General features: G+C 50.1%; 2 protein-coding genes across 5 annotated transcripts; one reads left to right on the top strand and one right to left on the bottom strand.

Annotated features, from left to right (window-relative positions):
• The first annotated feature begins 15,948 nt into the window (after nt 1-15,948).
• On the top strand, nt 15,949-29,239 carry SNTA1 (syntrophin alpha 1). 2 transcript variants are annotated; one of them, XM_076351988.1, is made up of 8 exons: nt 15,949-16,222; nt 18,700-18,885; nt 26,038-26,236; nt 26,329-26,536; nt 26,605-26,735; nt 27,562-27,758; nt 27,831-28,018; nt 28,348-29,239. In XM_076351988.1, the coding sequence occupies exons 1-8, from the start codon at nt 15,949-15,951 to the stop codon at nt 28,438-28,440; spliced, it is 1,476 nt and encodes a 491-aa protein (XP_076208103.1). In that variant the 3' UTR covers nt 28,441-29,239. The 2 variants fall into 2 exon arrangements, with proteins under 2 accessions (XP_076208103.1, XP_076208104.1); XM_076351989.1 differs by lacking the exon at nt 15,949-16,222 and adding an exon at nt 18,355-18,615.
• A 36,591-nt stretch (nt 29,240-65,830) lies between these two features.
• Nucleotides 65,831-221,527, bottom strand: TOX2 (TOX high mobility group box family member 2). Of its 3 annotated transcripts, none has more exons than XM_076352319.1 (9): nt 221,414-221,527; nt 159,140-159,205; nt 130,568-130,813; nt 90,762-91,001; nt 86,563-86,790; nt 76,690-76,770; nt 74,343-74,750; nt 72,109-72,239; nt 65,831-66,955 (listed from the first exon to the last, which is right to left on the bottom strand). In XM_076352319.1, the coding sequence occupies exons 1-9, from the start codon at nt 221,513-221,515 to the stop codon at nt 66,919-66,921; spliced, it is 1,539 nt and encodes a 512-aa protein (XP_076208434.1). In that variant the 5' UTR covers nt 221,516-221,527; the 3' UTR covers nt 65,831-66,918. The 3 variants fall into 3 exon arrangements, with proteins under 3 accessions (XP_076208434.1, XP_076208435.1, XP_076208436.1); XM_076352320.1 differs by lacking the exon at nt 221,414-221,527 and adding an exon at nt 220,501-220,559; XM_076352321.1 differs by lacking the exon at nt 221,414-221,527 and adding an exon at nt 200,212-200,258.
• Nucleotides 221,528-238,986: the final 17,459 nt, after the last annotated feature.

Raw genomic sequence — 238,986 nt, 5'->3', positions numbered from 1 at the left:
AGAGCTCGGTTAGGGGTGATGGTTTAGAGCAAGTTTTCCTGCCAGCTGATTTCAGTCACGGGCTTTAATTGTTCTGCCCTGCCCATTTCCAGCTTGGCAATGGGTTTTGTCTGAGGATTTGTATGCCCTGGCGTTTCTAAGAAATATTTATATAATATACAAGAATAATATAAAATAAATATTTATATAAGAATATATCTAAACCACACAAATATAAATATATAAAATATAAATATATATAATATTTATATAAGAAATATAGAAGAAATATAAGAAATATTTAATTATATTATATACAGCAAGGTAGGAGCGTTTCACGGCCATGGAGATGCCCTGCAGAGGGGCTCGGAGGGACACGTTGGCTCATGGATGCTCTGTCCAGTGCTTGGCACGTGCCGTGGCCCCAGCTCCAGTCCTGGCCACCTTCCCACAGAGCTTGCTTTCCTAGAAAGCTCTCCCTGCCGCCGGCTGGCTGGTCCCGAAGCGCCCGCCGCTCCCCGGCCCCGACACCAGAGATGCCATCAGCCTGAAGCCGAGCAGGGAGAGAGCCCAGCGGTGCCGGGACTCCTTCCATCTCCGCGCCGGGGCTGCCGAGCCCAAAGTAAGACCCGCCGGAGTTTGGGTTCGCGGGCGTGCCTGTGCGTGAGTGTGAAGTGACGCATGAGTGTGCTCCTCCTACCCTGCCACACCGCCTGGCTCTGCCCGGCCGCCGCCGACGGCTGTTGGTGGGTCCCCCCAGCAAAGGGGGTCCGGGTGTCGGTGAGAGGGTGCTTAGTCCAATTTGGTTATGGCTTTTTTTTAAATAAGTTTTGGAGGAAAAAAAAAAATCCAGGAATGCTAGGGAATTAAAAATAGGCGTAACATCTAAGCCTCGAATGCAGCCTTCTCTCCCAGCCATCTCCTGCCCTGGTCCCCCTAGGCTGGGGCTTGATGCCCTCGGCTGCCAGATGATGTGGCACAGGGTGGCTTCTGCTGGAGCAGAGGGGAAATTTCAGCTGGGCAATGCCCTGTGTTAATTTGGATGGAATTTCATTTTGGAAAAGATGAGGGAACAAGCATGTGACATTTTCGTTCCAAACTCAGGCTTCGTTTTATGTGATAAGCCATAGAGCTGGAGATCAGCAGAAATTGAAATAATGAATTTCACTGTTGCCGACCTTAAAAAAAAATCCATTAAATGGCAAATTCTGAAATGTCATGATTTTTCCAGCTGTTCAGCACAAAAACCAATCTGGAAGTGTCAGCCCCCATCAACCCTGTGAGCCTGGACGGCTCCCGAGGCTTTGGCGGATCCCCGGACGGATCCCCGTTTGCTTTGGCTTCCTTAGAGGGGCACCCGGCTGGACATCACGTTTTTTGCATGAAGACATCAGCCTTGCCGGCATCTCTGAGTGGTGTCTGGGGCTCTGCCCAAAGTACCAGGAGGGCGCGGGGGGTTTTTTGGCAGTCTTGCTCATGGCTGGACCACCTGCCCCGCTTGCTGATGTGGTACCTGCCTCAGGATCGTGCCTCTCCCGGACGGAGCCGGACCAACCGGCAGCACAGGGTGCCCTGGGAGCAGCCAGCTCAAACGAGGAGCGGTGGGTAGCGCAAAGCCTGTATCAGCAATGATTTCCTGACAAACAGTGTGGCTCATTGTCTGTTCTCATTTATAAACTGCTCCACACCAGCCATCTGATATCCATTATTACAATTACAAACAACCCACAGTAACTCTCCAGCTGGTCAGCTCCATCCTAACAGCACTGCAGCCATTCAAGGATGCCATATGGTACCAGAGTTTCCAAAGCAGCATTGTCAATCAGCCTTATTAATTTCTGAGTTCATTTCTTTTCCTTTTAGGGATATATTTTTTTCTTCTCTCTATATAAGACAGAGACACTTCTCTGGCCTTAATTTGGTATATGCAGCTTGACAGAATAATTGAAACATCTACATCTACAAGGCAGCTGGCAGGGAAAGGAAGAGCCTGAACTCCGCGAGCAGCCTCCCGAGTAATGGTGCTCATGCAAGACCTCCAAGTGTCTCTTACCATATATACCACAGTGCGTGCCACGAGAATATTAAAAACCCATTAGATCCGGAGTGCCGGACATGGCTGGCTTTTTTACTGCAGATGGAGGGTTGCTAATGGCCATTTCCCTTCGATCTCTTAGTGTCCTTTGAGCTATATTTATTTTTTCCCCAACATTTTGGAGCCTCTGGGTGGTATTATTGGAGACGGTTGCAGATGCTGAGAAGTTGCCGGCTCTGCCCATGCCTGTCCTGCGGCAAGCGAGCACCCGGGCGCGTTCCCAAGTGCTGCCTGACCGGGTCTGCACTGCTGCCGTTGGGTGGACCCTCCCTTTGGGGTGATTTACGGGGAAAGAGCCACTTCTGTGCCGGGTCGCTTCCACGTGGCACTGCTGCAGCCGGCTGTGTTGGGTATTTGTTGCTCTGTCGTTGCAGCTAGCAGTAAGGCCAAGGTTGTGTCTAGCACGGGTGCAGGCACTGGATGCGGCCACTTCCAGCCCTGCAAACACATCAGGTTGTACTGACCAGGCATTGCACCTCCTGCATTCACAGCAGCTGGCTGCAGGGACCGGTGGGGTTTATTTTTTGCTTTGCTTTTGTATTTTAAAGCAAAACCAGCAATCACCAAGGGTCGGTTTCTTTTCTCGGCTTGGGAGGGGCTGGATTTTGTGGTTCTGAAATGCTCGGCCCCGGCTGAAGCTCAGCACCTGAGCTCCAGCAAGAGTTTCCTTTCCCGGGGGTGGGATAGAGGTGGTGGTGGGAGTGGAGAAGGGGACCTTTCAGGATGAGCCACCAGCAGCGTGGCAACCTCAAAGTGTCCCCATGAGAATGTTTCAACACGCTTTCACGTTTGATCTTTCTCTAGTCGACCGTGTTTACGTCCCAGAGCAAAAGCTGCCTGTCAGGCTACGGGTGCCTCCGGCAGCATCCCCAAAAGCACTGGGCTGTGGGTACCTGTGCCTGGAGGGCTGGGAGAGCTGCTCAGTGCGTGGTTTTGCTCCTGGCTGCAATATGTGGCCAGGGAAATAGGAAGCAGGCTGAGAAGAGAGAGGAACATCCAGGACTCTGTGCAACGTGGCGGGTGAGAGCTGCACGTTCCGGGGGCTGTGCATTATGCAGATCGCATGGGATTATGTAAAACCTCTTTGTTCATCCTCCCCGTTGAGGGCAAAGAGCTCCGCGGGGCCAGGACAGGTTGGGGGGCGGAATCTGCAGCCGCACAGATGGTGACACCGGGGCTCCAGCCACCGGAGGAGGACCTCCCCTGCCTGCCTGTCCCGCAGTCCCTATGGGCATTTCCCACATTGCTTTTAGCTCTTTGGAGGCAGGTCCCAGCCTTGGGGAGCCCAGCGAGGATCCAGCACCAAGCTACAGCCTAGCCCAGCTCTGCCAAGCTTAGCCATGGCTAAGGTCCACCTCCGGAGGGAAGCGCTGGGAATATGTCAGCCATCTCGAGTAGCATCTCTTCACTGATGGCTGTTTGCTAGTGAGCAATATTCACCACTGCAGATGCCTACACCCATGAAAAGTGCAGTTTATGGTGCTCCTACCTACGCTGCTCCTCGGCATGGGCTGGGAGCCTCTTTCACACAGTTATTCCTTACTGCCATCATTTTTGTCTTATCCAGTAGACATGCTTTGAAGGGTACATTGAACTGGTGGTTTGTTTGATTTATTTAAAATAACAGAACCCATCTTTTGTTGCTGTTTCACACTTGTTTGGCTCCCAGCACCGAGCCCTGGTCCCCACCTAGGCTCAGTTTGGTGGTTTGGTGGTTTGGTGCCCAGCTCGCACACCCATGGGGATGCTGCAGGGCATGGGTGCTCTCCCGGTGGGCAGGGGTGGCTTGTGTCCCCACGGATGAGTTCCTGTCCCGGGTTGAGTGCCGGGTGTGACCTGATCTCACCTGATGTAGCTCATCGTGGCGGTGCTGCGATGTTGGGGCAGCCTGAAGCCCTCCCTGGTACCTGTGGGCCACATGGGCTGGGCTTACGTCACTGCTGAATTTTCGTCTGGCTTTCCCCTACCCCTCTGGCCCTCTCCAGTGTGCGGATGAAGAAGGTTTCACAGCCCTGTTTGGCATGGACACCCAGCTGAAGCTCACTCTCCTGCCACTTTGCTGCTGCTCTGAGTTTAGCACTAGTATTTTCCCTGCTTTGTGCTGCATTTGCACCAGGACTGTGCAACGCCCTGTCCTTTGAGTCCCTGCTGCCCTCCTCGGCTGGGTGTCCGGGGCTTTCCAGGAGGGCTGGAGGGCTGGGGTTGGGTGTAGTCCCCAGCAGCGATGGGCAGGACCCCTCCCCTCTCCCCATCCCACCACCGTCCAGCACTGTCCCCCCGTGCTGCCCCCAGCCCCCAGCAAAGAACTTCCACTCACAGCCTCTCCCCACAGGGTGCACAGACCTCCCTTTGCTCGCTGGTTACACCTTTTACTTTGAGTTTCTGAATTTGTGACATTTTGCTTGATTTTCCCATGTCTTTCCCCCTCTGGCTCTCGGTGAACCACCCCACGCCTTCTGCAGGAGGCGGCTCACTTGCTCTGCATCTCTCTTGCTGGGGCCACGGGGACGTCTGAGCCTCCACAGAGCAGCCCCTGCGCCTCTCCCGCTTGCTAATCTGGCACAAACGAGTTTGTCGTTCAAGATGCAATAGTGCTGTGAGTCAGGCATTTTGCAGAGCCTGGCGTTGTGCAGCTCTATTGTTTCCCCAGATTCTCAATGACACTTGTTCAAAGGAGCCCTCGCGGCCGTGACGTTTCTTGTGGGTTGGGAATGCATTGGGAGAGTCTCCGGGATCTCACGTGGGTCCTTCCAGCCCACTGCCACAGGGCCAGATGCTGCAGGGCCATGTGGTGCCCTTTGACTGTCCCGCAGCAGAAAGCTACTGCTCTTGGGTTTGTTTTCCTTTTTCCCCGGCCCTGATGTGATTTTGCAGTTATCCCGTTGTGCCCTGAAGAGTGTCCAGTGGCTAAACCTGTCCTCTTTCATGTCTCTGCCCAGCACCGAGGCGCTGGGATCTGCACCATCGCTGTTGCTTTTGCCTGAGGGTTGTTGTCCCACAATTTTTTCTTTTTGTGGGATTTTGCTGTTTTCTCAGCATTCTTCAATTATGATTTCATATACCTCCCGGAGCTGACTCACTGCTGACACCATCTTCTCTGCGTATCCGAGGGGAAGCCAAGCCAACGTGACTTTCTGGTCTTATTCCCTCCTCTGCCTACACGGTTCCTTCTTCTCCTCCAGTCCTTCCTGTCAAGCACGGCTCCCTGCGTGCCATCGCTTCCTCGAGGACACCTCGCCACAAGCACGGTGCACACCTTGCTTCATGCAACATGTGGCTGTCATGCTCTGGGTGAGTCCTGGCATCGCCTGCGGCTGTCTCTGCCGATGCTCCCAGGGCTCGGAGCACAGGCTGGGCAGGGGAAGCCTCCACGTTAGCCCCCCCTCTTGACATTGTGGCTGCAATTTATGCTAAGATCGACAGAGGAGAGAATATTTCCCTTTTTTCCCCCAAGTCCTTGAGGGTGTCAGAGGAAAAAAAAATCCGCTCTGCCAGCTGCTCTGCTCCGAGGGCTGCTGCCTGGAAATGCCTGCACCAGGGATGGGGAGCGAAGCAGGCAAGCACCCATGCAACATCCCCCAGCGCCATGGCATAATGCCGAGTCAGCGTTTGCTCCAGAGCCTGGCCCGCACCAGCTTTCCAAGAAACTTGGGAGGAGGAAAAAAAAAAAAAACACCAACCTTATTTTTTCATTTGCAGCTGGAGCGAGGCCAAATTTTGCAGCAGGACATTTTTTGGTGAAAATGGAGCTGTTGTCTTCTGGCCAGCACCCGTTGAACAGCTCCTGCCCGGCCACCACCGTGGGACGGTAGAGCCGGGGCCAAGAGGGGACAGCCGAGAGGCACCAGCCTGCTGCCCGGCGGGTTTTGGGGCTGAGCCTGCTCCCCGCTGAGTCCCCAGTGAGGTGCCGCCGGAGGGGACCGCCTGCCTCTCCTGCGGGCTGCGATCACAACTTTGCTTTGAAAACTCTCCAGTGCTTTGTTCTCCCCCTGATACAATCCATTTGGAGCAAATGCAGTCTCGGAGCATCTTGCCAAGCCCGCAAGCTTTGGGGAGGCTGCTGTGAAGCATTAGCAGCAGATAAGGCCTCCTCGGGGATGGATGTCTGGCGAGGGAGGCGGTGGTGGACGAGTCTCGCCTCTTCTTGTCCCTGGCCTGGGGACACCGCTGACCGGGCAGAGGAGCCTGCGGGGCCTCCGCCAGCTGGGGGATGCCAGCCTCCGCCTCGGCTCCTTTCCCCAGTGGGCTCCAGGGCCTGATCCTGCACACCGCTCCTTGCATCCCATCGCTGATGGTCCCCTGCCAGCCAGGCACCCTCGGGTGCCCCAGCATCCCCCAGCTCCCCGGGGAGTTCAGTGCCAGACCAAGCAAGGGGCAAGGGAACGTGGCTTGGTGGCAGCGAGGTTGGGATGGAGTCCCTGTGCTGGGGTCCTGGTCCTGAGCCCCAGGACTGCAGGAGCTGAGGCTGGACTCACCCCACCTGCAGCCATGAGTGCAGGAACTCATGCAGCCCCTGGAGGCAAATTTCCCCCCTGCCTTGTCCTGCCTGGTTCCTGTCCAGGCATTGCTCCTGACACCCATCCCCTGTGCCCTCCAGAGGGCTGAGCTGGCCCCGTCTGCTCGCCTGACATCCCGGCTGGCTGCAGCGCGCCTGCTGCAAGCCCTGGCACTCCCCTCGGCTGCCCCCTGCTCCCCCGGCCCCTATGGCTCCGAGACTCTGCATTTCTATATGCAGCACCTATAAGCAGCATTTATGTGCTGCATTTATGTCGTGCAGCATTTGCATGCAGCGCTTACACCACGCAGCAGTGACATGCAGCATTTATATCGTGCAGCATTGACATGCAATATTTACATGCAACATTTATATGCAACATTTGCGTACAACATTTACGTGCAGTATTTATGCCACGGTGTTAGGAGGGGAGAAGAGAGGAGATTTCCAGCCCCGCTCTGTGCATGGGTCAGCCTGCAGGCAGGCAGTGTTAGAGGTGCAGGCAGGGATGCCCGTCCCTGCGAGGTGCCGGCTGGGCGGTGGGTGAGCGGTGCGGTAAGCCCGGGATGCAGGCTGTCCCCAGCCCGCCGGTACCGCAGGGACCCAAGGCGCTCGGTGACAGTTGACGGGGAGGGGTGGGGGGGTGGGAGCGGGGCAGGGCGCGGCGGGGGAGGTTAATGCCGTTGTAAGCCAGGGCAGGGGGTCTCCAACAGACGAGGCCTTGCTGGCCAGATGGGGAGACTCGTCTGCTGCGCGCCGGGGCCACAAAGGAGGGTCCCCTGGTAGCAGCTGGTCCCAAGGAAGAGGTTAAGGAGACACGTGTCTGGGCAAAGCCCAAGGGTGGCAGACGCAGCCCCGGCCTTTGTCGGGGGTCACCTCCCATCTGACAGGGAGCAGGTGGGGTGGGAGCCTCCCGTGCCCGGGGCCGGAGGGTTGGCGGACGGTTCCATCACAGCCCCGCCGGGCAGCGGCCGGCTGCGGGGGCACGGCACTGCCTGTGAGAGGTATTCAGCGCCATGCTGCCTTTGTTGCTCTTCCAGATAATGAATCTTTTTTTTTCCTTTTTTCCCCAGAAAGAATGGGAACGGCCCCATGGCGGGAGATGCTGATGGGGGTTGCAGGATGCCCTGGCCCAGAGCAGGGGACAAGGCAGGGGACAGCAAGAGGGTGAGTGGCTCAAGGACAGGGGCAGGGTCCAACAGGGACCAGCACGGGCATCCATTCTGCCTACTCATTTCTGGTACCATCAGGCAAACTCCAGGTGACCGATTCATCCCTGGGGCCGGGACTGGCCCGGCTGCAGCCCCATGGGCATCGCTGGCCCCAGGACCCACTGTGGGTGCCAGGATCCAGCCGGGGCACAGCCCTGCACCCCTCATCCAGCTTAGGCCCCCACTGCCCCCTCTGCTGCCCCTCGCCAGTGGCGTGGGGCTAATTTCAATTATCTTCTCCAGGCCATATGAATTCTATTAATATCAAAGTAATGAGGTAATTACTGTGATTCAGAGGAACGGCTGGGGAATTGCTTGGGATAGGATTTCGCCAGCTGAGAGGGTAAATTAAAACCTCTCTTTGGAAAGGAGCAAAGGGCTGTATCAGAGGTGAGCAGGGGCCAGCGGGTGATGTTTGGGGTGTCCTTCCCTGGGGGGCCACTGCTGCTGTCCCTGGGTCCCCTCTCATTCTGGGGGCCTCCTTTGGAGCCATGGGCTGGATGGGGAGCCCGCAGGAGGGATGATGCCCCCCATCCCCTTGCCGCAGCCCCTTCAGCCCCTGCACAAGCCCCTTCAGGCTTGTGCCCGGAGCATCCACCCTGGCTTGCAGATGGACCCCCCTGCTCGGCCTTCCCCTAGCCATGTGGGTTCAAGCTGCTGCCCTGATGCTTGGTTTAGGGATCCCTTAAAAGCAGCACTGAGATGGGCAGTGTATGTCCTGCTGTCGGCAGCAGCCTGGGGCTCGGGGCTGTGGTGGGTCCTCTCGAGGCATGCGGGGTCCAGCAGCCCGGGGAAGGACGGGGAGTGCTCACAGACCCTGCCTGGCCCCTGAACCCGAGGAACTGGAGCTTTTCCAGGTCCAACACCCTTCCCTGACTGTCAAAAAGACCTGGCAAAGCTCCCAGTGCCGAGCTCCTGGGGACCCCTGAGCTTGCTTGAGGGAGCTGGGCCGGGGACCTGAAAAGACCATTGGGAAGGGGGAAATAGCAGGGGCCACATATATATGTATACGTCCTCTTATACAACAAGCTCCAGCTACTTGTCAGGCTGAAAAAAGAGCTTTGCATGGGGCAGTGAATGGGCCCCACAGAAATGATGCCCACAAACGAAGGGAAGGGGCCCCTCCTGCATCCCCTCACCAGCTGTGGGGTGCTTGGGGATGTAAGCAGAGCCTGGTCCCAGCTGCAGCGGGGTTCCAGCTGGGGACTGGGGACAGTGTTGGGCACAGGGAGGGCAGGAGGCTGATCTGGGGGAGCGTGCGTGCAGCTAGGGGGTAAAAATAACTCTTTTTGCAGAGCCGGAGTGTCACGGACGCCTGCCAAGTGGAGAGGAAGCATGAGGTGCCTCCCAGGTCCTTATGAAAGGAATTTGGTAAGGAAGAGGAGAGAGGGTTTTGGGGCCATGGTGCTGAGCAGAAAGCCAGGGCATGCAGGGGGACCCTGCTGGACACCACTCCACAAAAACCCAGGCTGGGGCTAGCCCAGAGCCCAGACTAACCGGCCAGTGAGAAGAGGTGAGAGTACCTCTCCAGTGCCCCCTTAGTCTGGATAAGGAAGGAATTTTTTTACCATGAGGGTGGTGAGACACGGGACCAGGTTGCCCAGAGAAGTTGTGGATGTCCCATCATCGAGGGGGCATCAAGGTCAGGTTGAGACATCAAGGTCAGGTTGGACGGGGCTTTGAGCAGCCTGATCTAGTGGCAGATGTCCCTGCCCATGGCAGGGGGTTGGACAGGATGGTCTTTGAAGGTCCCTTCCAACCCAAACCACTCTGTGAGTCTATGATAACCAACAGGCTGAGCAGGCAATGGCCAGCCTAGGGGACGCGTGACCCCTGTTCCCCGTGGGTGCTGGCCTGAGGCTCTGAGGCACAAAGCCATGCCTGGTGAGATGAGCCGGAGGGAGCAACATCCCCCATTTCTCTTGGTGGTGCCACTTGTTTTGCAGCAGCCGCTGCCCCACTCAGTACTCCCTCAGGATGGGAGGGGGGTCAGGGTGGGTGCTACAGTTTGTGAGCTGAGCGTGGAGGTTCTCAGCTGGTTGCAAAGCACTGCCTGCGCTCCTCCGGGTCCCAGGAGGGGTTTGCCCTCCAGCAGGCAGCACCCAGCCAGGTGGGTGGGTTTGGGCAGAAGGTGCCCCAGCGCCCAGGTTGGGGCTCCGACCACCCCCCTGCCCACGACAGGCCCCGGCTGGCTGCAGAGCAGCTCTTTGCTGGCATCTGCTGTCAGCTTGAAATCCTGCAGTTGCCTTTTTCCACGGAGCGATACCGAAACTCGGCCCAGAGCTGTTCCTCGCCCCACTCGTGGGAAGGAGGAACGGTCCCCGGGAGGATGGGTCCGTCATCCACCCGCAGCATCCACAAGGCCAGCAGTGCCCCGCAGGGACGTGGCCCTTGCAGGGAAGGTGAACCCCCGGTAGAAGGATGCGCTGAACTCAAAAACCTGATGCTGAAGGTGGCTTTCCAGCCAGACCTGAGGGAACATCACTCTGGGCTCATAAACAGCCTTTTCCCGAGACACAAGGCTCTTCCCATCCCTCCTGCCCCTCTGCGCTGTGCTTGGGACAGGAGGCTCTTGCTGCGGCATTCCCTGAGCCAGGGAACGAAGTAACATCCATCAAGGTTTCCTGCTCCAGACAACCTCGGTGCTGTCACGTTGACGGGCCATCAGAGAGAAACAGTGGCAGCGGAAAGAAGTGACATTTATCGAAGCTCTATTTGTTGAGTTAAAAAAAGCCCAGGGGAGCTGCGAGTGCCGGGATGCTGCCAGGTCCCTGCGCCAGGGGACCTGGCATTTCCCACGGGCATCCCAGTGCGATGGAGGAGCCAGGAGGGGACGGGGCTTTCAGCCCGTGGCTTTGCTGGGGCGCATCAGCTTTTGCATGGGCACAGAGGCACCGGGAGGGGTGCGCGGGGGTCCCTGTCTGCAGGTCCGCATCCAGAAGCCCTCTCCGTGCATGGGACTGTGTTTGCCAGGGACAAGGGTTTTGCTTGCAAGTGTGTTTGTCTGCCTGTCTGTTGCCCCCCTGAAGTTGCAGCCCACCCCAGGATTTTAGCAACCCCCTTAGCAAACACGTGGGATGCAACTAAAGCCAGGCTGGAGCAGCTGGGGAGCAGGGAAGGGTTTGATATTGCTAAACAAAGCACCTGGAGGTCAAACGCCCCAGCAGGCAGCATTGCCTGGGCACGTGCTGCCTGGAGGGAAGATGCTGCCCGTGCCCACGGGAGAGGCCACATCACCAGTGTTGGCCAGCAGACAACATCTCTGAGCTCCCGTACATCACCCATGCAGCCAGAAAACACAGCAGCGATGTGCCCAGCGCTCCTTGCAGGCCTGGTTTGAGCTAAGACCTGCCCGCCCTCCCTCTGTGCCTCAGTTTCCCCATGAGCTCTGGCTCTGGTGCTGCAGATACTGCAGCCACGGTGCCAGGGGACATACAGAATCGTGGGTGGTATCTCCAGCAGCGTATCCCACCAACTCTGCAGTCCAGGGGATGCCTCTTCCCCAGTGCCCAGCAGAGAGGAAACAGCATTTTCATTTGCAAGCTGCAAATTAACCAAAACATGGGGTGTTTGCCCCGTTCCCTATGGAAGAGGCCAGTGGGGCGAATCAGCCCAATTGAAACTGCAAACATGACAGCAGATTTTACAATCTGCAGTTCATGTGCTGACTTTTATGATTAATTTATGTCCGTTAAATTACTCTAGGGGCTGATTGAAGTCCCTGCCACGGATGCTGCTTGGTCTTAGAGCATCTGAAAGCCAGAAGCTGCAGCAGGCAGTGAATATTGGGCTTTAATGTGTGACAACTTTCGCATTTCCCAAAGCTCTTTTAGCTCCCGGGTGCTGCTTTTTCCCATCTGGTCTCTTGCTCCTTGATGGAAATGATCCTGCCCTGATAACACAAGGTCTGCCACGTGGTAGCAAAAGTATTTTCACACCATGAGAATCCAGCTGATTGTGGCTGTCTTACAGGGATCCGGTAAGAGAAGAGCCTGGACTGAGATGGAAGAAACTTTGTAGGGACTAATTATGTCCCAAAGCAAACAGAAAGTGCTCTCAAGTTAAAGGATTCAGAGATTCCAGTGATTTTAAAGTCAGACAATGCCATTTTGCTGCATTTCCTGCATAACAAAGGATGAACCCATCTGTTAAATACATATTGCATATCTAAATCTATTAATATCTATATTAAAATCTATCTATATGAATATCTATCTGTATAATAAAAGCTATTTTATTTCTCTTCCCAACCCTTCCAGGGTTTTCATGGGGCTCAGTCCTGCAGGGCAGGGTCAGTGCCATGCCCCCCATGAATTCCCAGGGGACACTGAGCAGAGCAGCACTACCCCGGTGCTGAGGGCTAAGGACTGTTGGAGCATCCCGAGCACCTCCGGCAGCCTGAGATGCTACCTGGATCCCCGCGGTTCGGGAATGTTGTCCCAGGGACTGAATGTGAGCTCTTAAGGTCTTTTATTTTGTTTCAGAAGGGATTAATTTAATTAACGCAAGTCACAAAACATCTCACGGCACTCTATAAATAGACTGGTGGGCTCTGACACAGCTCCTAGCTACGCCAAGAAATGAGTCTAATAATAGCTGCTTAACGACAGAGTTCAGGGGACTGGAGAGACTGTGTAAAGAAAATGTCAGGACGGGCTCAACCCTGCGATGGCAATCAGCTGGGGAAGCAGCATCTGAACAGGTCGCTGAGAAAGCACCGCTGGAGAGAACGGCTCGGCGTGGGGGGCACGGAGCCCGTCGCCGCCCGCACCACCAGGTCCTCCTCCTGGGGACCGTTTGGAGGATGGCTGGAGACCAGCGATGCTCTTTCCAGCTAAAAAGCAGCGATTTCCCCTGGGGCTGGGGTCAGGGCCCTGGCAGCACCCCCGTCCCCGCACTGCAGCCTCCCGTGCTCCCCAACCCCTTCCCCTCCCACCGCTCCTGCTGCCAGGGAGAAATTCCCAGCTGGGCTTTTGTCACCGACGCACGCCTGTTTCTGCGGGAAGTTTCTATTTCTGTGAATAGCAATTTTTCAAGCAACTCCCCCCCCCCGCCTGCTTCCCTTCATCAGGAGCCCTGATGAATGCCACTGGCATGCCTGGAAGCTGCGACTCACTCCCGCGTGCCAGCCCCAGCCAGAGCCTTCATCCTCCACCCTCCCATCCTGCAGTCCGTCCTGCAGCACCATGGCACGGGAATTACACTCACGATATCTTGCAGAGGGTCAAATGGAGCCGGGACCACCCCATGCACTGGGCTCCCAGCCCTGGGACATGAAGGAATTCCTAGGAATTGAAGGAGCCTGAGCAAAAGCACGTTTGAGAGCCTGACCAGGGGAGCAAAGCCTGTGGGAAAGTCCCAAAAGCAGCAGCACCTTTGCTTGGGGGGCACCAGGACCCCCAGGAACGTGGAGTGCCCCACCTCCCCGGGCCACAGCTCTCGCCTGACCCAGCTGCACAGAGGAGCCAACAAATGGGTTTTGTTTTGGATTAAAGTCTGGAGCCAAGACCCCCAGTGCTGCACCAGTCTGCTGAGCCCTATTGCTCCCCTCCTGACATACCCCCTGCTCAGCTGGGCCTCCCCATTTGGGACCAGGGTCTTAAAATGCACTTTGGGCTCCCAATTTGCATTAGAAGAAACCAACACCTGCAATACTTGCCTTGGGTCTCCATCCCACATAAGTAATTGATGCAATCGCCAAAGGAATATTAATTGCTGAAGAAGGGGAGAGCTGGCGGTCCCACAGCCTGTGCAGCAGCAGTGGCCGTGGGATGAGCTTTCTGCCGTGACCCCAACGGCTTTAGGAGTCCCCGAGCACGGCTGGGCCAACAGGTCTTTGTATCTGCAGCCCCCGTAGCTCCAGGAGGGCGATTCCTCATGTCCTGCATCTGCTTTCCCCAGGCTCAGTGCCTCTGTGCTAAGAAAACCTGTCTTCTAACGAAGCCCGTCTGCACGGGGGCTGGAGGGAGATCTCTTGGTGGGGATGGGGTGTGGCAAACGTCTCTGCAAACTCAGAGCTCCCTTGGCCCTGGGGCAGGGACATGGGTGACTTGGGGGAAATAAGTGATGCTTTTACCTAGGCAAATCCAGCACAGGGGCTGCGCAGGTGCCTGCGTGTCTGTTTCTCTGAGGGAGGTGAACTCGGCGTGCCATCCCCTGGCTCTGGGGACCGTGGTGTTTTCTCCATCCCAGCAGCGGGATGGGGAAAGGCCGGGCTCCTCCCTCTGCTGGGCATTGACACCATCTGGATGGCTTCCTTGCATCCAGGCCGTGCTTCTCAGCATCCACGCTGCCAGGCACAGAGCCGAGAAACAAAAGAAACCAACCCAAACGGTGCCGTTCTTGCTGCACTGAAAGCACTATTTAGAGTTCCCGCTGCTGCTTCAGACGGGAACGTGGCCTTAAAGGCTGGAAATATCAAAAGCAGTGCTGGGAAGAAAAAAAAAAAACCAGACAAACTGCTGATTGCAGCTGCCTGGCTGGCAAATAAAGTGAGTGCTCCCAGAGCGGGTGGCACAGGAAAAATGAGCCCTGTCTCCACTCGAGGATGAAAGGACAAAATCCCTCTCTGCTGTACACGAACTGAGTGGCACGGACCGCCGGAGTGGGGCTGGACGGCCCCGTGGGGTGTGGAGGGGACGGGATCATAGGGAAATACCTTTGGCTGGGTGACGGGGCGGTGTAGAAGTGCTCGCTACAGCGAGCAGCACCATCCCGCAAAGGTGAGAAGTCACTTAAGCCAAACTCTGGACCTTTTAGCAAAAAGAAAATCAGGAATATTTGAACTGTCTGTTTTGTAAAGAAATAATCTTCAGGGTTTCCTCTGCTGCAACCTCAAGAAATTCCACAGCTGCTGCTGCGTGGGAGGGAGCCCGGGGAGCATTTTTCCCCTCTGTGCGTGGCTGATGCTCAGGACTGGCTGCGGCCCCCGGCCAGGGAAGGGCTGTGCTGAGCAGCGCACGCTGTGACCCGCCCTGCCCGGGGCGGCCAGAGCCCCTTGCTGTGTCCCCTTCCCAGCCTGCAGTAAATGTTACTGAATTCTTATAAATCCTTGTGTTTTGCAGGGGCTCAGGGACCTCGGTAGCCCCATCCCAGAGGCCTCTGGAGCCACCCAAAGCGCTATGAGTGCAAGGGACACAGGGGATGTGCCAAGAGGTATTTTCACTCCTAGAGGTATTTTCTACTCCTAATTGCTGCCTCTCGGCTGCAGAAAAAAATGCCGGTCTGCCAAAGAAAACAAAATATCATTCCTGTTTTCAAGAAGCTGGACAAGCAAGGGAAAAGCAACACAGACTCTTCTGAGTATCTGTAAACACCATCTCCCTCTGCCTTGCTGCTGTTTAACACCCGCTGGGGCTGTTAGGAGTTGCCTGCCCTGGGGTCACCGCAAAGAAACTGGCTATGGAGAAACACCTTGGCCCACGGCTGGATGCAGGCAGCCCCTGCCCTGCCCTGCCCTGCCCTGCCCGGTGGGGCCTCCAGAGCCATCGCCTGCCCCTGTGCTGCTGCTGGCCCCTATAAAGGAGCCAAAAGTGTTTTGGGAACCTGGTGCACGGCATAGAAACCCCTGTAATGCAGCACCCACCCTGAGGTGCCCCGCAGGGTCTGGCTGGGCGGCACCCCTGGGCAGGGGTGCGGGAGCAGGGTGCTCCCTGGGCTCCCTGAGCATCATGCCCAGCCCTGCAGATTTATGCCCCAGGCCTTCGGCCCAGTGCTCTTGCTGGGCTGCCAGACCCTGCTGCCGCTGGGCACCCCACCGTGGGAGTGGGCTGCAGGCGAGGGGGGCTGTGACTGCCGGGGGGCTGTGGTTGCCATGGGGGGGACTAGGGGCTGAGCCAGCTGTCCCCTGCCCCGCTCCCGCTGCTCCTCCCGCGACACAGCCCAGCACGGGGACCCCCAGCACACCCAGGGCCAGAGCCGGGACAAGCAACGGAGCACCGGGGACCTGGGTCCCTCCCTGTGCCCCATCCGGGGCCGGAGCGGGGAGCACCGGGGAGCACCGGGGAGCCGGGTCCCCCCGCCCGCCCCCGTACCCCATCCCGGGCCGGAGCGGGGAGCACCCGGCTGGCTCCGTCCCGGCGGGGCGGTGCGCGGGGCGGTGCGCGGGGCGCGGAGCGGCGCGGAGCGGGGCGGCGGGAGCGGCGGGGGCGGCGCGGCAGGCGCGGAAGATGGCGGCGGGCAGGCGCGCCCCGCGCACCGGGCTGCTGGAGCTGCGCGGCCCCGGCGGGCAGTGGCTCCGCGTCCTCCTCACCCTGGCCGAGGACGCGCTGGGGGTGAGCCCGGCCGACGGCCCCGGCCCCGCCGCCGGCCCCGGCGAGGCGCCGGCGGCGCAGCTGAACGGCGGCGAGGCGGGCTCCGCCGTGCCCGAGGCGCTCGCCAACATCAGGCGCACGGTGCGCGTCGTCAAGCAGGACGTGGGGGGGCTCGGCATCAGCATCAAAGGTGAGGGCCGGGGCGGGGGGGAGGCACCGGGCACCGGGACCTGTTGCTGCCGCCTTTCCAGCAGCTCGCTCCCACGCTTGGAATAAAACCCCGCGGGGGGGAGCGGAGCTGGGTCGGGGGCTGGGGTCGGGGGCTTCACACCCCGGGCACTGCCCTAACGCAGCCTTTGTGCAGGACAAGGAAAGGGGCGCATGGCAGTGACGGGACCCGAAACATCCCCAGCCCAGGGAAAGAGCGGCGCTTTGGGGTGCAGTGGTGACCGGCCAGCCCCTGCCTGCTGTGCCCCGGCTGGAGCGGGGGTCCCCGGTGTTTGGGAGCTGGAGGGGGCTTCCACTGCCCCTTTGTACGCAGGGGCAGGGTGCTGTCTCGTGAGGCAGGTGGGACGCACAGGGTACCCGGTTACAGAAAAGCTGCCCTTTTGCAGCCAAAGGGAGGGCTCTGCCAGCGTGTCCTTGTCCCCTCTGTGCCCCGGGGCTGAGAAATGCCCTTTTCAAACTGTTGGCAAAACGAAGGAAGCGATTGTAAAGCCCTTGGAGATCTCCAGGCGCGGAGAGCTGGGGCGTTAAACCAACGTTCTCAAGCTTGGAGACGCCTGCTCCCGGAGAGCTGAGCAGTGGGAAGCCTCCGTGTTATAATCCCTGTTTTCCCTCCCGAGCTGCCCGGCTCCTTGGTGACTCGCCTGAACTTCAGGCTGGAAACTTCTTGGGGCAGGGACGGCGTTTCTGCCTGCCTTTGCTTTTCACGTGGCTCCGAGCGTGTTGGAAAGTCCGTGAAAGGAGGATGAAGCGGGCAGCAAACAGGCAGGCAAAGGGCCGTCGCGGTGTGTGGGCGAGAGGGTTCCTAACTCTGTGTGCCGGCAGGGCAGGCAGCGGGCTCGGCAGCCCCGGGGGCAGCGGCAGGGCGGCTCTCGCCTCCTGACGTGGCTTCTCCCAGCTCGGAGGGGACACGGCCGCAGCCTCTGGCTCCCTCTGGAAGTGGGAAGGTTTTGCCATGTGGATGTCCGGGTGCTGGGACTGGATTGAAACGGCCCCGCTGGCTGTGTCTGCGGGGTGCCTGAGCCTGCCAGCCCTTCCTTTTGGGAAGCATAAAGCCCCCTTCGTAATAACCCCTTGACTGCCAAGTTATTGCTAGCTCTGTGGCTCTCCCAGGAAAGGAGGACCGTCACTTGGTTCAGTTAAAACTTTATTTTTGCAGTGACGTTTGTGGAAACCAAGTAGTCGCCATCCAAACGGCGAGCTAGAAGCTGTTACAAGCGGTGGGGCAGCCCTGCCAGTGCCACTGCCGCTGCTGGGGGAGGGCATCGCTCCTCCTCACCCGGGCTGCTGACGCTTCGCTGTTAAAAAGCATGCCAGCCGCATTTCACCCGGGGATGCTTCACCGCAAACCGGGATGTGGGTGAGGTGTCCTGCCTTGGGACGTGGCGAGGGGACGGGCGCCATGGCTGCTGGGCTGGCCTTCCCCTGGCTAGCAGGACAGTGGGGAGCCGAACTGGCGGAGGCTCCTGGTGCTGGCAGGGGCTCTCGGTGCAGGCAGCCCGGGCGAGGAGCCGCTGCTGTAAGGACGGGCTCAGCAGCTTGAAGCAGCCCCCGCGGGGGCCTCTGACAGCTGATAACCAGAGCCCCCCGAGGGGCTTGGCAGGCGTCTGAGCGAGGAAATGCCTGTGGCACTGGCTGGGAGCAGCCCTGGGGCAGGCGGTGACAACAGGCTGGGCTCAACATCTCCCTCCGGGATGAGAGATCATCTCACGGAGGCTCCTCAGGACAGGCCGTCCTGGGGCGTAGGGCACGTCAGGGGTTGCTGATCCCTGGCTGCTTCTGCCCAGGCTGGGGCTTGGCGGTAGCTGCTGCACCGCGTCTCCCTGGCACGCAGGCGGCGACGCTGCTTGGATCTCCCTGCGAGTTCAAAAGTTAACGTGCAAATTGATCTCCTCGAGCCGCTGGGAGGTTTGAATAGCATCCTTTTAGGCTGGAGAATGGGGAGCAGCAGGTAAATAGGGCTACTGTGCGGAGAGGAGCAAACAGCCAGATTGGTTCACTTCTCCTTAGCTCTTTTGCCTCTCCAAAAACATTCAGCTGTCTTATCTATTTAGATCATGAAGTCCTCAGAGCAGGGATGGTCGCTTAGCACACGCGATTAATAATGCAAATAAAGACATGCTTTCCTGCCAAAATTGATGGGGAGGTGGCCAGGGTACGTGTTCGCTCTGCGAGGAAACCTGCGACCGTTCGGAGTGGTTTTGGAGCAATCATCTTCGCCTGCTGTAAAGCCTCAGGGTATTTTGGCTACTGTGGTTGTTAGGAGTGTGCCATGAGCATCCGAGGAAACAGGGCGGCGGGATGTCCCGGCATGGCACGGCTGAGCGCTGGGAGAAGGGCTCAGCCTCGCCGGGGCTGGTGGGTACCCGAGCATCCCCCTCCCCACCCACTCCTCCATGTGCTCCAACAGCCACAGCCGCTTCGTTTCTCTTCTGTTTCAAGGTGGCCGAGAGAATAAAATGCCCATCTTGATCTCCAAGATATTTAAGGGGCTGGCAGCGGATCAGACCGAGGCGCTGTACGTGGGGGACGCCATCCTCTCTGTGAACGGGACCGACCTGTCCGAGGCAACGCACGACGAGGCGGTGCAGGCGTTGAAGAAGACGGGCAAGGAGGTGGTCTTGGAAGGTAGGAGATGAGGGTGTGAGGGGGGACGAAGGTCCCCCTGCTTCTGAGGGGCTGATACCCATTTTTCTGGGTGATGTGCTAGGAGCATGGGGGTGGCACGTTGTCTGCATAGGCATTTGCATACTCTTTCAAATGGAAAACAACATGTGCAGACTGGTTTATCAGCTTGTCCAGAGAGCTGGAGGTAACTGCTGGGATCTCCCTCCAGAGAGGGAGAAACATGTACCACTGCTCGATGCCCAGCGGCTCCGTCTCCTTGCTGCGGGACCATGGGCAGGCAGCGATGGGAGGCGTGGGGCAGGTTTATGGGCTTTGCGACTCTTCTGTCGTACGGTGTCACTCTGAGCTCTGCTGTTCCTGGGGCCATGGAAAACTTTCTGCTTTTCCTGTGATTTTCATTTAAACCCGCATCCTCAGCTGGAGCGGGGCTGTGCGGCTCTGCAGGCTTATGCCAGCCGGGAGGGGGTACACCGGCACCCTGCTTCTTGCTGGGCACCTTTTGGTTTGCTGGGGTGGATTTTGGGCAGGCAGGAGGAGCAGGCTGCCGGGAGCAGGCAGGGCCAGCTCAGGAGTGCAGCCGCAGGAGCTGCCTCCCCGGGGGGTGTCTGGCAGCTGAACCCCAAGCGCGGCCCCCCCAGATCTGGCAGCTGAGGCTACAAACATCCCAGGGATCGCAGCCCTCGCTGTCCCAGGGGAGACTGAAGCCGGTCCCCTGGGAATGGGCTCCCTTTTGGTACCGGGTGGCCGGTCCCTGGTGTCTCCTAGCCCTGTGGGGGCTGGCAGGCCGTGGGAGCCCCCCGAACCCCGCTTGGGAAGTGGGTGAGGGCTGATGGGTTGGGACGGTGGGAGGAGGGACTCCACTTTTCTCCTGTTACACTTTATATCACGTCTGTTTGCGCTTGCCCACTCTGCCAGCTTGGCCAGGAAGGGGTGAGCACCCAGGGTCTGTCCCCCAGGATGGGATCCTTCCCCTCCCCTCACGGCTGACCAGCGCCCTGGGCCACCCCAGCTAACAAGGAGGGTCTCGGCACCAGAGACCCTTCCCGGTGCGGTTGTAGCGCTGCAGATCCCAAAGGGAGGTTTTATTTGGGAGCAGCGCTCTGGGCTCTGCCTGGACAAAGAAGAGCTCTGTGTCTTCTGCTGCCAGCAGCCGCCGTGGCTCTTGCTTTCCTGCGCTTTCCCCAGATTGTCTCAGCTCCAGATTTTCATTTTTAGCTTCGCTCAGCCCTTTCTGCTGTGGGTTCCTCCTCTCCTGGGAGCCGCAGGACCACGGTTCAGCCGGAGGAATGTGCTGCTCTGCACAGCTGCTGGGAGCAGATACGGTTGTTGGTGGGGTTGGTTTTTTTTTTTGACCAAAGAGAAATACAAGAGCCTCTTTCTCTGGGAGTCTGCGAAATTCCTCCCCGTAGCCGCTGTTCTCGGACCACCCTCTCTCTGTTATTTTCTTTTCATCCTTTACTTTGGCGTGGGTTTCCTTTCTGCTAGAGGTCCTGCGGGAGGTGGAGATGAGCTGCCCTTTCTGTAGAGAACAACTTCTCTCCCTGGACCGCCTCCTCCTCCTCCTCCTCCTCCATCCCCCTGGGGAGCCGGGTGCTGCCAGGTTGCCCTCCCAGGAGGCAGCTGCAGGCAGGGCCTTTGCTGTAGCTCGCTGAGCTCAGGTATGACCCGCTGGGCTTCTTAATTAATTAAAACTGCCAGCAGGTACCCTTGAGAGGAGAGCGGGGCTGGGCTGGCTCCCACCACGACACACTGGAGGCTTTTTGATTAGTTTGTAGCTGATGCCATTGGGCTCCCGCGGCGCAGTGTTGCTCAGGGGTGTTGCAGGCAACAGCCGGAGCGGGGCAGGGGTTGCTGCCGCTCGTCTGATTGCAGACATTGGGTACACACATGGTGCATCTCCATCTCCTCCCTGTTTTGGGTTTGCTGGCGCGGTACAGCCCTGCCTGTGGAGGATGGCGGGGCTGACACTGTGGTGTGGTCCCTGTCGGGCTGTCACTGCCCTGTGGAGGTGATGGCCCTGCCTCGGGACGGGGTGTCCCCTGCCTTATACCTGCCACCCCGATGGCTCTCCAGGAGCCGTCCGGCCGAGCGCCCTGCCCTGGGGAGGGGTGGCAGGGCTGGGGGGCAGAGGGTGGCCTTAAAGTGCCTGAAGGGTGGCAAAGGAGGGGCTTCCCTGCTCCCTTCTCCTGCTTGGGCTCGCTCCAGGGCTCGGTGAAAAGCAGCACGGTGGCCTTAGCATCAAGCAGGCGCTTTCTGGATCCCTGCGCGCTGCCAGGGGAGACTCTGACTTCCCTTACGGTTACTGCGTCCGTGGGTCGGGACGGTGAGTTGGGGTGAGACTCTGCAAAATGGCAGAGCTGGGAGGTGATGTGTTTTAATCCAAATATCAGCAGTGGCTCCACGTGCCAGATCTTACCCCGGGCTGCTCAGCTTGGCTTCTGGCTCCTGGGTGTCGTTGCTGGCCGGGCATGAGGACACGCAGATATCTCTCGGCGTGTCCTGCCAAGATTTTTTTTTGGATGTGCCAAACTACTCTCTTGATATTTGCAGGAGGAGTTTGGCTGTATTTATATTACATTGTTATTTTGGGGAGAGTTGCTCTCCCTTACCTTATTTTCCCCTGTTTTTTGGGTTTTTTTTGCATTACTTGGTTGGATAAACATCCTTCCAGCTGCCCTGAGAAGGGATTCGGTTCCAGGAGTGGTTTTCCCGGCGAGGCCCCTGTGCCGTATTGGCACGGGGAGAGAAGTGGGGAGGAGGAGCAGGGGCAGCCACAGGCGTCTCACCTCCGTGGCAGCCCGGGGCTTGTTGGCTGCAGGGGAGCATCTGAGGCTGTCGCAGCTCTCCAGGACTCATTCGGCCAAGTAATAACTTGGAAGCTTGAAATTCAGAAAAGCTAAGGGGTGCGGGGAGAGCGTAGCGCTGGGGACGCCCATCTCCGACAGGCTGATTGCCCTAACCGTGGGAAGCCCAGAAAGTCACAGAGGGTGGAGATGTGTATGGTGTGAAATGTGAAATACCCACAGAATTTAGGTGGCCCTGGGGTAAATAACACACGATGCAGAGTGGAAGGGGGTTTCGAGCGGAGGCGGGTGGTGGCAGCCAGGATTTGTGCAGTTCCCTGTCTCTGCCACTCTTCGGGGCTCAGAAAGGCTTCCGGAGAGAAAGCCCTGAGGTGGCCTCCAGCCCTCTGTGGGACACTGAAGTGAATGACTTCTGGCAGGTGTGATGGTCCTCGGGCTCTGAGCAGCTGGGCTTTGCCCTCGGCAACACTGTGTGTGCTCTCATGGTTTCAATGTGGTAATGAACCAAAGCAGAAACAGAGGCTTTGGACCTGCCCTGGGATGATGCAGAGAGACAGTGAGGGTCCACATCCTCCTACCTCCTCCACACCTTGCTGCCCTGAGGCTTTGCTTTCCCTGGGGAGTTTTCTGGGGACGTTGCTCCTCCGTGGAAACAGGGAGAGTTGTCCCATGATCTCCCTGGGATCACTCAGCACATGGGTCACTGCTGGCCATGCAGCACAGGTGAATATTTAGGAACGAGCTGGGGCATGGCATTTGGCACTGAGGGCTGGGACAGGGTCCTGGGGCAGGAGGGACAGCGGTGGCACCCCCATCCTGCAGCATCCCACGACGTCTTCCTCCCTGGGGTAGAAGGATTTGAGCTGAGGCAGCTGGGACCAGCAGCTGCTGCCTTGTTTGTGCTCGGAGCCAGGAGCAGGGGACGGTCCCTGGGTGGGATGCTGGACAGGGCGGCTCTGGCAGCCCCTGTGCTGAGCGTTTTGGAAGCACATCACAGTGTTGGCTTGAAGTCTACAGGTCGTTTCAGAGTGTCTCTTTGGGATGCGTGTTTGCTGCCCCCCCCCCGATTTCACATGTTAATTTTGCATTCTTAGTCCTGAGGCAGAGAGGGACCAGCTGGAGATGGGCCTAGCATCTCCTTAGGGCCAGTGCTGGATCTCCAGGACCTCTCTGGAAGCCTTCCTGATGCGATGGCTACCCGTACGGTTGGACCTTTTTGACTCACAGCCCCATACGGATGCTGCTGGAAAGCTCTCGGGGGGGAAACAGTGGGACCCGTCCTACCCCTAACTGGCAGCGCGGGCTTAAACCTCTCCACCGTGAACCTGTGCCGTGATCTCCGGGCTGAAGCAGAGTGTGCCAGCACCCAGCTGGTGGCCCGAGCAGCAGGTGGGTGCTCTCGAGCCTGCTGCTGGGTGTCTGTGTGGCTGGGGCTGCTTTCCTGGCTGGAGGAAGGTTTGTGGCTCCTCGGCAAAGCCCGCCGGGGTCAGGAGCTTGGCCTCGGGTGGTGCCGAGCCATGAGCACGTGCGTGGGGCAGGTCGTAGTGACTCAGGATCGAGGGCGCAGAATGCTTGGTTCCGGCTTGTTCCCCATCCTTGGGAGGGATGGGTTTGTGGAGGGGGAGGATCTGTTACCCAAGAAGTAAAACCAAGGGATTTTGATGGTTTTGCCCCTTTCTGGAGTGCTGAGGAGAAAAAACCCAACTGCAACAGAGAAAGAATAGCAGGGCAGCCCTAGGGCCTTTGGTTAAACGTGTCCCCGATGCAGCTCGCTGTGGGGTTCAGGGTGCACGCGATGCTCTGGTGATGCCACAAGCAGCTGCTCACATGTGGCCTCCCCAGAGACTTTTGCTGTTCCCTCAAAACCTAAAATAAAGTGTTATTCAGTGCAAAACCCTGAGTGGCTAGAGGTCCTATTTGTCCCTTCTCCGCTGTGCTGGAGGAGCTCAGTGGGACAGGCTGTCTCCCCAGGGGAGCAGAGAGCCTGCGTGGAGGCAGCGTGGCGCTGGGGACCGCGTGGATTTGCCCAGCAGCCACCAAGAGGGCTCTTTGCCTGCTGGAGGTGCAGTATTTCTGCCGAGTGATTTTTGGAGAGGTGCTGGCTAACAAGAAGAGGGCAGCCAGCCTGGGAGCCCCAGCACGGCAAGGTGTTAATGAAGAAAACCACCAAAACACCAGTACAAGAATTACAGTTACCAGTAGCAGAGATGATGCATAATATGGTCTGAGTCATTTGCTTTAATGAGATGGGTGTAATTAATTAATCCATTCAATACCAGGCGATTCCGCTGCAGTGAAGGGACTGGCAGAAGTGCAGGTCAATCCACTATAAAGTCCATGCCAGGAAAACTCCACGGCTTCGTTTTTGCTTTGCAGGGATGGGCAGGGGTGCAGTGGCTGCCGCTGCAGAGCGGGCTGGGGATGGCACTGTCACACTGTGTCCCCTGACCGTGCCGTGTGTCTCTGAAATGCAGCCTGCTGCTGTCGTCGTCGGAGACATTAGCTCCCATGGGATGGTGGCCTGGCCCCAGGTGCGCATCTCCCCAGAGAGCACCGCAGCCCCCATCGCATCCTGGCTCCCTGCACCGGCTCGGGAACCCGTCGGTGCTTCGTCACCAGCCTTAAATCCTCCTTAAAGCCATGTGCTGGAGAGGCATACGCACTGGCCATTGCCTAATTCTCCCTGCCCTGTCCTGGGCCGGGCACTGCTCCCCTCCTCCTCTGCTCCATCGGGACGTGATCCCACCATTGCACAGCTAATGTCGGTGATGTCCTCTGTGTGCCTGGGCAGCCGTGGGCTGGCGTGGGGACTCCGCTCGGGTTTCAGCGGCTCAGTGATATCTTCCTGAACTCCAGTTACTTCCCAGGCACCGTGATAATGGCCAGTCCCCGCTGCCGAGATTAATGACTCGGGGTAAAATCCAGCCCGGCTCAAATGCCTGCAGGAACGCGGCGGCTATTTATAACAGGAGGTGCAGGGCACGAGGCCCCACGCCGCCTCCTTGGCCCTGGCCACCGTGCGGGGTAACCCGACCCACGTGCCGCAGCGGTGTCGCAGCCATTTATAGCTGTGACATTTATAGCTCTGCCTCCCCGCCATGCCCCACCGCTGCTCGTGTGCGGGATTTCAGGATTCAGAGGTTTTGGGGAGCTCACTGGGATAGGAACGAAGGGAAGATAGGTGGTGGTGGGCAGGTAAAGGATGGGGATGGTAGGCTCTGCGTGCAGACTCTCTCCTGGTGGGAAAAGGGCTTTTTTCTGGCACAAAATCAGGCTGCTGCGGCTTTGCTGCAGCGATGGAGCTGGTCCACCGACCAGCCACCTACAAGAGTTGGCTGCAAAGCCAAGCTCGTGTCCCCCTCCTGCCACCCACGCCGCTGACTTGGACCTGGACTGAAACCAGCAGTGGCGGCTGGGGACACGGCAGCAGGCACGTGTCTGTCCCATGGCCCTTTCCCCAAGGGCCACCAAAGAGAAGCCCTTCCCCGGCGCCACCAGCTGGTCCCATGCTGTGCCCAGGGCAGGACCACGACTGGTCCCACTGGGATGCGGCGTACGGGGCATCCTCCCCTGCTCAGTCAAAGCTTTTTGGCTGGTGTTGCTGACCTAATTTTCAGGATGTAGGCTACGGGGCCCCATCGATTTGCGGTGACTTTCATCTCCCCCTTCCCCTAAACCTCGGGAGCCGGCTGCCGTCCCAGCGCGGCTCTGAGGGCTCTGGCTCTGGAGGCAGACTTGCTGGGGACTGAAAGCTGGTTTCTTGCCCCTGGTTTATAACTCATGGGGCAGGGCCATGCGAGCTGCGAGCACGCAGTTCGAGGCTTTTCCTGGGGCCAAGCCACGGTATTTGAGAGCTCTTGTTCCCAGTTGGCGGTGGGACCGGCTGTACCAGCACAGTTTGGCCTGTGTAATTTTGGCCTGGGACTCCTGCCCATTCCCCGCCCCCTGCCTCCGTGTGCCGCCCTGGGGACCTGATCAGACTTGGATCTGTGAACTGATCTGGGTTAAAGGAAAGAAAAAGGGGGAAAAGGCCATTTTTACCCAGCCTGGGAGGCTCCCCAGGCTGGGATGGTGGGGCAGAGGCACCGGGAGGATCTTAGGTGTCATGTCACCCTCTGGTAAGACCTCACCCACCAGTGCCATCCCCTCCCCACACCCACAGGGATGCTGGGCAGAGGACCCGCTGCAGCACCCATGGGTGACGGCTCCGGGGAGGTAGCAAAGGAGGTACTAGCTCTGGTGCAGGGACAGTGCAAGGGATTTCAGGGGGGCAGATGGGTGCTGGTGGGCAGGATGAGGCCGCCATGGCCCATGCTGTGCGCTCAGCTGGGTGCTGCCTCTCTTCCAGTGAAGTACATGAAGGAGATCTCCCCCTACTTCAAGAACTCCTCCGCAGGGGCGACGGTCAGCTGGGACCCCTCTCCCGCCACCCTGCAGAAGCGGTCATCCCCCCTCCTACCCCCTCGGGAGCTCCGGGAGGGCAGGACTGTGCCTCTGAAGATGTGCTACGTGTCCCGCAAGTGCCTCCCCGCTGACCCGGAGCACAGGTCAGGGCGTGGTGCCGGGGGATGGTGATGCCACTGTGGTGCCCCGGGGCAATGAGGGCCGGCAGGGACCCAGCGGGGCCGTGTCCCTGCAGGTACCTGGAGGTGTGCTCGGCGGACGGGCGCGTTGCCCTCTTCCTGCGGGCGAAGGACGAGGCCACGGCGCAGTCGTGGCTCGGCGCCATCCAGGCCAACGCGGGCGCGCTGCTGCCGCGGGTGAAGGAGGAGCTGCGAGCCCAGCTGGCGGGCGCCAGCACGGCGGCCGGACGGGATGTCAAGCACGTGGGCTGGCTGACCGAGCAGGTACCCCCATGCCCCCTGCTGCCCTTCACCACCGTGCTGCCGGTGGCCCTGACCCCCTCCCCTTGCAGCTCCCCGGTGCCGGCACCAGGAACCTCTTGGCCATCCTCACCGAGAAGGAGCTGCTGCTGTACGGCAGCCTGCCGCAGAGCCGTGACGCCCTGGGCAAGCCCACGCACAGCTACCCCCTCATCGCCACCAGGTAGGGGCCACTGGCCCAGCGCCCTCCTGCCCTGCACGGGGGACAGGGTGGTGGCGGTGTCCAGGGGTCAGGGCAGGGGCTGGGGGCCAGGGCAGAGCCCCGGGGGTGGTGATGGAGCGCCAGGGTGGTGGCAGAGCCCGAGGGTGGTGGTGGGGGCTGGGGGTCAGGGCAGAGCTCCAGCATTGGTGTCAGAGCCCCAGGGTGGTGGTGGGGGCTGGGGGTCAGGGCAGAGGCCCGGGGATGATGGCAGAGCCCCAGGGTGGTGGCAGTGTCTGGGGGTGATGGCAGGGGCTGGGGGTCAGGGCAGAGCTCCAGCATTGGTGTCAGAGCCCCAGGGTGGTGGCAGTGTCCAGGGGTCAGGGCAGGGGCTGGGGGCCAGGGCAGAGCCCCAGCATTGGTGTCAGAGCCCCAGGGTGGTGGTGGGGGCTGGGGGTCAGGGCAGAGGCCCGGGGATGATGGTATAGTCCCTGGGTGGTGGCAGAGGCTTTTGGGGTGATGGTGGAGTCCGGGGGCGGTGGCAGGGCCCTGGGATGACGGCAGAGCAGTGGGGATAATGGCAGAGCCCGGGGGATGGTGGCGGCGTCCGGGGGTGCCGGCGGGGCGCTGGGGGTGGCGGCGGCGCCCCGGGGCGGTGGCAGGGTGTCGGGGCCCGGGGGGTGCCAGGCGCGGGGGTGGCACCTCTGGGGGGGTCTGGCCGCGGAAGGTGCTGGCCGCGCGCGGGGGCGCATCCGCGGGGCTGCAGCGCCCCCTGCCGGCCCCGCCGCGCAGCCACCACGGCGGTGCGGAGCGGTGCGGAGCGCGGCGCTGAGGCGCGGCGGTGCCGCAGGCTGGTGCACTCGGGGCCGGCCAAGGGCTCGGCGCTGTACGAGGCGGAGCTGTCGTTCGCGCTGCGCACCGGCACCCGGCTGGGCGTGCAGACCCACCTCTTCAGCCTGGAGAGCCCCCGCGACCTGGCGCTGTGGACCCGCCTGCTGGTGGACGGCACCCACGGCGCCGCCGAGCTGGTCCAGGAGGTCTCGGCAGGTCAGCGGGGAGCTGGGGGGGCCCGGGTGGCGGGGCGGGAGGCCGCCGTCTCACCCCTGTCCCCGTCCCCAGCCTGCACATGGAAGGGGCAGGATTGCACCCTGTCCATCCACATTGACAAGGGCTTCACCATCTCTGCCACCGAGCCCGGGCTCAGCAAGACCATCCTGCTCCAGCAGCCCTTCGAGAAGCTGCAGATGTCCTCCGACGACGGCACCAAGATGCTCTACCTGGACTTTGGTGGCCCGGAGGGAGAGATTGTGAGTTGGCTTTACCGTCGCCACCCCCCACCCACGCTCCCACCAGCCCCGGGGGGAGAGGGGGAGCAGAGCACCCGCCCTGCGCACAGCACCCACCCTGCGCACATCACCCAGCCTGCCTGGCACGTGGGGGTGAGGCATGGCTCATCCGCCCACCCCTGGCCGCACGCAGCCCCCGCGGTGCACAGCCCTTCCCAGGGCCCCAGTAAGGCTGTGGTGGGGTTTGGGGGGCTCTGGGTGGTCCCTGCCCTCCCTGCCGCAAGCAGAAAGCTGGCTGCTCCAGGAACAGCCCTCCCCATTGCAAACATCCCTCCGTTCCTTTCTTGCAGCAATTGGACCTTCACTCCTGCCCCAAAACCATCGTCTTCATCATCCACTCCTTCCTCTCGGCCAAGGTGACCCGGCTGGGGCTGCTGGCGTGAAGAGGGAGCGGAGCGCCGGGCAGAGCAGCCCCAGCCCCGGGCCGATCTATGCACCTCCCTCCAGGCCAAACCCAGCCCCAAGCCATCCCAAGGAGACCGGAGCCCCCACGGGGTCACGCCACCCCCGCCAAGGAAAAGCACCATCCGGCTGGGAAAAACAACTCCTGGGGCGTTTGGGGGGCAGCGGTGGGGTGAAATCCTTCTTGGATGGCAGCACCGGGACTACTCCGGTCCCTTCTTCCCCTCCTTCCTCCCACTCCGATGCTCAGCAGCGGCTGGAGAAGCCCGGTCGGAGCCCGCCGCGAGCGGCCACGCGGTCGTCACCCCAGTGCCTTGTGAGATGATATTTTCTGTACAAAGAACCCATTTGTATCGATGTTTTATATTTATATCGCCCAGTTAAAAATGCTGACGCGGCAGCTCTCGCCCGCCTGGCTTGGACCCCCTGGAGAGTCCCCAGGTCCTGCAGCACAGGGACGTGTGTCTGTCCCCCAGACAGACAACCGGAGGGCTGGAGACCGGAGCCAGCTCCATAGCGCTTGAGAGATGGGAACTGCAGATCAGCTCTACTTGCCAAATTTTTCCATATTGTACCGGATGATAGGAACCACTTTTCTTTGTCGGAGTTGGACGGTTCGTTTTATTTTGCTAACTCCTGGGTCACTTTATTTCTCGGTTTAGGGGGGAGGGTTATCAGGTGGCTGCTGGGAAACAACTTTTATGAACCAAAAGATTCTGCATGAAAATGCCTTTTTTTTGGGGTCAAATAAACATTGCAGGTCACAACCAGCAGGAGCCAAGATCTGTCTCCTGGTTTCGCTTGGAGAAGTAGAAAATCTGTACGCGGGCGATACCTGGGCTGTGCCTCGGGGTGTTTTCTACCAGGGGAAGGAAAGGTTTTACTTGGAGGCTGGGGGACGTTGCTGTGAGCCGGTGGTGTTGGCCTGGGGGTGCTGGGGACCCGGGGCGGGGGGGGAGGTTCAGATGGGGGCAAAAAGTCTTTTAAGGCGCCCGATGCTGCGCTGGGCGCAGCAGAGAGGGACACGCTGGTACCTGCGCCAGCTTTGGCGATACCAGGTGGGTTTGAATAACCTTCGCTTTGTGCTTTGGGATGCTCAGCAGAGGGTGGGCATCGTTTCCAAACTCAAAAAGTTGCTTTTTATATTTTCCTTTTTCCAGTAAAAGTAGCTGCCTGGCTGGGTGGCAGCAGAGGCTTTGAACGTTGTTCCCTTCACGTGCCGCCCTTGCTGGGAAAGTCAGGCAGCGAAGGCAGCCCTCGCGGCGTGGTTGTGTCTGCGGGCTCCCGGCACACGTGCAGCACAGCCAGTATTTACCGAGCGCTTCCCGGATTAACCTTGACCACTGTTACTCCGGGTGAATCCCTGTTAGCGTGGGGCTCGGCACCGAAAAGCCTTTTCTCTCCCAAGAAGTGAGGGGCCGTGCTGCGGTGGTGGCTGCTGCAGGTGAGCTACAGGGGAGGCCCAGAAATGGCCAAGTTCCCCGAGAAAACCTCCCCAGAGCTCACGGCTCTCTGTGCTCTGGTGACGCAGCCTGTCCTCGCAGACGCCCAAGGCGAAGCACCAAGGCTGTGTGCGGACATTGGCCCTTGAGGGGTCTCTGGGAGCTCGGCGAGAGCTGTCAGCCACCCGATGGTCCCCCCGTCTTCTCGGGGAACGTGCTGCGCCCGTGCCGGGAGCTGTTGGCGCGGTTTAATGAGAGGTGTGATTTGCCAACGCGTTTCTACCGGGCTGCGAGATGCGCTAGCCCAGCGCCCCGGGTCAGCGGCAGAGCTCTCAGCGCAGCGTCTGCACTCGCACAAGGACACCGGGACGGGAAAGGGCCACGTTCACATCGCTGCACAGTGACAAATTCTGGGTTACCCTTCTCTTGTCCTGGCCCTGTACGTGGGGGAGCTCAGAATCTCCCAGGAAAGCCGTTAGCTGGGGAGAAGGCTAACGCTCAGGCTGCAGGCTGAATAATAGCAACTAATTAGCAGCAAAATAATATAATTTTTAATGATAAGTCATGCATCCTGTTGCGCCGTACGGAGTCGTCCCCGGCGTGGCACTGATCAGAGCGGTGGGGTGCGTCGGCAGCATCGTGGGCCGGGCTGCAGCGGGCATTCCCTTTGGAGCCTCGTTTGAGAGAGGGAACCCCTGTTTCCCCGGATCGGCTGCGTGTGTGAAGTGCTGCTCCTTGGGTGCTTATTAAGCGGAGGTGGCACTTGTAGGTGAGGAGGCTGCGAGCTGCAGGGTTTCTGCTCTGGTTAGAGCGAATCTCAACGCACCACTGGGAAATCAATGATTTGCCTAACGGAGATGAGCCGGTCCCTGGCAGACGAGGGTGGGCACACTTACTGGGGCTGGGGGGAGGCTGCCCTTGCTGCCCCTGCGAAGGTGTGCGTCTTGGGGGAGGCGTTTGAGGGAGGACGTGGTTTGCCATGTGCAGAACTGCTCCCAGGTGCAGGGACCCTGATGCTGTTGCAGCCCTTGGGGTGCAGGGGGAGAAGCAGGCCATAAGCTGCAAAAAATGGAAGGAAAGCAATAAAAATGCCAAGCAACAAGGGCAGCGGGGCGCATGCGGTTTGAGCAGGGAGAAGGCACAGGAACAGCTTATTTGGCGTAAAGAAATAGTTCTTACGGGGCGCATAAGCACTCAGCTGCTCAGCTCTTTGCGGGACAGGGTGCTGGAGAGGAGGGGGCTCGAGAAGCCCCCGCAGGTACAGCCCGTTCCTCCCCGCGCAGAGCCCCATGGCTGGCAGCAGGAATCTTTTATGATGAACAAGCCCCTACTTTTTATTGCACATAACTGTCAGATTTCCAGGAGACCTTGCAAAATGGATTTGCAAAAGAAAAAAAAGAAAAAAAACCCCCACGTTACTAACTGTTAAATCAATACAACAAGTAATTTAGAAACAGATGGTGTATTTTTCTATGATCAAAAGCATGTCTGCACAAAGAAACATATTATTACTGCAATTTACCTTCCTCTTCCTGCCCTACAGCCATTACTCTTTGGGGTTCATTCCAATAAAAGAGGGAATCACTCCCAATCCAGAGCAGATTTCCTATTCATCTTATAGACCACAAACTGCCTTGACTTTACCGGCGCAGCTCAGGCAGACCGTCCCACTCCCTGCCTGGGCTATGAAAGAAACGGCTCAGTTCAGAGACGGACGTTTCTTTTCTTTGATTTCTTTGCATTTGATATTGGTGATGGGGTGGGGATTTCCCCCTCTCCCCATGTATTTTATGGTGGTTTCTCAGCCGCTTCACCCTTCTGGCACCATCCTCTGCTTAAGGGGACCCTTTCCCCGATGACGCTCTTGCAAAGGGGCCTGTGAATAAGGAAACTGCCTCTTATTTCTCCAAGTAACGTGGGACCTTGTAACATTAAACCACCCAGAAACAGAGGATAGAAACTGCCTCCCCAGGAGGAGCCCGTGGCAGCTGGAGATCTCTCCCTAAGTCCAGCAGCACCTTTGATTCCCAGGAAGGTGCCCAGAGAGGAGGCATGAGCGTTCCGGGGACAGCGATTATTTTCCAGGCTGGTGCCAAAGGATCAAGGCCAGCGCTCACCAGAGACGCCAAAGTCTTGGGGGAAAAAAACGTTGCAATTATTTCCTAAAACTCCTAGTTTTCCTAAAATTCCCGATTCTCATTGATGTAAATGTCCAGAAACGTTCAGACATCCAGAATCGGCACTGAATTCCTCTGCTCGGGGAAGGTTTCGGGGTTGGCAGCGGGGACCGGTTCCCGGTGCAGGACGGCATCTGTATGGAGTGATGAGCGCTCCTGCTTGGGACCACACCACGCTATTCCCCTGGAGGAATACCAGCTCATCGGGCTTTTATTCTTTCGGGCACTTTCAATGCAGAAGGACTAATATTTTTGAAAGCGGCTTTAAAATAAATACAATGAACTCGGCTTATAGAACTGGAATGGTGGTAATGGGCGCAGGTAAAAAGCAGATTTCCTCAGCTGAGTCACTTCGAGGCAACTGTAGTTTTATTTGACCACCGTGACTGAAAGAGCTGAGGGAAAGGGGATTTTAAAGGTGCTGCGAGTGTCGGGGAAATGGATGGCAAATGGGAAAGGAGAAGGGAAAAAAAAAAAAAGCCCGATTTTGCTCTCTATGTGGAGCTCCTGGGGTGCTGGTTGCCAGAGGGGGCCAAAGTGGGGATGGAAATGGAGGCGCAGAGACGTTGGCACCCAAGACACTTCAATGCTGGCCCAAGCCACGCACGGAGAGAAGTAGGTGATGGCAGCGGGGCTGGCAGCAGCCCGGCTCTCGTGCCATCCCTTGCCCTTGGGGAGCAAATCCATCCGGGACACGGCGAGGTGAGCTCTCCGTTTCCTCCGTGGGGAAACCCGGCGCTGTCAGCATCCCCGGCAGCAACGTCTCAAGCGGGAATTTTCCCCAGAAATGGCTTTTCCAGGTCACGAGACCTGGAAAACAGCCCTGAATGAAGGACTTGGAGAGGGAAGAGAGAGATGCTGCGGGAAGAGTGATTAGGTTGTCCCCAGGTGTTTGCTCACCCACGACAGAACACTGTTTCCCTCCCGATACCGCTTGTACTTTCCATTAGTCGGCTCTGACCTTTTAGTGCCATAATCAAACAAGACAACCGAACACTTAAATCTGAGCATTTAGCGCTGACATTTACAATTGGTTCTCAAGTTAGAGAGACCGAATGAAAATTTCCTAGCAGACAGCATGCTGCAGGGAACGGGAATCAAATAATTCATTTGCTGAATAACAGGCGTGCCGGCCCCCTTCAGCTGTCTGCCCGGGCCCGCATAGCATCGGTTGGTATTTGTACTAGAGCGCTTGTCATTAAAAAGTCAATATTCATCTGGAGTTAGCGCGGCATGCCCGTGCCGGCGATCCCACAGACGTCTCCTGTTCGAGGTGCAGGGAAACTGTATTTGGCATTTGATTAATGTAAACAGGAGTGATCTTACCCAGGCGGGAGCCCTGCGGGAGCGGGGAAGCTACATTAAATGTTAAGGATCCGAGGCAGTAATGAGGATGTTTTCTCTCATTCAGCCTCGGCTGTATCCTTGCCCGAAAAGTGAGCACTCGGTGCATCCCTCGGTGCCTCCCTTGCTGTGGGTCCGCAGCCCCACGCGTGCCCCGCGGTGGCTGCTCGGCTGTGCCATCCCCGTGCACATCCCTGGGCAGGGATGGGCTTTTCTGGTCCCATCTCTGGGCGAACCGAGCCCTGAGGGTTCGGCAGTGTTTGCCTGGTGAGGATATAGGGCTGGTGGGACATCGGGGTGTGCTGAGGGCCAGAACACCCCTGGGAGCCCCCAGGTCCTGCACCCATCCCACTGTGGCTCCCCTCGCTTGTTCTCACGCAGCAGCGGCTGCCTCTTCTCCTCCCGTGCGATAACTTCCCACTTGAGCCACTTAATTAAGTTAAAGCCATTAAAAAAATGTCTGGATAAGGTTTCCCACGCTGCTGCTCATGACTTTCAGCGTTCCTCTTGCTTCCTCCAAACAGCAGCAAAAGCAGATGGGCTGCAAACTGGGGCAATACAGCTCACTCTCCACCCTGCCCGGGAACATCCGTGTCCCATGAATAGGCTTAAACAGTCCGAAATACTCTGCCCTACGTGGCTGAGTCATGACCCTTCTCTGCCTTTGCTAATACAACATTTGAAGAAATTAATATATTTGTTTAAATTACAGTAAACAGAACATGAGATGTCCGAAACACTTCTTATCGCCATATTTTCCCAGCATTGCTCCATGTACTGCTTCTCTGAAGTACTGATGTTATTCTGCTGCGCGGGGACATCCCGTTAGGATTTTGCGTGAGAACCGGGATCAGCATTTGTGTCTGCAACCACTTTGCATCAAGCAGCATTTCCCAAAGTAGCCGGACACGGAAATATTTTGCTCAGAGGAACAAGAGTGCTGTCTGCACGGTGTTCCCGCAGCGTTTCAGCTCTGCTCGGGTGTTGCTTGGTGGTGGCAGTGGGAGGAAAGTTCAGGCAGGGCGCAGCGGTCGGACAGAGAAGATAAAGATGTTCAGGTGCTGTGAAGCATGAGCGCGCCGCCGCACCGACGGGGGGCTTGGGCACGACCGCTTGCACCAACGCACTCACGCCGTCGGCAGCTGCATCGGTGGCGGCGTGCACCCTCAGTGCAACAGCCCGCCAGTTTCATAAAGAAATAAGAGAAACACAGAAAAAGCAGTATTTCTTTTTAAAAAGGCTTATTTTTCACTTTTATCAAATTGCACCTAAAAATTGCACTTTAAATGTGGTCAGCTCTCAAACGTGGATGTCTCTAGAAAACTGCAGGGGCTTCACTAACTGCGGCTGGCCCCGCCACTGGGATGCTGGCGTGGGGCACCCAAACACCCGGTCCTGCTCCACGGGTGCTGTTGGAAGCCGTGCCCAGCGCCCAGCGGGGATGTGTCCCCGACCTGCAGGGACCTCAGCTCCACACCCCGGTAATTAATATTTCGCCTTGCGCCCACTGGGCTGCTGCTGTTCCCCCTCCTTTCATTCTTTATGGAAGATACTTGTTTCCTCCTTGCCGCCCTGTGCTGTGCTGGCCTGCCGGGGTGCTTGGTCCCCTTCCAGCCCGCGCGTGTGACATCTCCATGGCGACAAAGCGTGATGTGAAATTGCACGGCTCGCACGAGAAATGAGTCACGGATAACCCTTTTCTCCCCTCTGTATTAGAGGTAAATCAAATTGTGGTGGGATACGTTTTAACGCGTGACATTCTCAAGGAGAATCTGCCCTGAAATGCTGTGGGGTGGCTGACAGCGGAGGTTTTCAGCCACGTCCCTGGGTGGAAATCTGCTTGTCTGGGGGGGGACAGAGCTGGTCGGTGGGGGCAGGGAGAGGCCATGCCCAGGCGGACCCCTGGTTCAGCCGGAGCTTTTCCCCATCTCTTTGGGCACCCGCTGGGGCATCCCGTCACCTCTCCGTGCCTCCATTTCTGGCAGCGCTGGCATCTCCACAAGGCTTGGGTGGGGATATAAAACCCTTTTAACTGGTTTCCCACCAGCAGACGAGGACATCCCCATTTCTCCATGGGGCTGGGCCCTATTTCCCTTTCCCAGCTGATGCTCCCCTGCCTTCACACGCCCTCTGGGACCTCCATGTCCCTTCCCAGGGCCCTCCTGTGTGCTCCAGCCGCAGGCCAAGGGGCTCCGAGCAGCCTTTCCCTCCCCACTGGCATCACCTGGGGGGGTCCCGGGTCCAGGCCACCGCGGCAGAGGCTCCTCCAGCAGCCTCCTGAGCCCTCCAGGGTGAAACACAGCAACGCACACCCGCGTTTTCATCTTCCCCCATCTCTGCTGAACCTGGGGGGGCTGCGGATGCTGCAGAGACCCGGGCGGCGATGCACGAGGAGCTGCCCAGCCCGGGCACATGGGGGTCCCTTGCACGGCTGCTGGCTGAGCATCGTGCAGGGCGAAGGGCTTCACCGGGGCTTGGGGAAACCATCTAAACCATCTCCCACCCAGCTATTATCTTTGAACCCAGTGAGTGTCAGTGTCTGCTCAATGCAACTTTGTATAAACTGTAAAATCCACTTGGTATCTCACTTCAGCAGTTTCCTTTCAAAACTTCAGTAGCAAACCTTTTGCCTTATTGTAGGCAAATCTTGGACCTTTTCTGTAGCGTTTGCTCTTCTGGGAGTTCCCATGTGATGTTAGCCTGCTTTGACTGATTTCTACTATTTTCAATTTTTAAAAAAGTAACAAAAAAGCCGAGAGTACAAGGAGAGGGAAGCAAATGGGTCTCACGCAGCATCTGTGGTCCTGATGAGACAGAGGGAAACGAGCCCACAGGTGACATCTCGATCCTCCTCGCCACAAAAGAAGGAGGCAGCTGGTAGGGGTGCTCTCACTGAAATCACCGTGGAAAGATTCGGCAGAAAGCCAGGGAAAACTGGATGTTTTCACCCCAGCGCTGCTGCTCATCTGCTTTGGGACCAGGTACAGGCCGGCTCCGTGCCTCGGTTTTCCTTTCTGTAAAATGGGCATATTCCTGCTCCCTCCCAGTGCGCATTGACAGTCAGGAGCAGCAGAAGCAGAGTGCAATCCTGCACCACTAATTACCCTGGGGGATGAAGTACTTTGGAAAAGTTCCTGTGACGTCTTTGTGTATGTGTGATACCTTTGTAAATATAAATGTTACAGCACTCGCCTGTAAGGGCATGCTGGAGTAAAAAGCTGAATCGATCAATCGATCGATTGATTGATCTATCTATCTATCTCTCCATTTAATATATCCATTTAATTTCTCTCTGTGCGTTCTCAAATAGATTAGGTTTCAAAAGGCTCGGGACTGGAGGATGGCTGAACTGACAACCAGAAGGTTTGTTCTACAGCAAGAGTATGAAAACCACATCAAATTGGACTTGGTTTTGTAACACTCATTCAGGAGTCCTGAAGCCAGAAATGGGATTTAATGTATAATGTGGTGAGATACAGATGAGACCTTTTCAGAGTTTCTGTGTTTTTGTTATACTATATATTATCAATGCTGCACAGTAGATTTTTTTTCCCCAAAAAAATTCCTTCTAAAAGCAGAAGGTTGTTTCTGAAGGCTTTACTGTAGCGGTGACATATCCATATGCAATATAAATGACCTGTTGTTTCAGATGATGATAATGGGAAAAATACCAAATAAAAAAAAAAAAAATCAAACCCTGTAGATGAGGAAAAATAGCAGAATTTCCAACACCCAGAAAGCTCCTGCTCTAGCAAAGGGCACGTATCCATGGCAACAGGAGCCCTCACTGTCACGATAATAAAAAAATATATTATTCTAGGAGAGCTCTTAAAAGGGAAATATACATTTTGCTGAGGTGGATGATGAAATATTGGGCAGCAGAGTGAAGAATGAGCCGGAGGAGTCCGGAAAGTGATCCTGGCAGTTCTGCAGCCCGCCGCAGGTAGGGAGGGGGGATGCAGACCCGGCAGGAGGACAGGGAAGCATCCCATGGCCGTATCCAGGACTCGGCTGCCTCCACCTCCTCTCCGCTCCCATGCACATGACTCAGAGACCACTGCGGAGGAGGTCCACCCCAACGTGTGTACCCGGAGCGATGCAAATCTGGTGGCAAAGGCTGGAAATTATGGGGCTGTGCTGGTGCAGGGCAGCGTGGGGTGCAGGGGAGCCCCGCGCGAGCCCCACTGAGGTCTGGTGGCAGCAGCCGAAGCCCTGGATTCGGTAGGCGCTGGGCATCCTCGTGGCACCGTGGCCCGCCGTGTGCTCCTGACTGCAGGAACACGTGCCAGCCAGCTGTGAGCCGCAGAGCTGCAGCACCTTTTTGGGAAGGCTTTGAGTTTTTGGCAAAGAGAAAATTGAGGAAAACCAGCATATTGGCTGAACTTTTCCTGGGTTTGAATTTTGTAAAGAGGCTAAAAACTGGTGCTGGCATGTCAGCATTTCACCAATGGTAAAAAAAGGACGTGTTGAGGTTTGCAGAACACTTTGAAAAAAGGAGGAGGAAAAAAACTGCTGTATTTTCCCCCACAGGATACCCAGGATTTTCCACCCAGCAAGAAGCAGGGGGTGAGCAGCTCAGTGGAACAGTCAAGCCGTCCGCACCGCAGTGGGCACTGCTCCGCACCCTGCCTGGGGTGGGATGCAGCGCTGGGATCCCCTGCAGAAACCGTGCTGCTCCGGGTGCGGAGCACCCAGCTGGACCTCGATGTCCGCCGTGCCCATGGCCCTGGCACTCCCGCGCAAGGGACATCTCCTGGCTTGTGCCCTGGTGGCAGCAGGACCATCCATGGAGGAGCAGATCCTGCAGCAAAGGGGGAGGGAGGGAGGGATGCCCTGGCAGACACAGGAGCCCCGGAGCGCTGGGGACTGCTCAGCAGTTTGGGGCTATTTCATGGCTCTCTCCGGGTTTCGGGGTGTTTAATCTGGTGCATCTTTGGGTCCTGCCTGCTGGCAGCACTGAGGTGTGGGGTAAAAACACCCCCTTGGGGTACCCCAGCCTGAACCCTTCCTGCAGGTGCTGTCTGCAGCATGGAGCAGGGAAGCTGGGGAGAAAAAGGGAAAAAATTGACCCAAAAATACAGGGACCAAGAGGAGTGGCCCTGCCCCGGGAGTACCAGGTGGCAGGGGAACTCGGGGGCTAATTCCCCTTGTCCCACCTGCCGCTGTCCCCAGCTTCGCAGCCCAGCGGGAGCCGCAGGGAGCTCACGGCTTGTGCTGCTTCCCGCAGATCTGGAGGGAAATGGCCTCTCTGCAGGTGAGCTCCCTCCAGTCCGGGTGAAGGCAGGGGGCCGGGGGGCTCGGCATGTGCTGTGCCTGGGTGGGTGATGGCAGCTGGCTAGGGATGCTACTGCTTTTGGTCCTCGCCATCTTTGATGCACTGATCGGGTCTCTTCCCTCTCTTTTCCAGCATCTCTCCCCAGCCCTGCCCTGCCAAAGGTGGCGTTTTGGCCCGGCATCACTCCTGCCGTGGGTAAGGGAGCTGCTCACATGAGCCCAGGAAGGGATGGAGTCAAAATACACATTTTTTTGTGAATCCCCAGTGAAGCTGGGCAGCCAGGGCTCTGGAGGAGCCAGAGGGGACTCCCAGCTCACTGCCCCCCTCCTCCCTGGCCATCATCTCCCCACTGTGGTTACATCCATGACCGTATCTCCACTGGTAGAAACCACCAACACTTTGTTTTTCCCACTCGCCCCCCTGGCTTTTAAGGTTTCTGCAGCATCATTAGCAATTGCTGATGGAGATAACCTCACCACCGGGGACGTGCAAATCCCCTGTGGGCTGGGAGGGTTGTTAGGCTGCGTCATCCCTGCCGTAACCTCTCCGGCTGCTGGGATGCCAGCAAAAGATGAACTTGCTTTAACTGTTATTTCTCCCTCTTCCTTCTGCACACTGACTGTGGCGAACCATGAAGTCCCCTTCCATGCTCGCACCCACCCAGGGCAGATTGGCAGCACTTGTCCCAGGAAATCTCCTCTGGCAAAACACTTGGAAATATTTCCGGATCCTTCTGGGTGCCGAGGGAAGGGAGGCAGCATCCTTGGATGCTGCTGATGCTCTGCGCCCCTGGCAGAGCTCTCTCTCCAGGGGCATTAATAAAAGCATAGACCCAGGGCTCGTGTAACCTGCTGCCCAGAGAAAACCCTACGTGGGTGTCCTTGCAGTAGGGAGAAGTCATCTCTACAGACATCTTGGAGGCTCTTGAGACCCGTAGATAAATGCAGGACTTGGGCACTACATCTTAGCTCCACTATCCCACAGCATGTCCTCGTCCCAAGGACGTTATCTTAGCTCAGGGGAGTGAGAGATGAGTGGATGGTAATTCCTGTAACCTTCACGTCTCAGAGGGAAGCAAGAGCAGCGCAAGTTGCCTGCAGAGCCCCTGGCGATGCCGCTCCGGCCAGCAGCAAGCGCAGCATTCCCTGTGCTGCTGGGGCTTTGCCGGGCTTTGCTCATGGTCTTACCGAAATGCCCGGGCCAGGGAACTGGGGTTATCCCCATAAACCTGGGCTCAATTCCCCACCTCTGTATCCTGCAGCCAAATGGGGATTTGCTCTGGGTCCCACCGAGCGTGCGTTTCAGCATACTCAGCCTCCCCTTTTCCCTCGTGGGGTGGCACTGATCTCCGTGTTATTTTAGCCTAAAAGCGGGAATCGAGGTTCTTGGCTCCAGGACAGTGTTAATGCCCAGCACAACCCATCAGAGCTATAAATACCCCACTGCTCCATTAGAGAGCAAATATGCATCCAAAGCCACCAGCAACGGGATGGAGTGCGGCTCTCTACCCGACACGATCCCAGGGCACTGGCAGTTCGGAAACGGCTCTTTCAGGAGTCCCAAAACATCGGTGCCTTTTTTCCTCCCGTTAGACCTGTAGGCACAGGGTGCAAAATAAACGCAGTTTGTAAAAGATTCCTGACACTTGCCCGGAGCAGAAAGGTGGGAGCCGGCTGCTGGGGGCTGGCGGCAGCGGGAGGATGCAGGGGCTTGGTCAGTCCCCCCGCCACCCCCCCACCGCAGGGACGCCCCCCAGCAGAGCCGGAGGGTCCAGCTGCGGGTCTCCCTCGGGTGCTGCCGGGTGTTGGGAGCCGGCGGGGCTGGCTCATAGTCTGGACTCGATCCGGGCAGGCGCGGGAAATGGGGAAACCGGGGAGGGGAGGGCTGGGAAAGCCTCCGAGCGCTGCCCTTCACGCCGGGGGCCTCGCCCGCGCCCCGGCCTGGCGCGGTGCCAAAAGCGGGGGTGGGGGTGGGGGGTGTGATTCCCCGGCTCCGAGCGGAGACCGGTGGCCGCCCGCCGCCCCTGGCCGGGGGCCGGGGGCCGGGGGCCGGGGGGTGCCGCAGGGCGGTCGCGCAGCGCGGCGGCCGCTGCCGGGGCGCTGCAGGGGGAGCTCGCGGCGTGCGGCGGCGGTGCCGCGTCCCCGGCGGGGCTGCTCCGCCTTCCCGGAGGAAATTCTTCTCGTCGGTGAGTGGAAGTTTCGTATCTTGCACGCGAGCTGGGGGAGAAATCGCGGACGGTGACGCCTCCCTCCTAACGATGCCCGCTGCAGCCCGGGACAGCCCGTCCCTGCAGTGAAGAGCAGCTGGTGGCTGACAAAGGGCATTTGCCTGGGAGTCGGGCTCGCAGCCGTTAAGCGCAGATACACGCCCGCGTCCTCACCCACGCACATACAGAGCTGCCTTCGAGGGCAATGCTCTCTGCCCGTACAGCGGGAGCGAGCCCCTTCCCCCAGGACGCTCCTGCGCCGTCTGAGCTGGGAGAGCGGATACCCCCAGAGCTTTTGCCTGGCTGGAGCACTGCTTTATCCTGAAGTAAGTCAGAATGAGCAGCGATCTTTCGGCTCATGCTGCTCGTGCATCAGCCGAACTACTCCCTCTGATTTTCCCGGTTCTTGTGCCCATTTCCACGAGCAGCAGTTGGCCCTTTGAGCTCTGTTTGGCCCTTTGGGCTCCATTTGCTGGTGCTTACAAAATACCCCAGGCCATGGGCCAGCCTTTACGGGAGGATCTTTCCTCCTTGCCCCAGCAAAAACTTCCTGAGAGATGGGCAGAGGGTGGAGGTGGCAGCAGAGATCGTGGTGACTCAAAGGCTTTGGGAGACAGTCTGGGTCTTGGGGTACTGCTGGGCAATCTCACGATTTTCAACAAGGACGGAGAATTTTCCCATCTGATTTTCTTTTCTAACAGCCAGAGAAGGTTCAGCATTAACTAGGATTAACCGTGTGCGTGGGGAAAAAGGGAAGGTCCCCAGGATGCTGCAGTTGGGTTGGGGCCAGCGGGAGACGATGTGCAGCCCCGGGCACCCCCAGCTCTTTGCGCACAGTTGAGAGACATAAGCCTCCCATTTGCCCGGTGTTCAAGGAAAACTCAGCTCAAGGTCTCCCTGGGATGGTTTCCTTTCTCTCAGCCTTTACCTTGTTTGGCGCAACGTTATACTTCCTACTCGTAATTCCAAACTTTGCTCGCTCCTCTCGGTATCAGCTCAGGTATCTCTGACACTGTCCTGGTTTCGGCTGGGATAGAGACAGGTACAAACCACACGAAAACCGGCTAAACAAGGAGGTTAAACGGATGTGTGCAGACTTACTTACCTATCTTCTACTGCTTGCTCTGGGGAACACGTAAAAAGAAATTAAGGAATTAGGAGTTGCTTATCCACCAGAAACACTTTTTAGTCTTTTATCTGTATTCCTCATAGGTACCGTTTTCATATAAATATGAAGACTCTATGTACTTAGGAACATAATGCATATAGGAGATATAAAGGACGTTGGATAAATTGGAGATAATTTAGCTTTTATATACACACAAATATAGATATACACATCATTACCATTTTATTTATGCGTGTGTGTTTACACATACAGGTCTTATATTTACATATTTATAGAAATGCTAAATGTATTGAATACTATCAGAGACAGCTCACAGGTAAAAGAAACCCTGTGAGCTAATGAATGTGAAAAAGAAGAAAACAAATATAAAATAGTGGTAAATCAATAGCCTCACCATTTTCTTCTGTTATTAGAAGTAAATTACATTGCTGAACAAATACATTTTTTACCCTACAGTCTGCTGTAGTGAAGGTGGCCATAAACAGCCTTCCTTCTTCTTCAGCTTGCTGGTTTCCTATTTTTCAAACAAAAAATATCACAGCTTTCCTTGGAAACCAAGCCATAAGTATCACTTTGCCCAAAATCCACTTTTCCACCTAAATATCCCCCTTGGTGCTGCTGTTTGATGCCATGGAGGCACCAGGACAGCCCAGCATCTGCCTCACCGTGGGGCATGGTGGGCTTGTGATGGAAGTTGGAGCAGTTTTCTCCAAGTCTTGCTTTAGAGCGGCACCAGACGGTTTTGCCTGGGAAAGTACACCCGGGTAGGACATTGCACAGCGCTCCTCCCCTCGGCGCGCTCCTGGCTCGCGTGAAAGAGGCTGGAGAATTGGAAAGAGGAATTTTTAGCGTTGAAGTGGAATTTCACACCTTTTTTAAGATGATATTTTGGTTTTTACTTCTTTTTTTCTGCGACGATTCTTGGTGTTTCTAAACCGAATTGAACATGAGCTTTAAATGCTGGATGCTCTCCTGAAGGGCAGGTTCCTCTGCCTGGTCTGGACCCTCACCCCAAGCATTTGGCAAAATAAATGTGTAATTACTTAGTCTGTGCAGGTGAAACTCTCCTAGTGTCGTTCAGGCACTGTTTTTTTGGAGGGGCTTCTCTTCCACAGACAAGACAATGTGAGATGGTATTTGGAAACAAAAATGTCATCAGAAGAGCAAAAGCCCGTCCTTGGTGGGGCTGCTCGCGCCCTGCCTGCAGCAGACTGCTGCCTTTAGCTCTCTTTGAATTGCTCTCAGTGCATTACTTGGTTTTCAATTTCATTCCCTTTCCTAGGAGCAACCTCAGCTTTATGTTTCCCTTTTAAGCTGATTGAAATAAAGAATTTGAACAAATGTCATGGGCACTTAGAAATCTCTCCTCTGTTTACTCTGCTTTGCTTTCATTCTGTCCACCTTCTGCAGTACCAGCTCTTAAAGCCTTGAGTGCTGTCTATCTAAATTAATGCGTCTTGTAGGCAGGATACCATACAAATTCATTAATTTTTTGTATATTGGAAATATGCCTTTATTAAGTTTCCGTTCATGTTTTTCCGATGGTTGAATAGTTGAGCTTCTTTATAAACCATCAGCAAAGAGATGGTGGCTCCTTGAGATCCATTAGGTACATACCTCTGGGAGCGTGTTCTTCATCCGACAAACATTCATAGTCAGTACAGAACGCAGGCCCCAAAGAAGAAGTTTTGTGTTCTTCCAAACTCCCTTCAAAACATCCACCGTTGCATGCATGACTCCTGGAGGTCCAGGCAGGCAAATCCAGGGGGGGTTTCCACTTCAGGGAGGTACTCCTGCACTCCCATCTCCCCCAGGGGTTGCACGCTCCCTGGGTAGCCCCATCCCTGGAGCCGGAGCTGATGTGCCTTCTTTCAAGCCACGTTGTCACCATAGGCACCCAGATCATCCTTCTCCTTCCTCCCCTCCGCTCACAGGAGATGCCTGCTCCTGGGGCACAGAGCTACTCCCCCCCAGTTACATCTGCTTTGCACGGTGGGCATGAGGTTGGCACTCCCTTGGGAGAGTGTCATCATGTTTCTCCAAGCAGAAAAGTCCATAAGCCTTTGGTTGAAACCTTTGGTTCCCCAGGGCCATGGGAGCAGTTCCATATATTATCCTTTTCAAAGATGATTGTCAGGGCTCCGAGGACACTAGTAAGCCTTAATGGCCCTGACCAGCCTCACCTGGAGCCTCCACACACATCCCTGGGCCCAGGACCTCTATTTGAGCTCTTTTTAAGCTCAGCATTTGGCCTTCAACCATAAGCTATGCTGGAGTGGTGCTGGTCAGGTAGTTGCTGAGCCTGGTCCTAAACCTGACCTGAGGGCTGACCCCCAGGATTGACCACGGACCTGCTTCATCACCATGATACTGCTTTACGAGCTGGACTCTTGGTTGGACCTGGCTGCTGTCTCAGGGTCTGCTCTGCTCACCTTGCTCCTTGTCCCTTGAGGAGCAGCCCTGCTCTTGTTGCTCCCTCACAGTGACATGGGGACTTGATGCTTTGCATGGAGGGCTCAAGAGTAACAGTTTCCACATTGCCTGTTCCTACCCTGATGTTGCAGGTTCCCTGTTGGCGACCTGCTCCTGCTGACCACCTGGGGAGGTCAAGGGCAGCACTACCAGCGCAGGTGCAGTCAGGCTGGATCACTTGGTGGTGACACACAGATGTGGAGGCAAGAGCTGAAGTCTTTTGTGCAGGTAGGGCAAGGTAAAGGTGCCAGCACCAGCCTCTCCTCTGGGCCTTGACTACCTATATGGGGCCAGCTGGTGAGCCAGGAACAGTGCAGGCACCCAAAAGCTCCCACCCCACCTGGCTACTCCAGGACTGTTCTTCCCAGGACCTGTTACAATTAGCCAAGACGTTTTCTGCCTCTGGCTTGTGGTGCACCTGCCATTGGAGCTGGTAATTCATCTAAGATGGCTTTAGCATGATGTCAAAGACGAACTATTTCACTTTCCTTGTGGATCAAAGAGAGCATCTTCTGTTCATGCTGCAAGACAGCATTGGAGCTATTTGGTGGGCAGAGAGCAGGTCCCATGCAGGGCAGGAGCTGGAGTGAGTCTGGCCCTTTGCAGCTATCCTGGGACAACAGTGACAGAGTTCCCACTCTGAGGCGAGGTTGCCCAGTAAAGTAAGGAGCAGGAAGCCTGGGATCATGCGCAAGGTCTCGTTTCCCACCCCACGGCAGCATGTGGGGAAGGTAGCGCATGCTGTAGAGATGCAGCCTGAAGCACCTAACCCATGTGAGAGTCTAGGAGTGTCTGAGCACTCCTGCCAAGGAATGTCCATATTTCAGGGCAGGGCTTGAAATTACGCAGTAACATGCTGAATCAGACATGGGACCAGAGTTCCTGTACGAAGAAATGAGGCTCAGTTTTGGTTTGACTCCAGTTTCAGATCTCGTTTATGCCCTAGACTAGGGAGGGGACAAGGCGGGGAGGACAGGCCACTGGGGCTTGGGGGAGGCTGGGAGGACTTCTCTTGGGGATGGTGGTGTGTTACACCAGCACAGCCTGGATGCAAAGCCAGGACCCCTGTTCCTGCAAGAATTGGTGGTACCAGGGAGGGGAAGGACATGTCTTTGGAGATGTCTTAGACCATGTCAGTGAGATGCTGAAGGTGCACCGTGTGGCTGCTGCAACCTTCCCACAGCATGTGCGTGGCCTGGGCTTTCAGACTTGCTCAGCAGCACACTCCCAACAACGCTTTCCATGCACTTTGATTCTTCTGGGATGCAATCTGTCACCAAAAGGGTCATTCTAGGGAAATCCCAGCCTCTTCCAGGTCCACACCTCTGCCCAGTAGCACCTGTTTCCCATCCCCTTGTTTCTGCAGGGACTAATGGAACTACACTGGCACTACACAGTGCTGGTGGTTGGGTCCGTCACCTAACTCTCGCTGTCTATCCCCAGAAGAGCTCAGCAGAAGGACCACGGGGTGATGCTGATGGCGAGGGCAATGGCAGTTGCGACACAGCCTCCAGTGGCTGAAGGGTAGGGTAGGAAAGGCCACGCAGGATGCTCTGTGCCACTTTTAGCCACGCATATACCAGGTGGCTGTGCTGGCACCGTGCTTCCTGCGCATCGGGCTCTGGGTGCCAAGCACCATCTGAAGCAGAAGACCAGACTCTGCGCTTTGCTACAATGTCCTTGGCTTGCACCCACTTCATGCCTCAAATTGAGGCCCTTATCTACATGGCTTCCTCTAGGCACGATATTCTTAAGCCCCCACGTAGACGGGAGGTCTGTTTCTGGACTCTGCAAACCACTCTGGTTTCCCCAGTGAGACGCCCACTCTGCATTTCCAGGGCTCTGAGCACAGATGTGTTTATTTAACTGATTTTCAGAGCTTCTTCCAGTGATGCAGAGAGAGTGAAAGAGCTGTGTACATTAAATGAAGGCAGTGTAAAAAAATCAATTTAACTCCCATCTGAGTTGCACAGAAAAGAGAATAAATTGAAAATTATTTTTAAAATGACAATTTTGATTGTTCCCACTGCCAGCTGGACCAGTTCCTTCCACTGCAGGAACTGCAGCCCTGGCCAGGGATACTGGAGACGTGTCTGGGTCAAGCAGCTTCAGAGAACACAAAGACCAGCAGAAATAGTTGAAAAGTGCACACATTAATACTGGTTTCAGGCAGGAGTGAGGAGCACTGGCTGTCCAAGCCCATGGCTTGCAGGGGTGGATGTAGAGACACATAAAGTACTTACCTATGCCTTGATAGTCCTTGAGGATGGGCCTGTGGGGAGGAGGTTGGTGTTCAGCTGATGCCACTTTCCAATCCCTGGTGCTGGTGGTCACACGCTGGGTTAAGGGCAGGTCCCACACATGGAGCAGCTCCACGACTGTCATTCTTGTCACTGCAGTGTCACATCGAAGTAGATCTGAGCACAGTGCTCCGGGGTAGGAATTTGGTGGTTAGAAAATATTTGTGACTCCTTGTCAGCACCGTGGAGCTTTTAATGTGAAACTACAAAAGTAACTCCAAAAAGAATGAGATAATTCTGGTCAGTTTGCTTTTATTAATCTGAACTTCCTTGGGTTTCAAATCTTGAATGTGCATTTTTCTCTGCTGTTGAAAAGTTAAATGAAAACACCATCCTTTCATTTGAAAGAAATGATTCATTTTAACAAAAGGTTTGATTTATTTTCTTCGCAATTTTGGCCCAAAATGCGAGGTGTGATTATTTGTAAGGAAAACAGGCTAATGGCTAAAGTAGATGCAGTGACCAGACTCAGAGAAGCAATGCTGGATGTGGCACCTGCCCAGCCTTGTCCTCTCAGGCTACTAGGGGTGGCAAGGAAGCCACTGTCCCTGTCACTCTGGGATCCCATGGAGGAACTGCTCACCAGGGACCCATGCCAAGAAAGGATGGGGTGAAGGGTGCTTCTTATGGAGTGTGTTGGGGTGGGAGTAAGGGACTGAATAAGAGAACCTGGGGGTTCTCCAGGACTCACGGGATGTTTAGGGGAAGGGCCAAAGGATGTGGAAAGAACAAGGTGGATCAGGGAGGAATGAACATGGGAAAAGGGGGACAAAACCAGCTGGTATTGAGAAAGATGATCTCAGCAGCCTGTCCCATTCAGTAGGAAGGAGGTCCAACAGGGCAGCTGGGAGAGGGATAACAGACGGAGAAGAGCGTTGGTGCCGACCTGGCTTTGCCCGTGGGAAGGGAGACATGCCGATCTAGATGCTTCTCTGGAGACTGCTCATCAAGCAAGGTTCACAGGGGAGAGCTGCACGGCCACGGCTGCAAACACCAACTGTGGCTGGGTGCTCGAGGAAGCCCAACCAGGGGTCTCCTCCAAGAAGGGTCGTTGTAAATGTTCTTTTCCCAGTGTTATCACAAGGCAGCAATGAGGTGGGTGAACACTGGGCTCATACCTGGCCTCGCCATGTCTGTCAGCGGGTTGCAGGGAGGAGGAGGAGGGACTACAAACAGGAGAGAAGGTAGGAAATAGGAGCTGGAGGGACCCTGGGGACTGGGTGTGGAGGGGAGCAGGGGTGGGTGCACTTTTGGAGGGGTCATGGGCCAAAGTCAAGCTGTTCCCAGCAGGAGGCACCTGGCAAGTCCCCCATGGGAATGGCTGCTTTCCCCGGGGAAGAGGAGGCACTTGGCTGCACGCAGGGATTTTAGCTGGAGACCTGAACCCTGTGGCCCGTCCTGCCTGCTCCAGCCCTGCTGCCCCAGTGACCCCAGATGCACCCCACCACATCGCTGCAAAGCCCGGAGCCTGTCCCAGATCTTCCCAGCCTGCTTCTTGCTGTGAGAAAAGGGAAAGTCCCAGGTGAGCTTTCTGAGAAACACAGCGCGTCCCTGCTTCTGCTTATTAGCACATCTCTCACCCAACGCCCCGGCTGCAAAAAGTCCATGTGCCCAGACCCCGGCCAGTGTGCCAGAGCATCGCGAGGGTGCAGGTGCTGCCTCTGTGATGCAGCAAGGGCAGCCCCACCACATCGGGCACATGCCTTGGTCGGGTTTCCCACTGCTCTGGTGACCTGGGCTACCCTCCAGGCCCAGGGGACAGGCAGTCGCAGGTAGAACTTGGTAACCTGGAGTTGATGCTGAATGTTCAAAAATCATCATTCGTGGCACCCATTGGGTGGATGACTAGAAAAATCTGTTTTTAAAATCATACATCTTGAGTTCCAAGTATTCAGTTTTGCTTTCTGAGCATGCAGCGTTTCCATTTTCAGGCTTCCCTTTAAAACCGAAAGGCGAGCTTATTTTTTGCCTTTACGTAAGTAACTGGACACCAGCCAGAGGAGGGTCTTTGCAGCTGCATGAAAAAAGAAACCACCAAGCCCTGTAACGCAGAGGGACCGGCAGCCCTGTGTTTAGGGGTGGGTTTAGCCTCACCCTTTGCAGCAGGAGCGTGGCAGGTCCAGCTCAGCCCTCTTCCCTCGCAGGGCTGTGCTTTGCAGCCTCCATCCCCTCCCGCCTTGCTGGCTGCAGAGCTGGGGGGTGACCCTTTTGACCTTGGTGCTGCAAGCTAGGGGTGCAGGCTGCTCCCTGGGCTGCTGACTGGTTTCTCCAGCTGCGACGTGAACCCATCCCCTTGCCAGGGAGGCTGCAGTAGTGACAGAGGTGGCAGGTGGACTTCACTGAAGCGATGCCAGGGAATAACTGGCAATATTGGCATATCTCCGATCAGCAGTTACAGAAATAAATATCTCCTTTTCTCATTTTGAATGGCCTTAAAAAAAAAAAAAAGAAGAGGTTTTGTAAATTCTCTGTTGCTAATAGTTAAGAAGTCAATCTCATGGTAAAACCTTTTGGTCCACCACAAACACGTCTGTTTGGAATTTCCCCTTTTAGGGATTTTTCTGTTTGCTCTTTTGCTCCAGTTCAAAGTCTCAGAAGATGTCTTACAAAATGTAACTCCTGTCCTCCGTGCAGCTGGGCGCCACGACCATCAAAAAACTCACTTGGGCTGGGGTCTGAGACTGGGCATGGACTCCTGCAGGTTGTTTTTGGGAGAGAAAGGATTATGAAATCCTTCCAGTCAAACCATTCCTCTTGCTGTGTGGGGTGAAAAAAGCGGGATTGATTATGTCTCATCCTGATAGCCTGGGGCTGACCCATCTCCCCTTCTCTCTCATGTTCACTCACCCCCAGTCTCAGGTGCCTGTGAGATATTTTGGGGGCATTTCTAAGGAGAACCAGCCACCCCATTGTAAACTCCCCCCATGCACAAGCTCCTTCCCACATCTGCTCCCAGCCCAGCGCCAGCAATGCAGCAAGACCACGGCATTGTTTATGGCCATGATGTATTCATCTGATAATGTGTCTTTGCTTATTGAGTTTACATTTTCTCTCTAAAGAGGCAAATTTATTTATGATGTCCCGTAATAAAAGCTGTTTGGTGACAGAAAAAAAAAATGCTTGTAGCAATTAAGCAAAATTGCTGATGTACCCACAGCAGAAGGCTGCTCTGGGGAGTGCGGTTGTAGAGGCGGCGTGGTGGTGCTGGTCCATGGATGTCCTGTCCCTGGCGTGAGACGGTGGCCGGGGTCGGTGCTGGCCATGCACGGAGAAGCCTGAGCTCGGCCATGTTCAGCAGTGGTCTCAAAACCCCCCAGGAAACTCAAATTTCCCCTTGGCTCGCATCTGACAGGAGCATGAGACATGGCCACGAGCATGGGAATGATGTGGGAAAGATCCTTTCTGTCTCGACACGTCATGTCCAACAGCCAGCGAGCAGCACAGGCGCCTTTTCAGCAAGAGAGTGCCTTCAACCAAATGCCAAATGTCTCTGTAAAATTTTGCCAAAATGGCTAACGTTCTAGTAGTTGGGGGGGATTAAGCTTTCAAACCCAGAACATTTTATTTTTGTAACCAAAAATTCACACTCTCTACCCAAAACAACATCGAAGACCAGGGTATATTTGAGCCTGTCAGCTCTGCTTTGCTCTCTGTTGTTAAAAAAACTCGCTGCTCCCCGCCTGAAAAATGTCAGAGGGAAATTGAAAAATAACATTTTCCCTTTTTCCTGCTGCCACACCTGCTTTCCTTCAACAGCAACTGGCATTTCTCCAAGCATCTTGACAAGCTCTGCGCCGGCGGGTGCTGCCGGAGCTGGGTGCAAGCAGCTGGGGGGACGCCGGCACCCACAGAGCCCAGGGTTACCCAAACACGGTGGGGTGCTGCTTCTCCCCAGGGGCGTGGGTAAAAGCATGGGACCCCATCTTTGATGAGCTCTTCTTCTGTAAAGGGAGGGGGTAAGGAAAAGGAAGGAAAGAGTTTGGTACAGGTGTATTATAAAGATGGAGAGACTCAGATATGAATCACAAGCGCCCCAAAAGTACTAGAATAACATCACTGTGATACTGAGAGTAACACCACAAAGACTGGCTCGGTGCAGCGGCAGTTGCAGTTGCTTCACCTACTCAACAGCTTAAAAGCATGGAAATAAGTTAAAAGCCAAGTCACTCGCACTTTTTATCACCTTGCTATCAGCTGTGCTGCAGGCGCTGCCACCTCCCCGGCTGCCTGCAGGGACGGCGGCCTCAGGTTTGCCTGTTTGTGTTGCACGGCTGAAAAATAAGGGCTGCACAACATCTCCGAAAGTGCCCACTAATAGAGGTGGGACGGGGCATGTACAAGCCGAGCATCTAAAGCTCATTGGGGTGCAGCCCACCCACCTGGCATCTCTTATCATGTCACCTCACTTGTCGGTAGATGCTCAGTGCTGCTGGAGCTGAGATAGCCCAAATAACAGCATCCGGGCTGGAAACCCACCAGCCTGTCTTGCTAGTGCTTGTGGACCGTGTGTATTACCCAACCAGGTTGCTTTTCCTGCGCGTAAAGGCGCATCGCCCAGCCAAAGTGCTTGCTCACGCCCTCGGAGCTGAGCAAACCAGAGCAGGACCTGGGAAGCGCTTTGCAAGCTCAGGGACAAAATATTACACTAACATCAGGGAAAGTGAAGGCGTCTTGGCAATTACTTCAGAACTGAGCTTGCAAGTCTGCCGGTTTTGTTCGTGTTCATCTGAAAGCCTTTGACACATCCGTGCTGCATGTTTCTTTTATGAATATGCAAATCAAAGCAGTGAAATTACAGATAATGATATGTAGTCAAAACTTTTCAGAAGTTAATGCATATTCCTTATTTTGCAGATTTCTATCACATTTGTATTTGCAAAATAGATGAGATAACGCCGCTCAAGAGAACAGCTTTCCTGTCACTGAAGCAGTGATACACCTTTCAGATCCCACCCTGGAGAGCTGCCAGCTCCCTTCCCGGTGCCGGGGTCCCTCCTGCGGGGATGGGGGTCACGCCAAGTGCATCAGTGCCCCGGGACCCTGAAGCAGAGCCGAGCTGCCGTGTGGTTTCAAGGGCTGTGGACCGAGACGCTGCCGTTCTCCCACGGCCCCGCTGCCGTGCTGTGGTCCTGCTGTGGATCTGGGACAAAACCCTGCGGCGGGAAACCGCATCGGGTCCCAGGCTTCCCAGGCAGGCCGGGCGCAGGAGATGGATGGTCGCCTGCATGGGGTGCCCGGCACTTTGGAGATCAGCCACAGTGGTCTGTGCAGCCTGGAGGGGTTTCTCTTGGGGAAAAAAAACCCAAAAAACCTAGTTTGATCATTTGTTGCTCTCTTGCTGTAAGCCCAACTTCTGACGCAACAGTAACATAATACCGATGCAATAAAATACTTCTGAAGATGAGGATATCTTTCCAAAAAGCAATTAAATATTTTTCCAAAGTGAAGTTTTCAAAACAATGCTGGTCTGGTGGGGTTTCTTGTTAAGGGAGAATGTTATATACAATATGGGGAATTTTACACAAATATTTGTTTTTATTCTGCTTTAGGAGAAATGTCAGAACGCTACCGCATAGTGGAAATACAGGGTTTGACCAGAGTGCTCCTGATTCAGACCCATTCGCTGCTGTTCCTGCGATGTTCCCCGTCACCAGGTGAGATGCAGCGCTCACCTCTGTCTGTTCCTCACTCTGCTTTCACTCCTTCCTGAGTGCTGAGTGCGCGGCAGACATAATTCACTGGGGCCTACGTAGGCTGCACTAGCAAGCTCCATCCCTTTGGCCATCAAGTGTTTCACGGCAAATCCACGGGGGCTGACCCGCAGCACCTGGGCTCCTGGCAGTGCCTTGGCCAAGCTCTCTGCACATTGCTGAGCTTCCTACAGTCCTTGGGTTGTTGGCTGGGGGCTGCCTATACCTCATCCTGCTCCCGGCTACTCTAATTCCTCAAGTTCATCCTGTCTCTGCTCCATTCCCTGTTCATCCCCATCAGCAGCTTCCTTTTGATTTTTAAGAGGAACCAGCCTGGGTTGCCATGGAGGATACCCATCACCCATGGTTGAGAATACTCATAAGAGCATCTTTGCCTCTCCCAGTCCAGCTCTGGTGAGAACTTGACCCTTTTCTGCTCTGTTCTCCCCCAAATTAATTTCATCACCTTTAATAATGCGTGTGGGCGAGCAGTTTCCAGCAAGTGACACCCGCCGAGGAGCCCGGCAGCAGCTGGCGAGCCCTCCTCCCTTCCCCCTCCTCTTTCTCTTTCTTCTTGCAAACACCTACATCCTTCCTGTATTGTTTGAAACCGCAAGATAATAAACTGAGAAGCAAACACCGTCAAACGGTGAGTGGAAAGGTCTGTGAGGAGAGGTGGACCTCTGCACCTCGGGGGCTCTACCTCCCACTGCAAATATCACCGGAAACCTCTGTCCTGCTGCTTGCATAACTGGGCCTGGTGCACCGGGGTGCTCACCCCGAAATGGCGGCGCTTGGTCAAGCCCCTGATCTTCTCCAGCCTTTTTTGGTCATCGTGTCCCTCGCCGCCTCTCCCGCAGCCCCAGTGGCTGGACCCAGCAGCCCAAGGCTTGTGGCATGGGGCTCTTCTACTTCTGGGAGCTCCCCACTAGTTCTCACCAGCAGTTATTTTAGCAAAGAGCTTTTCTCAAGTTTTTGAATGGCTCTTCTCCTCCCCCCAGCTTGTTGGGCCACCTCCATCCAACTGGGGACGCTGGGGGAGAGGGGCTGGATCCCCCATGCCGGGGCAGCAAGGCTGGAAGGAGGGTGCTCCATGTAGCACCCAGGTCCTGCTCTGCCTTGGGGATTTTGGACTAAGGGTGCTAAAGTGAGCAAGAGTGGCAGCGCAGCAGCGATGCTGGAGGAGAACGCTGAGGCTGCCGGCACGCACACAGCAGGCAGGGGAGACACCTCCAGGCAGGCACAACCCAATGCTTTGGTGCTGGTGGGAAAAATCCAGGGAAAAATTAGGAATGCCTCCCCGAGCCAGCCGAGGTCCCCCTGGCTCGGGTGTGGGTCTGTCGGCAGAGCGATCCTTGTCCTGCATCGCACCCGCTGTCTGGCGGGTTTGGGAGCCTGACTACCGAGCGCTGTCTGCTCCCAGAGAAAGGAATGAAGCGGGACCTGCCCATCTTGATACCCCTCGAGATGTCTCACAAATGAGTCCCTTGGTGACTGTGTCCATGCCCAGCAGCTCTGGGGTGGCCAGCTGAGCCGGTCCTCTGCTGCAGCACCCAACAGCCTCATGCCAGTGTGGCTTGGGGGTTGGATTTATAAAATGCCAGGCTTGCAAGTGGGGAAAGGAAAGGCAATGAAAAGCAGGAGGGGTGGGCGTGCTTGAGCCCCCCAGCACCAGCTGGGCTGGCTGCTGAGCATGGCCCTGGGTGCAGGGTGGACCTTGCCCTGCACAGTGTGGTGATGCCTTCCTGCAGCCCTGGCTCCTGCAGCAGGACAGGGACGCGGGACCACCGCAGGATAAGGGCCACTGCAGGACAGGGACTGCCACAGGACCAGGGCTGCTCCAGGAGAAGACCAAGTTTTGTTTTCACCCAGGTGTAAAGCCAGCACAAAAGTGAGCATAGCTGCCTGGTGGCTGTCTGGGCCACAATAACTTGTGTTTTGGGGGCTGGGAGAGCAGAGCACGAGCAGCACTGCTGAACCATTTCCGTGCAAAACATGGTTGCAGACAGTCACATATGGTCAAAGCCTGGGAGATGCATTTAGCTCATTGTTTTGGCCTTGTCTGAGAAAACCCCGAGGATTTCGCGAGGCACCTGTAAACGCTCCTTACACGCAGGGTGGAGAGGGTCAAGAGGACCACAGAGACAAACTTTGCTTTGAGGAGGAGGACACTTGAGAAATACGGAAAAAAACGTTCTGTTGTGATACGAGGTGCACTGAGGTCTCTATACATCCAGTAACGGGGCTCTGAAATGCTACCTCTCCCCCACCATGAGCAACGAAGAGATGTGGGGATAAAACATACGGTGACCGTGCGGGCTGTGTGCCCCAAAGCTGCCTGCGAGGTGGGCTGACAGCCCTGCTCCGCGTGTCCCCCAGCCCTGCCCTGCTGAGCCCTGTGTGCATTCAAAGTCATGTTGGCAGTAGATTATATTCACTGCTGCTTGAAACCCCAGAGCATGCTTCATGCCTAAAACATTATAATTAGGAAGAATAGTGAAAAGCTGCACGAACAGAAGGCTCCTGTGACTCTCCAGGAACTGCCAGCTGAGCACCTGCAGTTCAGGCACGCACCATATCATCTGGCTTCGAGGAAAACCTTCGCTCAGGTTGGTTTGTCACGGCCAAACAGTTCCCTTGCACCTCTGAGATAGCGGCACCTGGGAAGGTCAAGCCAGTTCGCAGACAGGCAGCATTTAATGGGATTTTGTTCTTGATATACTTGGAGGTTATCCTAGGGCAAATACTTAGGTCCTGATAAGACAAGGCAGGGCTTCAAGGGAGCTCGGAGTACCGCTGTACTTCTCTGCAACTGATATCCCATGCTGTACAGGGTCAGAGAGATGTCTGTGTCTCCAGAAGCACTGCTGGGTGATGCTATTTTGGGAGAGCACGTGGGCCTGGCCGTATCCTGCAGTCCATTCCCCATGCACTCCACCAGCACCTGCAGCTGCAGCACTGAGCATGGATGTGGGAATGCTCCCGTTCGTCTCAGTCTCCACTTGTGGGGCTGTTGTCCATGAATGTCTCTAAGCCCTTTTTAACCCTGATGGTACCCAATGCTACCTGATGGTACCTAATGGTACCATTGCCACGCCAACCCCCTTCATGGTAGGTCCTGGGGACACGGAATTGAGAGGAGCTGCCAGCCCAGCTGCCAGTTTGCAAAGGCAAACTCTTTCTGTTCCCCAAATGAACTGATATTCCTAAAATGTGCAGAAATGCACAGGGGAGTGTCAGGATTCAACTATGTGCGCTCCACCTTTCTCACCTCGACAAGGCCATACGGCATCCGATGCCTGTGGCCTGCCTTGTACACTGGGATGAGCCGATGCTGAGCAGTGCTCGGTGCAAGGACAGAGAACAGAGCCATGAAACCAAGCCCTGCAGTGGCAGACACGGCGGTAAACACCAGTGCATTTTGGTGAGTTGACCGTGGGTTGACATACTGCCTGAGCATGTGAATAAACCTGAACTTTGTGGTCTGTGCCCACCGGTGCTGGGGGCTCTCTGGACTTGTGTGGTGGTTTGCCTTGGTGCAAAGCTGGTGGTTTAAAAAAGCAGGGTGCTCAAAAGTTACCATGCTACACCTTAAGGCTGGCTTGATCCAAAACCCCCCAAAAGCACTGAAGGATCATCTGTTCCTTGCAGTGCATTTTGAATCAGGCCTGTAGTGCTCAGGCTGGGTTGTTATACCCTTAGGCATGAAGTTTTGGGTTTTGGGGAGCAGCCCAAGCAATCAGTGGGGCTAACTATGGAATAAGTGTGAGCACGACCCAAGGACGGACAGGCTCATGGAGTCTGGACACCATCTGATGATGGCTCCTGTATGCTCATTGCACGGTGTGCTGAAACCAGTGCTGCAGTTACACTTCATACCAGCTAAGACCTTCACCTGCTTTTATCTGTGCTAAACCACGCAGGGACATCAGCGGGCTGGCTGCTGTTACTGAACCCGGTGAGGGGTGTAGGAGTTGAACTTGCAGGTGAGTTGAGGGTCTGCCATGTTATGTCCTACAGAAAGTCATCTTTCTGGTCTGATGTCAAGCAGAATACGGCTATTTCTACCTACAAAAGGCAATATTACACAGTTCACTCTAATGAAGCAACAGTTTCCCTAAGGAGAATATCCAAGCATGGAAGAAATGACCCATTTTGTGCTCACTCCACTCTTAAAGAGCTGGACTGATTATTAACGTGGCTGCTCTACCTGGAGCATCCTGCAGAGACCATATCTCCAGGGTGCTGATGTCTGTGTAAATCCAGAATGAGACACCCCAAAGGGTTTTCAGTCGCTCCCCTGGAAGGCTCTGCAGTCCCCTGCCCTCCTGCCTGGGCTGCGAGGGAAAGGATTCGCGTGTCAGAGGAACTGAAGAGAAGGATGCAGTGGAGGTACATTATTATCTTTTCATGGGAAATTTCTAGATGAAAGAAAAAAAAATTAAAGTTTATGTCTCATTCTGTATTCACATTTCCTTTTCATTCTGGGTTTTGAGAAAGAAGAAATTATTCATGTCTCCAGTTCCTCCCTTCTCTCTCTCTCATTTCTCTCTTTCTCTCCCTCTGTGCCAAAAATGAGAACACAAAGGGATGGATGGCAAATGTTTATAGGGAAGAGGAGACATTCCCTCCAGGTTTTTGAGGCTTTTCAACTCTATGGCTTTAAATAATGCCTGCAACTGTGTAAAAATGGCAACTTGAAAAGGAAAAGGGAAGCGTTGAGACATTTCAGTACAGAGAAAAGAAAAGAAATCAATTCTTGGGCATTTCTTGCTTTAATGCATTCAGTGTTATGAAGGGGTCAAATTAAAAAAAAAACAACCTAGAAACATGGAACTCTTGATTGAGAGTCTTGAATTGCTGAGGGGGTTTAAGAAATCAAAATTTTCTAATCTGTAAAATGGGAACCGTGCATTTGTTTTGCAACATAACCTTAGACTGCTTTTCAATTATTCAAAATAAGATTTTAAATTTTAAATTTTAAATTCAAAATTTAGCTGTTTCTTCTTTTGATATTGGAGCCCCAAACCTGATGTAGGCTTTGGTCTGTGAATGTTTCCAGTGGAATCACCAACTACTGAAAAAGGCCCTGAGTGCCCATGGTGTTTTGGCAGAAACATCCCCCAAAATTTGGGGAGTTTTTGTGGGTGGGTTTTTTTCCTGCCTGATTTGAGCCAACACTTTAGTGCCCGGGAAGGGGACAGCCCTGGGAAGTAGCCAGCTCCCCTGTGAGCACTGCTGAAGCTCCGGCGGGGAAGCTGGGACTTGCCCATCTGGGTGACAGCGGCGAGTGGGACCATTCACGGGCTGAAGCTCATTTTGCCTGTCATCAGGGCAATTGGTGTGACTTGCTCTGGGCCTTATTAATTCAGCCTCACTTTACAGGCTGGCTCTCCCTAGAGAGGGCAGCAACGCTGTGGTCCTTCACAACGCTCACTCGGTGACCAAGATGGTACGAGAAACTCCCAGGAGATGCGTTTTGAGGGTGGAAAAGGCCTTCAAGTCCATCCTGTCCCACCTTTTTCCTTTGATAATTTTAGAAGCTGAAAGAGCCTCTCCATGTGCCATTTCCAGAGTGTTGGCAGAGAAACCGGGGGAGTGCTTGTGGCCTTTTTTTCTCTGTATCCCCCAGTCATTCAGGTGAGTGGGAGACAGCACGAGCCCTCTAAAGGGTAGTACTACTCAAGCCCTCTGCCAAAAGACTAGCCACAATTAAAGCAGTCAAATAAGGCTTTAATTATAAAAACTCCCTGCATAACGACAGAAATATTTTGTGTAAATTGCTAGAGAAAAAATTTAGTGTAAACTGTGCTCCAAGCCAATAAATCTACTTGCAGTGTAGTGCTTCCGGAGACAGTATCTAGCGAATGTCTGTGTGTTCCAGAAAAGGAAAAAAGGTTCAATATGTTCTGAAATGCCTTTATCCTGTTTCTCTGCTAACTTCCCCCAAGCCATTCTGTCTCCTGGAGAAATCCCAAATCCCTGGGACTTCTTCCAGGCCTCCTCTTTATTGTGGGAGTTACAAGCTCCTAATCAGGAAATAGAAATGATTGTGTTACGTGTGTGCCCAACAAGATGGAGAGAGGCAGTCTCACTTTTGACATCCAGCTACCAGATCCCTGCTGCCGGCGCTGCACGGAGCGCAAAGGGATATTGCATGAAGCTGACTGCAGTAGAGATGGGTCTGAAAGCCCACGTGGCTCTCTCCAGCCAGCCGTCCTTGCTCATTCTTGCTCCCGTCAGGTGTAGGGTGCAACCAGTGGTCCTGGTGTTCCCCATGGGACTGAAGTGCGGGTTTGAGTCGGGGATGGGGGGAGCCATATCCCCCAGACATGACCACAGCGAGACACGACCAGCCCGTGGGTGATCAGGAGGGAATCTAGAGGGGAATTGCCATTTCTGCCTAGATATTTCTCAGAGACCAACAGGCCTTATGGATTTTCTGCTATTTATTGCTAATAGGTGGCATTTTTTATTTCCCCCTTTGTCGGGAGCCACAGGAGGGGTTGAGGAGCAGAACAACCCCAGTAGTGGAGCAGCTGCCCGGCTGACTGGTGTCCCAGGGGCGCGGGTGCCGCGGGGCAGGGATGCTCAGTCACGGGTTGGATGGGGACACGTCAAGCTCCAGAAGACCCTCGAGGATAGATGCATCTCAGGCTCTGTAGTCTGGCTATTTTTCTACTGTTAAGTTGTCACCAGACTGGCGGTGCCTCTAACAGGTGGGCTTATTCTGCTCATTTCCTCCGGCCTAATCCTGTCAACTGCTTCAGACCTCAGGATTTCTATTAGTGGGGTGCGGATCTCTGTGCCAGACCCAGGCGGCTGCACTCTCCGCCTGCCTTCCCTTCGCAAGCACCAGCCCTGCGGGAGACGGGCGGCACAAGGCACGCACGCGTGGCCTCTCTCGGCTTTGCAGAAGACACTGACCTATAGTCTTTATCCCATCAAAAGTAACTGTCATTTTATAGTCATAACTATTTCCCGTGACCAAAAATTCATCTGGAAAGCAATGAAACATGCATTAATTACATATTGAAGAGCAGTAAAAGTGTTACTCTTTCCCACAGACTTGCAGTGCAAGAGGCTTCATTCATAATAAAGTTTTAATGTGATTACAGGCCGAGGAATTGCATTCTACCGCCGTGACTGAGTGCCATCGGTGACTTAAGGCAGCTGCAGGTGCCCGACCTGGCTGACCTTAAAAGTGAGGCTGTGGGGAGGGACAGCCCTGCAGCATCTCCTGGTCCTTGCTCCTGTCTCTGGGTGAGGCTCCTGGGAGATGAGGGATGGGGACGTGCCAAGTGACTGGGGGGATGTTCAGGATCCCACCAAGGGGTGTATTCATCCCCTGTGATCCTTCTCCGTGGGTGAGTTTGCAGTCGGTGCTGGAGTGACGGCCGGGTCAGAGTGCAACACAGATGTTCTCACACCCCACACACCATCAGGCCATGATGCAAAAGGGCCAGGGCTTGGCCTTTCCTTGCATTACCTTCTCATTTATCCCCATCCTAAAGCTGGTCTAGGTGTCTGCATCCATCGTGGCCACAACCACCGCAGAGCCATGGTGGCAGAGGTGTGGTGCTGGCGGCTGGACGGTGGAGGGGGCTGGGGGGGACCTCTGGGCCGTGGGAATGGGGGCTCCGAGTCGTGATATGGTGAGGGAGTCAGGGCAGGAGGGAAGCAGGGGGTGTCTGCTCCGGCAGAGGCATGAAGACCCTGAGGACCTTGGCAAGGAGAGGGGTTGGGGACTTTGAGACCCAAGGCTTTCCATGCCAAGGGGGTATGGGATAGCGAGAAGCATCTGCCCACCTCCCACAGGGTCCTGGCTGGGAGGAGGCAGAAGAGCACAGCCCCACAGCATCTCTTTTTGCTCTAGGAAATCTGATCATCCCACTCAGCCAAATAAAGAGCGATAGGCGATGCACTACCTAGGGAAATTAAACAAAATCCTGGGCAGAGACTCCCTGGTGGGTTTCCAGCCTTTTGCTGCCTTGGAGCCATGATGGGAGCATAAATGGAGGCAGAAAAGCAAAGCAGTGTGTTGGCAGGAGCCATGGAGGTGCTGGGACGGAGAGGCTGAGCACTGCTGGGCAAAAAGTCATTCAGCTGCACAAATACCTGCAAACGAGCTCACCAGTATCATTTGCAAAAATACCCACCTAGTAAGTTCTGCATTATTTGACCTTCTGTCCCCACAAATAATAATGGCAGAGCAACAGAAAGCTCTCTAATGTGCTTGCAGTGTAATGAAGTAACCCCACTAGGAAAAAAATCTACAGCAATTACTGTGCCAGGTATTATGCTGCTTTATCAAATTGCAGTTGAAAGTCAAGAAGAGTTGAGGATACAGTGATAAAACATCTGATCTCAAATCTGACTCTAAATTACCCTTCTGGCTAGAACAGTATTTCATCCAGAGGAATTGTTATTCCTCTCATCTCTCTTCTTCAAAAATAATTGTTCAAACTGATAATTTTGCACTCCGTGTATTTTGGAGTAAGTACTTTGCCTGCACTCTGCGCTGTGTGATCAGCTGCTAAGGTGATGTTGAGTACTTTGGACCAGACCACACAAACCTCCCACTGCAGGGTGGAGCGTATGAAATGGAAGCAAACTGGCTGTGGTTCATCACCGCAAGACACAGTCTCTCTTTTGGGCCCTTTTGTCCTCAGAAAGATGGCAAAGATGCATCATGTCATGTTTGCTTGATGGGTAGAGCCTTTCCATCACCTGGTGACAGTGGTGGGCAGGGGGCAAGCAAAGCGCAGCACGTCCTGTTGATGAGGCTCATATCCCAATCACCTCGGCCACTTGCACCGTGCAGCGAGGACCCCATCGACCCCACGCCTGTGCCAATGGGCTGAGTCATGACACAGGTGGAAGTATTTGATAGTGGCCACCACCTTTGTGAAGCACAGGTATGTCTGGGGTGATGAGCTGGAGGTGCTGAGCAGCCAGCGCTGGGGTCCGACATACAATCTCTTCGCCTGGTTGCACGCACTGCTGGGCCTGAGCTGGGGGTCCCAGCGCTGTACATGGGGGCTGTCCCAGGAGCTGGGTCCCAGCACCGTTGCATGTTCCTTTCGCCATGGACTTGCTCTAGGCCTGACCACTCTGCTTCCAGCAGGAGCACAGCGAGGACCGCTACTCTTACCACCGGCACTGCACAGCAGCCCTAACCCTGATGGGACCTTTGGGGAATGAGGACACTTGCCAAGGTGCAAAGCTGCCCTCGGTGGAGGACCAGGACCTCACTGGGGCTGGCACAAGACTTCTGCTCCTAGCACGTGCCGCTGTTGTCAGGGTCCTGGGATTTGTCAAATGAAGTCCTTTCCTTTGATCCTTCTTGCGTAAAGTTTTCAATATTGCTTGTCAGGACCGTTTTCCCTTCCATTCCATCATCTTAATAATAATAACACAGACGTAACAAAGACAAACTGTCCTCCCAGCACTGCCGGGGCTTTGCAGGGCCATGGTCCTGCACTGTGGGTGCAGCTCGGGGTGGTGCCTAAGGTGAAACCACAGGCAAAGACCAGGCCCTTTCTGCACACCACCAGCCCACGGGACACCCTGGGCGTGTGGGAGGCTGTGTTCTGGTGGGGTGGTGGGATGCTGGTGGGTATCCCTGTTTCTGTGAGAGCCGGGCATCGCTGTCCAGAGGCACCCCATCCCATCCTGACCAGGGCTGCATGGGCTGGCCCGGGGGGCTGAGTCTCTGTGCTCAAAGGGTTAACACTGCCAAGATCCTGCTGATGAGATTTGTTAAACTCCCCATTACATCCTACAGTGCTGCTAATTATGTCTTCATAAACCAAAGTCAATTAGCCAGGTCTCTCCCTGCCCGTGCCTCTTAACTTCTCTCTCCATCATTAGCCCGACGCCTGGGAACACCTGCCTGGGTCCTGCCTCCCCCGTGGCACCGCAGAGCGCGTCTGCCCTGCGAGCCCCCTGCCCCAAAGCTGTTTTGGAGCCTTTCGAGGATCTAGCTGGTGCTTATTGACTAAAAGTGGAAGCGCCACAGCTCATCCTGCCCAGGAGCACGACTTCTGCGACTGCTCAGGCGGGAGGAGAGGAGGTTGAGGGGGGAGCCAATATCCTTCTTCAAATATGGAAAAAATTACCGCAACAAGGAAAGCAATAAATTCTTCCCTATGTTCAAAAGCAAGGGATTTGTTTTGTAGGGAGAGAGATTTAGGTTATCAGCCTGGAATTTAAAGGTTTTTAAAGGGAGGTTAGGCACACAGGGAGGGTTTAGGAAGAGCAGACCCTGCCCTGAGGTGAAAGGGGCAATTGGACGGCTTCTTGAGACCCAGCTACCACATTTTCTACTAATGTTAATGATAGACCAAGGGTTGAGACCAGGGAGAAGCTCACCCAGCTGTGCCATCACTGCCTGGCCCGTTGCCCCCGGGTGCTCGGCCTCGCCTGCCCGCGGGGCTGGAGCTGAACCTGTTAGTGGAGACTGGATGCATTTCATGAGACAGCCGTGATGGTGGATGGGCGGCTCGGCTCCCAGTCGCTTCCCTGGAGCAATTCCAGGTCCACCACAAATAGCCAACATCTGGAATATCATTTAAGCACAGCTGCCATCATGCAAATTTAGAGATTAGTAGGGATTAAAGTGGTCTGGAACATCTCACAATTTCTCATTAATGCCCCGGGCTCTATAATAGCCAACTGCTCTGCATCCCCGAGGTGGCTCCCGCACCGCTGCGGCTGGAGGTCGGTCGCTGTGCCCTGCATGGCTGCCCCATGGCAGCCACCAGCCCTTGGCCATCGCCTGCCCGCAGACAAGCAGAGGCAGCCCACGGTAACATTGGTAGGCTGGCTAGAAAGTCGTTAAAAGCATAGGTATTGCTTTGCACAGTCAATCCTAAATTGGCAAGGTCACCTTGCCACCAAGGAGACCTTCTCGGTGGAGGCTTTTGAACGGCTTCAAAAATCACCGTCACAGTGACACAAAGACGATGCAGCCGGGGGCTGCCTGCTGGGCGCAGGTCCACGGGGCTGCTGGGCGTCGTGGACGGGCACCTTTCTTCAGAAAAGGCAAAGCACAAGGACCTGGTGTAATGTGATGCTTCCAGTGAAGACCTCTTCCAGATCTCCTCCCAGGGCTGGACATGGCTTCCCTGTGATTTCAGAGTCTCAAGGCCGCTTACCTGCTACACACACAAGAAATTAACATTTGAGAAACTCTCCCTGGAATAAGTCCTATCTCCTTGCTGTGATAACTCAAAGTAGGTTTTCATCTTCATGTCCTACTTCCCCCCCTATTTTAATAATTGCATATTTGGAAGAAATCTCCTGGCTCTGATATTGCAGGGTAATTATCTGCTCACCGCTAGCTAGCCAAGCTGGGCTGAGATGTTATTGCTCGTGTTGCACCTCAGGAAGTTTTATGATGCCCCTCGTTTTATTTTCAAATGGCTCAAGATTACAGAGATAAAAGGGGAGCTTCATGGCCTTACGCTGGCCACCAGCGAGGAAGAGTCCCACATTTATAGCTTTATCCAGCAGCCCTCCTCGCTTGCCCATCTCCACAGCTGTTGTGCTGTGTTGGTGAGATTTTGCTGTGCTTATACGAGAATAAAATATAGTCACCATGGTCAATGGGACAAGGAACAGGCACTTTTTCTGTTTATGCTTGCAGAGAGAAGGAAGCTTGGGGTTAAAAGTGTAACTGCTCTAATGAAAGTTGATTCACAGGAGTTACATCTTGATTTCGCATCTCTCTCTCGTGCCGAGAAAGCTAATGTTCTCAGCAGAGAGGACTGCCACTCAATCGCCTTGCAATAACACTGTGATGGCCTCAGAAGTGAAGGAGAACATAGATTTTATGTCAGGCTGATTGCAGAAGGAGTTTGTGACCTGCCTGGATTTCTGCAAGCCTCTGCGAGGTCCTGCAGCTCCAGGGACTTGCCGTCCCTTGCCACGGTGCCGTTATCTCCACCTCTCCCGGCATCCAGGGTGGCCTGCTGGGGACTGCTTAGTCCAAACCCACCATGCCCCAAACCACCCATCCACCTCAGAAGGTCTTCCTCATTGCCCCACCCCGAGCAGGCAGCTTCTGGGTGGGATTTTGGGGTGGGTCTTGTTTGATGTGCCAGCAGGGTGTGTGGGATGATGCTACAGCAGGTGTCAACCAGAGGACACAGCAGGACAGCTCCCACCATGTGTTCCTTGCCCTGCCCAGTGGCCTGTGGGCCAGCAAGAGCTGGGGCTTGGTATTCGAATGAGGACTTACTGCAATAGGCACAGGGCACGGCAGCAAGTTTTTGTAGCACATGTAAAACCATTAGGCGATGAAAACAACCATTTACCTCATGGAAAAAGCCCTTAACTCCGAAGGGTGAGCTCTTCCCTGGTTCATTGAAATGGTCTGAAAGCTTAAAAAAGTTACTTCAAGTCGTTGGAGAACATAAATGTTAATGCCACGTTCATCATAGACAGGTAGCAGTGGGGCAAGGTAGGATCTTAGCTGTGGCATTTGGACCTGAACGAGACCCGGTGCCCCAAATTGCATGAGGAACACAGCCATGCCCCAGCTTCACACGTTTCCATTTAAATGCACACGGGAAGAAATTGGGCCTTATCTAAATGACAGTAACTCGTGTGCTAGTGACACAATGTGGTGAGACTCCTACGGCCAAGCTGCGTCTACAAATGGGCTTAAAATGGCATATTAATTAACAGGTTTCCTCCAGGCAGGTGGCCCAGGGTGTGAAATTTCACATTGTGTTATTTTTTATGCCATTTGAATTTTCCATCCTTGCTATGGAAGGATGGAAATGCCAATTCCATCCTTATGCCATTTGAATTTTCCATCCTTTTCGTGTCCTTCTCATCCACGCTTCCTAGGAAAAGTTGGAAATGGGGCTCTTGCGGGCATCCGCTGGCGGCCACCGGGCAGCTTGGTGTCCCCCATGTCTGTGAGGACATTTTCTGTCTGCTCACGGGTTGGCAGAAGGGAGGAGGGTCGGTAGGGCTGGGGCATGGGACAGCTTTATAAGCAAATGCATAGGGCAACAAGTTATTGCTTGAGAAAGGAAAGTACCCTCTGCTGAGTATAAAGTTGGCATTTTCCAAGACAATGAAAGGAAAATGCTTGCCTGTCTGCCATTGCTCAGTGACAGCTTTCACTGCTGGGGGTGATCGCAGATACATTTAATAAGTAGCATTGGCCCAGAGCAAGGTGGGGGGGAAGAGAAAGCAAGTGAGAATGTGATGGGAGAGGAGCGAGGGGTGGGAAAGCTGAGGAGGACAAGGACAAGGCAGGGACCTCGCTGGCCGGGAGATTTCCAGGGTGTGCCCCCAGAATAAGGAGAGACTGGTTCAGTTCTACTTTTCATATGTTTTATTATAAAGAAAGGTAAGATAAGCATTGCGAACCAAATGTGCCAGGTGCTGCGAAAGCAGCACCATCAAACAAAATAAAAAATAAAAAACCCAAAAATGCACCTTATGAGAAATCAATTTTATGCTCTCTAATTTTTCATAAATAGACAAAAATCATTGTCAGCAATTTTTAAATAGATGGACATATGGCAGAAAAAATATAATAATGCCATACAACATGGATATAAATTGTCCATTTCTTGCTGTACAAATAATAGAAACAAGTTTGGCAGGCTTTTTTTGTTGTTTTTTTTATACACATCTTCCTTCTATGTATAACTAAAAAATGTGCTACAATTAATATAAAATGCTTTTACTATAAAGTAAACTACTAATTTTTTTCACAAAAAAATCTTAAAGATGTCTTTAGCACAGCTCTAAAACACTTAGTAAACTACTTACAACTATCCAACAAATTATATTTTCATGATCTTTTTCACATTTTTCCTCTCGTATTTTGCCTTCTGCTCTCTCCCCCCACCTACCTAGCAATAGTTTTTATTTATTTTTTGCATTTTTTCGCCAGACATCCAAGGCCTTTGCATGTACAATATTCACACAAACTTCACATTTTCTTGCACAAAGTTTAGTGCTGTTAGCAAGTCAAAAGAGTGCATCCTCCTACTGAGCTGGCCTAATGCTGTAGGACACCAGACCTGGGCCTATGCTGCGTCTAAAAGCAGTTCACTAGGAAAATAGTCTGTAGCTAAGCTGATGGCAAGCAGAAAAATGGTGTCCTTAGTTTATTTTTTTTTGTTGGCTTTGTGTTTATTTATTTTATTTTTTTAATTTTTTTATTTTTTTGTTCTTCATGATTTATGAGGTTTTGGGCTTCCATGGAAAGTAGACTTTAGAGTTCAAAAATAATAAAAGAAAACTGCTCTTAGAGCCTGGAAACGAAGCCAGCGACGAGGTGCAGTGGTAGCTCTCTCGTCCGTACGACTTGCTCGGTGCCTCTCCGGGTAGTCTGTAAGATAGACCCGCTCAAGTGTCCTTTGTCTGAGCCTCCTCAAAAACAGATGTTGAGTTTTAGGTGAGGTAGAGTGCCTTGTCCCTTGGCAGCATGCTGTAAGAGAAATGAGAGGCAGAAGGTGAGACGGGCAGGGAAACAGCCGGGAAGTCACCTGGGGGAGCTGAAATTACCATTTGTACACCCAGTCGCACACCCGTTTTCAGCCACGCCATGGTTTTTATGGCACTCCATAAAGCAAAACATAAAGTGGTCTGCACCAAGGGACCAGTGTGCAGAGATGAACCAAGCAGAAGGCACTTAAGAGTAAGAGCCTGGTGCAATTTTAGTTCTTCCTGAATTTCAACAATAAGGGCTAAGACATAAATTCCTTCCTTTGTCTTAATTTTTGCTCTTGCTGGGGCTGCAGGGGAGGGCCAACTCTGGACTCCCCTGCAGAGCACACCAGCGTGATGCTGGTACCAGCTCCACCATCGTGCTGTGGAGCCCTGCGCCTGGAATCAGCCCCTTGGCCACTGGCCCCCTTCTTCATCACACATTGTACTGACACTAAGCCATGGAGATTTAGAAAATGTACACTTGCTTTTGGATGAAATGTGTCATTCTGACACTGCATAAGGAGTAGGGGGTCTCAAAAATATGATTGAGGGGCTTATGTCTGAAGATGCTTGCGGGTGTCCAGGAGGATTTACATAAGTTTCATGGCTGAAGAGCATGCGAGCAGGAGACACCATCTGCTCAATGCCTCTCTCCTCCTCTCCCCAAATAAGTACAACTAGAAAAATTAATAATCAGGAAGTGCAGGGAAAAAATCTTTGAGACAGCAGGATTAGCCGGCCTTTCCCGTGGGTCTGATGAAGACAGCAGGAGGTACAAGGAACCCAAGGAAGACTGCGGTGCTGCCTTACTGGCAGGAGGCTACGGAGGAGGACTGGTGGGACAGCAGTCAGGCTGTGTGCTCTGCACAACCCTGGCCCACCAGATCTTGAACTGAGCATGTTATCGAAGCAATGACTTTGATTTCAAGAGATCCAGGTGTGTCCTAGAGAGGGAAGCCAGCTTACACCACCGAGACATGCCACGTGTGGACGGCTCTACAGTAAGGTGTGCAGATAGGTATCACCGTTCCCTTCCCTGTCTGTGGTACCTGGTACTTCAACCCTCCATGTGGGCTGGCTGGCACTTTTAACTTGCCACCAGCAGTGTCCTACGAGGGAACCCAGGTGCTCTTTTTTTCAGGACATAGTAGAGAGAGGAGTGGCTGAAGTCCCTCTCCCCTGGCTGACGTCCTGTGTGGGTTTTGCTCTGAAACCCAGGCATTTTAATGGGTTTTATTATCTACACAGACCTCATGGAAACATCGTTGGCTCCATAAAGACATCTTGGCCTTAAAAGGTGGTGAAGAACATTACAAAGCTTCAGCAGATTCCAGTGTGGGTGGGCTTATGAGTGGAATAACAGGGAAACAGCAGACAGCAAGGTAATGCTGCTGTTGATAGAGCTGTCTTCTGATAGAGTCTGCACTTCGTTAATCTCCACATTTTATAATCTGCATTTAAAATGCAGTCTTCCCTACTGCACTCAGCAAAGATTTAATGCCACTGAGCAGCAGTGAGGTATTCCAGTACTAAAACTTCATTAATTTTACAAAATATGCTACAGAACATTTCCCAGTTCATTACAAAGTATTACCATAAATAATTGAATCCAAACTAAGTGCATTTGTGATGGTGTATCCTTGCCTTTTTACAGTGTTTGCTCATTTAGTTTCTGATTTGGAAAATTCCCCCATGTGGAGAGGATCACTTCAACGTTAGCAGGAATTAGCGAGGTTGTAAGTGTCCGGATGAAGTGGCTGTACACGGTTTTGTGCATCTGGACAAGGCATAACTGAGAGCGTCCCATCTTTTAGCCCAAAGGAGAGGGGGAAGAGGGGAGAAAAGTTGCTAAATGATGGTACCCAAAAAGAACCTAATCCTTGCCTTGCAAATGAGAGGAAGGACATAGAAAGATGAATCCAGTTCGGTGTTAACACCAAAATACCTAAATGCTAGGAGACAAATGTAAATGAAAACCTGAAGACAGCTTTGGTATGGAAAGAGTTGTAATCAGAAGACAGGGCAGAAAAAACAAGTGAGGTGCCTCGAGGAATTAAGAAAGATTTGCAAGTGATTGCACCCTTGATACAGGTGAGCTAGTTCCCTTGGAGAAAGTCACTGCAAAACACAGGTATTCAGTGGGTGCCTTGGGAAAGAGCAAGCGCGAGACTAAGGCTGTCAGGTGAGGGAGACAGGGGACTACATAAGTAGTTTGTGGTATGATGGCAAAAAGCAGTAAAATTGTATGCTGCAGTTGCTTGTGGGAAGTGATAGTCGTATATTAAGCAAGAACTGAGAAATGCTACCCGTGTCTTTGCTAGCAATCTAGGACAGCTTGGGCTTAAGCCCAGAAAGAGCTAGCAAAATTGGATGGAAGTCAGTAAGCACAAAATCATTAAGAATGGGGAGAGCATCAGCTAAGAAACATTTAAAACTCTCTCCAACATGGCTGATTTATGAATTAAGGAGTGTCTGCTCACAGGATCCTAGAATTTGAGGGGTATAAGGGAAGAAGTGTCATTTAATGGCATTTTAACTAGCACTGATAGGCTGGGGAAAAAACCCCCCAACAACCTACAGCAGTTCCTTTATTAGATGGAGAAGGACAGAGAGAAAGACAACCTTGTTAGGTTTTCAGAAGTTGTCTAGATGACAAACCCAAAAGAAAATGTAGGATTGGGAGGTTTTACCCCAGCTAACTCAGTGCCAACACACGTTGGAAGCTAAAGAAATATCAAGGTCAGACATGAAATAAAAATCCTAATCCGGAGAGCAAGACAGGACTGCCTGTGTGCTGGGGAGGTTGGTACGATCCTCTCTTTCAGGAATCTGGGAGTCTACAGCTGAGACACATCACAACAGAAAATAATCCTTTTTCTTTCCAGCCAATTGCTGATTTTGATCCTCAGAGTGCTGCTTGAATTGCAATTAAGCTGAACGCCGTTTTGAGGTTGAAATGGGCAATTACATGATCCAGAGACTTCCCGATTATACCTAAAACTGCACAGATGAATCAAACCCAACAAGATCTGCCTTCCCTTTACCACTGCTTTGCCTAAGTCCTGCTGGTTGCCGGGGCCGTTCAGGCACACAGCTCACCCTGCAGCCTCATGCAGGCTCATGGCAAGGTGCCACGGAGGAGCCCAAGGGTAACTTTGAACGTCACTTGCAAATTAGTGCAAAGTACATTGGAGAAAGCAGTACAGACAGGAAGGTGATGATAACCAGATCATCTCTTTTCTTGTCACGAGTGTAACCTTGAGGCATACCGGGACTGCAGTCCTACAAATGTGTGTGGATGCTACAAGCAATGCAGACCATGCACTTAGGCAGCAAATACCGGGGGCTAGCAGGAGCAGGAGGTGATGGCACTGCTGACGCACCAGGCTTTGCAATAAAATGAGAACAAGCCAGCTTTGGGAGCTGGGCTGCCAGAAGCTCGTGTGTCTCTAGTCACTGGAGATGGGCTCCTTCCTTAACAGAGACGACGACATTTTTCGGTGCACTAAGCACTCTCTGCAGTACTGATCTATATCCATCTGAGTTCATTGCTATAATCTACTCTAATAATTATCTGGAAGTCTCTGCATAATCTGTCTGGTTTTAGAATGATTTTTTTTCCAGGAAGCTGCAATAAACCCATGAAATTTGATATTTCTGCTGTGACAAAGGCATGAAATGCATGAGCTTTGATCATGAATTGCATGGGCCCTCTGCTTACAATACAGCACTCCAGCCAGATGTCACAGAGCTTGTTTTAGCAACACAAAACTCAATATCCTGACTGCTATGGGAACGTTTCACCCATTTCTAGAGTGCCCTGAGTTTTCTGCATGGGGCCCAGGCAGTGGGATTTGCAGAGAGAATCAAGTGTTTTCCCAGCTGATCCCCTAAGTAGCGATGCTTATTTCTAGGGGGACTAATTTCTGTGGGAGCTGCCTCTGCTCAGCACCTCTGGAAATTGGGATCTATGTGCCATAACCTTCCAAGCATCTTTAGCATTTTGCCCACAGCATCTAAAGTGACTTTTATCATCAAGTCCCAAACAGGTTCCTTCTTTTGGGTTGTCTGCAGAGGCTTGAGGAAGGACCACACAAAGGTCGCTGGCAGAGCCCAGAACAATCCATGTAGCTGAGCACCCTCAGGCAGGCAGACAGCAGCGATATTCTAATGGCTCAGCAAGTTATTTATTTCCCTGAAAGAAATAAATGTCTGTACAGTCTGTGCCCAGCCCAGCAATTGTAAGTGCACTGCTGGCACAGACAGGAGCTGTGCTCTGAAAAGGCTGGGAGCTTGCTATTATCTCCAGTGAAAGCACTATGTTCCAGTACTTCAAGCAAATCAAACAATGCTCAGAAGCTACCAAGCCTCCTTCCCTACCTGCTCTCCCAGCAAACCACGTACCTGTTTTACAGAGCACAATATCAGCCTCTAAACTATTATTGCTGAGCCAAGAGCAGTGGAGTAGGCAGAGGTTGGAAACGGATTTCACACCCTTGCCGTTCCCCAGCTTTGAGACTATGCTGATGTTTTTATTTACTGTAGAATTTGAGCAGACCTTCACGCTGGCATGTTCATGCCAGAGCTTGTAGGGCGTAAGGGGGAAGATCTGTGCAGAAGACAGTGGCCTTTTCCTGCAAGGCGCAGGGGACCGGAGCATTGTGCAGCTCTTGGGAGGATGAGGCTTTGTACCCTATTGTGGTTAAACCCCAGGACCGATAAGGGACCCATTGCTAGAGACAACTAGAGGAGGCTGTGGCCTCACGATAAAGACAATCACTTTAGGAACAGAAGGACATTGCTTATGGACATGGCCACCCTCAAACCTCCAGAGACTCTGCTTGGGAGACTGGGCTTCCCTGTCCTGCTCTAGAAGGAAACATGTCAAACTCATCCATTGCTAATGGGATGGAAACACAAAAAAAGGAAACCTCTTCATGTCCAATGAAGGATTTGTCTGTGATTTTTAAGCTACCCTCTTCCATAGCACCACTTCAGTGAGCCTACAGAGAAGAGGAAACCTTGAACTTCACTGACCATAATTAGCCTACCAACTTGCTGTACATTTTAGGGCAGATTCTCAGCTGTTGTACACTGTCACAGTTCAGATAATAGAAAGTGCATTAGCAATGTGCTATTTTGTCTACTGGCCTGCAGTGGTTAATCCCACACTCTCTGCTGGGGTAGTCGTTGTCCCACTCAGTGCTTCCTGGAGGGTTTGATGCACCAGGCGAACGGGGTCCAACACTGTTTTGAAACTCAGACGAAATATGTGAGAAGTCCTGCAGGGTGGAAAGGAAAGGAAGGGTTACAGGAGTATACACCGCAGGAGAAACATATTATTGCATAAACACGTTTACATGCATTGCCCCAAAAACGCGGCAGTGCAGAGTGCAAGGCGAGCCCCAGGGACAGCAGCGGGTCCAAGCCCAGGACCTGAAACCACCGCGGTGGGACCTTGCAGAGCACGAGATGTTGCAAGCAGGTGTCAATACAGCAACATCTGTTTTACATCCCTCTTCCCCCCTCTTGTTTTTCAGGACCTCCCTCCTCGGGGGGGTGGTGAACGGCTGCAGACGACGCATGGCCATGAAAGCCTTTGCATCAGCATGCTGGCAATCAAAATCGTTTTTCCACTTCAAGTGCAGCTCCCTTTGCAGTAATGCGTTACCCCATCATAATGTACAGTAACAAGGGACGGGACATCCACACAAGCAAGGCTCTCTCCATCAGCTGTCACTGCTGGCAATTTAACAAGGATGCTGCGGGACCGTTTTATCTGAAAACTGAGTAGCTTTCCCGATTTTTTTGGGTTGGCTTTATTAGGTAACATTAGGCAATGTATATAAGCAAGAGTCATGGTAGTTACCTGACCAAGAACACGATTTCCTCCAAAACATCCAAATTAGGGCAGTGGGGTTTTTTGTTTTTTTTTTACATTTAATTTTTGATTAGCAAACATATGTGGAATGAAGCGTCACAAAATGCTGCCCTCAGCAACAGCAACTACCCCAATTAAAGCGATCACGAGGATCCCCTTTTCTGCTCATTTCTGGACTATCACCAAATTACAGAATCCACTTTTGCTTATGCAGAGCCAAAGCCCAATCACTGTGCTGGAGAAGTTACTTGGGATACCCTGAGCAGGTTAGAAATTAAAATCTGATTGACGATCTGACCTTTCCACGCGTGCTGTCTTTTTATTATGGTCCGGGATAACTGTGCTTCCACATCCCTGCTCTCCTTTGCTTTTCTTCCACTGCAATATCTGTTCCCAAATTAACAATTTCTGTTTTCTCAAAGTTAGCCCCAAACTGAATAGGTCACATTATGGGGAAAAAAAGCTTTGTTCATTGCTAAAGTACTGTATGAATTTTGTGATATATAGCTAGCAAACATGTGAAACACAATTATTCAGCCAGCTGGGTGAATACTACAGTTAAAAGTATCATCAAGTAAATGGTAGCAGCTGTGAATTCAGAGCATATGTCCTCCACTGTGAATAGTTCGTCCAGTTCATATTCCAGATGGAGAAACTCTGGAATCCACTCATCTCCTCCTTCGTATACTGGCAAGTTCTCTATAAGGTATAGGAAATGTTTTTTGCTATAGCCAATTTTTCCTCCGGATACATTTTCTTAATAGCAGGTTTAAAGAAGAGAGACTTTGAACCCGCAGGCTGGCTCCCCGAATGTGGGCTGCTGTGCTGAGCCTGGGCACGGCTAAGGACGGTTTGCTTCAGCAGGTTTTACACGTTCATAGCACGGGTCTATAGGATCTGCTTTGCTGCTATGCTGTTGCTATAAGCATACATGCAAGCACACATTGCATGCTCTCAGCTCTCTGCCACAAAAGTCATTTTCTCCTATTGCCAGGTAGTTTTTGGAAAAATACTGGTTCTATATTTGTTTGTGACATTCCCTTTGTCCTTTTTCTCCTCCTCCTGCCCTGCCCCCCCCCGGATCCCTGCTATTAGCCCATGCCCTTCTAGTCCCTCCTCTCAGCACTATCACGAGAGGGGTTTCTCCCCGACTATCCAACCCATCTTTTCAGATGACCAGACGAGGTTGGGGGACGAGGCGCACAAGGAGCTTTTAACAGGGACATCCCCAATTCCCACATCTTCCCCCGCTGAAAGAGCCTTCATTGCTACATTGCACAAATCTGCCCCATTTGTGGGGGTGCTTGTGCTCCCAGCTCAGCACTCTTGAAAATGTCACCCCCAAACTACGAGATCTGCAGGCTGATGGAGCCAGGAGAAGACTCCCCTGGGGACAACATCGACACCCAACAACCCCAAGCCACCCAGAAACCAGCAGACCCAATGGGAAGCGGGGAAACGGTGTGCTTCACGCCGCAAACCCGCTCTCCCTCTGAGGACCTACCTGCTGCCCGGGAGGCGAGGCGTTCATGGGGGGCTGTACCTGTAGTGCCATGGGGGGGGACAGGAGGGGCTGCTGGGGGACCTGCTGCATGCTGAGGGGCTGGCTGAGGAGGGAGCTCTGCGGGTGGTGCAAGGAGAGCTGCTGGTGGAGGGGGGGGCTGATCTGGAAGGAGGGTGGCGGGGAGGCACTGATGCTGGGCAGCATGGGTTTGGAGGTGAGGGTCCTGGAGAGGCTGGGGTGGGGATGGCCACGGTAGTTCTGCAGGTCCGATGGGGACAGGAACGAGCCCAGGCTGGGGTAGGGCGAGGAAGCCTGCGGCGGCATCGGGTACATGGGCTGCTTGGGGGGGATCATTTTGGAAGGTGGATTGCTCTGGGCACTTTTTGTCTCCCCCTGGTCGGCAGAGCTCTGTGGGAAAACAGAACGGAAGGTGATGAGGAAGGAAGGGAGGAAACATCGTTATGTGTCCCGAGAGGTCCGTCTGTCCAACCGAGCTACCCAGACTCCCCGCGGCTCCTGCTCCTCTCCCACCAGCCAGCACATGCACTCCCAGCCCTGCGGCTCGCTGGGCTGCCGCAGGCTGGGTGCAGTATCCACATCTGGGAAATTAAAGTCCAGTAATTCAACCGTGCCTTCGGCAGAGCCTGGAGCACCGGAGGGGCATTAACTGGCGTGGAGGCAAACCGCCCGCCTGCAGCTCACTCCTTAGGTCCACGCAGGTGGGTGACAAAATCACTTTTGCTTCCAATAGAGAACGAATGGGACTGTAAAAACTCTGCTTTCCTAATCTTGCGCATTCCTGCAGCCTTGGTGGGGTCTATAATGCACAAGACAATGGTGGCCTCATTTCTGCAGGAAAAAGAGAAGAACAACGGGACATTTTCTGGCTCGGACAATGAGGTTTTTGTCCTGCGATGGGCTCTGTAATGATAGTCCAGATCCCTTCTCACCCGGCAGCCAGGATCACACTGTGCTGTTTTACTCAAAACAAAGTTGCTCTTCTGCAAAGAATCGGTCATTGGAGAAACTGGAAAAAAATGAAGCCATGGAGTGCGGTGACTCCATGCCTTCCATGCTACCTGCCCCACACTGCTGCTACGCACGTTCAAGGCAAGACCCTCAGAGGTTTGCAGAGAGACCAAGAAGAGCTTTTAAATCCCCTTTTTCTGTCCTTGCTGCTGTTCTGTTTACAAATTAAGACAGCTAACAGTGCTCACGTCTGTACAAGGGCTTTGAGCCTTTCCAGCCCACCACCACAATCACATGGATCCTGCAGATGATGGTTGATTTGGGACATCACATTATTTCCCATGGCAGCTGAATGCGATGACTAAGCACTGAGGGTGTGGTATAGCACCAAGGAGAAGCTTTGAAGGGAAAACAACCTGATACACATACTCACAACCCAAGGGCAGCGCATCCCCCTGAGCCAGCACGCCTACAAGCTCTGCAGGAGCCACCCCAAATTCACAGGCAGCAAATGCCCATGTCCCCTCTCTGAAGGCATGGAGGAGGGCAAGGTGCGAGGTTCCCTGGGATGGGTGTCCACGTTTGGAGGATTGGGATGGGCAGACACCAGGCCCATCATCGCCGCCCCAGGCGCAGCCTTGCAGCACCGGGAGTTCCCGTATGAACCTGAAATCCCCTGAAAGCTCACTATTAGGCGCCGAAATGGGCTCTCTGGGTTTTGCCTGACCGCAGTGCGTTAAGCATGTATGTGCTCACATGCTCATCAACCCGCGGTTATGGGTCTTTACTCCCTAAAACCCCTGCTCTCGGCTGAGCGTGCACGGGAGAAGCAGGACCCCCTGCGCAGCTGGAACAGCCCAAGTGCCTGGACCAGGGTGCAGGCAGGACGCTGGCACCTGGCTGCTGCCCAGCGCTGGCCAGTGAGCCCAGGGCTGGGGTGTCACCTTCCCCAGGGCCAGTCCCCGGTGTCACCCACGGCGAGCCTCATCCTCCTGCCCTCGCCGGTGCTCCCTCGTTTGCTGCACTCACACCCTGAGAGCTGGGCGAGGAACAGCCACTGGCAGTGGGGACAGGCAGCAGGGACCTCTTCGTCCCCAAGCAGGGACACTCCTCCCCTGCTGTGACACCTGCCGATGAAGACAACCCAAAGCGGGATCTCGTTTTGGGGTGCTAAAGGCAGAAGGCAGCTTCGTGCCCACCCTAACCGCGCTGCAGAGCGTTTCTTTTAGCTCCTCGGGAAGGTGGCTAACACTGATATCAGTTCTGATAGCACGATTACACTGTATTTCTTATAAACTTGCTCCTCCCTGGAGAGTCCTGTGAGTTGCAACTAATTCAGCACTGCCACATCCAGCGACCGTGTGAGTGCGGGCTGTACCTTGGAGACAAGGCTGGCCCGGTACGCTGCCAGGGCTTTCAGGTACTCCTTCTTCGCGGCTTCTGTTTTCCTCTTGTATGCCTGAAAGGACCAAGCAATGGATAATAATTAATAAAGCAGAATAGGGTGCTGCTGGGCTCGGCTGCACCCTGCAAAAACGTGTGCATGAAAAACTCATTTCTGCTGGAGAGGAATTTACCCCAAATCAAGCAACTAAAGCCCCTGGATGGGACCACACTGGGATTTTTGGAGGCTTTGCAGGCCAGAGCGGTCTGCGTGCCTAGGCACGTATTTATGCACGTCTGCTGTAAAAGACATAGCCTGATCTTAAAGGGTGAACTCTATGAAATCACTTCCCGACAGGAACCGGGGGAAAGTGTGATCCAGGCTCTTGGAAGAGCAAGACAAAGGCCAAAATCCCCAAATGACAGGACTAGCTTAAAAACCGGTGAGACATTCAGAAATCCTAAACTACTCATTCGTTTTCTTGGCTTTCCTGTTATTAAGCCTTTAGAGCTCAACACTCTCCAGCTCTTCTCCGCAGTCCTGATAGCTGGGAAGTCCTTTCTCAGCATAGAAAAGCTGAGATTTTTGCCAAATCTTATGGCTCTGGGAGCTGGGGCTTGCAGGGAAACAGCAAGTGTCAGGAGAGTTTGCTACCACAAGAAGAAAAGAAAAAAAAAAAAGCTTTGTAAGAGTGAATTATTGTTTATTCTTCCTTCTCTCCCCTGTAATGAGACATGTTTCATGATCGTTTCACAATGCTGGTCCCCTTTCTGCCCAGAGTTTGGTCCTCCACGTATGTAAAAATAACGGCGTAATCCAGCCAGTCTCAAGCAGCATGTGAGTCCCCACGGGGTTAAACAGATTAAACTGAGCAAGTGAGAAGAATATTTTAAAATGGAATAAAAACTTCAGCAAAAAGGCAGAAACTCCCGAGAAAAATACCCATCAGTCCTTTTCTCTGCTGGAAACTCAAAGCCCTCCTCGAGCGGCGCACCGAAAGTTGATTTCAATTAGAACAGATTTGCATACATTTAATTCTGCTTTAAAAACGATGACTGCATTCAACAATCAAGATGCTGAAGCCTAGTGGGAATATTTAGCTCGTTTCCCCTGAAAATTTCCATGGCCACGGCAGCACCCCAGGCTCCCTTCTAACATGGACCTCCAAAGGAAAAATAACCTTCCAGCAGTTAAACTATCCAGTTATCTGAATTTCAGTTTAAAGTCAGTACAATAAATTCTATTAAAAATGGTTTGAAAACCTTATTTTCATTGCTAAATGAGAGCGATTCCTGTAATGAAACGTTTTGACTTGACACACTGGAGGTCTCAGACGGTAATTTTCTGAAATGGAGCGTTTTCCTAAGTTTGTCTTTGGCTTTATGGTATTCAGGAAGTATTATATTTGCTCCATTCAGAACAAAATTACATTTCAAAATGTCAGCCTGAAGAAGAGTTTGCCCGTGAAAAGCAACTATTTCTTCAAACTGTATCAGTTCCCCTAATAAAAGCTATTACCTCTCCCTACAGTCCTCACCTCACTTATGTCCGTAGCCTATCGCAGCGACACCAGCGCTACCGCTACAGCATTTACTGTAAAGCAGAAATGCGGGGTGTCCACCAGCTCTGCTGCTAACAGACGCTCTTAAATGCGGTACCTGATGCCTCCACAGCAATGAAATATGAATTCCTGTGTCTCAGGCTGCTGTAACAGTGGCCATAGCTGGGTGCTGATGTATTGAAAACATGTTTTTTTCTTCCCGCTGTAACAGCAAAATACCAAGAGCGTTTTTGCTTTTTTTTAAAATCTGGGACAGTGGGAAATCAAAGTATGCACAGCTACGTGGAGACGAATTCGATTATTAGGAAGACTTGTCTGGAGAAAAACCTGCAATTTATGGACAGTGAGAGGGCAGGTAAATGAGACTTCTTTAACCTAAATGCAAATAAATTAATAACCAATAAATTCTATGCCTATCTTCATCTCCATCGCTTGTTTTTTCTGCTACACCCTTTTTTTTTCCCCACTCTTCATCTGTCCTTGTCTTTTTTAGGCAGTGCTGTGCCTCACTCGTATTTGGAAAGTGCTGCCGGGTGGTGTCTGATGCAGCAAGACTGGGAAGCGGCAGCTGAGCAGCGCGTCCTCCCGAAGGGAGAGGGGGATCGCTCCAAGGAGGACCCTCTGTGCTGCTCAGGCCAGCCCCTGCTCCAGCCCTGCCCACGAGCAGGGCTACAGAGAAGGGTAAGAGGGCGAGCCCAGGCGGTGTTTCCTCTGATGCTTCTCTGATGCTCTCTCCAGATCTGGAAGGTTCCTGGTGGTTTATTTGGTTTGTGACCATAGAACCACAGAGTGGTTTAGGTTGGAAGGGACCTTCAAAGATCATCCTGTTCCAGCCCCCCTGCCATGGGCAGGGACATGATCCACTAGATCAGGTTGCTCAAAGCCCCGTCCAACCTGACCTTGAACATTTCCAATGATGGGGCATCCACAACTTCTCTGGGCAACCTGTGCCAGTGTCTCAACACCCTCATTGTAAAAAAACATCCCTAAGGGTCTCCTGCCGGGACTTCTGTAGTCCTGCCCTGCACGTGGGGGGCTTTCTGCACCCACACAGTGCTCCGTCGCGGACACTGAGCAGCGAAACCACAGCCTGCTGCTGGGGAAACACCGCGCTGACATGGGAAGAGCGGATCCGAACAAAACTCCTCACGAATCCTCTGTGTAAAGGCAGCTCTAGTGCAGTATTTATAACCTTTAAAATTTTAATTTAAACATTGACAAAACCATGTTACTTTCTAATTAAATCCCATTTTCTCCCAGGGATTTTAATTTCAAAGTAATTTATCAGATTTAAAGATCCTCAAAACATTTTGCACGTTTTTCTTTCTAACCTGCCATGCCCGCTGATTTATTTTCCTTATTCGTTAAGCAGGAAGATTCATTAGTCATTGAGTGAGTGGTTGAGTTGGGGGGGCGAGCAAAAATGGTTAGTGATTATGAAAACAAAAAATCTGAGCTGTAAGAAGCATATGTTGGGATCGTAATCCTGACACCTCTGTGTCTCAGCAAAGCAGCTAGTAATTGTACCGTAATGAAATGTTCTTGTTTGATAACCAGTTAATTAGAGAAGACGATTATTCCAAACCCCGCTGACGCCCACGAATGGCTCTGTGTCGCGCAGGCACTGAATGACAGCCAGAGCTGGCCTGTCTGGCCCGCCTGCTTTAGCAGAAACGCTGCTTCCCAAACTTGGGGAATGATGAAAAGAACCCAAACTCTCCCCCAAAAATCCAGGGGTCCACTGATCCCAAGTGAAAAGGTCTCTGCTGCAATCCGAGATGGGAGTTTGGGGCATTTTGCTTCAAAAGAGAGATAAGACCATCAGGAGAGAAGGGATGAAAAGGGCAGCAAAGGTCTCCAGGAGGAGGGCTGAAGGACTCAGTTTATTTAGCTAGGAGAGAAGACCAAGAGGAGCCAAGGCCTCCAAATGTGATGCAGCAAAGGAGGCGCTGAATGATCCTCTGCATCTACTGCAGATAGGAAAAGAGGCAATAGCCTTAATTTGTAACAAGGGAAATGTTGGCTAAGCAAGAGGAAAGCGTTCCTAACAGTAAGGATAATTAAGCACGGGAAGAGATTGCCTGGGGAGATGTGTAATCTCCACCACTGAAGGTTTAAGAACAGATTAGGCACACATCCATGAAGAATGGCTTAAGTAGAGATGATCCTGACTTCAGGCAGCAGTATGGTCTGGTTGACTCTTAAGTCTCTCCTTGCCCTCCTTTCTATGATTCCGTGACTGGGTTTGTTTTCCCCCAAATGTATAAATTTGGATTTTATTCTGCTTGTAGATCTGGAGGGTTTTTCTTGTAACTATTATACACTTCCCTTCAAGATATCTCTTGGGATCATCATAACTTATGGCTTATTCATAAGATGACTCGAAAGTACTTCCTCCCTGCACGGCGGTGTCTGCCACACCACCCTTCTCTTTGCATACGGCCTCCACACAGCCATCGGAAATGCATATAGCAAACACGGCCACGTCATCCTTATTCCTTCCCAGCTCTTCCTCACCTCCTCACACCCTCCTCTGTATCCCTCATCCCTTCTTGGGGAAGACTTATTCTGTCCCTCCCCCCATTAAAACCAATTAACCCAAGCTATGTTTACTGTGTAAATAGCACATCTCCTTCGGACTAATACCTATAGTCTGGATTCCTAAGTCCTGAGGTCAACAAGCTTGGACATGGGAGGCACCTGTCAATGATGCCCATCACGAGGTTGCTGGTTAAGCAGTGCTCCAATTCCCCCAGGCTCTCCCATCTATGGCACGGGAGCTGTTGAGCATCTGACATCCCTGAGGACACCTACATAATTTGCACGGTTTCAGGAGAGCTCCTCCTTTACCCTGGTGGAGACACAGTGTTGTGAAGCAGTCCTTTGGAGAATGAATGGATAAACCCATAATCAAGTAGCAATTACCATTGATTAAAGGATCCTGAAAGATTCCTGCTTTCCTTTGCCTTGACTTCATGGTGCCACCTGGATGTAAGTCATCTATCACTCCATGTGAGGGCACAAGTGTGTTCCCAGGACAACCAACAGGAGACTCCAAATGAAACAGAGGAGGAGGGTGACAAATCCAACCCCTGACCTCCAATGAAAAGCACACAATATTCACCTTCCACAAATATAGGCAGTGTCCTGTCACCAGGTGATATATCAGGTTCAATGAGCAGATGGATCTGATTAGATGGGTGATCTATTAATTTCTGCTGAGCAAGTAATTTTTGTGCTGGGTAATTTATCCCCGGAGTGTGAACGCTGTGCTGTTCTCCAGGCTGTGCATTTGTATGGGAAAGTCACGTATGCATTTGGCCATGGAGTCCCTTAGCATTATGAAACTGGTCCTGGTGAAGCAGGGCTATCGCAAGCAAGAACTCATCTCTGGTACCTTTGTGTCCCTAGTGAGTCCCCAAGACTCATAAACTCAACTGGAAACGCTGATTTTGTCCGACTTGTCTTCTGCTCACTTAGGATGGGAAGCCGTGGTTTAGCCTGAGGTTCACTCAGCAGATTGCTCGGGAACTTCTTGATGCCTCTGCTCTGGGTTTCCAGGGTCTAGGGAAAGACCAACCCAATGCTTTGAATTTGTTGCTGGATTTACTAATGAAAAGAAGCAGGTTCCAGAGACATCTGCAGCTGCCAGCTTGGCAGTGTTCCCCATGCTGCATCATCACCAGGCTCCAAACCAACGTCCTTTTCCCCCAAAATACAGCGGACAACGGGAAGGTGCTCAGAGAGGGAACAAGAGAACATGGCAGAGAACAGCAAATCCCACCGGTGACTTCTCAATATGCTCCAGAGAGTTTCCAGGCTTCCTGGAGGATTCATCACGTCACGGAGGACAGCCACCCAGGGCTGGGTGTCACCTGCTCTTGAGCAGAGATGGCCCCCAGCAGTGCTGGTGGCCCCGTGGAAGGAGGGGAGGGGGCTGCAGCCCTGCTGGGTGGCACGAGCTGGGACCAGGCTGTGAGCACTACGTCCATGTCAGGAAAAGATCCTTCCTAGTGAATTAGCAGAGTTTGCTCCAATCTAGTGCTCAAATTCTTCTAATTTCTGTCAAATCAGGCAGCCCTTTTAAACCTCACTGGATAACGCTGCAAACGCTGGTCTGTATCTGCTAATGAAAAAAGTAACACCGAGGCATGGAATTCTGCAAGTCTGGAGCAGGGACCTGGAGCTGCAGGCGGATTACTACGACAGGTACCCCATTTGATGATAATGGCTGAATTAGCATTTCACTCTCCACCAAAGTCTAAGCTATCTCTACAGGAACAGCTGCTAAACTATTTGCAAAGTTCAAAGAGTATGTATTAATATTTTTTTTCCCCCAAGTCACATTCTTCAGATTCCCATGTAAGCTTCTTAGAAAGGGCCATGCCAGCTGTTGAAGAATGAAGATTACAACATCCTGCTAATGCAGTGCTGGAGATATTTAAAGGTATTGTTATTTATTACTGTTACGCACGCATGGCCACACTGGAAGGGGTTAAAATGGGGAAGAAAACGGCGCTTTGCTGAACAGGTGTCCTTGAGCAGTACCCAAGGACACGGAGATTGCTAATCCTGTATTCCACAGCATGATCAAATCACCAGGCAACAGATATAAATAAAAAAAGGCAGGAAATAAGGAAATTTAGATACAAGTGTGTCAGAGGGAAAATGAAGATTCATTGTGAAGAGGCTGAGAAGAGAAGAAGAAGGAACAAAATGACAAAGGCACAAATGATAAACCAGTAAGAACGAAAGAAAGGTGTGTGGGGGGGAAGCCTCTCTGTGAAATACATGTCTGTGACAGCAGCAGCCAAATCAAAGATGCTCCTAGATTATATGGTTTCTTGCATAATATGCATTCTGGTTCCCGCTCGGTGTTTGTCTTTCAGCTAGTGCACAGGGAAAAAACCGTATCCGAAATGGGACGTGAGCAACCTTTATTTTGCTTGTTTCATCAGAAGGAGAAAGCAAATTTGCTTTGTGGGAGCAGCAGCACCTGCTCAATGGCAAATAAATAGCTACAGCTTTGATATTACAGTGCATATAATCATTAGCAGCACAAATGGCAGAGGATTAACCCTCTGTGTGCCGGCCTGAGCTACCTGGCGAAGGGGTGGCATCTCACTTCTGCCTCAGAAATGCTCCACGTAGCATCTGTGGGGCGAGCGCAGCTGGAGCAGGGCTGAGGCTCTGCCTGCCTGGAGGGTGGCACAGGACCACCCTTCCTAGCCCGAGGCACTGGCTGTGTGGCACCGGCAGCATGGCTACAAGCCACTGGCACTGGGCTTTCCTCGTCACTTCGGCACTGGCATGGCAGCCACCCCACGCTCTACATAACTCCTCTGGGCGTGATAGAGCTAGGAGGGATGGATGGACACGTCTGCAGGCACAGCGGGGCATGTGGCGGGGGCTGCTGACACATGGTGGGGGATCACAAGTCCAAAATGCCCTGGCTGAGGTTGGGTTTATCGGCCAGCTTGCTTTTAACCCCCTCCCTGGTTGCTCCCTGCCTGTTCTGCCTGCTGTTCTCCCACAAGGCAGGAACCAAAACACACCCAGGGCTGGGGAAATGCTGTGCCCATTGGAAAGTGGAAAATAAGGTTTGTAATCCTCATCTGAAGCAGAAACTAACAGTGATATAAATGACTGCTTAATAACTGCATGGTGGGGCTGGGGTCCGCACATCGGCCCTCTGGAGACGTGATGCCCCAGCCCCACCCTGAACATTGCAGGCTGTGAGGGACTCCAGCCCAAAATCACATCCTCCAGCCTCAAATCCACCCTCTTTTCTCAGGCCAGGAAGAAGGGAAGCTTTCTTTAACTAAAACCTAGGACCTAATTGAGCAAGAACGTCCAGATTTGACCTCTTGCTTGCCTACTTCGCCATCGCTGTGTTGGTTCTTCCCCAGCTTGTCTTCTGCACTGCTTTCTTCAGTGAGGATATGAAGATATTCAAAACCACTGTTGTCACTAGAGCTAGAAGCAGTGCACCTCCCTCTTCCACCTTTCCACCCCTGTCCAGAGCACGATGCTCCTGCCCTGCAATGAGCCGAACCATGGTCCAGTGCAGCCACGTGGCAGTCTGGACTCCCAGGTCCCAGCAGGATTTTGGCCAGTGATGGCATCACCACATAGCTGTCCTGCTCGGTCACCGTCCCCTCCTGAGATGTGCCAAGAGAGTGCTTGGCATGGGCTGCTTGCCTTCATCGTGAATGCATGCATCATGTCCTGCAGTCCTCAGGAGAAAGGCACTTGTTTTCAAGTATTAAAGACAATTTGTTAATACTTTTTTTCCTTTTTCCTTTTTTCCTTTCCATTGCATTGCTTTATGAATCTAAACAAACTTGACTGGAGATGCTGGCAGGGAAAGCAAACAGGAACTAAATAAACTCTCTTCCAGCCAAACACTTCAAGAGTGAACGTGCCCCATCGCACAAACCAGCAATACAGTGCCAGAGCCAAAGATAAATAGCGTCCCTCCAGCCGGAGTCCCGGGCAGGGAGGTAGCTGTCGTGGGAGAAAAGTATACAGCTGGAGACAAAGCCAGGAAGTTAATATTTAAGCATTCAGACAAGGAACAAATGACTTAATTAAATCAATTACAGAGGGAGAAATGGAGCCACTTAGAAAGCGTGTGTAAAGAGATGGCAAAGCTGCTACTATCTCATAAAAGAGAAGAAGGGAGAGTTAGCAGGGAAGATAAACGGACTGGTCTAATCTCTGCTGTTAATTAAGAGCCGAGCATTTGCACTGCGCTGAGTCAGGGTCGCTCCAGCACTTCCATTATATAAACCACATTTGCAGCCGAGCTCAGTGCCCAATCTACAGAGATATTTGTAACCAGATGGAGTAAGGGAGAAGCAGACCGAGATGTTGGGAGGGATGAAAGCAGGAGAAAGGGGTGACATAAAAGCTTTTCCATGCTCCTGAACCTCCCACACCTTGCACCAATAGCCCAAACCCAGCCCCTGCCCTGCAGCTCCCTGGGCAGCAGGGCTGGGGCCAACCTGCTGCACAAGGAGGGGACCTTCTTCCCTTCTTCAGCACGAGAAACTCCTGCGTGATTCCCCCAATCAGTCCAAAGAGGAGAAAAGGGAGGATCATGAAAACATCAAAGCAACACTTCGCACAGTATGGAGACTCCAAATGGATCAGCAAAAGGGCTTTCATCCCAGCAAATGCCTTGCTCTTATTCCTGACTTGGTGCGGGGTGGAAAGCAAGGCTATTTCCTAGCATGACTTCCATTTAAATGATTTTTTTTTCCTCCCTGCTGCTCCCTCCGAAAACGTAGCTGCTTCAAATGCTGGCCATGGACACCCAACGGGAGACGGAGCCAGCCTGAAGTTGGCAGCCAGGCTCTAGGAGAAGGGCTCACTCACGGGAGGATTGTCAGTTAAAGCATGTTTGGGTTCAGAGACACATCACACACAGTGTCAGATCTTGCTCTGCCTGATAAAAAGACATACTTGCTACAGAAAGTGTTCCCTGGGGTTTTCTCAATAGGCAACAAGCAATTACAGGCTTTTGTAACTGACTCAACATCAACAAAACAGTTAAAGTAGGACCTAGAAGTCTCTGTGTGAAGCAGACTGAAAGTGGTTGACAGCTTTGGGGCAGGAAGGTTTCCTCTGCGAGGCCACTTCAGACGTCTCCTTCCTAAGCTTTTAAAGCCTTAATGTTAGATTTGAGGCCAGCGATGTAGACAGTTAATAGTTTTTAGCCAGTTTGCCGTCACTCCTTGTAAGCAAATAAGCAAATACAAACCCATCTCCCATCTAAGGCTGTAAAAACCCCATGTCAGGGAAAGGCCACTGACGTTTTTGCAAAATATGATCTTATCAAGAATAATTAGTTGTCACAAAAATTTGCTCTTCCCCATGTAACAAGAGCGATTTTTCTAAAAAAGGGGCAGAGACAAAGCAAACCTAGCGCATCCTTCTGCAGCCCCATCCCTGCCCTGCCTGCACCATGGGTCAGACCTTCCTCGGGGCATGCGGGTGGCAAAGACCTGTGTGCAGGGCACCCCAAGGAGGTGTCCAAGGGCCAGGTCACATCACCGCCACACCGGCTCGGGGCTGGGAGCGCGGAATGCAAACCACTCGAGCATCGCTTCGAGTGGCAGTGGATACTTCAGCACTGCTCCTGAAAATAGCCTCTCTGTGTATGCACCTTTCTGTGCATACACTTCAGCCTGTTTAAGCCCCTGGCCATGTTCCTGACATGCCTGGGGAGACTCTGATACTCTGTACCATGGAAAAACACATTTCAACAGTTGAAAGAAAAAAAAAAGAGATCACTAACTCACTTGTTTTTGTTCTTCTCCCAGACTGTCCCACATTGATGCAACAATTTTCGATACGTCTCCGAAGGTAGCATTGGGGTTTTGCCCTTTGATGGCTGCTTGCGTGTCTCTGAAAAACAGGGCGTAGGCTGACACAGGCTTCTGGGGCTCATTGGGATCCTTCTTTTTCTTCTTCTTTTGGCTTTTGGGCTTTTTGCCCAGGTCTGTTGATGGCCTTTTCTCTCCAGTAACCTGTAAAACCAAGAGATGTCGCTTAGTGGTCAGCTGGGAGTAGTCCGATACGAGTCCCTGCTAGAGCTTCTTAGCAAAGGTGACAAGAGAGGGCACAGGCAGAGAAGGGCTCCCAGTGTGGCGAGGAGGGCAGCAGCTCTGGGGGTCTCTTTGGCCCCCAGGAGCCTCCAGGATCATTACACAAACTGCTGGTGGGTGCCTCCTCACAGCCTGGTTCACAGCTTGGGTTCACCCCTTGCTGCTCCAGTGGTCCCTGTTCCAAAGCTGGGGCTTTCCAGACACTCATCCTCAGTCACCCCCCCTCCTCCTCCCCAACATCACAAGCTCACTCTCTCCTTGATCCTCTTCTGAGACCTCTCCAAACACCTTGCTTCTCAGCCAGATCCCTTTAGCAGCCCATGAATTTTTCCAAACTCGGCTTCCACATGGTTTCTGATTTCCAGCCCAATAACGCCTCTCTGCAAGTTGCTTCTGACTTTTCTCGCCCGCATGTGTGCCAGCGGCTCAGCCTCCCCGCTCCCAAGGCAAGAGGGTCGTGAGCACCGACCAAGCAGCACCAGCATCACATTAGCCATCACACTGGGGCCATCCAAAATTTGTTTCACCCTGCTAACAGTTATGTACCCCTATCCAGGAAAAATATCCAGGAATTATTTAAATCTTATGCATTAAACGCTTTGCATGCACCGCTCACTCTTTACGACCGGGCCGGGTGCAGCCGGATGACTAGGTCTGGCTGTATCCACACTCGGTGCCCTGTGGGTGGTTGAACCAAGGGGAGCAGGACACAGGCAACAGTAGTTGGACCTTGTGGCTGCTCAGCATGAGACGCTGCCACCAGGCTGGGAAGTAAAACAGCAAGGTGGAAACAGGGATGTTTCCAGTGAAGGTAGCACAGAAAGAAGATCCTATGGCTGAGCCTCCACCGGGATGCCCTGGGCAGCGCGTTGAATATATGGGACCGCAGACGCCTCTGTGTGATGGTGTGCAAAGGAAAAGACCCCTGGAAAGTACCTGGACACACACCAAAGCTCTCAACACATTAACTGTGGTCAGTGAAAGCTCGCACCACAGGGAAGCACCATTATCCTTATTTTATAGTGGAGGAAAAACTAAATACACCAGTGGTTAAACACAGCAGAGAATAAAACCGCTGCCAGCTGGCTGCTGCAGTCTGGATCTCTGCATCCTCGAGGGCAAACAGGGCACCAGCATCTCTGCCTGCAGACCCACTGTGCTCAGGCAGCAAGTGCTCAGCCACCACTTGACTTCGGCAGTCCCGGCTCTACCAGGTGCACGGGGTAATTATATTACTTAGAAAGTTGCCCAGTCTGCCACTTAGAGGTCTAAAAAAACTAAAAAAAAAAAATCAATTGACACAGGTCTAAACACCAAGCCGCTGCAAAAACTGTGCCTCCTGGTGAGCGCTGGGAGCAAAAGGCCTTTTCTCCTGATGGATTCACTGATTTGACTGCGTGCTTGGAAGCGCCGGGATTTAAGAGGCTTCACTTCAGCTGGCACAGGCCAGGCACGGGGAGGAAAGGGCAGCAGCGCTCCTGTTCTCCGCTCAGCAGCTCTTGACTGGTCATTAAGTTCAGTATCAGCGCAGTGACATTTGTCAAACAGACAGTGACCATTAGTGAATGAGCAAAGAGACCAAAAAAAATTGCATTTAATTTAAAATTGCCCAATTGGGCTTGAATGGGAGGCCTGGAGGTGAAAGGCCAGCTTATTAGGAGAAAAAAAAATGCATGACAGGGCTTCAGCCCATTAGCAAGTGAGATGGTATTTTAACTAACTGTAATCCTGTTTGATTCACTTAAGTGCTGCGGGGGGGACCAGCTCTCCTCACAGCCATTGACCAAGCGAAGGAGCCGGGAACAGGCACAATGCAACCACAGCCACGACGACAGTTTTACAGTTGGTACTGCTTAGGCAGCACCAAAGAACAAATGGTATTTGTGGAAAACAGACGCTGCCTGCAAGGCTGCCTGGAGCCGGCAGTTCCCAGGAGGGAACAGAGCAGATCAGGACTTCGCCTGGTTTTGCTGGGGTTTATCGGGTGTGACGCAGCGCGGGATGAAACAACAGCCCAGCCCTGGACTGCAGAAGATGCTTGAACAACCTAAGCCATGTTCAGGGCTAAGGCAAGCCCCGGCGAGCCAGCGCCTCGCTGCCCCAGAGCAACTGCATCCCCCAAGGGGTGAGCCACGGTCAAACCGACCGTGAAGGCTCGTGCAGCGGGACGAAGTGCGTGGTCACCAGCCCCCATGTGGACCTGCTCTGGAGAGGCAGGTCTCCTTCCTCCATCAAATACATCGCTCCTGTTCCATCTGTCTTGCTGGGTAGTTTACAGGGCTGAAAATGAGGGGGCATGCCTTTAGGATTAGGAAAAATTCAGATCTCTGCAATTTGTCATAATTTGGACATCTCCAAATTCTTCCTACTCCCACAGGCATCCCTGGCTCAATGAAAACAGAAGATCCAACCCCAAAGCCGAGTCCTCCCCAGTGACTCCTGCGGCCCAGGACGGCCGGGTGAAAAGCTGGGTGATGCTGAAAGAGGCAGAGCACGAGAATCTGGTGTGTAACTAAGCTGAAACTCATTTTCTGCTGACGTGAAAGATTTCACCTCCCAGGTAACTGCCTGGAGCTGTGTGACACGGGCTCTGGGAGATGGCAGACCATGGGGTCCAGTGGCACAACCCATCCCACAGTGTCCCCCAAACGTGGAATTGCAGAGTTTGAGAAACTCCATCTATTTTCAATCACGTGTGTCCCTTCTTTCTACAGTTTTATTCCACTGAAGCTCAGTTTTTGCATCCACGTGTGCACTCTGCTTTGAAATGTGCCAGTCCGAAGTGAAAGCTGCCGACGGATGAAAAACTACAGGATTGATGGGAATACATTTGCCTGGATTTCACAGAATTATAGAATCATTTAGGTTGGAAAAGACCTTTAAGATTTCCATGGAAAGGGAAAGGTTTTTGCTCAGTCCTAGTGTTTTCCTAGTTTTCTGGTCTCTGCACTGTTTGCTGCTCTGGTTATACATTCAAATCCTGACACAACCATCTATTTTTAGGGGACAAGGTTACAATACCAGTGCTTCTGGTGTCATCCTTGGATCACCACCTTCCAGGAGAAGGTTTTCCACTAAAGGCTTTAATCAAAGTCCCCCAGGGAGCCCAGTGTTTGACCTGCAGGCATGGAGACCCACCAGGTATTGAGGCAGAAACCCTGCAGTTGCTGCAATTTGTCCTCAGTAACTAACAGACAGAAGACTCACAGAACACAGCATGTGGAGTTTGCTTTGCTGGTGCATTTTGAGAAAGATGGGCAACAACCAAGATGTCCCCAAAACCCTAGGAAATCCTTGGGTTTCTGGATGCCGTGCTCACCAGCAGTTGCGTTGGCTGTAGAGGCAGACTCTGTGCCACTAAGACATTGCTGACTACCTAAAACACTGCCCGGGCAAACTAAAAGGCAGAAGACTCTTCCTCTTTTGATTTCTGTTTCTTTTCCTTAGCAAGCCATGTCCGGTGAGCTCAGTTAAATCCCACCTTGCGTTACTTTCCCTCCCTGTTTTAGTCTCCTCTACCTGCCACCAGAAATCCAATTTTGCATCCAAGCATTTGCGGAACCTTATCCCTGAACCTGCTTTGCTTATCAAAACCCTCACTGGAGGAAACTGCAGCTTGATGGACCTGGTAAACTGTGGAGAGAAAAGCTCATCCCTCATTGCCAAACTTGCTGCATGCACAACCCAAGCATGGGTGCTAGCCTGCCTTGCTGTACCTCACCCTAGGTGGGAAACAATCTCCCCATCCTTGGGAAAGTCTCCCACTATATATATATTAAAAAAAAAAAAAAGACCACAAGTCTGTGCTCTTATTTCACGCAATTTATCCTTCACTGAAAAACATCATCTGCTGTTCTCTCGCTGCCTGTTAAAACAGGCGTGACTGCACGTACCTTATAATGCGACTCTGTCTCCTCTTCCTGAGTAGAACTGGAGGGAGATGGTGTAGCAGACTTACTTCCCGGGGGCGATGGGGAACCATGGGTAACACCGCTCCGCATCCCCATCTGAGAAATCAGCTGTGACTGGCTGAGAGCGCTCATGGGGCCGGCTAACATCCCAGGGCGATTGATCAGGGGCACTTGACGGTTGGACTCATAGGACGTGGCGTCCGAGTGGACCATCTCCTGGATCTGAGTTAGGAGAATATCACTTTGTAATTAAAAAAGGTATTTATTTATTTATCATACTGTCAAATAACTTTACGAAGAACTCTTATCGACTGATCTAAAATTATTCTACACAGCCAGTAAAGTCTTCCTCGTGCCCCCTTCCAAACAAGCCAAGAGCAAGAAACGAGTACCGTGCACCCGGGGCTCTGCTCCTGCCATCGCCCTGCCCATGGGGACTACAGAGAGGTGCTAAATTGTGTTTGTACATAGGTCTGTGTGTCCAGGAGGTGCCCCTGCCTGCCTCAGGGACCAGTGGTGTCTGGTACCTCTCAGGGGTCTGAAAGAAAAGTTCAGAAATGATCAATTTTTGGCCAATGACTGGGAGAAGCGAGGGCATTGCAATGCCCCAGGCATTTCTGGGGCCAAGCCTTGCTGCTGCACACTGAGCACTGGCACGTGTTGTGCCGGGGTATTTGGGGCCCATGGCTGACAGCCCAGCCCTGGTACATCAGCAATGCAGCGTTACAGGCCGTAGATCCCAAACATGCTCTTTCTGAGCAATACCTGGTGTTGACATTTAGTAACTGCATAGCTGAAGAAACATCTGCTTGTCTGAGTTTATGAAGGTACCACAACCAACCCTTCTGCATCACCTGTATGGATGTTGGGTCGCTAGTGCTACTGGGGTTAAACCTAGAAGTAGTAAGCACAAAAGCAGTCAGTGGAAGCTCCAGGTCCCCGCTCCCACCACGTCGGTCTACCCAAAGATGTGACACTACCATCAAGCCAGAGGTTTGTACAGCCCCAAGCCCCAGCGGCAGCGAGCACCACGGCATGCCCCAAGACGGCCCCTAACGCGTGGGGGCAAGCTCTGCTGGTGGCCACCACCTCATTACAACTCCTCCAGGAGACGACTCTTCTGATTTTCAATATTGTAATAGTTCCAATCCCACTCAAAATGAATGTAGCAGAAAGAAAAAAAGTCCAGACAAGGGCAAAGAAAATTATTGGCTGCCTGTTAAGATTTTCCAGCGAGGGAAGGGACCAGAAGCAATGCATGTGTGTGCACGTGTAAGAGATGAGAGAGGTGGCTACCTGATAGTTGTCCCCCAAAATAAAGAGTTTCCTAACACCTATTTATCTGTTCTCATAACACGAGAGCAAGGGGACATCCGATGGGACTGAAAGGCGACTAATCACACACGGCTGCAGGGACACACGGACACAGCGCAGGCCATCGGCACAGGCGCTGCCTCCCGAGGCTGCTGAGCCCAACAGCCTTGAAAGATTTGAAAGAAAAATGAAACATATACATATGGCTAATAAGAAATGTCGAATGCTACATTAGACAAAACAAAAATAGCTTGTGGAGCATATATCCCCTCGTGTCATGGCGTAAACCAAAGTTCAAGTGGTTGGGTCAGGCACAAGCAGCAACAACCCCCTGTCCTGGCCAAGGAGGGAAGACGAGATGAGATGGGGACAAACCCGGCCACGCTGTAGGTGCATGGAAGGTTTTGGGGCTGCCCTGCTGTCTGCTGAGCCAAGACCCCATTTCCAGTTTGTACCATTTTCCCTGAAAACCCCATTTTCACCCCAGGATCCATCCCTGCCCGGCCACCCCCCCGGCAGCAGGGCTCAGTCCCACCGCAGCCCCTGCAGGCAGAGTCAAGCTGCCTCCTGCCGCACAGCCTCATCCAGCCACGGAGGAAGCCAGTGGGAGGGAGAGTAAACCCTGCCTGAAACGTTTTCCAGACTTTTTCCCTTTTATATTAATCTGATTAATGTTAACATGGGTTTAAAGACCCAGGCTTTATTTATTAACAATCTTCATTTCCGATAAGCCCGCTGAGGTGCAATCTCTCATTACCAGGGGAGGCTTGCCAACTCCATTAGCAGCACATATAGAAAGAAACCCAGGGAAGACCTGCAAGGGCTTGGTAGGCTTCAGAGGAAATAAATCCAAACGCAAAACCAGATTTACTCCTGCAGGTCAGGAATCAAGAGCTTTACACAACACCCGACAGCATGTTCTGCTCTCTTTCGGATTCTCCACCAGTAGAGAAGTGTGTGTCAGGGGAACAGATTTTCCTAGATCTGCCCTTTTCTGTATTAATTAGGAAGTGAAGGGATTTAACTCGCAGGAAGAAAATAATGTCTTGCATTTCAACAGCACGAGGAGTCTGACCGAGGCTGACTTAGAGACCAGGCTGAATTGCGGTCCTCGGCTTTGGTGGTTGCAAGGAAACACCAGCTTACAGAGGCAGCAGGGTTGGCTTTGCTCCGTCACGGAGCTGTGAAAACTCACTGCTGCTTGAACCATGGCAAGTTTTATGTGCCCTTAAAAGCTGCCTTATTGCAGAGGTCTGGCCTCTCCTTGCCACACGCTGCTGCGCGGAAAATCCGGGCCAAAAAGACATCGAGGACATGCACGCTGCAGCCAAGCAAGATGGGGATGGACAATGGGCTCGGGCAGCACAGGAGGCATCAGAGAGGCAATTTTTGCATTTTCAATTGAATTTGCAAATGTCGAGGGAATGGCCAGGGGTGAGACAGGCAGCAACGGGGAGCCTGCAAGGTGGGGAGGCAGGTCAGCACTCATCTGCCGTGCGAGCGGCAAGCTCCTTCCCAAATTCCAGTGAAAAGGTACATTTGTCTTGGATTTTGTCAGTTTAATCCAGACCTTTCATGTTGGAGAAGATCTGCCAGCTGCTAAGGAAAAGAATAATTTATTGTCCTTATTTTAAATTCAAATGAAGAAAAAGTTTAGAAGACGGGTGTTTTAGAAATGGGGAAGGCTATGAAACGTGGCTTAAAAATTTTTAAAATTTAAAATAGCTCGTTCACATTTGCGGCATGGCAGTCTCTTGGGTAAATACTGTATTAAGACAATTTTTTTGAAACTTTTATTATGTGGCCAGTAGACCACAACGGCTCCGTTTATCCATTAAATATGTAATCATACACTTTTTCTTTACAGTGCATGTTATTTATGCATCAGAGCAGAACAAGTCCAGGAGGGCAATTATGGATATGGGACACGTGCTGCAAATGCTTATGAAAATTTGTAGGAAAAAACAGAAACCTGAGCCCTGGCTCACAGAATCCATGCAGAAGCCTCCTGCTGACAGCAACCCAACCACAGCCCTCTCTTAAAAAGTGGAGATACTGGCATTTTTCCTGGGACATCCCCCCCTGCAAGGATATCTCAGCCCGGAGGCCTCCTCCCAAGCAGCTGCCTGTTTCTTTATATCATTAAAAATTGGTGTTTTTACTTAAAACCGTTGCTGAATATTGCTGGTTCTGACCCCCTCCCTCCCTCTCCCACGCCTCCACCTCTTCCCACCCTGGCCAGGAGGTTTTGCAGAAGGACATGTGCCACTACGCTCCCCACGTGCAACCCTGCTGACCGCTGTCTGGAGGGGCAGGATCTGGCACTCTGTCATTGTTTGCCACTCACTAAATTTCTCTCCACTTCCCTTTTTTTAAAAAAAAACCCAAACAGTTTTGGAACAACACGCCAGGTTGCCACCTCCCCATAGTCCCTGCCCGCGGCTCCCGATGTCCTCAGGACCGGAGAGGGCAAGCGGTGAAAAAGCCATTTGTGCTCTCCAAATGTAAAATGTTTGGGGTGAAAATGAAGGCGAGTGACTTGGGTGCAGCCCCAGCGCTTCTGCCGTGGGCTGTGGGCCTTTGGGCGACAATGGCCTTCCCCCCTGGGGAAAGGGTTAGTCTTGCTTTCTGCTGCGAGACCCTGCAGACACTGAGCTATTTTTGGGGCCTTAGCTGTGCACCCAAAGTAGCTAATACCACCCCCTCCAAGAAAGACCCAAGGAAAGAGAAACCCAGGAGCAGGATTCAGAGATGCTCCCCTGCAGCAAACTGCCTAATTAGGCAAGTAAATGATGAATGAAATTGCGATGATGGCAAACCAAAGTGAGAGAAGGTAACGAATGCAACGTTCCCCCTGCGAAAGCAAACAACCTCTTCTCCGGCGGCACACCGGTCCTGCGGGATGCAACCCCTGCCGCGGGCTCACTGGGGCTGCACCCATGCCTTTCCCCTCCGTGAAGCACTCAGCATCCCCGCAGAGCCCGACGGAAGCACACGCGTAATTAAATAACCGCCCTGCAAACGTGATTAGCTCCGTCACCAGGAGGGGCGGCTCCAAGAGCCAGGTCAGAGCCTGTCTCCATCCCGGGCATTCAGCGCAACAAGCTCGCCGCAAGGTGCTGCAAAAGGCTCAGGACGTGTTTGCAGCCTCCGCTGAAAAGATGTTTTGCATCTCAGAGGAAACATGAGTGAAATGTGATGTAGTCATAGCTAAAGTAATTAAGTGCATCTTACTTAGCAGATTCCCAAAGGCTGTGCTAACTCAAAGACAGCTTTTTTTCCACAATATTTCAATTTTTGTAATGAATATGCATATCAGGCCTATAAATGCTCCAGCTAATCCTAAGAAGGAGAGAAAAATAGGCTGACAAATGGCACATGCTCCATGCTCCTTGTTTCTGGGGAGAAGGGTAATCCAGTGCGAGTGACAAAACGCTGGGAGGAAGAGCCTGGCTCGGGACCTGGGCGGTCTGCAAGCAAAGATAATGTTTCGAAACATGTCAAGTGGAGCTTCAAGTTAACTGCACCCCAAAATTCATATGTAAAAGGCAGCTCTTTCCAGCAATGAGGGCTACGGCACTAGCCAGCAGACCTGGAGCTTTGGTCCCAGGCTCAGGCAGGGGTGGTTGCTGTTGTTGAATGTCCCCTCCTGCAAAATCCTAATTTCCAACTGAAGCCTTGAGACAGGTCCCACCCCCGTAACCACCTTCTGCCTTTGCTTCGCATGGGATTTTTCTCCTCCTCCTCCCGCTTTCCTTGGTCTTGGCCACACCTTGAAGATACCACCATGTTTTGGTGGCAGAAGTACAAATTCAGAGGTTCTGTTATTCCCCCCCAGCATGTTTTGCCCTTGCTGCATACATGGCTGGGCTGCGATCCCAGGCGGGATCTGTGCTGAAGCGCTCACAGATGTTACCCAGCAGGAAAGGAAGAAATTTGGCTGGAGCTTGCCGTACGGTGTTGGCTGACCCCTGCTGCACCGCTGCCCCACAAGATAGAGCCACAAAAAGCAGGACGTGTAAAAGTTCATAGAATCAGAATCATAGAATCATTAAGGTTGGAAAAGACCTCTAAGATCATCGAGTCCAACCGTCAACCCAACACCACCATGTCCACTAAACCATGTCCCTAAGCGCCTCATCTACACGTCTTTTAAAAACCTCCAGGGATGGGGACTCCACCACTTCCCTGGGCAGCCTGTTCCAATGTTTCACCACTCTTTCAGTAAAGAAATTTTTCCTTACATCCAATCTAAACCTCCCCTGGCACAACTTGAGGCCATTTCCTCTCGTCCTATCGCTTGTTACTTGGGAGAAGAGACCGACCCCCACCTCGCTACAACCTCCTTTCAGGGAGTTGTAGAGAGCGATGAGGTCTCCCCTCAGCCTCCTTTTCTCCAGGCTAAACCACCCCAGTTCCCTCAGCCGCTCCTCAGAAGACTTGTTCTCCAGACCCCTCACCAGCCTCGTTGCCCTTCTCTGGACACGCTCCAGCACCTCGACGTCCTTCTTGTAGTGAGGGGCCCAAAACTGAACACAGTATTCGAGGTGCGGCCTCACCAGTGCCGAGTACAGGGGCACGATCACTTCCCTGCTCCTGCTGGCCACACTAGTTCTGATACAGGCCAGGATGCCACTGGCCTTCTTGGCCGCCTGGACACACTGCCGGCTCATGTTCAGCCGGCTGTCGACCAGCACCCCCAGGTCCTTTTCCGACAGGCAGCTTTCCAGCCACTCTTCCCCAAGCCTGTAGCGCTGCATGGGGTTGTTGTGGCCCAAGTGCAGGACCCGTCACTTGGCCTTGTTGAACCTCATACAGTTGGCCTGGGCCCATCGATCCAGCCTGTCCAGGTCCCTCTGCAGAGCCTTCCTACCCTCGAGCAGATCAACACTCCCACCCAACTTGGTGTTGTCTGCAAACTCACTGAGGGAGCACTCGATCCCCTCGTCCAGATCATCAATGAAGATACTGAACAAGACCGGCCCCAGTACTGAGCCCTGGGGAACACCGCTCGTGACCGGCCGCCAACTGGATGTAACTCCATTCACCACAACTCTCTGGGCCCGGCCGTCCAGCCGGTTTTTGACCCAGCGCAGAGTCCACCTCTCTAAGCCGTGAGCCGCCAGCTTCTCTAGGAGAATGCTGTGGGAGACGGTGTCAAAGGCCTTACTGAAGTCCAGGTAGACCACATCCACAGCCTTTCCCTCATCCACTAGGCGGGTCACCTGGTCATAGAAGGAGATCAGGTTGGTCAAGCAGGACCTGCCCTTCATGAACCCGTGCGGGCTGGGCCTGATCCCCTGGTTGTCCCGCTCATGCCTTGTGAGCGCCCTCAAGATGAACCGCTCCATAATCTTCCCCGGCACCGAGGTCAGGTTGACAGGCCTGAAGATGGCCAAGACCAGTGGGAGCAGACAGACGGTGCAGCCTCAGCCCAGGGGCATTGCCCCACGCACCGGGGAGACCAGCACATGGGCACCACCAGGCTTCCCTGTGGAGAAGGGCTTGGGGGTACTGGTGGATGAAAAGCTGGACATGAGCCGGCAATGTGCGCTTGCAGCCCAGAAGGCCAATCGTATCCTGCACTGCATCCAAAGTAGCGTGGCCAGCAGGTCGAGGGAGGGGATTCTGCCCCTCTGCTCTGCTCTGGTGAGACCCCCCCTGGAGTACTGTGTCCAGCTCTGGAGCCCTCAGCATAAGAAAGACACGGACCTGTTGGAGCGGGTCCAGAGGAGGGACACGAAAATGATCAGGGGGACGGAACACCTCTGCTGTGAAGAAAGGCTGAGAGAGTTGGGGTTGTTCAGCCTAGAGGAGAGAAGGCTCCGGGGAGACCTTATTGCAGCCTGTCAGTACTTAAAGGGGGCTTATAAGAAAGATGGGGACAGACTTTTTAGCAGGGCCTGTTGCAACAGGACAAGGGGGAATGGCTTTAAACTAAAGGGGAGTAGATTTAGACTAGATATAAGGAAGAAATTTTTTACGCTGAGGGTGGTGAAGCACTGGCACAGGTTGCCCAGAGAGGTGGTGGATGCCCCATCCCTGGAAGCATTCAAGGCCAGGTTGGCCGGGGCTCTGAGCAACCTGATCCAGTTGAAGATGTCCCTGCCCACGGCAGGGGGGTTGGACTAGATGACCTTTGAGGTCCCTTCCAACCCAACCCATTCTATGACCCTATGACTGCCACCCTTCCCGGGCTGAGTTCACATGGGTGGGCTGAGCAGAGCTGCTGGAGCCTTTCCCAGCTGGGGTCTTCCTCCCTGGGCAAGGGGAGCAGCTATTCCAGGGGCAGCCACAAGGCTCATCGGTGGCACAGCTTACCTCTCCTTAGGTTTGTTCCTGAGAACAAGCCATTGCAATCACAATCAACCAGGGAGAGAAATTATCTGCTGAACAGCTTTGAAGCAAAGTTTTCCCAGCAGGCTTCTTCTGTATTGAAGTTTAAATGTAAAAGCATCACCATAGCTGAAATGCTTAAAGATGATTTACTTTAAAAAGAGAGAGAGCAGGAGAGAAAGAAGCTGATAAGAAAATATATCCCCAATTACCACCCCTCCTCATCCTGATTTGTAACTGCTCCTAATAAACTTTCATGGTCTATGTAAAATGCTTTAGTGCAGTGACAAATTTCTGCTGGAATTTGAGATGTCTTGTTCAGAGTAATAGCTATCTCACACAGGTGCCCAGCTGCTATTGTAAAATCAGTAAGCATTTAATTGAAACAAATGACTATAATAATAGTACATTATCCCTGCAGGCTCATAGCCATAACAGTTTTAATTATTGAGTTAAGAGTCAAACTAATTTATCCTTTAAAGTAACAGCCACATCTTTGGTTCCACTGATCATCCTATAACGAATACGAGGGGAACAGTAGGAAAGGATTTAAAAAGGAAGCAATTTATTTTTGCAGGGGTGGGGGGCATTTACCATATGGCAGAGGCTTCCTATACGCAGTGGGGTTCCCAGCCATGGTTGTCACTCCCTGGGACAAGCCTCCCTCCCAGATGCTCCTGGTTCCCAGAGGGACCAAGCACCCCCCTGCCAGCTCCTGGGGATCTGTAACCCCCATCAGGCTGCCATGGGGTGGCTCTGCTGGCCTGGCAGCAGCAGCACAGGAGCCCCTGGGAACTGGTGGTGCTGGCTTTTGGGGGTTTGGGCACATGGAAATTTTTTGGAACTGTATTGAAATTGCAGTTTTGCTTCATCAAGCACAGTGAAAAAAAGGTTTTACAGACTCAAGTTTGCAAACGTGATCCGAAGGCGCATCTCTGAATTCAGAGCCAGGCAGCAAAGAGCAAGAACACACACTCACAATTTAAAAAGAGTATTTCTGAGACACAGACATGCCCTAGGGCAGATTTGAAGGCACAGCTTTCCCAGGCCCTCGGTTTTTTGTCCTGGTGGCTGTGACACAGGGGATCTAAAGCATCACTGTGAGCCCGCCGGGCATGACATGGGAACTGCAGGTGGAGGCAACAAGAGCGGGACAGAGAAGGGGCGGCTGCAAGGAGGCAGTGGAGGAGGGCAGGTGCTGCCCACTGCCCAAAACCCTCCCTGCCAGGTGTGGTTCAAAAGCTGCCCATGAGGATGGATTCCCTTGCTAAATCGCCCAGCGGGTCATCCCTGGAGCAAGCCCTACGTGCAGCCTGTGTGGCCAGCCTGTGCTGCCAGCCCCCGGAACTCCACATCCCATCGCTTGTCAGACCGGAGGGCTCTCACCAGACCGTCCTTCACCAAAGCACTTGCAGATCATAATCAAACCCCTCCCGCTTTGGCCAAAGACGCAGAGCAGTCCTCTGCACTCTCTCCCAGTTTCCCACCCTGCTCATTGCTATGGATGCTTTTTGGACTTCTCCGTCAGCCAGCATCCACCCTGAAGCATAGCTGTTCCCTGCATCTCACATCCCTTTTCCAGAGCCACCACTCTAAGGAGAAGAGTCCTCATCTTGAAAGATTTTTTTGCCGTGCAGGTGGAACAACATTGGTTCTCCAAACGCATATTCATTATTGGTGATCAGTTTACCAGGCCACGCTGAAAGCTCTGCAGCTCTAACTTCTGCCACTTGCCTACTCACTGCATCATCTACAAACTTCACTGGCAATTATTTAATGCTTTCTTTGGCAAAAATATGACAAACTCCAGGAAGACAGAGTGACAAGCCGATCCACCAAACTTGTGTAACATTGATTTTGTATTGTTCAGCTTTCTCAATACCCTTTGTGCTTCCAAGTCAAATGCCTTGCAGATGTCTAAGTATATTATGTTAACACTGTTACCTTTATCACCCAAACCTGTAATCTCATCAAAAAAGATATCAAGTTAGTTTGACAAGATTTGTTTTCCATCAGCCCATGTTGATTGGCATTAATTATATTACCTTCTCTTAATTCTTTATTAATTGAGGCCTGGATCTGCCACTCCATTATTTTGCTGAGGATTGATGACAGACTGACAGGTCTGTAATTACCTGGGCTGTTCTGTTTCCCTTTTTAAATATTTGCACATTAGCTCTTTTCTAGTCCTCCAGAGCTTCCCCAATATTCCAAGAATTACTAAATAGCAGCATTAGCAGTACCGAGAGCTCCTCAGTCAGTTATTTCAAGCCATGTGCAGACAAGCTAGCTCAGCCTGATGACTTAAAGAGGATTTGAGCAGACATATATGAGAAAAGAAAGTTTTACGGTCTGCTTTAAATGCTACATAATTTGAAATCCCGACCTTTCCAATTAATATTGGCAGTTTCAAATGCAATGTTTCCAAACATGAAGCTTCACCATCAAGCCATACAGCTGACCCCAAACAAGGCTCCCAGGGGTTCTCCCAGTTCAGTTGTGTTTATCTCTGTCTCCTCACCCATGGTTTTTTTTTTATCGGCTTCTGTTACTACATAAATTGCTCCGTGTCTTTTCCAACCTCAACCACCTCTGCATGTTTTTTCCCCCAAAGAGAAGTTTCCTGCGCTTGCAGCCCCCGGGCACCTGGCGAGCAGGGGAAGGCAGGACTGAGGGCTGGTTTTGGAAAGCACCTGCCTGACAAGCTAAATTCAGCACTTTGGCAGGCTGTGATCTTGTGTTACGATATCCTGCTATTACAAGGGAAAGAATCCTCCAAACACAATTAACAGTTCATCACGAAGATAAAGCACTGTAACTTCTGGGTGAGAACGGCGGTGTAAAACAGGACGGAGACTGTGCTTGTCAAATGGGAAATATTTCTCATTAATATTCTCATCGCTCCCGGTGCTGGAAGGGCACAGCCAAAAGGAACAGACCAACTCGGTATGGTATGAACTGAATCATGTTATTTTCCTATGACACAACCCCCCACCATGGTCCTCTGCCAATAAGAGCATTATTGTGGACTTGTACAGCAGAGATGTCCACGAGGGTCCCAAATCCAGTAACTCCCACCCCCGAGGAGTGCCAACCAGGTAGGAGTTCTGCTTCAATGTATGCTTCCCTCTCTCTTGGGCTAGTGGATTTATTATACAGATTGCAAAAGGTTATGGTTTTAAAGCACCTCATGATGTCAAAAGACAAACCCAAGCTAGCTGGACCTCCAGACCTGTCCTCCATCTCAGCACGGCTGCAGACCTGCACCCCTAGCTGGGATGTTGCTTCTTAAGGAGAAAAGCAAAGTATTGTAAGGTCTTTGCCCATCCTGAGTCCCAAATCCCACCAGCTGTGTGATGATGGAGAAACAACACAGTTGAGACGGGGACCTGGGCTACACATGGGATGTTTCCTACAGCTGACCTCCTGCAGCCCCACAGGGACTTGCCTCACCTGCACTATGGAGAGCCCAGGGCTGACCTGGGCTTCCTTTATGCTCCTGAGCTGCCTCATCACCAGTGGACAGGTGACACCATCCCTGTACACCAGTGTCACACAGTGTTCCTTTGACATGAGGGAGGGAGAAACCCTGCTGCTTGCATTGGAGGTGCTTGGGAATAACTCGATGGGATGGATAGTGCAGCAGAACTGCAGAAGCAACCAAGACTGGTGGCAGGACTGCTCCCGGGCATGAGGAGCTCAGACGTCTCCCCTCCCGTAAGACACGGTTCCTCCGAGGTGGGTTCCCACCCGTCCTGCTCCCTTCACTGCAGGGCAATGTGCTGCCGTGAGGACTGGCCAGGCGGGAGGTCTAAACCATCCATCCCCAAATGATCCCTCGCTGCTTACCAGAGCAGGGGACCACGATGTGACAACGCTACACAAAATGGCTTAATTCCCCTCCACTGACTTTTTTACAGGTATTTTGCCTCTTCACTGGGAGCAGCATTGAGTCTTAGAATAAGGCGATGCATGAAGCAAAGCGACCGTTGTGACTATTCCCATGGGGAGCAGGGGAGGGCCATCATGCGTCCCTCTCCAAACTCACTCTCCCGAGGTCAGGGATGATCAAAATGGTCCAGCAAAATGCAAGCAAAGTCCTGGACCATGCATCTGTCTGGAGGAGGAGTGACTGCCCCTGACCACTGGGAAGCAGCTGGGCCACATGTGCGCTCCGTTGGTGCTCCTGCAGCTCTCAGCTGGAGAACGGTCTGCAAATAACGTATTCAATAAACTTCATTTTTTTTAAGTACATTATTTTACAGATAAAGAACAAGCCTGATAATTCAGTGAACATGTCTGCAAATAATCTACTCCATTAATTTCCAGCATGTTTTCTGAATACATTATTTAGCGATTTTGTAAAAACCATTTGTAGATGAAGGCAATTGCCGCTCATCCAGGCATAACACCATCTCGTCCCAAAAGCTGGGGCCAGACTTCCCCTGTAACGGACAGTGGGAGGTAATTAAATAGCACCGGACCCTGAGCCCCCCGCCAACCCATGGTGGGTATAAAACTTAATAAAATTGTCACATCCCCTTCGTGTGTGTTGGCAAGAGGAGGAAAGCCAGTGAGAACCAGCTACGTATGGGAACAGAAGCAAAGGGGGTAGACGAGAAATACCTGCAGGTGTGCAGGTGTAGGGACCGAGGGGGCCGAGACGGTCCTGGGAGCGGAGAAGGGTCTGCACCGGCCCTGAAGCCCACACAGAACGATTTCCTACTCCAGATTTCTGTCTCCGCGCTCGGGATGGATGGAGGAGCAGACAAACTGTCTCGGGGAGTATTTTTGTTGCATTATATGGGTCTAATGGCGAGGCAAAGCTATCCCCACGGGAAGCAAGGGGAAAAATCTCTTCAGCATCAGACTTCTTTGGCTTTCACTTTTTAATCCCAAAGATACTGGTGGGGACATGGATTCAGAAGCCAGTGTTAAAACCTTCTACAAAAGTAAGTATCTCTACAGTGGGACTTGCTGCGTGCTTCCCAGGGCTGGGATGAGAGACCACGCGTTACGTGGTGCTACAGGTGGTCCCTGGCCACACTTCCCACGTCCCCTCTGAACGGGGATCTGATCCTGACCTGTGCACTCCAGGGGACCATCACCTGCCCAGCAAAGCCGTCCCACAGGTCAAAGACTGGATTTGAGACACGCAAATAGATTCCTGAGAAGCAGAGATCTGGTTTCATGCAACTAACTTTAGGGATAAAAGGGAAAGCAGGAAAATACTAGAGACAGAAAGTTTTTTGCTTCACATCTCCAGGTCTACAGAGGCTCCTTGGGGGAGTTTGCTTTTCCTGGTGGGTTTACCAGATCCTTGACGTTATTATATGTTTAACAACTTGAGTTACAGCTCAGCCTCCTTTTTACAAGATTTTGAACTGCTGGGATGGACAGAAGTCCTCCTCCATGGGCTGTGCTCCCACAAACACTTTGGCCCTCCCAGCACTCCCAGCAAGGCAGTAGGGCCGGCTGGAAAGGAAGAATTCAATTTCTCAGAAAACGCAATGGATTTGACATCCACTTCCATTCCCTATGCAACAAAGGACAATGTCAAAACCCAAAAATGAAAAAATGAGCAAAATGGAAAAAAGGAGAAAAATGAGTAATGGAGAAAGCCCTTCTACCATCAAGAAGCCAGTACCTCGGTGGGAGGCACTGGGGGAGGCTGGAAGGACGCAAACTCAGGTCTGCCCAATTTGCAGGAAGGACGAGAGCTCCTGCATCGCAGCCGGCCCAGCCGAGGCCATACAGAAGCTGCTGTCCCTTGCAAGCTCTGCTGCTCTGCAGCTCCCGATGGGGCTCAGGATAGCTGAGGGCTCTTGGTGGATACGACAAAAAGCTGCTGGTGGATTGCAGGCCACTCGTTTCATTTTTGTTATCCTGCCTGCCAAATGGGACAACAACATGGACAGAGCTGCAGCGCGCTCTGTCGTGTGTCCTTGCCAAGGCAGGATCACACCGAGCCCTTCCCTGTTCTGCTCACGAGGGAGAGCACCCTGGGGGACCCCCCGGCCACATGGCTCTGCATTGCTTGGTGACAACTGTGGAGCACATGGAACTGAGCCCGTCCCCAGCCTGGCAGAGGGGCAAGAAGCTTCACTTTTGATGGACAAGATGCTGGGCAATGTGGGGACTGTGTAAATCCTGGTGTTTGCTTCTCAGGGTAGCTGGGGGATAAAAATTAGCGTTGGCAAGAGCACCTCCAGCTCCTATGGGACTTCCCACAGCCAGCTCCCCTGCACCCACACTCCTCCATCCACCCTCCCACCCACGGGCTGGACCTGCAGCCACATTGGCCCCATCATCTCCCGTGGTATTTATCGGCCCCTCCCTGTGAGCTCTTGCAGCTTATTGAAGCCTTTCTGCACAGTCCGGTTCACTTTGGTTTATGTCTCTCCTGGCTCTTCTCAGACATTTTAGATATTGCATTCACATAAAGCAATAGACTCAAAAGTAATGACAGGCCTCCAAGTTTTATTGCATGGAGCATTAAAAAAGAAGAAGAAGAAGAAAAAAGAAGTAATTTTAGAACACAACAGGAAAATGGGAAGACTACATAGAAAAATCGTCCCTGTGGGATTAAACTCTGTGAATGAATTTTAAAAGCTTTTTTTTTTTGATTGCAAAGTTTAACAGCCCACTTTTCTGGTACTATAAGAAATGCCTGTGGTATTAGAAAGAGTTGAGTCCCCCAGTGTTGATACCACATCTGCACACAAACCACATCACTTCTCTTACACTTCTGCAATGAGCTGCCTCCTTCTTGCCCCCCAACTCAGCATCCCTCTGTGGCCAGATATTGCTGGGATTATTGTGTTAGTTTGTAATAAGTGTTTCATAAGAGTCTTTTATTACTGGGAACACAAGTATCCAGGGAAGAACGATGGTTCTGTGGATGAATATTCGTTGGGAACCTATTTGAGTTTCAAAACCCAGCTCTGCCAGAGCAATCTGAGACAGGGAACCAAATATCCTGCACACCAGTTCCCTGCCAGCAAAATGAAGATCACGGCATTTACCTGCTCTGCAGGGGGACCCTCTGAGAGCTGCAAGGTATGCGATGACTTTGCTGCATCACATAAACTGTTAACAGAAGGCACAGTCTATTATCTTCTCATCTTTATAGCAAATGCTGAACACTTTTAAAATAGGCACGAAAAGCCCAAATGACTCGGTATGTACAAAACTAATTGCAGGAGGGAACAGAGAAGAGAAACTCGACCACCGACTCCTGCCGCAAGAGCCAGATGCCGTAACTTCTGTTCTGACTCCCAACAACGACAAATCCTTCTCATTTCTTAACTAGCTAACATAACCACAGATGCTATTCCAACACAAATTACAGACATGCAAAAACCTACAATAAATGCAGAATTAAAGCCATACAACTTTAGGAAGTGCTTACTTACGTTCCAGCAGCAATGTTAACCTGAGCTGCTGCGCTGCCTGCGTTGTGCAATATGGTTTATTAGATTAGCTGTGGTGTACTAAGGAGGACTGGTGAAAGAATATTCAGTCCAGCAGCATCTCTGTCCTCTTGGGCTTCCTCATGATGGATAACAGACACCTGAGAGATTCCTTTCTTTCCTTCTAACATCAAGACACTCAATTCCTGGAGGTGAAATATACCATATTAAATGAGGCTTGGGTCTGCCCAGGACTGGATTGCCACAATAACAAGCGTTCCTACTGCCAGTCTTTATTTAATCCAGGTAACAGTGGTGATTCAGGCCATCAAAACCACTTCCTTGCCTCCCAAAATGTATAACCCCAAGTGGAAAACCAAGAGTAACCCATGACCCCATTAAAGGTTTGATTTTTTCCACTGGGATTACATGCTGGCACTGTGGAGCTTGATCAATCGAGTCCCGAGGTTCAATCAATAAGTGTCAACGACAACATACTGCATTACAGCGATGCTATCCATTTATCAACTTAAATAACTCCAGTCACCCAAAAGACAGAGGCACTAAACCAGCAATTAAGGTCTTAGGGGAAGTCTGAACGCTGCCTCTGCCGCGTCGGCGGCTCCCGGGACAGCCCTGGGTTTTCGGTGCTCCCGTGGGAGCCGAAGGAGCTTCCACCTCAGTATCAGGCACATTACCCTTGGTGCCGAGCCGTTGATTTGATAGATATGGCAGGGCTCAAAGGCAACAGAAAACATTTCAATTAGGCTCTTTAAAAAAGTGATCGTTATTTTGTCTTACACATTGTGTCACCAAAACATTTCGGATGGCATGCCACGCTCAGCACCGCATTTGCATTTCCATCTGATCAGACATCAAGGACAGATGCCAAGCGAATGTTTACATTCCAGATCAAATCGCATATCCCAGAGATCTCATTAACATCCTGACCTGGAATTAAACAGAACCACCTGAAAAGGAAGCGCTTTCCTCCCCAACACGCACCGAAAGACACCTTCTGAGTTTCCCAGCCAAGCTTTGAGCATGGGCGGCTTCACGTAGGTGTAAGGATTTGTGTTCCCTGGAATACTTCCCAGTTTTTTTTCTGTCCAGCGAGTTTCAGCACAAGCATTCAGGTTCTTCAAGAGCTATGGCTGTCTCTATACGTACGAACGGGCTTTATAGCCGAACAGCACGGCAAAGACAGTAGGTTAGGGGAAGAAGGTGGAGGGGAAAGCACAGACGATATTCACCCACCTGAAGGGCTTAGCAATCTCTATGGGGGGCTCACAATTGATGAGAACTTCAGCTCTCCCTGCTGTTGAGGACATCGCTGTCCCCTTTTTACCACCAGCAGCCGGAGAGGGTAAAGCCAAGATAGCTCAGTGCAGCCCCCAGCCCCTGTGCGTGCCGTGGCAAGGGGCTGCTGCTCTCCTCACCCTGGAGAGGGGCGAGCAGCGGGGACTGTGCAGCCCCTGTTGCTAGAAGCAGAGGGGCCCGTCTCCCACAGAAAAAGCACTTCACAAACGCCAAATAGAGAAAAAACTATTCCTGTTCTGCTCGGAAAAAATGCAGCAATCTCAGCTCGAACTTTAGGGTTTAGACTGTTACACACATCCTCATTTTTTAAACAAAAACTTAAAGCTGCTTATAGGAGATGACTGCCAAAAACTTTTATCACTTTTGCAGACTTGTTTCCCAGGAATAGACAATATTTCCCAAGTAGCCAGCAGTGTATCAAAGAGGACGTGCCGTAGCACCTACAGCAGGATTCTGGGATCCAGACTTGTAGGAAGGGATTTGATCTCACTTGTCTCAGCTTCCCCAGCTGGAAATGCAAAAAAACAATTACTCCAGACCTGAGATGGGCAGATATAAATGCTGTGTCACGAAGGACGAGGTTTGTAAAGATTGGGCCATTCCACACTTGCAATTTCCTGTTCCTGAGATGCAGAAGACGAAGAGAAGATTATTATTATCTGGAAAGAAAGGGTTACTTTTCAATCGAAAATTAATGCACTGAATTCTGAATTAACATGTGGGATAATTAAAACCATCTTTCCAATGAATTTATTATAGGATATACAAAGCTAATTATAAATTCTCTGTTGCTTAATCCCTTGCAGTTTGCTAATGCAGCGTTGAAATCTCTTTGGCCACACTTGTTTAAATTATTCATTAGACACAGCAACAGTTGTGAACTGTAATTTAAATTGGCATCTCATGAATATTCAATTAATACAATAAACACTGGAATGTTTTACTGCACACTGCTCGATAGTTTGTGCTCGAGCCTGTGTTGACACATTTTTATTAACTCTTTATAAAGGTGTTACCTATTTATGTCACTGATTACAATGAGAATAAAAAGTCCCACTCATAAATATTTGTGTCGTTGTCTTAAGAGAGACAATGTAATTAGGCAAAGCTTCAAAAGTCATAATTAATATCGGGCGGGTATCCTTTCCCTCCTGTTTGCCTCTGAACACGCGGACTGGCACGCTTTCAAAGCCTGGCACATCTACCCACGTCGCGGCTTTAGCACCGCAGCCTTCCAAACTGCCCCGGCCAAATCCCAGGGTGACACCCTCGGGGTGCCCCCGCGTGATGCTCCACCTGGCACCCCGCAGCCCCCGGGGACTACCGCCGAGCTGGCATCCCGGTCTGCCACCCGCGCCGTGCTCTGCTGCCGCCACGCAGAAGATGATAGAAATATAGAGATAAATAGAGATAGATGTAAATATTTACTCTCTGATCTCAAGACTTTGGCCCACCAAAATTAGGCAATAAAATGCAGCTGGAAATAAAATCCCTGTGTGTGGTAGCCTGATGGCACTCTGCGGTGACTTATAGTCTTTTAATGGGGCATTTTTAGCAGCAGCACTAAAAAATAATTATCAAGTGGCTGTATAATTCAGTGTGGTTTTCTATTTTAAGACTGAACTTTTTCATTTAAAAGCAAGGTCCTGCTCTGAGAAGATACTGTAAAACAGCATTGTGGGACTCTGCATCTGTGGCTTTTCAGCAGCACCACATAACATTGTCTTAGTTCAGAAATTAAAATATTCCCCCCCCAACCGCCATCCTTGCAAACAGGGTCGGTGATGTGAGACCGAAGGTAGCAGAGACTCGGTAGCAGAGATTCAGCATCACACAGGGCTGCGAAGTACTCCCAGCAATGTGGTAAGACTCAGGGAAATCCCTAGTACTCAAACGCACCCTCGCGGGCACTGACTTTCACCTGCACAGATCGGAGCTGCCAGGTGAGAAATAACAGCTTTTGCAGCCACTGCTTTATTTCCAGAAAAAAAAAGGATTTTTTTTTTTTGGAGCAAACACCTGGCCAGGACATTCTTATGTACACGACAAAGCCCGCCTGCCTACTTAGGGGATAATATCGCTGTCCCTCTGTTGCATGGGGTAATCTTACTAGCAAGTGGATGAACGAAAAGACCAAAGGACAAGCAATTTATCTCAGGAGGAGATTTTGCTGATTGCTGATGTGATCACGAGCCGCTCCGAGGCTCTCGTGTCCCGAGGTAAGCGTAACACCGCAGGGAGAGCTGGGCTGAGGGTCCCCCATCAGCTCGCAGCTCACCCCCGAGAAATCCCCAGCAAGCACCTCGACCCCTCGGCCCCTCCTGGGTACCAAGAGTGATTTTCCTCAACGAGGAGAGGTGGTAAAGCTAATGAATATTCACAAAGTGTTTAAACGCTCATTACAAATGGATCAGCTGAGTGAACAACTTCAAAAAAGCAGAAGTTTAACGAAACAACATTATTATAAAGTTATTAGTGTCAACACATTTTAGATGGCTTGGGGTCACCTGACGGATTTTAGACCCTTTAGAAAGTAACTTTCAATCATGCTTCTCCTATAGCAATCTATTCAGATTTTCATAACCCCGAACGGCATTCACAGTACCTCCAGCAGACACCTACACGTATTTTATATACATTTTTACTTTCTTCTACAGTGGAGACAGTGGACTATTGCTAACCACCCATGGCTTCACTGGCAATACTTTGCCAATATATTGGTATTGGCAATACTTTGCCAAACTTAACACTCAACGTTGAACAGATCCTGGTGAAAGACGTTAGGCATTAAGGTAATTTTGTACTTGCTCCTTTTTTAACAATATGCTTCCACACAGGACTCAACACTCAGTGTGGCATTTGCTTGTTGGTGTCTGAATTTGATTCCTCACAGGGAAGATTATTCCCTCCTCTATTCCCCTGTGCGCATGGCAGGAACCACCGTCTCCTTCGTGAACTTTGTATTCCTTTTTTGTCCCCCCTCTAGGACAAAAAGCTGGTTTGGCATCTCTTAATTATGGCTTTGTCCCTGGCAGTTCCTCTGTTCACCTCAACCTTTATTTCCAGTGACATAAAGCATGCAACTGTTACGCTTTTCTGTTGTGATGCCTCTTGTTCCAGATCAACTGCCTGTGAGTCAGCGGAGGGTTGTGCACCCGTTGTACTTCCCCATAAATTAGTAAGTGATACCTTGGCTTGAATTGCAAGGGTCTTTCAAGAATAATCAGTGCATTTTTGTTGGTGTTTCTTCAAGCTATTTCTCATGTACTGCAGCTGGCATCTCGTTTCAACCTTGCAGTAGAACAGAGACAATCATGACACTTTGTACTGCTAATGCCTTTCTTTTTTTGATCTGTGAATAATTTTCTCTGCCACTGTAGCAGCTCTCCCAGAATACTAAAAGCCACGCAGTCTCCTGTAACCATATCAATTCAGCTCTGACGTGAGTCAGAGAGCTGCAGCGCTCCCGGTGATGTCAATGCATGATTCAGACACATTTTCCTTTACGCTCCCAGATCCAGGGCCCGTGCTGCCTCTCTGAGACGGGGGAGTTGGCTGAGCTCCTACAAACTCTGCCATAATTCACCCAACCCTGCAATTTGCATTCGTGTAAACTGGAAACTGCCACTTTACTCTGTTCAGCTTGAAGTGTCTTCTCCCTGAAGCCCTGAGGAACTGCAGTGGGTAGATCCTGGTCTCCAGTACCCTAACTGGGACGGATCATTACCGGTTGTCCCCTTTTGCTCCTGCAGGACCTCCCCGCCTCATGGACCTTGTGAGACCAATGGCTCCCAGGGCTGCTTCCACACCAGAAGCAGAATCTGCAGAGGCAGGACAGATGGTTCATTGAGAGAGTGAAATTTGGCAGACTGTAGATGTAGGAGAAAGTGGGAAAGACACTCCTAACCCGTGGAAGAATTTGACTCTTGCCATTTTGGCAAACACCAGGTTTTGTGGGCAAGTGCCAACGCTTCCTTTTAAAATTCTCGCTCAACTCCCTGGCATTGATGCACAGTTCAAGACACCCCTTATTTCCTCCACGGCTGCACGTGAATGGACCTACTCACATCTGTGATGCCATCTGCTAGGATGTTCTGCCACTCTTCTACTGACTGTCCCAGAGGGCAGGATATACGCTGCGTATATTCATAGCTCCTGTTTGTATGTCACCAGAGGTTACCCTCACCCTGTGAACATACAGTTCTACATGGCTAAACCATCCAGGGCTGAGCTGCAGTACCGTGGTACAGACTAGGCACTTGGCTGCCTCAACCCTTCAGAAACAGAAGCTGAAGACAAGAAACTTCCCTTGATGCACAACTGCAGGGTCTTATCCTGTTGCTTTGCCTTTGCAGTCAACGTTTGCAGGGGGATGATGCACCAAGGAATATCCCTTCCTGCGATACCAGCAGGAATGCTGCCATGTTCCTTTCTTGTGTATCAGGTGAAGAGGTTGCAAACCGCAGCTATCCCCTATCCCTCCAGCCCCTTCCCTCCTGCATCTCAGCCACTGCTCAGTGCCTGTCCCCTGAGGACCAGGATTGGTTGCCCACAACAGGATCTCACTCCTAACTTTAGCTGCTTCTCGTCATGTTCATGTCTACTAATGTCTCCTCAGTGTGTTGCAAAGACAGAATGTGAACTATTTTATTAACCTTCACTTTCAACATGTAACTGTTCCTTTCCACTGAATAGCTGGAAAAATTAACATCTATGCAAACACGGGCACCTAAAATGTGGACTAATGCATCTGAGCTGGGTGTCTAGTCCTCCTCGAATCCCTACAGAGACATTCGCTCCATCCCAAGGTAGGTACTTCAGACAGGTCCAATGAATCACACTTCAGAAGAGCCTCTTCACTGCCAAAGAAACCTGGGTGACTAATTCAGGCTTGGTGAGTGACTCCTACACCAGGTATCACTCCACAAAGTTGGCTTATTGATGTAGGCATTTTCCACATTTGCAAAGTTTTTAACAAAATGGCCAGGCTCAATGCTTAATATTTTTTATACCCATGACTCAACACTGACACTGTCCTGCACTTGGCAATCTTATTTTCAGCTTTGTCTGGAAAACCTGTTTTTTCATAAACATAATTTTTTTTTCTAAGGACTCTGTAAGCTACTATCTCTTAAGGACTTTTCATAACTCCCTTGTCAGACCCTCCAGCAAGAAGGGCACTCAGTGCCTCTGGCCCAATCTCCATCAGTGCAGGGGATTCTCCTTCTCTCTATCTCCATGTTCTTAGTCTTTGTGGCTTTGAAGTCACCTAAATGTCTACTTGTACTATGACCGGGTGCCCCCAGTTTTCCCCATGGTGGGCTATTTAGATGTTGTAGTATGCAGGCTTAGAGCAGTCAGCTCAAAGGCAATGTCCTTTCTCAATAAAACCAACCCTGCTGACCTCAAAAATACTTGCTGCTCCATGCTGCCCCGTATCAGGTGCCTTGGACTCCTGATATCACACAATGTTTCTTTGCTGATCAAAGCACCATCCTGCAGGACCAGCTTCCCATTCCCCAGAAAACAGGTAACTTCACAGCACTGGCTCCAAAGGAAAGGGCTCATGGAGCCAAGCCTTACAATCCCATAAACCAGACACGTGCTCAAGTCTTGCCTACTTAGCAGCACTGTTGGCTACACTATTTTCATGCTGAATTCAAAGTGGCTGAGAAGTCCCCTCTGTTTATGTTAAATACTTGCATTTCTATTCAGTGATAAATACAAGGAAGAAGTGAACTAGGAAAAGGTATCTTGGAGGAAATAGTAAGCCCAACCTTCCTTGAGCTAATGCTGTTTTCCATAACCTTGGCTCTCAGCTCTTGACAAGACTGACACATCTTCATGTGAGGGAGAATTAAGCTCATAAAGTCTGGTTGCAATATGTATTGATTTTAATGATCCATGTTTTTCAAATTACTGTAGATTATGTACTACAAAGGAGCCATCTTGCTACAGCCATAATTGTAGTTATTCATCTAATTTTTCCCCAGCGAACCTTAAATGTAAGCTATAACTGAAGTCCAGTTATTATTATTCATGATGTACATGGCATCAGAGTGTGCCAAATGATTGATTGGGTGTTAAAAATGTTACTGGCCTCTTCCTCACACCTATTTATTGTAATCATATGGCCAACTTCCCACACAACACAAACACTGCAAAAATGTAAATACAATAGAACATGATGTAAAATTGTTGCAGGAACCCCACTCCCGACTCCTCACGGAGACCTCTGGCTGCAGAGCCAGCTCCACTTCCACACACGCATCCTCCAAGGACGGCTGAATAACAGAGTTCAGCATCACCCAGAGGACACGAGAGAAAAAAATCTAGTTGTAATAACTAAAACCTTTGACCATTCATGGGCAACAGTAAAAATCAACATGAAATTCATGGGCACTAGCACTTCCAGAGAAGTGCAGTGCTTCTCGGTGAATGGCTCAAATAAATCAGCATGGCTGAATTGTTGCTGACTGCACTAAATTCATTGTACTGTATATGACTTTTCTGCTTCAGTGAGAAAGCAAAGCAAAAGGGAATGAAGCAAACTGTCACTCAGAAGAATTCCAGCTCCAATCAACCATTATGGATCAGGAAATCCAAATTTTCAAAGGGGCCCCAATTTAGTCCTAGATTTTTGAGGCGTAAGACCCAAAGCATAAAATTAAAAGGCAGGATTGCCACGGACAAAAGTGCAAACCTGTGCAAACCTGAACTCGTTAGTGCACAACAGCAGCATGTACAGACATGCACACGTAAACCATTCCTTGCAGGATACGGCTTGGAAATACAACTCTGTGTGATCCTAGCAGCTTCAGGCTTTTTCCCCTCAAATTCATTGGAAATTCACACCAGGGAAGCTCTATCAGGTCACATTTCATCAATGCTCTGGGACTGTGAGAAGCCAGAGAAAACCTACTTTTATTAAGTCCCACTTGCTGGACCTTGTACACAATGAGAGTCCCTCCCACAACCATCTCAACTTTACAGATCTTTACTGCAAAAAGAATATCCACTGGGTTAGCAGAGGAAATGTTTACAGACCCATGCTGCTTAGCCACACATGCACACGTCCCATAAATCAGCAGTGGTATTGCTCTTCCACTTGGCATTAATACAATACCCTCATCAGGGTGTAACACTCGGTGTTGAACTTTGGCTTCCATCCCTTCAGGAATTGGATTTCTGCCTTGTAAAACAGCGTGGCAGAGCCACAGATGCTGAATTATAAAAGAAGGACATTCAAAATCAGCTGTACCCTGGGTGGGACAAGGATCTCTAATCTGTCTTGCAAATTCCCTGACACGGTTTGTACAGGTCCCTAGCACAACCAGGACTCCACCAGTTCAGTCTTTGCTTTAGTGGAAGGATTAAAAAACCTTCTTCTTTTTGTCGTGGCCTCTACTGTTTGGATTTCATTCTTAGGGCGACTCTTGTTTAGACGCTCTGTAGACGCTTTAGAGCATCTACTGGCCACCATGGAGGGGATGAATTTCTGCCAGCAAAGGACAGCCGCTGAAGAAGCAAGGACCCCCCGCAAGAGGACATAGCAGAGCAAGCAGTGCCTGGTCCTCTCAGCGAGTTGATGGGATGGGGGCAATAGGAGGACCCATAAGTACAGATCTTTCTGTCCTTCATTCTGCAGTGCAGATGCATTAAAATTAAACTGCTTCTTCAGTTATAGCTGCCTGGCATCTAAGACACCTCACTGAGAGCCCTGTAGTCACTTCTAGGACCATAAAGACAATTCTGTCTCAAGCAAATATCTGCTCAATGCCCAGACCATCTCTGAGCTCCACAGTGTGGGTCATTTCTGTACATTTCTCATGGACCTCCAGACCTCCTACGTCCCTCAGAGAGGCCTAATTGTACCCTCAGCTCTGTTATAGGAAAAATGAACCCAAATGTATATTCTTATGGGACAGCTGCAAGGGAAGCTAGGCTGTGGTACCCACAAATCCTATCATGAAACATAAGCTCAAAAAGGAATGTATTTCCCAAAAGAGAGAACTTAGCCAATACGGCCAACCAAATCAAAACCAGCTGGCTGTGGAGGCTGAGCGGTGGCCTGCCCCATCATGCTGGGTGAGAAGGCAGGTACTTTCTATCTCACCATGCCTGCCAGACATAGAAATCAAAGCAAGAACTCAACTTCAGTTGCTGATACCAGCTTTGGGTCTCGCAAGGGACAGCTGGGAAGGGAATGTGTCCCAGCTATCCCATTTTCACCTCTTTTCCCCTCTTGCCAGAACTGGATGTCCTCAGCTGAGCTCAACAGGAACATGAAAGTTAACAGGACTCATCTTGAAAGTAAAGTGATTTTACTGCAGGTAAGCATGCCACCTCCTCCTTCAGATTAATGCTAACCAGATGGCCAACTGTAGACTGTTGCTAAAAAACACAGGCTGAAATAATCAGAGAGTCTCTAGGACAGACACAGAAAACTGATATAGAACTGGAAACATGCCATGAAAAAGCCCAACTAGCGAGAAACTTGGAGCTGTGCGCAGGATTGTCTCCAGCACTGGGCAGAAACCTTCTGCAATACAGCAGGTGGATTGGCAACGGCAGATGGATGTTTTGCACTAAGAACATGAAACCTGCGCTGTGTTAACAGCTGGAGCTCAGCTCTTCCAGAGACCATTTCTGCACATGCAAACCACGCGCACGTGAAAAATGCACCTTCAAAGAGGTGGCTTGCAAAGGTCCGTCTATCCCAACGGGTTGGCATTAGTACGAACCGGAAAAGAGCAACGGGACAAACCTTCTCTTTGCATTAGAGAAAATGATGCTGATAAGACACATTAAAAATGTTTCAAGTAATAAGAAGTTATTAATGCTAGGAGGTTTAATTTGGGAATGTGCCCAAATCTCCATCCCTACTCTGTCAAGGTAGAGGATCTTTAGGCTTTGCAGAGGGAAACTACACAGATCTGGCTCGCGTTGCTACATAGCAAGGACAGCAGAGGCAGTATTGATTCAGTCATTGTTTTTTAACAATGGTCTACAGCAAAATCAGTAGGTGTAAACTGTTACCCGTAGCCCAAAGCAGACATGGCCCGATTCCACTGCACCTTCCCCTGAATGAGACATGATATGGGTGAGATGGGACCTGATGATCCCCCAGCTTCAGGTTAATTCCAGTTAGAAATCAGCTTTGGATTTATTACATGTAACAACTACCTCCTCCTCTCCACCAACATGCATTTTAACATCTACTACAGGAACTCCCCATGTTTTTGGTATATCCATAAGCTTCTTAAAAATATCTTTTTGGCATTTTCATTTTCACCTTCACCCTCAGTGAGTCCCAGAGTTTATCTTGGCCTGTGTGGAAAAAAGTATTCCCTTTTATTGCTCTGAACTTCCAAATCTCAGTTCCCATGAAGTTTCCCTGTTGAGGGACATTCCTGATCTAACTGTTCTCGCTTGCTTGTTCTATGCACTGTTATAATTTCAATTATTTTATTTGCCTCTTTCTTCAACTTAGCATCTGCCATCGCAGAGGAGCTTTTCAGGCCCATGATAATTTCTGTTTCTATTCTTGGAGCCTCTTTTTTTTCCTTCTCCTTCTTGCCTGAGACGGGCTGACCAGCACAGTAAATAGTATACAACTCTCCACCCCCCCCCCCCCATGAATTTCTCCTGTCCTCTAACACCTTGTCCCTGCACAGGGTTTTTGGGGGAGCAGCCCGTGTGCTTTCTGGCAGTTAATTCAGAGCATTGCAAGCTTTATGAGTAGTGAGTATTTTTCTCCTCAGCATGCATTATTTCAACATTTATCAACACCGAACAAACTGCCTTAGCAATCCTGCAGTCCATTTCCCTCCTACGTTTAAATCTCTCTGAATTGCCTTTCTCCTGTCCCAAATATGTCCAATTTCTTTGTGTCGCTCTCAAATTTTATTCCTCACCAACTACGTCCAGCATTGTTAATAAAAAAGCATAAACAACATAGCATCAACAAAACCTTCAGAGACCCCCACAAATCATGATGTGCATGGGTCTTTTATCACTGCTTTTTCTAATGTTAGCCAAACAACATCATAAAGAACGGGAGAGCGTGGCAAAAAGTGCTTCTCCTCTACAGAAAATGTCCTGGGTCAGGACAGCCACTCCCTGATTGACCTCGCTCTTTGCTATTCCCATTTCTTGCTGCAACACCTCAAATCGCCCCAAATTCATCCACCTCTGCCTCTGCCACTGCAAGGAGAAGGCATGTTCTTCCCAGCTTGCCAGTCACCCCGTGATCTCCACTTGCTCTGCTACCAATTTCCGCAGAAACCAGATGGGAGGGGTATCGGTCAGTGGGGGGAACCGTGTCCAACGCAGCCCCGAGTGGCAAGGGCACGATGCCCATCATGGGGCTGCCCACACTGGCCACTACGTATCTGCCTTTGGACTCCAACTCCAAAGCAATAACCAACACAAAAGCAGCAGGCTTCAGACAAAATAACGTCAGTGCCTCTCTGCCGGGTGCCTGCCCCGGGTGCTACTCTGCTGGCGACTGGAGGGGAAGGGAGCAGATCCTGCTCCCTCTAACAGCACCATGGTGTTTAACAGCTGCTTACTGCAGGTTGCAGGACATCTCGATCCATAATGAGAAATGCCCACTGCAAGAGAGATAAGTGAGAAGTATAATGCTGGCAATTTCTATGGATGTTGAAGAATTGCAGCAATACACTTCTCCCTCCCTTGTGCGGCCGTTTGGAGAGACCAAACAATTTCCATGGTGTAAACGGAAGGTTCCTAATGGGATTCTGCAGAGCTGGGAGACAAATATAACAGCCACGCAGAGCATTAAAGAATGTTTTCCAGCCAGCAGAGCTGAAGTGAAACACTTGGACATATAACATTACCAACTGGCTCACTGCCATGCATCAGATGCAGAAACATTTTTCTCTTTCTGTGACAAGCTGCATCTGTAGCAATCATTATAATTTCTCTTGACATTGCATCCCACACCTCTTCACAGAGGCAAGACTCAAGTAGCATTCTTCATTTAAATGGTAACTTTGATTTTTCCTGGGCTATGGGGATGTGAATTGTTTCAGCCTGTACCACTAAGGCAGAAGAGAGGACTGCCAGGAGCTGTGTTTTTCAGGGTGTGCTTCAGAGGCGCAACACTTTTGGTCTCCTGGGGGGGTCTGAATTTGGCAGCTGGACCTATCCAGATCCACATCCACCCCACGGGTAAAACGCAGGTAGAGATTTGGGGTGTTTGTGGAAGAAAGGGAAATCTGACTCAAGATTCACGTTTGTGTTCTCCCTTGCTCTCCACCATCATTCACACTGACAGCAAACCCCACCGAGTCCACAGGTAGGAGAAAACTCCTCTGAAAAGGCTAGGATTACCAGTTATATTTACCAGCTGAGGAAGTCTTACCTACCAATTAGAAACCACTTCTCCCTTCACTCCGAGTGATCAGCTGAGTGGCTGATGTAGCTCTTTGATCTCCTCGTTGCATAACAAAGCCTGTTACAGCCTATTATTTTTATTGTAAGCACTTTCTGTTATTTGCCTCTAAAAATGGCTCCCATTTATATAATAAAAAAAGACTTACTCAACGTGCACACACCTACAGCAGTGAATAGTCATCATAACCTCTACAGCTGAAACAAAAGCCGTGGAAATTTCCATCCTTTTGTGCTCTCCTGCCCCAGGCATGTGCTGGCAGCAGCCGAGCTGTGGGGACGGCACCGACTCTGCCTCCAAAACCAGCCACCGCAGGGCCATTTGAGTATGAAACTTCTGGACAGGCAACCGAAAGAAAGCCATGTAACGCAGCACGTGTGTTGATTGGAAATGAGCCTCAAAGTTGCATGGACCCTCCTTGTCAGCCAGGAAAATCCGGGGCAATGAGTAATTGCTGGAACAGGTTAATGCAACCTGGTAACATGCAAAGAGGAGGCAAATGGCAGCTAAGAGATAAATATGATTGATCTAAGGAATAAGGGCAATTAAAAATGGGCTGCAACATTGATCAAAACGTGCAAGATGGATGGCAAAGAGCTGCCAGACATGCTAGTTCGGTGGGGTAACTGACAGCACACAGTTTTTCCTGCACCCAAGTGGCTGCTGGTTAAAACTGGCAAAAATTATTCTGTTTACAGCTGCCTGATGCACTTCAAAAAAGACTTTATGTTGCATTACGATGTGGGGTGTAAACGCATGTGGGAGCATGAAGCCTTGACAGTGCAGCAGAGATTACGATGCAAATTAAAAACCTTCACTTGCCTTTCGGAGGCTCTTCCGCATGGCACGGACCCACAGCTGCCATATCTCCTCATTATTCCCACAGAAACAAGTGCACATCGCAAAGAGGGGAGCGTAGAACAGGACAGAAAGGGCAGCAAACAAGGGGAATGGAGGGACCCAGTGGGATGGAGGGAGCTCTGTCTCTTTGGCAAAGCCACCTTCCCCGCATTAGACCATTACTGTCACTCCAGAGAGGTGGCAATGAAAGCTCGGCTTCATTTTGCACCCCCACGCCGGCAGAAGTGACAGGCAGTGAGCAGGAACGGGATGAGGGGCAAGGAACAGAGACACGTGCTTTGGGGATTATTGCTGCCTGGAAATTGCTCTGCTTTCTCGTGCGTGACCCAAACAAAACGAAGTCCTCAGATGACCTGCACCATTGACCCATGCACAAAAAATAAGGCACAAACCCAGCATTTTGGGGAGGGTGGAAGCAGATTCTGGTTGACCAGCTGCAAGAGGGTTGAGCACATCCAGTAAGAGGCAGAGGAAGAAGTAAGAAACTGCAGCTCTCGCATGAACTTTTTGCAGCGCTGGTACACATGTATAGCCTAGGTTGCTGGTGACGCACAGGTCTTGGTTAGCAGAGAGTCCCTGGAAACACATTAGTGTTAAATTTACTAACTGTTCCCAAAAGGGTTGGGGTCTCTGAGGTCCAAACAGGAGCTAAACCCTTTGCGCCAAAGACCACCAACCTTTAAGCAAAGACTGTCTGACAAGGTTTATCTCATGCTGCAATTAAAGGCAAGAAGCTTTGTAACGCCCCAAATAAGTTTGCATGGGCAAGGGTAATTCCGACACTTTCTGACCGTTAGCTGACTGTTCAATCTTTTTATCTTTTCCAATGCTAACTTTTGACATAATTTCCCACATTTTTACAAATTGTGATAGGAGGGAAGGAGACGGCAGAGATGGTCCCACAAGTACACCACAGCCCGAGCGGCTGGGGAAAGCCCATCCCCCGGCTCCTGGGGCCAAGGTGACAAATCCTCCATGAGGAGACGGGGAAATTGGTAACGTCGGGGCACTCTTTCCCCAAAGCCACATCCCAGACTCCAAAGAAACTCTCTTCCAAATCTCTAGTTCATTTTTCAAAACATGGAGGTTTCATATTCTCATTTGCCGGATTTTTTGATGTTGGCACAATGCACTTTTAATCTCACCCACAAAAACTGTTGAAGTGGGGCTGTGTGTTAAGAAGGGGGAAAAATGTCATCCTGCAGGAGTACACAACTTAGATCTAAAGGGTTAAAACTAGGCTAAGTAACAGGCATCCATCTGCATGTCTGCATACTAGAGACAAACACATTTTAAGATCAGAATCTGTTCTTAAAAAAGATCCATCCCATACCTTGAACATATTTACTCCAGTTATTTGATATTATTCTGAAAACCTCCTTCATGCTGTATTCATCTTATCTGCTACTGTAATTCACAGATTTTATTTTCCACTATATTTCTAATTTATATCATGTTTTATTTATACTACTGTCTTTTATGAAACCCCAAATTTCAAAACTGACATGAGCATTACACACATAAAGTAGACTTCTTATTATCAACATGGCATAGGAGACAAAAAATGACAGAAGTAAATCTTAGGTTTTATGTTGGCGAGACGTTCTGCAAAGTAAGTGACATTTCTCAGCAATACAAATTGTACATTAAAAGATAATTTTCAGAACATGATACCAGCTATGGAGTGCAGCACCATTACGCAAAGTAATATCGAAGCCATGCTTTAGCAAATGCTGTTTTTATGTTGTACCAGTTTGGCATCAAGATTGCATCAGGTCTTGTGAGTAGACTTTGGAGTGATTAAGTTTATTGTGCACAAAAGCCAGTTATTTGGCAAACTGTCAACACGGTGTAATTGATATTTTAATTACACTACTAATACATACATGCTGTTCACAACGAGCCTCCTCATTCGCGTTACACAAACTGCATATTTATAGCGCTGATTATTGTTCCAAAGAAGTTTGCTTAAATGCAAAATTAAATGCAATTGGTAATATTTTAAATTGCTATAAAAGCAAACCAAATCGTTTCACAAATGCTTAACAGCAGGCAACGCGCAGCACAGTGCAAACAAGAGGGACCATCTCACTTGACATATGTTCTGGGGATAGCGTGCACCCTCCCCACAGTTACAGCACGGTTATTATCCAGCTGATAAGGCGACTCTTTAACTAGTGGGACTGCCCCGGAGCCACCAGCTTATCAGAAAGATAGTGACCAACTCAAGGATAGGAAAGGAAAGATTAGGAGGACGAATTTCTATGGAACAGTTAAAAGGCGCAGCACGACCGGATCGCCGTGTGGCGCAGAGGCGCTGCTTAATTGGAAGCAGCATTTACACCACCTTGGGCTGGGACCTGCTGCCTTTCTGGCCAAGCGGTGAGTAGGGGGAGATGAGGACCCAGTTTGCAGCACAAAAACAAAAGAGACGCAGGCAAGAGAGACACTTCTACAGCCAGACTTACACACACACGTTGGCTCCCACTGCACAAGATCCTTCCAGCGCGGTATGATGTGGTGCTGTAGGTAAAAGCACATTTTAATGCTTTCCTACATCCCCTTGTTATGGGGCAGAAAGAAAAGGGTGGACGTGAGCGTGTAGCAGTGGCTGCAGCACAAAGAAGGATGGACGGGGAAGAAGAAATCTAGATCAAGGGCGCGATGAACAGGCCGTGTGGGTGCAAGAGCACTGTGTTTTACAGGCTGCAGGTCTCCTGTGCACCCTGGCTATTACGTTGCACCCGTACATTATTTTTCTGTCTTGCCTCTGTAGGTAGTAAGTTCTCCAAGGTATCTCCTCCCTGTAGGTTTTGCACCACGTCAAGCACCTGTGGCTCTGGCCCAGGTATGTATAATATACATGACATTACAACTGTAACAGCATGTAACTGTAATAATAATAATAATAATAACAATAGTGATGCAATAATATAGAGAAAAAGTAATTTATAGGTGGATATCACGGAAAATCTCCTAAGGGTGAGACCTCCTAGAGGACGCACTAATCCCACGCGACTCATTCTTTGAGAGGTGCCGGGTGGAATTTGTCACATTGAGGCAGGATCCCCCAGGCAAGAACCTGGCGCTGGCTGGCGGAAGCCTGCAAAGCTCAGGAGGACCTCTGCTACCTCCCAGGAAGCACTTTGTGTGTATCGCAGGTCTCAGAGCCCACCTCCATACAGATATGCCAAAGGGAAACTGGGCCTGAGAGGTGCTGACCATCAGCCAGACCCTTCAGCCATCCATAAAATTTGGAGGCTGCAATCAAGCCTCTTTTCTCGGAGGATCCGGGCTGTTAGGAGGAGACTGCAGAGGGAAAACCCACTTTATAAAGCACCAAGGAGGAGATACACAGACGTGAACAGGAGCAGTGTCCTCCTCCCCAGGTTGGGTACCTACCTGCCTTTTGGAAAATCACTTCTCGAAAACCCGTTGGCCTTTTCCCTACGAGCGCAACACGCTCTCGCAGCGGCAGCGCCGGCTGCCCATCTCCTCTCCTCCTCCCTGGCCCTCCTCCATGCACAGTGCCGGCCAGATGCAGGCAGGAGGCATGCTGAAGTAAGGGGACTTCACAGCTCAAGACAAAAATAGGATTTTAAACTACCCGAAAAAGCAACTTGGCTTATTGCAAAGTAAATTAATTTGTTAAGTGCTGTTGCTCTGTTGGGGGCTGACCAGAGCTATAGGGGATGGACCAGTGCGAAAGGGGAGCTGGGACTGCATCTGCCTCTGGAGAAGCTGCTCTGGGTGAAGGTTGGGGTGTCACCTCGCTGGGGGTCACCGGGGTCCCGGCAGCATCCCCTCGTGCCCAGCTGAGCTGATGAGGAGCGGTTCTCCTGCAGGGAGGCGGCTCTGATAGGTTTTCAGGAAAAAAGGCAGGTTCCCATGTAAGATCCCCACCCTGGCAGGTGAAGGTCACCCTCTTCCAGACCCTGCAGGCCAAGGTGACACCTTGCCTTCTTCCTTTCCCTTGTTCGGGGAGTAAATCTTGCATTACCGAGCAAAACCCACATCTGCTTTGCTTCTCAGCTATCACAACAGTTCACTTGTGTGAAAAGTGTATCATGACACCTTCCTTTCTCGTATCTCAGAAATGGGATACCCATGGGTGAACCCAAGGACCAACCACGCAAGCGCATTGGTAGGAGCTTGGTCCCTCAGGTTCCCTCTTCCCAGGCACAGCCCAGTCCTCGTAAGCTCTGCTGCTGTCTGAGCACTCGCAGAGTTGGGACCTGACTGTGACTCCCATCGCCCCGATTCTCTCCCAGCAGCACTTGGCAGGGACCACTCAGAAGCATCTGCATCAGCTATGTGAAAAGAGGGGCTGCTGCTCTGCAGGGAGCTTGTACTGGTGTTCAGGATGACGGGGAAGCTCAGGGAGGACCTCTCCCACAGCAGAGGACCCGTATTCCCACAGGGACTCGCACTTCTGCCTGCGGGCACCAGCTCTGCACCTGCATCTCCTGCAGCCGTTGGTCTGAGAGCACGGCAGGAGCAGCAGCATTCCTGCTCTCCCCAAACACAGAGCGCTCAGCCACGACAGCTAAAACTTCAGAAAGTAACTATCAATACGTGCCCCTTCCTCTGAGAAAGCATTTTTTAAATACATACAAGAACAGTTTACTCTTTGATTGGGAATCTTGTCTCCCAGGTTCCGACCTAGAGTGAAATTTTATGACCAAGCGATCAAGCTCGGGGGGAGGCGCGGAGGGAAGGGGGCTTTCAAATGAAAATGCCAACAGATACTTAAAGCCAGAAGCATGTGTGGGTGTTGCTAAATTAAGCTCGCAAGTAGGTGGGGCAAATGCCTTAAACGAGTTTGTGAAGGTAAAATAACGTTCATTAAAAATAGAAAAACAACTGAAAAAATATCCTTTGTATTCAACTTCACACTCGTACATCATAATGTTCCAGTAAAAGCCCATTTTCCCTTGAGATAATAAAAGAATTGAATTTTTCCTTATCGGTCATCTATTTTTCTAGCTAAAGCTATTACTCCCTCTCTGCGGTTGCTAGGCAACAAGAAATATTAATAGCAGCTTTTATTAGCTTAGCTTTAGCAGTGGAGTACCAGAATGAGAAAATGGAAAACATAAATGTGTTACATAAATCTTTCAACCTTTCAGGGTTTGTGTTAGTCTCCGTTTTCATAATGATTTATTGAAGTGATGGTTCATTTATGAGAAAAAGGAGTGTGAAATAAGAAAACGGAACATTACCCTGAAGGACTGTTTGAAAATAAATAATTATGGGAGGTGAAGAAAAGCTGTTTAAAACCATTTTTCTGAGTTTTATAAAATTTAAAAAGACATATTTCTTTCATTTATTGCCTCTGAGAAAAACACTAGCAGGGAATTGCAAACAGGGCTCTGTTTAATACAAAGAACCCTTCATGTGTGGTTGTATTATTACTATTTTCCACCAAGGCCTCATGTTCGGGAGTTTAGTTTTTAAATACTGAACCATTAATAAGCAGAAAGACAAATTAGTCAAAACCTAAAGCACACAAAACAAAATTGCTAGTGCAAACTTACCCAGGACTGAAACACGGGGGACTCTGCTAAGTTTTTGCTACTGGTGACACGCTGCCAGCCTGCGGTTTGACGGAACTGGCTGAGCATTGCCCGACCGCTGCTTTTCCTTGTTTGTTTATTTATTAAAGCTCTTCCGATGAGCATGAACTTGCTCTAAAGGGCACTGCTGCATGTACATTGCATCGGGCTACAGGTTACTTTAAATAACTTATTTTAACGGGCAGTGATTTAAAATTATTGAAATATTTATGTATTGGAAGTATTTACCAACAACATGTAAATTGTATTGCCTACTGGGATCATGTGTTTCCAGTGACTTAGATAAAAGGCTGGCATTCTTACTTGGCTTTTGTGTCAACACCTAATTGGCTTCTTTCTTATATCCTCTGTTGGAAAACTTTTAACGCTCACCGGCTCTGTACAGCCACGTCCAACCGCGTTGCCTACCGCCGAGCACCCTGACCGCCTTCCCTGGGCTGTACCCTGGGCTCTCCAGAGAAAACTGCTGCGATCCCCACTGCCTCTGGCTCAGCTTGTAAATAAGAAACGCTGCTGCGTTTGACGGGGAGCAGCGGTCTTGGGAAGGACGGGAGCTGGGGAGGGACCTGCGGTGCCAAGAGAGCTGGCCAGGGAGCTGGTCTTGCAACCTGCCTGCAGGAAGACCTCGCTCGAGGTCTTCTGGTGGGCACCAGAGAGGATGCTTCTCCTTGGAGCCCTACGCCATCCCCACAGCCTGGGCATGCACACCCCAGCTCTGGGAAAGGGCTACTTTTCCTTTCCATTTCCCACGTGGGAGACAGGCAGATGGGTTACTGCTGAGTCATTTTACTGTTTTCCTTTCTGTTCCACCGCAAAGCCCCATAGTGTTGGGAAACAGCTATTCAGATTGCAAAGTCAACCAACCAGCTCTTCAGGAATTTCAGCGCCGCACTCATCCTTGGCACTACAGTTCACCCCCCATTTACCCTTTACTCTCTCCCCTCTACACAAACAGGTTCCACAGGTAACTGGAAATTTGACATTTTTACACCATGAATGTGCTTTTCGTCACTGGAGATTTTTAATATTTTTCAAATAATCTGTTTTCACTCAACAAACTGAAACAAAGAACTTTCAAGCTGTGGCTGCAGCCTTTTTTCACTCAAGCTGATGCTCCAGCTTTCTGTGAGCGGAAAGAAGTTATTCCACTGGGCTCAAGGAAATGTTAGTGCCTTTAAAATAGTCACAAAGATCTTTCGCTGCGAGAAGCACCAGGAAGATGCAGCCACAGGGAGAGTTGCCAGTCTCTCCAATCAAACTCTACATACCTGCTACAAAGCCAATGTTTGCTCATAACAGCTGCCACATGTCCAAAACGATGCTTCCCCCACGCAAAAATACACGGCTCTGCCCTAATTTCACCTGGACACAGCAGAGCAGGAAAGGAGCAGGGCGGCTGTAGCCCCACAACACACACCACGGGAAAACAGGCTGATTTTTCAGCATGCCCCAGCATGGCAACGTCCTTCAGCCAGGCTCGGAGGAGCACAAAGTTTTGGCATTTCCGAGAGGTGGTGGCGGGCTCTGGGCTGTGCTGTCCCCCTGACCGGGGGCTACCGGCTCCCCCCAGCCCGGCGCAGCACCCAGGTACTGGGCACTGTCCCACCTGATAAGCAGAGACACCCCCAGCCCGCTGAGCTGCTATCTAATATTTATGGAAATATGTTTACACTGCATTGGAGATTCTTGGGCTCTGTCCTTGATCGCCCTTTGTTTCTGTCAAATATGTTCTGCCAAATCCCTTCTGAAATCTCATTTATTCACAGCAGCTCCTTAACCCAGCAGGCACCCCACCTCGCTGGCGATCGCCGCCAATTCACCGCGTTTCTCTGCCCCCTCCCCTGCTTTCCCCCATGTCCCCGCGGCCCCCAGGTCCCAGCCCCGGTGTGGCCCCAGCCCAGCAGGTCTCCCTGCAGAATCCTGGAGGGCTCAGCAGCCGCTTGTCCACACCGTAACGCTGCAGGGATGTTCTGAGTGGGCAAAGTCATTCTCTTTCCAAGGAAAACGTCTTTTTTCCTCTTTGATTATCTTTTCCTAAATATTCCCATTTCTCAATGAAAATCACATCTCTCCAATTTTCTTTCCCTCCTGCCATTCCTCCTCTTTCCCTCCTTCCTCTTTTCCCATGGCAAAAGAGAGGACAGTAGAAAAAAAAAAAAATCACTGTATTAAGAATTTTCTGTTTGTTTCTTGTCACCAACAGAAAAAATAACATGCCTTCCCCAAACGAGCCAGCCCTGCCTCCCCCCCAGCCTGCCTGCATCCTGCTCCATCGGTCTTCCTAACGTCACACCTTCTGCCATCTCTTTGCCTACTCCTGTCCACCCATCCCTGCTTCTCCCCTCTCCAGCTCCTGCACCGAACCTTCAGTGTTTGAAAACTCCCTTGACTTCTAAAAACTGATGGGGAGAAGAAAAAATAATAAGGAAATAAAGTGACAGAAACAGCAATGAAGAACCATGTTATGTAAATGTAGACCTGGTCCATGGGGCAGAGCGAAGTGTGCAGAGGCCGGTGGCGTGGAGGGTGCTCTGGATGACAATGCTGAAGGGATAAGGAAATGTAGAGGTGCCAGTGGCTTTGGTTTCTCCCCATCAGGGTACAGCTCCTTTGCTCGAACGAGGGGCTCCAGCTCCTGACACCGCAGGGACGGGCTGGAGCCAGGAGCAGGGTCTGGCACACAGCAAATCCACCTTCGCTCTCCAGCTCTCATCCTGCCATGGGAATTTCTGCGCCGATTTAAACCTGCTCTGACTTGGTATTCACCTGCATAATGGGAGCAGCATCCTCCTCCCTTGCAGAGGCACTGGGAGGCTTAATTCAAGGTAAGGATAATGTTGGGACGTCCCAGGACAAGAGACACACCAAAGGGGACAGCAACCTACACCTGTATTTTCCTTATTCACTTCTGAGCTGTAGAGGAAAATACAATCCCATAGGTCTCAGTGAGTCCTAGCTCACATATTTTCAGCAGCTCGAGATTTTTTCATGAGGATGCCTTAAAAAAATCCCAAGGCTCAAGCTACTTTTTTAGAGAAAAAGTCTGACCAACATCTGAACATTTTACCTTGAATTGTTTGTCATTTGTCACTGTATTCAAACCAAAAGACATGGCAGCCAAGGCAGGAAACAGCTGCGTATGCAAAAACCGGTACGAACTACAGCAAAGAGCAGCAGCAAGGAGAGAGGCTCCCGGCTCCAACATTTGCATGAGCAACGTCGGTCCTGGAACAAAGACGAACCCTCCGCACGCCTCCTCCGCAGCGCTCAGGCAAGGCTCGCTCCCAGACTGGCGTCCCACCACCACTCGTGCGGCAATAAATCCCCTCTTTTTGGAAGTGTTAGCAAACAAGCCCCTTTCTTGATCCGGAGGCTTCCTGCTGCAAACACCCACCCGAAGGTGGTTGACTTTCGGGCAGGGTTGTAGCACGTCGCGTGCCCTGCACCGTCGCGCAGCGATGCCTGAAGCACGGCTGGCTTCACGGGGCCACCACCGAGTGGGCTACGGCTCGATGGGCACATGGGCAGGAGGTATTAACCATATGAGTTTAAAAATCTGCTCTGCCTCCGGGATTTTATTGTGTTCTCACGTGCCTGCGCTGCCCCCACTAATGCTAACAGGAGTTAGATGTGTGCTATGGGATGAATGCTGCCATCGTGGGCTGGTGCTGGAGTAAGGGGAGACTCAGTTAGGGCATTCAAAAAAAAAAAGGGGCTAGAAGGTGTTGCCTTTCAGCGGGAGAAGTCTGATGGCATGGAAAAAAGGCTTCGACAACAGGGTATGGCAGGACTTAATTTTGACCTGAAATTGCAACGCAGTTCACTCCCTGATCTACTTCCTTTGCTGCTGGGACCTCTGAAGATGTATTACAGCTCCAAGGGTTTCCGCTCAAAACTAAACAGTTTCAATTCACTATCAGCTGGAAAATTTAGGGTTCACTGGCTTTTTTATTTTTGTGGTAAGGGGCAAACAAATCTTAATCTCTCTATTCTACATTTACAGCCCACTAAGCCCCTTTCTTATCTTCTCTGGCTCAGTCCTGATTTATTGTCACGATGCTGCATTTGTAAAACAGTACCATAAAGTAAGAAAGAACATTTCCCAAGGACTACTCCAAAATAAATTACTTCAGACGTACAGAAGCTGCTTAATAAATCCCACTATTCTTGTTTCTTTAGGTATTTTAGAAAGTGATTTATAAGTGCAATATCACCTCTCAAAAATGAGACAATCAACACAGGATAAAATTATCGTGTTATGAAAATAGGGGTCAGGCAAAGGGGCTGTGCTTTAAATTAAACCAGGGAAAAATATTTCATCTGAAATTGACTCTTTTTGTCTCAGAAATGAATGTTTTAATCACCTAAGAACCTAAAAGCTAACACAGAGGCCTAAGTAATATTTAATTTCATAGAAATATGCCTGTGTTCGATATTGATGGGCAGAACATGATATTTTTCTTAAACACACTAACAATGAAACTTGGAGATGCATCAAGACTTTAGAAAGCCTTGGGATTTTCCTAGACTAAGAGATAATATCCCATTTAAATATTTAAATATCACTACCTTTCAGACTGTTATCTATTCAAGCAATCAACACCAAATATTCTCCAGCTAGCGCAGTGGCAGACTCGCAGGCATGCTATTTAAGTAAAATTAACTCTGTTTGATATTGATGCCTTCCAACGACATCCATGAAAATCAATGATCTTAGAGAGAAACAATGTAGAAAACTAACCATAGGGCTAAATCTGCTAAGGAGGAAAATACTATTAAACAGCAACGGTATTAATTCAATACCACTGTCAAAATCAAGTCACAACCTTTCCTCGGTGCTGCTGATACAGAAGCGTCGTAAGGTCTAATTAGCCCTGAAGTTTCTTCCCAGAGCTGCACTTTACTTCATTATCCCTGCCTTATTTATCCCTATGGAAGAGCCATTTGAAACTTCGCAAGGTATCCCCTTGCCACGGTGTGAGCCAAGAGGCAATCTGAGTTTGCAGGTGCAAGAGGGATCTTGTTCCCCTTGAAATCAATAGGACAGCTTTCCCTTCATGGAGCATCCGTGCTCCTCCTGCGGATGCCACTGGGGCCACCCTGGCAGCAGGACACAGGGGTGACGGGCTGGGGCCTTTTCCCAGCAGGAGAAAGGATGCAGGGCATAGGGGCTATGAACTAGGGGCTTTGGCTGGTCACCTTCACACGGGGTTGGAGCACATGCACTTTGCTTGGTTCAGTGAGGATATTATGTACCCAGAGGAAAACAACCTTCCCCCCCGCTCTTGAGCAGTTAATAAGGCTCAGGAAGACACCAAACTGAAAACAAAATTGCCACCATGAGCATGGCCATGTAGGTGACTGCAGCATCTGCCACCGCACCCCGACCTTGGCGGGCAGCAGTGCAGCAAGGCAGGGCTGCATCACCAGCTCTTCCCAACCCCCAGTGCAAACACCTCATCGTTAACATCCTTCTACGTTCGGTTGAACTCATAACACGACATACAGAGCGGCTTTAACATAAGATAGTAAGAGGGAGAAGTCACTGACCGTGGGTAGCTGGCTGGAGAGAAGATGCCCATCCTGACTCAACATGTTGGAGACCATGATGGCCGGCAGGTCCATGTTCTGGTAGGGGTACGCTGGTATCAGACTGTTCGGAGGGAGGCTGTGGCACAGGGAGTGATAGCCAGTTTCGTGGTCCACCAAGTGCAGGAGGGAAGGGTCAGGGAGATTAGGAGGCGTTATGGGAGGGATTTCATAGTCTTCGTTATTCTCATTCTGACCGTTATATGTCTAAAACATGAAAAAGACATTTTGCAATGCGTCACTGCCTTGTTGCTTCAGCAAAGAAAAGCAATTATTTGTGTAAGAAATACAAAAGCACATTCCAGTGGAAATGGTTTTGTTTTAATAAAAAAGACATCTCCAGCCCTGGACACCAGCAGGTCGTAACTACGTAGGAACCGGGCAGTGAGTGTGGCAGCGCTGCACCATCCATCAGGGACACCACGGGTCCTTGCACGCCTCAGATCTGCCTGGGGCATCCGCACTGCTCCCCCCTCCCTCACTGAATCCCTCTAGCACATCTTTAGCTCGCCAAAACCTCAGCAGAAACTTCTACGCCCGGATCGCAGCCAGGCAAGCGATGCTCGCACAGCCATGAAAGAGCATGGCCGTTTCCCAACCAGCTGCTGCATTTTTAAGGCAAAGTCCCTCTCTGGGCACCCAGCTCAGCTCTTACAGTACCTACAGTTTGTATTTTCAAGAGTGTTTACGAGAATTAGCTCTGTAGAATTAACTAGTACTTGGGAACAAAATTCCCGTTGATTCCTCACAAACTCCAGCACAGAAGCTACAACCAGGGAGAGAGATTTGGAAACAGCCATCACATGTTTTTTAAATCCTTTAAAGAAAGCCTGCATGACTCCACCACACACGGAGATTTGTCCTTCCTTATATCCTCATCCAAACTGCATTTGGACAAGCACTCCCTCACCTCCCTACCAACGCTCCCTCGAGGTGACCACGAACACCCAGAGATGTTGGTACTCCTTGTGCTTCCCATGTTTTCTGGTGGCTTGTTTACTTCTAAGCGTTCCAATTTATATGGAGAAAGTATGTTATAGCACCTGTGCAATCGTTTTCACTTCAGACAAAAACATATTTGCTTCATAATGTTAAGTGTGAATCTATCCAAAATTATTAATTATCAAAGCAGAATATAATGAGTTTCTGGCAGGGGAGGCTTATTCTAAACACCTACTGTTTCACATATTATTATAGCATATGAAATTCTGATTTGCTATAGTATTATACACATGGATTTTAAGCTAAATTTCTCAGATCACCTAGTTTCATGGTCAGATTTTGACTTAATACTTGATTTAAGAGCAAAACCCCAGATGTGTGCAAAACCAGTTAAGAACTGTAGGCTTTGTTAATCCATTGCCCCAGAGCTCACACTCGGATTCATGCTCTTCATCACCCCAGACGGCAGGGAGAAAACCCTTAATAAAATAAAATAAACCCCATATTTAACCAGAATACAGAAGTCAGTGGGAGAGGCAGCGGGGAGCAAGGAGGTATCTGTGGACAGGTGGAAGGGCTCCCAGCGGGAATGCTCCGGCACTGCCTGGGAGAGACGCGTCCCTGCGGGGTGTCAGAGCAGGGGGTCACTCCTGCCTCCCCCCCCAGCCGGGGCCAGAAGCGGCCCATCCTCTGCTAAGCTGGACCCCCACCTCTCGCCTCCCCTCGTCCCCTCGCAAAAAAAGACAGAGAAAAGAGCAGGTACTGCACATCCCACCCGACCCTTCACATTCGCTTGAGATTCCCACTGGCTGTGGGGAAATCTGAGTATGCAAGAAATACAAGACGGAGCCCGGGCTGAGGTAGCTCTGTACCAACAGTTATTGTTCGGGGGAAATTCAAGCCCAGCTATTTTTCCAGCCAGCTTCTGTCTAGCAGCGGTATTGTACGGGGAAGGCAGGGGGCTGAGAGGTTGTACACAACAGCAGACAGATAGATCCCATTTAATACGTCTAGTAGTTAGGTTTCTGTTTGGGCTACGCACTTCGAGGTACACCGATTCTTTCACAGTTACTTAAGAGGATTTCACTCCACGCTCTATGGGAAGGGATTTAAATAAATCATTGCACAGCAAACTTGTTCCTCCAACTGGTTTATTTTGGTATCAGGTATATAAGCAAGTGGCTTTGCTGTACTTAACTAAATTATGTAAAACCCATTCAAAGTTTCCTAAAGCTCTCTTCAAAACTACAAGTTCCTTGTGTTGCTGCAGAGCAGCTCACCGAAGGGCTTTGAGGCGGTTTTGTAAGGAGCACGAAAGCCCCGTCGCCCCGCTCACCCCCCTGCACATTTCTGCCTCCGCTCTATTCAGCCGAGGGGGGGGGGAAAAAGACCTGTTTAAATCACAAAGCTTTCCGAATAGCTACAGTATTGTGCAGACATATCAAAATTACAATCAAAGCTGTACACAATCAAAATCAGATTAGACAATATCCAATCAACATAATCAGACTTGGCGCCTGCCAGCTTTTACACCCTATCGCTACGAACAATTTTCCAAAGCAAGCCACGTTTATTCTATATATGTTTTAAATAGATCGCTAGAAAGGTAAGGAAGGGAGATGAGACAGATAGACACTTGGAAGGGTGGGAAAAGGGGGTGATTTATTGTCACACACTGTGCCTATTGACACGTCCGAGGTGACGTCTCCGTCCCCACGAAGGGTGGTCTCACGCCGCGTGCACAAAAGCCGTCATCTCAAACCAGTAACACCCAACACCCCTTTCTACCACCAAGTGGGCTACGCTGCAGATTATATTTTCTATTCTTATGTTAATCCAAATTAAATTAAACAGCCAATTATATGTTGTAAGGATACATTACAAATTAGATTAGCGAGCTGGTCTGAACCCATTCATCCCACCAGGACCCCAAACGCGAGTGCAGAGAAGCTCGCTCTGCTAAAAGGCTGCCCATTACAGTACACAAAAACCCACGGAAGATCTAGGATTTTCCACTGTCAAACAGATGACAGTTGTGATTACACATTATTCCTCTTCAAATTAAAACACTGAAATCAGCTGAAACAACAAGCCTCTTCTTGCAAACCCTCTCTCGGCTCGCGCTGCAGGGCAGATGGGTGCTGCTTGGAGTGTCAAACCCCTGCTTCTGCCTGCAGCGGGATGGAGCAACAGGATCGAGCCAAGCACTCTCAGAGAGGGGACAGTGCCTCTTCTCTGACTCCCTCCTTGCCCTCAGACCCCCGTGCATCTCTGTGCCCCAGCTACAGGGGTTGTGCTGCAGGGCCAGGCACCGGGCATGGACTGAACTGCCCTGAGCACGGCACCAGGGCTATGCGCCATGCTTGCACAGTGATGCCACAGGATGGCATTGCAGCCATCCTCCAACGACCAAACTCCAACAGCAGCAAAATCATATTTAAAAACAATTTTTCCTTCTCGAAATCCAAGTTTAAACAGGGGTCCCTGGACCATCTCCACCCACCTGCAGATTCAGGGGCAGAGAACAGAGGGGTGGAGAGGAGGTGGCGGGGGGACATGAAGAGATGCATCCATCTGGCTGTGCTCATGCCATGCAGCTTCTCCACTACCCTTTCATCATGCCTTGCTGGGCCACAGCTCCCTAGATCAGTGCCTTCGGCACAGGGACGTGTGGAGGGCTCTGTAACGGGGAGAAAGGCTCTGGTTCCCAGCAAGGTGACACCCAGGCCACGTCCAGGGCCAAGAGGAATCAGAACGGGTAACCACATTACTGGCTGCTCCCTCCTAGCTCACAAGCACAGGGCTGGGGAAATGCTATTTGCATTCATTTGAGAGGAAAGTCAGAATTGCTGAACCCCTTGCAAAAGCACAGGGTGACTTGCACAGCAAGGTCCCGTTGCCAGAGCTGCAGTGGCACCAGCAGGCACAACCTGTGCTCCTGAAGCACCAGCAGGTCTTGAGACACCCCAACGTGGCCTACTGCCAATGCTGCTCCCCACCACGGGGATGATATGCCATGATCTCCCAGGCTTCCCGTACTCCCTGACGCTTTTCAGGAGGGAGACAGAGGTGGATGGGAGACACCCAAACCCCCAGGATCTGCAGGTGACCCACATGAGGCTAGTGGGGAAGGACACAACGGCTTGTGCTGCAGGAGAAGGCTGAGAGGGAGGACAGGGAAGCGGTGGGGCTGGAAAAGGGTTAAGGAGCTGGCAGAAGCAAGTCCCCGAGGGCAGAATGAATGAGAACAGAGGGTGACACAGCAGAGCCCTGCAGGATGGCCCTGGCCAACCAGCGGGAGCAGAGCTATTTGAGGATGAAGAGGAAGGACACAAGTCCCTGCCTCTTGCATGCATTCTCAAGCAACAGTGCAGTGCACACCCTGAGCAAAGCTGTGCCGACTGGGGCTCAGGTGGTTCTGCGGTGCATGTTTGTGGGTGCAGAAGAAGCAGGAGTTGCAGTTAAAGGGTGCCCCATATGGACGTGGAGCTGAATCAAGAGAGTGGGTGGAGAACAAGAGCTTTACAGGGGAACGAGCTCGTCCCACTGTCTGTCTCCAGTGTCCCAGGCATGGGAAGACTGGGTTTTAACAGCAAAACTGGATCTTCTTTTATATGGCTGGAGAAGCACCTGATTTATAAGCTCATCAAGTTGTGGACATCTTCTCTACATGCCCTTAAGCTGCATCTGAAAATTACTGTGGGTCAAGGAGAGAAGTGAGGAGCTCTCACTCCGGACTGTCAGCATCCAGCGACAAGCAAGCTGGAAATAGCGCCGAGCATTTTCACGGCAATATCTACCATTGCTGTAATGCAGCGCAAACGCCCACGACAAAGGAACACGCTTCTGCCGCTGCTCCAGGGCGGGAGAGAAACAATCCTACCTTTCTTCTGCTCTTATCAGCGGGCTGCACCAGGCAGCGCTGGGGGAAGGTCAGGCAAGGGGTGCCAGAGCCAGAGCTGCCTTGCAGTCACCTGGGCTGGATGTGTGGCAGCTCGGGGGGCTGCCCTGGGAGCAGGCAGCAGGGCAGGTAGCGAGAGCTTCAGCCATGAAGCCCTCTTGTCTGTTTTGAGAAAGCCAGGCCACATCACTCAGCTTTTTTATACCATCCCTGATGTGTTTGCGCCCAATCACCAGCACACCTGAGACTGATGGGGCGTGCAGGGATGGGAGTGGAGACCCCCATTCCCAGCTCTCACTTTGATCTATTCAAAGCATTGGTCCAGATCTCCACTTCTTCTAGCTCGTGCATACTGAGCCCAGACATTTCTCTGCCTTGTAGCATGCAGAGCCCAGTGCAGGAGAAGGCTCTCAGGCAGGAGGCAGCTTTGGGGACCGGTCTGTTGATGGCAAGCAGCTTGTCTCTGCTGCAAACACAGAGCACATCTATGGGTTATCAACATGCCCTGGGTGTCCCTCACCTCTGCACTGCGGGATGGCCCAATGGGCATGGCGACCCTGCACATCCTCTGCCACCGGACTCAAAACCACACTCAACGTTGCTGCTGCTTCATCTTTCGCTCCTACACCGTACCTCCTCTTGAACTGCAAATAAAGCAAGCCCTGGTGGCTCCCACCAGCCACCCAGTAACAAAACCACCCTGCCTAACCGTGGACCTGAGCTCAGGGAAGCGTTCCCAGCAAGCACAGTGAAGAGGGGCTGTTTTGGATCCATCCATCCACCCACCCCTGCACAGTGGCCAGGCGGCTCCACACATCCAGCTGATCTGAGACTAAGGGATGTCCACATGCCTTAACGCAGTGCAGCTCTTGGGGGACCAGCTGTGATTCAGCCAAAGCCATAACCACAGCCATGTTTTAAAGGACACTGAGAACTCACCGTGCAGATGACTTGGGAGGGAGCTACAAGTGTTGAGCATGTCTACAAATTAAGCCTTTAGCTTCCTCCTGTATTTCCCCTCTTGGGAGGGGAGGAAAGTGCTGTCCTTCTTTACAAAACACCCTACAGCCGGCCAGTACCATCTCTTCACTGTGCATTGGTATTAATCATAGAGGACATGACTTGACGAAGGACCTGGGAAACCGTTCTCCTCAGCAGCATGGCAAATGTCCAGTGACCCCAATTCTCCACTGAGTCATGTTCTGTGTGATTATCCATGAGGATCCAGGAGTTGCAGCCAAGCATTGATTCAGAGAAATATTATTCACAGTGAGAAGGATAGAGATTTGCAGTATTATTGCAGGTAAATATTTGCCCTGTCAAATAACATTCAACAGTAAATATGAGCCTAAGAGAGAACATTTATTCTTGGTAAGGTACAAGGAAATACGTAGGCTGGCGTGATCCATCCCACCCTAATCATCCAGATGACACAAAACACCATGGACTCTGTACCATCCCTCATCTACTAACTAGGTTTTTCCTGCAGCTAACGCAAGAGCTTACTGCCGTAGGAACGTGACCCTCTAGACACTTCAGAGATTAGATGGGTCTAAACAGACCAAAACCAGCCTGGCAGGTCTGCAAAGTGAGGAAAACATTGCTATTTGTGAGGCTGAGAGGTATGACCAAGGGCTACACCTTGAGCTCCTGGTGTGCATGAAGAGCAGGGAGGACACGGAGGTTATGGGCTGCCCACGCCGTCCCACGAGCACGAGCCTGAGGGCTGTGTCCCCAGAGAGAGCGCTCCTCTTCTACTGGCACCACGAGGTCTACCAGCGCAGCTTGGGAAAGGGGCTGCAGAAAAACAAGCAGGTGGTTTGTGGGGTATCTCGATTGCACCAAAGCTGGATGATGCATCGGATCGGGTCAGAAGCCAGATAAGCACATTGCTTTTTCATACAGAGACTTTCCCTACTTCTCTTACATACATACAAAAGGATTCACCGTGTGCCAGTGTTCACACAAGCTGCAGGGCACGCCAGGTTGACAGAAGACCTTGGGCCATATAGAGGAAAAGAGTCCAAACACAATAAATAAGTGAAAACCAAAGCTTAATGAAGGCAAGCTACCCTGCATTTCCTTGAACACCTCCGAACTGCTCTCCCACCACACACATTACTCAGCACAGGCACGATCATATTTGCAAGAAGGGGATTTTGATACGTTTCTCCAGCACGTGAACCACAGAGGTTTTCTGCTCAGCGCAAAGCACTGAATCCACGGGGACAGAAACGATAGTTCAGGTGGCAGGAGGAGGTGGAAGTCACTTGGACATTGCAAACTACAGAGAAATGCTCTGGGGCCAGCAAGGGAAATGGCCCGGTGCTCGCTGCAGGGTGACCCAGGGGGCCGCGGGCAGGGGTGCAGATCCCTTCGGCACCACTTCTCGGGGGGTGTGTGGGGGGGATGCCGGAGGGCTGTGCTCGCACCTGTGATTCCCAAAGCCCCGTGCCAAGAAGTGAAGTAGCGCTGATTTTCCGCGTCAGCAGCTCTGGGTCTTAGGAATGGAAATTGATTTGCCCCATCTTCACACACGGAGATCCAGCGTGTGAATAGCAGGGCCGATGAATTACTTGGGTAGAGTTGGATAAATACTGTAAAGAAGTATTTATTAAGTCAGTCACATACAATCTACAAATTGTCTTTGAAGTGTTCCCAGCCCCTTTTACATTAATTTTCACACGCTCAGGTTTTTGACTATGGGAATGCGGTTGAAAAGGGAAAAATGAGTTCTTGCATGAACATAAATGTGCATTGGAAGCGTCTGCACAATCTTCAGTAACAGGCAGCCACACTGGGGAGGTTGGGAGCACAGCAGAGCAGCAGGCAACCTGCGGGAAAGCTGGGCTCTGCCTACCTCTCTGCTCCTCTTCCATACCTGTAGTAGCGGGTTTTTAAATCCCAAACAAATGTCGGTTCACCCAAAGAGCAAGCATACACCTCCACGTTCCCTGTTTCTCACCATTTCCTCCTATCGTGCAGGCATTGCTCTGATGCAGACTCTGCATGCTACGACAACCCGCAGCAGAAAGCCAGCCTCCAGCTCAATTGCAGCGCTACTGCACGGCCTCACCTTTGAACGGAGCTGGATGTTTACCTTCTAACGTTACATGAGTTGACCTTCTCCCATCTCCTACAGACACCAATCCCATGCAGGAACACAGCCATGGGTCTTCCAAAAGCTGAGCCTGCCGGATGGTTTCAACCAAATTTGACAGCACAAGAAAAGTCTCTTTTCGACAAGTTTCATAAAACCACATGTGCACAGAAGGGAGATACCAGGGCCCCAAAACATTCATGCTTGCCCTAATAACCTTTGATCTCCTTGGCCAGTTGCTACAGCAGTGAAGGGACGGCTGCGATGTGGTGCCGTGGTGCTCAGCAGGACGGGGACTGTGAAGGGAACCAGCCAAGAATATTCAGAGGGAACAGAAAATCTCAGCTGACTCAGAAAGATAAAGTTTTGGGAGGCATGCGCCCAATTCTGCTGCTCACCGGAGAAGTTTTGTTTGTTTTACGTGCCACCGAACCCAGAAACAACATTCTTGGGACTCTCTGGCCTCAACCTGTCCATCGGTACCTCATTTATGTGGGTTGGAAATGAAGAACAAGCTACCAGTTGTTAATAATCATCTGTGTGATGGACAATCCCCGAGATTCAATCTGGGTAAGGATTTGCTTGTGGCTGTGGCTGAACAGAGGCAGCAGCGGTGACGGTCCCTGCCCTCTGCCCTCAGGTACAGCCCAACAGGGCTTCTTGGGATTCACGATGTGAAGCAGGTGCATGCATTTCTGCCGCATCCCTTTTGATGCAAGTAAGAGATTACAGTCAGTTTTTATACTGTCCAAGCTGCGGTTGACCTGCATCACCACTTCACCAAAAAAAGCTAAAAATAATGGAGTTCTATGAACAATTTATAGCAAAAGAAATCAGCCCTATTGTAGGCTTTTAAAAAGGCTCCCAACTCCCTCTCTCCCCCCACTTTTTTTTTTTTTTTAATCAGTATCTTATCCAGAACTGGAATCCTGTCAAGAATAGTGGATAGCAGAGAACTATAACTTCTTATTATGTGTATAGTGATTTTATGAATTCAGTGGGGAATGAAATGCAATTTTGTCAGACTTGTCTGTGTTCATAATGACCAAGTCAAATTAATCATCGTGGATAATACTCCTGTGTCAGCCATTCAAGAGATTTTTTAATAGAATTTTTCTGATTCATGTCTTGCAGTACATCAGATCTGTAGTAATGCAGGCACTTCTAAAAATCAGTGCAATTATGGCTTCTTGTTGGCCTGTCATTTTCCTGGAATAAAAATGTCTCTGCAAAAGTCATATACTGTACATAAACCAAAATGGAAAACAAAAATATAGTTACAATTAGGCTTGATTTTTTCTAAAGATTTAATATCATTTTGAGGCCATTATTTACAGGCAATATATAAAGCTACGGCGCATGATGCTGAAGATGGACTGGTTTATCACAACACATACCAATTTTGTCCTGGTTGTCATTCTTCCTTTGATTGCCCTATGAGTTAGTGGTTTTTGCAGGCATGGAAATGACTATCCCATAGAACAAACAGGGGATAGGTAATGGGCTTGCAGTCAAATTATTGTGTTTATTAAAAATGTATCCAGGAAAGCCCACACAGATCCCAAAGGGCTCTTGTTCAGGAAAATCTCTGGTTCAAGAAAAGGTTACAGTTACCATAAAGGCAGATATACATGTATGGAAGCAGCAGTGCAGCAAGGATTAGTAATGCTGCGTTTATCCTTCTGGGGAAGAGAGAGAGAGAGAGAGAGAGCGCTCTAATTCCCCAGTGACACAGACAAAAATGAGTTTTGGAAGTAGTTACCCCCAGGAATAAAGAGGAAGACAAATGTAATCCACCTCAGATATCTCAGCCTTTCCTGCTCTCATTGCAAGGCAGCAATTGCCTTGTAAGAGAGTGCAGGGAAGGACTCTGTCAGAGCCACAGCATGTCCCAAAAGAGGGCTCCACTTGAACCTGCTGGGACAACTGTGGATCCTCCAGATCCACCTTCTCATGCCACCAAGTACATCCTGAAAAGCTCTCAAAACCACTTGCAGGGAGGAGTGGAAACTCACGACCACATACTATCCTCCCAAGAACTCAAGACCCACATAAGCAATCAGACCAAGAGTTTGTCTGGTCAAACATGCTGACCTAAAAATTAGCCAGTACTAGCTAGCGTTTTGGAGGAGATCTAAAAATCCCTAGAGAACAGTTATGGAAGCTCCTCAGACAACAGAACAATTCATCCCTCCCTTTCACCTACCTCAGCTGGTTTTATCGTCCTTCCACCTCCTTGCATCTCTATTACGTTCTTGACGTCAACATCTAGCGGCAGGGAGTTCCCCAGGCTCCTTACAAAATTTGCCCAAGCCTACCGCTTTGCAGATTTGCTGTTGTTACTTCTCTGAAATGCCATTTACACGAGACAGAGCATGTCCAGGCATCACCTTCCTCTGCCCCATGCTGTCCTGATCCATGCTGGGGTATTCACGTTACAGCACACGTGGAGGTGCTACATCTGGACCCCCCATCTCCAGCTCTGGAGGCTGAACTCTGTAAGGCAACACCACGTCCCTGTAACAAAGGCCTTCAACTTCCAAATAAGCAGATGGGATATTAGGGCTCAAAGTCTGCTGACAGTGTTTTCAGAAGCATTCAATATTGGCTTATGCAAATGTCGGCAATAACCAGGGCTCCTGAAAACTCTTTGTTGTATCTTCATAAGCGGGGCCAGGACTGTAAGGCATGTTTGATGCGTAGCTGCTCCTGGATCACCTGTCGTAATATCTAGCTTCACCTATGTTTTAGTTACCTACCCACACTGACGAGAGAACTGTTTCATTTCACTACGTGTTTTTCTGGCTATGCTTCCCTATTTTTTTCAAAGCAAACGTGGCAGTGCTCCTGGGAAAGCTAGGAGATGTGCAAGCTCCGCTCCACATCGGCAAAGTGTACCCTCTGTCATCTGTCTCACAATCAGCCTCCTTAAAATTGTTTATAACGATTTTCGCCTGTTTTAAAAATATATTGAAGGGACTGTATACCCAGCGAGAGAGGAGCCGATGGGGATCTAAAATTAGACTGACTGGGCCAGACTGATATAACCCCTTTTCTTTTCTTTCCTAGTATCTCGCCTGGAAGCAAATACAAGGAATATGATAATATTCTACTCAAGAATATCATGCATTTCTGGGAATTATTTGAGGAGTACAGATTTTACATAATTGCCTTTTTTGTCTCATGGCATACTGAACTTGCATAATAAGATCAGTGCAGTTCACAGAAATTCATTGTTGGACTGTACGGATTTGGTATTTTGTGTTGCGCCAAGGGTACATTATATAATGATGTATAATGCACTGTAAGCAGGTCAAGAGATAGGGCGGCCTGAAAACAGTAATGGAGTGCATGCAAGGAAGAATTAGTAAAAAGCACTCTAAGAAATTAATTCAACCCAGCTTCAGTCGAGCAAGAAGGACCCAGAGCAGGAAGGAAACGATATTCTGTACCGTACTTGTCCCCTTTCGGTTTTCGTCTTAGAGAGTATTTCCCTTATGCTCAAAACTGAAGGTGTGGGGTTAAGGGATTAAAAAAGCCTTTGTGGCACACTTTGCATGGATGCTTTGTAGCAAGTTTTTCAGAGTTTCATCTCAAAGGATATGTCCTAGCCCTCTGCAGCCAGCCAGCAGAGCCATACTCTGTGCCGCAGGTACTGCGGCAAATACTGCTTTACCCAGACGTCTGCAGCAAGATCCTCCAGCAAAGCCGTAATGGCAACACAACCCATCTTAAATCAAGTCTTTTTTCTCCCAGATGTGCCCTGATTTTTTTTTTTTCCCCCTGCCATCAGCAAAGACAAAGTCTCAGACGAAGACCAGTGCGGTCCTCCCACGCCAGGGCACACCTGCAGCCACCAGCATTGGTGTTTGCAAGGCGTTGAGACATGCATGCGCGTGCGCAACTGAGAGTACGCCACCAGCACAATTGCAGCAAACACTGCAAATCCGTTGCTAGAGCCTAAGGGGGCAATCTGCAATTTTTTCCTAAGTGGTCCTACACTACACCTGGTTTTCGCTCATCACTATACACGTGCACTGGTTTCCCATACGCAACTGAAGTACTTAACCTCAGGCTGTCCTTCTAGTACACAAACGAATCGTCACAGCACTCGGAGTGTCGATACTGCTCATGATCCCAGTCCAAGCCTACGAAAGCAGAGCAAAGCTGCTGTTCAACAGTAACAGCTCTTGGTACTCTTGCCTACAAAGTGAGGGTATCAACCAGATGAAATCACAAACTGGGTCAGCCCCAGTACCTTTGCTGAATTTCTAGCTAGTTAATGTTGTGAGCCAGGCCAGCGTGGCCAGCGGCGGCAGGGATCAGGCCAGGACCTTTGAAGCCCAAAGCATTGCTCACCACAAATGCACTCAGATTTGAGCCCACACGCTTCCAAAGTCAGACTTGGGACCCCAAAGCAAATTGACAAGAAAACTACATATATTTTTTTAAAAAAAGAAGTAATAAAATCCAACAAAAGCAGTGGCACCCCCCCTCCCCATCACCCAGATTTGACGTGTCTGATTAGCACGAGAAAGGCAGAGATGTGGGGAGAGCTTGCATAATGTTGTGCAATCTAGCACCTCCCCCAGGGTGCCCAGCTGCTGCAGAAGCAATTTCACAGCTCATCATCCATTATGAGATTAAAATAATTTTTTTTCCTCCCGTGAAGTATTAATAAATTGTGCAGGCAGACCAGAGTTAGTGCCATTTACACAAATGGTAGTGAATCACCCACCTAGTTATTTCTTAATGGATTGAGTATCTGCATTCCTCCTTATCCTGTAATTTAAAAAACTAAATACACAAACCTGTTTATTTGTCTCATCAGGCCCTGAGCCAGCTTTTATTAAGCCTGGGGATACCGGGACAATGGCAGAGCTGCTGCCTCTCGTGGACCTGCTCCACCACTTTACAAGGGAACAATACCAAAACGTCCACGTCGATCAATATGAAAGGGGAAATGCACTACAAAAAAGTCCAAGACACATTGAAATCCCTCCCAGAATTCACTTACTTTCCCTTCTGGGGGCAAAACTCACTGAGGCATTGCTGATATAATGCGGCTTCCTTGGTACATATACTGAAGATGTAAAGCTGTAGTCAGAGCACCACTAATGGCTCTTTGAACATCTCTGCTTTATTACGGTATCAGATGAAGCAGGCATGTTTAATGTTTAAACTTCCAACGACAAATGCCTTCAGCAAATATGTTTTATGTATTTATTCAGTGCTTCTTAAGCGCCTGTCGCATTAGCAGCTAAGGTGCTGCTTACCTTTTTTTTTATTTTATTAACATTAAGAACATACCAATGCTTTGTAGAATGCCACCTTCTTCCCTCCCCTCTCTCCTCTTTATCCCCAAGAAGAGCTTGAAATCCTTTACCCGTCCATCCACTGCAAAACATTTCAGACTGCCAGGAAGTTGCCGAAATGGGAAAAGGAAATAAACTGAAATCACCAGCGCAATAAATCAGCCTCTCACGTTATCCCGAAGACCCTCAGCCCCAGAATCTGGCTCCAGCACGCGGGAGAAATGCCAAAGCCAGATACCTCTGAGTCAGCTTTGCCAAAGTAAACCCTGAGATGAGACAGCAAGAGCATCTACCCGATTTCAATCTCAATGATTGGGTTTGGGCGGGTGCTGCCTCCAAAGCCAGGGCAGGCAACATCTGCAGCTAAGCATGACCTGGTTTTGGTTGGTCAAAGGAGATATTAAAGATTAACTATCGGATCGGGATGCCTCACTCCTTGCAGACCCTAAATATGCAAAACTTATCAATGTGCCAGTCCTCCCAGTCCATGACATGTCAAGATAACCACCCGGGATCTCTCTCTACCTCCTTTGCATTTACTGAGCTTCTGAGTGCCACAATTACAAGCCTTCCTCCACAACCACAAGTGCAAGAAATTTATTCATTTACTCACTTATCCAAAGCAGAAGCTGTCATGTCACAAGAGCACAAAGGTGCCGGGCTGTTAGGGAAAGCACGAAGCACCAGGAGACTCATGACAAAATTGTGAGAACTGTAACATGGTGCATGGCCAAGCATCCAAATCCCCAGCGTAGGTGTGAAAATCTCAGCTTTAAGCCTCCAATATGTGAATTTTGGGAAACAGATTTTATCTTTAACGATTTTAACAATTTTTTTTTTTCTTTAATAAAAACAGGCTTATGTATGGTATCTAAAAAAAGGCAGGAACACACGCATTGCTGTGAGGGGCTCATCTATGTCCTAAATCACAGATACTCATCAAATACCTTCTAAAGCATTAAGCAACCTGGACAAAATGAATAGCTAGAGTAGGTACCATCCTTTCAGGAGGAAGGCAAAAAGGAAAAACATAAAATTAACAATCAAAATAGCAATGTTTCCCTGAAGTAAAGACAACTCTCCATCTAGAAGGACAGCCAGGACACCAAGCTGCTGCTCACAGCCAGGAGCCTGTAGCAGTGATCACCTCCAGTGCTGGCGGTGAGAAAGGACTGTTGTAGGCACTGGCAGCTCTAAAGGCAACGGACAGCATTTGTTGACACAGAGAAGAGCTTTGCAGAGGAGATGAAGGTGCAAGAGGGCTCACATCAACACCAGCACGACCTCCATCGCATGACCACGAGGGACCCGACCCAACACACAAGGCATGAGGCAGGAGGCACTCCATTAGCAGCTGCATCCAAAGAAAACCAGCCCCAGCTATCCGGAGGCCAAAACAACTGAAACACTTCATTCATTAAGCAGCTGGAGAGCTTTTTCTATTATTTTTACTAGTTTACAACATGCCGGGTAGAACCTGAATTGTTCCAAGGGAAACAGGCAGAGGTGGAAGAGCCAAAATAAGAGCGAGATGCTAATGGAGAGGCGGGGGAGGCTCTGAGCGCAACAGGGCTGCAGGTAACAAAGCCAAGACATCGACCCCATGGTAAAAATTCACATTTGCCCAGTGTACTCGAGGGCTTCAGCTGCTGTCTTTCAAACCCAAGCCCACACAAAGCCTAGGTGTTTCCACAAACCTGTGACGACTCAGAGCCAAGTGCTTCTACTGCTAACACCGGTACCAAACCGGGTACCTCAGAGTCCTACTTGGTGTTACCAAAAAGCATCATCCCAGTCTAGCCCTTAATGTGATCAAAATGGGACAGATCCTTTTGAGGAAGATTACTGGAGAAGCTTGGCTGCAAGCAAAGCTGCATCGGCTTTCACCATTTCTCCTCCCATCCCTAATTTTGATATCAAACAACAGGAGTCTCTTTCCAGACTGGAACAAAGTGAGGCAGAAGTTGGCAATCAAGGATCGCACGGACAAAAGAAAAAACACGCAAGTAGAAGAGAGTAGGTGTCTCTAACATGCATGTTGCAGCACATCCTCGATGCAGAAGTCTGGAAACCAGGGCAAGCAGAAGAATTACACTGCCTGTTCAAATCGGAGTGTTTCAAAAATTAAACACCATAGCGTGAGTTGCTCAAAGAGCTTCAGAGTTTTCTGCGTTTTACAGAGTGGCTTTCCCTTTTTGATCCCCAGCATCTCTGTGTGAGCATGATAAATTCATTCCTGAAGTTGCATTCAAGTGCCCAATAATTTCCATCCTTTCCTTGCAGCTCCTCTCTTGACATTTCATGACCACTTTTCTAGGGAAAAACTTAAAGGCCTGAGCTCACCGTGTTTTGCTAACTAGTCCTTTGTGCATGCAAACCCACAGGCGACTGCGCGCAGAGCTCTGCCCTTGTGCAGGGGGGTGGAGGAAACATCACATTTGCACAAGCACCAACGTTAACTGCACCTGCAAGAAGGCATGCAAATATTCATGCAAAAATACACAGCTTTCAACTTGCTAACATGCAGGTGAGGAAACATCCTGATGATTTTATGAAATGGGGCTCCTCCAGCTTTGCTATTTTTGATGTAAATAATGATGTTTCCCTTTCATGTGTTCAGCGCAGGGAAACCTGCCCTGGGACGAGGGGTGGGCGGGTGTGGACCACACATCTTCCTTTTGATACTGGTGTGGGCTCCCAGGCTTGTAGCATCCTGACCTGCATGCAGAGGAGCATGACCTGCTACTACCTTGTGCCCCATCTGCTTGCAGAACTGATGGGCAATCCTCCTCCAGCCAGGTCCATGGTGGAAACAAGCACCTTTTGGGTATTTGCTTCCAAAATGCACCAGGAATTGCTGAAGCCTGGGAAAAAAAGCTCCTCAAGAGAAAAGCAGCCCCCGGCTTCGAACACGGCGTGGGGAGCACGAGCCCTCAGCGTCACATAGGTGTCTGGTTTTGTTTAGAAGTCATCTGGAATTCTCTAAAATAAATTTGCTAAATCGTCTTCCAGAGACTGATGACTTTTTTTTTTTCCTTCCCTCCTTAATAAACTTTCAGGGGTATCTTTATTGTTATGTCTAATTTTAGAGAAAACCAACATTTCCTGAGATTCAATTTCTCTCATAATTGTTGGAAGGAAACTAAATTGTCTGCTGTAAACATTCACTGTATTGTGTGAAAAGTATCTTTATTACAGCCCACTGGGAATATTAATAAAATTCCCAATCCTAGCCCTTCCTCACTTTTTTTTTAAAGCTCGCTCTTTTCTCTTATATACCCATTAATGTCAGTTCAAACATTCTGCAGGCGAGATATGAGAACTTAAAATATATTATTTAACAATCAAGGGTAGAATAAAGACTTGTGAGCTCCAAGATCTTTTCTGCCTTCTCTTTCGGTGCTTTCTATTACAGAAAATGAGAATGGCTATTCCATTTGTCTGTGTGCGTGCTTAGAGTTGATGAAAAAAATCTCATTAGTTTAGTCTGACATATACTCAATACAGTCTATGTACATATTTTTTTTCATTTTATTCTACAGCTGCAAAATGATACTAAATTTCATCAGATTGGAACGAAAACTGTGGTCTTGGAACATTTCCCTTCAAGGGTCTTATATTTATTCAGAATTCATGAATCATTTTCCAGTAATACAACTATAATTATTCTTAAAGTGTTATGTTTGAAGGTTTAATATGAAATACTTGCAAAAAGCTCTTTTTTCACTTTGATAGTTTGTAATCTTCATGGTAATCAGATCAGTTAGCTCCTTCATACAGCAGCCAGGAAAATACAATTTAATAAGAATCTCATACTCTTCACTCATGTTTTAATTAAAGTAATAAAAGCCAAGTCGTATTTTGCCCTTTACAGTGTACACAGAGGTATAGGCCTGAGCTATACAGCATCAGCTCAGACACTCTTGATGGCTGCTGATGGATTTCCTAGTTTGAGATAAATTTAATTCAGGGTTGCTCAGAGGCTGCTGATCATGAAAGCGATGTCACCGACAAGCGAGACCCAGCACGGTTCTTGGCAGAACAGGTGATGGGCGCACGGGCCAAACACAGAGCTCTGGGTCAGCTTTGCCACCTTTCACCCCGCCGGCAGGAGCGAAGGCTACTGTGATAGCGGTCCTTCAGCCGGGTCCAGTGCCAGAGCATGCCTCCCTGTGAAAGACTAGCGCATACCTAACTGTCTCTGATTTTTTGGTTCCTGTCATAGCTCTGACCAGCCTGGCCTGGTGCATCACCTGCTAGGGAAAGATCTAAGCCTTCCCCAAAGGAGGAGAACCACATAGGTGGCATGCATGCTCCCCTCCCTGGGTACCGGCAATGCACGCTCCCCACCCCTGGTACCCACATCGCACGCTCACCTCCTCCCTCGTTACCTGCATCGCACACTCCCCTCTCCCGGGCACCCATGGTGCATGCTCCCTGGTATCTGCATTGCATGCTCCCCTCCCGGGTACCCGCAACACATGCTCCCCTACCCGGGTTACTCATGGCACCCACACTCCCCTGCCCAGGTACCTGCCGGCTGCACCCACTCTGAGCCGCTCAGGCTTCAAGAAGGGGGATGCCCAGGGGTCTACTGAACAAATCCCGCAGCAGAAGCGTAAGAGCTAACACAACTGACCCATCGTGTGCAGGTGCCAAGCCAGCCCATTCTCATGGGTTGGCTCCCCAGGAGGTCCCACCACTTTGCTAGAGCAGTGAGGGGTTGGGTACCACTTCACGCTCGCAGGCAAGCTGCCAGAGCACTGCTGGACACTAGTGCGGGTTCACGGCTCTGCCCAACCGCACGAATGAGTATGAATGCCTGACTCCAAGCGTGAGGAGCTGGGTGGCCACACTCGGGATACGTAACCCTCATCATCCTCCAGTACCTGCAGAGCCCCGAGATGCTCTGCTGAGCGGGTCAGGCCACTGTGGGGCTGGAGCAGAGCCCAACCCCGCATTCACCCAGGGCAGCCCCAGAGCCGACAGGGAGCAAAGGGCTCGTTCTGCAGCCGGCCGAGGCTACGGAGGGCTCTTCCTTTCTGCACAGGCCTTCATCCAAACTCTGAAGTGGAAAATAACGCTTTCCTGCTGGAAGTATGAGGCTCCCCAGTTAATCACTCTGTTGTGACGGCAGACCCAAACACCGGCTTGGGCTGGGGCTCTGATGAGAAGAGAAGAAGTAATCAATCAGTTGGGAAAGGAAATCCCAAGAGCAACAGGCTGGTTTTTTTTTCATATTCCTGTGGCCCATGGTGCTACATTTCCACAAATAAACACAATTTTCCAAAGCCACTCCCCAGAGGTCCATTACAGAAGCAAACCAACCTCTGCAGGAGCCAAAACCAAACCCCCCCAACAGGATGCGGTAGAAAATCTTGCTCGTCACAGCTAACCGATAGTGATGTTATCGCATTATCAGAGCTCAGCATCCATCGTTAGCATGTAAAGACCTGGCTCCCAATCACACTGTGTCACAGCAGGTAATTCGGGAGACAAGCGGCGAGGAATTAGCACAGTGCGAGGAGCTGGAGGATCTGAAGGCAGAAACAGCTTGTGCATAAAAGCTCCGGGATTGCCTTTGTCTGAAGTGACAGCCACCACACAAGGACAACCCAGCACCCTCCCAGGAGCAGTGGTAGCTGACCGGAGGGGCACCGTAAGGAGGCCTAAAGCACACATAAGCACTATATTAATGTGATACCTATGCTTCGACAGTGACCTGCTCCTTCCAGAGCTGCCCCAGGTTCCCCCATGTGCAGGTCTCCACCTTGCGCTGGACCATGCTGACCATCAAAGGCAGCAGCTCTGCATACACCGCATGCAGTCCCTTTACAGCGGCGTTGAGCACAGTGGGAAATCTTTGACAAAGTGACACTTTGTTGGCTAAAGGATGCTGCACACCACCGTCCTCTACATTTTGCTGCTATTTTATGAGCTGTTGGCTTTACGAGCTCATCAGCATTGCTGGACTGCCAGCCCACGCGTCCTCACACCACAGGAGTCACCAGGCACAGCAGCAGATCCTCTTCAGTGTTATTCAGTCTGACTGGACCTGAGCTGTGCCCCACGGTGCTCTGAAGCAGTCCCAGTTACTCCATCTGCTTCACCCTCCAGCACACAGGGAGCATTTCTGGAATCTCAGGTCCACATTTCCTTCAGCCCTGCTGATGGGCATCATGGCATTTTGGTGTCAAGGAACACCCATGCCCAACCCTCTGTCAGAACTTCTCTTGGTATCAATATTTTCCATATGTAAAACTTTGACTCAAGATGCAGCAGCAGCAAATGCTGTTCCTTGGTGGGATACACATCGTCCTGCTGCTCCCCCTTCTCTGCCAGCCCCTGGGTACCCACCACCTCTCCAGCCCCCAGGCAGCTGGACCATGGGCTGGAGCTGTGCTGCCTCCAGCTCTGGACTGCCCTCCTGCATTGATTGGGTTTTTATTATTTTTTTAAAACGTTTCGCTGCTTATGGACTTCTTCACCATAAAAGAAACCAGAGCTCTGTTTGAAGATCCTCATGTACATTTTGATCACACTCCTTGCAGACTGAGGGCTGGAATCAGGCGTACTGCTTAATACAGATGCTTTTTAACATCGAGCCAAAAACAATCTCTGAGCTGATTCAGATCCCAGAAAACCCGGGAAAGACTTGGGAAAGAGAAGGAAAGATTACTTCTTGGACTGACCCGAGGGCATAGCTGGCTGCAGTCACCTGGAAGACCTTGGAGGCGTGGCGGACGCTGTGCCTAGCCCTCAGGCTGCCAGCCGCAGTGTGGGCTATTCCTCTGCCTTCCGACCACCGCTCTGATGCACCCGAGGATCTCCTTCTCCCTCCTGCCTTTGCCCCTAAACCTAAATCTATTTAGGAACCTCAGTTCTTTGACGAAATGCATGTCTATGCATGAAATTCAACCACTATGACAACCTCAGAGTTTTCCGTCCCTACAAGGCACTCTGTGTCACCCTTCAGATATCTTTGACTGTATGAGATGCTATTTCTTTTCTTTCCCCCAGAGTAAATGCAATAGAAACAGAGACTACTCATATTGGTCTAGGAACTGCTCAGTTACATCAGCTTTTCACTCTGTGATGCTTGGTGGCTGTTTTTCAAACACCCTATTGTTAACAACTTAGGAGTCCTTTGAGACCAAGTGTTGAAGATGATGTTCATTCTGCTTGTAATACTAAGGGATTTTTTTATTATTATTTTATTTAAGCACTACAGCCGACCCTACAGAAGCTTCTCTTGGTACGACTAAGTTACAGGCATCGCTTCCTGACTGCACCTTTCAAAAATTTCACTGTCACGTAGGAGTTCATGCAAAATTCACGAGCCTGGATCATCAGCTGTAGTTGTGCTCACCTCCATAACCCCTCCTGGAAGGGTTTCCATTAGCTGCTGATTATAATAAATGACATGTAATACTCTATTGTTCATTCTAAAATAGTACATGACATTCTTCCTGAATCGTCTGCTGAGAAAGGCATTTAATATCTATCAATGTCTTCCCTCTCTTTTTTATTCTCTAGCACAACATATGAAATTATACAGTATTACTCAAAGAACAGCAGGGAAAGAGCAAAATCTATATCTTAGCATGGGTGCCTGCTGCAGCATGCACTCCCAGCTTCCACTGCACTGCCAGCTCCGTTTAATCCTGTCTTTCAACTTTGAGTCAGCGTAAAGCTCTCGCTTCTCTTCACCAGGGGCCTTCTATATATATGTTCCAGCAATATTTGCAATATATCATTGTAAAGGGATTAGGGAGTCATCAGTTTTTTACTTTAAGGTGTACTCCGCCCCTGTTGTGGTTGACTCTAGACTTCAAAAGTACAAACTATTTGCAGATTGGAAGAGACCAGGATGCTGTACAGAGGCAAGAGAGTCAAACCCAAGGAGCACAATACTGCTGGAAACTCAGGAACATCAGAGCTCTCCACGCATGGGGGACAAGGTCCTTTCTCTTTTAAACCCTTCTACTTACATCAGTGATTTTCTCTAGCACTGACCATCCCCTGACCATCATCTGTTCCTGTGATCAATAAATCAAGCCAGACAATAGCCAAAATCAAAAGATTATGAAGACCCCGAGACACGTCTCCTCAAAGTTAAAACAACCACAAGTTTCTTCACATGCAAAGACTGATCAGACTCCTTAGAAACACAAAAGTTCATTAGGGGACTTGAGTGGAAATTGCACCAAGAATAACCTTATGGTGGGCTCTAATTTTTCCTCCACCACTCTGCTGTGCAGTCTTTACTATGACAAGACTTGAGAAGGATCACCCTAAGGTATCGATCAGCCACGTGCATGGTCTCCTGGTTTCTTCCAGCCTTTCTTCTGGAGGAAACCCAGGTCTGAGACAGAGGCCATGGTGACCATGAGCAACCTGCTGCACCTTAGAAGCTTCAGGGACAAACTAATTGCTGGAAACTTCTTCACATTCACATGTCCTTGTAGGTCAGGGACCAACAAACATGAGAATACGTCACGCCCGAGCAATCGCACACTGTTGCTTCACTGCTAGTGACACAGCATCTCTTCCAGAGCAACTGGTGGAGGGAAAACCATGTGGGGCAAAGTCCACATTGGTCCTGTTTTACAGCTTCCTACTAGGGAGGAAGGCAGAAGAACAAGGGGAGGATGACCTGTGTCTTCGTTACCAGCACCTAATTGTCCTCACGCTGCCTGGGGCTCCATGGCCACTTCATGACTGTGCAGTCACTGCGTTCTGGCTCCGCAGCCCCCAGCGGGGAAGGGGACCCCCCGCACTCGCCCTGCATGGATCTGCCCCAGACCCGGGTTTATTTTATCAACTGTTGACATTTTGCTGCCATTCAGTCGAGACTGGTGGGAGGCCCAGGAGGTGGGAGGACAACACGTCTGCCAGTATTATGACAAGGTTTGATGGCATATTTTGCAGCAGAGGCTGCCAAGATGAGCTCTGTCTAGTCTGGAGCGTTAGCACAATGTGAGGAAAGTATCCATAGCTTCCTGCACCGTCATTAATTTCTAATTATGCTATTGCTTGCTTTCCATTATTGCTTATTTACCAAACACAGCTTTATTGTACTGTCCAGTTCCTTATAACTAGCAAACCCATTGTTATGCTAAAATGAATGTTCTAAATGTTATTTATTATTTGATAAACCTTGTGTAACCCTGAATGAGGACATTAAATGGCAAGAACACTACTTCAAAATCCCATTTTAAATAAGTCACCAAGACAGCTGTGCCTTTATAAAACACATTAGAGTGGCACTCAGAGCACATATGGCTCAGGGATATATACAAATTATACAATTTCTGTCATTCGATCAAATAAGAGGGACGTTTTGACCCCAGAAATGAGTCAAATGTAAGTTGTAATTCAAGCCCCACCGGAGGCCCTGGTGGTAATGTATCCTGACGGCTGATCAAAGAGCCCTGACCATTTGACCCACCAGATCAGCGACTTACTGTATCTATTATGGCTAATACAGACCCGAGCTTGAAGATGTATGGAGATAAACAGATAAAGGGCAATAGACACAGTAGATAAATCTTGATTTATACACATCCAAGCACACAGATACATACGCAGATGGATTTCATGCATGCAGAAAGGGGCAGGCATGTATAACCCCACACTAACGTTTATATAGAGACACATTTCAGACAGATGCTGTATATGTGTGTGTGCACATGACAAATATAATCTCTCTCAACTCCATTTCCCTTGGTGCATCGGTACAACCCCCGCACTCAGCTGAGCTCCTGCCGATGCACACAGCAAGAGGAAAACCCACCTTCTGTTTTATGCACATGCTGCCACGCACAAACACATCTATGCCCACGGAACTACTTTCTCAGCAGTATAAATGTAAGCAGCTCCATCCATGAGTTACCCAGTCTTGCCCTAATGCACACAGGCCAAACCAAAGCCCTCTTTGCTGCTCTGCAGGGTCATTGACATCAGGTATCTCACCAGGGTTGGGTGAAATCATACTTTTTCAATGCTGGTGTGCAAACCTTCAGGCCCCACGCATGTCCACAGGACACATGTGGTTCCTGGCAGCCAAGACCTGATGTTTTTGATACACAGATGGGCAGCATAAGTGTGTCAGCAAGAGCATCTTGTAAGGATAGCATTAGGAGGAGGAAATAGTGTGCAAATAACTTTCTGTCAATTTAACCATCATATTTTCAACACTCACAGTTAAAGCAGTGGGGTCCTATCTGTGCTCTCAGTTAAAAAAGCACAGTTGCTTATGCCGATGCATCTCCCTGGCCTGAATAAACTATACTGATGTATAACAGCATTTGCACAAGGAGTCACACAAATTAACTTGTTGGTACAGAAACAGGCATGCTGCTCAGCTGGAATAAGCCATGCACTGAAAGCTCCTGGGATTAGGCAGAGTGCAGGACCAAAAATGCCCAGTGGTAAGTAATCAGCCCTTTCCTCCTTCGAAGCTGCTCGCTGCCCTGCCAGCAGCCAGAGACGTGCGATAGAGAGAGGAGAAATGTGGCAATCACTCCCCTAAAGCTTTCCATAATGCCCTCCCATAGACTGGGCACAGAGCCGTATCCTTGCTCCTAACAAGCCGAGGGACAACTGTTCCCAAAACGATGCCAGGGCCCGGCTGTTCCCACACCCTGCCCGAACATCACCTCATCCCCAGCCCCCCGGCAAGGTATTTCCTGCATTTATTCACCCATAACGTGGGACAACGATACCTTCTTGCAGGGTATTCCCAGGCACAGTTAATTCATGTTTACAAAGCACCTGTGGACTCTTCCTGAAAGTGCAAAAGTCTTGATGCCAAACAAAACCAACCTCATTCCTACCTGAGGAATTTCCCAACCTTTGCCTTTCCTGGGGTTACTCTCCCTATCACAAAGGCCTTAATAAATGCCTTCTCTTACTGATTTTGCAAGTGTCTTTATTTCTTTTAACAGCACCACTGCTTTTTTACTCGTCTTTCAGAGTACCTCGCATGGTTGGTAATCTGTCCGTTCCTTGGGATTTTTGCATTACTTAATTCCTTGTCTTTGTTTGGGGAGGGGGGGAAAGAAAGAAAGAAAGAAAATTGGCAGTGGTGAGGAACGATGCTCTGCCGACTTCATGAGACAAAACAGATACCTCACTCATCTCGGGGGTCAAATGTCTGCGATGGTTTGATCAGATGTCAAGTTGCATTTATACTCTGGCCCCTGTTGGGGGTTGAATTACATTTTACATTTGACTCACTTCTGGGGTCAAATGTCCCTCCTATTCGATAGAACAAGAGGAATTATTTTCCCCAAGCTGGCTGTGCCAGCGTGAGTCTGGATCTGTCAGCACTCTCATTATGTTTTAGGCTCCTGTATTTCTGCATTTCGTTCTCAGCTGAGATGAACCCTTTTTGGGTCGACAAGAAATGCAGCCGATAGCACATAAGCAATCACATCCAGTAAGATGAAGGGAGGGAGCAGATCAGCTGGCTTTCGGATGGTTTTGATGGCGTTTTGTTTGGGGGGTTTGGGGGTATTTTTTTTCTTCTTCCCCTCGCGAGTTAGCAGCTCTGCAGGGTAGGGAGTGATGAAGGAGAGGGAAGCGGACCCCAGTCCTGGCTTTACCATGCTCCTGCCATGAGATACTGCAGAAGCTCCTTAGGATCAAAAACCGTACAAGGGGGTGAGATAAGGCTGACGTCAGGGTGCTGCAGGATCGTGATGCTGTCCAAGGACTGCTCAGCACAGGAGCTGCCCTAAGCGCACCTTCTCTGTAGCTCCAGCTGTAAAATGAGAATAATCTTATCTGTGTGATGGGAAAGGATGACTCAAGAGCTTAAGCAGTTGCTGGATCTCTAGGCAGAAAGCGTAAAGCATTGCACTGAGAGGCAGGAGCCATTTAAACCCCCCTGGGTTTAAACCAGGGTGGGGGGAGAGGTGATAAAGTGAATTCTGCCTTCCACCTAACTCCTAGATATTTTGAAAGAAAAATTGCAAGGAATTTCCTATAACAAAGACTATCAAACTTCTTCCATCTGTGGACCCCTAAAAATTTTCCAGCTGAAATGAGGACACATACACAGATGAATTTCTTGCTCTCCCAGCCCTTCCCACCCACCTTGAAGCACAGAGGGGCTGGAAGCCCTTGCGCGGGTCTAGGGGATTTCATCGTGACAGTCTCACCCCAGGCCATCACAAGCGTGCTGGTAGCAGGGGGGGCTCACTGTGTAGCACAAAACTGGGGTAAATAAGCAAGCATGCCCTAAAACAGGCGATGTGAAGCTAAGAGTTCCCACTGTTAATGCTGGATGTCCCAGCCCCTGCACCCGAGCTGGGCTCAACGTGAAGCTGTGTCGGCTGCCGAGAGCTGCAGATGCCTAATGGTGCCCCATGCAACCAGTTTAAGACAAAAATGGGGAAAAAAAACGCAACCCACCAGGCCCATCTATTACAGCGTGATGGCTTCAGTAATTAGTGTGTATGATTTGTCTTTGTCCCCAAGGATCCCAAGGGCTGCGCGATATCCCGCGTGTGCTGTGCAGGTGTCTCGGGGCTGGTGATTTAGCAGCCTCTCAAGCGGGATTGTGAAACTGTGCTCCTGCTGTTTAATGTACTCGTTCAGGTTGCAACAGGTTTAGCAAACAATAAAAAACATCTGGAACACCCATTTAAATAGAAGAGTTGTGTTATTAGTAATGAAGTCATGACCAGTCTATAAAGAGCTCTCTGGTAAACAAGCGCTGATGTGCAGGTAAATAAAGGGAGAAGACGAACTAATGAGGGTGAGGGAGGAAGGCTGCTCCCCGTCTTCCTCGGCCAAAGCTCATGCTGGGTGTGAACCACCACTAACATCCTTGCAGGGCATGAACCGTGATGCTCGCCCTTCCTCCCCGCTCCCCTCCTTCCGCCCTGGGCGAGGTTATGGGGGTCACTGCAGCATCCCATGGGGGCACCCATCCCAGCAGAGCCCTGGGTGCCACCCTGTGCCCTTGCACCCCTTGGTCCCAACTCCCAGCTCCTCTCTGACCACCCCGAGCATAGTAGTGCAAGGAGGGGAACTAGAGATGCAAGACAAGACCAACTTCCCCATCTATTTTCCATGTTGGTCCCCACTCCCCATAGAGCTTTTGCTCCAGAAGATAAAGCAGCAGCATGGCCCCATGCACAAACCCATCCCTGTAATGGGGGGTACCTGCCCCCTGTCCACCCTCTGCCAAGAGAAAACGACTTCCTCCCTTTTCATCCTTAACTGCTATTTCAAAATAGAAAATAAAGGTCACCAAGTAAATAGAGAACAAATGAAGAGTAAACTTGTATTTCCCAGGTTACAGGGATCTAAGCTGGTTTGGCTTATCCTTCTCCCAGGTTCAAACAGTACATGAATCCTCCATCACATGACAGCCTCTATTTTTATTCGGAAGTCAGCCCTCCTCCTCGATCGTGGCGCAGCAAGCCGTTCCCCACCCAGCAGCATCACTTCTGATTTCTCTCCAGCTGCCCACCCGCAGGGGAAGCAAGATGTGACAGGGGCTGCGAGGCGATTTCTGTCCATGCAGAGGAGGAAACACAAATGGTTCCCGTTGGCCGTGGTTCAGCCCCAGGCCAGTCTGATCCCGCAGGTGCATCACGGCCAGGGAATGCGGCTGGCCGCTGAGCCGGTGCCACCAGCCCTTCCCAATGAGGCTGTGCAACGGTCGGCCCTTTGGAGTTTTTAAAGGCAGAGTATTTAAGACAACTGCCCCCGTTAGCATCCACCAGTTGGTCGTAAGCTCTGCACAGCCCTGCGGAGCACGGGGAAGGGGAGAGGAGAGGGGGGAGCACAGGACTGACCCCCAGCCGGGGCAGCTTGGGGTCACCCTGTTCCTTTCTGCGTTTACTCAACCTCTGGCAATTCCTGGCTCTAATGATCAACACACACCGTTTTTGATCGACTACGTATTTGTTTCTGCTGAATCACTCGATAGCACAAAGTTTGCGGTTCCTTCCCCACCCTCTGGAAATCCTTCTCACGCGAGAACAGCCCTCTCCCCACACCTCGGCGGTGGTGGCTTCGCGTGCCGTCTTTGAAAGCCAGAGCAGGAACAACTCTCCCGAGCAACGAGCCAACACACTGCCGCACTCTAAGAAGGTAAACAACAGGTTTTCATCCTGTTTTCAGCTTAATATGCATATATTTCAATCGCCGCTGGTATCTGAGTTAGATACACCATGGATGACTCACTAGCCTTGTAACTCATAGCGATGCTGCGGTAAGTACCAAACCCCAGCAGCAGCAGCACGCCATAACCTCGCCCCAGGCCACACACACCAGGTCCAGGGCAATAGGAAGCCAGCAGCATCTTTGGCTGGATGGAAATCATCACACGGCCACCTTTCAAATTTTGCAACACATCAACTTCACATGACATAACCCTGCACAGCCCATGATGCACGTGGCCGCGGTCAACAGGGCCCCACAATGAAATGGCCCAACGCAGCCCAAAAATGGGATGCTGAAAAATATTAGTGATGAACTTGCACTCATCGGGCAGCGGGATGTGATGAGATGCTTTGCCCCGAGGGTGCAGCATCAGGCACCTCAAAGACACACCAAGTCCCCAGCACTCTCTAGCCATGCCAGGCCATCTCAGGGGGATGCAGATGGGTCTCATCTCCTGGTCAGGAAGACATGCTGAAGTCCTCACCTCCCAGTAGAACCTAAGCATGGGCTTAACTTTACATATGTTTAGGGCTCCACTGAATGGACATTTCTGTTTCATATGTATCCAAGCCAAGAGAGAGTCCTGAAGGCTCAGGCACCTGTGAGACGTGAGCACTTCTATTCTGGTCCTCCACGTGTGGGTTTATAGCTCCAAAACAGGAAACCTTCGATTCCTTTTTCTCCCCAAGCCGGCTAACTGTTAATCTATTTAGCTACAGGAAATACTTTACGTGAGGGAAGGAGACATCTGAACTACACATAATACTTGTAAACCTCACTGCATCCAGAAACACCAACTGCACCTTCATTTCGAGTGAAGGATGCCTTGTTGGAGAGCCATGGCTAAGCCGGGCTCTGGCGATACACAGCAGCACGAGCACGCAAGCGCATTCCTCTCCCCGTACCAAGTGCATCCGCCGCTGCTCCTCGGCAGCAGCTGGGTTGGCAGCCAGCTCTGAACTCCTCCATGGACCCTCCTGATGTCCCAGGAGTGCAGGTGCACGGAGAGCTCCTAGAATTTGTGCTAAGCTTTGCCGAAAGTCCCCTAGAAAATCTACCCACACTGCCCACCCAAGCAAATCAACGCTTACCTGATTTGCCGATAGAAACTCCTGGGCGTTGTCGTTCATTCCCATGTACATGTTCTCCCCATCAAACTAGAAAGACAAAATAAAGTTAGAGTTAATGAAATGTCATCTGCATCCCAGGGTTATGTGCATCCCAAATACTTTCCTGGCTCTTCATGCCAAGATTCCCAGAAGAAAATCCTGAGCTGGTCCTTTAAAACTTTGGAGCATGTATGACCACACACACATCACTGTTATTGCAATGGGCCATGGTAACATAGCACGTTTATGTTAATTTTTCAGCAAAATAATGAACGAATCACTCCAGTTCAAACAAACCAAACCTGTGCAAAACCACAGATCTACCCAGCAGCAAAGATCACACAAATGAAGTTCTTGCCAAAGTTCCCACTAGATCAATCAGCTTTTAAGAAGCCAATTTCCATCGATGGAAATTTCCAAGATGGGCAGGTCCCATTCAGTCCTCTTCCAGACACCTACATACTCCTTAACCACCAAAGCAAACCTACACCAGCAATGCAGAAAGTCACTCCAGGCCATACACGAGGGGGTCTCTATGCAAAGCCTGATTCCCCATTATGACAGTTTGCTGCTGTTTGCAAACTCTGGCTGCAAGAAGGCACATTTCCCCCCATCTCCTCTTCCCCTGCCTGCTCTGCCAGGACTCTGCCTCCATGGCTGGGCTTTGGGGCTGGGCAGGAGGCAGGGCAGCCTGAGCACAGTGCATTTGCCTGTGCCCCCACGGCTCCTGCAAGCACGCCTGCCCCCTTCACCCGGTTCTGAACTGCTAATTCACTTACTAGGCTACAAAACTCCCATGGAGAACTGCAAAACTCTTCTCGTTAATTAGCTATAGTGGGAGCTTTTCACTTGCTCCGATTCCAAATGAAGGAAAAAAGCCCTCCAGGATTGTCTCTGGCTTGAAGTATGGCTGGGGCAGTTCTCAAGGCTAAGTTCACAAATTAATTATGGCAATAAAATGGGCTACGCCATAAAACACTCCCGAGACAAGGATGAAGGTACCAGCTGTGAATGACACCATCTACTTAGCAAGGGGAAGAGCCAACCCTCTTGCCCTTACAAGCCTGATGATGAATTGAAGATTGTTCACCCCTTGCGTGTCCTCTTGCTCTCCGATATGAAGCTGATACCAGTTATGCCTTCACAGAAATGGGTCGTATTAAGAACAATAAAAGAGAAATCTAAATAAAACCAGGTGAAGATTTTCAGTGTAGATTATTAATTACACTTCCATTTCTCAGAGTGCTACAGGATTAGCTATTAAAGTCAGCAGAGTTAGTAAAGCCAAGCGGGGGTAACACAGCTCTGCTCGGCGTCAAGAGTGCACAGACACCCTCTAATTGCCAAACTATCCTCTGGGATAGCAGAGCAAACCAATTAAAAGCAGCAAAATGAGAGCGGGTATTGTGACACTCATTAACTAATACTGATAGCAGCCGCAGCAGGGTAGAAGGGGATCCCTGTGCAAATGCAGGATTTCGTTAAACCCAGCAGTGAGGCAGGAGCTGCGGGATGCAGAGAGCATCAGCAGCCCTGCGGGCTTGCCGGGACAAGCAGCTCTCCCAGAAGCCAGCCGCGTGCTATCCACTTTAAACTGAATTTCCCTCCACCTGTAAAACGATCGCTGGCATAGCCGGCTCTTGCTAACACCGTTCCAGCTGGAGCTGCTGTGCTTCTAGGCACGGAGACTCAATCAGATCTATGGCCTAAATACCCTCTGCCAACCCGACCAGCCCCAGCAGAGAAGGCTGAATTTGCAGAAGAGGTGGCAGTTTGGTGGAGGTGCTCAGCCCTGCGGCAGCGGGACCCAGGCTCTGCGGGAGAAGCTGGTCTCTGACTTAGCATGGGCAGCAGCATGGTTTTGGGGAGTCAGTATTTTTGGAACAGGCAAAATTATGGTCCTGAGGTCCCACTCCCAAGCTCTTCTTGGGACCACCCCACCAAAAAACCATCAGGTGGATGCGGGAGCCTGAGCAGCCACCCAAGGCTGTGCACTGCCTGGATGGAGGGCCCTTTCTGGTGGTCCGACCTGCAGTGCCAGAGCTTTGCGTCAGGTCAGCTGCGCAGACATGCTGTGTGGCTCTGCGGGACGCTTAAAAGCTATTGCATCTTGAGACTGCACTGAGACGCGGCAGGTGAGCCGCACAGGAGCTTTCCAGCAAGCAGCCCTGAAGAGAGAGAAAATATTCCAGTGGGGAGAGAGTTCTGTCCATGCCTGGAACCAGTCAGAAATTTGCACTGCAGAAATATTTACTTCCACACCAGGAAAGGAAGAGCTCTTTCTTAAGTAAAAGCTTTGCCCCCTGAGAGATTTAAATACACATCCATCCATCCATCCCCCTTCCTCGCACACAAGTGCCTCATTTTTGTCCTGCTCCAGCAGATATTTTGCAGATCTAGACCTTAGTCTAGACCCGTTTGAAACAACTCTTCTCCAGAAAACAAAAGCCACCTGGAAATCTACATTTAGAAAACAAAAAGTATCTTTCACTGGGGAGGTCCAGGGCAGGACAAGCACTCTGCTTTCTCCATATCATGCTGTTTGTCAGAATGTATTTTTTTTATGGCTTTCTACTATTCCCCTACCTCTGCTCCACACTTCCTTGTGCCCTTGATGCCTTCATAATAACTGTAATGAATCCTGCCTTTAAAATTACTGTGCCTCTGATTGCCAGTCTGAGCAGTGAGCCTGAAAATCAAGACTCAAAATGCAATGGAAACTTTGGAACTTCCCCACTGCTGATTGGATTTTTTTTTTTCCTCTCCTCCAGGCTATGAGGGTGCAAACAAATTTATTAGAAATTCTCCCATCAGGATATTTTTTCAATTAGACGTTTGCCACTTATACACCAGCCAGGTAGAGCAGATAAGTAATGTGCTCTCCCTCTTCTCATTATTGTTTCGCTACCGAATGCACTTCAGAACAATCAGCCCCATCATTCCAGGTAGATTTACGGCAGAAACAGACATTTTAATATTTCCCTTTGGTTACAAACGCTTCCTCCCTTTTCGCTTTAGTCTAGCTCCCGGTGCGTGTCAAGCCTCCCAGGCAGTTCCGGACCTGGGTGCATCCATTCATCACCCTCTGTGCCCCAAAAAATTGATCAAACCCGTACTGACTGATGTGTGCATGCGGAGCAGCGGGTATCATTTTCAAGTCCTAGTTTGAAAGGAACATACTCTCGTGCAGTTGTCTTAATCATCCTTTTGCTCTTTTGTAATTATTTAATTTGGCTAATAGAAACAGCCTATTAAAGAAATCAGTGGCTGTGGGTAATTCTCAGCCTCTCCTGCATGAAATGAGTACAAAGCAGAGGTGAGCTGGGATCACTCTCTGCTCACAGCACTTTGCATCCAAGACATGGTGTTCGCTTGAAAACCTGGGAAATGCAAACCCTGCGTTGCCAAGTTGGGAACCTGGGAGAGGTGGGAAGCTGTGATTAATTGCTTTTCCTTCATCTGAGACATTTTCATCTAACTTGCACTGACTTACGTTAGCGATGGTTGCCTACAAGCACAACCAGAATCAAGGACCTCTACTTCAAAAAGGACCCATAAAGCCCCACTTTGCCAAATCATAGAATCATAGAACAGTTTGGGTTGGAAGGGACCTCTAAAGGCCATCTAGTCCAACCCCCCTGCCGTGGGCAGGGACATCTTCAACTAGACCAGGTTGCTCAGAGCCCCGGCCAACCTGACCTGGAAAGTTTCCAGGGATGGGGCATCCACCACCTCTCGGGGCAACCTGTGCCAGTGTTCCACCACCCTCAGCATAAAAAATTTCTTCCTTATATCTAGTCTGAATCTACCCCCCTTTAGTTTAAAACCATTCCCCCTTGTCCTGTCGCAACAGGCCCTGCTAAAAAGTTTGTCCCCATCTTTTTTATAAGCCCCCTTTAAGTACTGAAAGGCTGCAATAAGGTCTCCCTAGAGCCTTCTCTTCTCCAGGCTGAACAACCCCAACTCTCTCAGCCTTTCTTCACAGCAGAGGTGTTCCGTCCCCCTGATCATTTTCGTGTCCCTCCTCTGGACCCGCTCCAACAGGTCCGTGTCTTTCTTATGCTGAGGGCTCCAGAGCTGGACGCAGTGCTCCAGGGGGGGTCTCACCAGAGCAGAATACCATTGTCTCATGTCTCAATGTCTCAAACTTGTCTCATGTAACACACTCAGGACAGAAAGAACTCTACTCACCCAATTTAAAAAACAAAAAAACCTCAGAGGAAACTGCCCAAATTCCTACCAACTCTGGAAACAAAGGCATGCTGTCAAATGAACGCCAGCAAGCTGCCTTCGTCTGCAGGTGACGTGAACTCCAACCCAAAGGAAGGGGCACACAGGTGCGACCCGTTCTCAGGCCACAGGAGGCGACTTCGCCTGGCACCGATGGATAAGCAGACAGACGCTGTCAGTCGCATTCAGACAGGGAGTCCCAAGGAAATGAGGGTGATGGACACAGAGCCTCTGCATCGGACACACTACCGTGTATTTGGGGTCCAAGCAAAAGATACAAGGACAGTTCTAGTCTGCGAGAAAACACTCTCTGAAATTTAGTTTGTCACGGAGAATTTACTCAAAAATACAATTCTTTTACTATGGCTCTTCCAGGGGAGCTGTAGCTGGCACCGCAGTTCTGAAGGCAGAGCGCTGCTGCGCATCCACCAGCCCATACGGGGAGCTGAGCGCAGGCTTTATTCAGATGTTGTTCTAAGAAGCACTTTTTTAATTTTTATTGCTTTTCTAGACTCACTTTGGTTTGTTATTTTTGCGATGCGATGTTATTTTCAAACCTGTAAATGTGCCCAGAGGTCATAGGGGTCCCATGTTAGTAAGATGAAAACGAATAAGAAAAATAAATGCATGCTGCAAGCTGGGACAGACCCCAGAGCAAAGCAGCTGTGTGATCTCCGGCTCTGTGCAAACACAGAGAATAAATGTTTGTTAACTGGGAAGGACCCAGTGGAAAGAAACACAACCTCCTGCCAAGATTCAGAGAAGGTGTTACTTTATCATGGATGGCACTGCCAGCTTGTACAATTTTATTACGAATCTCATCACAACCTTTTATTTCCTGAGAGCCATGAGCTGAGATGAAAACCTCAACTTTGTAAGAAATATGTTGGCAGCACTCATGCCAGGAGTGGCTTCAATGATGCCTGCAAGATCTCAAAAATCTTCCAAACTTCTTATTTCATTTTATTTTAATTTTTTAAGTGTGGTAGGTTTTGGGTTTGTTTTTTTTTTTTTTTCCAGGGGTCTTACCTAAATTTTAACATTCATTGTTGGGAATACTGGAGCAGAGCACCTTAACTGCAAGACCACTGAGGATCTGGAGCTTTTTAAAAGTGGCCTGTTAATGCAAATCCAGTGGTAACTAAAAGCCGTCATCATCAAGGAGCTATTAAACGCCTTGTGAAGAATGAATTGGATGTTTCCAATGATTCCTACTGCTCAGAGGTATAAGCACTTGCCTCTCAGTTTTGCCTCCTTATGCCAGGACACAGGCAGCAGATGCCCTCCCAACTCATGACAACCTCACTTCCAGACTGGGTGCGCTGGCGTTACCACCTTTCACCAGAGGTGCTTGGGATGTAGCTGGTTTCGGTGTCCAGCAAGCTACGCCTCAGCCACCACAGCATCATGACACAGAGTGACCCAGAATAATGCCATGCAACAAATACCTTTAAGTTTTTAGTGAACAGAAGTTGGGAAGAAAACTTGCATAACACAGTCAATGCCATATTTAATACTCCTCATTAATAAAAAAAGTAAAATTATTGTAGTCCGTGTGTGGCTGCCTCCGATGGCGCCCTACCCACCATGTGGAAATGTAACTCCTCTACACAAAAAACTACAAAAACAAAAACTACAGAAGTAGGTTTTTTCCACAATTAATTTTTATCAGGCAAGCATTATTTGAGTGGCATAACCATACTCTGCTGTAACTGCATTTTGGCCATGTTATTTCCAGCCCCACACCCCCACGATGCTGCTCCTGCACAGTGTGAGGCACCCCTGTGCACCAGGCTCAGCCCTATGGGTGCGCTGGGCACCAACACCAAACCCAACGACCCCGACGCTGGCAAGGATCGTCTTTGCCAGCACACATCTCTGCCACATCCCTGGGATGTGAAATACTCGCTTCAGCCCTGCCCCTGTCGGCGCTGCTGCCTGCAGAGCTGCCGCCGTGATTTCCTATAGGAGCAATTTAGCATCACACTTCTTCGGGGAATACATCGCTGAGGTTAGCTTAATCTCTTTAACTGCAGTTTCCCCATTAAGGTCTTTACACAACCTCTGGCCCAAAGTGATCTACTTAGCATTATTTATTTGTCCGCTGAAATGCTTGGATAGCCCCTCAGTTGATCCTGTCAAAGAGGGTCAAAAGTTCAGCAATAGATTTACAACACGCCCCCCCTCCTCCCCCCCCCGGACCCTCATGCGAGGAAAGCTCTGCATCTCCATCCTGGCCACCGCGCGGCTGCCTGGGCTGGCCACGCACTGCAATTTGCTTCAGGATAAATGTCCTTAAAAGAGAGCACGACACCACAGCAGGTGTCAGCGGCAGTACATCCTTTAAAGGGTTGCACAGCCGAGCATCTGCAAGAGTCACCTGGGCTTTACGGGGGCTGGGTCCTCTACACGCAGTCAATATTCTCATGTGTTATTCTAGGGTAAAATCAGATTGATAAAGATGAAGTCTTAAGGCTTAAAACCCTACAGTAAAAAGTGGCTTGGTTGGTTTGTTTGTTTTAAGAACAATTTACAAATAGGATAAAAGCCTAATAACAGTTATTTCTCAAATATACCAGAAGCAGGAAAGCTACCGCAGAGTTGGTGGTGGCAAGGGCTGCCCAAGGTAGATAGGCAGAGACTATCAAGAAACTAAAACCAGGTGGGAAAGACAGAAATGATCCGCACTGGCTTGGACACCGATGGAGTATTCAGTGGTTCCCAAACGGGAGCATCTCCCTTGGAAAGACCCATCTGAGCAGCTCTCACACTGGGATGGCCAGTAGGAAAAAATGTAAAACAAACCAACAAAACCCTAAGGAACCCCCACACCCAAGCGGCATTCACCCATCTGCTCTAAAGCAATGCAAGCTAGCTAGCAGTGCATAGGCTACTGCCTCCGCTCCACAACAAACGGGAGTGGAAGGGGAAGGTGCCAGACCAGCAGGTCGGACTCCCTCAGTGTGAAACCATCTGGAGCTGCAACACACCACTGAGGCAGCAGAGAGAGACCTCAGACGAGGGATGTCATGCCTCGCAGCCCACTTTAGTGTTTGCTGAAGGGTCAACAAGTACCTAGAAAAGGTGAAATGACCTCTCTGGCTGACTTCTCACCAGGTTCCTCAAAAAAAAAAAAGCTCTAAAAACCAAACCCAACTTGTCGTGGGACAAAAGGGAAGGTCCTCTTGGTCACAGCCAGTGAGAAGATACTCATTAGTTTTTAGCAAGAGGAGGATCATGGTCCACGATCCATCTGCACTAAAATCTATCCAGTTCATAATATAAGTGATCTAGAAGGATTCAAGTTTATTAATGAGACAAAAATTATTCAGGCTAGCCAAAACTAAAAGCAACTTTGAATGGCTTTGCATTAAGACTCTCGCAGTACTAAGTGGCAGTGAGGAAATGGAAGATTAAATTTAATGTCAATAAATGCAAAGTAATGCACTGGAGAAAAGCAATCCTAACGATACAGACACGACAATGAGCCTTAAAATAGCTGTTACTGTCCAGAAGAGAAACCGTGCATTCATTCTGGAGAGTTCACTTCCAACTTTTGCTCAGTCCTCAAGAGCTGCCAAAAATGCCATTCAAGTTTTAGAAGCAATTAGGAAAAGAACAAAGAATAAAAGATCAAACATTATTTTACCATCTGTACAGTTAGGAGGAGAGAGGGCAATCGCAGGGAGGATCCAAGGGGTGGCATGGCGTACATGGACGAGGAAAAGAGGTGATAGATATAGAGGGACTCAAGAGAGATGAAGTCATGAGACGAGAACAGGGAACGGCTCTTCTCTGGTTCTCATAACCTAAAACCAAGGAGGCAGACACTGAAATCACTAGCTAGTGGAATTAAACACCTTGCAGAGAAGTTCTTCATACAGAGCCCAACAGCAAAGCCTCTTGCTGCAGGATGCTGTGGCCTAGAAGGATCCAGAATAGCAACTGGACAAATAAGAGAGGAACAGTAAATCCAAACCACTGAGCTCAAGATGACCCTGACCTGGGCTGCTGGAAGCTCCATGGGTATACGTAATCTCATTAGACAGTAGGAAAACATTTTCCAGCACGCGGGTGGTCAAATATTAGACCATGAGGTTGTGGGAACACCACCCCCGGAGGTACTCAGAACTCAGCTGGACCAGGTGCTGCGCAACCTCATCTGGTCGGCCCAGCTTTGCTCGGGGGCTTGGGACACACAGACATCCCTCCCAACCGGCAGTATTTGGTGTTTGGGTGCTTCTGTGATATGTGATCACGCGATGCTTACCGAGGCAGCTGCACGGACCTCCACCCCAAGAGCATCTCCAGCATCCCCTTTTATTTTCCTCCACTCAAGGCTGGAGAGATCTTGAATGCCACCACTATTCAAGTGACAGCACTCATTTATCTAAGACACTGGCTGGTTTTCTGTGAACGCTGCACAGAAAATTATTGTTATTACATTATTTGGGGGGAATAAGGACTTAAACTCATTTACCTGGACCTTTCAGAGCCTGCAGAGGAGTTCAAGCTTTTCACATACACACACAAAAAAATCCGTCCACTGGAAGCTACAGGGAGCAGCAGAATTTAGTCTTAAGACTGACATAGAAATAGATTAATTTTTTTTTCCCATTTCATATTCTAATTACAATTCTTCTCCCCCTACTATTTTCTGTTCTCATTACAGTCTTAAAATTGCTCTGCAAGTTCTGTACCTTATTCTGCTCTTCCTACCATCTTTGTCATGGAAATGAGAAACAGAATGTATAAGCATGAAAATATTGCCGAGATCAAAATTCTGCTTAACCCTTTCACGTGCAACTCCAAAAAGAAGTGAAAGCAGCACAGACCAGCTAATCCTCCATCCAGCCTCCTCTCTTTCTCCCAGCTGCAGCAAGGGAGAAGAATGATGCTCAGAGAAACGCACTATTAATTTAAAGGCCAAAGTTGCTCACGCTTGCACCTCCGGGGTGCATGGAGGAGGGGTTGGGTTTTTTCAACTTAGCAGGTTTTGCCCCTGAGGGCAGATCTTGATCTAATACTCTCTGATCATATTCAGATGATTGTGTTTAGTTTTTAGCTTGCAGCCTGCCAAGCACCCTGATGTAACGCTGGCTGGGAGAGGTGTTGCTTGGTGCTTCGAGCAGCCCCGGTGCAGCGGCTGCACGGGAGATCTCCATCCTCCTCCTCTCCCGCGGTGCAGAGAGCTCACCAGAGCCGCAGCTTCGGCCAGACCAAACCCTTCCCGATTTCTCTCAAAGTCTGGGCATAGATAAGGAAAACAGGCTGCTGGGGAGGTGAGCAGCACCTCCCGACACCCACCCTCCCAGCACACCCCTGCTTTCACCCAGGACCTCTCCAGCCCATTGCTGACCATGCTCAAGGCTGTTTATTTTGCAAGATACGATCACATCGATGTAGCTGCAAGGCTCGGGCATGTACATCACTTCCTTTTCGAAACCAAACAACAAGCACATCCTGCGTTGTTTATCGCACTTACGCAGGTGCTTGAGGAGTTTATCTGCAAAAAAAATAAATATCAGGCCCTTGCTAAGCTGGTCCTTCTCCCGTTAGCAGCTGAATCGCCAGGAGAGCTGACAGCACCAGCTCGCACCGTAAATGCCTGGTGCCCTGTGCATTGTTGAGGAGGGAGGAAGGTAAATGAATGCCGCGCATTTCCTGGCACTGGGCTGGCGCGTAGACGGTCTGAAACAAATACAGTAAGTGATAATGACACTTAACTGCACTGCCAGCTTCACCAGTAACACTTGCAAGTCACAGGAAACGAAGAGAGGCAGAAAACGTACAAAGATCTGAAAGAAGCTGCGGAGGCTCTGTGCAAGAACTGTGCCAGCGTCAAAGGCACCCAGAAACATTGTTTTTTGCAAGATAAAACCTCAGGGCTGAGATAAAAATAGAGCTTATACCTGTCTGCCTCGGTGGCAGCTACCAGCGTGGCTCTGCTCTGGAAGTCTGTTATGGAGATGCTGATTTCGATACGAGAACAGCAGCCCTCGCTGCAACCAGAGGTATCACTGAAGAGGGGTGACAACGCGGCCACCGGCACCAGAATATCTAAGGAAGCAAAGGGAGCGGTCGGGAAGAAAGAAACTTAAGCCAGGAAGTTTTCCCATCCTATAATTCCGAGGAGGGTTTGTCCCCTTGGCGCAGGGAGCGAGCAGGGACCCTGCGTGGGCAGTGACGTTTGGACACACACCTAAGCCCAGGGCTGAAAGCAAACACCTGGATTGAACAAAAGCAATTGACTGGTGAGGAGAAGTGCTGTGTGAGCAAGCAAAGGAAGCAGCTGTTGCCACAGCAGCCCCGCCTGAGCAGTCGCTGTGGTTACGCTGGGTTTGACGTACGCGCACGGTGCGGGGAATAATTTTGGAAATCTCTATTTATCTTTTCTCAACTGCAGAGTAAATAAATAAATAAGTACACGAGCGCGCGTCGCAGAGAGGAAGAGATCTGTCAGAGGAGCGATGCAAAGATTGCTTACAGCTATTAACTTTTTAAGACTGTCTATGATGCTTCTGATCCAGATGCCTTGTTGACAGCTGTACAGGTTAACAGCCTGGCTCCCAAATATCTCCTAACTCACTCCAATAATTCACAAAAAATCACAGGTGCTGCTCAATTGCCATTCAAGAAGAAAACCAGTAACTTTAATTCTCTCTACAGCCACCGTTCCTTCAGCAAAGCCAGTCCGAAGCACAGCCCAGAGCACCTGCTATTCACCTGCAAGCACCGCCGGGTACTTCGCTAAACATTTGAAGCTTTGCCCCATTAGCGAGAGCAAAAGTACATCTCTGCCCCCCCGGAATTCAAGATCATGGTTTTTTCCTTCTGTTGCAAAGCATAAGGGAGAAGAATAATCGATTTTCAAGACAACTTTGGTGAGAATGGGGAGCCTTATGCAAAAACAGCTAGTCAGGAGGGGAAAAAAAAAATCAGAGCGCTTCCATGCTAGTCATTTAGAGAATAGTTTCCAACACACAAATGTTTGGCACCGGTGAAAACCTGCCTTCTGTGGTTCTGCACTCAACTGTGTATGCAAATAACTCTCGCAGCGGTACATAGTATGACTTGCAAAAAAAATGGGCTGACAAAGTACAATCCATTTCAGTTTTACCTTAGGCGTTTGGACATGTTCATGATTAAAAAAAAACCTAATGAAAAGCGAGATATCCTTTAAATAAAAAAACAACCAACCCAAAAACCCAAATCCAAGGATGATCGGAAGGTAATTTCTGAAATTACATCCTAGAAGTCTGGGAGAGCCTTCACTGCCCACTTTTCATACAGCTGTATAGCACTCGGCATTTTTCTCTCTCTTATTTGGCCCTGTCTTATTTAAATCATAGACTCCATGTGCATCTTCTGTTAAGTGATCACCTAACTAGATCCTAATCCTAGCGAGAGTCAGGAAGGTCCAATGTAAACAAATAATAAAGAATAATGCAGCACACAGCTTCCCGTATCAGAGAACCGGCTTTTATCCCACCAGCATCACAACCCTGTTATTCTTTCTAAACCCACACAATCAAATTGACGGGACCGCTCACAACCTCAGTGTGTATTTTGACACACACAGGACAACGGTGAGCTTGTCCCGGCACCCTTGGTCACTGCACCACAGGAAAGATGCGCCAGGGGAACCCAAACCCCCACGCCGAGACCGTCGGGGAGCAGAGGGAGTTTACCCAAACCTCTTCAGATGAAAGCCTCTTGAAGGTGGGCCAGATTTCAGATCCCTACTCTGCCAGAAGGAGCGTCATCTCCAGCACATGGGCCTCCTTTTGACTATGCTGATGATTCTGCCTTCTAACAAATATTGCAATTATCCTCTTAAACAAAGAGCGACGAGCCCCCCAAGCCATTCCAATAGCCTGCGCTGCACCCAGGGGACCCCACTGCCACCCACAGCCCCCATCCATCATCCCCTCCAGCAGCGGAAGCAAAGGAGCAACACGGGATTTTCATCACCAGAGGATTTGCCGTTGAGGCATCATTGTGGGGCCAAGCAGACGGGGGCCACACAGCCAGGCACTGCCCCAGAGGCTGCAAGCCGAGCAAGCCATTTGGGGAAAATACTCCAAAAGCCTTAAAATCCTGACCTCTGCAGAAAAAACAGTTTTACTGGAAGCTTGGTGCAAGGAGCAGTTGAAATACACCCCCAAGCAGCAACGGGCAGCTGCAGGGCTGGGAGGGGGAGCTCTGCCCTTGGCGGCGACCCAAGCAGCGTGCTGCGGGGTCGGGTTAAATAACCCAGCCCCCGGGGGCTGCTCTGACTGTGCAGCCCCACGACCGTGAGAACAGCAAAACCCCGCGAGGCGGCAGTTGCGGCGGGTCGGGAGCAGGGTTGTGAACACGCAGATGCGCTTGGGGCACGGGCGCTCATCGCCGCTGCCAAGTCAGAGGCTGGAGCCAAAATCCGCCGGCTGAAAGGTCACAGGGAGACAACTCAGAGTTGTACGCAGGTGTTGCACGCGTGAAGCTGCGAACGCAGCACCACTGTTGCGACTTCACACGCCGGAGGCTCAAGACATGCAAACCCATGCTTTTACAGAAGCTGAAGCTCAGCAACATTTCACACGGGCAATAAATGACATCGGAAAGGTACCTCCACCGGCAGCATTACCACATCCTTGTACGTCCTATTTTATGAAGTGCTGAGTTAGGTTTGTCAGAGCTGTTGGGCTGCATTTCCAGGGGGTTGTGCACGTAAAGCCCCGCCACCGCATCGCCCTGACCTCGATCCCCTACCGGGTCCATGTGTCATATCCAAAGCCGGTACCGCTTCATTCCCAACCTCAACTCCTGGTTATTAAAAAAACCCAACAAACCATCCCTCCCAAGCACTTCTACTTTCAGTTGCTCTTCTTTTTTTTTTTTTCTTTTGAGACCTCTCTCTGTTCATCTTATTAATCTTTCCAGCAAATTTTACTGTCACGTAACTTTTTTTCATTAAGGTGAGAAGGCAGTTCATGCTTACTGCAGCCAAGCCGGCCTCAAGTTTACTTCTTAAAATATACACCTCAGCATTGAAAATTCTCAACGTCTTAAAAAGACAGTTGAAAACTCATTAAAATTAATGACACTAATCAGAAAGAGGCACCTCTGATTATTATTATGCCCGTGCCTCACTGTAAATAATTGAATAGAGATATTATTATTGCCATTATTACTATTATTAACCCTAACAAGAAGTTTAAAGCATGTTGATGAGAGAGAAAAAGCAGTTTTGCCCTACTAATTAATGACTTAAATAAACAAAGGGAGTCTTCCTGATTTTAGCAAAGTCCTGCCTTTTTCCAAGCAGTTAAAAGCAAGACTGACAGCTTTATAGATAGGGAAATGGGCAGATAAGATAAACACGCACAATACAAACTTGTCCAAAGCTTTTACAGTCTTTCTCTGCACCACTTCCAGCTCATTAAATTACAGTATTACTATAGATTTGCAGCAAAATTATCTTTTATCTCGGCTTCTTTTAAAGCTATTTGGCATTTGCTAGTATTTTCTATTATAAATCTAATTGCAGATTCCAAACAGACAAGGGCTCATTAAGCCTTAATTATGCACATGTTGTTTTCAACAAACATTTTCATTTGGACTGCTGTGAGCTGTAATTGTTCAGAAGGCACCGCAGCCTCCGATTACCCACTTTCCCGGGATGGCAAAAGCTACTTTCAAGTAGGTCACGGCTCGGCTGAACAAACGATTTGCAACCTGTGGAGTTTGGGTTGTGCCGCTCCGGTGGGAACGGTGGCAGGGCAGCATCGCCGGACGCCAGGGAGCCGGCAGAAGCAGCCGGGATGCCCCCCCGTGCCGGTACTTGCCCATGCTGAGCCCTGCTTGTGGGGTTAACCGTGCCTGGCTTGGGCAGGTGGAGGGGAGCAGAGGGGAGCCCTGGGCACAGGATGGGAAACGGGGCACAGCCATCCTTCCCGGGGAGCAAAGCCAGCGGGCACGATGTGCTAACAACACCTAGAGGTGCTTTTCGCCTTCGGCCATGGCTGGGAAGAGGAACTCCTGCTCGGGTACCTCCAAAGATGCTGCCACCTCGGCCCAGCATCTCTGCATGTTCTGCCTAACAGCTGGTCTCCAGCCCAACACCAACCCTAGGTCCTCGTCCAGCCACATTGCGCAGCGTCACCACAAGCACCACAGGACGAATACGTTTCAGTCCATCCAAAACTCTATGGGGGTGGGAGGTAGCCCTTTCCACTTCTTGTTGGAGCCACAGTTATGTTTGCACTCTGAAATAAGAAGTAACTCACACAAACAGCCGAGCTTTTATTAGAAGTTCAGGCTTCCTTCTAACAGCACGAAAGCTGCATCTGCTCAGACTGCAGCAGTGTTAAGAGAGCAGGCATAAGCTGCAGAACGACAACAACAAGGTCTTGGGTCCTTCCAGCCTCGATCCTTCCAACTTCACCTACCCACCTACCACCGGGCTGTGGTGCCCAGGTGAGCAGAACATGGCTCTGCCCCATCCCATCTCTCCAGTGAAGAGTCATTGCGTGCAAAGCTCACCAGCCTCCCCTGAGCCTCTTTAGGGGAGAAAAAGCTCCTTCTAATAAATAATTTCCCATCTCATTAAGGGTTAGGGCTCCAAAGGTAGGCTGGTGGTGCTGGCTGCTGCCGGACCCAGGAGTTCGGCAGGTTTTAGCGCTGCTGGAAACAGCAAGGTGCTAATACAATCGGTGTTGCAACTTCCAGTTGGCCAGGTATCCAATATACTATCTCAGGACAAGAGAGGTGGCCAGAAAAGGCCTCATTACATTAAGAAATTAGTATCCCTCCTCTTCACGTTTCTTTCTCTCTTCTCAGCGTAGGAGATGACAAATTGTCTGCCATGTCCCAAAGACTCCTCATGTTGCACTGTTAGAAGGAAAATGTGTCAGAGTGAGCATGAAATCTTATGGCCTTGCCTTTGAAAAAGACAACTTTTCAAGCAATAGTTTGACCTAGAAAGGTTTTCTAGGTCATTCTGACTTGGCATGTATATGTCTGACCTACTAAATCTAACACAATAAAATTACCAAGTTCGCTTCAACTTGTCGATGTCAGATCATTCATAAATTCAGATGCACTATTTACAAAACTGCTATTCATATATTCACAAATAAGGTCTCGCTAGGCTCCTTCTGGCAGGGAAGATATTTGCCCTGTTCAGCATTAACTCATGCTGACAAAGGGAAAATGTAAAAGCTCCCTTGACAAGCTGAGTTCCCATCCTTGCCTTTTCTCACACAGCCCTTACCCTCAAATCACGCAGGATTTATGGCTGCGCTACCCCTTCCACTGCTGCTGAAATTCCCCAAGCTGGCCTGCTGCCGGCTTTGCCATGGGGTGGGAACCCCAAAGGCCTGGCCATTCTCGTTTGTAGGGGTGCAGCCCACTAACCAGCACAGCTGCACTAACAAAGCAAAGGGAGACGTTAGCCGCTATCAAGATCCTCGTGCTCCAGCACCCTGCATCCCTCCTGCAAAGCCACAGGCATGGCGGTGACACCGGAGCTGCCACTGGAATGGCCCTGAAGAGTCCAACACGGACTTTGCGAGAGGAAGAAACGCTCGTGCTCAGCCCGCTGGGACGCACAGGGGAGATGCACCTCGGTGGTGGTAGCTGCAATCACTTGCCTGCTCTGGCTGGCAGTCGTGATTCCTGACACCAAAGGGTTTTCTTAAATCCACTTTAATATTTATTAATTCTCGTACATAATCCAGGCAATGCCTGTTAAAGGAATGATTGTGAGAGGTATTATGGAGTATTGCTCTCCATGTTCGTGTGGGTCTGGTTGTCGGAGCAGCTGCCTGCACGGGCTTTATCCTCGGCCTCCTGCAGAGGAGCAAAGATCATCTGAAGAACCAAAGGGACTCCGGGGCCGGGTCCTTGCAAGCAGCCCTCCTTGTCGTTACGCACTTCCCACCGGCACACTTGAGGGGTGCTGTGCACTGATCCACAGGTGCTTTCCCTCCAGATAAGCATGCTTTCAGCCCTGGAACGGATCCTGGCCCCGAGCACACTTGCAGCCAACACCTTCAAACAGAGGCTGTAAGGCCAGGTACCATGAAAAGCCTGAGGAGCTGGGTACGTAGTCCCACTGCACACCTCCCAGGCTGTCCACCCCATTTGCACCAGCTGGGTTGAGCAGCAGTTACTGTCCCATAACTGGTGTGTTCATGGCACTGCCCCACCCCAGCCAGGCACCAGAAAGACTTTACCAGGCACTGCACAAGGGGATAAACCCTTCTGCAAAGAGCTCATGCTCTCATTTTTGAGACTCATTCTTAACTGCTGGTCAAAACCAGGACAGCCAAGGTGACTAGGTATGCCAGCACGGGGCACAAACAGCAGCATTTCCCTCTTCCTTGGTTGCAATTTCTTCCCGAGCCACAGGATCAGGAGTGTATCTCCAAAGGCACAAACAGCTCAGGAAGGCTGGACCCACCGACCAAAGAGCTCACAAAGCAGCAGTTATCTGCACAGTGTTGCCATGAAGCATGGCCTTGGGCAAGAAGTTGCCGACAAGGTCAAGGCATGGGTAGGAGAAGCCATTTTTCCTTCCCTGCCATAGCAGTGTGGGAGGAGAGGGACCCTCTTACACACGCCACCCCACAGGCGTGTGAATGTAGAGGTAGGACCGTGCCGATGGGGACAACCAGTAGAGCTGCACCTAGTCCTGCTGCCTCCCGAACTGTTGCGATGCCCATCAAGGGCACACGAGGGATGGGTACCACCTCACAGGCTTCCCCAGCCCGGCTGGGCTGCTCAAAGCCTGGTGAGGGGTTTCATGGTCCTTCTGCAGCAGGGAAGGATGCACTGTTAGAACAGATCAAGACATTAGACTTCCAGACCCAGGGTTTTAATGGGATGATACGCGAGTTCAGCTTTGATGTCTCCTGAGATCTTTTTGAACAACATGTTTCCAGAGACTGGGACCCTCTGCTCAGGTCCTCACAGCGCCTAAGTCAGACACCTAAAAAGTCACATTTACTAGCTAACAAGATTGTTCTCTCATGCTTTCTCCAAAAGCATTTAGTGGGGGAAGTGATTTCCACCAAACACTCTGCATCCCAATTCTGGAAGTCACACCAAGATTTCAGGCTCTCCAGTGGATATGTTTCATTTATATTTCAGCTGCACCTCTAAGAGATACCATTTTTTTTCCACTTTCAAATTTTTCATAACTGTTAAGAGAAAGAATCCTCCTTGTTCTGAACCCACAGGGAGCTGCAGGAATTACACCAGTGCCACGTGCTATGTGGTACAAGAGCTGCAGACTCTGCTTCGGTTAAACTCCATCACATCAATGAAGGTTTTCTTTATCTGAGTTTGTATTATAAAGATTTAAGCATCCTGGAGAGATGAAAACACTTAATTTTTTACTGCCTGGCCATAATCTCTTGTTTCCCTCGGTTGCCCTGCAACCTGTCCCTCTGCAATCCTCTAACATTACACACGCAGCGTTTTCTCCACCTGCTAATTACAGGCTCCATTGTGCCAGATAATTCAGCCCCAGCGAGGCTGCAGGGTGGTTATGTATCACCAGGCCATGTTTCGTTGTTGACTACAAAAACAGAAGAATTAATCACCTTCTCTAGTTGGTAAGTGGGACCAGACACTTGTGTGCTCGTTGGAAAGGAAAACAAGTTTGGTTCCTTTAAACAAAACATAATGAACCTCCCAAAGAGCAGAAAACTCATAGTCTGTATTTCGTGAAAAACAGTATATTAATATATTAAGTGTAAAAATATATATCTAAATCTTTCCAAGTCATAGCAGAAACAACATGCAACATGGTTGGATCTGAAGGACGCTGCAAGTGCTGACGCAGACAACCCCCAAGCAAACTCTTCATGTGCAAATCGTGTTTACCTTCGCTGCCCACTGGGGCTGTAGATTCAGTCTGAGTGGAGATATTTACTGCAGGCAGCACAGAAACCAACATTTTGCTACATGCCCTCCATCCATCCATCCATCTCTTGGGTGTCAGAGCAGCTGGGACATGCTGCCCACCAACCCCTGCCTGCACCTGACAGCCCCCTGACCCAGCACAACACCTGAGTGTATTTAATTACTTTCCTCTGAATTCAGAAATTAGGCTCCCTGTCTCCCTCCTGGGGAGTTCCCGCTCTCCCACCACCACTAAACCACAGTCCGATCAGCCAGCAAAGAGGATGGCATCAGTCGCGCCGCTCTGCTCCGAGGCTTCCCGGCTGGGGTCTCCAATGATGTTGGTGGAGAAGGACCGGGGCAGCCTCCGCACGGCACCGGGGCACAGAATCTCTGAATTCAGACCACCCACCCCCAACATCCCATCGGGACAAGATGTACGGAAGCATTTTACCAACAGCTTAAACTCCAGCTTATGCCACAGCGAGATCATCTTTAGCTTTTTCTCTCCGAGCACAGCACTCGAGCTACTGGATCAAAGCAACAGGGAAACACCAATGCCAGCATCTCCAGCCCAAGGCATATACCAGAGCCAAGCCCTGCTGTGAAATGCTGGAGACTTCAGCCTGGAGAAAAGAGCATGCGCTGTAACACATCCACCGTGAGCAGGAAAGTGGGAGGACTGAGAGCCAAGCCACGGAGCAGCACAACCCGGGCATGCAGGAGGCATGCCAGGAGGAAGAAGCTTTCACAGAAGACCTTGCTGGGACTGCAGGAGACATGGGGAATGCAAAAAGTCTGAATGAGCTTGTTTGCAGCAGCCTTCTTACCCCCTGCCTCCCAAAGCATGGAGGAGATACCTGTATTAACTTCTTTTTAAGTACTAAAGAGATGGTCAGGGATGAGATAGAAGAAGAGGGGATGGACTGGATAATTCCCAAGGATACGTGTCTCCACTCGCTGCTGGAGCCACAGCAGCTGATTTGTTCTTCACATGATGCCCAGCCCCAACAGCCCAGGAGGGCTTGAGCCAGTGAGAAATAAAGAAAAAAATTTCTAGTGGGCATTACCTCTGTATCAGGCCCAGCAACAAGCACCGAGCGAGGCTCCTATATGCACAACTCATGGATGATCTCAAAGAACAACTAAAGAACAGGGTAAAACACAGCAGGCAGCAGAGCCGTTGAGGAGGTCAGTCTATCTTCCCCCAGAGAAGGTGAGCACCGATTTGTTCAGTCTGCAGATACATGAGGGTTAAGACATTGGCTCCTTCACCTGCCAGACAAAGGTAAAGCAGTGTCTGGTTGCTAGAAGTTGAAACCCATGAATGTTATTGCCCAACAGTGCCAAAGGACCCTATAAAATGTCACAGGCACGAAATCACCAGCAAAATCAGGGGCTCTGAAGAAGAGCTCTGGGTTGGCAAATGCTACCTCTGTCCCTAAGACAGACTTGGAAAGCAAACCTGCAAATCGGGACAACTTAAGCCTTATCGTAGGGTGAGGATGACTGGTGACAACGAAACAGACCCAGAGGACGTGTAAGAGATTACGATGGTCCCATGCTGCAGCAAAACAGCACGGTGCTTCCAGGAGGGGAAACGGCACTTCTCCTGCAGCTCGCCCTCAGTGACTGAGGGTTACAGGAGAACCGGCTGCTCAGGCGTGTCGACGCTTTCCAAGGTTTCTTCTCAGAGCTCTCTACAAAGAAAGATGTAAAGCTTTGAACCTACCTCGATTCGAGGTTCAACCCATTTCAATAAAGGTGCATTTTCTTTGCACCAACTTCCACCGGCGTGGATGCTCTCAACTGAAATTTCATTTAAATACAGTTGTTCTGTGAGGAACTGACTTAAGCTTAAATTAATATGACTGATCTCAACTGCGTGAAGAGTTTCCATACTGAGCTGTGCTTCGGTTTAACCAAACTGGGGGTTAGATGTGGGTGATGCTGTATGCAGACCCGACGCTGCTGAGGGCCATGAAAAGACTAAGCACGCGACTCGTTTTCCAAGATGGAAATAATTAACAACACACCAACAGAAGTATTTAACCAGGTCTCCTGTTGCTTAATATCTTTATTAATGACCTGGAAACTAGGCTGCACGGTGAAACAAAGTTTGCAGATGAAAAGAACATTATTTAGGTTAATTACAAACGAGGAAGTCTTGGGAATTTCAGAGCCACCTAACCAAGCAGAAGACAACGTCAGAGCAGGAGAAACCCTACGCTGACAAATGCGGAACAGTCCATGCAGGAAGGAGCGGTTTGAAGTCATTCTAGACTTCAGCAGGGTTTAAATTAACTGAACATTAAGCGATAAGACCAACTATCATGTCAACTGCCCCATGCAAACCTCTACTGAAAGCACAACAATATCAAAATGATAGAGTGCAAAAATAACAGGTCAGGAAATAATAGAGAAAATACTGTAATGTTGTTATCCAAACTGTCAGCACACGCTTGCTTCAGGTGCTGAATTCAACTCCACTCACCCCTTCTCAGAGGAGAGAGGTGGGAAAACAAGGGTGGAAAGATGGGAAACCAAGGCCCTGGGGCAAGAGAGGACTTTTGAAACACAGAGATGTTTCATGGAAGAAAAATGGAAAAGACCCTGTTTTGTCAAAAAAGGAGGTGGAAGAGACCTGATAACGACACACAAAATCATTAATTTTGGCAAACCGTTCGATGCTGGGATGCGAGTCCCCAGCCTAGGGGCTGTTCCCATGCTCCCCCGGGAAAGCGCAGCAGTGGGTGCTGGCCGGGCCCCCCAGCACGCAGGGAAAAACTACTCTAATGTCACTCGAAATGGGCTCATTTAGAGGTTATTGGGGCTCATTTAGAGGTTATTAGTTTCCTCACACGTAAAACATGGATAACCGCGCTCATCTGCAGCACAGCAATGAGACCTTTTGTGATGCTCCTGCGAGGAGCGAAGCATGCGCGCCTGCTGGAAGGAGAAACCCTCTGCAAAGAAAACCATGTCCTGCCATTTCAGTTTCGTATCTCCAAATAACAAATTTTGTAATGCAGATGCAGCTCCCGCTTGGGGCTGGGTCAGAGGCGTTATTCATAGTGAAACAAATCAAGGCTTTGATCACTGAAAGCAGAATTTCACAGCATGCCAGGCTAAAAAAATACTTATATCTCTCAAAGCTGAAGATAATATTTATAGGAAAACAAAAGGGGACAAATTCACCTCTGCCTTTAGATTTACACCTATGAGAAGTTTTGCTCCCCCCACTTAAACAACCAGAAACCCCCCACAGTGTTTTCAAGACACTTCATTTCAGGGCACTAAAATCACATTCTGAGCCAAGAAGCATGAGAAACTTGTAAGCACTATAAACCTGTCCTTGCTTTAGGTTGTTTTGGGGTTTTTATTTCCACGGCTGTTTCCTGAGCTTCAAGGAGACAAAGCTCTTCCTTTCCACCAAGCTATGGTGCACCTCAACCAGGGGGGCAGAGCCTGGCTGGGAGGGAGGGGAGCAAATCCAGGCACCCAGCAAGGAGACATGAAATCCTACCATGAGGTCCAGCCTCCCGGTGCTCAGCACCGGCTGCTCCCCCGTCCCAGCTGCGGTGACAGGCAACGGAGCAGCACACCGTCCTCAGGGACCAGCGAGCTGCTGCGCATCGGTGCGGTTTTTGCAGTCAGGACAAGGCAATTGTGGTTGCATCAACAACGCACGAAAGATAAGCGGAAAAGCTGGGTGTATCGCGTCACTCTTTGTCTTAGCGTCATCCATCACCGATGAAGTAACCAGCAGCAGAAACATTTTCCTTCAAAAGGGATGGCACAGGTCACAACACTGCCAAAGCTGTTTGCCAAAACACCAGTTCCACTGCTGCCCCAGCCTGTGGGACAGGACAGACCTCCACACGCCGCTAACACCGAGGTCAAGGGACCAAGGGAAGAGGGTTGTTAACTGCTGCTCCCCTCTTGGACGCATCCAGCATCAGCACTGACGGCTGCAGGGCTGGGCGATGCTTGGCCAGGCTCGTGCAACCCGGCAGGGTGAGGAGCAAGGGCTGAGCCATAGCAAAGAGAGAGAACGCAAGGCAAAACCCCAGGTTTTTGGCCAGGTTTCCCTTCCCCTCCTCCCCACTTCCCGAAATGGGACAGCTCTTCCAGCATCACCCCAACACCTTGCACCAAACCGAGCCATCGCAGCAGGGCTTCATGCACATGACAACAGCGAAAACAAGGGGCAGGAGGAAATGAGCTGAACGACACAGCTCCACAGAGCCGAGGCTGCTCGCTGGCTGCTGGTTATTAATGGCTGCATGCTACGCAGGCAAACCCTTCCTTTGCATACGCTGCTGCAGTCGTAGCAGACTCCTGCCAACTTTGGGTCCAACTTCCCATTAAGCAGTGACTTGAGTATTTTTAACAGACTCCTCTGTTTGAAGATAAAATTTGCAAGAACAACAAAAACAACGGCAACCACAAAAAAACAACAAAGAACCAACACCCCAATGAAGCAGCCCCAAGCTCAGAGACTGTTCAGCTCCACAGCAGGTGAAAGCAAAGCCCATGTTTAAAAAAAAAACAACAAACAAAAAACAAAAAAAAAACCCCAAACCCCCCTCCTGTCATTCAAATGGTATTTGAAAGTGAATGAGAATGCCAACCAATCAACTCCACGGCAGGATTCAAAGAACAATATATCCAAACCTCAGTGCTGCGGCCAAGAATATATTTGCAATGCAGGAACACTACAGCAGCAGCAACAGAAGCCGTTTGCAAGAGTAAATGAGGTTATTTTGGCAGCAGAGCGGATGTAGCAAACAAGCCACTTTAACTGAATATGGTAAACAGAGATGGAGTGATTATAGCAAGAATGAATGTAATAGGGTTCTGAGTTGCTTTGAATTGCCTTGACTGACCACAATATCTGATAAAACCAATGGAAAAAGTTCTGGTTTCCTCTTGCATATAATTGATTATCTTACTGAGATCTACTGTTTTATATACACATACCCCCACACACACACTCACAGCCCTCTGAAATTCAGTTACTGGGTGATGCTGCCAGAAATAACCCAGAGCAGGAACAGTTAGATGGCATTTATTTTTGTCTGGGGTCATGGACTCCAGAAGCCCTGATGCAAAGCCCTCTCCCAAAATAAGCACCTGGGACATTTGCTTTGAGTAGCTGAGATGTAACTGCTCTGATCCATACACAACCAACACAGCTCCTTACTTGCTTTTAAGACAGGGAGGGAATAATCCCTGGTGGGGGGGGAGCATGCTGCATGCCATTAATCAGATCTACCTCAGCGCTCTCTTCCTTGACAAAGAAACGCTGGTTTTGATTTATTTAAAAAAAAAAAAAAAGATGCAAACGTGTCATTGGAATTTCCCTAGTGCCAAGAGCTGACAAATGAAGATGATGGTGCACAGAAGGAAATGGCCCTGGCGCAGCGCTGTGCCTGGGGAGGGCCGTGGGATACAGCTGGGTGACTGGAGAGCAGCGGGATTGAGAGGATGGAGAGAGGGGATAGGAGCGATGGGTCCGTGGTCTTTCCTGCTTGCTATTTGATTCCTCCTGCACAGGCCAGAAGAGTTTTGCACAGGCCAGTTTGGACCTTTGCAGCATCCCATGGCTGCTCCCACCTCCACCGCCTCCTGCCCCAGCCACAAAAGGCATCTCTTTGCCTTGGCTTTTGCCAGAAGTTAAAGAACAAAAAGAAAACAAAAACAAGCAAAAGAAAACCCAACGGGACCTACAAGCTCTGCTCGCTGCAGTGAAGGCGAATGCTGCGACCAAAACGTGCCAAAAAGCCCGGCGGGCGGGGGACGGCCCGGGGCTCGGCAGGGTGCCGGGAAGCATGGCGAGCTCGCCTGCCGACAGCGGGAAGGAGCCAAACATCCACACAAACAAGTTTCCCGTCTGAAATTAATTTACTTACTGAAACAGCACTCAGCAAAACCTGTGATTAATATTTTCCTCCCCAGGCTCCTAACATGACAAAACAATAATTAATGAAATATGAAACTGAATCCGAGTTACAGTAAGTGTAAAAATATTATTGTTTCTTTCATCTTCCCTTCTCTTTATTCCTCCTAACAGTGGGAGACCCCGAGCCCCATCCAGGCAGCGCAGGGTGCACTTGCTGCCTGCCCTGCTTCCCAGGGCAACGCTCTGCATTGGTAGGAACACGGGGCTGATTTTTTGGCACCTGCCCCTGCTCACCTGGCACCCTGCTCACCTGGCACCCTGCTCACCTGGCACCCTGCTTGACAAAGGAAAACCAGCCGGGAGTTCAGGAGGAGGGTGATGGTGTAGGGGAAGCAGCACGGCAGGCACAGCTGGAAGCAAGCCCATGCTTTTTGGTACTGCGTCCATCCCCGCAGCATAGTGATTAAATGTGATAAAACAACTGAAAGGCAGCTGGAAGATTCAATCCTAAATACCATGTGCTGTGTTATTTTGCCTAATGTTTTCAATATCCACCTTCCTTTTACCCGTTCCCCTCTATGGGGCATCACTCCCTGGCCATGCTCAGGTCTCACGCTGCCTTCATCCCAAAAGCACTCACGGGCAAAACAGCAGACTGGGGTTTCTAAGGGACCACTCACAGCTGGAATAAACCAGCAGAAGAGGGTTTTAAAGAACAGCTTCAGCAGCACAAAAGCTCCTCTCTGGAAAGCTGAGAGCAGACACGCTGGGAGAGGGTGCCAGCCCCGGCAGGGGGTGGTGGCATGGCGCCCGCAGCCACTCCCGCCACAACGGACAGCAAGGCTGGGATGCTTTCTCCAAAAACCATGTCCCTCTCAACTGCTAGCTTATCATCCAGCGCTACGTCTCACTTTTCTACAGCTCGTGCTCTCTCTGCGGCGATGGAGGGACCTGCGTGGAGAGAAGCGCAGAGGGCTCCAGGCACAGCCCCTGTGCGCAGGGCTGCCCGCGGGGTATTTCGGTAGCACCGTCCCTGCAGGTGCACGCACCGGGGCAGCGATCCCCAGGCGTGCTCAGAAGGGATGTCAGGAAACGCACAGGTAGGTGGATGGATGTGGGGGGGAGTATTGCTTCTACCTAAAAATATAAGGTTGCCTTCAATTCTGTTTACAGAGCAAACATTTAAATAAATCATTGCTTAAGTTTTCCAGTGGACTTTCTCAAATTTTCGTTTTTCTCTGCATCTCTAAAGCACAAACATACTGTGTTTCTACAATTAGAAAATACAGTGAGGATGACCAGAGCTAAAATATTGCGGAAGTTATACATGCATACATGTACACACATGCACGCAAATTCACACACACACACTTATTATTATATAATTATATATTTATGTCCACAAAAAAAAAACAAACCAGCACACACCCACATATGTAACCCCATATATGTGTACACACAGAAACACTGAGCCCCCAGTTTCTCTCTGCTCCCCTGCTGCTGTACAAGCCCAGCTCGTGCAGGGTCAGGGAATGAGGAGCACAGGGGCTGGGCAGGTCTGCTCTGCACGGGCAGCCTCCTGCACCCCACTACAGCCCCACTTCCACCAGCTCTTCACAGCCACAGGTACCCAACTGCCTGGAGCCACAAAGCCTGGCTCGTGGGCAGCAAAGCAGACCCCACTGCATGGAGAAAAGGTAACCCCACTGCAAAAAACAAGGGAAAAGGTAACTATTAGGGAAAATAAATGAAATTTGTAAGAGTCTTCCAGCTCCTCTCTTTTTTTTTTTTCTCCTTATAGTTAACATCGTCTAGAGACGAGCACAACCCATATTCGACTCACGCGAATGAAAGCATCTGCTGATGCATGTTCTCCACCATGAGAGTTGTGCAAGGCAGGGGGACATGTCGCGGTGACAGCTTGTACTTTCACTAATGACTCCAAGATCAATGGCACAGAAGATGAAGAAGAAAGCGATTTAATTTTCAGATCAACAGATTACACAAGTACACAAAGTATTTCCTGTCAAATAAACGTGTTACCTTGATTCCTTCCATCCTTCAGCTGAGGCAGTAGCAAAATGCTACCGCATTGCCCATTTTTCATTCCTTCACCCCCTCTGAGATCCTGGCTACGTGAAAGGCCCCACCGGACTTCTATTTTTATGTAGAAAAGATACAAAGCTGATGGAATATTTCCCTTGCTAGTAGGGCACTTCAGATGCCCTGATAATTGCCCAGATTTGCAAAACATTCGGGAGAGGAGCACAAAGAAAGAGGAAGACTAAAAACTTAAAAAAACCCCCGCCATAGTAACTAAATCTTGACATGTGGGTCCTGGGGAGCACAAAGACCAAACCTAATAATCAGATGCACATACGAAAAAAAGTGGAACTAGCAGGGCAAGACTGCACCGGAGAGCCCACGAGAAGAGCAGGGCGATGAGCTGGACGCAAGGAGGCAGGGCTTCACTCCCTGCCCTTCGTGGGACCTTTCGGTGCAGCTCTAACTCACCTGGGGAGCAGCGAGGTGAGGAACGCGGCTTCCCACCACCCTGAGTTTCTGCTCGTCATCCGAGGGCTTTTTAGAGGCCTCGTCTAAGAACTGATTCAGCTGAAAACATCAGCTTCAGCACCCAACCCTTCCAGTCAGCACCAATTTCTACTCAGCACTGGGTTAGGAGATTTTTCGAGCTTGGTAATTAAAGCCCACTTAAAAGAGTTTCCTCCATCCTCAAGAACCTCATGATTTACTGTATCTCTTACTTGAACTCATATATGTCTTGTATTTCCAGACATTATGTAATGAGGTTTTTGTGGTCCACAGAGCTTTCTTACTGATCCTCTTGCTGATGCAGCCAACAGCAACGACTACACGCACAAACATTTATAGAAAAGTTTTCAATACTTTACACTAGATACTCCAAAAACTGTCATATCACACACACACACAAAAAACCCCACCCCAATCTATCTTAACATTTAATAGCAAGCCAAGGTTAAAATGATCCAGACACAACAGGTTTACGTTCTGGTGGACGCAAGCTGTATGAACCGTGTTGGCATCATTTCTCACACGCCTCAAACTGCGCTTTTACAGCACTAATCACTAAACCTGACGGAGAAGTTGTGGCAGATCACACCGAACCCAGGAAGGTGATGGGTTACCCAGAAGGGTCCTGCGACTGTTTAAGGTCACAAGGAGCTAGGAAGAAGCGTTTCACAGCTAGCCCTCTCCAGCAGCACAGCTACCATGCCTGGCAGGACCACCGCGTCAGTGTGGACTCACAAGGAAGAGCAGAAGCTCATCTACTCCACTTTCAGCAACAGCTGTTTTTTCTCAGAGAACATCTGAGACTCGAGAAAGGAAGGTAAAACTCAAAACTTTCCTTGAGTCTACCAGGTCACAAAAGAGGAGAACACAGACAGAAAAATATGGGGTGACAACTGCAAGTATCTATTGATACCAAAGGGTGGAATTCAGTTTGGCAAATCTTTCCACGTACAACGAACACCCGGCTCCCACAGATTTCTACATGGCCCCCCGGAAACCAGCATCTGACATATGGAGATAACTGGGCTGATCTGGTCATGCTTAAATTGCACTGAACTTTCTGCATCAAAACTAATGACACTGGTATCCAACAGGGCTTGGGCCAGTTTTATCTACACTACAATGTACAGCTTGTGCGAGGTTGCTCATCTTTTTGCTAGCACTAAGAAGGATCTAGTTTTCATAAGTACTAAAAGCTTAAGCACAACCAAAGTTCCTAATATTTAGGAAAGAGCCTGGAATTAAAGGGGTTTCCTAAAGCCTGGTCTCAGTATACCCACTTAAACCTCCAGGCACAAAGAAGAGCAGTTAAGCCAACTGTGCATCCATGACCATTTGCAGATCTGATTAACTATCGCTGAGCCCTATTAGGGCCTCAACACCACTGCAGAGCAAATGCTCAGGCAAAGGCTGGGAACTGCAAACATGAAAAGGGAGGCCAGTGTGGCACTTTTGGCCAACGTCAGACATGAAGCCCTAGAACACAAAGGGAAGGGCTCTCACCCACAAACATACTTGAGCAACCACCAGGCTCATTGTGCCTCAACTTGCGCTGGCCAAACTGGCTGCTCTCCTGTGCTCCAGACCTCCCTTTCAACCGGGGAAAAGCAGCTCTTACTATAACTTTCCTTTATTTATGCATTTATTGAAACAAAGTCCTTCACGCATCTCTCTGCTGGAGGAATAACCAAGCAAATAGCTGTTTGGTGAAAACAGGAACGTAGTGTCTTTGCCATCCCAGCTGTGATGGCTCTAAACAGTATGGCTGATGTCAGGTGATAAATCAGATGCCCTTTAACTCCACAGCTGAGCTACACACATACTACAGTACTGAAAGCACAAGCTATAACCAATATTTTTACTGACAGGTGATAAATCACATGCCCTTTAACTTGTGTGTACCAGTTGCAAATTTAGTTAATTAGAAATTCAGGCTCATTTCTTTTCATGTATTATTTCCTGCTTGATTTACATGAGCTGTTGTTATTTGAATGCTTGCTGGGATTAAGGCTCTTGGATGCCGAGCAAGCACGAAACACAGAACTTCGCTGCAGAGCGCCAGGACCTCTAGTGCTTTGCAGCCTGGAGAAGCTGTCGGCAGCGTAAAGAGTAGCAGCAACAAAGAGTGACCAAAACGGACATACGACGGGAAAGCGGTGCCCTGCCTGCAAGCCCAGCAGGTATGGCTCACACACGTAAACCCAAGTGCTAGTACAGGGAGCCTTCCCTGAAAATATAAAAAAAGAACAGGAAAGTCTCAAGCCTGTAGAAACATAGCTTTTGCATTTTCATGCGTTGCATTGCAAATACTTTTTAAAAGCTCCTTTCTGATTGCTTTCGTAGGTCTTTCACTAACCCCTGGGTACCCTCAGCCTCTCAGAGCACCACTGCCACGATGTCCCGCGAGCCCAAACCACGCTCCTGCGGGGCTGGTGACGGAGAGCTCGCTGGTACCCTTCTGCATGCCCAGCACCCACCACGCCAGGTGCCGACAAGGGAAATGGCCACCCACGCCGGTCACCCTGCTTTACAAAGTCCACACCAGAATTTGTTATTCTCCTCATTTTGGCAAATTATACCAACTCTCATTTCCAACTATTTTGTCCGTATTTTTCTATAGACACTTTTGTGCTACCAATAGTATTTTCAGCTCTGCTACAAAAGGGCATTTGTTAAAATATTCCATGACTGCAGAAGATTCATAACAGATTCAGAAACCCAGTGATAATCATAATAATTTTTTAGCACTTGACTGCCAGACAGAATTATCAGCAAAAGCGGGGCCCTGTTATCTGCAGGAACGGTATATGATACGTTCATTTTTTTTCCCCTCTATAAACTTCAATTATTAATGATGGAAATTTTTCCCTGCCTATTCTTCCCTTGGTGGGAAAAACAGCCATTACTGACATTTGCCGATTTAAATCTAATCCTCCTCATCTGCATGTAGACGAGGCTCTGTTTGACTCTACCCATTGATCCAGCCAGGAAAGGGTACTCTATAACTTAATCTGATGTCAAACCGTGATGTGTCCTGTAGGAAATTGGTGCTGTAGATCTCCGTGCTATAAATATGTCACCAGAATTAACCGAAAGCACTAATAGGTCACTCAATGAACTCTGCGGTGCACACAGGGCACCATGAGGCTGCTGTCTAGGTACTCGTGATTGATGACACCAAAAATTAGCCAGAACAGAGGGTTGTCAGCCAGCCTGGAGACAAGGGACTCACTGACATCCTTTGTTCTCCGCGTGTGCTGGGTCCCAGCCCAGCCCTGGCACTTCTGAAACATTTAACACACCTTACATTAAAAAAAAAAATTAAAAAATCCCTACTACAATTTAAAACAATATAAAAGAAGTAGGATCTCTTCCAGGTCTCCCTTCCTGCAGGTTTGTCCTCCCGCACCCTCTCCCTTCCTGCAGGTTTGTCCTCCCACACCCACTGCCTTAGGTGAGCAACTAGAGCCAAGAGAAAAATCCTGGAGTCTTGTTGCAGCCAAAAATCCCCGTGGAGGATGACAGGCACCGCTCTGCCTGCACCGGGATGGCATCAAGTCCTGAAAACGCAGCCCACACTGCTCTGGGGATCAAAGTGATCACACCTTGCTCACTCTGAGCTGGTTTCTGCACACCATGCTCCAGCCAAAACCCCCCAACCCAGGCAAGAGCCTTCACTGTTTAACTGTGTTCCTTCACTTGCAGTTTATACCCTCTTCTGCCCACCATCTCTCTTTCTTAACACATGTACACATGCTGTGGGCTTTTGGATAAGAGGTTACAACCCCCCCATGCTCAGATATTTCTAATGCGATTTCTCATCTCGGTTTGTTGAGCCCCATGACCATTGCTGTTGGGTCACTCGTCATGGCCAAGATGGCCAAGCTGGGCTGCCCCAGAGCTCTCTAAGGGATCCCATGGTGTGTCACCATGCCAGGGACTCTGGGGCTACCAGGGATGGCCACCACAGCCTGCAGGGCCCTGGTTCTCAGCAGATCCAGAGATGCACTACAAGATGTGTGACATCTCTGGAGGTGGAGTTCCTGCTTAATTTTCTCCATCAGTAGTCCTGGCGCCAAGGGGCTCATATCCAGCATGAGCCAAGATTCATCATAGAGCTGCTGCCACCCCCATTCATTAGGGGTGATGGGGCTGCACCGTTCACTTCACCTCCTGCTGTCAAAAGACCACCAGACTAACCCCCGAACTTAAACCTGTCCTCAAACCCCCAGGAAATCCCCATAAATGCTCATGGCTTCCTGGAGCACACCAGAGCTGCTTGAAGTTTCTTTCCACTGTGGTCCTTTTCAAACAGATGGCGTTGCTTTTGGTGCCTGGCCCAAGCCCACCTCCTGGTCCTGCGTCATCTCACTGTGGCCATGTCCAGCCCATGCCAACTGCTGGGAGAAGTGTCCACCATGGCTTAAAACCTTCCTCTCACTTCCCAGGCTGAAGCATACCCCCGCCCCTGCGGGAATTGCAAACATTTTGAGGACAAAAGCTGCTGCTTTTCAGAGTGCCGGTGAGAGGGGGACCACCTGAGCTATTGCTCAGAAGATGGCTCCAGCAAGTAGAGGCAAAGGGCGTTTGACTCACGCACAGCACTTCCAGTGCAACGCTTTTTCCTTTACACATGAATGGGCCTCACACATGAATAAAGCCCTGGAAAAGCATCCGACTCAGCCCTGAATAACTGCCATCGCCTCCGCACATGGATCAGCCTGCAGTCCAGGCAATGCCTTTGGACTCATGACACAGCTTTGTTCTCTGGCTGAGAGGCAACTCAGACCAAATTGTCTGTCATTATTTTCCTGTACCAAAGCAGTCGTGACAGTGCCAAACTTTACACTTTATAGCTTGCACTGTGGTGTATCACCAGGGATGCAAGAGGCAAGCATCTCCTCCAAACACATACAAGCTCCCACATGTCCCCAGAGGAGTCGGGTCTCCAATCCACCTCCAGTTATCTTCACAAAAGTCAAAGCCAACCAAAAGACCTCAGAGAGTCAACAGGACTGCCAAGTCCAAAGCCAGCCTGACCTTCCCAGCTCTCCTGGATGAGCAGGGCTCCTTCTCAGGGTTATTTTTATGGCTATAAATTATTTGTGCCGGATGACTACAAAACGAAGATGTTGAATCAGTCCCTCCACTCAACTAAGTGCAATCAAAGCTATCTTCAGACGGGGGCTTTGAGGTCTTTTTTCAGCTCATGAGCTGGGCCTCCTTGTTAAAACCAAACAAAACCAAAACAAGAAACATCAGAGGACCAAAATTCATTCGGATTTGAAACTCAACCAGAAATAGCTGGATGGAGCAGTGAGCAAATCAGAACAGAATCCAGTCTTGAATTTACTGGAATCTCGCCCATTTTAGAGGGCTCAAACAAAACAACAACTCTTCAGTAATCTATTATCCTTAAAGCCAAGAACGTGGGTTATCCTCAGAGCTGCTGTTGCAGGAGTGGTTGTGGTGCCACGCTGCGGTTAATGCCGGGGAGCCAGTTGTTCAATAATCCCCAACCACTGAGAATACTGTAATTGCTAGCACTGTAATGACAGCGAGTGATTTTAACAGGCAGCCTGTATTAACAGACTTACCTTAAACAGAGGAGTAGGCAGCATTTTCAAATAGCAACTGGATTTGTCCTTGTTATTTACCTGAGCAGCTGTCACTGTGATACTTTCCAAATCCTGGAGCTGGATATTTGTTAGTGTTAATGGGATTTCCAGGAGCTAGTTTGCTTTAGGAGCTCATTTTCTCATTCAAATTGTAACCATCACCATCTTCTGTTTTGTGTTGCCTCTTTCACTCGTGATTATCTTCCCGGGTTTTCACTTTTCTCTGGGTCACTGACTGCAGATCCGTTCTAATTACTGTCATTTTAGCTTCTGTGCAGCACTCCGTCACGCCAAGATCTGGCCTGCATAAATAAGTAATACATCTGCTCTTTGTAGCCTTTGCTAACCAAGACAGAGCCCTGCTCGTCTCATCTCATCCAGTGCTGACCATGTCCCCGCCGGCCGGCTGTGCCACGAGCTCACCTGAAACGCAGCCCCGGGGAGGAGCCCGCCATGCTTGCCGGCACTTGGCTTCCCCTCACAGTGGTTTTTGCATCGTTTCATTCATCTCTGTGTAGACACAGATGCCCTACTTCCACTAAAACCCCCTGGTGTGGATGCTTATCTGCTTGCCCGAGGGTGTGAAGTTATACTAATACGGATCACAGGGCAGCAGTCACTCTAAAGGTTTGCTAAATTAACAGTATCACTGCAAACACCTCAATGCCTTATGGAAAGGCTTAAATCAATACCAAAACGCTGCCCAGCTGGGGAGGCTGCTGCTCTCCGAGTCCCATGCTGGTCTACAGCCATATGCCCTACACAGAAGCATAAAAGCTAACTGTCTTTAAACCCTCAAATCCTCTCTGATTGGGAATTCACAGCCCTTTACCATCAGATCTTGCATTTTGCTTGCGATCGCTGTCAGAAGAGGAAGGTGGTGGTTAGGGGACGTCATAGAACTGCAGGATAATGATCTGCAAGTGATGACTTCAAGTGTTTTGTGTGTGCAGTGGCCAAAACAATGAGGGTGCTGCCGCCCCGGTCCCTCTCGCAGGGTGCATCCTTCTGGCTTCAAGAGAGAGCACATAAGAAAGTGACTGCAAGGCAACGACGTGCTTCTGCATCACGAGCTGAAGGGGCACAGAGCTCGTATCAGGGTTAATACACAACAGAGGGCTACAGAGAATTAAGATGTGCCGCTGTCCCAGGAAGACGGCAGCAGCACTGGTAGCTTTTAACCAGACCCAGCTCCTGAGGCCAGGAGGACAAGCCATTTGTGAGTGAAGGGATCAGAGCTGTGCCAGGCAGATGCAGATCCTGGAGACCTCAAGGAAGATGGGACCTCTTAGGTAGGATGGTCAAATATTTGGTAAGCAAGACTAGGATGGGTATATGCATAATGTGATGGTCTTGTTATTACTAAATTTCTTTAACATGTATTTTTGCTGTAATAAATAGTATTTCCATTAAGAGAAGCTTCAAGGGGCCAGCACATGCAGTCACTGCTCCCAGGAGTGGTACCCAACTGCTGCTATGCACCAAGTTGGACCTGCCATGGCTGTCAGTGCTCACCCCAACATCCCGGGCTGGCAGGTGGGACAGCCACAATCCAGCCTGGGGCACCTGGCAGCAACACACCTCCGACCACAGCAGGCGTCCCCAGGAGAGGCCAGCAAGGGCTACAGAAGTGGCAAGCTCTGTCAGGAGCCTTAAAGTACAGTTAAAAAAAAAAAAAAAAAAAAAAAATATATATATATATATATATATAAAGTTGCCAACAAGACTTATTAACGACACAACTATTTTTTTCTCTCTCCTTTCCAGGAAGTGACTTTGCTTTCACCTCTCCTGATGTAGTTCAGGACGGCTGTCAGGATGCAGAGCAACGCTTGAGGCTGCTCATTCAAGCTGGCTCCAACCTGCTTCTTGCAAACACTTGAAGGAATGAGCATTCATTTATTCAGCTGCACACCAGTCACACGAAAACCAATAAATAACCACACTGAACTGCTTGCAAACATCCAACAGGTTGGAATTCAGTCGCACAAAACTATTCCTTAAACAATACATCTAGGCAAACGCATTCAGTAAAATATAACGGCATCAACACCCAATTTGTGAGCAGACAGAAGAATCACAGTTGCATAGGAACCTCATTCACAGTTACAAACTTGGCCCGTTCTCCTGGCACACGAACTGACTGTAATTCAGCATGTCCTTCAATTGACATCTGCTACTGGTCTCATGCACAAGGACTTTCTGTCTTGTATCACGCAAGAACGGTGGTTGAAAACCTCTAAGAATAAGCTATTTTCGGAGAGGCCTCATAATTCAAGAGAATCTTATCTACAGACTTTGTCTTTATATCTTTATCAGAAATGTTCTCCCGTTTATCTGATAACACGTAGATACATTTCTTTGTAACGAGATGCCAATGACAGCAGGAGCTGGCATCTCTTAAAGCGAGAGCAAAGCGAGTCAGCAGAACGAGCTGCCCCCAGGGGCGTACCTGGCCTTGAACAGGAGGGCAGGACGGAGACCTCCCCGTGCCATGCTCTAACCGCAGAGGTGGGCTCCTGGCCCTGCTCCAGCAGGGCTTCACGCTGGTGAAAACACGGAGATGGAGCGGAAGAACGGTATGAGCACTACCAACAAACCAACAAGCAGCTTCTCTCTGAGCCTACCTCCGTGCCAACCGCGAGTAATGACTGACTCTAAGCATATCCTCACCAGAATAAGGTCAATGCAAAAACCACAACCAAGCGTTAGAAGTATTAAACTCAGAGTCAATACTCCCTCAGTTGCTGGCAATACCGGAGTCAAAGGTTTAGACAGGACTCCCGCATTTTTAATCCATGTTTCGTTATGCTGGTAGTTTGGTACTGCCACTTCAAGACTTGTGCAAGGCTGCAGAGAACAAAGTCTTCTTGTAAGGACAATCCCAGCTAGAATACTGCTTTCATGAATCAGCAAAAGCTGCTAAACCCCTTTCTCAGCAAGATCTATGCTTGCAACAAGGTAAAACTCTTCCAGTGAAGAGTATCACCTTGTTACCACCATTTAATAGCAGAATACTGAAGAGACCACATATCTCCCATTTTCCAACTACAGCAGATCTTGAATTTCATCTTCCTCTCTGCTCTAGGATTTAGTCTCAATACTCAGATGCCAACTTAGTCACGCAGTCACATCATTCTAGTTTCAAGTAATCCTGCGCCGTAGCATTTGCTGCAGGTGGTCAAACCAATTAGTTCAACACCTTTCCTTTCGAAATAACCATTGTGTTGTGAAGCTTCAAAAAAAGCTCAAAACACCTCCCAGCAGAGGCCAAGATGTCTGGATAATGACACAGATTAAAAACACATACTGCCTGGAACTGCAGACTGCTGAAACAACACTGGGAGATCGGCTCTGACACTCTCTCTCGCCGGGTGTCACTGGTCCCCAGGCACCACAGCACACGAGCAATAGCGAACAGGAACAGCAAGTCCAAAGGTACATAGAAATGAGGAAAAAAGTACGAAGCAGAAGTGTTCATTGCAATGACCAAAAATAAAACCCAAACCCGTGCATCAGTTACTGGTTAGTCCCTTTGAGTTGAGCATAGGTACGTCTCTCTTCAGTATTAAGAGCGATTGAACATTTGTTTAACTCTTAGCAGATATTTAACTCTTAGCAGAAGACTGGATAGTACCCCAGGCCCATACTGGAGGTACTTGACTCCCACAGGCACTTGGAAACCCCAGCCCAGCTGAGCGGGCATGACAACCTGCAGTCCTCATCCTGCAGCTCATGTTATAGCCATCAGTCAATACTAATGCCAAACCTGTGGCGTGTTACACACGCACTACTGCAGAAAGGCTTTTAAAGTCATTTAATATCCTTGTTGGAGGTCACATTGAGACCTGGCACGGGCACATGGATTCGGAGCACACTTGCTTACACGGAGCATGAACACGGCCGCTAACGGCAAGAGCTGGGAACAGCAGAGTCACAAACTGGCCAGAAAAAAAATTCTGTCTTCCTTCATGCAGGGAAAATAGAAAAAGAAAAAATAGAAAAGAAAAACCAACAGAAACGGTTCATCAGATAGTTATAGCTAGCTAGAAACAAAAACCACAGCCACTTCAAGCTTGTGCACGGTGAAGTTTCTGGGGCACTCACCTCCTGTTTTTGTTTCAATTAACACAAAAGCAGGGGGGTTTTTTCAGTTTCTGTATTAAAAAAAAAATTACCAAAGGCCAACCTAGGGCCCTGAGCCCAGCACGGGGTGGGCAGCCTGCAGTACATGGCTCACCTGAGCAGGCACAGCCACCCAGTGAGCTTTACTGATCTCACTGGAGGCCATCCTATGTGTGCAACCCAGCGATTCCCTTCCACAGCTCTCCTCAAAACCCATTCGATCTTGCATTTGTTGCAGCAAGATTCCTTCTTCCCTGCCAGAGGAGAGCCTCCACGCCCGTACTTGTCTTATCTGGTTTTCTCCCCTTCATTCCTGATTTCGCCATGGCCACGTGGATGTTGCTCAACACCCCACGAAGCAGCTGGCCCAGAGGCATCAGGGCTTATTCTTTTTTTTGGAAGGGGGAAGGAGCATCCAACATATTTCTTTGCAGGAAGAAAAAGAGAAATGCGATGGGGTGAGGTCCTGGCTTCCCAACCTGCCAATTACAACGTCAGGGGAGAAGGGCTCTTGCTTGCAGGTTACAGGTTGGTACTAAACAGTCAGCATCTCTATTGAATACAAAATCACCTTATACACTATTCTCAATCTTTAGTTAACCTGTCAAAGCCTCAGCCTGCTGGGTCCTGGGGCAGAAAATCAGAACTGGCAGAAAGACCAGAGAGGAAGAAAAGGCAAGGAGAGGGATGGGCAAAAGCACAAAAGCAGCAACGCAATGAGTCTAAAATGAAGGTAAATGCAGCTTGTTGCCCCAGGCCCCCAACTCTCCCTTCACCATCTTTCCTCCTCAATGCTGCCCGCTCCTCTTGCCCATGCATCTCACTCCTGCTGCATGCTGGGCTTTCAGAGAGCCTGTCCTACAGGGGTGCAAACCAGCTGGCCCGCCCAGCCCAGCTGCCAAAGGGGTGACGCTCTGACACCCCGCACATCTGCCAGCTCTTTTCTCCCAGGCAGGCTCCCAGGCAAGGCTTGGGGCTCAGCCTGTGGCCACCGCATGCTATAGGCAGGGATCACGTTGGGGTCTCATCCTGCGCTAGAAGGACCCAGGCACTCCAGAGGTCAGTGGGCAGCTCTGCTCATCAAGGAGTTCAGAGGTTTTTACAATGCTTTTTCAGTTTTTCTTACAGTTTGAGGACATCAACAGACACGAGCACGAACATGCTGCATTTTGGGGCATTTGAAGACCAGCAGCATTGGTGGGGCAGCACAGGACAGGTATGGTTCCTTCTGCTGCTGGGACATCCAGCACAGCGGCACAGGCCAGCACACTCTGCTATATGCCCAAAATGCATCCCAGGATACCTCACTGCTCGCTACATCTTCTGCCCTGCTCCTCTATCCGTGCCCAAACAGACCTGCCAGCATCCAGCTCCAACTTCTAGCAAAAGCAGGGATTTAACAGTTATCCCAAGCTGCACCAAAACCCAGTTATATTCAAATTCTAGAAATTCTCCAGATTCTCTATCTTGACCTTGGTTGATTTTAAACTCAAGACGTGGCCCTTTTTGTACCTCCCACCTGAAAAATAGTAAGAGATAGGGACAGACAGAGAACGAAGCCTTCCTTCCTCCTCCCCGTCAATATTTTATCACAGCAAACACCTGCCACGCAAACAGCCCTGGGAGAAACAGGAGGTTCGTGGAACTGCCTCAACAGCAACACAGACACCACAGGAAACAAAACAACCTGTACGAAGAGAAGAGCCGCGCTGCAGCACAGCCCACAGAGCAAATGTCTGCATGCTCCGGAGACGAGAGAAATTCTGCTTTTGCTTACGAGGGGGTGCAACTGCTCTGTCCCCACCAATTTCGGTTACAGCTTCTGCAAAGGGCCTTGCAAGCGGTGCAAAATCTTTTCCAGATATGCTCAGCTTTGGGGGTTTAAGTTGTAGTCAAAGGCAGAAAAGTCACTCCCTGCACTGAGTCACCAGCTTGCAGGTTTGGCACGAGGAACCTCCCTATGAAAGCACCGAGATTCACAGCGAGATGGTACACAGGGACAAGGGACATCAAAGAACAAGAAACATGGGGAATCCCTCATGGTTTCCTCTGAAGGATTCAGATTCAGCTTGCAAAAGCTAATCAGACCCCCTTGCCCAGGTACGAAGTATTCATCACCTCTTTTTTTTTTTTTTTTTAACCTTCAGAGAACAGTGCCAAGACAAAAAAAAAAATACTACTACCAACTTCTACAGAGTCATGAGCTGTGCAGGAAACATCCCGATTCCTGCATCTCATCCGTGAGACAAGCGCTCCTCGATGCCAGTGCTCCCGGGAAGCGGCTGTGCTGCTGCCAGGATGACACCTCCAGGGAAGTCACCATTTGTTTATTACGGAGCACGCAGGGATCGGAGAGATGGGAGGTTATTATTTCTTTTTGAGATGTGATTTCAGGCTGTGAGACAATTTTAGACTGCACAAGCCTGAAATAACTCCCTAGGCCAAATTTATAACTTGTAACAGTCAGAACTATCATACCTACTTGTCATTTTATTAAAGACCCACATGACCCCCTGACTTACATATGCACTGGAGCTGTCAGCCCAGGAACCGAAAGTATCAGCGTCAGAGAGGCCAGGCCCCCTTTTCACAGTGCTGGTTTTGTCTCAAGGGTTTTTAAGTCATTAACGGCCATGGTGGGGCGGCTCTTTTCCACGGCCGCATCCCCCCGGCTGGCTGGTGGAGCAGTGCTGGGTCATCCCCAGAAATGGGACCCCACCACAAAGTCCAAAGCATCTCCAGATGGCGGTGGGCAGGAGGGGAGGCAGCATCCCCTCCGGAGCACGTCGGTATACACACCCCCTGGATGCTCCAAGGCCTGCATCTCCAGCCGCGGAGGACATGATGTAATGCACATCCCCACATCTTATCGAGGGTGAGATGCTGCACAGCGCCTCGTTTAGTGGTAATGATCTGTACTGTCTCTTTGGCTTTCCCATTGCAACTATTCACCTCGATGCTTTCCCCTCAGCCTATCGCCGTATCTGGTGTATGCTGTAAAAAAAAAAACCAAACCAACCAAAAAAACACCCACTTTGAACAAAGTTATATAGAACAGTGTGACAAATACCAGATCATGTTCTGCTGATATGCTACACGCTCAGCAGTGCTGACAGGAGGCTGAAAGACCATAGCGTGTTTGGGGCAGAAACCTGCCCTTTTCTGGCAGGTTATGCCTCCCAGGACAAAGCCTTGTGTCACGACTGGAGCCATTTCACTTGTGGTTCTGTGCAGGCTGCAAGCAAGGACCGACACGCATGGACACCCACGGCACTGGCTCACATGGAAGGGTCTTCTTGGGTCCACCATGGAGATAAGAAGAAGTCCCTCCTGATTTACGCTATCTATTTTACCTTCTCTATAAAAATAAAACCAAACACGAAGTTGTGGTCATTGACTGCATTAAGTCCATCTGCAGGAGGAATTGCCACCGTATCTGTGACGCCCACCCTCCCCTCACTGCTTGTAAGGACAGACCCTTTGCCACGAGATCGTCTCTCCCCAGGCCGTGCAGTGTGGGGACAAGACTAAATTATACTCTACAGGAAATATTGAGAAATCCAGCCTCTTTGGTAAAGTGATCCTTCCTAAGCACGAAAACCACACACCCATGATTGATGGAGCGGCTACACTTTCAAACAGTTAGCTCACGCAGACAATCCCAAAAGCCAGAAACAGAGCCCGTAAATGAGCACATACAACCGGCTGCAGAGACAAGGGTTAACAATCTTATCTAGGGTCACCAGAAGAAATTCCAAGTAAAACCCACAGCACGCATATTTCCTGCTTTCTAACCCAATGCCCTATTTATACCTCTCTTTCTTCACAATGCCAGTGACAGCTTTTTCCTCGCTTACAGGCATGTTTCCTGCTTTTTGACTTGTGACTTTCATTTGTAGCTCATTTCCATAACCTCAGAAATGTAGTTTCAATGGAAGTGTTAAATGTACTGATAAATTCTTTGTGAATCTTGAAGTTATTGGCAGAGATAATGGGGGCAATTTACCCTGAATCAGCCAATTGAAAATTATATATTTCAAAATCCCTTAACGGAACGCAGAGAGGTTTATCTCTGACCGATAAGGTAACGCCTTGTTGCTGGTGAGACAAATAACAGAGCCTATTTCCAAAATACGAAGTCCCCAATATGATGGCAAATAGGCTCATCTGTACACAGTGACCTTCACAGTCTTCAATCTTTATCGCAGAGTACAGCGACTAACTGTAATCACGCGCAGGCACTGCCCCCGAGCAGCACCCAAACAGCCCTCGGTGTTAACTTTTCCATCCCTCCATCTGATCGGGCTGCACTTTGATTAACAAAGCATTTTTCTGCGTGCTGCTTGCACATTAACCAGGAGCATAGCATGATCTTGCTGTACGCCACTCCTCCTATTTCTCTATTTAAAAAAGCAAGAGAGAAAGAGGAGGAAAAAAAAAAAAAAAGAGAAAGAAAAGACAGTCTCATCCGATCCTTCTCCCTGCCAGAGCATGAGCATCTTCAAAAACACTGGTTGAACGAATTGCACTAAATAATGAGGACACATGGGGGGACTAAAAGTAAAGAAAGACTAAAGCACAGATTTGCTGCAACGTTTCCACTTCACTGGAGTTAGAAAGAAGACACAAGTTGCCTATTCTGGAACCAGACGTGGCTGGAACCGAACAAAACGGTATGGACAAGAGGCAAGTGGGGAAAAAGAAAACCCACAAAAGTCATCATGACTTACGTTAGAATCTGAAGGTCAGACACGGAAAGAGAAGAGAGGGATGGGAACCACCTTGCAGGAGCGCAGGGGATGCTGCCTGGGCGAGGCAGGACTGCAGGGTGCGGGGGGCCCAACTTGAACTGCGGATGAAGTTAAGGAAATGCATTTTTAGATTCACTAGCAGGAAAAGCATCCAGCTAGGAAACTCCATCAGAGCACAGCCCGTCTTCCCCGGAGGGGATGCAGGGAGGGAGAAACCAGGGACTGAGGCATTTGAAATGAGATTAAGTGCCAGAAGCATCCTTTAGGAGCTGCTCGCAGCAGCCCAGGCCAGGCTGAGGTACCCGAGAGGACTGTGCCATCTCCTCCTCCATCACTCTAACAGCGGACGCCACCCATTCAGAATTACTCATGGACAGCAAAGCCCTGACAACAAAAGCCACAAGCACGAGGCCCCTGCACGCACACGAGGTACGGCGCGGTGACACGTCCTCCTGATGCGGCAAGTCCGGAGCGAGGGGCGTGAACCCTGCAGCAAGTCAGCCGTGTGTCCTCACCCTTCTTCGAAGGCTTTCAGAGGTTAGAAACCCATGCACATTCATCACAGTCACGCATCACCAGGACTGAAACAGTGTTATTTCAAAAATTAAGTTGAAAATGTTAACACAAACCAGAGGAGCGAGGGAACAGGACCGGACAATAAAGCAACCATCTGACCCTAGCAGAGCTGCTTCCAGCTCCTGCTCTCCTACAGAAACACACGCATCTCTGTGCCCCATATAAAATATTTGTGCATCCTACATAATTTAGAATCCTATTCAATAACTTGACTCCCGTATTTTTCATAGCAGCAAATTCCATGAATTTTGCATTGAATAAAAATTTAGCAATCATAGCAGTTGCTAATTTCTGTGCTGTGCTCAGAGCAGCCTTTCACTTCCCCATAATGATTTTAAAACATTATCCTGCTGTTTCCTTTTTTCTATGCCCGGCATTGAAGAGCTCTGCAAATTATGTGAATAGTGCTGCTCTGAAAAAAAAAAAAAAAGAAAAAATTCTGTAAGGGAGAAAAAAATTAAATTCAATCATCACTCTACCCTCTGTGAACTGTGAAAGTCCTGGGAACATGAAAAGGTGCTTTCTAAAGGATGTTAAGCATTCAAAAGATTAGACTGCAATGTGCAATTAAATGTGTTCCACAAACCTTTGTCAGAGTACCCAAAACCTTACTTCTGCATGAACTTAAAATCCTCCCACTGGGAGCTTGTTCAAGTGGTTTACTTTAAACCTGTACTTCAGATATTCCATACCTTTCACTTTTGTAATTCTTCAACACATGCTAACACTGGCAGAGTTAATAGTAACTGACTAATTTTAAACCCTGTGATTACTGGAGCTGATTTATATAGTAGCTTCACTTCACAATACTGCGAATCATGCACGCGGTAATTGCCAAGTTCAATTTTAGCTCTGTCATACTGAAGCATTAGTTTTTATGCCTCAGCTGTTGCCTCCTCCATGCTATAGAGGTAAGTTGATAATGCAGTAGGTTTTGCTGTTAAATATCATAATATTATGATACCCCGTGTCAGATTCTTGCAAGCTTTGTGAGCTATGCATCATCTATTAAGCAAATACTTTATTAAAGGAACGGTTTGAAAAGGTTTCTATTCTAATTTAGCTCAGAACACAGAATACTGGAGGGGAAAAAGAAAATAATGTAATGATTTAATTCACCACCAAAAGTGACTTGGTGGAGAGAAGCACTCACCGTCATCAGGGCTCTGTGGTAGGAGCTGCAAAAGGATTAAACTAAAGCCTGTAAACAAATACCCTCCAGGCGAGGCCCCCCCCTCACCCTGGCCTCGGGCCACAGCCTCGTGACACCCATACAAGCAGTGCCAGGAGCTGTTTTACCCCCAACGCAGGGAGTTTTGGGGCTGCGGGGCCCCGGCCGTGTCCAACAGCAGGGTGCTTCTTGACCAAAGCCCAGATATCTCAGGGCGACCTTCCCTCCTGTCCCCCCGGACGCGGCTGGCAGGGCTCATGGAGCAGAGGTGGGACAAGCAAAGAGGAAAGGGTAGGAGACAGGAGAAACCAGATACTCCTCGCTACCGAGAGAAGGAGCTCTGCAGCCCAGGGATGAGGTGCACTTGCAAGAGAAACATGACAATGCTGCTGAACTGCTGCTGCCGCCTCTTCGCTGAATATACAGCTGGGCATTAGCAGTAATCTCTTAATAGCACTTAAATCCACCCATCTCTCGGGCTTCATGTTTTAAGATTTTTGTTTTTTAAATGAAGTCTTCTCATATCAAATTTAATAAATGTGGGCAAACTGGAACTGCCTTCTTTTCCCGTTCACACGTGCCATCAATGCCTAAGATCAATGAAAATGGCAATGTGAACTGAAGTCCCCGAGTATCAGAGAAAGCTTCATGCCATCGAGGGATGCCCAAGGCACAGCCCCGGGGATGGAGACTGGGTACCACCTCTGTGCCAGGGAGGAATCAGGTGTGGTTGGGGCAGAGGAGTGGGGTCTCTGCAGTGGTCCAGAGTTGGTGATCTTTGTCATCCTTTGAATGAAAACAGCACAATGCAACAGAAAAGTCTGTCTTCCTTAACACCTACGTGCTTACGCCTGTGGGACAGTCTGCATTCATTTTAACCCCTTCTTCTCCTCCACAGCTCCCCCATCCCCAGGCAGATGCAGAGACCCCAAGCCAATGCCTACGTGATGGCCCCTGTTGGGGACCAGGGGACCCCCTTCTGACGCCACTGCTCAGTAGGCGCTTAGTCATTCATCGGATTGGGGAAATTACCTCTATCAGCGCTATCGTTCCCCCATAAACCACAGCTTTTACGTACACAGAACAGACACGCAATTCACGATATTCACCAACAACATGGATCTCGCTCCAGCTCTGAAGTTCGTGCATTAGGAACTCGGCAAAACCCACGCAGACAGTGGTTACCAGTTCAACGGTCACCTTTCCTGTCAACCCTCTCATCATTGTAGCAAGGAGACGAGCATGGAAGAGGATGAGTTCCTCTTTTACCATTTTTTCTCCCCCAGTTTTCCAAAAGGAAAAGAAACAAGATAACATGCTAAACAGGGAGCATCCTGCAAGCCTGGAGAGCTGCAGCTATACTCCGGCGTGGCTCAGAGCAGCGCCCAGGGCTCCCATACCACAGGCAGCCACGTGCTCTCTGTGGCGTTTCGTATGAGAAGGTGGGACATTTCACACAGAGAGAAAGGGGAAGGAAGAATGTGAAAATTTCGCCAAGTGTGTGGTCACTGGGAGGAAGGAATAGGATTGATGAATTTTTCGGCTTTGATGATTTTGGTAAAACCATAAACCACGTGCCTCATGCTTCAGGAGACTACATCACAAATTAATCGACCATAGTGCCCAGGGAATTCAGAAGTGGAATGGATTCTTTGATGTCTGAAGTCCCATTTTTGCAACCCGCCAGGGATGTCTGACCAGTCCGATTCGTTTTAGAGCCTCTTCTGAAGTCAGTGCTGCTGCAACGCAAACCGCTGGTAGCTGCATCAGGCTCTGCATAACGTAGTTGTAGGATGCTGGTGGCATCTGTCTCCAGAGGTCTTCTGGAGCTAAAGATGAGCTTAAACCACACTTTCTCACTTGCATCACATCTGTACTTTCTTACAATCATCTAATGATTTCCCAGAGTGCAAACTCCCCATCAAAGTGAAGGAAGATGCCACAGCCCAGCAGCGATCTCACCAAGCGTATGACTTGCAAGAACGATTTCCCCAGCAGCAGGTCAGGACCAGTCTCGTGTCGGACATCGGCCCCTCTCAGCACGCAGTGCAGGACCGTGCTCCAGTCTCGGGTACCACGTACTAGACATGCCGGTAACACAGAACTGGGCAGCACTGAGATCCTTCTAAAAAATAATCCTGGAAAGAAATTTTCTGGTAGCAATATAATTTCTCTTTCCCTTATATACACACTCTTTGTCCATCTTTGCTATTTTTAGGCCCCATCCTTTACTAGGTGTTTGCTCGGTGCCCAGTAGAACCCATCTCAGCTGGGGCCTCAAAATTCTGCTGGACCACACATAGTTGCAATAATACCCAACCCCAATTTTTGCGATCTCCTAAGTTTAAAGCCTTGCAGCCACATTAGCCACAAAGGAAGCCAGCAGAGCTTGTCCATCCCCTCTGCTCACGCAGAGCTGGGACTCCCCACTGCCACCACTATGCACTTGCCTGCAAAGCAGCTGGGGAGGTTTCCATCCTATGGGCACATCCTCGCTGCAAACGCAAGGGCTGGAGCTTGCACAGCACTTTTACCACCCGTAGTTTCATGGCTTCACACCAGCTACGAGCTCTGTTTCACTTTTGGACAGAGAAGGGGCATTGCCACATCCAACACTGGAAACCTGCGTCCCGGAGGAGGCTGCAGAGCCCAGACTTGCAGGAGCAGCACATCACGCACAACCCTTCACAGAAAACACCTCCCATCCAGTCGGGAACTAATCCCTCCAGCAAGATATCCAAGTCATCCCCACCTGTGTTTTACAATTCAGAGATAACGAACTAACTGCAACATTAAGCTTAAAATAAAAACGTTGACACCTTTGCACAAAGAGATCTCGACTTCTCTTTCTAATGCATTTAGCTGCTTTTAAAGTGTCACTTATTGCATTGGAAACAAAACCAAACAAAAAAATGTCCTCGTTATTTTACGTGGAAGGAAAAGAGGCAAGCAGGTGGCCTTGACTGCACGAGTCTCTTACCACACTGTTATGTGACTAAACTGAACGTTTACACAGGACTGAAAAATTGTTTGCAATGGGCATGTAGACAGCAGAGCTACCAGATGTTCTCCTAATATTTGCTATATTACATCATTGGATACTGCTTGAAAACCAACCTGTGCCAAGTTTTCAACGGCCTGAGCTCACTTTCTACGTGTGCATCCGCAGTTCTGGTGAGCTGGCTCGTGGATGCGGCTCGGACTTGGGTGCACAGAAGCCTTTCGCGCTCAGGCTGTGTGTGCAGGTGGGCTGCTGTTTGTGCAAGCCACCTCGCACGCCCAAGAGCTATTTATGCAATTACCGACACACACACAGCATCAGCAGCGAGCACTTTCCTCCTGCATCCCATCACGTGCTGTCAAACTTAGGTATAGTTCGAAAAAAAGAAAAACAAGAAAACCCCCAAACCGCAAGTATAAGTTGGCGTTCAGATGAGAAAATAAAAGGTATTTCACCAAAGTCTATTTACTCATGTGCTGACATATGGGGAGGCTACGTTTAAAAACATTTAAAACTTTCTTGGCTCCCTCCACCTCTGGTTAGCGCCGCTGCCCCCCCCTCGCCCAGGGCCTTCCAGTTTCAGAGGTAAGCGCTTCAGCCAATTTGCTGGGGCCAGATGCCGCTTCGCTGAGGTGAGGGAAGGGAGGAGGGAAGAGAAGGAGCATGAAGAATTGCATCAAGAACCGGCCCCCGGAGACCTGTCTGCAATGCACATCCCCACGTCAAGCTGTCAGCTCCCAGCATTCAGCCCCACCGGGGTTTATTTGCTCCAGAGGAGGAATTCATTTTGCACTCGACTAATGTAACCCCAAAGTGCTTTAAAACAATATTCCTCTAATAGAGACATTACAACAGCCATTATTTTCCTGTTTAGAGTTAAACGAAGCAAATACAAAGGTAACTTTATTTTAAACAAACTACCATTATCACAAAAAATGGATACCAAATATTCTCCTCCACCATATGGTAAATTTAACTTTATTTTTTGCTCTTCTTGGAGGAGACACATTCATTGGCAAACACCAGCTTGTGCAGCCACATGATAAAGAAACTGGAAAACACTTCTCTCAAAATCCTCTTGCTTAATGACAGTTAAGAAAGCTCTGTTTAATAATATATTTAATTTCAAGTTATCTTTCCCCCTATTTTCTAGGAAAGCGTATATTCCAATGACCCCCTGGAAAAAAAATATATTATTTCTAAATTATTCCCAAGTATTATGATCTTGAAAGTATTCCTAGTTGTCTGTGACTTCATTTGGGCTTCATTTTTCCTACCCATCCCACCAGCGTCTATAATGATTGGGAGGGGTCTGTGTTTGCTGCTATAGCTGTACGAATCCAAAACAACTCAGAGGAAGCAAACAGATTTGCTCCACAGGAAGCAAGCCTGATCCTTGTATCCTCCATGCCACGATACTACTTGTTCAGGCCATCTCTGACTTCAGTCCTATTTTACAGAGCCTGGAACTTCAGATCACACTCAGGATAAGTGCACCTGGCCCGCGCTAGCATTAACAGCGCGCTCTCTCATGAGATATACAAGTCATCAAATTACAGAGAGCAAAGAGCTCCGCAGCAGCAGCCAACTTGCACTGGATTCCCTTAGCAGCTGCAGCCTCACGGGCTTTGAAGTGAGCAGACACGTCAGACACACACCAGCTGTCTCTTGCACCTCCAGAGTTACCACAAATTTATTGAGCGATTACTGTGAATTTGTATGTTGGGTCCACCATGCTCTGAGGTTCCCCAGGCTTCCAAGACAGGCTTTGCATGAGCACGTTTGATCTCTGGTCAAAAAGGTCTATATGCAACTTTACATGCATCCAGGCGATTTTTAAATGTCAGCTTTGCTAAGCAACATGAAGATACCTGCTGCTTACAGGCTCACCTTCTCTGAAGCATCCTAAAGCTGCCACTGTTACTACTCCAGTGGTTATTTCTTCGCAGGGAAGCTCAGAGCCGAGGTGGGCACAGGTCTGCAGGTGGTATGAAATCCTGAGATGGCCGAGCCACTCTGCAGCCCTCTTGCATGAGCAGTCCCAGGGTAAGGGCTCCAAACAGGGCTGCAGGTGTGAGCTGCTCTTCTCCAAAAGCCAAAAACGCCAAAGTCACTTTGCACAAAGCTTTTTCCTCTCTCTGCCTCGTCACCTCCTGTGGACGCCATGGCCAGTGCAGATCTCCAGCAGCAAATACCCTGCTGTGCACTGCCCTAGTTTATAAAGCTCTTCCAGGGCGGAGGCTCCACTGCTGCACGCCCTGCGCTCCCAGCAGATCTTTTTGGTCCTCAGGAACTTAATTTGACTATGCGCAACACAGAGAAGAAGTGAAGACTATTATCATTTCTCCCACCACCAGGACAGTTGCTTGGTGCTGCTGCTGAGCCTTGTGCTGAAAATATCCTTGGAATTGCTGCAGAGCCATGCTCTCTCCTGCAGCCCCAGCATGATGCCCAGTACAGACCACTACATACTGCTGGTGCGAGTCACAGCACCGGTCCTCGGCCCAAATGGCAACACTGCAGGTCTCAATGCTCCTCCGCAGACAATCTTTTTGATGCTGGGGCACCTTACAGGAGCACGCTCTGGAGTCCCGCCATCCCTGTGCTCGTGCCGTAGGATGCACGCAGATACACGAGAAGGTCCAACAGCTGCTGGAGGCTGCCAAGAACATCCTCTTTAATCACCAGTCCCACTGCAATGCCACCACAGAAGAAAAACAGTGGCCAGGACACCCACACAGCTTTGGCTGGATCTAGCCCATGAACCCCAATGCATAGCTGCACCCATTCCACTTCATCCCTAGTTTGAGAGACGGCATTTTTTAGCTGAAACTCAAGTGACGCATGAACACGGCGTCCTGCGCATGCAGGTTTGCTGTTGCAGAGCATCTCACAGCCATGCTGCAGTGCAGCAGGAACATCAGGCCAGTTTCCCCCAGCGAAGGAGCCAGCCCGGGCACCCTTTAATTCTGTGGCAGTGCGGATTAATTGGACACTGCGACAGGAATAGATGTACAGCTATCTTAAGCATTCATCAACCTTATAAAGGTTAATTCATTAGCCTTTCTGCTCCAGAAACAAGTTCTGCCTTCATTTACACCTCTGCAGATTCACTGGCTCAGAGGAGGTTTCAGAGATGTAACCTGGGCAAATTTTATCAATGAATTCAAATCTTGAGCTAAATCAGAAGGAGGAATGGATTTACCCTAATCCCCTCCAAACATTCATCAGCATCACCTGCCAGCTCAGCAGGATTTAATCTCTTTTTAATCTCTCAAAAAGAGTAGAGCATATGGGGAAGAGGTTGGGCACACAGCAATGGTGGATCTCTTTTTTTTTTTTCTTAAATAATTCTGGCTGCCAAATCACATTAAGCAGCACTTGGAAATTCATTAAGATCTTTGCTAATATCACTTTCCAGGTAAACAACCGGTTGCCACCGAGAGAGCGTGCACACTTCAGAGGAAGGCCCACGCTATTTGGCATAGGAGAAGAGGTGCCCATTCAGCCTCTGCAGGAACACAGCATCTCCATGAAGATACTCCAGGAGCTCAAATCCCATCAGGTGGCTGGCGACGAGCACAGGGACCGCACAGGCAGGCTTTGCCCTGGACCGTGGGCAGCGATGGGGCGGAGAAGCAGCAAGCCACTTTTTGGTGCCAGCACGGAACCACACACGTAGCATCCACCAACGCTGCTGCAAACTCAACAGCAGAAACACAGGCCCCGGTGCCAAAAAACAAGCTTTGCTGTGCAGGTACCATGCTCTACAAACAGCTTAAATCCCTGAGTGATTTACAGGGTGTTTTCATGACTCCCACTAAAACTACCAGCAACGACGGCGATATTGGCTCAGATGGCTGTGGATGTCATGACCAGTGGCATCCCACCCCCGGTGGCTGCTGAGCCGAGGGGACCCCCGGCACAATGTGCCTGACGGCAGCGGAGTCAGCGCGGGGGCGAATCCGATCCAGTGTGTTTAGGAGCGCCCGGATTAGAGCGTTAGCGTGTGATTCTAGGTTTACATAACACCACCAAACGATTTTGGCAGAAACAATTGGTATTAGCAAGGAAAACGAAGCATCAGGAACAGCCGGCAGAGCAAAGAGACACCTCTCGCAGCAGCCCCCAGGGTAAAAAGAAAATAAATAACAAATGCAACAGAAGCAACACTTGGACAACAGGGAGGAAGAGGGGAAACCTCCGCAAGGGGAAATGAAACCTGAATCGCAGCTGAGATGAGCAGGGAATTAAGATTTCCTTTTTCACCTCCTTCCCACCCCCGTCAGACTAAGCCTTCTGTTTTATTAAGGCACTCCAGTCAAGCCTGTGCCACTTAAACACAGCAAAGGGAAAGCCATCCCATGCAGGGCTCCAAGCTGTGAGGTCTGAGCAGCTCCTGCCGAGCCGCCTCCGGCCCCGGGACACTAACTGCAGAGCTCAGCGACGCCTGGGCAAGGACCCAAGGCACTGATCACCTTGGCTAACCAGCCCTGCGGAGCCTGGCTCTGCCGCTGCATCGGGCAAAGCACTGACAGCAACAGGCGTCGTGCTCAGAAACATTCAATTGCACAAACTTCACGTTGTAATTTTTAAGCCAATTCAGCCTGGACGTTGCTGGGTTAGTAGTATTGGAGGTCGTGTTTATCCCCAAACAAATACAGCAGAAATCCCAAAGAAGGCTGGATCTCCCCCTTGGCCTCTCCAGTGGCTCTGGCCAAAGGGATGAGGCCACCAGTTTCAGGTGGCCCAGCTAGCTCTCATGCTGCTGTACATGCCACACTGCCACTGGGAGCAGCCGTGATGTGCACGCCCACGTTCAGAGAGCAGGACGGCAACCACCAGCTCTATTTCACAGCATCTGAGGACGTCTGGTCCCTCGGTACTCTGGCCTGGTGACCTCGTGATGGGAAGAGCCACAGCAGCTCTTCAGAAACCTCTGAGTTCCACAGCCTTCCTGCTCTGACTGTGTTAAGCAAGGAGGCAGCCTGCTCTTGAGACCTTTTTTTTGCCAAGTAGAGGATCCCTCCCAAGCTGGCACCATCCCCATGCTGATGGCACGATGACAGTGACAGAAGCTAAAGCCCCAGATCCAGCAGCATGCTCTTCCTGCCTCTGAGCTACCCAAGACTTCCAACTCGGGGGGCAAATGAGAAGCTCCATTTGAGCTTCAGAACGTCATAAGACAATTCCACAATACAAGAGGATGTTGAAATCCACATTTCCCAATTAACTTAGAGCATTGCTTTCCTGCAAATGAAAACTGCATCTGTGGCTTCACATGCAGCTCATGGAGGACAGCTCTGGATAGAAGGACTTAAAATGAATCAAACTTGGTCCAAATCAGAAATAAGTTTCCATTATAACCTTGGATTTGCCCATTATATGGGCATCCTATTTTGGTAATGACTATCACATCTTTACATTTAGATCCTGCCTACATTCCCTGAAATTCAGTACTCAGTCTCTGCTCTGGGAGCTTAGAGAGGACCCAACAGCTATACTTGAAATGGGGCGTGTTCTTCTCTATCACACAGGTTTAGTGTGCAGCACCTCACATTCATGAAGTTAGTCCTTAGATACAATCAACATCAAAATGCAAACAGGCTTTCGGTTCAGCTGGACATAGCAGGAATATTACAAAGGGACTTAGTGTGACTCCGGCACAGCCCGCAGCCTCGGAGCAGGGAAGCCACGTGCGTGGGGTGCACGGGAAGGTGCAAGAGAGGGAGAAGCAGATGATAATTTTGTACGAGGCTGCCCTTGTTTCCAGCTCTTCACCAATTTCCTCTCAAACTTGCACGTTGTGACCTTTCCAGCCAAAAAATAAAATAAATGAAACCCTGCACTCTAGAAGGAATAGTAACACATGCGGGGAAAGGATGCCGGAGCCAGCTCTGGAGCCTGCAACCTGGATCCCTGCTCCTACAGGATGTGTTTCTAAATCTCGGTCAATACCGCATGTTTTCCAAGGAATGAGGCATTGCACATTTTATTAATTCTAACTAAAGCCCTTTTTATTACAAACTTCCTACTTAGCATTTGATTGCAGCCGTCACCACTGAGACTCTCACTGTATCAGAACAGAAAATCTGTGGCTCGTAGTTGGTGCCGGCTGATACTGATATTTTTCTCTCCTGCAATCTCAATCCCAGAAGGTGCTACTGGAATTATTTTAAATACACTTCCAGAGGTCCCTTCCAGCCTAAGCTATTTTATGATTTTAAACATGTATTAGTTTCATTTGCGCTCTCACACGAATTCGGTACCCCACTTCCACAGATGACTGAAGTTACATATTGTTATTCCCACCAGGGTTTGGCCTCCCCCAAAAGAAGGTCACTACATGCCAACCACCTTACTTAAAGAGCTGCAAGTTTATGAAGCTAAAAAGACCGTTTCATGAATATTTCTCCCCTTTTCAAAGCCTAACTCTTAAGTGGAAGAACTGATTTAATATAGTTTTCATAAAACCTACACTCTGGTCCGATTTAAATCAAATAGTTAAATACTCCACATGTACAGTTTGGCACAGCCACGACAGAACTATCTGGTTTTGCAAACAGACGGCCACCCACAATTAATTTGCCACCTTGACACAGAAATGCAGGTTGTCAATTAATTAAAAAACACATGCCACTAGTCTTCAGTTCACTTTATGACCTGCAGTCTTTCCTCCTAGGCAGACTCTTTATCTTAAGGGGGGGGGGGGGAATATAAAACTACCACCTAATAATGAAAACATGACTCTGGTTTTCTTGGCGTCTAATAAATGTTGTTCTCAGCTTTAACAGATTTATCAGGTTTAAAACCACCATGTCGCCAACATCCGTCTGGGGTAGAGGAGACCAGACTGTAATTCCAGTGCAGGTTCCTAAATATACACAGATTGAAGCCCGCGTGACCTCACTGTCTGGCTGCAGGGTTAGATCCATGGCGCTTGTTGGAAGGTTTTTCCTTCTGCTTTCAAGGGCTGTTTGATCTTCAATCAACAATGCTTATCAGTGGTAAAGTCTGCCAGCCATTCCCAAAAGTTTGATATTTTTAACAGCACATTCTTCTTCTCCTTTGAATGCTATTTAGAGACAAGATAACGCATCAGGGGAAAAGTTGCCTCCCTGTGTTTAACATGGACAGAGCAGGATCCTATCAGGAGGAACACACATTTCCCAGTGCTACAACAAGCCCCAGCTTCTGTGATTCATGTTTCCCCCCCAATATTTCTGCTTTTTCTTCTTCAGATGACATCCAAACGCTTTTTTGCGCCCAGTGCATAAGCTGGGACAAACCAAGGTAATTCAGTTAAGTGTTTCCATACAAAACTTCCTCTAAAGTTTTCATAAATTTAATTTCCATGCTGTCAAAGTTTCTTTCCTTTTTCGAAGGACTCCAGGGCACACTGCTCCTCTTCTGGCACTACGGACTAGAAATCTAATTCCCTAAAAATACATCATCCTTCCACAGCAGGCACGCTGTGCTGAGATGGCTCACCGTATAAAAACCCACTGTTCAAAGAAGCACCCATGAAAAATGAGAAACATGGAATGGATCTAAGCTGTTATTTTTTGACAGAGAAAAGAAATTTGTCTTTATTTTAGGGTTCGGTAACTGTAAGCGATGAAACAAAAAGTCTTTTAATTCAGAGCTAGCAAGCAGCGTCAGCAAGGGAGACCCGAAGCCCACGAACGCCTCTGTGGGTGCAGCAGTGCTGGGCTCGGATAAGCCAACCTTCAGCAGCCCACGTTGTCCTCCCCCCGGCTGCAGTGCCCCGAAGGTCCTTGGGGCCGCGGCAGCATCTTCCCCATGGTGTAAAGGAAAGGTGATGGTAGAGGTGGAATGAAACAGCTCATCACTGACCCAGAGATCAGCTTTTGGGGGAGAAAGGAGTTCAGCCTGCACACTGCTAGGAACAGGACTGAGATCCACCGGTTCCCCACACGGACAGCAAAGCTGCTGTGTGACCAGCACCACGTGAGGCCGAGCTCTCCGTTACCACCACCTGCCCCATCTCCTCCCCTACACAGGGTTGTCCTTCACATTAAAACTGTTGCTTTTGGGGGTTTTCAAATGGCTTCACAACTCCCAATGAGCCGTACAGCTCTACCACCTTCCCAGGGAGAGGGAGGAGATGCTCAGGGAATAAACCGCTGGGTAAATCAGGCTGGAAAGGTGAAACTCTTTCATAGGTATAAATGTGGAAATCCACGTCTTTGGAAGAGAGAAGCCTTTTGGGGTGCCCTGGGTTCTGCTTGCACCTTTCCAGGTACCCAGGTCTCCTGCAGCGGTTGCTCAGTGCTCAGGATGGCTCAAATTCTTCATAAAAATAACCCGTAAATGCCTGGGGTACCCCAAAATCACCTGCTGCTTCTGGAGATGGAGACCTAGGCCAGTTCACACAGAGGATAAATGGCAGAGCCACAACACAGCCCTTATCTCCCAACCCTGACCATGGGCAAGTGCAGGCTCCACCCTGCAAGCAGAAGATGATGAAGGGGAAGATGATGGCTTTCTCTAAAGCTGAGAGGAGAGGAGGAGCACGGCGTGCAGGCAGACAGCTGGGGAGAAAAGGGACGGAGCCTCCCTGACGAGTCCAGACGGGAATGGAAACTCTGAGTCATCGGTAGGTTTTGTGGGAAGAAAAACCTGCTAATGTGATCCAGCTAATCCGATAGAAAAAAAAAAAAAAGTGCTCCTCGCCGCCGCCAAGGTGGAACAGGATCCACGGGGCACGGGTGGCCCGGTCCCGGGCTAAAATACAACCTGGGTGACAGAGAGGATGGTGGCATGTCACCAGAGGTGAGGTGGCACATGCCAGCACGCCCAGTGCTCGCTCCTCCGTCTCCCCCAAGCACCACGGTGCTGGGGCTGCCCATTTTGGAGCAGGGGCTACCCCAGCCCTTCTCCGCAGGGCTGGTGGCTTCAGCCGCATGGAAGCGAAGATGCACATCAGGAGTGGGGAGGACAGAGCCGCAGCAAGTTTAGCCATCCGCCCCACTTAGGAATAGGGCCCCATACTGCTGCCCCCCTTTTCTAGCTCCGGCTAGGTTATGAGATCCTTAGAAACACAAAAATACCCCAAAACCATGACAGCAAGAGACTGGGTCCTTAAACCAACAGAAACAAAATTAAAATATCTACATTTTAAACATTCGCACAACCCAGCCTCCTGTGTCCCGGCTATAATTAGAGGTCAAAAAACTGCCTCAGACCAAGAGTCACCTGATTTCTGCAGATAAGGTTCCTCAGAAGCTGCGTGCGGCAACCAGCATAAACCCATGCTCAAGTAATCTTTCCATAATAACAATTACTGGTCCAGGGCCCCAATTTAACACTTACCTAACAGTTACATTCACCACAGAGCTGAACTGAAATCGCACAGTCGTCAGGAAGAGATTTAATTACATCTGCAGAGGTCAACCAATCTATGCAAAAGATTACGGCGGAGGAGAGATATTCTGTGGCATAATGCAAAGATTTTGCCTGCAGGCGACGCAGCCGCCAATGCCATTTTTCAAAGAAGAAATGGCATCCATCAGAACAAAACCACCAGAGGGAAACAATAGAAAGAGGGGGGGATGCAGATGATTAAAATATTTAAATCTGGTCATATAAGTGCAAAACCAGGCAATTTAACACTGTTTTCAATCACTTTAAAAAAAAAAAAAAGAATGGTTTGATTGGTGCTTGTTTCCTTAAGTTTTGTTGCAAAATTTCTCGCCTCTGCAGCTGAACTGTGCATCCCCAAGTATAAGCTTTAATCATATGAAAATGTCTGTGTAAAATCACGAAGGTGGAACATTAGAGCTCAAACCTCCAATTAGGAGTTAATGGTATCAAAGCTGGAATCACGCTAACACTTTACCCCGACTTTAGAAATGCAGAATAAAATGTAAAGAGGAGGCAGAAAAGGTGGCACAAAAGGTGGCACACAACAGCCTCAGACAGAAGCCTTGCACTCGCTGGATGGAAAATTGTCAAGGAAAACACATTAGCAGCACAATAACTTATTTTTAATGTAGAGCTGTTAGGAAAACACAATTATATGCTTCATTTATGCTGAAAGATATAACCCAACTTATGGTAAAAGCATTTAGAGCTCATTTTGTAAAAAAACGGATGAGCACAAAGGTAATAGGGAAAAATTGTGCACCTAGAGGGGATAACGCCCCCCCCCGCATGCTCCTGCTCGGCCAGTCTGCATGCAGCAGCGGAGTGGTCCTCACCTCCCACTCCTCGCATCCAGCAGCGGAGAGATGCAAAGTGAAGGCAGAATGAAAACAGAGATTTTTCTTCAAATGCTGCAGAAATACCACGAGGGTGACAACGACCACCAGGAAAGGAGCCGGCAGAGCCCATTCTTACAACTAGCAAAAGCAGGGCCCTGAAAGGGCTCTGCAAGGGTTACAGGTGCTCTCCCCGCCGCCCGGAGCCAGCAGCAGCCATGTGCTACGCAAGCTATAGGATGCTCCGGTCTGTTACAAGCAAAACACAATTTATCAACAGAACATTTTCTCCATTATGGATGCACAAACTGATCCTGGTGCCTGTGGCAAGCTCAGATGTATAGAATAAGTCCGGAGCTGTTCATGGATTTACCCTGTGGTTATTGTAGTGTAACACGCAATAGGCTTTGGACCACTGATTTAGGGGACGATGTTCAGAATTGATTTGAAGCATCATAAATAAATCAGAGAAACTTGCAAAATTTTGATCCTGAATTTTGGTGTCTTGATGCCTCCTCTGCTACAGGGGCTGTCGTGGATCAGGCCCTTGACAGAGTTATTCAGAAGTGGCCCTAACAAACGTTGTTATATACAAGTCAGACCGGTCTTCAAAATATCTCCATTGTTCCAAAACCAACCAGATTAAAGCCTTCCCTCTGCACATACAGAGAGAACAACAATTTCTATGAATGGATGGACATTCATTATTTAGCTCCCAATCCCTGACTTAAAGCCCAAGGCAAAATGGTGCTTCAAACGCTTTCTGCTGTGCAACCCATCAAAGATCGCTCTGCAGAACGCAGGGTTGTCCCACTGAGTAGCTCAAACACTTTTCAGAGGAAGCCTTTGCCCATATTCAGGGCCTAAAAAAATCCACATTTGCAAGTCAACAGGAGCTGCCTGCCAAATGAGAGTAAAATGGGCCCCAAATTAAAAATTTGCCTGACTTTGTTCCCCATCCAAAATCCTCCATCTCCAAAGAAAGATTTACGCTACTTCAAAACAGAGTTGGCTTAGAAAGTAGAAAGGAAAAGAATACATTTTATCTTCTAGAATGGCAAAGCAGTTCTGGAACGATGAAAAAGGGACCGTGTTTATCACTGCAATGTACAATTTATGGTAAAAGTCAAAACAAAACAGAATGTTCCACAGAAATGCATTTGCTATATCGACCCGGGCTCATACCAGCAGCTCGGATCCCATTTCTGAAGGGTTCTTAAAAGAAGACGACAGCATTGGTTGCAGATTAATACACATCTCATGACTAGTAGATTTTAATTATCCATAATTTATGATGGTGTATTGGCGAAATAGTTTTTGTCAATTTATCAGCCTAAAAGGCAAGACACAGGGTGTGTTTGGAGATGCAAAGCCGCAGAGCCCTGTTAGAAAGATTTGGGACAAGTTTTGATGGTGCTGTTGAATCCTACGGAAATGCTACAGGGTTAACAGGGCTCCCCGGCACGTATCTCCCATTAACTGCCAGAGATGCCGGAGGTTCCCAAGGACCACGGGCACTCCCAGTGTCACAGCAGTGTGCTTGCTCTGCAAGGATTAAGGTATTCCCAGGCTGGGTCCTCCTCCTCCCCATCAATCATTGCCCTAAGTGGAAATTAGGCATTGTGCTAACCAAGTCTGATCATCGATACACCAGAAGCAACTACAAAGAATTTATATTTAAAATTTCTTTCTGCAGGAAGAATAGAGAGATGTTAGTTCACTCCCCAAAGTTGCCCCTAGGGAGAAGGGAGCAGGATTACTCCTCGTGCACCACAGCCCAGCATCACTGCGTGAAAGAGCATGCCGTACTGTGCTCAGGCAGGATTCCTGCTGTATGCCTCCCTTGCAAAAGCAATTTTGCCTGGGCTAAGAATGAAAAACCCCCTCCTGTACTTCGTGGACCCACAGAATTTAAGATCTGGGAAAATCCTTCCACGCTGGTATATCAGACAGCATATTAGATCCTGTCACTAAAGCTCCGCTAAGAGCGGAACGAGCCCCTGTGTTACTAAACTGCATGTTTTTTCCCATGGTTTACTTATTGTGAAACACAAATGCAAAGGGTCTTCCTAGAGTTTAAGTGGGAAAAATCCCCAAATTTTCACAAAGCAACTGAGGGGATGCAAAAACATCCCACCCCAGATTGACAAACCCCTTACGTGGTGTGGGAACATGGTGCCTCATCCCCCTAACACCATCACAACACCCAGGCAGCAGCGAGACATCGTGAAAGCTCCACTTCCCCAGCAAGGGAGCAGGAGGGGGGTCTGCAGCAGGTACCAATGTCCTAGGAAAAAGGCCAGAGGGGACCAAAAAAAGGGGGCTTTAGTCCCAGATTTAAAAGAGGAATCCGAAACGGAGGTAGGTGCTCCCTTCAGCGGGGCTCAGGCGGCCAATGATGGAGACGGGTGTCACCGTTTGGACGAGGGCTCCTTGCAGAGATGGTACCACCTTCAGCTGAACCCCCCCAGTCCCTCGTGGTGGCTGTGCAAACACAACCTAATACACCAGTGGAGTTTCTTCTGTGCAGTCCCAACGACGGAGCAGGTCCTGGATCCGGCCCAGGGGAAGGAGGCAAGGGGCTGGCACCCCAGCGCGGGAAATGCTCGTTGCAGCATGCCCTTCGGGAGGCTTTCAGGTGGCTCCGGGAAGGTGTCACTCCTTATCGCCCCTGCACCTTGGGCTGAGCCCAGTGCAACCCTAAAAATCCTGCCAAGGAGCATCAGTCCTCCAGGCTGTGAGCGGCAGCTCCCTGGGCACCAGGAGGTTTGGGGTTGGCTCCTCTTCCCACCTGCCATGGCAAGCTGCTCCGTACGAGGTCACCCGTGATGGGGACTGGTTTACGCGGGGAATCCTTTTTCCCCTGCTCCGATGCCACCAGCATGCCCAATGCATAAAAACTCCTCACCAAATGCAGTCAGCAGAGGGGAAGGCTCCTTCTCACCCTGCCTGCCGGGGCACAAGGGACCCCATTCTCCACCCATGGGTGTCCAGCCCCTCGCTCCCCGCACCGGTCCCTCCCGGTGGCCAGCCCTTCTCGAGGGAAAACAGGGATGCTCCAGAAGCAGTTAAAGAAAGGGTGCCCTTCTGGGGAGGCCCCGGCTGAACGCACGCTCCCATTTCATTATCCCTCTAAACATCCCTTGTCCTTTTAAAAATGGAAATGCTGATACCCAATAGGGACCTCTGTAGCTGCAAAGAGAAACTGTGGCTTACTGCAGCGTGCAGGCGAGATCAGAGACCTCACGGTAACAATATCATGTTCAGTAAGTGCACAAAACAATTACATTAACATTTCAGGATGCTTCGGGCTCAAGCGCATCTCCCCAGCAAGCTTGCTGGCGATGGGTGCGCGGGCAGAGCTCTGCCGCGCTCTCAGCGAGTTATTTATACACAGTGACACTGCACACTCCTTCCCGGCTTCTCTGCCTCCCCCCTAAATAAATAAACAAACAAAGCAGCCTTTTGGGAGAAAAAAGCCGAACCCGAACAGAACAAGTCCTTTAAATCGAAGGGCTTTAAAGCCCCTCCATAAATTCAGTGAAGCAGGAGGACAGCGAAGAGCCTGTAAGCACTCCTTGCCCAGGTTCTTCCTAGAGCTGGATTTCATCCAGGATACCTGCATGCGATAGTGGAAGAACTTCTGAGTTTTGCACTCCACCCTGCCCTACTCTGTAGCTTTTTAAAGTGGCAGACACTGTCTTAGCCCAGCCCTGGGCTGAGTCAGCAGCACCGGACAGGAGCGATGGGGTTGGGACCAGTGTGACTTTTTGGAGTTTCCCAGAGGGTCCCATGCGGCTCCGAGGAAGCAGGTGTGCTCAGACAGCGCTCTCCATAGCGGGCACAAGATAACAGCATGCCGGTGGCGATCCTCAGCCATACGCCACCCCGCACCGGCCGGAGAAGTTCTCCAAAGCAAAGTCTGCAAAAGCAGGAGGCAATTCCATCGCCCGCTCCGCACTGGGCCACGTTTTGATGCTGAAGTTACAACCGTTATGCCTGCATTCGGCCGGGAAAACAAAGTCAACCCATTTCATCTCTGGCTTCGTTCCAGCAGCCTCATCCCACAGACAAACATGCACCGCTGTGCATAAGCAAATGACACTTGATAACTCAGAAAAGAAAAGAAGAAAAAAAAAGAAAGAGACCTGAATAGCAGAAAAGGGTAAGTCACTTCCTTTCTTCCTCCCGCTGCCTTAAGATCCTCCGTAGCAGTGACAACAGCAGCATCTGGTGGCAGTGGTCAGTACCTGGGGTACTCCTCTCCAGTGTCCCATCCACCCTGGCCAGCACTGAAACGCACCCACTCCTTCTCCCGGGCTGCGCTCGCTGGAGACCCAGAAGAGGCGATTTCTTCCAGCCTCCCCGTCGGCAGCGCCGCGCGACAGCAAGGACCTGCGGATCAATTGCTACCGCCTAATCCGGGACTAATCTCAGGGATTCAGGCCACGGATGAGCTGACGATGTGGGGCCCCGCGCACCCCAAGGCTCAGGCGGGTGCTGCTGGGGGGGTGCCGGGGCTGTGCAGACCCGCGGCAAGGGCCTGCAGCGCTGCGTGCACGACTGCGAGCCCCAGCTCCCGCACAAAAAACTGGAAGGCAAACTAAATCACGCTGACATCTAACAACTTCTTGGTAAAATCGAGTTCCTAAAACCAGCAGGATTTGGGGGTTGCCGCAGTTCCCAGCGGCACACACTCGCATGATCCCAGACTTTCAGCTTTTGCTGACGTTTCAGCAGCACGGATGACCTGCTCCCAGGTGACCCGGCTCTCGTTAGTATTTTAAGAGCATGTTTAGCATTTTAAGAGCAACGGCAATGATAATAAAACAGTTTGAAACTAGCGGTACGTAGGTACAGAAGAAATCAATTTAAGTTGTTTCCTTTCAGCATAATCAGGCGTCTCAAAATAAATGAGAACTATTAGGTTTGCTACAACTTAATAAAAAGAGATAAATAACCCAAATGACAGAGAACAATTAAATACATATATTGATACATAAAGATTAATTTGCTGCATCTGGGAAGCCACGTAGGTTTCCCTCTGCTTGTTTCCAAAGAGTTTGATCCAGAAGTATCACAACAGCAAGACGAGCCGAGGGCATCCTGAGCTGCAGTCCCAAGGCAGCAGAGCATTTTCTCCCTTTATTAACGTTTTTTAATGCAATTACCCGAATTTGGCCCAGGAGGACGCAGCCAGGGTTATGTCTCGGAGCTTATGGTGGTGATCCTCCCTCCCTCCCTCCAAGCGGGTCTGCTTCCTACGGCTTTGTTGCCGAAACATCAGCGCTATTTACCTACACGCGAGGAAGGCGATACTCGCGGAGAACTGTTTATCCCTGAAGTAGAGCATCTATCCCCTTCGCTTCGGCTTCCCTCGGATGAGGGAAATTTCCTACAGCACCTCCGGCGCTCTCAAATACCCTCCCGCGGATCCCGCTCTCGTTACACGAAGAGGGTGGTTTGCCTCGCGGCTGCAGCGAGCGGGGGAAATGTAGGTTAGGGAGCGTTCCTCGCCTCCGTGCTGTGGGTCTTGGGGAACACCCCCCCCCCCCCCCCAAACCCGGGGCTGGGTGCCGCACTTCGCAGGAGCATCAGCGCCGGGGGAGCGCGGGCAGGTGGGTGCCGGAGGGGAGGTGGGGGGGGGGGGGGGGGGGGGGCCCAGAGCCGGAGCCCCCGCTCGGGAGGTGCCAGCGACCCCAGCCCGGCGGCTCCGCAGCCTTGCGAAGAAGGTGCACAACAACAAAAAAAGTGCCCGACAACAACCGCAACAAAACCCCCACGAACACCGCTGCGGGCCGAACGCTCCCGCAGGGCAAATATTAAATAAACCCACCGCTGGAAACGAACACATAAACAAACAGCCCCAGAGAGCCCCGCTCACCCCAGAGCGTTTCCCTCCTGGCCGCGATCGCTTCCAGCCTGCCCCGCCGAGCAGCGCCCGGGGCTCGGGCTCCTCCCGCCCCGCAGCTCCGCTCGCCCCGCCGGGGAGCGCGGCGGGGCCGGTGCCGGGGCGGCCCGGGGACCCGACGGCTCTCCCCGCTCCGCTGCCAGACCACTTTCAAAATTCCCTCCCGCGGGAGCCGGGCGCCGCCGGCACTTTCCTTCCTCCCCCCGCGGAGAAGTTGCGGGACGCTCCGAGCGAAGCCGCCCGGGCAGCCCCCCCGCGTCCCCGTCCCCGTCCCCCCCCCCCCCCCGCCGCCCCGGTACCTTGTTGCAGTGATAATAATCCAGCGGCCCGAGGCAAGTGGGGTCGGCGCCGGGCAGGGAGCCCACGGCGGTGGGGGCGGAGGGGTAAAACCTAACGTCCATGCCGGGGCTGCGGGCGGCGGCAGGCGGGGGCTCCAGCGGGCATGGACCCGGCTGCGGCGGCGGCGGTGCCTCTGGCGCGGGGGGCGGGGAGAGGGCGGGCGGCGGCGGCGGGGGGGCGGGCGGCGGCCCCCGGCCCGCCCCGCTCCGCGCCGCCCCGCGCCGGGGCCGCTATTGTTCGCGGCGGGGCCGGGCGGCTCCCCCCCCGGCAGCCGGGCCGCCCCCGCCCCGCTGCCGGCACCGGCGGGTGCTGGGGCACCTCGGGGCGGCGGGGCCGGAGCCCCTCCGGGGGCGCCTGGTAAGGGAGGAGAGCGGGACGCCCCCCTCTCCCCCATCCCCAGCCGACCCGGGGAGGGGAAGGCTGCAACAGCCGGCGGGGGACCGGCGGCCCGGCTGCGACACCGGTTCCCGCTGGCACCCGGTCACGTCTCCTCTGCCCCCCGGCCCTCACCGAAACACCGTGCCCGGTTTTGCCCTCCTCCCGACGCGGGACGGTGCCGAGCAGCCTTCTTTTCCCCCCCGCACAGCCCCTGGAGCCCACCCCCTGAAGAAGGATGCTTTCCATCATGCTGATCCACCCTAAATACGACCCCGGCACCGAGACCTCGCTTCTGAAAGGCCTGCGCCTCCCCACGCGCTCTCCCACCCGGGAGAGAAAAGCCGGTCTCGGCCTCTGACGCTGGTGTTGGCCTCCTGCTCCCCAAGGCATGGAGACCTACAGCCTCCCGCCACCCCAGGCTGCCTGGCTTTCTACACCTCTCCGTCTTTATAGACCCCGCTGTTGAAAAGGCAGCACCCATCCATGGTCAACCAGCAGCCCTCCCTCCCTGCTGTCCCCCTCTGACTCCCCACGGGCCGGGGCTTGCAGGGCAGACCGGCACCGAAACCCCAAATCTAGCAGATGGGGAGGGAGGATGCTCGGCGGTGGACGGGCTGAGCCCTGCCCGGCGGCCCTGGGGCGTGCGGGTTTACCCCCTTTCTGCCACGGCACCGCAGGCTCTGCGCTCTCCCACTCCCTGTCTTGCAACAGGCCCCTTAGAAAAGCAGCCCAGTGGAAAATAATATTATATATGGAGCGTTTTTGCAGTATGTTATTCCATTCCCAGGTACAGTGAGTTTCCGCAACCGATCCATATGCTCGCAGACAGCTAGGACAGGGCTGATAGAGTCAGTTTTCTGGCAAATCTCCGATGGAAATGGCTTTTTTTTTTTTTTTTTTAAACATCATGACTATGAAGGCACATTTGCAACATGCACCCTACAGGACTCTCTGTAGCTGGAAAACTGAGCTAAATAAATGCTGAGTTCTTCCACAAGCCTCTTTCATTGCAAGAGCGTGGCCAACTCCTGCCAAATTCGGGAGGGGGAGGTGGGCTGGGGTTTCGAGGGAATGCCAGCTCCGGGAATCAAGTGATTATGTAAAAATTGTAGCTCTCATTTAAATTAAAAACAAGCTTTTAGCCCTCGTGATGGTGGAAAAAATTGATTTGATGATAAAAATCGATTTGGGCACAAAAACTACTTCACATTTATTATTATTTTTCAAACCGTATGATTTTTCTGGAGAATCAGCAATCGATCCTTCTGTGTTTAGCAGCGAAGCAGGTCAGCTTGCGGGAGTTCTCCACAAGGCGAGCTGCTCCGAGGGCTCCCGGCCAAAGGCGTTATAGAGACGTATAATATTTTGCATTACAACTTCGAAGATCTGTGTTCAACAGATCTGCGCTCTGCCTGATTCGCACACATCCAGAAAGGGCTGGTTTTCCTCCCTCCCTGTTTCAGCAAATACTGAACTGACATGTCAAATTATTAGAGCGTCATTATTTTTGTAAAACCCTCCCAAATAGAGTGACTAGTATATTATGAAGTATAAATAATTAAAACTAAATGAGAGTTGTCAAAATAATGGAACAAAGTGTATTTTATGATGCATTATTCTGGCTTGTTTATCCACAAAATTCAGTAATTAGTAAGCAGCCTCTGAGTCATTAGTATGAATTAGCAAGGTTTTACTGTATTATTATCTTTATTAATTATCATAATTATTATATTTCATATATTGTGGAGTCGTTGCTAGCAGCCTTACAGTTAAGGCTGAATTGGCTTTTTCGCTTAAAGCAGGATTTAATTCTGTTGTTTCCTACAAAAATTAACACATTTTGTCACCAAACTTGTGGCGTCTCCCTGGCAGATCCACCCCAATTTCTTTTCAGTGCCGGAGGCACCACAGCGGTCCCATTCAAACCATTTTAAAAGCTCGTCTTTCCCAAATGAAGCACCGTTTCCTTAATGCCTCCTCGGATCCCCGGAGCACGAGATTTACAACAATCAGCCCTGTCAAACTTTGCACGTTCATCTGCCTTCGTCAGACCTCAAACAGAGACCGATCTGAAAAACCCGTCGTCACAAAGTGTTATTGCTATTAATATCCATAAATGCTTTTTTTTTTAATATATATGTATGCCAAGGGAGGCTGGCAGAGGAAACGCTCTTCATCAAACAAATGTTCTTACAGCTCACCTCGTGTCTTCAGTGTTTCTACTCGTTAGACTGTCAGAAGAAGATAACCTGGTGGAGCTGAGCATCGGTCGGCTTCTCGGCACGACCCCTGACCAGGGCCTGGAGAATGACGTGTCACGAGGTGCCTCCAGCCTCTGCAGTGCTCTTCTCCTGTGTCAGCAGCTCCCGCTGTGCCACGGGGATCTGCTCAGGCTCGCCATGTGTTCAGGAAGCCTCCAACTTGTACCTGCTGTTAAATCCTGCTTCAGCCTGTTTTCACCCACGTTTCAATGTACTTTGTCCCTCATGGCAGTTTGGTGTCTGCCTTATGGAGCAAGGGGGGGTCTACGAGGAGATGCAGATTTGCCCGAACTCCTGCTTTCCTCTAGCACTTTGGTGTTGCTCTCTACGTAGGACCAACATTATACAGCCTCTCCCCACCAAGGCACAGGGATTAATGGTGCAGAGCTTCTTCCTGGCAGACGTAGGACACACAGTACATCCTACCTGAGCAGCATGGGCTTGCCAGACTGCCCTGGGGGGACTGCAAAGGTACAACCAGCGCTGGCCAAGTTTCAGATGAGGATGACTGCATCTCCTGAGCTCCACGCCAGACGGTGTGCGCACACAGCAGACGTGCTCCTGCCGTGTCACCCGCATCTGGATTGCAGTAGAGCTTAGGAAGGAGCAAGGTGCCCTCATGCCCTTAGAAGGTCTTTCTTTGGGATCTCTGTCATCCAAACGGAGGGAGCTGAATGAATTCAGCCACCTACTAGGTTTCTCCCAAGTGGGGGAATTTCCCCATGCATGGGTTTCAATGCAGGTATCTAAATTCCACCCAGACCCCACTTTTTGGTATCTATCCTGTCTCTGAGTCTTTCCCAGCAGGTCAGAGAGAAAGCAGCCTCTCGTTTTTCAGAGCTGGTGATAGCAGAAAGAAGGCTGAGCATCTCTGGAAAGCCCAGCTCTGCAGGAGCCATTGGAGCAGGGGGATGTTGAGCCTCATGATGACAACATGCTTGTTCTCCCCTAGTGATGCCCACATGGGACAGGTGTGCTGGTTTTGGCTGGGGTAGAGTTAATTTTCTTCACAGTAGCTAGTATGGGGCTACGGTTTCAATTTGTGCTAGAAACAGCATTGATAACACAGGGATGTTTCCGTTCCTGCTGAGCAGTGCTGACACACAGTCAAGGCCTTTTCTGCCTCTCACCCCACCCCACCCGCGAGCAGGCTGGGGGGGCACAAGAAGCTGGGAGGGGACACAGCCGGGACAGCTGACCCCAACTGACCCAAGGGATATCCCACACCATATGGCGTCGTGCTCAGCATATAGAGCTGGGGGAAGAAGGGGCAAGGGGGATGATGTTCGGAGTGATGGCGTTTGTCTTCCCAAGTCACCATTAGGTGTGATGGAGCCCTGCTTTCCTGGGGATGGCTGAACACCTGCCTGCCCATGGGAAGGAGTGAAGGAATTCCTTGGTTTGCTTTGCTTGCGTGCGCGGCTTTTGCTTTCCCTATTCAACTGCCTTTATCTCAACCCACAAGTTTCTTTCTCACTTTTACCCTTCCGATTCTCTCCCCCATCCCACCAGGGGGGTGTGTGAGCGAGTGGCTGGGTGGTGCTTAGTTGTCGGCTGGGGTTAAACCACAACAGTCCTTTTTGGTGCTCAATGCGGGGCTCAAAGGGTTCAAGATAACAACAGGTTTGATTGGAATGTGCTAGAACAAATTTATAGCTGATTGCTGTTTAGCTTTTAATTGACAGGCTCCTGTGCTTGCCATGGGGCTTGCTTGCCTTACTGTATATTAGAGTGTAGTGCTCGTTAGTGGCTGCTTTTTGCTTTCGCTGCTTGCTGTAGTGCTGTGCTGCTGATCATCTTACTGCGCTGTGCCTGGGAACATTTTGATAACAGCAATGGCCATGTGCCTGGGCTGGCAGAGGGCCAGGGCATCGCTGCTGTTTCTGTGCTGCTGTACTGGACAGGCTGGAACTCCAGCGTGAACTCAGGTTGAAGGGACTGTGACCTGTGGATGAGTCCACGCAGGAGCAGGACACCCCGCAGTGTCTGTGGCCGTGGATAAACCCATGCCAGTGCAGGTGCACCTCGAAGCATCTGTGGCCGTGGTTATGTCTGTGCCGCAGCAGGTATACCTCTGAAGGGATGGTGGCCCAAGTCCACGCTGGAGAAGACACACCTTGAAGCATCTGTGGCTGTGGATAAGTCTGTGCTGCAGCAGGTACACCTTGAAGCATCAGTGGCTGTGCATGAGGTCATGCTGGAGCACCTCAAAGCGTGTGGGCATGGATAAGCCCATGACAGAGCAGGTACACCCCTGGAGGGACTGCAGCCGTGGGTAAGGCCATGTTGGAGAAGGTTTACTTCTGAAGGGACTGTAGCTGTGGGTAAGGCCATGCTGGAGCAGGTACATCTCTGAAGGCATTGTGGCCCATGGAGAAGGCCACACTGGAACAGGTGCACCTCAAAGTGACTGTGGCTGTGGAGAACTCTATGCCGCAGCAGGTATAGCCCTGGAGAGACTGTGGCTCATAGATAAGGCTCCACTTGGAGCAGGTACAACCTTAAGGGACTGCAGTCTGTGGATAAGTCCAAGCTGGAGCAGGGGCAAGGGGAGGAGTTCATTGCAACGTTAAACCTGATGGTCTGGTCCAAAGGGGCCAGGGGTGGGGATTGTAATGGAAATACCTTTAAATTGTTGTAACCCATGATTTGAGTTCCATGTTATAGGAATTACTATAGCAGGAACCACCTGAACCAATGGAGGAGAAGCCTTACGAGAAGCAGTGCAAGTGCAGCAGTGACCTGACCTGAGCTGGCTTTGGTGCCCAGCAACTCCACACAACACACCACCTCTCCTGGCCTGAGTGACCACCATAACAGATGGAGCCCAAAGGCATGGACTAAATGAACTCAGTGGGCATTTTGTGGACATTTGTGGACATTTCACAGGCGTGGTCCATAGACTAAGGGAATGATATCTATTATATCAAAGGATGGGAAGGGGAGTGGTGGGTAATGAGAATGTATTGGATAGTGTGGGACCTAAGCATGACATAAATGGTATGGAATAAGGGGTGGAGAATGTGCTGGTTTTGGCTGGGATAGAGTTAATTTTCTTCACAGTAGCTAGTGTGGGGCTGTGTTTTGGATTTGTGCTGGAAACAGCATTGATAACACAGGGATGTTTTCGTTCCTGCTGAGCAGTGCTGACACACAGTCAAGGCCTTTTCTGCCTCTCACCCCACCCCACCCGCGAGCAGGCTGGGGGGGCACAAGAAGCTGGGAGGGGACACAGCCGGGACAGCTGACCCCAACTGACCCAAGGGATATCCCACACCATATGGTGTCGTGCTCAGCATATAGAACTGGGGGAAGAAGAAGGAAGGGGGGGACGTTTGGAGTGATGGCGTTTGACTTCCCAAGTCACCGTTATGTGTGATGGAGCCCGGCTTTCCTGGGGATGGCTGAACACCTGCCTGCCGATGGGAAGGAGTGAAGGAATTCCTTGGTTTGCTTTGCTTGCGTGCGCGGCTTTTGCTTTCCCTATTAAACTGTCTTTATCTCAACCCACGAGTTTCTTTCTCACTTTTACCCTTCCGATTCTCTCCCCCCTCCCACCGGGGGGCAGTGAGCAAGCAGCTGTGTGGTGCTTAGTTGCTGGCTGGGGTCAAACTATGACAACAGATCTTACCTGCCAGCCCCAGAGACTCAGCTCACTTTGCATTAGCTATCACCAGCCGAGCAAGGAGCATCCCAACAGTGCAAAGAATTGCAGGGATCAGCCCCAGCCCATGTACCCATTATTGGCACCAACATGACCTGTAGGAATAATTCAAGTCAGTTAGACCTCAAAGGGCCACCTTTGGGGGATCTCTCACTGCAAGGAGATCTAGGGCGGACGGAAAATAAAGGCCAAACCTCCAGGTAGGTGGAGTGTACTCACCTCCTGACACCCCATATGCCCACTGCAGGCACAGATCTACCTGCAGGGCTGGGGCAGAGGCTTTTCCTCTCCATGGCGTGCCAAGGCCATTCTTCTGGGGCTAGCTCAGCTCCAGTGAAGCTGGGTGGTGTCCTCTGCAGGGAGAGGTGGTGCAGACCCTCGGCAGAGGAGCAGCTTTCACTTGGCTCAATGGATCAGCCATCGATCAGCAAAACTCCCTGGATCCACAAATAGAGGACCAATGAAGAAACGAGTCAAGACCTTGTGTTTTGGCCAAGGATCAAAAGGAGTGAGGGATGGTCCAGGATGGCTGAAGGGACAGCAAATGGACAGCAAAGCCAGCAATATGACCCGAGCCCCAGCATTCACAGCAGAGCCAAGCCAAGCAGCTAAACACAGAAATGAAAAGATGCTGTTCTTTTCGTTCTTTTCACAACTGACTCCTCACAAAACCCAGAATGCTTTTAGTTGCTTTGGCTGGGTCATTGAAAGAGGAGCTCCAAACATGACAACTCACATTTCATGCCTAACATTAGCCCTGGAACAGAAACAACAGAGTGTGATTATCTCAGCAATCCCATTTAAGCCACACGGACTCCTCACAACGAAGAGAAAACTCTACAGTGATTATTTCTAAACATTAGGCTAAACTTGAACAACCATAATTTCAAAGGCACCTTTTAGAAGCAGGAAAAGGTGTCTGAATCTATCGGTTTCGTTATTTGTTTCAGAGTAGTCCTCCTCTCAACATACCATCTAAAATGCCTGCTGAAATTACTTTTAAAATAATTTAGCACAACGCAGTTTGTTACTTTAAAATACTGATACCATTTTTCCACTGTATTATGCAGCTATATTTTGGCATTTTAGTCTTATCCCAGGTTTATGTCTGAGAACTATTTAATTCAGGGCTACACTCCTCATTCCTGCTAGGAATTATATAGATCTCTAAATATTCAGTAGCTTCATTGGTCATAAAAATGCTGAACAAATGGATAAAACCAATTGCCAATAAACACAATGCAAATGTGTACATTAAAATGCAATGAAATTGGATTAATTAAATCCACATTGCATCTGGATTTACATGTAATGCAAACCAAAAGTAAATGCAACTCAAGAGCTTCCCTGTTACTTTAAAATGGGTCTGATTGAAAGCGTGTTCGTTTACCCGCGTGGGCTCTGGGTCAGGAACTGTGCTGGTAGATAAAAACATCCACAGTCTAGATAAGCTAGATTTGACCCACAAATCAAGGTTATGAATTTGGCATTTCATGTCATTTAAGATCTAATGTAAAATTGCATCTCTCTGCTAACAAAACAGATGGTATTAGGCCTTCTTTTTGGCATTGGATTTTGGTACCTGTCCAAAAAATCTTCTTGACATCCTTTAAATGCAGCTATTTAACCACCTGTCACTTTGCTTTAGATGCCCATTGAATTTCTGACAGGAAAAACATTATTTTGTCTACACATTATTTCATGACACAAGAAACGTAGCACATATACAGCAAAGTTTACACATTGTGTGAAAATCTATTTTAAAAAAAGAGGAGAGTTGTTACATGCTACTAAGGCAATTACTCCGTAATTAATGTCATTGATAGGATAAAACATTCCAGAAACCCAAATATAACAAAACAAAACAAGCTCAAACATGATGGAGAAGCATTAAGGATGCTCGCACATCAACTTATATTGTTCTTCTGCCCAAATGAAAGTATCTGCTCTCCTTTGGTCAAATACCAAACTGGCTGATGCTTATGAGCGAATTCTTCCCCGCCCCCCAAATCTCCGTTAATGTGAATACGCTGAAGACAAGGTCTCAATACTGTAAAACACATCAGCAAGTTTCTTCTCATGTTCAAGGTGATACAAGTGCTTGGACGCCTTGATACATCAAACCCAGGCTCTGTGCTTCCTCCTAACCCTTAGGGTATTACCCAAATGGAGTTGCGGGTAGGTGGAACCTGCAAGATCCTCACCTGACTTTCTTTTTATGAAATGAAAATATATCAAAGCTCAAGTTCAGCACATTTCACAGAGGCTAAATGTAGGAAACACAGCTGCACCAGTTACCTAGCTGTTTAACTCTGTGAAGAGGTTTAGCAACAAACATCAAAAACCTCAGAGGAGCAGCTCAGGTCTTTGCGAGGTGAAGATGCCACGCGCCAGCAGAGCACCAGCCGGCCGGCTCGGCGTCGCTGGGAGGTGGCGACGGTGCTGGAGCCTTTGCGTGAGACTGCCTCTTCCTGAGTTTTCTCGGTAAATCTGTTCTTTGGGGCAACATCAACACATGGGCTTGAGAATGACAGCTGATAGTTTGCAGAGCCAGCTCAGGACTGTGTCAATAGTCTCTGCTTCAGAGTGCCACGGTGAGCTGGTCTCAGTTTAGGAAATAAGTGATGTAGCAGGAGGAGGATATTTTATGGTTTGTTAGCAGACCTGTCCTCTCAAAGAGCGCATGTATTGTTTCTGCTGGCCAGAAGTTTCAACACGTGAGGTGAAATCCTTTCACTAATAAAGGCAGAGAGTACCTTGTCCTTAACCTCACCTCCTTAAACCCGGACACTCCTGATTTTTCAAAGTGTCAAGTGACCAGCAGACCCCCTCCTCCAGGATGTGGGGAGCACTTCAGAAAATGAATGTACTCACCAGACGCAGACTTGGGAGGCCAGCTGCAGGCAGCTAGACTGAAACCCCTGACCATGGGCTCTGTCCTCACGCCCGTCCTGCATTTGCTTTTGACTTTGGACGTTATTTGACTATTTGGGTGCCTGGTATCCTTGATTCACAGGCAAGTGTAAGTGCTTGCCCTCTTCCCTAGTGCTGCTATGTGGGAGGAGAAGACTGTCTGAATGGCAAGTGCTTGCTTAAACCTGACCTGGCCAGTGACGCTCATGCAAGTTTGGGGCAGCAAGATAAGGGTGGCTACATAAGAGGGAGGAGCGTGCGCACCAGGGAGGAGCGAGCGCCTGGGGTTGTTTGGAGTTGAGCACCAGACCCATCTCAGGGGAGGGGGTCTGGGCCAGTGCTGCCCCAGCTCTCACCTCGGCACGCTGGCACGGCGAGCACCGGCACGCCACACTGACGTTTATAATTCCTCCAGGAAAATGTAAGCTTTCCACAGGCAAACTGTAAGCAAAGAAATGGGCTATGTCCAGAAGTGTAAATACAGGCGTTGTCTTGTGCAGATTGAGTTTACAAGCTTTACCCCAAAGAAAAAGAGAAGGCCTGCAGGAATAGAGAGAGGCGAGCTTGCTCTGCCGCCCTCTGGGGAAGGCGTCGCAGGACGACCCGAGAGTTTGAGGAGGGGATGCTCAACTCCTCCAGCGACACGCTGGTCAAGGGCATCGAGCCTATAATCCAGCTCCCAAATCCAGTGATCAGTAAAAGACCTGCCCCTTCACCAAGTTGGGCATGCCAAAGGTCCACGTTCCCTCCTCGATCACCAATGACCCGATGGAGGTATTTTTTCTACATGAGAAATCAGTAAATTCTAGCGGCTTCCCACCTTTCGCCCACGTGAACGGGGTGGGAGTCGCACCCTGTGGGCTGCGATTAGCCCAGTATCCCATCCTCGGCGAGGCAGAGCTCGGAGCCACTCGAATTCACACGTGTGGAACGCTTAGTGAATAAGGTTTCTGTAACTAAGTGTTACAAAAAACATTTGAAACAATTTGTCAGGGTCTTGTGCCACTTGTATAATAGGGGAAATTAATCCCAGGAGCGTCCCCGGCCACTGGCAGGAGTATTACACCAGAGATGAATTTGACTTCATATCTTTAATTTTACTGTGCAGTCGCTGAGAAGAAGCATTGCTTTTGATTTCAAGGATGTCACATACTGTGACCGAGTTTAACAGTTTCTTCAGTATTCTTCCTCCTAAAGTAAAGGAGTCATTTCTTATGACTATGCTTTGAATGAATGTCTCGGGCTCACACTCTGGAAGTGGTGCGATTGAATCATCTCGACGGTTCATTTTGAGGGGTGAAGCCGACGGTCCCCTCCTCTACCCAGAAAATTAATCTGTCTGAGAGCATCTCTCAGGCTCTTCAATGCAGCAGAGAGCAATTTTTGTTTTATAAATGATCTCCTGAGCTTGCAAGGGTTGGCTTCTTTCTGTAAACTTATTCAATATTTTGGTGGTGTGAGGGAGCTCCTGTGCTCACCCTCGGCCCAGTGAGGAGATTGGCGGCTGGTCTTAGAAATTAATTCTCTTTTTTTTTTTTTTTTAAACCAGTTTCACGTGGCCCTGCTTTGCCAGGGTGACAAGAAAAAATTACCTATTGTGAGACTTGCCAATTTATCTAGGATTAAATGTCAAAATTCATTTTAGCTCAGTTTCATTGCTGCAATTTTTTCTAATGTTTCCAAGCCTCTGCTTTTGCTTTCACCCAACACATCATTGCTGGACATTTCGTGGCAGGGTGGGAATTTCCCAAGGTAAACTTCTACCTAACTTCTCATCTGAAGTTAGGTACACGTACTACACTTTAAAATCATTTTTGCATGTATTCCCACGCATCAACACACGCTGCACCCCTACTTGACAGCCCAAAATATTATCGCCTTAAGAATCAAGGCTAAAATTATATCCCAGTTTCCACTTGCTATATATATTATACTTTCCTAGTGACAGAAAGTTACCTTTTTTAAAAACAAAAATGTTAATGAACCTGGAGATTATCAGTGGTTTCTAGCTATTTCAGCCTGACCTGGGATGACTCCTGCTTCTTCAGATGGTTTATCATCGTCCTTGCGGGGTAATGGAGTGAGGGAGAAGAGAGGTTTGACACAAGTCTAACATTAGGCATTTGTAATGGCATCGCTAAAGCTTTTGAGAGTTTGAAGCTTTGGACATGAAGAGGAACTCTGACTCCCTGAGCTTTTGGCAGCCTTCCTCTAGGGTTTCTGCTGCCCATGGAAATGCCGGTCGGTGTTATTAGCTGAGCCAGACAAATAATGGATTTTCATTTCAGTGGCAGAACTAAAGACTCCAGCAATGCCAGGGAGGGTGCAGGGAACTGTCATGGGTTAACCCCCAAAATGTCCTCTGTCTGAAACAAAACGTTCAGCTAAGTGTCAGGTTACTTCTTGCCCTCTGTATCTTAAGATAATTACATTAGTCAGGAAACAGAGGCTTTCTTTCAAAGTGAAAGCTGAAAATGTCTCATTTTTGAAAATGCTGAAATGAGATATTTTGAGTATTTTCAATCTGTTCCCCCCTCCTCTCTTCCTCTTGCAAAAAGAAGTTGCAAAATTAATACAAATCACAAATTTTTTAACCCCGATAAATTCAGTTTTCACCAAAAAGATACCTCCTCCCATCAATGTCCAAGGATGAGCCCTGTCTGTTTCAGGCCCAGCTGCAGAGACCTTGGTTCTCAGCTCTAGACACCCTGGAAAAATACCCCAAACCACAACCCACACTCTTCCTCCTTTTAGTCTCTGCCCCTGTTCCTGCCCCCCTACCCACTGTTGCTGCCCCAACGCCTTTTCTGCCCTGATAAACCCTCAGTGCCCTGTTTTCCATCGTGCCTTTTACTCCTGCCTCCTCTCCTTGGTCTTCTGGGCTTGAGTTTTACCTTGGCCAGCTTCTCTCCATGGCTATACAAGACCTCTCCCTCAAATAAAAGCAGCAAGTATCAGAAGACTTAGGAAACTAAGAAAAAGAAACTTTGCCAAGTTCTGCAGGCTTATTAGGAAACTTGTACAACATGGATGTTGTACAGCTTGTTCCATGCAAGATTTTTGCTTTGACTCTCAATAAACTTCATCCCAGATTCTGCTGTTTTACTGCTATTTTCCTCTACACAGTTAAAAAAGCCAGAAACCCCGTCCCTGAGCAAGGCAAACAACATGAAATCAGTGTGGGCTGTGCAGGCTGAGCCACTCAGTACATGCTCAGGATCAAACAAAAATACAACTTTCAAAAAGCCAAACACCCCACCGCTCTACAGCTCATGATAGGACGCCTTCAACTTGCCAGAAGAGTTTGCTCTGAGACACGGCATGGGGGGGTGTCAGGAGAGATGACTTCTGGGGGAAGTTAGACTGTGGATGATAAAAATCAGACTTTTAGAGGGAAATCAAGCTAAATGTAAATGAGCAGTGACTCCCATTCAGCAGCACATGTGCTCGTTGGCACGAAAGCATGCACGCAAACTCGGTCCATACTGAGGATCTGAAGCATCCAGTTGCTCCTTGTCCCACAGCTGCTGGAGGACTCTGTACGTGAATGCAGCAGGGGAATGAAGGATTTACCCCATCCTGATATTCCAGGGGGAATTTCAGGGGATCACACATTACACTGACACAACAGCCGTTCACCATCCCACCGGGCAGGGGAACAAGGCTCCAGGGGGGTTGCCACAGGGAAAAGTGCCCTGGGAGAGCAGGCTGTGCTGCAGGTGTGCCCTGCTCACCCTTGGCATTCAAGGAGTCTTTGGAGAAAGCAAGATATTTGCCACATAGGAACACCTTAATAAAATGCCAGTGAAACACAATTACTTTGTTATGGTCATGAGCTGGAGAGAGGGATTCTCTACAAAATAAGTTTTAATGGGGTTTTTGTTGGGGTTTTTTTTGTTGTTCTTTTTTTTAAAGCAGATAAAATAGTTTCTGCATGTTAAATACAAAAGGAAAAAAAAACCCACACAAAAAGCCCAAAGCATTTTTTTCCTGTGGATGCACTGCAGCCTTTGCTCACGGGCTCTGGGCTGGCTGAGCCCCCCAGCTGGCTGAGCTGTCATGTTGTGTCCTGGGCCACGGCAGACCGAGCACCGTGATGCAGAGCAGAGCCCACATCTTCCGGAAATTCATGTTTTCCCCTGAAAGGGGAGAGTCTCGAGATTTCAAACAAACCTTTGCCAGCTGACTGTGCAACTAAAGAAAACACTGATGTAATTCAATGAACAATGAGGAACCCAAACTTAGCACAATGATCATTCTGGCTTTGTTTTCTATTTCAGCAGCTCTGCACAACATTGATTACATTCACAGGGGCCACGTTTGCAGAAACCAAGGTCTGCAAGGGAGTGCATTCTTCGTTTGTGTTAAGAATACACCCCTGCTCCACACACCCCTGCTCCACATGAACGCAGGCGTGAGCAAACTATAACGTGGTGAAACCCACTTGCACAGCACAATTAAATCACGTTTGAGTGTATGTGACAGCTCTGCTTACTCCCCTTGCCCCTTTCTTTAGAAATGCAGCCCCAAATGATGTCCGAGGGTGCTTGGTTTGGAGGCAGAGCTGCGATGCCTGAGGTCTGCGGGAGATGGAAGGCGTGGAGAAGCCTGCTCCATCCACTGCTGGAGAATGAAATTACGGTAGTGAAATCATTCATGGCCTGGGTTTCCAGAGCACCCACTTCATCCAGCTCTGGGCTTCACTCAGGCTGGTTAATAACATGCATTTCAGTATTTCTGCAGGCAGCACCCTTCGGCATAAAGGTCCTTGCATTCCTCAAAGGCACATAGTGAGCAGCTCTGTGCAAGAGCAAGCGCATCACTGGGGCATTTGTAGGTGTAAACTGCTTTGTTTCAATGCTGCTGAGCGTGGCTGCAAACATTGGCCACTAAACCCATAACAAAAACAAGTAAACGAAGAAAACCTCAGTCTTCTCCGAGTCTTTGAATTTAGTATGCATATATATGTTTTTTTCTGCAAGGAAATGTTTATCCCTCTCAGATTTTAGATGGGGGCTAAAATGAGCTGATAGCATATCTTTAAATAATAATGTAAGCCCTGCATGAGTTTCTTTTCCCCGGCTGGTAAGACAGGGCTCCCAGCCTGGCCAGCTATTAAGTGTGCTATTTCAGATGCTTGTATCAGTACCAGCCTTTCAACGTGCTGAAGACATGGCAAAAGAGGATGTGAGAATGACGGGGAGGGAAAAAAAAATGAACTGTAAATTATTTTTGAATATTTAATTCCACTGAGATTTTTTTTTTCCCTTGGTAATCTTTCCCTGTCTTTCAGCTGAATGCAAGTTTCTGAGATCACTGGGAGAGGCAAACACACACTCGCACTGCGGGCTCCTAGCCAGTGTCGTGGGCTAAAAGAAGGTTGCCTTGTAGAGCTAGATAATTAGTTTTGAGGTGGAAAACAAAGGACAGAAACAAATGGATGGTCTCACCTGAGCAGGGGGGCTGCCAGCGGAGCCCCACGGGGACGTGGGCTGGGGCCTGTGCAGTTCAGCATGTTCATCAGCGACCTGGAAAAGAGAGCAATTAACACGATGAAGATGTTTGCAGACAATGCAAAGTATTCACATATTTTCTTAGGCCAGCTTTGCTGCTGGAGGAAAGGTATTGTGGAACAACATGAGCAGCGTGGAGAAAGGTGCTCAGGAACAACCATTTATTATCTCTTATAATGGTAAAAACAGTGGGACCTGTATTAAACTATCCAAAAGAAAGTAGTTGTCCACCCCATAGAAAGTTAAATTGTGGAACTCATTGCCATAGGGTGCTGTGGAACCAAATGTACAGGTGAGTTTAAAAGGGACAAGTTCTTGAAAGCAATTAGTTGTGGTGACCTGAATATATAACATCAGGAACTCTCTACATGCTTATTTTCCTAAATCTGAGATAATACCCTGGGGAAGTGTCATTCAATACAGGCTTTGTCTCTTTTACACTTTCCTTAAGCAGTCATTGTTGGAGATAGGATATTAGTCTATATGGATATTTAGGAGACATTTATGGCTTTAAAATCATGGAACCAATAGGAAGAATTTTGCCGATATGGGCCCTGACCACAAGCAAATAGGATATGATTAACTTCAGCAAGTTCTGGGTTTAGTCTGACAAGAAAACAGGGGGCAAGTTGTAGAATGTGGGAAAGTGCTATAAAACCTACAAATTTTGTTGTTATTGATGAATGTGGTGGTTGTTTGTCAATAACGTATTTGAGGAATATTTGCATTAGCCTAGCGACAGAGCTGACCCAATAACATATAAGAATTATTTATGCTCCGATTTATTCATTAAGTAGCAACACGATCCTGTAACTAATTCATGAAGCAACATTCCAGCCGCACGGATCAGGCAAAGCTCCAGGAACGGCGTTTTCCCTACACAATCCACTTTTGCAAATACCGGGCCAAAGGTCTCCCCTGTGCAGGAGTTTGTATATATCGCTTTAGCTGGGAGCAGAGTTTGCATTGCTTTGCAACGTCGTGCCTTCACGCCTCTCATTTTCTTGCGTGTCCCCAAAGTGGGAGTCTTGGCCAGCGACAAAGACGGACAGATTGTACCCAGGTTCAGGTTGTGTCCTGAATTGAGCACCACTGTTGTGGGAAGCCTGCCCTCTCTACACCGGCGTATTTGGGACATTTGTTTGTTTTAATATATAAAGAAAATCTTAATTAAAAACCTGCAAACAGGATCATTCCCCCATATTTATTGAGTGACAGCTTAAACATTTGTGTTGAAAGTGTTGAAGCAGGCATGGCTCACGGTGTAAATTCTTTGTTCAGAGCTGCACAGCATTTACTGTGTTAATCCTGATACGCTATCCCAAGCGGTAACTCTTTGCCTTAGCGGAGAAGTGCTTGGAAAGCTCAGGCGAGGCAAGACCTCAGAAAGTTAAACCATTAACAAATCTACAGGTAATTTCCTGACCGTGAGAGTTCACTATCATAAAAAAAATAAAAACTAATGACATCTCAATTATACCTCTGATATTAACAACAGTTCAGTGTTGCTTACAGTCTTTGAGTCACAGAATAAACAGGGAGTAAACCAGAAGCCACGCGAACCTCACCGCTTTTACATTTACAGAGCTGCGGATCTGAGACAAGACTTAAGCTGGGCATGTGGGGAGATGCAGAAATCTTTAGATTTGCATATACAATATTGAGATCATGAGAATGTCACATTTAAATGCAAAACTCACGTGTCTCATGAATAAATCATGAATGGTGGCAAGACTGATTTATTCTTTTTTTTTCCCCTCCCTCCAATTGTCATTTCCCCCCTTTCCCCACCCGCTGAATAGACACTGATCTGCAAAGCAGACAATTCTCCCTTCCCTTCCCGAGGAAATGCATTGATAGATGAGACTCGATAAGAAGCTGAAAGCTCTTCCAAAACAAAAACATGTGCATGTGTTTCTTGTTTATACTTGGCTAGGAAGTAAAGAAGCATCATTTCCTCTCTCTCTCTTTTTTCCTTCTTTCTCAAGAGATACCTTAACACCATGGCAACAGCCTTCAACCCTTTTCTTGTATGACACAACCAGATTTGGAAAAGGTTAGCTGTGTGTTGTAATCAAATCCAGGCAGGTCAATCATGTAAAGAGATGACTTCCCATGCACCGTGGAATAATGAATGAATAGATCGCATAGGTCTTCCTTCCTTCCCCTCCTTCTCCCCTCACCATTTGAAGTGCCAGGGTATTAGCATTTTGTCTCTGGTGAATAAAACTGAAGTGAACAATTTCCAAAGGTTATGAGAAAATACAGAGCGCTGCGGAGATGGAGAACTGGTGGCTATAACGCCTAAGAACAAAAAAGTCTCCGATGTGGACATGTGCCTCATTGTGCCATTAATGAGTAGAGAGGTTTTATGTGCAAAACAACAACGAAAAAGACGTGTCTATGCTGTGAAACATGCCCTCTCTCACAAACTAAGCAGGTCCCGCTTCCTCTTGCTGCATGTGTATCATTTTCAGGCTTAAGATATCACTGCCAATTTCACGCTTTGAAAACAGCAATTCAGATCTCATTAACATCAGGCTGGGATTGTGGGGTGGGTTGGTTTTTTTTTTTTTAATGACACTTTCTAAAAATCAGACATCTACAATTCATCCAAACGATGGGAATGTATTAATTCTGACAAAGTTTGCTTGAGAAAAGATGTCTCTGGTCAGCGATGAGATTTCTGATCAAAGCTGGGAACATACAGCACAAACTATCCGAGAACTGGGTGAAGATGGGAACCTGACTATGGGACATAGGAGCTCCTGATGTACGGTGCTCCCCATATCTCCTATTGAAGC

Source organism: Aptenodytes patagonicus, chromosome 14 (assembly GCF_965638725.1).
Source record: "Aptenodytes patagonicus chromosome 14, bAptPat1.pri.cur, whole genome shotgun sequence".
Classification (NCBI taxonomy): Eukaryota; Metazoa; Chordata; class Aves; order Sphenisciformes; family Spheniscidae; genus Aptenodytes; species Aptenodytes patagonicus.
The sequence above is the reverse complement of the archived record's forward strand: the minus strand, read 5'-3'. Positions and strand labels throughout refer to the sequence as shown.

Bases quoted from the DNA above. Each gene is read 5' to 3' on its own strand.
- SNTA1 (XM_076351988.1), top strand. From the start codon at position 15,949: ATGGCGGCGGGCAGGCGCGCCCCGCGCACCGGGCTGCTGGAGCTGCGC. The intron at 18,886-26,037 runs GTAGGAGATGAG...CCTCTCTTCCAG, and splicing joins CAAGGAGGTGGTCTTGGAAG to TGAAGTACATGAAGGAGATC. The intron at 26,736-27,561 runs GTAGGGGCCACT...GCGGTGCCGCAG, and splicing joins TACCCCCTCATCGCCACCAG to GCTGGTGCACTCGGGGCCGG.
- TOX2 (XM_076352319.1), bottom strand. From the start codon at position 221,515: ATGGACGTTAGGTTTTACCCCTCCGCCCCCACCGCCGTGGGCTCCCTG. The intron at 91,002-130,567 runs GTCAGTGACTTC...CTCCTAACTCAG, and splicing joins TCTCCAGCCAGCTACCCACG to ATCCAGGAGATGGTCCACTC. The intron at 72,240-74,342 runs GTAGGTCCTCAG...TCCACCCTGCAG, and splicing joins CCTCGCCTCCCGGGCAGCAG to GACTTCTCACATATTTCGTC.